Here is a 288,358-nt window from a genome sequence, read left to right on the forward strand (position 1 = left end):
GAGGAAGAATAAATTTTAGATGTGTCAATTATTTTCTCTCAAGGACCTTCAGTGGCCACCATGGAAAGACACGGAATTTAATTAGACCACAGAGGGTTCCAGCCACGATAAATCAAACTGCACAGAATAAGGCAATGACAGAATGGTCTACTTCGGGGTGAGAGAATCCAAATAAATTCATCTTGCTGTAAAGAAGAGACACACAGCAATTCAAGGCTTTTGAAAAAAGCGTCATTTATTTCAAAGTACAACACAAAGTTGTATTTTTAAGAAATACACATTCAATCTTGTATCCCAAGACTTGGCTATGTGCATTTCAGTTTATCTTTAAAATAAATTCAGGTATACAAATGGTACATACCTCAAGTACAAACAGCACAGAAAATGCGTATGGTCTCAACCGAATGTTTTTACATTCATTCACTGTTCTTAAAGTTGACTTACATTTCTGTAATCTGCTTTTAAACCAAGACAGCCTTATTTTAAAAAAATACTCTATTTTTCAGCACAAAGTCCTCATACATTTTTAAAATTAGATCTTGGTGCATAATATTGTGAAATTATTAAAAACCAAACTTGGTAATTTAATAAAATTGTCACATGCCAGGACTTCTGAATCAACTCAAATTATTTCCTTAGCTGTAAATGTCAAATTTGTGTTCATACAGATAAATAAAGGATGGAAGAAGACAGGTGGTGGAAACTTGATAGCAGTTAAGGTTTTCAGATGTACAGGTCTTATTAGAGTTTGTGGCTGAGTCCAGACTTTTTTCCCTAAAAGCACAACAGCAAATCTCATATTATCATAATTGCAAGAAAGATCTGAAAGAAGCGAGTGGTACAAGCCTGCCCTGCTTGAGTCTGTTTTGCAAAGACGAGGAGGGTGGGCAGTGGGAAGCCACAGCAGTAACAGCCTTAAGAAGATGTCTCACAAACTGGCATATTATGGTCTAGACGAGGGGCCCCCACTTTTTGTTGTCGCCGCCTAATTTCAATTCTCATGAGGGAAGTGTGAGTTAGACCAAGGGTCAGAGCTTCTTCTTCCGATTGTGGGGCTCCATATCCGCCACGGGTTGTACGTCTGCCCCAGGTCATCGGCTGGGCTGGAGGTGGAGGGAGCGTGAGGAGCAGAGGAGTTTTCAGTGCCCATGAGGCCAATGCTTGGCAGCGTGTTGGCTGGAGTGGTGAAGGGCAGGGTACTGTTCAGGTTGCTGGACCAGATCGAGTTGCTGAATGGAGTGGTGGACCACAGGCCGCTGGTGTTGCCCAGGATCGACTGACAAGACAGAAAACACGCAGCACGGAGCGTCAGGACTGACCGGCACGCAGGCGGTACATTGGTGAAGCTTATGCTAAAAATCGGGGCTGGGCCATAGTTTCTTTCACCTTCTTTATTTTGAAACAAATGTTTCATACATATAGCCATCTCAGAGTCTGAGCAGATGTCTGCTATTTTAAAGAAGGGCTGGCAAACTACAGTCAGTGGGCCACCCCCAGTCCTGTCTGTTTCTGAAGTGAAAGGTCTGCTGGAACACGGCTGCACCTGCTGGTGGAGGGGGCACAGGTGACCAGATGCACAGAAGCAGGATGGCCTGCGAAGCCCAAAATAGCTACTGACGCCTGTTTTAAAAGCATCTTAACCATTCTTTAAAACTGAAGCCAGAATGATTTACAAGTAAAGACAAGCTCTGAAATCTAGGAAGGTAAAATATCTACTTTCAACCCTGCTTGTCTAGCTTTTCTGAGAATGAAGAAGGAGTCACAGTGGGATATTTTTCTGTCATAATTTTGTGAAAGCTGAAACCAGTAATTATCTTGGTAAGAATACTTTTTTGGAGCATGTTCTTGACAGAAACATTTAGCTGAAAAACCAACAACTGTACATTGGAAAAGCTCAAGCTAAAGACAGAGGTGCCCCCCCAGAAGGAAAATCAATGCAACTTTCCAGCAGCCTGCTCCTGGGGGCCCACGGGGCTACAGCCACCCCCTGCCGCTGTCTGGCCCTCAGCCACACCTGCAGGCTGATTTACAGCTTGGGAAGAGGCTGGACTGACTTTGCTCAACTCGGAGACCTACCCCACAGGTGCTCACTTGTGCTTCCTATAATTTCCTTACTAATCACTGAAGACTATGGATGGGTCACTCTGGCAGAGTATGAAGACACAGCAATGGAGGCCATAGAAGAACTAACCTGTCCCTTCCATGCTATCTGGCCTTTTATAAGGGCGTTAGTGCCGCATGAGTAGCAGTGACAGTAAGAGCAGTAATGATGAGGGAGCAGGTGAGGCCAAGCCCCGAATACTCACTGTGGCTGTGTGGGTTGGGGAACTGGAACTGGCTGGCCAGGAAGGGCTGGGATCCGTTGCTGGAGAGTCCCAAAGGTATGAAGGGCCACTACTAAACTCATTCCAGCCTCTCTGGGAGGCTTGATTGCATGACCGAGATAACCCGAGTTTGCTGAAAACTTCTGCAAATAAGGAGGAAGTCAAGTCTGTATTATTGTGCCACGCTCACTCACCTAGGATAAGATGGGGCATTCACTCAGAGGCACATGTCCCCCCACCTGCTCACTCAGAGCCCCCCACCTGCTCTACCAGCTCCCACCATACCCTGGGGAGAACAGGGCACGGGGCAATCCCCAGAACTCAAGCACACGGCCCACGATCTGAGCTCTTTCCCCGCACCCATCACTGGATGACATCAAGTGCAAACATCCCATCACTAACATGACCGCCACTGATGCAAAGCTCACATTGCTGCCTCTAGTTCTGGACACCAAGTAAGGAGCCCAGCATGGCCAGGAGTCATCTTTCAGACACACAATCCTTTCTCGAAGTTCTTAAATAAATGCTGGGGAACACAAACTGATTGGCACTCAGGGCACTGAGCTGGCTCCACCAGACCTTTGGGCTGGTTGGGGGAGGGGGCAGAAGAGGAGACCCTTTTGCGAGCTTCTTGTGGGGCCTCCCTCTTTGTGGGCCGCTGTCCCAGGGGCTGAGTAGGCCCGGGCTCCCAAGCATCTATCTGGGAGAGCCCTGCTGCCCTCAAGTCAGCCTGCATATCTTCTACACGAAAAAACACACCTCTTAGAAATGCCTACTAAATGACAGGCTTGGGGCGCCTGGGTGACTCAGGTGGTTGAGCATCTGCCTTTGGCTCAGGTCGTGATCTCGGGGTCCCGGGATCGAGCCCCACTTCGGGCTCTGTGCTTAGTGGGGAGTCTGCTTCTTCCTCTGCCCCCACCACTTGTGCTGGCTTGCTCTCTCACTTACTCTCTCTCAAATAAATAAAATCTTAAAAAAAAAAAGACAGGCTTTCCTAGTTCAGTGTGTTTCTCCACACATAAAACTAGACCTCATCTTCCTTTCTTCTCTGTCCACAGGCTTATTAGTTACAGATCTAGTGTTAAACACTCACCACCAGTTAGGTTAAAAGAATTTCCAAAGGCCGAGAACGAATTGAGGGGTGTGAAGTCAGGGCTGCTGGGGTTGCTGGCGGGACTCCACAAACCCGAGCTGGATGTTACAGGAGGAAAACGCAACACAGAGATGTATGATGGTTAGTGGGAACAGGCCTGTTACACACGGCTTCAGACACAGCGGGCGCTGCTTCACCTGGGGGCACTCGGATACGAAAGGCAAAGGCTTCTACGCCACAAAGGATTCAGGCACAGAGAGGTTCTGAGCTCCTAGGCTACCGGAAGCTGTGAGCCTGGTTCAAAGCAAGTGTTCTGCAGAGAGAACAGGTGTTTTTTTCCCCTTATGTTTGCTTTTTGGTAATGGAAGATTTATTTAAAAAATTTCAAATCTAGGACTCCTCCCTTTTAGTACAAGGTAGGTAAAACTGGGGCTGTACCGACAGTCTTTACTGTTATTTATCTGGGAAAATGAACCAAGGCAATCGGTGCGGGTCATGGTGACCAGGGGGGTTGCTCTGGGTCAGGAGAGTGGCATCTCCAGGAATTTACTACACACTGTCTAGTACGAACTCCAGTTTCCTTCTCCTATCTCTATCAGCTCACATCCTTTCGTATGACAGACCGCGACAGGGAAGAAGGATGAACACACACCTGCCCCGCTGTCAGGGGTGGGGGCGGTCACCAGGGGAAGCACAGCAACCGGGCTTTCTGCTTCCACCCAACAGACGAGAGCTCCTAGAGGCGCCTGACTGCTGTGATGGCCTACTTGGAATCTCGGGGGAACACACGTATGGACAGAAGAAGCTAACCTTGACTTTTATCTTTCTTTTGATTAAGAATGGTCTACCGTACCTGTCTGAGCCATCGCTGTCGACAGGAGTGTGTGAAATGCCAAGGCTGCTGGAAAAATCTGTTTTGTTTGAAGAAACTTTAGCAAAGCCATTCCCGCCTGTAACAATGGACTCTGAATCAATCAAAGGCAATTCCACCGTGCCCGAAGCCCATGTGTGACAGGCAGGACACCAAGCCACTCACCTGGACTCTTGTCGTACCCGGCGGTGACTGCAGCAAAAGTGGGGTTGCCGTTCCTGCCAGGGAGTGAGGCTGCTTTTGTCAATTTGTGTTTGCTTCCATTTGGCTGCTTGGTTTTAGGGTCACTTGAAGGAAGAAGCAAAGAGAGGGGTCATTCCTCATTAGTCCAGGGTGGAGGCCCACTGGGGGCACTTGCCTTGGGCGGTGTGGCGGCCCCGGGACTGAGCCCATGCAGTGCCCTCACTGAGGCTGGGCCCAGGTTTCGACAGGGACCTGGATATAGTCCAGGGCAGCCCCCAGAGCACGGCCTGGCCTCACGTAAAATGCTCCCAGACCTAAGACTGCTGTCCGACAGGACATAAGGGACTTCGGGGAAAGGTGTGAAAACAGAAGGCCCCTAGGAAAGAGACCAGGGCAGGGATGAGCATTTAGGGGTGGAAAGGCTGCAATCCCATTTTAAAGAACACTAGATAGGGAGCCACCGGGTTGTGGGCCAAGGAGGAGAACAAGGGCTCACTGGTGGGCAACACTATGCGGCAGGGTTCCAGTCTCCAGCCCCCGTCAGGACCTGGGAAGGGGCCCGGTTCGGCAAGGGCCCCAGGCGGGGCACCTTACCCCCTGGCTCTTTAGCAGGAGAGAAAAACCAGGCAGGTCGGCTGTAGGTTCAGGCTGGGTGGTGACAGCACTGAGGCGGGCTTGCCAGGGAGGGTGTGCGGTGCTGACGGCATGCCGGCACAGGCCAAGAACTCGTTCTGGGCTCCTCACTCTCACCGGGGTTCCTGTTACACTAAGCCGAACACGGCGGGGCTCCGGGCCTCCAGGGAGGAGCGCTGTCAGGGGGTCCCGCCTGCCCGTCGGGAGGCCGCCGCCTCTGCGCACAGCACGTCCTGCAGCACCTCCCGGCGGCCGGCCGCGGGCCACAGCCTGCCCTTGTAACCGCTCAGCTCCGCTGCCGTAAGGGCAAAATAAACGTCCTGTAAAGCCGCTTCCTCAACACCCAGGGCAGCTGTGGATCTTCATGTAATAATACTCAGGATGCTTACTGCCGGGCCCCGATGTGGGGGCAGCAACCCCGGGACAGGGCAGAAGCTTGTAGAGAACAGACAGGAGAGGTGGGACAGGACAGCATGCTGTGGCCACCGAGCGTCTGCACTCGAAGGGTGCAAGCATCTACAGAACTTAGTTATCTGAAGAGTGGGGGGCGGCCAGGGACCCACCTGCTGGAGCTGTTGACAACGCTGCTGTAGCTGCCCCGGGTCGAGAACGGGCAAGGTGCAGCGGGGGGGGACGGAGAGGCAGGCGTCGGTGAGGTCTGGCGTTGTTTTAAGAAAATGTCTGCGTTGAGGGTTTGCAGAGAAAGTTTATAAAGACTATCGGTAGCTGGAAATGAAAAATAAAAGGTCTCATTAATGTAGTGTTTTGATTTTTACTCTTGAAATTACTTTTGATGTTCTGATAGAATGCAGAACTCAAGTGCTTCTGTAAGAAAGTTTTTACGTGTGTTGTTCAAAGGTTTGAAAGGAAAAAAGGAAGTCCTGTGTCTCTGTGCAGCATGAGGCTTTCCGATTCACTGGCATGACTCCTCTCTCCTCGGTGCTCTGCTGCACCCTCCTGGGCAGGTTCTCCCACCTCACGCTGGGAAGGCGGCTCTTCCTCGTTCTTCAGGGACGGGCAGGGAAAATCAGTGTTTGGGACGGGAAAGAGTCCCTATACTTCCACCCAGGCTCACACCTGCAGCAGGTGCAGGGTGGAGGGCGGAACCATCCTGAGACCTATAGCTTGACCCTGCCCTGCACTCCGCGGGCACGCCTGGGGTGCTGCCACCCCACTCCGCTTCACAAGGATACGAGCTCCTACAAGAGTCCTACTGCCCTTCAGGATAATGTGTACACAGCTGTTTGAAAAATTTAAAACAGAAAAAACTTGTGAAATATTTATCCCGCACTAAGAGGAAACACACATAACTTCTTTCAGAAAACGGCATCATCTGGCGCATCCACCAGCGAGGTGGTATCCTGCCCCAGCCACTGCGGTCCAAAGAGGTGTAAGGAAGGGGCTCTGGCCTCTGCAAGCTCAGTCTCCATGGCCTCCCGGGGTGTGAGGCTGGGCACCTACCCACAGTTATCCTGGCCCAAGCGCCCCATCTTGTCATCCTCCTTTCCCATCCCTGCCCAACACAGCCCTTCCACCTCAGCACATTCCCACCTCATCCCTGCCTGACGGCCCCTCCTGCCCCATGCAAGCCCTGTCTACAGTGAGGACAGCCTGCTCTACTCCCATTTTCTGTGTCTGTTTCATCTCACTTCCAGAAAGAACTGAAGCCTGCTCAACACGGTGGTTCCACTTCTCTCTCCCCCACCCCCGTGGTTCTCCCCAAGCCCCCAGGGCTCTGGGGCTAGATGAAGCTGCATGTTCCTTGGCTGTGTCAAGGCAGCAGATACGGCACTGCCGTGCTAAGCCCCCTTCTTCTCGAAGCCCAAGCTAGCCGTTCATTCCCCATCTCCAGTGCCACTTTGCACCTACCCACCTACCCCAGGATTCTGACATTCCTCAGGGGTGCTGGCCCCTTATTCCCCATCCTTGTCTCTGCTCCACCAGCTCTCACCCTTGAGCATGTGGCTAATCCCTTTCTTATATGCTCTGTAGTCTGCTGACGCGATGCCCATGTTCAGGGCCCATCTCCACCTTTTGGCCTGCCTCGGAAGCCCCTACAGCACAGTGTGTCTGATATCACCTCTACATGGTAGGGCCATTATTTGTACAACTGTCCTAATCCTTCCCTAGCCACCCCTTGTATGACACCTTCTCTGACTCTCCCCCCACTCCCAAGAAGTGAGCTGGGAGCTGTCCACAGTGGGGGGGCCGCACTCTGCCTTGTGGTGCTTGCTCGCCCAGATGCCTGTCCTGGGGGAGCATTGCTGCATCCCTTGGTGGCTCTCCTTTAGTGGGATGTGTTTCACTGGGCCCAGTAGCTGCAGAAGCACTTAGTAAATGTTGGAATGCAACACGGGAAGTCAAGAAAAGTCAGAAAAAGACCTCATGGACTAATGCTTGAAGTAAGAAGAGAAGATGGGGGGGAAGGCAGGAGGTGACCAAGAATAGCATAGGGCATGTGTAATTAGAGAACTTTTCTACTTGCCTTTCAATAACCCCTTGGATTTGTTGTCTTTTAAAGTCATGACATTATTCCAAGACAATTTTCTCAGCATCTCCTATGGGCACAGGGCACCATGCTATAAGGGGTGCTGCCTGGGGGTAGAGCGATCTCTCCACATGGATTCCCAGCGAGGAGCAGGCTTGCAAAGCCCTGAGTGAAAGATGCTTTAGCCCAGTGGGAAGCCTAGGAAGTGAAGCACTGCTAACAGAGGGTTTGGAGGCTAGAGGTCTCAGCCAGATCAATTATCAGCAAAGGGTGGAGAAGGGAGAAAAGATAAGAAAGCAGGGGTAGAGGAAGTGTATTAGACTGATTCTTAATGGTTTCATGTAGCAATTTTGTGTATCTAGTGGAGCCCTGTAGAACTTTCTAGTAAGGCTGGTGGAGAGAGCAGAGAGGTTACAGGATGTGGGACCAGGGTAAGATATTCCTTGGCTGGAAAAGCACAAAATAATTACGCAGATGTGGGCCTCGGGGCGAGTACACACTTTTCCCAGTGGCAAAGCCATCTAGCTGTATGACAGGGAGCTCTGCCCTGAGGCACTGAGCTCTTGGAGACATCGGCTGGCCTTCTTGGATGGGCCTGCGGAGGAAACAGAGGCCTGCAGCATTCTGCTTTCCAAACATTTTCTTCTCCAGACCATTTGCCTGGCATTTCTCACATTCCTCCCCTCCTGAGGTGTGGAGCCAAACTCACATGGGGTTGGATCTGGTCTTTTTGTCCTCCATCCCAAAGGAGTGATGCCAGCATGTTCCTCAGGCGCCACTTCGTGGTAACGCTGTCACAGCTAGCTATCTGGTCTTGAAGGCTGTGTCCAGTTGATGTCCCCTCTTTCCTGTACCACGTGTTGTTACTCACAGCAGCAGAGCTTATGCTGACTTTACTGGGCTGCACACAACCCTATGAAACTGGCTCCCTGGGAACCCTGTCTCCCCAAAGCTGAAAACCTCCCTGTGTGGCAGAGGTGATGTTTGTTTTAATATAGAATGGCCCAAATCACAAAGAAGCCAAGGACCAGTGTCCAGCTGAAACCTGAGAGGGGAATCTAAGGAACAAAAAGCATTCAGCCTAGACACCGGGACTACTGAGAGATTCATTCAAGATATCTTGAATGACCAGGGATTTAGGTTTGTATCTCATCCCAGGCAAAATATAGTATTAAAAAGGGCCAGAAGGTCTCATGGCAAATAGGGGGCCTACAGGTTTTAACAAAGAAAGCATCTTTTTCCAGTGAAAATGTAAAAGGCGCCATGCTTTATGTACACCGCACCTGGATTTCCAAGTTCTCTTCCTCATTCACCTTACTGAGGGCTTCAATCACCCACTCTTCATTTAAATCCCACTTTGCCCCAAACAATCTTTTGTTCAACTGTGTTTTTCCCTTTGGCACAAACTGTCTAAGTGTGAGTTCACTCTAACACCGTAGATGCATCAGTCCTCAAGCTGGTCCTCTCTTGACCCCAAATCCCTATAATTAGGCCCCTCCTTTGGCTTGTCTCTGTTGTCTTCTATTTTGGGTCCTAAGTATCTATGGCGAGGACCTCTATCTTATTTTAGTAGCCTGTGCTACTGTCATGATTTACTGTAGGCCAAGTCTGACAAACAAGGTAAAGAAGCTAGTGAGTAAAATAATGAAACCTTCACACAGGTTGTTTATGTAAAAGATGTGGGTCAAATTGAAGGAAGACTGAATTTTTACAAAAATGATTATTACACTGTAAATGCATGGGGAACTAGTCAGCTAAAAAATGGCTGAGTTAATGATTTCATAAAGAAGTATTTCTTTGGATGATTCACCGCTCTAGACAGATCTTCCCATTTTGTACATTGGGAAGTGGTGTGGTCTACCAGCTCTGGAAAAAGAGCCCTCATGTGAACTGTCTACTGGTTTCTCTGGTGTAAACACTCCCCCCCACGGGCCAAACAAGCTACGACACTTTCACCAATGGCAGACTACTGAACAATGGGCTTTGGCTGGCTGGTACAAGTGGGCTCCAGCAGACCACAGATGCCAGGACTCCTTTTAAAGCAATATGTCCCGTGGAGTCTTCCTGCCCAGAGTGGGGCACCATGGTTTCTGAATTCCCATACTTACAGCTGCCGGGTTTGTGAACTGGCACGGAATCCCATTCTGGTGGTGGAGAGTCTTTTTCACCTTCTGAGCTACTGGTGTTGCCTAGTTCTTGACTATTTGGGAGGAATTTCGCTAGGGCAGGTGGCCTGTTTTCCACTAACTTATTTGTACCTGCACAAAAATCAGGAAAAAAAAAAAAATCATTAATGGAGGATAATTCCTTTCTTTCAGGTCTGTTTCAATGAACCTTCTAATGAGGATGAGAACACCACCGTAGCCTTTTATAGGACTGATAACTACTAATCGATTACTGGTAACTCTCAATAATTACTAACACAATGAATCATGAAAATATCCATATGGTGAAATGAAAATACCTTTTGTTTTCTGGGAATTTCGGGTTTTGGATCCACTTGTCAGTGCAGTTGCAAGAGGAATCTTGGTTGGGAGATTTCTGCGTTGTTTACTTTCCAATGGGGGGGTATAAGGGAGCTCTAAAGAACTGAAAGACAATCATGGATGGAAAATTCAAATTTATGCCTTTGTTTTGGAGCAGAGAGTAGAAGTCACTGATCATGCTATAATCTCCACTGCATATGTTTTTCTAATTGGCTTCCTCAGACACTATGTAGTCATGGTCCTAACAACACTGATTGCTTTCCAAATGTTTCCAAGACTGTTCAGGAGACTCAGCGCTTGCAGATTTATGCTTTGCTATTCTGAGTGCTGACAACGAACTGAGGTCCATTACTGGATACTATGGAATGGGTTAGAGCACCTACCTCACAGAGTATGTATAAAGCCTTTAGCACAAACATGCTGCTTTGGGGGCTGCTGAATGCAGTCATTTTGCTTGTGAATGAGTCTTTTCCAGCGTCTGGACTACTAGTGGGATTCTTGAATGTGGAGATTCTGAAAGGTCTCAGACTTAAAATGTCCAAGGGTCTGCACATTTGTCTCATAGAAACCATGAAATGAACCAGGGCTAAGTTCCTGGGTTGCTTTTGAAAATCCACTAGCCCACTGCAGGGCAGCAGGACTGAGCGATTTGCCTAAGCTCTAGGGTGAGTAGGGGAGATGAATCTTCTTCTTTATTCTTAAACTCAAGGTTAACCCTGGGCAAAAATTTAAGTATTATTTTTATTTATTTAGAGTGTATATGTGTTCTAATAGATTTAGAGGTAAGCTTAACATAATAAACATGTATAAGAAGAACTAATTAGCTCTGAACTTCCTGTCCAAGGCAAAATGGGAGGCATGCTGGGCTATTTTAAGCTTCCACAGCCTGATGAAGAGAACATTAAAATTTGCTGGGAGAGAAGCAGTTTCTAAGAGAAATGGACAGATGACCCATAGAAGGTGGCAGTGTGAGCAATGTCATTTTGCTCGTGCCATAAGGACATTCTTTACAAATTTGCTTCTGTAATGGCCACCAAGATCAAGTAGTAGGCTTGGGAAGGCCTCTGACAGGAGCTAAGCTAACATGGTCCAAGAAGGGCATTTTCCGGTGAAGGCTGAGACATAGCTGACAGAAACTGGTGGCCCCTTGCGAGAATTCTTCCAAAAATCATCAGTGATCTCCACCATTCTCCTGGTGATGGCCAGAAAGCTGTCGGTTCAAGGCTGAGCAGACAGCTTCCTTTTCATTAAAAATCTGACAAAGTTTACTGGCTGACGTAGATGTTCTAAAACGGGTGCGTCTCCAACACACCACTCTGGCCTCCCCGAGCCTATCCTTCAGGTTATTTTTTATGCACCACATCATCTTCCTTCTGCTGCTACTCCAACTTCTCACTCCTAGAAGGCAGCCAATTTCTGCTAGGTTCTGGGACAGGGACAGCCCACTGTACTAATTCACACCAGATCTCATAGGTCAGAATGGTTCAAACCTTCCAGATGACAGAATAATACATAAATATTATTAATGGTATAAATAAACACATTTTAACATAGGCTATTTACAAATATTTATATGGTAGTTGGTTAAAGGTCATTTTCTTTTCTTTCTTTTGTTTCTCTATTTCACATATTTTCTATAATAAATAGATACTATATTCAGAATTAGTAAAAGAGCTAACCAAAAACCCAAAGGGCTCTGTTAACCCAAATAAGTAGAATTTTTGGCAGGTTAACAAACCAACGTGAAAGCATTCACTGTATACGGGCAAGAGTATTAATGCTACAGTTTTATAAATCTTCCATGTCCTTCAACTTCTGATTGACAGTGTTATTTAAAAACTCCATTTAAGGGGCGCCTGGGTGGCTCAGTCGTTAAGCATCTGCCCTTGGCTCAGGTCATGATCCCAGGGTCCTGGGATCGAGCCCCGCATTGGGCTCCCTGCTCGGCAGGAAGCTTGCTTCTCCCTCTCCCACTCCCCCTGCTTGTGTTCCCTCTCTCGCTGTGTTTCTGTCAAATAAATAAATAAAATCTTAAAAAAAAAAAACCTCTATTTAAGAAAAAACAACAACAAAGGCTCCCATGAAACAGACACCCAGCCCTCTGGGGGTGGTGGCAGAGGTGGGTGTGCAGTTATTTTTAAGTCATTTATAAGTATGGGGGGTGGGGGCTATTTATACAAAGCATAACTCTGTGCCACTGTAAAATTAGTTGGTTTTTTAAGAAAAAAGGTGTCAGACAACTATTTTATTTTGCTGATTCATACTGTCCAAAATTAAGCTGGATGATCTTTATCAAGAAACCTTTTTTAAAGGCTTCTGAGTAAAATAGGTAAGAGCCTACTTAATTTAAATGATTCTTTCTAGAAGGGAAAAACCTTTGGTTTTTCAGATCTGGTGGTTCAGATGCCAGGCTTTATTTTTGCTCATGTAATACACAGTCTATGCCCCTGTCTGGGGAAGGGGGAAGGCAGAGAGCTGAAGCCAAGGTGAGGGCTTTCCCAGTGCTCTCGGGTCTGGAGGCCAGGGTGTGAAATGTGGTGCCCACGGCCCTGAGGTGAGTGTGCTGTTAGAGCAGAGTAGTAGAGAGTACAATTATTCTATGAAGACTTTTTCCCCCCCTCATTTTAGATTATTACATTCAAGTCATGTAAAGTGTTGATGAATAAACGGACAACTTCTATGGTGTCGAAGCTGGCCAAGATGGATTGACCAGGTCTCTGCGATTGCAACACTATGCTCCACACTCCCAGGAAATGATTTTTTGAAATGAACTTGTGGGAGTATGGTAGGATGTGGCTACACAGGCAGAGACCATGACTGAGACACTGCTCTGACTTTATCAACACCTATTTATAAGAAAACAGGTTCCTCAACATTTCAGGATTGGGTCTTATAGCCTAGAGATAACATAACATCCCAATAATATTGACAATATTTAAAGACTAATTTTTGATAAAGCAAATGTGAACTAAGCCCACAGATTTTATTAATCTTAGAATATCAGTGTTTTGGCTTACTGATATATGGAACAGACATTTATTCCCAATCACATAAAGCTTTCAAAAGAAGATGATAATACATATATGCCTTATTAGTGGTATCTCTTTTTAAGAGTGTATCTATACCCTTCAGATTGTAGAACCATAGAGTAACACAAAGCATTTCTGAGGTGACAGGAGTTTTGGGTACCACTAATATTAGGACTGGCAGTGATTTTACCTGAGTGACAGACTGTCATAACTCAGTGTAGACAGAGAGTGGCTCTATTCAGAGAGGTCACGTTTCTGGTTATTAAAAAAGCCAGTCTTTGTATGATCTCCCTGATACATGGAATTTAAGAAACAAAACAGAGGATCACAGGGGCAGAGAGGGAAAAATAAAACAAAATCAGAGAGGGAGACAAACCGTAAGAGACTCTTAGTAAACAAACTGAGGGTTGCTGGTAGGGGGAATAGGGTAACTGGGTGATGGACATTAAGAAAGGCACTGGGTATTACATGAGACTGATGAATCACTGAACTCTACCTCTGAAACTAGTAATACATTATATGTTAATTAACTGAATTTAAATAAAAAATAATAAGAGAATATATGGTCTACTCCTTGTGAAAACAAAAACAAAAACAAAAAAGTCTTTGTTTAACTCCATATTTGAGTGATGTACTAATGAATTCTGACTCTTTTAATACTTTTATCCAACTGAGTTTGGGAAAACACAAAACAAGATTGGTGAGTTTAAAGAGATTAGATTAAGGAGATCAGAAGAGTAAGGTTGCATATGGATTTCTCCAGTTACAAAAGACAATTTTTTTTTTTTTTTTTTTTAAAGATTTTATTGATTTATTTGAGAGAGGATGAGAGGAGAGAGAGAGCACATGAGAGGGGGGAGGGTCAGAGGGAGAAGCAGACTCCCTGCTGAGCAGGGAGCCCGATGCGGGACTCGATCCCGGGACTCCAGGATCATGACCTGAGCCGAAGGCAGTCGCTTAACCAACTGAGCCACCCAGGCGCCCCTACAAAAGACAATTTTAAAAGACAATTCAGAGGACACTACTTAAACCGTCTTGCTGGTAACGATTTTTTCTCTTAACTATGTACCAAAGGACATGATTATCCTTATAACTGTCCCTTGACAGAGAGCCAGTAGAGAACGGGCTCCTATAGCTTTCTGTTAACCAGAGAACTCGAAATCCGTACAGTTGGTGGCATTCAAGGAAATCTTTTATAAAATGTTCAAAATCAAATCTGCTAATGGTCAACTTATTTTATAAAAAAAAGTCAGAATACTGTAGAAGAGGAAAAGGGATGAGGGTAAAAATGAACATGTGGTATTTGTATAAAAAACAGTATGTCTCTGAGCTCAGGCATTGAGGCTAATACACAGTGCAGAATGGGTAAAAGTCCCCTGTGGAATGGTTTTGCTACGGTAATTCTGCTAATGGTCAGTTTATTTCATAAAAATTTGGAATATAACAGAAGTCAGTGGAAAAGAGATGAAGGTAAGAATTAACATGTACTATCTGTTTTAAAAAATTATGTCTGACAGCTCAGGCATCAAGGCTAATCATGCAGATTTGGCAAAAGTCACCTACGGAATGGTTTTGTTACGATAATTCTTAGAAGGTTGGTTTTTAAATTTGTGATAAGAATTACAGCATGATTGTCTATTCTCACAAGATCTCCATGAAAACTACGGTTTTTCATAATTTGTATTTTTTAGCCCCATTTACTTAAGAATATCTGATTAATCACCTAAGCCTGAAAAAGACCTAGAAGAATAATCCCTAATCACTAGAGTATTATTCCAGTCCTGGGGTGCCAGAATGTTGTTAGCACTAATTAGTGCCTCAGGTTGATTTCTCTCAGGAGAGATCCAAGTGTATCAACCATTACTCCACTTGACATTGATTCTAGCTGGGTCAGATTGTTCGCAACAAACTGTGGGATTGGATCCAATAACAATTTGCACATAAGAGTGAATTTTAGGTATAAATATTCCATTAGTAATTAATGACTGCCATATGCTGTATTATTTCATAAATTCGGGGACGAGGTTTCATTTCACTATAGTTAACACCTAATTTCTCAGGAGCTGTTGGTTCTATGGAAGACACTGCCTGTGCCTGAGTTAAGCCGTCTAGGGAAAGACTCCAGTTTATTGGTGTTTCTGGAAAGCTCATGTATTAGTCCCAGAATCAGAGTAAAACTGATCTTCCAAAAATGTAAGGCCAATTCGAATAATAACAATGCTTTCCTTTAGTAATTTATACCCAATTCCTTCAACTTCCTAGGGTCAATGTGCACTTATCACACAAGAAGGTAAATATCAGCTTACATGCTGATGGCCATTTTATACGATCAACTATGAAGGGCATGGACAATGCTAAAACTAAAATTAGCTTATTTGGTAGATCTAAGGTTTAATGAAAGTAACCTTAGTTAATGACCTAACAGTTCAACTCCTTCATTTACTTGAGGAAACATTCTGCAGCAAGCCTTCCCTGTGGGGCCCACCGGAATCCTGTTCCATGGTAACTGGAATGGAGTTATTTCCTAGTTAATTCTTGTTGATAGAGGATATCTGCCCTGGGTTTTTTTTTTTTTTTTTTTAATGAGAGAGTGAGAAAGGAAGAAGGGGAGGGGCATAGGGAGAGAGAGGGAAAGAATCTCCAGCAGACTTCCCGCTGAGCGCAGAGCCCGACTCCGGGCTTGATCCCAGGACCCTGAGATCATGACCTGAGCTGACACCAAGAATTGGACGCTTGACTGACTGAGCCACCCAGGTGCCTCTGCCCTGTGCATTTTTCAGGTAAGAATACATTTTTTCAAGTTTTATGGCACAAAAGTCTAGAACCCAATTGCAGCTCTAGGTTAGTGAACAGAGTCAGAGCTCTTTTTGAGAAAAGTTATGCTCCTACCTGTGGTTAAACCATCAAGGTCACCTTTGTACAGAACCGGAATCGCTCTCTGCCTGGGAACAAATTACCCACCTAAAATTTCATCCTAAATTTTCTTTTTTTTTTTTTTTTTTAAAGATTTTATTTATTTATTTGACAGAGAGAGACACAGCGAGAGAGGGAACACAAGCAGGGGAGTGGGAGAGGGAGAAGCAGGCTTCCCTCCGAGCAGGGAGCCCGATGCGAGGCTCGATCCCAGGACGCTGGGATCATGACCTGAGCCGAAGGCAGACGCTTAACGACTGAGCCACCCAGGCGCCCCATTCATCCTAAATTTTCATAACAAGTCATTAACTCTGCCTTTTCCATGTCTGACATCAGCAGCATGTGGTCCCCAATCAACACCAGGCATGAGAAAAGACCCGAGAGGAACACAATGCAGTCATGGCTTTTGCTGCAGAAATCCCATAGTAACCAACTCACCACAAAAACATGACCTGACTTCACCAGTCATTTCTTATGGATACCTGATTTCTCTGCATACATTTATTTTTCTTACCTGGGTTTCACATCTGTTGGGATTTCTTTCTTTAAGAGTTTTTTGCTTTTTTGCTTCACTTGAGACATTTCATTTTCATGTTTTTCAGGCATGGCTTGTTTTCCCTTTTGCTTTTCTGTATCCTGTAAAAAAATGTACACTTAATTGCTGAGAAGGACTCATAAAAATGAGTGATACAGTCCCAGATGAAGGCTGAGACACAAAACCAAAGATGTAGCAGATACAACACGTTGTATGTTTAAAAACAATAAACTCCTTTCTATCTTTACTGTAGTTCTGTCAATTTTTTAGCCTTTGATTTATTATAATTATGTTTGGGCGAGCCCGCGTTATAAAGAGTGTTATTTTATTTATCCTGACGTCCTGCCTGGGGTGGGTGGTGGCAGCGGCAGCAGCAAATTGGTAGCTTCTCATTTTTAAGCACTGGGTGAGAAAACCTTGCTCTTTTACAAGAAAAATCAGCTTGGAGTACAATATAAAGTCCTATCCTTCTGGCAATGTTGCTAATCCTAAGTACAGGTAAAATCCAGGGCAAGAAAGCAGCGCAGGCAGCAGTAAGTGTTCACACCTGTTCACAAAGTGTTCCCGAGCGACACTGTGACTATGAAAGTGTTATGGTGGGTTTAATGCTATCCATTCACCGTCAACGAGAGGGGCTTCGTTATTCATTCACTCACTCAACTGACACTTACTGGTCACCCACTTGGTGCTAGGCAGTGCAGGCCCACAGGGCCCCAGCCCTTTCCCCGAGGACTGTGAAGTCTAGCAGGAGGCAGACGCATACGACGGCTGGAGATGAACTTGTACCCTGGTGGAGAACTATTCACGGGCTCTGACCAGAGCAGAGAAGGACTGTCTTACCTGGCTTGAGTGTGGAGCCTGCACTGAGGTCACACTTAAGCTGCACCTTAGAGCTGTGCTATGTCGTTGGTCTGTCCACTCTGGTTTCTTCTGGTCCCTGACTGGGTAAGTACGGAAGCCGCACTTAGGCACGTTTACAGTAAGTCCACACTGTTGTGGCATCCAGGCATGAGACCAGTGCACTTGTCTCCCAAACAGGGCATAGATCTGTTCAGGTCTTACTGAACTCGCTGGGGAGTTGCATGTGGAATGGGTGTGTACTACTTATGTGTGGTAGGACCACCTACATGACAGACTGGAAAGAAAAAACACCCTGGTTCTTCATCACACATGGTTGGAGCAGCACCATGTGCAATGATGCACTGAGGCTAATCAGGGGTACGGACAGGGGAAGGACATGCTCAGCAGAACGGCACAGCTGTGGGTATGGGAGGAGTTACTGGCACAAGGTAAATGAGACGCTACCCAGCTTCACTATTTATGGACATTAAGGCAACTTGGGTTTTAATAGGTCACATCAGGTCAATCTATTTAATTGTCAGGAGTGAATAACCAGAGAAAGGGCTAACCCACCCTCTTGCCCACACACCTTTTAAGACTGAGTTATTCAGGAAGTATTTCTCGAACACTTGACTCATCAAGGACTTTGTATACCATGAGCTCTTTGAGGACAAGGAGATGGTCTTTTTGTCCTCTGTTGTTTCCCAAGCACAAGGTCTGGCACTCAGGTGCTCAGTACCTAATTTTTTTTCATTTTAAGTTGCCTTAAAAAAGATTTTGAGTACAGCTGACGCAAATATTATGTAAGGTTCAAGTGTACAGCATAGTGATTCAACACCTCTATATGTTATGCTGCGCTCATCACAAGTGTAGCTCCCATTGGTCACCATACAACGCTACTGCGGTATCATTGCCTACATTCCCTACGCTGTGCCCTTCATCCCTGGGACTTACTCAGTGCACAACTGGAAGCCTGTATCTCTCACTCCCCTTCACCCATTTTGCCCATTCCCCCTACCCACCTCCCCTCTGGCCACCACCAGTTTGTTCTCTGTATTTGTGGGTCTGATTCTCCTTTTTGTTTATTCTGTGTTCTAGATTCTACACATGTGTGAAAGCAGGTGGTATTTGTCTTTCTCAGTCTGACTTTTTTCACCTGGCATAACCTCCTCCATCCATGCTATCACAAATAGCAAGAGTTCATCCCTTTTTAATGGCCGTGTAGTATTCCACTCAAGCCTTCCTTTTTGAATGAATGGGTAGAAGAAGGTTGGAAAAGCCATCTATGGGATAGTGACCTGTCAAGTCTGTTATCTAGTTAGGAAGAAAACACACACAACTGGCAAACAAATCAGTCACCAAGAAATAAAAGCACACAAACTATATGCAAGAGCACTGAGGAGGACGACTAAACACCGATCAGAAGGGAGGAGAGCGGGCATGGAGGCCGCACGGAGTCTGTGCTGTGTCTGTAAGAAACAAATGGTGGGGAAGGAGATGGAAGGAGCAGGAGGAAGCGAACGGAGAGGGGAGAATGATGCCAGGGGGTGCACAGAGAATGGTGGCAGATGGGGTCAGCTGGAGAGAAGGGTTAGGAGAAAAGCCGGAAGGGCAGGAAAAGAAGTGAGGAAACGTGAAGAAAGCCTGCCCTGAAAATGCTTTTCAAATGCTTATTCATATCATTGAAACTGCTGGGATTCCACTCAAAACCGAAGATGGCATTCTGCTTCTCTGAAGGAATCTGTTAGAAAGGATATAATACAGTACAGAAGTCCAGTACTATGCACTGTACTGAGGGCGTACAGAGCACCCCACCAAATGTGAAGGACGTGAAGGGGAAGGGAGCTGACAAGAAAAATAAGTCACATGTAAATTTCATTAAAAAATTAACATATGCAGATGATGCTGTTAGGTATCTTTAAGAAATGGTTCCTTAGGTCACTAGATTAGAACTGAAAAAGAAATTTGGGCCTATATTATTAAAGGCTATATTAGGATCATATTAAATTTGGAATACAGTTATCTCAAAATAAAAATGCCAAAATAGAACTATGCCCTCACTTTTCTGCATAGACTTGTAACTCACACTCTCAGACCTGCTCACAACGGTAACTTTACCTTCCATTTACCTAATGCCACTAAGTAGCGGGCATTCTGCAGTATTATTTGACACTGGTGACTACCCTGAGAGCGGAGGACTTTGAGAAGCGAGGCGGCTTTCTTGATGTAATGTGTGCTGAGCTGGGTCCCCAGTTCTGGGTGACCACTGATGTGTGGCGTCTTTCCCTGGGCCACCTTCCCCTCCAGGACAGTCACTGCCCAAACTGTGGGAGGAGTGAGCAGCTACTGAAGGCCGCTGTACCAGCAGCAATAAGACAGGAAAAGTCCCATATAATGAAAACGCTCTAGGTCCTTCTCATCCCCTTTTAAGACTTAAAATTTGAAATAAATTTCATGAGCCAGAGTAGTTACTATTCCAGAGAGTCCCTAAGTTTCAAGCCGTGTTTCCAATTTCTAACTGCTTCACTTTACCAACATGCTTGCCGGTGTTGTTGCCTGGGGGAAATGAAGACCTCCATCCTGGGGGCTGTGACTGTCCAGGCGTGCCCGTGCACACGGGGAAGGACTCCCCAGAGCATGTGCCTACGTAAGAGATAAAAGCCCGATCTAGGAGAGAGTGTCTTGAGAGTTGCAGGGGGCACTTCCTTCTCTTGTCTGTCTATGGGAGCCCATCATACCTCCTTGAGGAGAGGCTCTGTGTCAGGGTTGGAGGTCTCTGTGGTGGTGGAGGAGCTGTCGTCATCAGCCAGGGAGTCTTTCAGATCATCTTCCTGTGGCTTTCCCTTTCCCTTCTTCTCCTTTTCTTCTTGCTTCTTAGGTGGTTTCACCTTGCGCTGAAGAGGTTTTCCTTTCCCTGGGGATGGAAATCAAAGTAAAGTAACTTCTTGATGTTTTAAATAGCTCAGAAAACACAGCCATTACAGCTTTTCTCCAAGAGGCTGGACTCTTTCTCATTAGTGAAGGTTTCTTTCTCTACTTTATTTCTTCTCTAATTAAAACTTTCCAAATCATGTTTGACTTTCTTTTATTATTAACATATAATGTAGTATTTGTTTCAGGGGTACAGGTCTGTGATTCATCAGTCTTACACAATTCACAGCGCTCACCACCACATATACTCTCCCCAATGTCCATCACCCAGCCACATGTTTGACTTTTTGATGAGAATATTTGTAAAAATCAATTTTGTTGAGGCATAATTTATGTACAGTAAGATAAACCCATTTTAAGTGTACAGTTCAATGATTTTTGGCAAACTTAGTAGTTTTGACAAATCTACGTCTGTCTTAGAATATTTTGGTACCCCTGAGGATGATGTAGCTTTGAAAAATCACACAAGAGGAAACCAGACATCCTTTCAAATCTGTTTGGAGATGGAAGCCTGAAGGTGACACAGGATGAGAAGCCCTCGTACATCACCCAAGGGGTGCTCAGAGGCCTGGGGGCAGAGCCATGATGGCTGAGTCCAAATCCTGGCTCTCCCTAACCAGGTGCACATTCTTGGCCTCCCATCTGTAAGCTAGGAGAGACAACACCTCATAGGGTTGTAATAAGGAATTGCATAAAGCCCTCAGAGCAGTGGCCGGCGCATAAACACCACGGAATGTTCTATATGGACAGAGTGAGACAGAGCTCTAGAAAGCCTACTATTTTAAAAGATGTGGATGCTCCCAAGACAAATGAGAAACCAACCCACAACATATCTGAGTGCCCACTACTTCCCAGGCAGCATTCCATGTCCTGGGAATTCAGCACTAGCACCAACGACATAACCCTTGCCCTCACCGAGCTTCCATTCTAGCTGCATTAGGCAATAGCAGAGAAATCCCTGGATTCCAGCACCTGTGCAATCACCTGGGCGGGCAGGCAGGGTAAAGCTGCAGAAGCCACATAAGCCGCAGTCGAATCTATTCTCTATATGTCATTTAAAAATACATCCTTTTGATAATGGGAGCTTAAACAAGTTATTTAAATCCTAATGTTTCCTGGCCACTGTTAATTATTGCCAGAAAATCAAACTTTGGCATCTAAACAGGGGTTGGCAAACTGTGGCCCATGGATGAAATCTGCCCTGTGGCCTGTTTTGTTTGGCTTGTGAGGGGAGAATGATTTTTTTCGTTTTTTAGTGATCGAAAAAAAGAAACAAAGAAGAATATATGACAGACAGACCACGCCTCACCTATTTACTGTCTGGCCCTTTACAGAAAACCTTTGCTGGGCCTGATCTAGAAAAAGAACAGGTAAAACTCTGACTGGATTTTGGGAATGTCATTTTGTCATTTACTTTCACACTGATTCCAGGAGGTAATAAACTTGAAACCACAACTGGGACATTAAGTCTCAAAAATTGAGAAGCCTTTGTTTTAGCAGGAGACTGGCCAGTGGTTTAATTATAACAGCTTCCAATCCACCCTGACTGCCTGGAGCTCCTTTCTGCCATGGCAAAGGGGAAGGAGCCTGTATGGCTCTGGCCCCATGAGCCCCCAGATTTCTCAGCCTTACTGATCTCTCCATCCTCAGCGCCTTGCATGGTGCCCAGCACATGGCAAGTGCTCAGCCAGTGTCTGCCAAGCTGTACAAGTTGGTTTTGTGCCTTTGTAAACCCTGAAATACTCCTACAGTGTGACCTGCTCTGAGACTTGCCGCCCCAAGTCTGGAAGCTTATCCCATATCTCACTCTTTCACGAGTAACATATCAAGGTTTGAATCCAAAGTCGGTCTTCATAGCAAACTGTGATTCCATTTATAGCACATTCTTGAAATGACATATTATAGGAATGGAGATTAATGGTTGCCAGGGGTTAAGGAAGGGAGAGGAGTGGGAGGGAAGTGGGTGTGGCTAGAAAAGGACACACAAGGATCATTACGGTGATATAAATGTTCTGTATCTCGACTAGATCAGTATCATACAGGTATAACTCGGAGATATTGCAGGTTTGGTTCCAGACCATCACAATAAAGTGAGTCAAATTAATTTTGTGGTTTCCTAGTGCATATGAAAGTTATCTTTACACTATACTGTCACCTATTAAGTGTGCAAAAGCATTGTATCTAAAAAAAAAAAACCCACAACGTCCATATCTTAATTATTACTAAAAAATGCTAACCATCATCTGAGCTTTCAGTGAGTTGTAATCACTGATCACAGATCACCAAACAAATTTAATAATAATGAAAAAGTTCAAAATATTGTGAGGATTGCCAAAATGGGACACAGAGACATGAAGTGAGCAAATGCTACTGGAAAAATGCTGCCATAGACTTGTTCAGTGTAGGACTGCCACAAGCCGTAAGAAAACGCAGTTATCTGCGAAGGGCAATAAAGCCAGGCACAGTAAGATGAGGCATGCCTGAATCCTGGTTGTGATATTGTACGGTTGACTAAGTTACTTCCAGTTGGTGGTTGCTACACTTGCTCATAAAAGTGGTCAGAATGAAAGTTTTTCATTGCTTTAGAACCCAATTAAGTGTATTTTTTCTAATAATTGAGTAGATACAAAACTCTTTATTGGCAAAAGCCACTTGTCTCTATCCGCAGGGTACCTTGGGGCTGACCTGTGTGTACAGGAACATAAGGCAGGCTGCTAAATATTTGTGACAGAGTACCATCTGCATCTTACAGATCTAGCATCTTTAGTCAACAGTAAAGTCCTAAGCCTCATCAAATAATCCAACTATGAGCACTATATACATACTGTAGTCACCATGAGCGCTGCGCACATGGGTGAGGCTGAGCGTACATCTATATGAAGAACATTCCCATATTCTCTCCAATAAAGACAAAATGCCCATTCAATTAATCAGTGTCCTCAGATTGAAGCTGGAATTCAATGCCAGCAAAGTCCGTTTTTTTTCAGATGCACTTTCAGGCTTCCTCTTCCTGCACGAGAACTATAGAACAATGTTTTACTTTGGTCCTCGCTGCCAGGAACTATGCTGCTCAATTGAATACTTAATGGTAACAACTCAGTTTTTTCTAGGTTTCTGATGAGAGAGCACCATAATTAAAAACGAACAGATAAAACACCAAAAACTCCTTTTTTGTCTTTTATTCACTGTTTTACACAGGCTTTAATAATTTAAACCACCACCAATTATTTTAAGGAGGCAAAGTATAAATTATAAATTTAAAGAATACATCCTACTCATTTACTTTTTGTCTTCACTAAGGAGTGAATAAATGAATTTGTAATCAACTTGTCTGGGCAAGCTGCTTTGGCTGTCTCTCTCCCACTTTTAGGTCATTGTATTAACTTCTATCCAAAAGAATTGCTTCAGGAAAGTTTCCATTAGCTCTGAGCACATGGGTTTCTCTGAATATGTGCAGTCCCTGGCTGCAGTGGGCCCAAGGTAGGCCGTGTCACATCAGCTGTAACACCTGACTAGACTCTAGAGAAGCACGAATTCTGGCAGAAGTTGTCTTCCTCCTCATGTTTTGGCTGCTAAAATGGTCTAAATGAGGCCAATTTACTAGGTCAGTACTGGTCATGCAAATTTACTTCCCCACATAATAACTTTGTATGAGCATGTTAAATGAAAACATACCAAAAAATGCATATGGAAAAAACTCTTCAGGAGTTCTTTAAGCTAAAGCAAATACTGTTTTCAAAATTTCACAGCAATCATATTATTCTTTCTGATTAAGTTCTGTGCTTAGATTGTGAAGATGACTTGTTTAGCTCAATGCAAGTTAGAAAAGAAGTCCTATTAAGTGAGATAATTTTACTTCTAACGCAGGGAAGGAATTAATAATGAGTTTGTAAGAACACCCATACTCTTTTTGTTGTAGCTTTTATGGTACCTTTATAAAGTTTTATATAACATCTGTGGTACTAAGCAGAACCAGTAAGGTTCTAGGAAAAAAGGCCTGCACCACCAAAACTTTATAGTACACAGAATTCAATTATGTAGGGGTTTCATAAAATTATTACACTCATTTTGGATTTGTTTATTCTAGAAACCAAGTACCACTGATATTCAAAAGCACACAACTACAATTTAATATTGGGAGAGGATAGCTTCTGTCCTATCTAGGCATTTCTGTCCACTCCCTTTAAGGGCAACTCCTTGTCTGCCCAAAAACCACTAGAAGGACCAGTGCCCGCCTCCCAAGGACATTCCCTCGTTACATTCACTAGTGGCTTAACACACGTTATCCCAATCATCTGTGGACCTTGTTGAATGCAGAGTCTGATTCAGCATTCTGGGTTGGGGTCCACGATTCTACATTTCTAAAGGCCCCCAGGTGATGTAACTATTGCTGGTCCCTGGGCCACAACTTTGGGTAGCAAATACTACCAATATTGCTCCCCTTGTGCTGATACTAGCCCTTCTCTCGGCTCACTCAGGTCCACTTCTCCGCCCCATTGGGCAAATCAGGTTAGATTTCTCCAAGGACTGGTTACCTTTGCCTGTGGGACAATATATAGTAGTGGAGGAGGGAGTGGAAAGCTTATCAACCAAGCCTCAGGCTTCACCAATACTTGGCAGATGCCCTGCTTTTGGAGGGAGGCGAGTTTAGGGTAGATTTTATAATGTTAGCTCTGAATCTAGTCTGTTTCCTTGCAGATAGCCTGGAAGGCAGATCAGATCCATGCACCCAGAACCCTCTACGTCTGTGACAACTGCGTACACACTACATTCCTACACACTGCCTGGCCTCACCACTGTACCCTGCAGGTCTCCCAGTCCTCCCTGAGGAGCCTGACACCAGCCTCATGGACTTCCTCTGACCCTCAACCTCCTATCACCTGGGCTCCAGGTCTTGTATGGGTCAGGTCAGTCATCTCTCATCAGGACCTCTGAAATCCAAAAAGCTCTCCTAGTTTTTCTCCCTCATTTAGAAACAAAACTTGATGCCTAAACTCTTGGTGGTACAACTTAAGCTGCTGAAATGAAGTTAGTCTTATGACTCATATGGTACACGCACTGTATGCCTTTCCAGAATCTGAATTCCCAAACATGTGAGGCTTCCAGAGGGTTGTGTAAGGGACTGCAGACCTATAGCTCTGTGGCCTCACTGTTGCTAATGGGCTTTACTTTCACACCCCATTTCCAAGGCTGCACTTAAGAACCTGTCACCGCCCAGAATCGCCTTTCCTCTGAAGCCCTGCAGTCTCAGGTCGCACTTGCAGACCAGTCTCCTGTCCTTCCCTTGCTTCCACCATCCCTGCAGCTGGATGTGCTGGATCTCCCACCCCTTGACTGTCCATGTTCTCCCTGTTTGTGGGGCTCCTTCTGGCCTGAGGTCCTTCTCTATCCTGCAAGTTCTGTACCGTCTGGCATATGCATCTCTGTCCTGCCAACAACCCCCGTGGCATTCTCACCCCTGGTCTTTTTGCCACCCCCGCCCTGCAGAAGTCCGACAGTGCTGTAATCCAACTCCCCAGCTTGCACTCCTCACCCTTGGGCTGCAGTGGAGCATGGAGAAAGAGGGCAAAAGTGTGCAGAGTGCCACCGCGACCCTCAGCGGGGTCCCCGTGCTACCTGAGGGGCTGCTCTGCACATCCAGCTCACATGTCCCATGGACTCCCAGTCCACAGAAATGTGAGTTCAGTGGAACCAGACTACTCCAAACTGTTTCCTGTTTCTACCCTCCCACTTCTCCCCTCAGTCCCAGCAGCTGTGACTTTGCCTCCAACAGAAGCTCCCCGGACTCCCTGTACCCCTCTTCGGTTCTACCCTGCATCCACATACCTGTGGAATGAGTGTCCTATCTTTTATACTCTACTGAACTGGGTCCCACCCCACCCACCTCCTTGGGCATTTGCTTCTCTTCTTTTTGGAGGCGGCAGGACAGTGTAGTTACAAGCTGAGGGCTTAGAATCAGGCCTGGGCATGGCCTCCCATATCTGCCCGCTGCAACCTTTCTTTCTGGACTGGGCTTCTAACTGGAGACACAGGGTCACAGCAATGCCAATCACCAGGGTGCACGAGGCATGTGCAGTCAGGCCTGGAACGTTAGTGTTGACCAACATCATTGCTCTCAGCTCTACTGGCTTTTTGTCCTTCACTCATAGATATTTCCAAACACCATGCTCCCCATTTTTTTCATTAAAAATACTACCACACAATATATTCATCCCGGGGCACCTGGGTGGCTGAGTTGATTAAGTGTCCGCCTTCAGCCCAGATCATGATTTCGGGGTCCTGGGATTAAGCCCCACATTGGGCTTCTTGCTCAGCGGTGAGTCTGCTTCTCTCACTCTCTCACTCCCTCTGCCCCTCCCCACTGCTCGTTCTCTCTCTCTCAGATAAATAACTAAAATCTATAAAAAAATATATTCATCCCCCACTTTTTTTTTTTTTTTGGTTAAAAGTTAAAGAGCATGGAAACTACAGAGTAAAGAGTAAATCCCCCTTTCACTTGCCCCCAAACGCATACCCTGAGAAGTGGCCACTATTAACAGTCTGATGTGAAAAAGTACTCACACCACTGTAACCTGGTTTCTGGTCCTATCACTTCACAGCAACTATCTGGCCAAGGTCAAGTAATGTCCTAGCTGCCAGGCTCTGTGCAGCTCTGTTCTACCTCTGCTTCTTCTGGCCTTGCCGGGATACAGCAACCACATCTTCTACCTGCTTTCCATCACACTGTCTGCTGGCCTTCTCCTTGCTGGCCCTGCTCTCAGGATTCTGTCTTTAGCCCCGTTTGCCCCATTTCTCACCCTTAAGACTATGTTCTAGGCAGACATTAGTGCCAGGGTGTTCCACAGCTCCCTTCAACTCAGCAGGCTGAAGATGGTGTGGCTCCTAGCAGGAGCTACATCCCACAGTGTAGGTAGTAGCTATCTTCTCCACTTTAAAGAGAACAAATGGGGGATCACAGAAGTAAATTTCACACAGTCACATAGTTAAGAAGGGGCAGAGCCATGATTCAATCCGGGCCTGCCTTATGGCTGAGCCTCACCTCATTACCGTGTGCCACTCTGCATCTCCCAACCCTAGATAAAGCTGCCCCTCATGCTACCAAAGCCAGAAATGAGCATGGCTGCAGATTCCACCATGTCTTCAGTTAATGCAGATACTGACGAGTGACTGCACCAGGTTCAGAGCTTCCTTGGGTTTTAACCCTCAATCCGACAATGGCCTCTGTCCAGTCCCTAGGAGTCTGTATTGCAGGGGAAGAAACCAAACAAGTATAGAGTCTAATGACTGCCCAGCTGTACGAGGCCCTGCTCAGGCCAGCTGTGAACAGAGGGCATTTCTGGGTGCCATCTTCCACGAGGAGCAGTGACAGGAGGAATGACTAGGGAAATGGCTTGATGGCCTACAATCTAGGCGAGATCTCGGGAGATCATATTTATTTGAAGAGAAGTCACTCTGAGCAGTCTCCAAAAGCCAGGAATTACATAAGCTCATTATAAGGTAGACTTTTTGTCTGAGATACTGGGTAGGGGCAGGGGGAACAGGGTGCTTCTGAAAACAGAAGGTTCATATTTAACATGAACATGACTACCTACAGGGGCCTGGGGTAAGCTTTAAGAGCTTATAAAGGCTCTGCCCAGCTAAAATCCTATGGTTTTATGACACACCACTATTTTGCAATAATGCCCACCTTTTAAAGTTCATTTAAGAGGCTAGTTTTCCATATATATGTTATACTTCAATAAAAATACTTGCTAAAAAAAAAAATTAAAGATTTTGTTTCCTTCCTTCTTTCCAAACAGCAGCAGTTATCCTTATAACAAGTAGAATGGCCACTCATGTGATGCCTGGAATCACTGTGTCCTCATGGGTTCAAGAATCACTAACGATGTGGTGGTACCCATACTCCATCATTAAATATCTTTCAGTAGGTTGACTCTAGGACCACTGTGATAATTAAAATCATTTTTAAAATTTTAATATTTATGTTCCAGATAAATGACCCTGAAAATAAAAATGGACCTATCACACTGATTTTAGTGGACTATCTTAGGCACAGGCAGTGAGGTATTCAGTTTTGACTGCCAAATTCTTTCTGGTAAGAAATGATAATATACATTTATTTTATTCATGCCCTCAATATGGGAAAAACTGATTAGGTAACTTGATCTAATAAAAAGAACTTTAAGGATTCATTTAATATTACTTATGAAAATTACCCTAAAATAAATAAGCTCTATTAATAATGAGTTAGCAAAAAATACATTTCTCTGGAGAAAGTTAAATAATATTCAAGACATTTTACTATTTTGCAAATCCAAATGCATGTAATTCTAAGAGGACTCTATGTAACTAGTTTTCATATCAGGGACTAGGAAATTCTCTAACAGAAAACTCCTGGACTCTGGGAACATTGGGTTTCTTCTGGTCTCTCAGGACGGCCAACTTCCCTGTTCCCTGTGTAAACGAAAGGCAAAAAACCTCCCTGGTACACCAGTGAGGGGGTTCCTGAAACAGGCTTGGAATAATGTGTAGTGGCAGGACTGCTACGGGAGAGAGAGGAAGATGCAAAAAGTTCAGGCTGTAAAGGGATTAAATTGAAATAGAGCTACAGGCTGTTTACTGGTTTTTATATTTTGATTTTGGAAGTTAACAAATAGCCTACCTCTGTGTATGTGTATGTCATGTCTAAGATAAATCCCAGTGCACACCCCCCCCCCCCCCCCCCGCCGGTGTTTATGCTCTGTGGAATTCTCTTTCCTGGAGTATGGGCCAGACCACATTTCTGATGAGCAGAACACTACAAAAGTGATGTGATGTCACTTCCAAGATTAGGTCGTTAGGGACTGTGACTTCTGTCCTGCTAGCTTGTTCTCTCTCTTGCCTCTAAGCTTCCTTGCTCCGGTGAAGCCAACTGCTTTAAAGTGCCCTATGGAGAGGACCCATGAGGCTGGTGGCCATAGCCAGCAAGGAACTGAGATCCTCAGTCCAACAATCTATGAAAAACTGAATCCTGCCATCAACCACCTGAGTGAGCTTGGAAGCAGATCCTCCTCCAGCTGAACCTTAAGATGACTTCAGCCCAGGCAACACCTTGACTGCAGTCTTGCGACCCAGAGAACCCAGCTAAGCTGCACCCAGATGCCTGACCCACAGCAACTCTGAGATAGTAAGTGTGGGCATTTTAAGTGACGAAGTTTTGGGATAATTTGTTACTGAAAAATAGGTAGCTAATCCAGCATACAGAACTCCAAAGCAGGGATCAGCAAACTTTTTCCATAAAGACATAGATAGTAAATATTTTCAGGTTTGTGGCCATTATGGTCTCTTGCAGCTATTCAACTTTGTTGTTATAGCATGAAACTAGCCATAGACAATATGGAAATGAATCAGCATGTCTATGTTCCAATAAAACTTTATTTATGAAAACACGTGGTGATTTGGCTCTCTGGCTGTAGTTTGCCAGCCCCTGCTCTAAAGTACAGGTTCTGTGGAAATATTATTTTTTAAAGATTTTATTTATTTGAAAGAGTGAGAGAGAGCATGAGCAGGGGGAGAGGCAGATGGAGAGGGAGAGGCAGACTTTCCTGCTGAGCAGGGAGCCTGACGCGGGGCTCTATCCCAGGACCCTGGGATTGTCATCTGAGCCCAAGGCAGACACTTAACGACTGAGCTACCCAGGCGCCCCGGAAATATTATTTTTGAGTTAAAATGGATGGGTCTCCATTTCACCATTGTATTAAAAATTAGTTTAACAACTGAAAAAAAAAGCTCAACCTATCACAACACAATAATCACAGATAGTTAAAAAATGGAAACAGATGTCCAATAAATTTCTAAATTTGATAAATAACCTAAGAAGTTCAAATATTTTTTATGATAAACGGATACCTCTCTATTTGCATCAGATACGGAAAAGCTTAAGTCCAAACTGGAGGTGAATTTGAGCCAGAAGAACACTTACTAAATCAGCGCTTCTACCACAGCTATGATCACCACAGCTCCTTAATTATGTACCCGCCTTCCCCACATACAGCACGCTTTTCTGACAGTGAGAACGGAGGATTACCTTTGCTTTTTGACAACGGTGACGGCGGCTGCTCTGTAAACACTTCTAGGGGTGGGGAGTCTTGGTGGTCGAAGTCTTTGTCCATGGCTTCTATGAGACTGGTGATGTCCGAGTCCTCCGAGCTGTGCCTTGTGCTGCCGGCCTGTTCTGGGTGGGAAGGGTGCGAGAGCAGGGCGGGTGACAGCCTCCCGAGCTGCGGTTCCTGGTGCTGAGGTCCCGGCGGTGGTGGCGGCGGCGGCGGGGAGTGCTGCTCCAGCGGGCTGTGGGCATGGTGCTGACTGCTGTGCTGGCTCTGCTTGGCTCCTCTGGACTTTCTGCCCGCGGCATGACCTTGGGCCACTGTGTTTGAATCTAAGACAAGGGGGCTTGCTTTGCTAGCAGACTGCGCAGAAGTCCTGCTAGAGGTACTGGAGCTGTTTTTTGCTCTGACGTTTTCCACGTCAGCTGAGTTTCTACTGCTGTGACCGCTGTGTGGGTGCACCGGTGGGCCACACTGCTTGTGACTCCCTCCACTGGGTCGGGACGACGAGCCGCCTGCTCCACAGAACCCCCTACTGTGACCGGGGTCACAGCTGAGTGTGTTCAAGCTGAAAAAAGGACCGACCGCAGATCAGTAAATAGCAACTTACAAAATCTAAGATGAAAAAATTTTTATCTCATCAAGATAGCCACAAGAGAAATATGTACTCTAAGGGAAAAAAAAAAACCCAGCAAGAAATAGGGATACTTTCCACAATTTTATAGGGTCTATTCTATCTGAAAATTTAGGAATCAAGTCAGTGATCTAAACGAAGAATATTTCAACCCTCACCAACACAATAAAAACATGGGATCTGCTGTGAGTTCTAGCAGAGAAGAGAGCTATACACAAGAGATTATGAAGTAATTAGAATTAAGATTTCTTCCCCCTTGAGCAAAGATGAAAAGAAAAACATTTTTTCTTTTAACTACATCAGCCACATTTATGTATACTAGAGAATTTATTTCCAGCATGTGAACATACTTTCCTTCAGATGAAATACCAACGATTCTCCTGAGATCAAATGGTCTTCCCACATCAAAGGGTGGGTTCGAGGCCTCAAAGGATAGTCGCCTTCGAAATGGCTCCCAAATTCCTTGAGCTTCTAAATAGGCTGTTCCAATTACCAAGAGAAACAGTGCACTGTAGGGGCACAGAAGGTGGAGAGTTGGGATTCATTTCTTAGTGTAAGAGTAACAAAATCTGATATTAAAGACAGAGTTTCTTGGTAAAGTACAACAGGATATAAAAAACAGGGATGCCTGCACGCTCATTTTTATAGAATGCCAACTTACATGGAGGCTTATATAGAGGAAATAATTACTTGTATCAGGACAGACACCTGGAGGATACTTTTCCTCTTACCAAGAAGAAGCTTTTACCTTGCGGTTTTAACTCTCCAGACCAACTCTTTTCCCTTAAAGGATGTGTGGGGTAACCATGTAAATTTAGAGGCAAGTGTATCAGATTCTCCAAACATATAAATATACTGAAAAAAAGATAAGGTTGCCGAGGATTCAAAAAATACTCCTCACATTTCATGCTGCTTAGGTCTGTTTAAAAAAAAGTATCATATAATGTTGAGTAAGTTACCTATGCCCAAATCAAGTAACGTTACCTGGCAAATTATGAGTGGTTTTTTCCCTTTAAGAAAAGGGACTTAATTTGTATAAGAAATTTTAAAGGTAGAAGACTTTTGCTTATTGTATATGCCACTCAAGCGGGGTTCAGTTCTGACTGCTCCCACTAGTAGATGCAGGCTTGATCAAGGCAAAAAGGTCTGTTGTTTGCTGATAGATTCCCAGCATTCACAACAGTGACTGGCACACCATGGGCATGAGAGGAACAGTGTCAAGTGATGCCTGAATACCAACCTCAAAAGAAGACACAAATACCTCATGATTCCTGAGATGATGATGTACAGAGCCAGCTCCCAGTTGGGTCTGGGTAGGGCTTCTGCACAGGTTGCTAACATATGGTATGGAAGGGATGCATTCAATACAAATACAAATTCAGAGCCACTGGTTGTTATAAACTTCAGTTCACGAATAACTCTAGAAGCTGTGAAATCAGGAGTAAACCTGAAACAGAATAGTGGCAGTTAGATTAGTTTTAAAAATACACCACAGTAGTTTACATATAATATCAGTCCCACACACCTTTGAAACCTAACAGAGAATTTTAGAGTTTGGTACTTCTTTTTTTTTTGTAGTTTTTAATTTTATTATGTTATGTTAGTCACCGTACAGTACATCATTAGTTTTTGATGTAGTGATCCATGATCCATTGTTTTCGTATAACACCCAGTGCTCCCTGCAGTACGTGCCCTCCTTAATACCCATCACCAGGCTAACCAATCCCCCTCTCCCCCCTCCCCCCTAAAACCCTGTTTGTTTCTCAGGTCCATAGTCCCTCATGGTTCATCTCTCCCTCCAATTCCCCCCGCCCATTTTTCCCTTCCTTCTCCTAATGTCCTCCATGTTATTCCTTATGTTCCACAAATCAGTGAAACCATACGATAATTGACTTTCTCTGCTTGACTTATTTCACTTAGCATAATCTCCTCCAGTCCCATCCATGTTGATGTATAAGTTGGGTATTCATCTTTTCTGATGGCTGAGTACTATTCATTGTATATATGGACCACATCTTCTTGATCCATTCATCTGTTGAAGGGCATCTCGGCTCCTTCCAGTTTGGCTATTGCGGACATTGCTGCTATGAACATTGGGGTGCATATGGCCCTTCTTTTCACTACATCTGTGTCTTTGGGGTAAATACCCAGGAGTGCAATTGCTGGGTCACAGGGTAGCTCTATTTTTAAATTTTTGAGGAACCTCCACACTGTTTTCCAAAGTGGCTGTACCAACTTGCATTCCCACCAACAGTGTAAGAGGGTTCCCCTTTCTCCACAACCTCTCCAACATTTGTTGTTTCTTTCCCTGTCCATTTTTGCCATTCTAACTGGTGTAAGGTGGTATCTCAGTGTGGTTTCGATTTGGATTTCCCTGATGGCTAATGACGATGAACATTTTTTCATGTGTCTTTTAGCCATTTGTATGTCTTCTTCAGAGAAGTGTCTGTTCATCTCTTCTGCCCACTTTTTGACTTGATTATTTGTTTTTTGGGTGTTGAGTTTGAGAAGTTCTTTATAGATTTTGGATACCAGCCCTTTATCTGTAGTGTCATTTGCAAATATCTTCTCCCATTCTGTGGGTTGCCTCTTTGTTTTTTGACTGTTTCCTTTGCTGTGCAGAAGCTTTTTATCTTGATGAAGTCCCAAAAGTTCATTTTTGTTTTTGTTTCACTAGCTTTTGGAGATGTATCTTGAAAGAAGTTGCTGTGGCCGATGTCAGAGAGGTTACTGCCTATGTTCTCCTCTAGGATTTTGATGGATTCCTGTCTCACATTGAGGTCTTTCATCCACTTTGAGTTTATCTTTGTGTAGGTGTTAGAGAATGGTCGAGTTTCATTCTTCTGCATGTGGCTGTCCAATTTTCCCAGCACCATTTATTGAAGAGACTGTCTTTTTTCCATTGCATGTTTTTTCCTGCTTTGTCAAAGATTATTTGACCATAGAGTTGAGGGTCCATATCTGGGTTCTCTATTCTGTTCCATTGGTCTGTATGTTTGTTTTTGTGCCAGGACCATGCTGTCTTGGTGATCACTGATTTGTAATATAGCTTGAAATCGGGCAACGTGATGCCCCCAGCTTTGTTTTTCTTTTTCAACATCTCCTTGGCGATTCGGGGTCTTTTCTGATTCCATACAAATTTTAGGATTGTTTGTTCCAGCACTTTGAAAAATGTCATTGGAATTTTGATCAGGATGGCATGGAAGGTATAGATTGCTCTGGGTAGCATAGACATTTTAACAATGTTTATTCTTCCGATCCATGAGCATGAAATATTTTTCCATCTTTTTGTGTGTTCTTCAATTTCTTTCATGAGTGTTTTGTAGTTCCTAGAGTATAGATCCTTTACCTCTTTGGTTAGGTTTATTCCGAGGTATCTTATGGTTTTTGGTGCTATTGTAAATGGAATCGTTTCCTTAATTTCTCTTTCTACAGTTGCGTTGTTAGTGTATAAGAAAGCAACTGATTTCTGTGCATTGATTTTGTATCCTGCCACATTACTGAATTGCTGTATGAGTTCTAGTAATTTGGGGGTGGAGTCTTTTGGGTTTTCCACATAAAGTATCATGTCATCTGCGAAAAGAGAGAGTTTGACTTCTTCTTTGCCAATTTGAATACCTTTTATTTCTTTTTGTTGTCTGATTGCTGTTGCTAGGACTTCTAGTACTATGTTGAACAACAGTGGTGAGAGTGGGCACCCTTGACGTGTTCCTGATCTTAAGGGAAAGGCTCTCAGCTTTTCCCCATTGAGGATGATATTCGCTGTGGGTTTTTCATAGATGGATTTTATGAGCTTGAGGAATGTTCCCTCTATCCCTATACTCTGGAGAGTTTTAATCAGGAAAGGATGTTGTATTTTGTCACATGCTTTTTCTGCATCAATTGAGAGGGCCATATGGTTCTTCTCCCTCCTATTAATGTGTTCTATCACATTGATTGATTTGCGAATGTTGAACCACCCTTGCATCCCGGGGATAAACCCCACTTGGTCGTGGTGGATGATCTTTTTAATGTACTGTTGGATCCTATTAGCTAGGATTTTGTTGAGGATTTTGGAATCCATATTCATCATGGATACCAGTCTGAAATTCTCCTTTTTGATGGGGTCTTTGCCTGGTTTGGGGATTAAGGTAATGCTGGCCTCATAGAATGAGTTTGGAAGTTTTCCTTCTGTTTCTATTTTTTGAAACAGCTTCAGGAGAATAGGTATTCTTTCTTCTTTGAATGTTTGGTAGAATTCCCCAGGGAATCCATCAGGCCCTGGACTCTTGTTTTTTGGGAGGTTTTTGATCACTGCTTCAATCTCCTTACTGGTTATTGGCCTATTCAGGTTGTCAATTTCTTCCTGTTTCAGTCTTGGCAGCTTATAGGTTTCCAGGAAGGCCTCCATTTCATCCAGATTGCTCAGTTTATTGGCATATAGTTGTTGATAATAATTTCTAATAATTGTTTCTATTTCCTTGGTGTTAGTCGTGATCTCTCCCCTTTCATTCATAATTTTATTAATTTGGGTCCTTTCTCTCTTCTTTTGGATAAGTCTGGCCAGTGGTTTATCAATCTTATTAATTCTTTCAAAGAACCAACTTCTAGTTTCGTTGATCTGATCTACTGTGTTTCTGGTTTCTAATTCATTGATTTCTGCTCTAATTTTAATTATTTCTCTTCTAATGCGTGGCTTGGGCATTGTTTGTTGCTTTTTCTCTAGTTCTTTAAGGTGTGGAATTAGTTGGTGAATTCGGGATTTTTCTATTTTTTTGAGTGAGGCTTGGATGGCTATGTATTTCCCCCTTAGGACCGCCTTGGCAGTATCCCATAGGTTTTGGACCGATGTGTTTTCGTTCTCATTGATTTCCATGAATTGTTTAAGGTCTTCTTTGATTTCTTGGTTGACCCAAACATTCTTGAGCAGAGTGGTCTTTAGCTTCCAAGTGTTTGAATTTCTGCCAAATTTTTTTTTTTTGTGATTGAGTTCCGGTTTTAGAGCATTGTGGTCTGAGAATATGCAGGGAATAATCTCAATCTTTTGGTATCGGTTGAGACCTGATTTGTGACCCAGTATATGGTCTATTCTGGAGAAAGTTCCATGTGCGCTCGAGAAGAATGAGTATTCTGTTGTTTTAGGGTGGAATGTTCTGTAAATATCTATGAGGTCCATCTGGTCCAATGTATCATTCAAAGCTCTTGTTTCCTTGTTGATTTTCTGCTTAGATGATCTGTCCATTGCTGAGAGTGGAGTATTGAGGTCTCCTACAATTAACGTATTGTTATCAATATGATTCTTTATTTTGGTTAACAGTTGGCTTATGTAGATGGCTGCTCCCATGTTGGGGGCATAGATATTTACAATTGTTAGATCTTCTTGTTGGATAGACCCTTTAAGAATGATATAGTGTCCTTCTGTGTCTCTAACTACAGACTTTGGTTTAAAATCTATTTTGTCTGATATAAGAATTGCTACCCCAGCTTTCTTTTGAGGTCCGCTGGCATGGAAGATAGCTCTCCATCCCTTCACTTTCAGTCTGGATGTATCTTTAGGTTCAAAATGAGTCTCTTGTAGACAGCATATGGATGGGTCCTGTCTTTTTATCCAATCTGCAACCCTGTGCCGTTTTATGGGAGCGTTTAGGCCATTCACGTTGAGAGTGATTATTGAAAGATATGAATTAATTGTCACCATGTTGCCTGTGAAGACGTTGTTTTTATAGACTGTCCCTGTAAATTTCTGTTGTAGATCACTCTTGGGGTCTTCCTCCTTTTATAGAACCCCCCCTTAATATTTCTTGCAGGGCCGGCTTAGTGGTCACATATTCTTTCAACTTCTGCCAGTCGTGGAAGCTCTGCATCTCTCCATCCATTCTAAATGAAAGCCTTGCCGGATAAAGTATTCTTGGCTGCATGTTCTTCTCATCTAGTACCCTGAATATGTCTTGCCAGGCCTTTCTGGCTTGCCAAGTCTCTGTGGATAGGTCTGACGTTATTCTGATGTTCCTCCCTCTGTACGTAAGGAATCTCTTCCCCCTAACTGCCCTTAAGATGGTTTCCTTGGTTCTAAGATTTGCAAGTTTTACTATTACGTGCTGGGGTGTTGGCCTGTTTTCCTTGATCTTAGGAGGGGTCCTCTCTGCCTCTAGGACGTGAATGTTTGTTTTATTCCCCAGATTGGGGAAGTTCTCAGCTACGATTTGCTCAAATACATCTTCTAGCCCTCTCTCTCTCTCCACTCCCTCCAGGATTCCAATTATTCTGACATTGGAACGCCTCATGGTGTCACTTATTTCTCTGATTCTATTTTCATGGATTCTGAGTTGTTTTTCCCTGGCCTCCTCTTTTCCCTTTTTATCTATTATACTGTCTTCCAGGTCGCTTATTCGTTCTGCTGCCTCACTTACCCTAGCTGTTAGATTATCTAGATTGGATTGGATCTCATTGATAGCATTTTTAAGTTCTGCCAATTCAGTTTTCATTTCTGCCCTTAGAGACTCTATGTTGCCATTAATTGATTTCTCCCTTCTAGCCATTGTCTTCACAATTGCTAGCCTGAATTCCATCTCCGACATCTTGGTTATATCTGCATTCATTTGTAAATCTGCAGCATAAGTCATAATCTCTGAGTCTTTTCTGTTTTGGGGGCTCCTCCTCCTAGTCATTCTGTTGATGGGTGGTTGAGGGAATGTATAGAGTCCAAATTATTGACCAGAACCCAAGCAAGATGCACCTGTTTTCTTGGGACCTTAGGGTTGCTGGTCTCTTGTTTTCCCAGCCTGTCTTCTGCGGGAGGGGTCTGCCCCGCTGTTACTCAGGCAACCCTGTTTGGGCAGAGTTGCCCTGCGCCCCTGTGGCGGGGGATGGGCTCAGTGGGAATCAGTTTTTGGGGCTTTTGTTCTCTGGCGCCTTTCTGCGTCTCTTCTGCGAGTCAGAGCAGAAGAGACCGTTTCCAACCCTCTGCCTCAGAGCAGAGAGACCTCAGTCTGTTCTTCAGTGAGCTCTCAAGGCCACACTGTCTCCGTTTCTGTCTGTGCTGCTATAAACTGCAGCGGCCTGGGTTGTGCGCCCCTCCGCAGGGCTCCCAGTCCTGCCTCCAGGTCAGGGCACGTCTCTGCCCTTTGTGCTTCTAAAACCGCCAGCCGCTCCCAGTTCGCACGTGTGCGACTTGGGGTTTCCACCCCCAGGGATTGCAGTTCACCAGCGTGACCCCGGCACACCGGGTTTCCATCTCGGAGGCTGCAGTTCGCGTGCGCGCGACCGTCGCTCTGGTTTCTGTCCAGGGGGACTGCGGTTCGCGTGCGTGTGACCCCGCCGGTCTGGTTTTCCACCCCAGGGGCTGCCCTAAAGTTCTTTCCCGACGCCACCGGTCTGCGAGTCTGTGCCCCGTTCGCAGCGCGCGAGGCTGTCACTCACCGGCGGTGTAGGATCCCACGTCCAGGCACCCTCCTGCCTCCATTTATCCTCTGATGTCTGCCCGCAGAATCACGGCTCTCCGCTTCGTACCTCAAAACCAACTGCCTGTGATATTCTGTTTGTAGAGATCCAGATCTTCTTACATCTCAGGCTGGTTTCGTGGGTGCTCAGAGTGGTCTGGTAGATATCCAGCTCAATTCCGGGGACCAGTTGAAATAGGGTCCCCTACTCCTCCGCCATCTTTCCCCCCTCTCCCTAGAGTTTGGTACTTCTATTCAACTTCCTCATTTTAAGATGAGAAAGCATTTTCCTACTACAAGGTTAATAACAAATACAACTATATTCTGTTGGTAACTAGAGAAATTGCATGAAAAAGAACAATAGAATAATTATTAATTCAGGAAGCATTCTCTGAGCTTCTCTCCCTCCCTCTTCTTTTCTCCTTTATCTGAATCCACTCTTTTCTCTCAGGATATATTCCCAATAATGCCTTAAACACACACACACACATATACACAACCAAAAACCATCCTAGCCCTGGTGATCTTCTCTTCATCTCCTGTAGTACTGCTTTCTGCCCTAATTATTTTATCTTTATTTTTTGTTAACTGTATGTTCTCCAACCAGATGATTGGCACCTTGAAGAAAGGTGTTTTATTCTCTACTGTACCTTTAGGTACCAAGCACTAAGCCTTACATGAGTATTATCATTATGTACTGAATGTCCATTGAAGATCATGAAATTATCAATTAAGGGGACAGAGGTTACATTTTATTACATAAAGCCTATAATCTAACAAGTTATCAATTAATTGTTAAACTAGGCTACAGCTATTCCCGATACAGGCATTAACACTGTCTTCTGACCAAAACATTACACATTCCTCCATTGTAGAACATGGAAAAACTGCACATGTGTGATGCGGGGACCGCTCTGTTACTGAGACTGAATTTATAATCAATTTCCTACCAACAACCTTATGCTTTAACACAACCCTGGAAATAATTTTGAAACCGGTTTCTAAGATTATCTGATCCACTTTGGATATACAGGAAGTTTCATAATTTTGAAAACAAAGATATGAAGAAATAACTGAAGATAAAATAGAAACAAATCATATGAGCATATCTGTGGATAAAGACCTTTTTTGTGAGTATGAAAACATATCTCTGCACAGTCTGAACAACTGTAGTATTTGAGGTTGATGAGAAGCCAGTGATTCATTACACCTCATAAGAAAATACTTACAGTATGATTATGTCTTTAGAGGCGTTGGCGCTTAGTGCAAACTCTTGACAATTAACAACTTTAAAGCCATATCCCTCACATGAGTACCCACTGACTTCAATGGTTTCTATGTGAATCTGAAGTTGCCCCGTATTCTCTACTTTAAATGTTCTTTTCAATGTGAAATTTGGTTCTCTTAGTTTCAAACCTAAAGGAAAGAAAATCAAGAGTGAATATAAATCTTGCTGGCATGTGCTGCAGGTCCAAAGGATTATCACATTCACCATAAATATATGCAGAACATTATGAGCCACCTCCTCACGCCAAAGAGGTTAGCTGGCACCCAGACTTTATCAGGAAGTACTCCACTTTGCTGTGTCATTTTAGATAGCAAAAGTTTAATTATGCTTTATTTTTTTATTTTTATTTTTTAAAAGATTTTATTTATTTGACAGAGATAGTGAGAGAGGGAATACAAGCAGGGGGAGTGGGAGAGGGAGAAGCAGGCTTCCCGCCGAGCAGGGAGCCCGACGTGGGGCTCAATCCCAGGACGCTGGAATCATGACCTGAGCTGAAGGCAGACGCTTAACTGACTGAGCCACCCAGGCGCCCCTAATTATGCTTTATTTTTCATACTCAGAGTAAATCATCTAAGACATGCAACGAACATTGAACCTTTAAATCTTTGAAGATCCAAATCAAACAACCCTGAAAGCAAGTCAGGGTATTTCATTAAAAATCTTAAGTATTCATCACTAATATATACATGTGCATGTACAGAAATACTGTTCGTTTTTGGTAAATTATACTTTTGGAAGCGAACACTGAAAGTTGTGCCCTTGAAACTGTTAGGAATACTTACTATCTGTACAATCTTTCAATAATGCTTCTGTGATTTTAAAGCGTAAGGAACTCCCTGGACCTGGAAGCTTGCCTGCCACCCTTAAGTTCTCAGTTGTTCCTTGTCCTTGGACCATCACAGCATCCACCACAGTCAGATTATTTCTATGCAAGAAATACAGAATTTTCTCCCATTAAATTTGCATGATAAATTACAAATTCACATAAATAAATTATAGATAATTGATCTATATTTTTTACTTTTTTTTATAAACCATGTAGAAATGAATATACTAAACTTCAGAGTGAAACATTTACACTTCAAGAATTTAAAAATCTTTACACAGAGAGATGCACGAGTTTTTCATTTTTAAGAGACACATGGTACAGTAAGAACACTATTCAGGTTTTCAAGTTATAAACGTAATCACAGAGGTACATTTCATCAGGTGTGGTATGTTGTGTGCGTGTTTTGGACAAAGTGAATACCCTATTAAATAAATTAGACACACAAACACATATTAAAACAAATCAAGTAAGGACTTCTGAAAAAGTAATAAAAATCAATGCACACTTAAATTACAGAAACTACCTGATTATGATTAGTGAAGAAACAGTTCTGTTGTGAATTGGAGTAAACTTTACTTTGACAGATTTCTTTTCTCCAGGTTTTAAAATTAGGTTTAAAATTGAATGTCGAGAGAGGCCTTCTGTAAATCCTGTTGAACTCTGCAGTGGATGAGCCTTGAATCATTGGGTAAACAAGAGACGTTACTACTATATTCTCTGGATAGTTTTATAGTTTACCCCACCCACAGTCCAGTACTAGTTTCCTGAATTGATTAAATGTGTGAACAATTTCACCCCTCATGATTTAGATATTAGTTAGCTTGCAAAGAGAAGTGGGCAACCAGTGATGACCCTTCTCATTGTGCATTAAGTCCCCAAAAGGGCTTTGATCCCCACATCACCAAAGTCCCCATTATTTGTACTAGCATTTGTTTTTGTATAGAAGTCATTTTACTTTTAACATTAAAAAATTTTGAAATGTAATGCACGTATATAAAAAGGACACAAAGCTAAGAAGCATAGCTCAAATGTTTCAGCACAAAGCAAACAGGTGTGCAACCAGCACCCAGCACCCCGAAGTCCTATGGTTGCTGTTCCCACTTTCAGCCAGTTTTCCTGCTCCTTCCCCCTCTGATGGGTATCAGCTGAAGGGTCTTCAGGGTGTCTCAGATTTTTTTTATTTGTAAAAATATTTCCAACTCATATCAATCTATCTTTGAATTTTATTTTGAAAGCTCAGCACATAATTACTGTTTAACACTTTATGACTGAAAGTTTAAATAAGAGCTTAGTTTAATAACCAAAAGATGGCTTCTTGACAGCCAGTTACAGGTAAGATTTAAGTATTCATTTTTTATTAAAAATATCATAGTTCACACTTAAGGATACACTGTTCTGATTTTTAAGCAACATTAAGTTTAAACTTTTTTTGGGGGAAGGGTTGGCGACACTTGGCTACAAATGTCCACGGCTCTTCACAGCTCTGCTAACATGTGGAAGGGGAGTGAGGTTTGCATGACTTTCAGCTCTACTTGGCATAGTTAGGTTTAAAACATATAATCTATCTACCTGTGTTAGCATGATTCTACAAACATAACTTACAGTCAGTAGACTTAATGAAGCCACTACTTTTTAACTCATGCTTCTGAGGCAAAACACTTTCTTCTGCATCTAACATTCTTCTCTGTCAATGTCTACTAGGATAACAGAATATCCTGACTGCTCCAAAGTGGTTGGTCAATAAGTTCTCTTTAAGATAAACTATTCTGAGTAATTGATGGACACATTATATACTATACATATATTCCCAATAAACACTACCTAATTTAAACTCTGATGACTTGGCAAACATTTGAGGATGTTGTGATGCCTCACGGGTATCATTAAGGCCTCAATTAATTCTCAATAATTCTGTAGTAGTGGCTCTTTACAGAGTGACCAATGGGACCCTCAGGGATCTCAGAATCTTTTCAGGATATCCATGATGTCAACATTACCTTCATAACACTGACAGATGCTATCTGCCTTTTCCACTGTGTTGACGTTTGCACCAGCGGTCAGCAAATCAACGGCGGGTCAAACAACTGACCCTTCAGCTGAAGGTAAGGCAGTGGTATCTAACGTCCCTAGAGCCACTGTCTTCTTCACTGCCATGTACTTGTCAAAAAAAATTCTTACTGATTAAGCAGTTAACGATATTAATCTTAATAAATCTCAATCTTTGGGCATGTGCACTTTTAGTATTGTCTGATAAAATGGGAAGTATGCATAAAGCACTCCTGCTGCTTACTGAAGCACCATGTTGTCTTGAAAAGCTACCATTTGAGATGCAAACTGAATTATAGCTGTTTTTCTCATGGAAAACCATGTATAGTTGAAAGAATGATGGACAGTCAATCTGTGGTTGTTCAGACTTGGGTATTTGGTAGACATTTTCACAAAAATGAAGTGCATCTGTCCAATTAAGGAAAAACAACTGAATATGATTTTTTGGGATTTTGCAGAATGAATCATGTCAACATTTGGAAGCTCTGCATATCTTGGTGAACCAATATTTTCCGAATGACTGATGCATGCTGTTAGAATTAATTAAAAAGGCATTAAGATACCCTTTTTTTGCAACTACATCTCTGTGCCAGGTCAGGTCAGATATTTGTCATATACTTCAACCAAAAAAATATATCATGAAAAACTAAATGTAGAAGCAGTGGGAATCTATCTGTGTATTAGGTCTGAGAGCCATTAAAGAGATCTGTAAAAATGTAAAACAATCTGCTCTTCTTACAAAAAGTCTTTTTGGGAAAATACAGCTATTTTAAATTTTTATGTTATCGATGTTAAATGGAATGAGTTTATTATTATTACTTTATATGAATCAAATCAATATTTTAAAGATCTCTCTGTTTTTTCCCAGTTTTGAGAAATAATTGACATACATCGCTGTATAAGTTTAAGACACAACAGTCTCATTTACATATATTGTAAAATGATTACAACAGGTTCAGCCAGCATCCACCTTCTCATACAGATACAGTGAAAAGAATGAAAAAAGAATAAAAGGAAAAAAATTTTCTCGTTGTGATGAGAACTCTTAGGATTACTCTCTTAACAACTATCTATTATACAGCAGTGCTCTAGTCAACACGTTGTACATCAAATCCTTAGCACTTACTCGTCCTGTACCTGGAAGTTCATACCTTTTGACCACTTCTCTCCAATTCCCTCTCCCCTCACCCCTCTACCTCTGTAACTGCAAGTCTGATCTCTTTTTCTAGGAGTTTGGGTTTTTTCTTTTTTAGATTCCACATATAAGTGAGATATAGTACTGCTTTTCTCTGCTTATTTTACTTGGCATAATACCTTCAAGGTCCTCCATGTTGTCATAAATGGTAGGATTTCCTTGTTTTTTTGGCTGAATAACATTCCATTGTGTATGTGTGTATACACACACACACACACACACACACACACACACACACACACACACACTACAAGTTCTTTATCCATTCACTCATTGATGGACACTTAGACTTTTTCCATGCCTTGGCTATTATAAATAATGCTGCAATGAGCACGGGGGTATGGATATCTTGAGTTAGTGTTTTTGTTTCCTTTGGATATATTCCCAGAAGTGGAATTGCTGGCTCATACAGTAGTTCTATTTTTAATTTTTTGAGGATCCTCCATAGTGGTTGTACCAATTTATATTCCTACTCTTCTTTCCACATCCACACCAGCATTTGTCATATCCGGTCTTTTTGATAATAGCCATTCTAACAGGTGTAAGATGATATCTTATACTGGTTTTCATTTGCATTTCCCTAACGACTAGTGATGTTGAACATCTTTTCATATACCTTTTGTAGAAAAGATCTCTCAGTTTTAATTAATATGGTAAATACTGACAGATGTAACCCACGTGAACAAAAAACCTCTTCAGAGTCATGAATAATTTTAAGACTGTAAAGGAGTCCTGAGACCAAATACTTTGAAAATCATAGGTTTTATTATTTTTATTATTTTTTATTTTTTTAAATTTTATTATGTTATGTTAGTCACTATACAATACACCACTGGTTTTTGATGTGGTGATCCATGATCCACTGAAAACCATAGGTTTTATAAGATAAACTACAGATAACTGTGATAAAATTTATCCTAACTTTACCCTAAGACCTAGAATTTCATATTTAAAATACATTTCTGAGATCTAGAGTATTCTTTTTTTTTTTTTTTTTTTAAAGATTTTATTTATTTGACAGAGAGAGAGAGACAGCGAGAGAGGGAACACAAGCAGGGGGAGTGGGAGAGGGAGAAGCAGGCTTCCCGCGGAGCAGGGAGCCCGATGTGGGGCTAGATCCCAGGACCCTGGGATCATGACCTGAGCCGAAGGCAGACGCTTAACGACTGAGCCACCCAGGTGCCCCAGATCTAGAGTATTCTTATTCATCTTCCTACCTCTCATAGTGCCTACACTTCAGTGTTTTATACCTTGTAAATAACACTAAAGAACTTGTACTTGGTAAGAAAAAAGGTAAGTATTAGCTCATTTACTTATGTGTATTTCCTCCCTTATAAAAGCAGAGCAAAAGGAATTTCTGATTATTGAGCTTTCTAATGATTTGGAATCTAGAAAACCTTGAGCTTATTAGGTTGTCATTTTATGCATGGAAAAAACCGACCATGAAAAGATTCCAAGAGAAGGGCATGAGACTAGAATATATGACTGTCTACATTTCAGTCTGGTGTTCCATTATTTGGCAGAAAAAAGATATATTGAAAATTACTTTCTTATACAAAATTGACTTACAGACAGTAAAAAAACCTACGATTCTACAAAGGTTTAGCTAATACACGCCTTACAGACTAAAACACAAAACTATGGGAAAGAACGTAAGTATTTCAAGAACTACAGAATATCTGGTTTGACAGGCTAATTAGGGACCCCTAATCAGCAATGACCATGTGGCATGACAGTATGGGCGAGGGCTCTGGGATCTGAGAGAACTAGACCTGAATTTGGCCCTGCCAGTTATCACAGGTATGAACTTGGGCAAGTTCCTTCCTTTCCCTGAGCTTTGTTTTTCCCCTTGGGATAGTTAGTAATTGCTCAGCCTGGCTGCTTGTAATGATTACATGAAGTTATAAATGTGAATGTACCTGGTATAATGCTGACACATACTAGATGCTCATGCAATACTGGGAAGCATTCTTCAATACAGCCCCCAAATACTGAAAACCTTCCCACTGCTTTTCTTTCCTGAACTACTTAGCCACAGACTGACTTATCTAGTCAACATTCACCACAGTCTTCCTACACACCAAGGAACCATTTGAAGGGCTTCCCATGAGTTTGTTTAATCTGTTCAACAACTATGGGTCTGGCATTAACGGAGCTTACAATTTTATTTGGAAGTATTCAAAATAAACATTTAAATGATCAAGCTCAATATTTTGAAGCTTAATAAAAATAAATTATGTTAATATATACCTCATTTATATATTCTCAGGGTTTCTGGTAGCCATTATTATAAACCTTTATGGACTCAAGAAGTGATGCCTGCAAACGGGAACCTTCTACCCAGTGTGCCTCATGTTGATCTAAATCCCATCCATTCCTCCTGGGTTTTTTTGCCTCTATAATAATTATTGGACTGCTCTGGCTTCTTCAGTAACTTGCCCTTCAGCCAAATTTGAGGATAAGTCAGTAGTTTTCCTCCACATTTGCACTGATCATATCATAGAGTTATTTCTTTGGGATAGTATGAAGCTTGCATACTTACACTGTTTCTGAAGACTTGGAATTCTAGTGTTCTTAAATCAATCTTTGCCACCTTACTCAAGTTAAACCTAAGATAAAAAAAAGTACATATATTTCTTCATAAACAGCATCATAATTAAAGGGTAATTAGAGTAATTATCAAGTTTGTACTTTATTTGCAAATTACCTTTTGGCAGATTCTGAGGTCAATATTATCAGATGAATAGCCTTCCAAAAATTAGAGGCCACAACTTATAGTAATTATTTTGTTCATTTTTTATTTTTATTTAAAAAAAATTAAAAAAAATTTTTTAAAAAAGATTTTATTTATTTATTTGACAGAGACAGAGACACAGCGAGAGAGGGAACACAAGCAGGGGGAGTGGGAGAGGGAGAAGCAGGCTTCCCGCTGAGCAGGGAGCCTGATGCGGGGGCTCGATCCCAGGACCCTGGGATCATGACCTGAGCCGAAGGCAGATGCTGAACGACTGAGCCACCCAGGCGCCCCTTGTTCATTTTTTAAAACTAAAATATTTAAAAGGTTCCACTTGCTTTCTCTTTATAATCTTTCACTTTTTTATATTTTTCTTTAGAAAGGAGTTCAACATTACTTTTTCTTGTCTTAAATTGAAAACTCTTCTAGATACTTAACACATTATCAGTATCTTTCCCCAGAACGTCCTCTTAATTTTAATTATGGATCTAGAATTTCTCTAAGCCCAATCTCTTACTGTATAAGCTTCAATAAAGTTTTAAATATGTAAAATAAGAATTCAATGCTAATATAGAACATTTTGATTATTTAAAGCAGTGCTTACCTTGATATTAACTTATCTACAAAGACTGAAGGATTCGAATACAAAGCCAGAGGAATAAATTGAATATAGACAGGAACATCTGCAGGATTTTCTAAAGTAATCTCTTCTTCCTTAAACAAAGTTAACAAAACAGTAAATGAAAGGTTTCCACAGTTAAAAGTAAGAGTAGATACTTTATAGCACTATTATGAATTTCCAAAAATCAATGTCACTCTGAATACTTACTGAGGAGCAGTTTGTATTAGTAAGTGGAAATTTCAAGTGCCGGGGTGAGCTAATTATAGAAGGCCAGGAGAGCTCAGCAGTGATTTTTGATAGTATATTTTTTTGAAGGTCTGTATTTACTTCAAATAAAGCACTCAATCTAGAAAAAAATAATTTGTTAGTTACTATATCAAAACGAAATATTTGAGTTTTCTGAATATAAGAAATTCTATTAGGCTTGTATACTTGAGAAATTTTATTCTGGCCCTGAATAAGTACAGGTTTATTTGTTTTGACATTTTATTATGCTTTTAATAGACATGTATAAAGATGTCTCTGTTTTGGCACAAGGAGTTGCCAAAGTCTCTATCACTCATCACCTGTGTTGTTTTTGTACTGAATATGTGAAGGACAGATAACATATGGTGTTAAGGGATCCTAAAGGATCTTGCAGGCTAGTGGAAAGACCTAGAAAGGGTCCTGATGAATATTCATCAGTAGAACTTATGAGAAGGCAGTGCATATGGCTTTTTCCCCACGAGGTAAAAAAAAAAAAAGAAGGACAATCTTGATATGCAATGAAGATGTCAGCTGAAGTGGTAATACATATGAGGGTTTTGTGCAGATGTATGTAAAGTTATCAGCAATATTCAGGACCTCATTTGAATATTTCCCTACTTACCAGTATTCATAAGCCAGATGTTTAGAACTCAAGAACATATTCCCTAAGGAAACAATATTACACACAGGGCTAAGGTCCCTGGGCCCAAACACTGAAGCCTACTTTAACCCACAACACTACTGAATTGTGATACTCTAGTATTGGTAAGAGTACAGGTTTTATAAGGCAGGAACAGAAATTCTCTTTAACACGCACAGTGACAAGGTAACACAAAGGCAGGAGCAGGGAGAATGCCACAGTCACTGTGCACCTGGGACATGATGCTATGGGGCAGACGGGAAGCCCAGCTTCTTGGCTGTGGAGTGGTGGGCACACAAGGAGGAAGGTACAGGTTTTGGTGGGTGGGAGGTGAAGAGGTTCCTCAGCAACGCTCCAAGTTATCTATTCATAATGTTAACATTTGGAGACTGTCTATACATTGTAAGGTCTGTGATGGAAATGTAAGGGACGAAGAACTAGTGAGTTCATTAGAGGTCCCTCTCTACTTATTTTCACCACTTTAAAGTAGAAATTTAACTCTTTTGCCTTAAGAAAACTTTTGATAGTAGATAGTTCAGATAAATGAAACCCTCAGATTCAATCACTAATGGTCTGAAAAATTTATAGTACTATAAATTATTTTGATACTGATAAATACATCCAAAATAGCCAAGTGAAGAAGATCAGTTTTATCAGTTATTATATTATCAATATTCTAATCAAATTCTCTTCTGGAGCACAAGAAAGATCGTACTTCTACAGTGCTGAGGAAGTGTGTTTCTGCTTTTGAATCCAGGTATGGTAGTGATTTGTCATTAGCATGTTTTCTGCCTGCCAATGACATATGGTTGAGCCTTAGTGAACTGGGCTCTGGTGCCCCCTAAGGGCTCAGCACTTGGAAAGGGAGGAGGCAGTTCTTTTCACAATGAGCAAATGGACACTTGGTCTCCATTGTAGACTTAAACCTAGGAAATGTTTTCTTTGCTTTTACCAGAGGTCAGTGGTAGGTAAAAACTTTCTTACGCAAATGGCTGTATCTAAGGTGAACAGTGTATGCATCCTCTATAAAGATAACTTCAAATAGTTCTTTGATTTTAAGGAAGTATCTAGAGCATGGGAGAAAAGAGAAAAATGGTAGTGTGTATATTTCTGAGCAACATGCAATTAAAATGGCAATTCAAGATGCCTTATTAATAATTTTCTGAAGATGAGGCGTTATTTTCTTAGCTATAGAGAAGTAAAAGAACCTAATTTAAGAGTAACATTTAGAAAGTAGTATCAACAGAGACATTTCAAACTTGTAAAGATAGCTAAACATACTTAAAGTAAAACCACCCACCTATGACCTGAATTTTCCTTTATTCCCATCCATCCTTTGAATAGGCTTTGATGCAAATCCCAGTCAGCATCCCAAGTGTCTTCCTGCATGGCTACACCAGGCTGTACTTTGGGTTCAGCTAAAACAAGGAAACATACATTATGACAAACTCAGCCCTATAATCTATATCCACTTGTCAATTTCCCCTCAGATGATTTCCATAGTACCAAGGGATAGAGATGGACTTTGAAAGTGGCAGCCTTTCATCAAAGAATATTTTGGGTGGAGTGAAGGGGATGAGAGAGAACAGCAAGTTAACTTACATTTGGATAGAAAAGGCAAGCCAACATAGCAATGATCCCCACACTGCAGTCCAGGATCAAAATAAATGTTTGCAATCTACAAAGAGGCACAGGAGAACCATGAATCCCAAATCCACAGAAGGTCACAGTAACACAATACTAACAGATGGGAATCCTCAAATACAATGTTCTCAAACCTTTGACTTTTTTCCTGGCTCCAAGTCTTCCTTATTGCCCCGTAATCGTTTGTAGTAAAATCGCACATCTTCTGACAAAGATCGTATTTGTTGTATCTTTACCTTCTGTGAGAAGGAATTCATAATATTTAAGCTTTGATGAACTATCTTCCCCTGAAGAAAACAAACAAACTCATTAGTATATGGTTGGATTTTCTTAAGAACACACAATTTAGAGCTGACATATTTTTCAGAAACCAAACCCCAAAAGACACTTAGAATTTTTATCACTTGATAATCTCTAATTTTGTAATCAGAGCCCTCCCAAATATATCTATACTTATCTGTGTGTGTGTGTGTGTGTGTATATTTGTTGTTTTCACGGCCTGTTATACAAAAATTAGCAGGACAAATCTCTGTAATCTTGTGAAAATGAAATAAGAAAGTAAGAAAAACATTCATGTTTGATGTTAAAATAATGAGGCTACCAACAAAGGTAACAGAGATAGCTCTGAATAAAGGAAATGGTCATTGTCAGTTTGTTAAGCAAGGTTTGTTTACGCCAAGGCCAGACTGCCCTCAAAGTATCCAAATTCAGGATGAAATAATTTAGTTCTAAAATCAAAAGCCAAACAAGACAAGGCAAAAAAAAAATCAGATTTATTTTACTTAGAAGTATTTTCTTTTTAAAAGAAAAATATCATTTGTGCCAAAAAGAAATCAGACATCTTCTAAAAATACAGGTTATCAAATATCTCATTAACACAGCAGACAGATTAAATCACCAGATGAGCAATGATTGCTCTTATCAGCTGCATGCTTCTCCCTATGATAGGGTATCAAATTTTAAGTAAAAAATTAAATGATTTAAATGATCCACAATAAGAATTATATTATAATCTTTACTTTCTTTTGAGTACAGAATTTTATCTTATAATCTGATTCCTAGTCATTTGAAGAAGTCTCGAAAATGACCATACCCACTGGGCTAATATCTGGTATTAGAAGACACAGAAGTTAAGAGAGTGCACAGAAAAAAGAGTTGAATGAGAGTGAGGTTAAAAGTAACACTCATCGGGGTGTCTGGGTGCCTCAGATGCTTAATAGCATCTGCCTTCGGCTCAGGTCATGATCTCAGGGTCCTGGGTTCGAGCCCCGCATCGGGCTCCCTGCTCAGCGGGAAGCCTGCTTCTCCCTCTCCCACTCCCCCTGCTTGTGCTCCCTCTCTTGCTGTGTCTCTCTTTGTCAAATAAATAAATAAAAAATCTTAAAAAGAAAAAAAAAGTAACACTCATCATTTGCAGCCCAGCCAGAGGGAAACATAGCAGGAAGGTATCAGAGGTCAGGCATGCTGCTGGGACGGGGAGAACACAGGAGCAGGAAGCACAAGGCCTTTGATAGCCCAAGCCTGGCATCTAACCAGCTGTGTCTTCATGGCATGCACTGGTAATAATCATTTTGCTCAAGTCCATGCCTTGTCTCTCAGGAGTGTGTGTGTGTGCGGGTGTACGTGTGCGTGTGTGTGGCCAGGTGGGTGGGTCAAAAGAGGTAACAGATACAAAAGTTCATTTTACGATGGTATTCAAATATTAAGTATTAAACCACAAGTACTTGAAATGCTAATTTGGATGTACTGTATGCTTCAATTGGCGCTAGTATACTCCACTGGACAAGAGATTTTACAGAATCAGGTGACTGTTATGGAATGAATGTGAACCCCCCCTCCCCTCATTCATATGTTGAAATTCTAACCCTCACCGTAATAGTATTAGAGGTGGGGCTTTTGGGAGGTGATTAGGTCATAAGGGTGAAGCCCTAATGAATAGGATTAATGACCTTAAAAGGAGAGACAAAAGCGCTTGCCCTGCCTCCCTGCTCTTCCGGTTATGTGAGGCTATAGTGAGAAGACAGCCATTTGCAAAACCAGGAAGAATGCCCTCACTGATACAGCCGTACACCGGATCTGCCCGGTGCTTTGATCTTGGGCTTCCCCGAATACAGAACTGTGAGAAATAAATGGTTGTTGTTTAAGCCACCCAGTCTATGGTAATTTGTTATAACAGCCTGACTAAGGTAGTAACATCAAGTTAATTTGTGATTCTAAGTAAATAATCTGGTAATGTAAGCCATCTGAGGATATCTAAAAGTTTGATCCTACTTTGTTCAAAATCAACACCTTTTTTTTATACAGATGCTTTCTGATTTACCATTCATCGGCCTTTCACTGTGTCATCTACTGAATTATTCCCCTCCAGGATTTATGCTGTGTTTAAGGAGATCACTGATTGAAAAGGCAGCTGAAGAAAGGAACAAGGTCTTTTTGGATAAATAATGAAGCTGAGTTCTATATAGTCAGTGCAAAGTGGAATGACAAGACAAAGATTTAATTAATCAAATATGCTGAACCTATGAACTCAAAATTGATCTTTTTAAGGTACTAAATTCTAAATTTAGGTTTTATTATATATAGCATTAAGATTTTTACAACGTACTGTTTTCTCATAAACCACCACATCTCCTTCCACAGGGTAAGGGACACGTCTACATTTGCCCCCAAGTCTCCTGAACTGACCACAACACCTTCCTGCAAAAGGCTGTGGTGGTCTCTTGGTTTCCCCATTTCTTTTCTCTTTATTCTCTAGGTTCAAACTCTAAGTCATATTTTTGACTCTATCTACCCTACCCATACCTGCTTCTACATGCCAATTTCTACATCCTGCTTTTCATTTATGAATCATTGGCTCATTTCCCAATCTAGATAGAAAACTTTTTGAAAGAAGGGACTATTTCTTATTCCTCTTTATACCTCCTATGGAACCTGGTTCAATGTCTTACCTTAAAATAAGCTACGAACAAAGAATAACTGACTTTACTGTTGGATTCTAGGAACACAGAGGTAAAGGCAAAGGAAAAAAATTATAAAAAAAATCTATAAATTAAATCTCTTACTGGAAAGGAAGGTGGAAGAACCATATGTTTTGGGAAGCAAGTCAGCGAACCCACTGCAATTACAGCCTTCACAGGAATTGTTAGGATCTGTGGAGTGAAGCAGACCATAGAAATAAGTGTTTAAGTCTGAGATTGATCTTGACCATTACTGCATTATTTTTGAGGATGTAAAAAAAGTCATCTTGGAACTTATATTAGCAATAACTATCTCAAAAACAATATTAAAATTACCCACGAAAACTGTTTAATCAATGTACTCCATAAAATGCTCTAAAATACATTTCCATGTATTTTTCAGTGATTCATTGAAAACATGGTAAGACAAAACAATGGGGAAGGAATGAAGAATAGATTTTTCATAACATAGGTTATTTTGTAGACTATTAATTTAACAAAGAAAGTCAAATTGTACTCCTAAAACAGTGTATGTGACACTTCACATTTTCTAGAGTTATACAGTTCTGTATTTTTTGTATGCAGCAATAAATTAACATCAACTTAATTTAAAAAGAGTTGAACATTATAGATGTTGAATATCAACTCACTCTGTATGTAACTCACAAAGATACTTAAGATATTTTTTCCTAATTCTCATTTTTATCCATACTAACAAAAATTTGTCTTAGCTATGAAATGTACTTATTTTTCTCATGAGTGATCAACATGAATTTTTCACTTTTGGAGGTAATTAATTTGACACACTCCTAACAAATCTATTATTATTATATATTATTTACATACATTATTATTATTAAATGATCAGTTCTGTTTATTCTGAATTAGCTTTCTTTCATGTGGGGGTTGTATGTGCTGAAAACAGGAGACCAGTGGAAGCAACTTGTAAATATTAAATTAAAACACTTAAGTGTGGCAGAAATATATCCGTTCAAAAATCTCATTGAATGCAACATGTTAAACACCACAAAGAGTCTTTCAAAAGCTCAATGATCTTCACTCTGCCCTTGAACTAGAATGACTCATGTAAATACAATCATAAGAACTCAAATTAAGATGTGATTTCCTGATTGTATCTTCCTTTTTGGAAATATTACACAGGAGTATATTAATGATTACAAAAGAATCAGTGATCTCATTCAGGAATTTCAGTCAGGATCTGTGCAATGCTATAACTATGTGTAAGCAGGTTTCTAACAGAGCAATTATAAATGTGCCAAAGCCATTTTTCTTTTTTTTAATTTTATTTTATTATTTATGTTAATCACCATACATTACATCATTAGTTTTTGATGCAGCGTTCCATGATTCATTGTTTGCGTATAACACCCAGTGAACCATTCAATACATGCCCTCTTTAATACTCATCACCAGGCTAACCCATCCCCCCACCCTCCTCCCCCCTAGAACCCTCAGTTTGTTTCTGAGTCCATAGTCTCTCATGGTTTGTCTCCCCCTCTGATTCCCCCCCTTCATTTTCCCCTTCCTACTATCTTCTTTTTTTTTTAACACATAATGTATTATTTGTTTCAGAGGTACAGGTCTGTGATTCATCAGTCTTACACAATTCACAGCGCTCACCATAGCACATACCCTCCCCAATGTCTATCACCCAGCCACCCCATCCCTCCAACCCCCCACCACTCCAGCAACCCTTAGTTTGTTTCCTGAGATTAAGAATTTCTTGTATCAGTGAGATCATATGATACATCTTTCTCTGATTGACTTATTTTGCTTAGCATAATACCCTCTAGTTCCATCCACGTCATTGCAAATGGCAAGATTTCATTTTTTGATGGCTGCATAATATTCCACTGTATATATATACACCACATCTTCTTTATCCATTCATCTGTTGATGGACATCTGGGCTCTTTCCATAGTTTGGCTATTGTGGACATTGCTGCTATAAACATTAGGGTGCACGTACCCCTTCAGATCACTACATTTGTATCTTTGGGGTAAATACCCAGTAGTGCAATTGCTGGGTCGTACGGTGGCTCTATTTTCAACTTTTTGAGGAACCTCCATACTGTTTTCCAGAGTGGCTGCACCAGCTTGCATTCCCAACAACAGTGTAGGAGGGTTCCCTATCCTTGCCAACATCTGTCGTTTCCTGACTTGTTAATTTTAGCCATTCTGACTGGTGTGAGGTGGTATCTCATTGAGGTTTTGATTTGGATTTCCCTGATGCCGCGCGATGTTGAGCACTTTTTCATGTGTCTGTTGGCGGTTTGGATGTCTTCTTTGGAAAGACGTCTGTTCATGTCTTCTGCCCATTTCTTGATTGGATTATCTGTTCTTTGGGTGTTGAGTTTGATAAGTTCTTTATAGATTTTGGATACTAGCCCTTTATCTGGTATGTCATTTGCAAATATCTTCTCCCATTCTGTCGGTTGTCTTTTGGTTTTGTTGACTGTTTCCTTTGCTGTGCAAAAGCTTTTTATCTTGATGAAGTCCCAATAGTTCATTTTTACCCTTGTTTCCCTTGCCTTTGGCGATGTTTCTAGGAAGAAGTTGCTGCGCCTGCCGTCAAAGAGGTTGCTGCCTGTGTTCTCCTCTAGGATTTTGATGGATTCCTGTCTCACATTTAGGTCTTTCAACCAATTCTGAGTCTGTTTTTGTGTGTGGTGTAAGGAAATGGTTGAGTTTCATTCTTCTGCATGTGGCTGTCCAATTTTCCCAACACCATTTGTTGAAGAGACTGTCTTTTTTCCATTGGACATTCTTTCCTGCTTTGTCGAAGATTAGTTGACCATAGAGTTGAGGGTCCATTTCTGGGCTCTCTATTCTGTTCCATTGATCTATGTGTCTGTTTTTGTGCCAGTACCATACTGTCTTGATGACTACAGCTTTGTAATAGAGCTTGAAGTCCGGAATTGTGATGCCGCCAGCTTTGCTTTTCTTTTTCAACATTGCTCTGGCCATTCGGGGTCTTTTCTGGTTCCATACAAATTTTAGGATTATTTGTTCCATTTCTTTAAAAAAAGTTGATGATATTTTGATAGGAATTGCATTAAATGTGTAGATTGCTCTAGGTAGCACTGACATCTTCACAATATTTGTTCTTCCAATCCATGAGCATGGAACATTTTTCCATTTCTTTGTGTCTTCCTCAATTTCTTTCATGAGTATCTTATAGTTTTCTGAGTACAGATTTTTTGCCTCTTTGGTTAGATTTATTCCTAGGTATCTTATGGTTTTGGGTGCAATTGTAAATGGGATCAACTCCTTAATTTCTCTTTCTTCTGTCTTTTTGTTGGTGTACATAAATGCAACTGATTTCTGTGCACTGATTTTATATCCTGCCACTTTACTGAATTCCTATATGAGTTCTAGCAGTTTTGGGGTAGAGTCTTTCGGGTTTTCCACATAAAGTATCATATCATCTGCAAAGAGTGAGAGTTTGACTTCTTCTTTGCCGATTCAGATGCCTTTTATTTCTTTTTGTTGTCTGATTGCTGTCAAAGCCATTTTTCTGAAGTTGTTTTTAGTTAAGAGGTTTTGGGTTTTATGAGAAAACTAGGAGCTAATGAACACCAAGATTTTGTAAACTATTCTCAAAAGTTCAGTTTTTAAGGTTTAAGACAAGTAAACTATAACTTTATCAGTAAACTTAGTTGTTTCTATAAAAACAACAAAAAAGAGACTGAATTATCAGAAAAACCTCATTGACATGAATCCTCATAGTCTTTACCTCATAGTCTGTGGTGATCTGTATGGCTCCATCATGAATCCCTTCCAGTTTTTTTGCAGTAAGTTTGACTCTGAACACTGCAAAATAGCCTGAAGCTAATATTACCTGTATGTGGTAGAAATGACATCATTCATTAGCCTTGCTAGTTGCAGTTTCCTACTAAAATGGTAAAGAACACTATTTGTGATGACCTGACCTCCAAATTCTAATATATACTGTATGACACTGAATTACCATACCATCTTGTACAAATATCTCAAAATAATGCCCATTCTTAGATGCTTATTCTACACTTATTCCATGGACCACCAAGAAAACTGGCTCAGGAACAGAGTCCCATCTGCCAAGGTGGAAAGGGGTATGGTCCTCACACATCATGCATGTACCTGCACCGACAGAGAGGGTGAGGGCTGGAGCAAAGGGAGTCAGATCCAAAAAAGTCATCACCAAGACTGATGTCAAGGGACTTATCCTCTTCTTCTAGGGGATTTTTTGGGTTCAGGTCTTAAATTTAAGTCTTTCATCCATTTTGAGTGATTTTTGTGTGTGGTGTGTGACAGTGGTTGTCCACTCTTCTTCTGTCAGCACTTTTCAGTTGTGAAATTCCCCCAAAAAAGTAATTCATTTTGTGAAGATGTACTTTAATAATTAGTTATATTTTATCTAGAATTCATAGTTACCTTAAAATATAAATGTTGATACACCAAACATACTTTCTCCTTTTAAAAAGCATTTTCTGTGTTGGTTTTGTGCAATCCTAAGACTTTCTACTCTACTGTGTAGACTGCCCAAATCAGAACACAGGTCTGAAGAACACAGAATTGCTGGCAATGTGTGTTTCATAAGGAACAGGACAATAATGTAGTTCATAGCTTTGGGTTTTGGGAAAACAGTTGAAAGTTTAAGGGTTTTAAGCTTAAAAAAATTCATTTTGTGGAGTTGCTATTTTGAAGTTGGCACCTCACTACAACTTCCTATTTTAAGAGTTCATAACAATGATCTCATCTTTCTGTCCCTTGTTTTTAAATTTATAGTTTTATATAAAAGCTAATTCTAAAACCCTAAATTGTCAAACAGACTTTATGTTATTAAATGGACCTCTGAAATTTAAATAGTATATGTTAACATATGCTATTTATTGCTAGGAAATGATCCAGATTTCTAGAATTATTAGATTTATAATGTCTTACTAGGAAACAATAAAATTCAAACACCTGGGAGTAGATATACATACGATTTTACTCTAACTTTACTGTTGAAAGGAATACATTAATGGCAGGCTTAATTATTACCCTTTTTCAGCATTCTATTTTTATTAAAAATAAAACCTCAGCTGGAGTGACAAATACTACTTCTCAAGGATATATACTTGTTTTAAAAGGAGGCTTTATTTAATCAAATTTAAAACATTATAAATTATTAAAATAAACAGCCATAAATTACCACCGTTCACAAATATCTGATTATGTAGCATGAATGCTACATAGCTGCAGTTAGAATATACCTTATTTAGTACTGTTTTCTACTTTTTCATAAATCTTCCAAGTTTCTATACACAATCATATTTATTTTTTATTTGCTTCATATTCAATCATAAAAGCATGCTTTACTTTTTGTATTTGACTGTTTCCAGGTATTTGAAATTATTAATAACACTATTATAAACATCTTCATTTTCACAGCTCTTAGCTCTTTTTAAAAATTTTTAATACTTTTTATTTATCCTAATATATCCAAATTAGTAACATTTCAACATGTCATCAATATTAAAACATTATCAATATTTTAATATTATTATTAACAGCTTACAGTCCCAAACTAAGTCTTCAAATCTGGTGTGTATTTGACACAAGACATCTTAACTGAGACTAGCCACATTTCAAGGGCTCAGTAGCCACATGTTAATTAGTTCCTACTGTCTTGGGCAGCACAGTTTTCTACCAGTGAGCTTTTAGCTCTTTAAATTACTTCCATGGGAAGAATTCCCAGGAGTGATACATATTGCCAAAATGCCCTCCAAAATAATTATTCTGGAGGGTTCTTCTGGCACAAACTATTTAAATAAATTTTTATAGCTTATGGCAGTCCATGGAAGTGTATCTGTCAACCATCTCTGTGCATAAGGACATTTTCTCCTTCTTTTGTAAGACTGCCCCAAGAAGTTCTATCCTTAACTTACAGATGAGATATGTTATGCCCCTTTTCACACAAGGTAATTCTACTAGTTCTGTTCTGAATTGGTATAAATTCCAAGTTCCACTTCCAGTAGTGGTAAGGGCTTTGACTGATATATCTGTTTTCTCTTGTTTCATGCTCTTTTATGACCAAATGTATGTATTTATAAGACAGAGTAAAAGTACATGGGCAGATCTACAAAGGGATCAAACAAGGTTTATCTCACAGAAAACTGGCCAGAAGTATTCTGTATAATTGAAAACTTTCTACCAATGTGCAGGGCTATCTCTTTTGCCAAGTAAATTCAATGAACATAGGGTTAGTTTAGTACCAATGGGAATTTCTCTTGTAATGACACTTGTGTTACAAAAAGATTATTTAAATTTTCTTTGTTACAGAACCTTTTATGACAGGGTAGAACTTAACTCCTTTGGGTTTCAAGTACCCTCATCATAAAAGGAGGGAGTTGAAGTAGATTGCCCACAAGAACCTTTTAATATTAAATAACTGATGCTATTATGAATCTCATAAAAATATTAGTTCAAGTATGTGTCGTAGGAATAGACTTTTATTTGGGGTTTAAACATACAACTAAGTTTAAGGAAACAATAAGAAAGTTTACTTACTGATGACTGGTCTGATAAAGAGGATTTTTCTAATTCTGGAAGGCTTGCAATTATTGTAGTTCTGTTGCCTCTTTCACTAGCTACAAGTTCTATTGATAAACCGTCTCCTATGATGTGCCAACTTTTTATAGCCAACTTAAAAAAAGAGAAAGGTATGAAAGGGATTATTGTAGCACTAGCATAAAACACTTAAATGTGATTTAGAATAAAAACAGATTTTTTTTTTACCTCAATTGGATTGCTGTTTATAATCGCAAATAAAATATTGCTTGCTTCTGTAGCACTCAATATGCCAAAATCTATGAAACGTTCCTCTATTTTGGGGGGTAATACAAAGTACTGAAAAGATATAAAAGAACTAGATTAAACATTAAATCACACTTATATAAAAGCAGGGTATCAAGAGAAAGTAGCTGTATGGACATACTAAGGTTTCTATATTTTATGTCAATATACACATATATACACATATATAAAATATAATTAAGAATTCTGTACAATGAAGTATTATCAGTAATCAGAAATGAAGACATTCATAGTCTCTCTGGAATAACTATTTCTCCTCTGAAGGCACGTAAAAGAAGCAGGAAGCTAAAGTACTAGGGAAGGGTAAGTAAAACCCCAGAGGATTAGTCAAAAAATCCTTGGTCTCAGTAAACATTATGTATTCATGAGAGCAGCCAAAAATACATAATCACTCAAGCAAAACAAATGAAGAAGGAGTGGGATAATATTGAAAAGCCCCTCCAGCTCTGAAATTCTTATTGATGTTGGCTTTTTGGGGAACTACATCTCTACATGTTCTAATTTTCTTTTTATCTTTCATATCTCTCATCAGTTTTATTTTTTATCTAAAATTCTTTCACTGATTATCCTAAGGATAGCTTAGTTTGGATTTTTTTTTTTTCTCCTGGCTTATTTTCTATATTAGAAAGACCTTTATTCTTTCCTGCTATTCCAACTGTGTGTCTTTACCACTTTACTCTCTTCTTTATTATTTGGTTCTTTTCTTTACGCTGTATTTCCTGGTTTTGGTCACCACCTCCTTAGTTTCTTCTTTGCCCTCCTTGTATTATTTTTTCCTGCTTATTATTTTCCTCCACTTAGTGTTTGTTTTCAGTTTCCCCATGATTGTAACAGTTTAAAAGTAAAACCAAGAGAAAGCACAACATGGAAAATACCTAAGTGCCAACTGTAACAAAAGGATTCATCTGTGTCACGACAAGAGATGGCTACTGGGAAGGATGAAAACCAGTTATCTTGAAAGTACTGAGAGGAGGGATTAGAGCAACTTATAGAGCTCATGTACAGAAGCATGTACAAAATGATTGCCTAATAATACCTGAACACACAAAAGATGGCTGGGAACTTAAATTTTAAAGGTACAACATACTTACATCTAAAAAGCCTGTATATACCCTCACAGGTAAATGAAATTTAGAAGCATTGGTAATAAGTAAAATATTGTTATCTATGTGCATGGATGATGTGGAGGGCATAAAAAACAGTGTAAAAATGTATCCTGATTCATTTGGAAGAATTAAGACTGGTTTGCTGAAGTTGTGAACCTAGGAAATGAGGGGAGAGAAAAAAAACAATGGGTCAGCATCATCTAGTTGGTAGATCAGTAAAATGAAAAGTATGAGGGTTCCCAGACATACTTTAAACATTGTTTTGGCTTCTTCTGGTAGCAACACATCATGAATGAGGATTGCAAAGCTGAAAGTGTTAGTCAGGTAAATTGGCCTTTCCACGGGGTCAGCAGGACTGTCTCGGATGTGAAATAATGTGGCAGCATGATCAAATCCCAAATAACTATTTGAAAAAAACATAAACAAAATAAATCATTTTTATCTCTATGCGTTAATTTAAAATCCAAGTTCTTCTGTTGTAATAATTTTACATTTAACATTAAGGACTGTTACTTGAGAATTAGAACTATGAATATTTTAGAGCATGAGCACATGATTTAAAACAAAACTTAGATTGCAAAATATCGACATGTAATATAAAGAACTATTCTCTATTGAATTATATGCAATCAAACAATTAAAATCAAGAATGTATTAACAGAAAGTTTTAAGCTACTTAAAAAAAATCATGTTTATCATTTAATTGCAACCAGCTTTGTTAAAATAAGTTCCTACCAAGTTGGATATTAAACTATTATTGTTTCAAGTATAATCCAAAAATGAACTACATATATTGTTACCCATTTATAAAAAGTTGTAATTCTAGAACACTGTTTACAAGTTTATAAAGGAAGATAAATGATTTTGTTTCAAGTGACAATATACTTTAATAACAAGCCACAACCACTTGTACGTTACAAAACCAATTACAGAAAGGAAATAGCTCCAATGATGTAAATGTTATTTAAAAATCATAGATTCCTTTTTCTATTGTATTACTGAATCACTAAGACTTCATTTAAGCCCAAATCATATCATCCCATTTACCTTTTTCTTCTAAAAAAGTAAAAACAATAAAGTGGAAGTTGATCTTTTCAACAAAAGTTCCATGGAGCTTATGTAAATTTGGTTACTACTTTTGCTAAGGTCAATTAGTAGGAAAACAGAATTTACTGATTAGTGAAAAGTTATAAAGCTTATTTTAAAGAGAAACTCACCCATCTAAAACTTCTGCTTGATATGGTATTTCGAGTTTAGAATAACTCTTTTCCTTTGCTTTAACAGTTATTTTCCCAGAAAACTGAGATGGTTTTTTTGCCTTTGATGCTAAAAGGAAACATAAAAAATTATCTCTGTCACCTTTTGCTACCAGAGTTTCTACAGAGGAGGAGAGTGACTTGCTGTAGACTGACACAATCTTTTAAAAGCATAGTTGAGCTTTCAGATTGGCAAACAGGAGACTTTTACAACATTTTACATTAAATATCACATTTTTCATCCAAAAAAGGGAAAACTACTTTAATTTTCCTGTAATAGGATTAAACAGATAAGGAATTAGCAAGTGAACACAATCTAGGAGGAAAAACACTGTATTTGAGCTACTTCCCTAGAGCCCTAAGCTGTGGCTTTCCTTACACCAGGACTTCTCACCCTGGGCACTATTAACATTTTAGGCCAGGTCAGTTCTTTCTGGGGTGCAGGGGCTGTCTGTCCTGTGCACTGGAGGATGCTCAGCAGCATCCCAAGCCTCTGTGTGCTAGACAGCAGTAGCAGCCCCCCAGATGAGACAACCAACAATGTCTGTGGCCACTGCCAAATGTTCCCTGGCCTGGGAGGCAAAACTGGCTCCCATTGAGAACCACTGGTTTACAGCTGTATTAAGAAATAACATTCCTTGTATGCCAGAGTCTTGTTATAAGTATCATTCAAGTAGCAGGGTACGAGAAGTGTCAGGTGTTGTGAGCTCTGACTTCCTGTATTAGCCAACCCTAACTCCTAGTATAAGACTCTCCCTGCCATGATATTGTCCTCAGAGATGAAGTAAAATCTTTCAATTTTGTAGCAGTTATGAATAATTCCATCTGGAATTGCAGAAATAGACTCAGTTGGATCCATTCTGGGTACCCATTAGATGTTCCTTTCAAAGTAAATAAAGAAGCTGTTTATCCCGTTTAAGGTACTTCTGGAACACTTCTAGTTAGGAGAAGAACTTATGTGAGTTCTGCAAATGTGTGTTATCCAACTTTAGCACAAAAAAAGACAAATAAAAAAAATGGTATGACATCTAGTATATGGCTATGTACAGTGATTTGAGATTTTATTTTTTTTAAAGATTTTATTTATTTATTTATTAGAGAGCGAGCGAGCGAGCGAGCAACAGCATGAGAGGGGAGAGGGTCAGAGGGAGAAGCAGGCTCCCCGCTGAGCTGGGAGCCCGATGTGGGACTCGATCCCAGGACTCTGGGATCATGACCTGAGCTGAAGGCAGTCACTTAACCAACTGAGCCACCCAGGCGCCCTCAGATTTTTAAAACTCCCATTAATCTTCATTCCTTTCTGCTTGCTGTGTAGCCATTACTGGGCTTATTATTTTAGGAGGCTGTACAATATTCCTACTATGCACTGGGGTGGTAGAAGGGGAGGTGGGAGGTGAAAGGTGGAAGGATTTTCCCATGATAATAAAGACCACTTTTAAGAAATGTAGCATTTACTTTAAAAGATGCTTTTCCTTTTATTAATGTTACATAATTTAAGAAATACTTTTTTTAGAGTCTGTGATCTCAGAAGAACCAACATTACTGACATTCATTTATCACACAAAGGGAAACATTCACTGCGTTGTCGGTTCAGGAGCTGGAGAAGAAGAGCTTGGGGTAACTATATAGCACACCTGCTCCTGAGGCACACTCCCCCACTGCTTGAATTTATCAGAAGGATGGATCCGAAAAGTTCTCAGGGTCAGGGATTATTACTGGCTGCTCTCCTCGGTGAGAGAAGAGAATGCACTTGTTGATGTGGATACTGGTAGACATGACTGTGGTATCCCAGCAACAGAGAAGACAGTTTATCACAGATTTGGAAATAACTGGGGCATCAAAACCTTCTACAATACTCTTTTCTGATAGCTGTGTTATGAAAGTACGTCACATATTTAATCTTGATTTCTTCGGGAGTTTTCTCTGAGCTCATAGGATGAACACTAAAGCTTGGCACCCAGCCTGTGCACTGCTCCAGATCCTCCCCAGAGCTCTTCATGTACAAGGAGTAAGCACAGATGCTCTCACAAACACTGCAGAGTCTTCCAGTATTCTGCTGCACTCAGTAGGGCACAGTGATCAAATGCTCTCTTCTGATGAGGAGTGTAGCTGTGAAATCTGGGCTATGAGCAGAGGTGGCTTCATCATAAAGCCGAAGTGTAAGCTTCAGGGCTCCTTACTTGCAAGAGCCCTTACGAGAAAAGTCCCATTTGAGTGTCAGTTCTCATTAAGTACAGTTAAGCAGCCATTAAATCATTATTTAAAAAAATTTTGTGACAGCAAACTAAATAAATGTTCTAGTAAAGTGGACAAAGCTGAATAAAAACATGCTTTTAAAATATGTTAAAGTCTGGGTTAACATTTCAAATGTCAAAATATATAATATACATATCTGAAATAATAGTTCTCTAATTTGACAATGCTATCATAAAGGCTATTATTTTAGGTTAGGCAGAACTGTCTGCCTTGTTTAAAAAGTCAATATATGAAACTGTTATGGAGAATATTTCTATTCTCAAATTCAAACATGCTTCTGAAATTCAAATACATTATCACTCAATTACAAAAAATAATGACTTCATAATTAAGGCAAAGCTTACTAGGTATATATGTGAAAACCCAGATTACAAAAATTTAATTCCAATCCTAATGTATTTGCTAATATGAATTTCAGTTTATGAACTTGCATTTTCTTTCATGAAGCAATCAAATAAGAGTTTGTGATGGTTTATAAGATAAACAAACCTAAGCAGTAATATAAAATCTGACTACAAAATGGTCAATGTTTCTACATTAAGATGTCAATATACATGCCTTCTGGTTTATCAAAACAAGATCACTTCATTAGAGAAAGATGAATACTTACCATCAAAACTAATACTTGCAACTTTGGTATATTTACTTTCTGAAGCTTTCAATGTAATTGGTTTAAAGTGTACCGTTACAGCATCATTTTGTGGTGTAGGTCGAACACTCTGCAAACAGAAAAATATATATAGCATTATTTTAGTCCAATGTTCAGTTACATTATACTGGAGAGTGTACTGAAAAGTGAAGCAGAATCAAAATTGGAAAAGTTTAACTTTACATGTTCCCTTTAAATAGAGTAGGCCAAACTGACACAAGTTCACATTAATTTCACTAGAACATCTTCATGAAATAAAAGGATGGCCAGAGGAAAAGTATATGATAGGTAAGTGAGTGTAAAAATCTAGAGACAAACTAGTACACTAGGTATGAATACATAAAACAGAAAAGAAAGGTATTTATTTTCTAAACAAGTGCCCAATTAATATATGAGAGAAGGAGACGTGAAGATTTATGATAGGGTCCCTCTTCAAGAACTCCACAATACCAAATGTAATATCCTGACTATATGAAGAATGAACATGAATTTGGGAGCCGGTACCCCTCTGCCAAAGTAGTTTTGCAGATCCCCCTTTTGGTGGTACTTTCTCTATGTCTCTAGGGCGCAGCTGTGCAAGTGAGGCAGGCCGCTGTCACCGGGCAGGGCTGCGCTCCCAGCTGCCGGCCTGAGCAGTGGGGCAGACTGAAGAGCTGTGTAGCTTGGAGAGGTCAGAACAGTTTAAATTTAAAAAATAAGATCTTTCTAGTCAACAACTAAGCCTATAATAACAAACACAGTAAAAGCTTGCACTTTTGGAGCAAGCTAGAAAAATAAATGCATTTTACATTTTAAGATGCAGTTACTTTTTTTTTTTAAAGATTTTATTTATTTATTTGAGAAAGAGAGAGCAAGAGAGCAAGCACAAGCAGGGGAATGGGCAGAGGGAGAAGCAGATTCCCCGCTGAGCAGAGAGCCCGATGTGGGGCTGGATCCCAGGACCCCGGGATCATGATCTGAGCTGACGGCAGACACTTAACTGACTGAACAACCCAGGTGCCCCAGTTACTTTTTTATTATCCTTACTGACACAAAGCATTTTTCATTGGAAGGAACCTTAAAGATCCCAACCTGCTTCCCTGTTTTACAGATGAAGAGAATCTTGCAATATGGAGTGATGTTTCAATAGCTAGGCATCAAGAGGTGGGGCTGGAAACCAGGTGTCCTGACTTGGTCCAGGGTCTGGGCCCTTTACTTGGCATCCTATTGCCTAAACATGTGTCAATGAAGTCATGGTATTGTACACAAATCTTGATCAATAATCTTCCTTTAGAATTCAATTAGAATCTTACTTGGGTCTGAATTTTGGTTTTGGCTGAATTTTCAGGGGCTTTATAAACTTGTTGTCAAGGCCTGATGCCTCCCATAGAAAGAACACAGTTCTCTTCTGTGACACTCACCAGGTGCGCCTGCTAACACGGGTGCGGTCAGATCCTTGCACGTCACCAAGTTCTTCCCCCTGGCTCCCTACACACCCTTTCAGTTGATCCATAAAAGTGGAATCTGACAAAACTGAATGAAGGGCAGTTGCATGAAGGCACAAGAAGCGCCTGAGAAGAGTATGAAGAAAAACTGCTCCTTTTGGGGAACCCTCCTACACTGTTGGTGGGAATGCAAACTGGTGCAGCCACTCTGGAAAACAGTATGAAGGTTCCTCAAAAAGTTGAAAATAGAGCTACCCTAAGACCCAGCAATTGCACTACTGGGTATTTGCCCTAAAGATACAAATGTAGTGATCCGAAGGGGTATGTGCACCCCAATGTTTATAGCAGCAATGTCCACAATAGCCAAACTATGGAAAGAGCCCATCTTTTACACCAGATGTCCATCAACAGATGAATGGATAAAGAAGATATGGTATATATATATACAATGGAATATTATTCAGCCATCAAAAAATGAAATCTTGCCATTTGCAATGACGTGGATGGAACTAGAGGGTATTATGCTAAAAGAAATAAGTCAATCAGAGAAAGACAAGTATCATATGGTCTCACTGATATGAGGAATTTGAGAAACAAGACAGAGGATCATAGGGGAAGGGAGGGAAAAATGAAACAAGATGAAACCAGAGAGGGAGACAAACCATAAGAGACTCTTAATCTCAGGAAACAAACTGAGGGTTGCTCGAGTGGAGGGGGGTGAGAGGGATGGGGTGGCTGGTGATGGACATTGGGGAGGGTAAGTACTATGGTGAGCGCTGCGAATTGTGTAAGACTGATGAATCACAGACCTGTACCCCTGAAACAAATAATACATTATATGTTAATTAAAAAAATTAAAAAACAAAAAACAAAAAACAAAACAAAAAACTTCTCCTTTTGCCTTGTGTCCGAGATCATAGGGAACAAAGCTGGTTATACACATAATGATCACAAATACTGCTTTTACACCAGATGGCAGGGCACCTCCCCTCTCACTGCTGGTTTGTCTTTATTGGGCCTGAAATGATGGCCCTAAGGGTGGTTCTGCAGTTCTCTGAGCTGGAAATCTTAATAGCCTGAGCTCTTGGCCTCAGGCTTTCTCAGTATTTTATCTTTCTTCTGAATTTCTCATTTGTTTTTGAATCTCTAATTGGGGCTTCAAGTGGATTTGTTCATATTGATATATTTATCATCAATAAGCTTGCTGTCAGTAGCAATCATTTAAAATGCGAATCTCTTCCTTCCTTGAAGGTTGTGTGAGCATGGGTGTGTTATTTTTAAGAATAAAACAAAACAGTTTGACCTGTGAGATAAACTACAAAATGGAAAGGTTTCATATACTATACTACTACACTAATACTTCTTCCAAAAGAAAGGAAAGCAGTACAGAGTATATGTGACAGTCCCATAGTGACTGGCTTATGCAACAAAAGATATTAACTATTTCACTAGAAGTGTCAGTTTGAGTAAGCTGCCCATCTACTCTGGGCCTTATTTTTCCTGCTTGTAAAACACTAGGATTGGATTAGGTATTTTCTCAGATTCCATCTATCTACAAAGTTTTGTGATTCTATTAATTTTGTTTTGTTTTTTTTTTCAAATGAGGCACCTTTATCCTGAGGTCAAGATTTGTTAGAGGGATGATCAGATAAAGCTCTGTAGTTTGCAGGACTTCCACATGCTCTACTGAATGTGACAGAGCTGCAATGAAACCTTGACCATTTTCAAACATGCTTAAGGTGGCAGTTCAGTAGTAACAACCACAACACTTTTTGAGTGTTATCAGCCTGCACAAAACCTTACCAGAAATAGCTAAGCAATGGTATTTATTAAAATATAGTCACTGTAAGTTGTTGGTGGGAATGCCAACTGGTGCAGTCACTCTGGAAAACAGTATGGAGGTTCCTCAAAAAGTTAAAAATAGAGCTACCCTATGAGACCCAGCAATTGCACTACTAGTATTTACCCTGAAGGATACAAACATAGTGATTCGAAGGGGCACACGCACCCCAATGTTTATAGCAGCAATGTCCACAACAGCCAGACTATGGAAAGAGCCCAGATGTCCACTGACAGATGAACGAATAAAGATGTCGTATGTATATACAATGGAATATTACTCAGCCATCAAAAACAATGAAATCTTGTTTGCAACGACGTGGATGGAACTAGAGGGTATTAGGCTAAGCAAAATAAGTCAGAAAAAGACAAATACCATATGATTTCACTCATATGTGGAATTTAAGAAACAAAACAGATGAACATAGGGAAAGGGAAGGAAAAATTAAATAAGATGAAAACAGAAAGGGAGGCAAACCATAAGAAACTCTTAACTATAGGAAACAAACTGAGGGTTGCTGGAGGGATGGTGGGGGGGATGGGGTAACTGGGTGATGGGCATTAAGGAGGGCACTTGATGTAATGAGCACTGGGTGTTGTATGCAACTGATGAATCACTAAATTCCACCTCTGAAACTAATTACAATATATGTTAATTAAATTGAATTTAAATAAAAAATCTATGGGCTACAGGAAACAAATTGAGGGTTTCAGAGGGGAGGGGGTGAGGGGATGGGTTAGCCCGGTGACGGGTATTAAGGAGGGCACGTATTACATGGAGCACTGGGTCATAGAACACTACATCAAAAAACTAATGATGTACTGTATGGTGACTAACATAATAAAAAAAATGAAAATTTTATCAGTAATATTTTGTTAATAAAAAAATTAAAAATATATAGTCACTCTAAGTAGTAAGATCTTAGAATACTTGATGAAAAATGTTTTCCTTACATGAAACATATTACTTTAAGATTTTCCTTACCAGAGGAAAATTTTTATATTCAGTATTATTACCCTTATATATATATATTACACCAACTGTAAGTAAATATTCAATTGACTTATGTTTTATATAAATGATCTAAATTGTTCACTTATTATCATTAAAAAAACCCAACCCTAAACCAGTTAAAATCCATTTTCCAAGGAAACAAAAACAAAGCCAAACAAACAAAACACTTAAATAGTTGACTCATTCTGGTGGGTTTAAAGGAAAAATAATACATAATCATTAACTTGTATTAAGCATATTTATACTAACAATCTGTTTTAGTATCAGTCACTAACTGTTGCTTACTAAAGATAATTGAGAAGTGGAAAAAATATGGCAAGATTCCCAGGAAAGGCAGCTTGCACATGTTCTAAATATAATTCTACCCTTTTCTCACGATATTCATACCCAACTAAAGCTCAGTAACTCTCAAGTGAGATTCAAAGGCCCAGGACACTCTAAAACTACTTACAAAAACATTTGAGCAAGTAAGGAAAATAAGCTTCCAGAATGTAACAATTGTATTTTTAACAACAGGTACACAAGTTCACTAAAGCTCATATCAAGCTGACAGTGGTAAAACTGACAAATATATCTGTGTTTCTTATTCATTATCAGTAAGGAAACTTTATGCAAATGTTCCTCTTAAGATATCTCAAGCAAATTCATTCCATCATTTATACCACACTAATGTTTTTTAAGTGCTGAGGAAAATCATATTCTCAGAGTTGCATTATAGACAATGTCAGGTAGGCTTGAACCTGGGCATCTTGACCACTTGCAGGTAAGAAATTTTTATTTTGAGACATTTGCTTCAGGAGTCCCATATCTAGAAAGATGAAGAGACTCTGAATTCCTTGAAGGGGAATTAAAAAACCCTCCAGCTTCTGGTAATGCCTAGCTCATCCTAAGATGTTATGTATTTGTGAAATGGACAGAGTTCATCCAGAGGTAAGGACACTTAAAAATGTGTCAGTCTCTATGTCTGGCATACTATGCAGAAAAATAGAGGAAAAAACCTTAGGAAGCTCTCTGAAAACTCAGTTTGCATGGTAGATGGGCTTGTCCCCTGGCTGATAAGTAAGAAGTCTAAGCTAACATCTCAAGTGGACCAGTGCAACAGATTACTAACTCTTTGCAGTGCATTCTCCACCTTTACAACACATAAATCAGATGTCACTCCCTTGCTTAAAATTCTGTAATTTGCTGTTGCACTTAAAATAATCAAAGCCCAGAATGCCACAATTAACTCTCCAGCCCTCACCTTTTACATTCAACCCTTCCCTGTTTCCCATGACATCCAAAGCTGTTCCTGCCTCAGGCTTTTGCACTTGCTGTTCGCTTTGATGGGAACGTTTGTCTGCCAGCTTCTCTTACAGGTGCCAACTTCTTACTCTTCAGTTTTTACCTCAAATGTCAGCTCCTCAGAGACAACCCTATCTAAACCACCTCCCTCCCCCCACTTATATGCCATTCTGTTTCTTTTTTTGTTAGAACTTGGTCCGATTTACAATTATGTTGTATACTTGTCATCAGTCTCCCAGATAAAAAGTGAGCTCAATAGGGGCGGAAACCTTGGTTGTCTGATTTACTGCTGTGTTCTCAGTACCTAGCACAGAAGCTGGCATATAGTTGACGCTCATTAAATATTTACTGGGTGAATAAGGAAGAATGAATGAGGAAGTAAGACAAAACTACCAAAACACTGGCAGAGCTGAGGCTCTGGATATTAGAAAAAATACTACACAGGGAGCTACAGATGCAGATATACAGACAGATATTATAGATCAATAGATTTTTAGTAGAAATACCGAATATGAAATTAAAACGATATATTTGTAAAGACTTGATGGGTGTCATTATATACTAACATACTTTCAAGTAATTTTTGAGTTCTTATGGTTGAAAAAGTTGCTTTAAAAAAAAAGCTCTGATTCATTTTCCTTCTTTGGAAAACTAGAACCTGTGTATGTTATAGGACTGTTGTATTAAATAAGGTAATCCATGTAAAGAACCTAGCATAGTGCCTGAGCCATAGTAAGAACAAAAATGTTGACTTATAATGTATCCTAAAACTCCCTAAGAGAAAGGAGGAACATTAGCCTCTTTCCTTCTCTGTTATAACTGAATTGAATACTATGGTATTTTTTCATTCATATTCTTACAATTAATTGATAATTTCATTTTTAAAGAAAATGTTTATTGAAAAAGACATTTAAAAAAAAAAGATATTATTTATTTATTTGTCAGGGAGAGAGAGAACACAAACAGGGGGGAGCGGTGGGTAGAGGGAGAAGCAGACTCCCTGCTGAGCAGGAAGCCTGATGCAGGACTCGATCTCAGGATCCCAGGATCATGACCTGAGCTGAAGGCAGATGCTTAACTGACTGAGCCACCCAGGCATCCCAAAAAAGACGTCTGTTTTGGCCCGTTCATTGTATGTAAAAAGTTAGACAAGATTGCTTGGGCTAAGTAAAGGCATTTTCCCATCACATTTGGAGAAGTGACTGCAGGCGTGAAGTCTGCCCAACATGAAAGTTCTCATAACGACCATGCTCTATGCAATGGCGTCCCACAGATGGAAGAAACCAGTCATGGACAAACAGCATGGAGAACACACAAAAATAAAAATGATCTGACATCTTGAACCGAGGCAATAGCCAGGTGATCCATCAATGACAGCCAATGTCTGCCCTACAGGCGAAGAGCTGCCTTCTGCAGCAAAAGAGGAATCTCCAAATGTGCTGCCAGGAAGCTGTGCGAGGAGATGCTTTCCCAGTGGAGAAAGCACTTGAGCTTAGCAGAGAGAAAAAGCGCTGGGAGCAGCGGTGCATATACTACCACGGATACAGTAAATGTGCTCTACGTAGCCAACTGGGCTAAAGGAGAAATCAGTATCAAAAAGTGCAAAGAAGATAAGTAGGTTGTAGCCAAAGCAATCTAAACAAATCCAGCAGAAGGAATTATACTCTATTACGGAGGAAACTCGGATAAACTGACTCAGAGAATTTTGAACAAAAAGAATCACAATTCTGGGTAAAGAAAGATTTTAAAATGTTGACACAGAGCAGTGATACCGAGGCCTTTGCATTTCACTGACCGGTAAAACCTAAAATGTGTGTGTGTGTGTGTTTATGGTTGGGGAGGGAAATCTAACAGATTTTCTAATTTTTCGTTTGCAAATGTGAGGATGATGGTGGCAAGGGAACAAAGGGTATCTCCTACTCTCTACCATCTTTATTCATCAGATAAAGGATGTTTTAATGGCAAAGAAAAATAGAGAAAATTAACAAAACCAAAAATTAGTTCTTTTAAAGATTTTATTTATTTGAGAGAGAGAGAGAGTGTGAGCATGCACAGCAGACTCCCTGCTAAGGAGGGAGCCCAATGTAGGACTTGATCCCAGGACCCCAGGATCATGACCTGCGTCGAAGGCAGACGCTTAACTGACTGAGCCACCCAGGTGCCCTCTTTCAAAGGATCAACAAAAGTGACAAACCTTTACCTAGACTGACCAAAACCACTTTTTAAATACTATTGAGAAAACTAAATTACTAAAATCAAGAATGAGGGGCGCCTGGGGGGCTCAGTCGTTAAGCCTCTGCCTTCGGCTCAGGTCATGATCCTGGGGTCCTGGGATTGAGCCCCGCATCGGGCTCCCTGCTCAGCGGGAAGCCTGCTTCTCCCTCTCCCACTCCCCCTGCTTGTGTTTCTTCTATCGCTGTGTCTCTCTCTGTCAAATAAATAAAATCTTAAAAAAAAATAATATCAAGAATGAAAAATGGGATGTTACTACCTACTTCACAGGGACAAAAGAATCATAAGGGAATACTATGAACACTGGTACACCAACCAATTAGAAACTTGAGACACAATGACAAAATCTCTAGGAAGACATAAGCCACTGAAAGTGAGGCAAGAAGAAACAGAAAATCTGAATAGCCCTAAAGAGACTGAATTTTAAAACTTCCCACAAAGAGAAGCCCAGGCCCAGAGGACTTCACTGGTGAATTCTACCAAACATTTAAGAGGAATTTAACACCAGTCCTTCACAAACTCTTCCCAAAAATAGAAGAGGAGAGAATACTTCCCAACTCATTCTATTGGAAAACAACAACGACAAGAACACAGCTATCTACCACCTTTATAGGACAACAGATATTTTAATGTAGAACAAAGAAAAAAGTATATTATTACAGAACAGTCCTTGTCCAGAAGGGTGTTCATATTAACATACATACAGCTCACATTTTTATAAACATTACACTGTTCTTATTTTGCTCATTTTTCCATAGACTTGTGCAAATGTCAATATAGTTAAAAGAGACAAAACCACCAGTCCCTAACCCCTCAATATATAACAATCAGCATTATGTATTCAGGAAAATGTAATTAATTCTTGCTATAAATAGGAATTACAAAGAAATCATACAACAGAAACATTCACTGTAATATTTTCTTATGTAAAAGGTCATTACTGGAGAATGTGCTGATAGTTTCATTCCATAGAGACTTTGATGACAATCTTTTCAAAAACTGAATTAAAAATCAAGAAAGTCACTGAATCAAAAAAAAAATATATTTTTAAAAGCAAGCATATAAAAATATATGCACTAAAGTTGCTATTTAAGAAGAAAAATAACAAAAATGAGATATAATGCTGTTGCTTATGCTTTTGTGTTTTGTTTCAATGGTCAAAAGAAGCTGTTCCTTGTCATCTGTGGTAGAGTCTCTTGAGGACCCCCGAGGAGGACAGGTGTGAATAACATCAGACCCAGGCAATTGCATCACAGGTCTCTCTCAGCCTGCCAACAGTGGACAGGCAGGAACTCCAAGTAGGGCAGTTTCAGCCCACTGTAGAGTGGGGGAAGCTCTCTACCAGACCCCATTCCCCTAGTTCTACTTAGTAGGAAGAAATACTAGGTCAGACAGCAGGACACTGCCTGGACTATGATCAGTGAGCATAGTTACTGTGCATTAAATTATGGTTGCCCAGGGCGCCTGGGTGGCTCAGTTGGTTAAGCGACTGCCTTCGGCTCAGGTCATGATCCTGGAGTCCCTGGATCGAGTCCCACATCGGGCTCCCTGCTCGGCAGGGAGTCTGCTTCTCCCTCTGACCCTCCCCCCTCTCATGTGCTCGCTCTCTCTCATTCTCTCTCTCTCAACTAAATAAAATCTTTAAAAAAAAAAAAAAAAAAAATTATGGTTGCCCAGGGGTGCCTGGGTGGCTCAGTCGTTAAGCGTCTGCCTTCGGCTCAGGTCATGATCCCAGGGTCCTGGGCTCGAGCCCTGCATTGGGCTCCCTGCTCCGTGGGAAGCCTGCTTCTCCCTCTCCCACTCCCCCTGCTTGTGTTCCCTCTCTCTCTGTGTCTCTCTCTGTCAAATAAATAAATAAAATCTTAAAAAAAAAAAATATGGTTGCTTGGGATGACCGTCTCTCACTCTCTCATTTAGGGTTTGTAAGCTCTCCTCTCTTTGGTCTACTCTACCAGCTGGCTATACATTCTGGGTTTGGCCATGGATGGACAAAGGTCCCTTAAGTCTCATGCCCGTTTGATGTATCTCATTTTATCAGAGTTCTCTGAATTTAGGCTTCTGACATTAGCACAGGCTATAATAAAAATGTACTGCTTTCTTCTTCCATTATTCCCTATATATGTATCTTGGGGACTTCACCAGGAGGTAAGGTTGTTTTTTCCCCTAAAATTGTGTAATGGCTCCCCAACTCTACTGTAAGGCCTAAAAGTCACTTGTTCTATGTGCATGTGTGAGGGGAAGAGAGGACCCTGGTTTGTAGTCTGCTATCTACTATGCTGTAGTAGCTGCCGGTTAGAAGGGTACCTTGGACAAATATTAATAGCATTCTCATGTTACCTACCATGTCTCTGTGCTTTATTATTATTTCTCTTCCCAACTCATCTGAACCCTTTTTTCCCCCTCTCTTTTTACTTACCCATACCTTATGTCTAACAACTAAACCTGATGGAATCCTTATAACCCGTTTTTCTTTGCACATGGCACACATCCTAGGATTTACCAGAATCCACACGTCTCTTATATGACTCTGCCTAAAGAAGAACCTCAGGGACTTTGGTTCAGACTTAGCTTGGGGAAGATCACGTACTTTCCTTCTCATCTTTAAAATCTAGTGGTTAGAGGCAGAATAGGTTTCTCACATCACACTTTGAACCCAAGTGTCACTAGGCCACCATAAAACAGAATCCTTTAGAGGTTTAATTATTTTTAACTTTGTCATAAGTTTAAAAACAAAGAATATATAAATTAGGAGAAAAGAAGTAAAAACTTACTGTTATTGGTACATCTTTTGTTCCTGAATTTAATAAATGAAGGTTTAAAACTTTTGGTAGATCTGTTAAAATTGAAGAAAAGAAATATTTCTTTAACAGGTGTGCTTTACAGCAAGTTATAATTTTTCCCTTATTAGATACCAGATTGAATCTATTCTAGAACGTGAAAAAGAACTACAATCACATTAATAAAAAGAATGTGATTCTACCTAACTCATAGATAGCAGTCACCTTACTCATAAGGATACTGTGTATTACAAGAACTGCCCCCTCCTAAATAACCAGAAAAACAAAACAAAACATAATTTTTTAGTGGAATTAGACATTACTAATCTTTCGTTTTCCAGCAAAGCATAAGGAAGCAAATTAATAATATGCAATGTGAAATTATCACATTAAAACCGAATCTAATTTTCAAAAAGGGGTCTTCAATCCTAAACAACCAAATTCTAATTACACATGGCCCACAGAAATCCCAAATTATAAGTATTTCTATTTTTTCCTTAATAAATCCTTTAACTTGAGTGATCTCAGTTTTAGAATTTGAATACTTTCTTTGACCATCTGGGACAAAATCTAACGTTATTGTAATATAACTGAATAATTAATAATAATAAAATATTAATAAAATTAATAGTATAATGGAATAATCCATTACTAAGAAAGAATCCAGAAATAAAGCTTTTTATTTCCTTTATTTTACTATTAAAAAAAAGATTCAGCATAACTGAATATGTGACAAACTAGATTAAAAAACTCAGAAACTATACCTTCTGCCTCAGTCTTCTGTTTAGAAGACTTCACTTATCTCATGACCTTGCTTTCCCACCTGGTAAGCAATGGTGTCCCTCAGAGGAATGGGGTATGAACCCGTGAGGGCTCTGAGTTCCCAACAGTAGGTTTCTACGAGATCATGTAACCTGCTGAAAGGTAACTTTCAAAGCTGAGTTACCAAGGAGTTAAAGTACAGCCAGCCATTCAGCATTGAACAGAGGGTTTTTTTTTTTTTTTTAAGACTTAGAAAAATACTGTCTCTTTTCTTTACCTTGTGTTCGTAGTGTACCAAAATCTAACATTTCGGTTGAGGAATAAATTCCAGGGGCTTGGAAAAGAGAAAAGTAAACCATTAGATATTACTTTGCCCAGAGTAAGATGTATTGAAAACCAAACAAACATACATTTGCAGCTCCTTCAATTTTCTACTAACCTGTTGTAACTTCAACCTCAACAGGAAGAATGATAAACTCTGTGCTGTCTGAAGCATTAGTCTTTATTCTGATGAAGGCTGTGTGATTATCTGCTTCTCTGGATGAAAAGCTGGCTCTCATCACTCCCTTGGTTTCATAAGGAGGAATCTCCTGACAAGTTAACAGACCATAATGTAGCACAGCTTTTGTCATGTTGCAAAACCACCATAGTTTTAATGAATAAGATGACAATGACTGAAAGATGCATTATTATTTTATATACCTACTAAGAAAAAAAATACATTGCCACTTAAACAAATATATTCCACAGATTACAACACACTCCAATTTTGAAGAACATTAAATGTAAAAAAAAGTGCATCTTAGAATTGATGAAGCATGGTATGTAATATTGAGCAAATGAAAGAAATAAAATTATCTGAAAACAAACTGTCAGTTGCAAAGTTATCATTAAAAGACAGAATTAATCTATAAAATCATTTATTCTTTAACGTGATGCTTGGGCATATAATTCGGTCCTAAAATTCTCTAACAAACAGCCATATCACCATTGGAGGGAAATGCTTTTCCAGAAGTCTACAGGAATCTCTTTAACCTAGACAGCTTAGACCCGTCTGTCCTTTCATTTAAAACCGAACACAGCAAAACTTCCTAGTCAAATCTACAGTTCACCAACTGCTTTCCGTAAGGCTCTTAGCAAGTAAGATCGCAAACATTTTCAGGCCTGTAATGAGAGAACACTCAAATATACACTAGAAGGAAGATTCATTGGGGAAAAAAAAAATTTTTTTTTTTGAGATGTAATTCTTTCCTGGTTTTACAAAATCTGGCCTCCTTGGGACCATCAGAATTTCTCTGCACACACTTTTTGGCATATTTGAGGAGATCCCTGTGATACAGGATTTATTGGTCTTCACTTACTTCTATTCTTTTAAACTTCTTAGCCTCAAAGTAGGAAAGAAGTGTTTGGAACCCTCCTGGGTCCACTAGAGATGCACCATCCACTTCCCCATCTCTAGGAAGCTGACTTGTGTCTGGGCTTTTCTTATGTACACTGTAAATGGGCTGAGGGTGAGGTAAAGGCCAACTGATTTTTTTCTTACTCTAGGTTTGTAGGAATAAGAATAACTTTCCTTGTAGCCACTGGGAGTATTAAAACATTATGCCATCTCTGCTACCATTGGTTATAGTTCTTAACTAATTAGAAATCTGAATTCTCTTATGTTTATTAGATACCAATTATATTTCACACTAAATTCTTAGTTCTTCTATCTAGAATTAGAATATAAATTGAATAGCTTATAGTTAATTCTCTGAAGCATTGTTTTATATACTATTTCTCGCAAAGGCTTTTCAAACAATAACATAATTTCAAGATAAAATATTTTTTGTGAAAGAATATAAATGAGCCATCCATTACATATTTCTACCTGCTAATTTGTTCCTGTATCTGACGCGTTAACCAAATCCCTGACAAATTTGTTTCTAATTGCTCAAGTCAACATCCTAAAAATGTCCCTTTTGCATCCCTTCCTTGGTCGAGACTGGTCAGAAGACAGAACAAGAGGCTATGTGTGTTTAATAGAGCAATTAATAAATAAATTTGATATTCAGAACTTATTCATAGCAGTAAAGTCTGTTCAATTATGGATGAGGAGCGATCTGAGTGCCCTTGGTACAAGAAGGACACTTACTATGCTTTTTCCCTCTTTGATTAAGGCATGGTAGATAACATTTAGAGAAAAACCCTCCTATGCCAGGGAACTTTACAAATAAGGTAGTTGCTACATATTCACTGATTTGGCTAATATTTGCCAGTATTCTCTAAGAAAAAGTGGTTCTCTAAGCACTGACACAAACTAGTGTTAAATATTCAACAATATTAAAGGTGGATGTAGATCACCTAAGAATTTATAATTTTCTAAGCTGTCACGAGGGCTTGACTACGTTCCCTCTGAAAATGTCATCTCTATCAACAAGTCTGCACAGTCAATTCTCTACGTCAAACATATAATGGATCCTTCCCACAGGGTTTGTTTTTTCTTTTTTAATCTCAGTATAAAGCACATTATAAATGATTAGATTCAGAGACAACTTTACCAATATAATTCTGTGAAAGAATAGTTGAAACCTCTTTCTTTCCACACAGTGGGTTAAAGCTCCCACCAATTTTGTTCACTGCTCTTTCCAAAAATTACTACTTATACTTTTCTCTCCATGTATCATCCAATTTTCATATATATTTGATGTAAATTTTTTTTTTTAAAGATTTTATTTATTTGGCAGAGAGAGACAGTGAGAGAGGGAACACAAGCAGGGGGAGTGGGAGAGGGAGAAGCAGGCTTCCTGCGGAGCAGGGAGCCCAATGTGGGGCTCGATCCCAGGACCCTGGGATCATGACCTGAGCCGAAGGCAGACGCTTAACGACTGAGCCACCCAGGCGCCCCTATCTGATGTAAATTTAAAATTAAGATATAATTAAGGGAAAGTCACCCACATTTATACAGCTGATAAATGTGGTGTATAATTTCTGGTGTATTTAAGAACATAATTGGTTCCAAGTGACCACACATGAGAGACAAATATGCCAGCACTCACCCACAGTTTTCTGGTGCCTCCTTGTTGGCCCGTTGGAAGTTCTAGGTGAAGATCTCCTCCACTAGAGTACATTTCTACAACCTGTGACAAAAGAGCATGTGATGGTTAAGTTCGAAACCATATTCTCAATGCAAGTGATTTGCTGTTAAACAGAAATAAGTCTGACAACCCCGTGTCTTAGAAAAATTTAAAAACATGTGCAGATATAAAAGTAAAGTATCGTGTCTTATCACTGGAGTCAGTGCTTCATATGTGTGACCAATGGTGGTTATTTTTAACTAAAACAAGGTAATATTCAAATATTAAACTTAGAAACAGGATAATTATATCAGACATTGGATTAAAGAAAATCCATCCATAGAACACCTTTTATTTTTTCCAAAGGAAAAATAGTTTATGGAAATACAATTTTTGTACTTCTTATAGTAACACAGTGCTTCTTTAGTCACACATTTATTTTTTTAAATTTTTTTTTTTTTAAAGATTTTATTTATTTATTTGACAGAGAGAGACACAGTTGGAGAGGGAACACAAGCGGGGGAGTGGGAGAGGGAGAGGCAGGCTTCCCGCCGAGCAGGGAGCCTGATGCGGGGCTCGATCCCAGGACCCTGGGATCATGACCTGAGCCGAAGGCAGACGCTTAACAACTGAGCCACCCAGGCGCCCCTAGTCACACATTTATAACAAGATTTAGCAGCAGATCTAACAACTACTGTAATTGTGAAATAGTGAAGAATGCGTCATTCTGGGATATATGTAACATTTTTAATGCAGTATGACAGTATTTGGTTTCTCTTGGTGGCAAAAATCACAAGAACTGTTAATAATACCTCTGTGGCTTGTACCTACATTCATGATTTTGCTGAGATATAACTGATGTACAATAAACTACCCGTATTTCAAGTGCACAACTTGATAAATTCTTGACACACATATACAGGCGTGAAGCTACCACTGCAATTAAGACATTAAATATACCCATTATCTCTAAATTTTCTTCATGCCCTTTGCAATCTAACTGTCACTCTCTGCCCCCTCACACCCCCGAGGCAACCAATGAGCTGCGCCTGGCCACTCAAGATTAGTTTGTATTTTCTAGAGCTTCATATAAATGCGGTGCCTGGGTGGCTCAGCCGTTAAGCATCTGCCTTCGGCTCAGGTCATGATCCCAGGGTCCTGGGAAAGAGCCCTGCATGGGGCTCCCTGCTCAGTGGGAAGCCTGCTTCTCCCTCTCCCACTCCACCTGATTGTGTTCCCTTTCTTGCTGTGTCTCTCTCTGTCAAATAAATAAATAAAGTCTTAAAAAAAAAATAGAGCTTTATATAAATGGAATCATACAGTATGCATTCTTGTTCCTAGCTGCTTTTACTCAGTGTTAATTATTTTGAGATCCATCGCGTTGTTTATGTATTAATAGTTCATTTCTTTTCAATTTTATGGCTATGTCACAATTTTTGATCCATTCACCTAATGATGGACATTTGGGTTGCTTCCAGTTTTTGGTCATTACAGATAAAGCTACTATGAATACTGCATTTGTATAAGTCTTTGTGTGAACATCTGCTTTCTTTGCTTTTTGGTAAATACCTAGGGATAGAATGGGTCATATGGCAGGAGACTTTCCTTTAAGGGCAGGTAACCCTATCTCTTAAAAAGAAAGAAGGGCATCTGGGTGGCTCAGTTGGTTAAGTGACTGCCTTCGGCTCAGGTCATGATGCTGGAGTCCCAGAATCAAGTCCCGCATGGGGCTCCCTGCTCAGCAGGGAGTCTGCTTCTCCCTCTGACCCTCCCCTCTCTCGTGCTCTCTCTCTCAAATAAATAAATAAAATCTTTAAAAAAAAAATAAAAGAAAGAAGATAATTTTTTATTTTAAAAATTAAAAAATCTTTTATTTATTTTAGAGACAGAGATAGGGATAGAGACAGAGAGCGCACACATGCGCGTGGGGGAAGGACTGGAGGGAGAGGGACAAGCAGACTTCACGCTGAGCCCACCGCGGGTCTTGGTCCCATGACCCTGAGATTGTGACCGGAGCTGAAATCAAGAGTCGGCCGCTTAACTGACTGAGCCACCCAGGCACCCCAATAATATACTTAAATACAAATTTGGGGTTAAGTAAAAGAATGGGTGGAAGACCTTCACTTGTTTTATCACGTAAGTCCTTCAGGGGTACATAAAAAAAAAGACAAAGCAAGAAAAACAGCAATACTTTAGTATAAACGTAAAGGTTTTTGGTGTATGTTGTTGTTAACGTAACACATTTAGCAAAGACTAACGAGCTAAGATTTTCTCTGAGTATTATTACCTGCCTTCTGATTTATTACAGTGTTCCCCTATAGTCCCAGTTGTATTAATAGTGATACCACCTTAACTGATGGAGTGACTGCAGAACCTTTTCTGAAAAACCAGAAGACATCATATATTATTTTGTTTAATCTTCCAAGGCATTAAGGAAATAAGCATAACAATGTGTGGAAACAGAAGATTAAAAGGTAGACTACTGATTATAGGGAAAGAAATAAGGAAACGGGGACAGAAAAAGACTCCATTATAAAATTCAAAGGAAAGATCACATTAAAACTAGGAACGTGACATATTCCTGATTTTAAGTCCAGTGTTATTTATTCTAATTTAACAACATATAGAAAAAAAGCCAAAAATATATAAAGAATATAATTTATGTTAAAAAAATTTGCACAAAGAATGTTTATTTTTGTGTGTCCACATGTATACATGCAAATGCACTGAAAAGGGAGACAAGACACACCACGATCTGACAGGATAGTATATATGAGGAGGGGTCTGGGACTAGAGCTGTGCTAATACAACAGTTATCAGCTATATGTGGTTATTTAAATTTAAAATAATTAAAATAAAATGAAATGTTCAGTTTCTCAGCCACCCTAGCCACAAATTCATCTGCTCATTAGCCACATGTGGCTGGTGGCTGCTGTACTGGACTGAGCAGATACAGATACAGCATCGAAGAAAGTTCTATTGGATAGCACTGGATTAAAAAGTAGAAATTCAAGAGGACTTTTGCTTCACATGTTTGAATTGTTAACATTTTTTTTTTTCAATGAAAACATACTTATGTTGTGTTTTATACATAATAAACAAATCAGATGCAACTTCTTATTTACAGTACTTTCTTAAAATTAAGGATAAGACTAATGACACAGTATAACATAGAACCATCAGGTTAAGAGTGCCTCCCAGATAAATAATCTATACTGGTTCTAAGAGGGCAGCTTTGGTTTTTCCATTTGCTCTCCTGTATGCTGATAAAAAGTCCAGTGTGGTATATATTCATTAAAATGTAATAACTGCGCAGGAGGGGAAGAATGAAGGGGGGGAAATCGGAGGGGGAGATGAACCATGAGAGACGATGGACTCTGAAAAACAAACTGAGGGTTCTAGAGGGGAGCGGGACGGGAGGATGGGTTAGCCTGGTGATGGGTATTGAGGAGGGCATGTTCTGCATGGAGCACTGGGTGTTATGCACAAACAATGAATCATGGAACACTACATCAAAAACTAATGATGTAATGTATGGTGATTAACATAACAATAAAATTTAAAAAAATAAAATGTAATAACTGGAAAAAGCCTAGATTAACAACAACAAAAATCAGTTGACTGAAAACAGTCAAGGAAAGAAAGCAGCAGGAATTTATGAGATTTCTGTATAATCTGTCATAAGAATTACATCAGGGAAAATACACCATTACCTAAAGTTAGCCAAAAGGATATAAATGCTCAAGTGATGATGAAGAGGAAACACTTTTCACTTGTAAAAACAGGACAGAAAAGCATTTTCTTCTTTTGTAATGAAGAGATCTAGCTAAAAATAATTAAAATTCGGGCAGAATATTCTTATTAGTAGCCATGCTCACCGAATGTTAGCCAAGTGTCGGGGAGAAACCCATTTCTTGCTAATTTAGCATATAATTTCACAATTCATGCTCTAAAAATCTCACTACACTCTTCCTCACTTTCTCTGTTTATGAACATTTCTACCAGGGGGTTCTGGGATGACAAGAACCATTTTGGTTGTGAAAGCTCTGCAGTTTACCACAACATGTTGTGTTTTCCCTCCACTGGTCATGTTCAAGCTACTGTTAAGGCCTGGTCGTAAAGAACTCTGGGTGTGGATATTATGGAGTATTGTGGAAAGTATCCACATCTCCTTCCAACCAGATAACACAATGAGAAGCTACAGTGGTAGCAAATGTCACATAGTTGGAAGTCACTGGGAATATAGGGTGGGGATTTTAGGAAGTACATGAAGGAGCAACATTAGCCACTCCCACTGTGCAAGAGACAAGGAACTAGTGAGGAGATTTCAAACTTGAAAACAGTCAGTACTAACAGACTGAGTAAGATCAGGAGCTGGACTTTAAAAAAAAAAAAAGTTTGCTTTTAACCAGGATTCTCTATTACCCTTCCCTTGGACTTTAATTTCTAGGCTGCCATCACCAAAAACTTATTATTACCAAAAAATAAGTATGAACTGTGTTTTAAAAAATTTACATTATGCTAGAAAAGCAGTGGTCTTGTGTGGCTGAAAACTCTTAAGTTAAAGGCAGAGCTATTAAACTCTAATACCAGAGAAACCACAGTTTTAGAAGTGGTTCCAAAAATTCAATACCTGGACTACTGTAACCCAAAATTCCAACCACAGCAAGCTGCACTAAAAGAATACCCCTACTCTGATACATCCATAAAACCCCATTATTTTAAGTAGTCTTGAAAACCCTAACAAACTGAGATTTCATGCTAAGCATTAATTTTTGCCAAAATGAAACTCATTCAAAATCATCATCATAAACTCACCTGTAAAGGCTCACTGTGAGGATTGTGTATATTTATTATAGGTGAGAAACTGCTGTTCACAGGGACTCTGGCCCCAAGGAATGGCCTCAATCGATATGGGTTTGGAACCCCAACACCAAATACCTATTTCAGAGATGAAAAAAATGCACTTTGAGTTGCTTTCATTAACTAACATTTTTATAGTTATAACTGACTGATCTAGGGAAAACTAGCGAGTCTATTTAGATGGAAAAATCTTAACCACCTTTAAAAAGATCACACACGTAATTTCTGTACTTGATTTGGCTACATATTTGATTTGCTACATATATATGTGTATTCGGAATTATTTCTACAATATATTGGAAATTAAAATGATAGCAGTCCTTCATGAGCTCATAGAATAGACAAAAGAAGAAAATAGGGAATCAAATGATTTCCTTACTCCAACCATAAGGAGATGGATCTAGGGCCCAAGCAATTTCCCAAATATCAAGCCCAGCTCCAGGTCATACCCACATGGGAAGGCAAGGCCCTTTGTTGACTGAGTAAACAGGGTGAGCCAGTCATTCAAATGACAAATATTTATTAAGTGCTTATGATGTGCTAGGCACAAATATATACACAGTGAATGATTTAATAGTGAATAAGAAAGGTAATATGCCTGCTGTCATAAAGCTTATATTCTAGTATGAGGGACAGACTAGAGAACAATAAAAAAAGTTCTAAAAAACAGGTAATGTGATATAGAATAACTGAATAGGGTGAGGCTGGGAATGCTCTTTTAGAGAGCATGGTCAGGGCAATCTTCTTTGGGGAAGTGATGTGAGCTGATGTCACCAGCAAGATGAGAAAAATCCAGTAATGAGAGTGTATTCAGGCGAGGGGAAGTATACAAAGGGCATGAGGCAGGAAAGGGGTTGCCTTGTTTGAAGACCAGGAATAAGATGAGAAGCAGGATCAAATGGGATGAGGTAGGAGGGCTATATGGGAGTCAGAACCTCAGAGCCCTGCTGGCCTTAGTCAGAAGTTTACATTTTGCTCTAAGAGCAATGGGACAATATTAGGATTTCCATGGGCAAGTTGACTAGATGTGGTTTATGATCACAGAAGGTCACTCTGACTACAGTGAATGATGGCCTATGGTAGGGCCTGGAGAGGTATGGAGGGCCTGTTGGAGGCTACTGTGTCATCCAGCAAGAGGCAATAGTGGCTTAGAAGAGAGCAGTGGCAGGGAAGAGGAGAGAGGTAGACAGACTCAAGATATATTTAGGAGGGGGACTTTGTGAAAGACTAGATGTGGAGAGGTGAAGAAAGATAGCTGGTCACTGAGGCTCTCCTTGAGAATGGACTACCCTCAAATAGTGCAGCTTGGTCACAACCACCCAGGCAACTGGGGGTGCCTCTGTGGAGCAAAGGTCTTAATATTCTTACGATGGTCTTCACTTACTCAACAGGTGCTTGTTAAATGAGTGTCATCTGTACAGTACTTCAAAGTTACTCATCTGTGCAGGCTGCCTACTAAACAACCACTAAAGACTTATTTACCATACATAAACACAAGTGCCTGACTAATCAGTTTACTCTGACACCAATTTTCAAGATACATGGTATGTTCTGGGTCCTGGAGAAGAATGTTGAAAACAAAATCATAAAATCTGTCAAGTAAGACATTAGCTAATAAGTAAGGAGTTAAACCAATGTGTTCCAAGCGCAGTATAACACAGTGGTTAATAGGATGGTCTTTGTAGGTACAAAGACATGGGTTTGAATCCCTGCTCAATAACCTACTAGCAGCATTAATTTGAACCAATTATTTAACCTTTCTAAACTTCACCTTCCTTATCTAAAAAAAAAAGGCCAACGGTATCTATAACACAGGCAGAAATGCATGTAAGGTATGTAGTATAGTGCCATATAAGCAATTCTTCTTAATAATCTTGATAACCTTGATATACAAAAATTTTGATTCATAAAACATTAACACACTTTAATAACCTAAACAATAATTACACATAAAAAGAACAAATTTTAAACATTTACTAAAGAAAAGCAGGCATGTATGTTTTAATCTTGAAACTATTATCAAGTATGCTTCATAAATGTGCAAAGTAAAATTTTAAAAAAATTTAGTCAGTATAAAATATTTTTTACTATTATTTTGCTAACCAATCTTACATTAATGCTTTAGCTGTAGCTTTAAAAGATTGTTCAGTTTGATTTGCACAGGGATAGTCACAGACACAGCAGTAAATAAAAATGCTCTAAGTCCAAACTCTTACATTTCTTATTATCCCTGAGTTTTTAAAGAGAGTTCTTGATAGGCTGTCATATGATATATGAGAGATGAGGACTATATTTTATAAAATAAATGAAAGTTTTCATCCTGGTTCTTACCTGGTAAGTAAATACCCCATGATTGGATGTGTTAATAAATAAAGTATTTTCTACATTTCCCACTACTCTTGCAAGAAAAACTACATCAAATGATGTATTTCCTCCTGGAAGTATTTTCTGAAAAAGAACAGCAATAAATAAAGTTAAATTAATAACTAAAAAATCTGATTATGCTGACCACAATTAAATAGCTGAAGTTCTCTAAAACAATCATCTTAGAATCATTTCCATGAACTAGCTTCTCCCCCATGATGGTTTAAGCTTTAAATTAGCTCAATTATTCTGCTATGGAAAATAATAAAAAAGATGTCTTCATATTGATGTCTACAGTCATATAGCTTTGTCAATTACCAGCCTAAAACCCTGTACAGCAGATGGTTTCCTTAGATTCCGCTCATTCAACAATCACTAGGCTGGAATGAAGTGCCTAATTATAGGCTGCTCCCTCATCACATAATCAGGCAGGAGTTGAGCCAAAGCTGAGCTTCTTATATAGATGTACTACTCTACTATTAAGCAGCAACTTGTACTATTCCAAAGAAGAAATAACCCCAGGCCTCAACCCCTTGACCTCCGTCACCCATTCACACAAGGCACTGTACGGGCCCACAACTTAAATCAGGAAAGAAGGCAGGGGTGGCAGTTATGTGCAGAAACTCACTCCCGTTATTATGTGCAGATTGAGGATGTCACTGTAGTTAGTGAAATAAAACTTTATTACAACATAACAATTACGCTACTCCATGGACTTCAAGGGACTTTGACTGCAGTTCTGTCTGCAATGAAGCTCTACAATGTAGTCATCAACCTCTCTCTTTCTGCCTCTATGGCTCGAACTCTAAAACGCTCCCCAGATCGTAGCTTAGCTTATCAACAACCAAAAGAATGATCTACGAAATCATAACTTTTCTTGAACCTATCACAGAGTTTGTGTAACAAGTAGCCCAAAATTTAAGGAAAGACAAGCACCTCCAAAGAGATGGAATGTATTGGCTCACCCATGGCAGAGAACAGGAAGATGAGGCTACCATATAAGAGGGTAAAGCAGGCTAAAAGGAGAGTATACAACCACTAGAAGCTGCAGACACTACATGGAGGTAACACTTGAACCAAAGTCAGTAACAGGAAGATACTTGCTAAATCTCTAAGTAGCTTGAAATTAACACACTTCTAATAACCCACTGATGAGAAAAGCAGTCACAGGGAAATTAAAATATTCTGAATCAACTGAAAATTAAAACACAACATATCAAAATTTGTTGGCTGCAGCTAAAGCAACATTTGGAGGGAAATGTACAGTATTACATGCTAATTTTGAGAAGAAATGCTTCAAATCAATAATCTATGTTTCTATCTTGAGAAACTAAAAAAAAGAGTAGATTAAACCCAAAATATACAAAAGGAAGAAAATAACAGACAAAAGCAGAAAGGAATAAAACAGAAAACAGAAAATAGCAAAAAGTCAATAAAACCAAAGATAATGCTTCAAAAAGATCCATAAAACCCTAGACAAAATAACTAAGATTAAAAAGGAAGAAGACAAAAATATAAGAAACTGAAATGTGGACATTAATTTATACCTTTTACACATAAAAGGATGATTAAAGAATATTACAAACAACTATGACCATAAATTTAATAACTACAAGAAATGGACACATTCTTTGAAAAACACAATCTGCCAAAGCTCATTCAAAATGAAACAGATGATCAGGACAGACCTACACCCATTAAAGAAGTTTAATTTGTAGTTTAAGACCTTCCCACAAAGAAAAGCCCAAGCCCAGATGGTTTCATTGGCAGAATGGTAGAATTCTCTACCATCTATTTAAGAAGGAATTAATATCTATCTTACGTACTTTACAACATACAGAAAAGGAAAGAACATTCCCCACCTTGTTTTATTGGTTCAGCATTACCCTGATACCAAGGCCAAAGACTTGATGAGAAAAGAAAACTACAAGTCAATATGCCTCATGAATATAGACATACAATCAACATACAATATTGGCAAATTAAATCCAGTCAATATATAAAAAGTAGTAATACACCATACGACTAAGTGGTTTTTATCTTGACAATGCAACTCTAGTTCAACATGTAAAAGTCAAATCAATGTAATTGATATTATCAATTTACTAAAGAAGAAAAGTCAGATGGTCATTTCAAAAGGTACATAAAACGAGTTGACAAAATTCAATATCCACTCATGATTAGAAATCTCAGTAAACTGGTCAGAAGAGAAATTCCTCAACCTGATAAACAGCATCTAAAAACCCCTAGAACTACCGTATTTCATGGTGAATGACTGAATGTTTTCCTGCTGAAATGTGGAACAAGGCAAGGATGTTCTCTCATGACAGCTGATCAACATTATATTGGAAGTATTGGTCAGCGCAATGAGGCAAGAAAAAGAAACAAGAGGCATACACATTAGAAAGTAAGAACAATCTGTCTTTATTCACAAACAACATAGCTGTCTACATGAAGAACTCCAAACATATCTTCAAAAATCCTCCCAGAATAAAAGAGTTTAAACAAATCACAGGTATCAAGGTCAACGTATAATGATCATTTTTGTATTTCCATATACTAGCCACGAACACTAGAATTCTAATTTTTAAAAAAGCATCATTCACAATCACACACACAAAAACGTTGAGGTGTAAATCTATTAATGTGAAAATTCTGTAAGATGAAAACTACAAAATATTGTTAAAAGAAATCAAAAGAAGCCTTTTAAAAAAAAATGGAGACATACTGTGTTCATGGATCAGAAGACTCAATATTGTTAAGATGTTAATTCTTCCCAAACTGATTTATATATCCAATGCAACTGCAATAAAAATTTCAGTACAAGGAGAAAAAGCTGTATGCAACGTGAGATAATATCCTATAGCAAAAAAAGTACACTGCTGATAAGAAAACTGATGAAATTCATGTAAGTTTTTTTTTAAGATTTTATTTATTTGAGAGAGAGGTGAAAGAGCAATGGAGCGAGAGAGAGAGCCTGAAGAATGGGGGGAGGGGCAGAGGGAGTGGGAGAAGCAGGCTCCCTGCTGAGCAAGGAGCCAGATGCGGGGCTCCATCTGAGGACCCTGGGCTCATGACCCGAGTCGAAGGCAGACGCTTCACCACTGAGCCACCCAGGCGCCCCTCATATAAGTTTTTTAGTAATACTGTACCAATGTTAATTTCCTTGTTATGATAATTGTACTGTGATTATATAAGATGTTAGCACTAGGAAAAACTGGGTGAGGGATACAAGGGGACTATCTATACTTACTTTTTTATACATTTAAGAGTACTTCAAAATAACATAATAAAAAAATCTCAGCAAGATTTAAAACAAAAGAAATTGACAAGCTGATCCCAAAATTTAGATGGCACGTGAAGGGAATAAAAAGAGCAAAACAGGGGCGCCTGGGTAACTCGGTTGGTTAAGCGTCTGCCTTTGGCTCAGGTCATGATCTCCAGGTCCTGGGATTGAGCCCTGTGTTGGGCTCCCTGCTCGGTGGGGAGCCTGCTTCTCCCTCTCCCTCTGCCCACTCACCCCGCCGTTCAAGCTCTCTCTTTCTCAAATAAATAAATAAATAAATAAATAAAATCTTTAAAAAAAAAAATCTTAAAAAAGCAAAACAATTTTGAAAAAGGAGAAAACTGGAGGACTCACAATATCTAAGAATTATTTAAAAGCTACAGTAGGGGCGCCTGGTGGCTCAGTCGGTTAAGCGGCTGCCTTCGGCTCAGGTCATGATCCTGGGGTCCTGGGATTGAGCCCCACGTCTGGCTCCCTGCTCAGCAGAGAGCCTGCTTCTCCCTCTCCCTCTGCCCGCCACTCTGCCTACTTGTGCTCTCTATCTCTCTGTCAAATAAATAAAATCTTAAAAAAAAAAAAAGCTACAGTAAACAAGAAAGTGTGGTATTGGTGAAAGCGTAGACACTTTAGAGTCTATCTATTAGACACATATTAGAATATAATGGAGAGTCCAAGAAACAGACCCACACTTACAAGGTCAACGGATTTTTGACAAAAATGCAGAGGGATTTCAATGAGAAAGGATAGTCTTTTCAACCAATGGTGTAGGAACAACTGTATATTCATATGCAATACAAAACCAGCTTGAGTCACAGCTCATACCATAAACAAACATTAACTCAAAATGGATCACAGACCTAAATGTAAAATCTAAAACTATTAAACTGCTGGAAGAAAAATTGGAGAAAAATTTTGTAACCTTGGTTTGGGCAAAGAGTTCTTAGCTACAAGTCCAAAAAGTATGACCCATAAAAAAAACCTTGATAAAATGGACTTCATGGAAATTAAAAACTTGTCCTTGGAAACATTCTGTAAAGAGAATGAAAAGACATGCTGCAGACAGGGAGAAAAAATGTGCAAATCACATATGTGATAAGAACTAATATCGAGAATATATAAAGAACTCTAAAGAACTCAGTTAAGAAAACAAACAACCCAATTAAAAAACAGGTGAAAGAATTGAGCAGACATTTCACTGAAGAAAATATATGGATGGCAAATAAGCAACTGAAAAGATGTTCACCATCGTTAGTCAGTGATGAATATAAATTAAAATAAAAATGAACACTATAACTATTTGAGTGACTAAAATTAAAAACAAGCAAACAAAACCCATCCTCACAATACTGAGTACTAACAAAGATGCTGAACAACTGGAGCATACATTCATTCCTGGTGGGAATGCAAAAGGCACAGTCACTATGAGAAACCATTAAGTATATCCTTAGCGTAAGACCAAGCAATTCCACTCCTAAGTATTTATATAAGGGAAATGAGGAAAAGAAAATTTATGTCCACACAAAAATCTATATGTGAACATTTATAGTGGTTTTATTTATAATAACTCCAAACTGGGAGGAATGTAAATGTCTTTAACTGGTGAATAGATAAACAGACTGTAATACTGTCATCCAATGAAGTATGACTGAGCAATAAAGTCGTACAAAGAACAGATACATCCAACTACATGGATAACATGAAATGCATTATGCTAAATGAAAGAAGTCAGACTCAAAAAGCTATTACTGCATGGTTCCATTTATATAACCTCTGGAACAGGGTACACTCAGAGGCTTGAGTTGACTGAGTTATCAATTACATGACTATGAATTTGTCAAAACTCAGAACTATACATTAAAATGGGTGAATTTTACTGAAAGTATACCATAATAAAAATATATGCATATATGTATATATTTGCACATTCACTCAAGACTGTATTTTAGCCTGGACCTTTTTTTATAAGGGTCTCAGGTTTTATAAGGGTCTTCAGTTTCCTGGAGCAAGGACAAGTAATTGAATGTTTAGGTTTAACTATTGGTAGGCAAGAGTAAACTCAAATCTACTTTAAGACAACAAAAATCGCTAAACAATATGGATATTTTCACTGAGCACATGCAGTCTGTCCACACTTCCCACTGTTGTGAATTTAACTGTAAGGGGTCATATTGCTGGCCACCTACTTACCACCTTCATTACTTCTCTGACAGTTAAAGGACTCATTGCTGACACCTAGGGGTACAGAGAGGAGCCTTAAGACTATCTGAGAAAAGAATGTCATTTTCCCCATCTAAGATGCCTGTGCTCGTAATACAGACACTTAATTTTATAACACACCAAGGAAAAAAAGGGGAAAAAAACACACTAAAAAATGCAGAGCTAATCAGAAACTTCCATATTTTAAAGCAAGGAGTGAGGATAACAAAAACCTCACAGGAAGGGGCAGTGAAGAAATTTGTATGACTCATTCTGGGCACTGCATTGAGGGAGGAAAATTAATTTACTCTTAGAATTTCAAGTATAACTCAGGACTCATGCAGGTTTATAATCTGATTACATATTGGTGGTCCCTCAGAAACCTCAAACAGTAAATGTAATCTTTAGTTGGTAGTGCTAAGATCACTAGTGCTGTCACTCTGGGGAAAATGCAACTTCAATGCAAGCTAACAGTGACAGTACCATGCCCTTCACCATAAGATGTGTTCCAAGTTCAGAGACATAAAAATGTTGAAAACTGTTTTAGAATCAATGAGTACGGTATTCCTGTTTGACAGCAGTTCTAATGTCAATGAAGATATTCATAAGGCCTGAGTTCTCTACAGGGAAATTTATCGAGCCAGAGAAAAACTGGTTTCCTTTAAAATATTTATGAGAACTTAACATATATATTTAAATAATATCTTTCAAAAGTCCATCTAAATTCAAAGAGGAAGGAAAATGATCATGGAACATTTAATTCTTAATATAACCTTCTGCTACTACCAGAACTGGGTATCTGGTCTTGAGTTAAGTAGGTGATGCACTGGAGACCTGAGTTTCTAGTTCTGTCACTAAGAAACTATGATTTTTGGCAAGTCATTTAACCTCTGTAAGTTTCAATTTCTCCTAAATTCAAAATGAGCCAGTTTTATTAGATGATCTCTGAGATCCTAATTATTAAAGAAACCATAAACATGACCAATCTCACTGCTTAATTCCTGTGGAAGATGAGGCTTTGCTTCATGATGTCATTTATATCTGAGGAGGGGCAGGGAAGAGTCTAGAAATGAGAGTGCAAGTTCTCTTTGATAGTTCTCAGTATCTATCAAGACTTGACTCCACTATTATTTTAGTACTTTAAGAAGATGCTGAGATAGAACAAGTATTTCCCTCCTTCTCCTCAGCCTTCCCCTCTTCCCCTCCTTCCTCCCTCCCCCTCCCTCCTCTAATAACAGGGAAAATCTAATTCCAAGTGACACTTAAGGATGTAACAAAACAGAACAGCAGGCTCAGGAACATAATCTTCCCATAAGAATTCATCAAATTTGCTACAATTTATCCTTTTGTCCCCTTTCCTGTACACTTTCTAAATTAGATGAATTTGGCGGGATAAAAAATTAGAAAACAGTATAAAAAGTAATGAAGAACAAACAAGGTGTGTTAGCTTTAACTTAACATTATCTGCGGCTAAGTATTTCACCTTTGTACCACTGCTTAGTTCCTTGCCGGCTCCCTCGGTAAGCTCATCCAGGTCCACGACTTCACCAATGACTCTTAAACTTCCATTTCGAATCTGGTCTTTTCTCTTATAATCTAAACTCAGACACCAACTGTCACTTGGCACTTGTACCTGGATGTCTAAGAGACATCTCAAATCTAACACGTCGAAAACTGAACTACTGATTATACTCCCAAAATCTGCTCTACCCTCAGCCTTCTTCATCCCAGTTGATGGCAACTCTGTCCTTTAGTAGTTTGGGACAAAAACTATAGAGTCACTCTTGACTCTTCTCTTTCTCTTGGTCTCACATCAGGAAATCCTGTTGGCTATGTCTTCAAAATATATCCCAAATCCAACAGCTTTCTTCACTTCCTCACTCTTGTCAGAGTAACTGTCTTCTTACTATGGGGTACTGCAATAGCTCATGTAACTGGTGTCCCTGATTCTCTCCTTGCTCTCCTGCAGTCTCTTTTTGATAAACAGTGATCCTTATAAAACATAAGCTATCATTTCATTTCTCAGATCAAATCCATGAAGGCTTCCAATTTCAATCAGGATAAAAGCCAAAGTCCGCATCAGAGCTTGTAAGGGCCTTCACAGTTTGTCCCCTCCTATCCCCCTTCACTTCTCTCACCCTGGTCCCTCTGGTCTAGCCACACTGTCGTCTTTGCACACAGGCATGCTTTCACATCGGAGCCTTTGTGCTGCCTGGACCCTCTGTCTGGAATGTTCTTCTTCCATATATCCCACTTCCTTCCATTCAGTACTCTCTCTCACCTCCTTCAAGTCTGTTCAAATGTCACCTTCTAAATGAAGCCTGTCCTGACTCTCCTATTTAAAACTGGGGGAGTGATGGCAGCATAAGACTGTCAGCATAAGACGTTTCTCCTTTTTGTCCCCCTTTTTAAGCTACGGATTAGAAATCCATCCACAAACAGAAGTGCTGTTGTGGGAGTTGTGGGATTCAGTACCATATGCCAGGGGACATGGGAGTTGTCTCGACCACCTGTGCATCTGGTAGTAGGTGGGCAGACTTCAGTATGGGCTGCAGAATCAGTGCACTTGCCCCATCCACTCTTGCCATGGTGAGGAACAAACCCAGAGAGTGTTGACCTAGGCAGATGCCCATACAAGACAGACGTAGAAGTCTAGCCTTGCTGGGGACACATTCCACTATGCCACTGAAGCCCCCCCCCCCCAAAAAAAAAGTTTGGTCACAGTGGAAACTGTAAGAGGCATTTTCCCAGTGCCATTCCCCTTTCCCCTATTCCACCAAAGCAACAATCCATGGGAATGAATTATCTAGCAGTAGAGACCTTTACAACAAGGGAAAAGTAGAGCAGTGAGTGAGTACCCGACTACCCCAGTTGTGCAGGGCATGGCAGGAGAAACCTGTTCCTTTTCAGCAGCACCCAGAGTACTGAGGCAGGACCCCCAAAACTGGGGAAGGGAAAAGAGCAGGAAAGAGACAGATAAGAATATCAAGGGGCATTAAAGATACACAGTTGCTGGTGACTGTGCTCAGGACTTCAGCAGAAAGTCTGCCCATGAACCTCTGGGAATACTTCGCCCGAGGATACCCCCACTGGGTCTATAGGCACCCCAATGCCCTGAGTGCTAAACCCACATCTCTTCTCACTCTGCAGTTGGCTCCTCGTGCTCACTCCCAAGTGCAGTGGTGAGAGCAAATCCAGTAAATGGACTGTTATCAGGAAAACAGCAGTATGTGTGGGCAAGGAAGAAACCACAAACTTGAGCACCACCTTCTGGAAAATCTAAAACGTGGAGAAAATCCAAATATAATAGCACCAACAAATAGTATACCCCATCTGAAGACAACCAGTAAAGATTTAGGAAGGGGACTGCTACTTAAAACACAAAAGTAGAAATGCAAAACTACAAGAAACATGAAAAATCAAAAAAACATGATCACCAAAAGAACAGTAATTCTCCAACAACCAAAAGCACAGATTTCTGCAATCTAGCTGCTAAAAAAAAAAAAAGGAACAACTTTGAATCCTTTAAGATTTTATTTATTTATTTGAGAGAGAGAGAGAGAGAGAGAGCACAAGCAGGGGGAGCAGCAGGCAGAGGGAGAAGCAGACTCCCCACCCAGCAGAGAGCCTGGTGTGGGGCTCAATCCCAGAACCCTGGGATCATGACCTGAGCAGGAGGCAGACACTTAACCAACTGAGCCATCCAGGCACCCCTCAAAGTAGTTCTTTTGAACAAACTCAGCGATGTCCAGAAAAACTCAGAAGGACAATTCAATGAAATCAGGAAACAATACACAAACAAAACGAGATATTTAACACAGAGGAAATAATAAAGAAGAACCACACCAAAATTCTGGAGCTTAAGTTTCAATGATTGAAATGAAAAAAATGCAATAGAGAGCATGTATGGCAGAGTAAAGCAAAGAGAAGACAGAATAAGTGATCTAGAAATTTTGAGTTATTCAGTTAGAACAGAACAAAGGAAAAAGAATTAAAAAGAGTGAAGAAAGCCTACTGAATCTATGGGAGTCCATCAAAGAACAAATACAATTGGAGTTCCAGAGAAGAGAGGGAGAAGGGGGCAGAAAGTTTATTTAAAGAAATAATAGTTGAGAACTTCCCAAACTTGGGGAGAGGCCTGGACATCTATGTTCATGAAGCTAATAGATCACCCTATTATCTTAATGCAAAAGACCTTTTCCAACACATGGTATAATAAAACTGTCAAAAATCAAAGACAAAGAGAGAATCCTAAAAGCACACAGGGAAAAAACAGATTGTAATCTATAAAGGAACTCCATGAGGCTATCAGTGATTTCTCAGCAGAAACCCTAAAGGCCAGGAGAGAGTGGGATGACATACTCGAAGTATTGAAAGAAAAAACTGCTAGCCAAGAATACTCTTATCTAACAAAGTTATCCTTCAGATGCAAAGGAGAAATAATGACTTTCTTGGACTAACAATTCACTGGTGAATTCTGAGGGAGTTTATCAACACTAGACTTGCTTTGTAAGAAATGTTGAAAGCAGTTCTTCTAGCTGAAATGAAAAGATGTTAATAGTGATACAAAAACATATGAAAGTATAGAACACACTGGGTAAAGGTAAATACAAGTCAGACATAGAAAATCCTAATTCTGTAAGAGGATGGTGTGTTAACCACTTAACTGTGCTAGAAAGGCTAAAGAAGAAGAGTATTAAAAATAATTATAGTTACTATAATTTGTTAATGAACACACAATATAAAAAGAGGTCAATAATGACATCGAGCATATAAAAGTGGAAGTTAAAAAGGTGAAGCTTTTATACAACTGAAGCTGCTATCAGCTTAAAATGAACGGCTTTATAAGATGTTTTATGTAAGCTTCATGGTACCAAGAAACAAAACCAGATTCACATAAGTTAAATAAGGGGGAAATAGACTGGGGAAAAAAATCACAAGTCTATAAAGGCAGGCAGAAAAAGAGGGAAAAAGAATCAGTGGAAACTCAGAACAACCAGAAAGCCATTAAGAAGACTACATTGTAGGTCCTTACGTATCAAGAATAACTCTAAATGTAAATGAATCGAATACACTAATCAAAAGGCACACAGGGACTAGATAAAGAAATGAGACTCAACTCTGTACTGCTACAGAAAGCAAACTTCAGCTTTAAGGACACACATTGGTTCAAAGTGAAGGGATGGAAAAAGACATTCAGTGCAAGTGGAAACCAAAAGAGAGGGGGGATGGCTATGCTTGTATCAGATGAAACAGACTTTAAAAGCCAAGAATGGTAACAAGAGACAAAGAAGGTCATAATATAATAATAAAGGGGTCAATGCATCAAGAGGATATAACAATTGTAAACATTTATGTACCCAACATGAGAGCACCTAAATATATTAACAAATACTGACAGATCAGAAAGGAGAAATCGACAATACAATAATAGCAGGGGACTTCAATACCCCACTTTCACCAATGGATAGATCATTCAGACAGAACATCAGTAAGGAAATGTTGGACTTGAACCATACATTAGATCAAATAGACCTAACAGACATTTATAGATCATTCCATCCTACAGCAGCAAATACATGTTCTTCTCAAGTGCACACAAAACATTCTTCAAGGCAGACCATATGACAGTACACAGAACAAGTCTTAACGGCAAAATTTACGAAGACTGAAATAATACCAAGTATATTTTCAGACCGTAACATTTTCAGACCATAATTGTATGAAACTAGAAATCAGCAAAACAGAAGCTGGAAAATCTACAAATGTGTGGAAATTAAACAAATAACCCTGAACAACCAAGGGGTCAAAAAAGAAATCAAAAGGGAAACAAAAAAAGATATTGAAACAAATGAAAATGGCGACACAACATACCAAAACTTATGCTATGCTGCAAAAGCAGTTCTAAGAGGGACTTTATAGTTATAAATGCATATGTTAAGAAAATAGAAACATCTCAAATAAACAACCTAACTTTACACCTCAAGGAACTAGAAATAGAAGAAAAAACCCAAGTCCAAAATTAGCAGAAGGGAAGAAGTAAAAATCAGAGCAGAAAGAAATAAAATAGAGACCAGAAAAACAAAAAGGAAAAAAACAGTGAAACTAAGAGCTGGTTTCAAAAAGATAAAACAAATCGGTAAACCTTTAGCTATACAAACCATGAAAGAAGACAATATTCAAAGTCAGAAATGAAAGAGGAGACATTGCAAATGATACTACAGAAATACACAGATCATAAGAGACTAGTATGAACAATTATATGCCAACACATTGGATAACCTAGAAGAAATGGATAAATTCTCAGAAACATACAACCTACCAAGACTGAATCAGGAAGAAATAGAAAATCTGAATAGACCAGTGAATAAGGAGATTAAATCACTAACCAAAAACCTCCCAACATAGAAAACCCCAGGATAAGCTGGTTTCACTAATGAATTCTACCAAACATTTAAAGAAGAATTAATGCCATCTTTCTCAAACTCTTCTAAAAAATTGAAGGGACAGAACACGTCAAAATTCATTTTATGAAGCCAGCATTACCCTGACACCAAAGCCAGACAAGGACAAACAAAAAAATTCTAGACCAATACCCTCGATGAATGGATGCAAAAATTCTCAAAAAATATTAGCAAACTGAATTCAACAGACACTGAAAGTTCTATACGCCATGACCAAGTAGGATTTCTTCTTGGGATGGAAGGATGGTTCAAAAATGCAAATCAATAAATGTGATACACATTTAACAGAATGAAAGATAAAAATCAAATGATCATCTCAATGTAGAAAAGCATTTGACAAAATACAACACATTTTCATGATAAAAACCCTCAACAGACTGGGTACAGATTGGACACAATTCTATATAATAAAGGCCACATATGAAAAATCCATAGCTCACATCATACTCAACAACAACAACAACAAAAAAAATGAAAGCTTTTCCTCCAGGATCAGGAACAAGATGAGGGCGCCTACTCTCACCACACTTCATCAGAGTAATAATGGATGGCCTAGTTAGACCAATTAGGCAAGACAAAGAAATAAAAGGCATCTGAATCAGAAAGGAAGAAGTAAAATTGTCATATTTGCAGATGATCTGATTTTATATAGAGAAAATCCTAAATAAAGACTCAACCAAAAAACTGTTGGAATTAATCAACAAGTTCAGTATATTTGCCGGATATAAAATCAACATATAGAAATCAGTTGTGTTGGTATAAACGAACAATGAAACATCTGAAAAAGAAATAAATAAAACTATCCTGTTCATAGTAGGCATAAAAAAATACTTGGGAATAAATTTAACCAAGGAGGTGAACGATGTACAGATGTACAGGTGTACCTCATTTTACTGTGCTCCACCTTATTGTACTTCACAGATACTGTGTTTTGTTTTATTTTGTTTTTACAAATTGAAGGGTGTGTGGCAACCCTGTGCTGAGCAAGTCTATCGGCGTAATTCCTTTTCAATAGCATTTGCTCACTTTGTGTCTCTGTGTCACATTTTGGTAATTCCTGCAATATTTCAAACTTTTTCATTATTACTATATTTGTTATGGTGATATGTGATTAATGATTATGACTCACTGAAAGCTCAGATAATGGTTAGCATTTTTTAGTAATAAAGTATTTTAAAATTAAAGTATATACACTGTATTTTTAAAGACATAATGATACTGTGTGCTTAACAGACTACAATACAGTGTAAACATAAATTTTATGTGCCCTGGAAAACTAAAAAAAAAATCATTTCATTGTGATATTCCCTTTATTGTTATATTCATTTTACTGTGGTGGTCTGGAACCAAACCCATAATATCTGAGGTATGCCTGTGTTATGAAAACTACAAAACCTTGATGAAAGAAACTGAAGAAGACACAAACAAATGGGAAGATATCCCATGTTCACTGATTTGAAGAATTAATATACTGACAACTGTCTGTTAAAATGTCCATACTACCTAAAGTCATCTAGAGAGTCAAGGCAATCCCTAGCAATATCCCAAAGACATTTTTTACAGAAATAGATAAAACAATCCTAAAATTTGTATGGAACCATAAAGACTCCAAGTAGTCAACGCAATCATGAGAAAGAAGAACAAAGCTTAAGGCATCATATTTCCTGCTTTCAAACTATACTATGAAGCTGCAGTAATTAAAACAGTATGGTACTGGCATTTAGACCAATGGAATAGAGTGCCCAGAAATAAATCTCTGCATATGCAGTCAACTAATATTTGACAAGGAAGCCAAGGACACTCAATGGGAAAAGATAATCTGGCCAACAAATGGTGTTAGGAAAACTGGATAACTATGTGCAGAAAAAATGAAATTGGATCCGTATCTTCAAACACTCACCAAAATTAATTAAAAATGGATTAAAGGCTTAAACATAAGACCTGATACAATAAACCTCCAGAAGAAAACACTGATATTAGCGTGGGCCATGATTTTTTGAGTATGACACCAAAGGCACAAGCAACAAAAACAAAAAGCAATGAGTGGGACTATATCAAACTAAAAAACTTCTGCATGGCAAAATAGAAGATCAACAAAACAAAAAGGAAACCTATAATATGGGAGAAGATATTTGCAAATCATATGTCAGATAAGGGGTTAATATCTAAAATATATAAGGAACTCATACAACTTAATAACAAAAACCCAAAAATCTGATTTAAAAATGGGCAGATCAATAAACAGATATTTTCCCAAAGAAGGCATAGCCAACAGATATACAAAAAGATGCTCAACAATTCTAATCATCAGGGAAATGCAACTCAAAACCACAATGAGATATCACTTCATAAGTGTTAGAATGGCTATCATTAAGAAGAGAAGAGAAAACAAGTGTTGATGAGATGTGGAGATAAGGGAATCCTGTACACTACTGGTGGGAACGTAAATTGGTTCAAAACAGTATGGACGTTCCTCAAAAAATTAAAAATCAAGCAACAATATGATCTGGCAATCCTACCTCTGGGTACTTAGCCAAAGGAAATGAAAACAGGATATTGAAGAGATATATGCACTCCCATGTTCACTGGAGCGTTATTCACAATAGCCAGGATATCAAAACAACCCAAGTGTCTATCAACAGGTGAACAGGTAAAAAAGATATGGTATACACATACACAAACACACACCCCGTGGAATATTATTCAGCCATAAGAAAAAAAAGGAGATCCTGCCATTTGTAACAACATGGATGGACCCTGAGGGCATTGTACTTAATGAGATAAGCCAAACAGGAAAAGACAAATACTTTCTGCTGTCACTTATATGGAATCTAAAAAAGCCAAACTTGTAAAAACAGAGAACAGAATGGTGGTTACCAGGGACTGGATGATGGGGGAATTGGTGATATGTTGTTGAAGGGTACAAATGTAGAAGAAAAAGAAGTTCTAGAGATCTAATGCAGAGCATAGTGACCATAGACAATAACATAATATTATAAACTTCAAAGTTCCTAAGAAACTAGATCTTAATAGTTCCCACCAGAAAAGAGAAATGATAATTATGTGACATGATAGAGGTGTTAGCTAACCCTACGGTGGTAATCATATTGCAATATATAAATGTATCAAATCAACACACTGTACATCTTAAACTTTCACAATGTTATATGTCAACTGTACACCTCAAACTCACAAAATGTTAAATGTCAATTGCATCACAATTTTTTTAAAAAAGAAAAAACTGGACCACACCTCCCACTGCACTCCTAATCCCTTTATCCTACTCTTTTTCTCTGCTCATCATCTAATCATCTGCTCATCATCTACTATTTTATAAAATTTATTTATTTCTCTTGCCTCCCCTCTGCTGCTGCTGTCACCCAAACCCCCCAGAAGTATAAGTGAAGAATCTTTGTTGTTCAGGGATAAATCCATAGTGCCTGGCATGTAGTAGGTGTTTAAGAAATATTTGTTAAATTAATTCCTTATTTCCACAGAGATGGTAAACTATTTTCTAATTTAAACTTTCTTACATGTTTTACTTTTTTTTTTTTTAAAGATTTTATTTATTTATTTGACAGAGAGAGACACAGTGAGAGAAGGAACACAAACAGGAGGAGTGGGAGAGGGAGAAGCAGGCTTCCCGTGGAGCAGGGAGCCCGATGTGGGGCTCGATCCCAGGACCCTGGGATCATGACCTGAGCTGAAGGCAGACGCTTAACAACTGAGCCACCCAGACGCCGCTCTTACATGTTTTAAATTGCAAAAGTAATTAAGTGCTTATTTTACTTGGGGATACAGTGCCAAGATGTATGAAGAAACAGTTAATACAACAAACCTTCCCCCATTCTCAACCTTTTCAGCTTACCCAGTTAACCTATCTGTACCTTACTTTGGCTCTTATTAATATGTCCATATATGTACATATTTTCTACTTTTTATAAAAATGGCATCATATTCTAGTCTACAATGTGCTTTTCTTACACATTAACACATATATCATAGTATTATATATCAACAGATATGGATCAGTTCATTCTTTTTATTATCCACATAATAATTTTCCATACTACTGCTAGATCACATTTTGTTCAATTCCCATTAACATGCATGGATATCAGAGTTTAACCTGAAATAGAATAAATAACGTCCAGGGTTCTACATCTAATTAAAAATAATCATTAATATTCATTAATGACCTTCAACCCATGAGAAGAGATATTATATTAAGCATAGTAAAATATGTGGGCTAAAACATTTTAATTTTAGTTACAGATTGAAACAATGTTTTCCTAATCTTCAGATTATATGAAAATTTAATCAATCAAAAAGTTCTAAACAATCAAGGAAACAATAATTTGTTTGCTTACCTGTGTCTGTAAGGCACTACATTTTTATAATTCTACCATAATAAAAATTTGACTATTACAATAGAGTATTAAAAAAATCCGTATCCTTTGATACAAAACATATATTACATATTTTATGGCCAATATACAATTCAGTCATGAAAGATGAATAGGTCTAAATTGCAATCCTAATATTATGGAATTTTAAATTGTAAGTATAATTAACTAGACAATTATAGTTAATTAACAGGTAATTACAAATAACAGATAATTATTAGAAGTCATATATAGAAAAACAAATTGTCACACAACCACATTCCTTATTACCCTTATTATTCTTGATTTTCAGGTTAAAACAAGACCTTACTAAGGGGGTTATTTGCCTGTGGGTTATGACATGGTTATATAAAACTTGGTCTTTTAAAAAAATAACTACTCTTTTCTCTATTTCCTACTGGTTAGTTAATATAGAGATGATATTGGTAAATAACCGAAAACTTAAGTGAGTTACAGAAAATGTTCTATTCTCAAGAAAATAAGATCTGACCAGGAATTCTGAAGGTGACAAAGAGTTAAAATAAAATTACAGAAAGGGTCTGCTCTCCTGGACACGAGAAGACTCTTTTCATCTTTTACCAAAGGCTCTTAACGTAGGCATAAAATTGAAGTGGAGGGGAAACAAGGTTATTTCTTCCCCCAAGAGTTCATTCCATTTCTCCCCTCCACTTCTTGAGCTGCTGGAGTCCACACCTTACTGCAGGAAATTAAGATGGAAACCCAGAAGAAGAAGAAAGTAAGAGAAGACAGCACAGACTGTGGCTATCTTCTTCTGAAGCTAAATCTAGGTGACTCAACTGTAGGTATAGATTATTTTTATTGTTTAATTCCATCTCCTGACAATGGAAAACACATATTGATTTTTAACTTATCCTTTGACTAACATATACATTTAGTTTATCTTTTGAAGAATTTTCGGAAAAACTCTTCTCTTTGCATAAAGTTCATGTGTAGAAATAAGTCCCTGGGAGAGTCTAGTTCGGAAATGTCAAGCTAGTGGCCGTTAGCTTGTTTTGTTTGGTCTACACCATCTGTCTTTCTAAAACTGAATTTATTTTCAATGTGTAAAAACTGGAAGTTATCATATAAAAATTCCTATTTCTGATTCTTCTTGGAACATGAGAAGAACCGGGCATGGGCTTACATTCCCACATGATAACCACCGGCTGGAGCCAAGTGCAGACTGATCCCTTTGGACCAGCCACGTGCTCCCCAGGTCATTCCATGTGGCCTGCTTCTCTCATTTACATTATTTATATGGTCCCTGTTAACCATCTGTATTTGGTCTAGTCTTTGTCTTACGATAAAAACATGAAAAAAGTGAAACCCTGGCGTTTAAAAACAACAAAACATTGCTCGAATTAGCAAAGAACGTTAATGAGTTAAAAATAAAATCTGTAATGCAGTTGTGAACTATTTTTAAACTGTTTCCATTCTCACTTCACTATTTTGCTCTTTAACCCAACATGTCTCTGCACATTGGCCATGCCTGGAAGCTGGGTGGTTGCATTTACACATAAGTGCACCTCTATATGCAGGTGGTAACATATATGTCCCACACCATAGCTTAATAAGATACAAATCACTGGGTAGGCCAATAGAGCACCTAGACCCTCAACTTGGCTCTTGTCATTAACTGCATGACAGGGGCAAACCCTTCTGGAGTTGAGCTCTTTCTTCATTTGTATAATGAGGGTACTGGACTAGATGAATACATAAGTCTTTCCCCAGCACAGGCATTCTATTATTTGAGAACATCAGCATGTTTATAAAAGCTCTGAAAACATCCCTTAGGTAACAACAAAAAATAACTCCAGGAAAATTTATTTTAAGACATATTTTAGAAAAGGGGCATTTTCCATGAGTATCACAAAAATAAAATTTTTATTACTGAAAGTAACATGCTAACTCATCAGTTCCTTGCTAATAAAATACTTTTAAATTTATTTATTTATTTATTTATTTATTTAAGATTTTATTTATTTGACACAGAGAGAGATAGCGAGAGCAGGAACACAAGCAGGGGGAGTGGGAGAGGGAGAAGCAGGCTTCCTGCCGAGCAGGGAGCCCGATGTGGGACTCGATCCCAGGACCCTGGGATCATGACCTGAGCTGAAGGCAGACGCTTGACGACTGAGCCACCCAGGCGCCCCAAAATACTTTTAAATTTAAAAAAACCAAAATTATGTCATTTTATTTTTTACTCCAGAAGTTGCTAGCTAAGGACAGCATATGATGAAATAGGATTTTTGAAAGGAGGAATGTAAAATCTCAATAATTTATATAATTTTAGCTGCTTTAAAAAAAGATCCTTTTTATTTGGTCATATCTCTTCAAAGGAGTAAGTGGAAACTCCAGGAAGATGAAATTAAGTTCCACTCATTTACCTCCCTCTGATACTTGCTATTTAGCTTTCTTGGAAGCTCATTTATTAGTTATTTTAGCAGCCTATGTATTAAAGCTTAATGTATGTATTGTTTCAAATTCAAAATTTCTGAAGACCCCAGTTTTTGGTCAGATAATTTTTTTTAATTACAAGTTTGCATACTATCTACAAAAATGATTATAAAGTTAAATTTTAGAGGATACTTGTGGTAGACAGAACTCTAAAACAGGCCCCCAAATTTCCTGCCCTAATCTCTGAGATTGTGACTATGAGAAGATACCACACCTATGGTTATTTATATTACACAATAAAAGGGATTTTGCAAATGTCACTGAGGTCATTAGTTAGTTGACGCAGTTCATCAAAAAGGAGACTATCCAGGTAGTCCTGACCTGATGACATGATTAAGGCAGAATTTTCTCCACTGGTGGCAGAAGAGGAAGCCAAAGAGACCTGAAGCATGAGGGAGATATGACGCATTACTGTGGGCTTAAAGATGGTGACAAGCAATGTGGGCGCCCTAGGGAACTGAGATGGGTCCCTGGCCAAGAGCCAGCAATGAAATGGAGACCTCAATTCTATAAGCATAAGGAACTGAATTCTGCAGACAATTTAAATGAGGTTGGAAGTGGATTTTCCCTGAATCTCCAGTCAAGGACTCAGCCCAACTGACATCTTAATTACAGCCTTATGATACTCTGAGCAAAGAGCCCACTGGACTTACGACTTATAAAAAAAACTATGTGCTAATAAGTGGGTGTTATTTTAAGCTATCATGTTTGTAGTAGTTTATTATGGAACAATAGAAAACTAACACAGTGCTGAGGAATTATTATTAAAAAGGAAAAAAAAATCAACTAAAGATCTGACTGCTACATTTTTCAGAGTGCCTAGGTTCAAAGTGGAATTATTAAGTTGTTTCATGTTGAGAAAAACAATGTGTGTTAAGAGTAGAAGTGATAATTCTTAGGAAATGGGGCAAACTGAAACCCAGAACAAATACGGAACATTCACATTGGATTTCAATTATAGCAAAATGAAATTATACATAAAAAAATCTAGATATTTCAATTTCAAACTCAAGGGAAACATTTTTAGTAGAAATACTTACCCTATTTTGAAAAAATGATGCATGAAAATGTGATGTTGTAGCAGATATTGATACTAAGGTAATAGTTTCTTCAGAACTAGGATTATGTAAGTAAACTTTTTCCATTTTTGGCATTCCAACTGGCCTGTAAAAAAAAAACAAAAACCTGTCACAAATATTTCAAAGATCATTTCTAGTTGTTAAAAAAATTAAATATCAAAACTATTGGACAAATACATATCCAAACATATAAAACTATTATAAATTGGTTTATATTTAAAATTACACACGAAAATGCATTCAACAAATATATGATGAGTGCCAATTTTATGTCACACACTGAGCCAGGGGCTGGTATATGATGAAGCAAGTCTCTGCTTGGAGGAAGCTTACAGTCAAGTGAGGAAGCAGGCAGGGAACAAAATGGTCAGATGCTTGCACTGCTTTCTGTAATACCACCCTGCTTTCCTACTAATTCTTTTTTTTTTTCCTTTTAAATGTTCATGTCCTTTTCTCCCCAAATTCCACTGATACATGCTCTTCAATTTAGGAAAAACTGAGTGGCAAAAGTTATGTGAGCAAATCTGCCTTATGAGTTAGGGGCAATTATTGTCCTCATTTTATAGATGAGGATACTGAGGCACAGAAAAGTTACTTAACTTGTCCAAAGTCATACTTGGAATCTAAATTAGAATCCAGACCATCTGGCTTTAGTCCATGTTCTAACTGATTATACTAAACTCTGCTCTCAAAGTAACAACATAAAACACACACTCAGTGGTCTGATACCCACAGATGCATTTCAATGTTCTCCTTGGCATCCACATTATAGTTTGTCTTAAAAGTGAAATCTCCTCAGTTATGTAGTCCATTGAGTACGTACACAGCTAATCTTAGTTGTACAGGCCTCCTGATGCCTACAGCATCAGAGAATTCTGCATATAAATTACATTTCTTCTTAATGCTCTCTAATCATTTAATTGGCACCAGTCTTACTTCCTCAACAAGATTATCAGCACCATTTCGGACAAAGGTTACATTATATATGCACCGTGTAGTCTCCATGTTATCTAGCACAGGCACTTGGTAAGACTGTGCATGGGTGAGCTTGCTCCCCTCCACACCCCTCCCTAGTGGAAATTAAGGCCCTCTGTAACCTGATATCACTCAACCTAAACAAGTAACTAACTCCCTATGTTTTCACAGCCTTCCAACCTGGCTCAGGCTGGTTTCGTGGGCATAGCCCCCCATGCCTTTACCAATCTCTTTGTTCTGCGTTTTCCTCCCTATCCTCTATGCCAATCCAAATTCTCATTTTCTAATTCAAATACAATTTCTTTCACAAGGTTCTCTCCTCAGGCAACTATTCTGGTCCACATTTTCATTTTTTTCATGCTACTGCTCTCCTTGAACACCCCACCCCCATACATACACAAACAACAATGCTGGAAAAATGTAGAAGCTAGAGAAAGGTACTGATCCCAAGGATTAACTAAAAAACAGCAAGAAACCCTTGGGGGAACAGAAGGTTGCCTTGAACTGGAAGGCGGGGAAAAGTGAGGGACAAAGAATAGCCTAAGCTGACAAGGAGAGGCTAGGGTAGAGGAAGTCTTCAAAACTTTATTCTTCTCCATTTCCTTCCCTGCTTGCCTTGGGACAATCAAGAGCCTGCCCCTCAAACTAGAACAGCAGAGGGGCTTAGAGAGGTAAAAATCTGATAATCAACTACCCTGGAGCATACCCACCTCTAAATCCTCTCTTTGGTCCTCCAAAGACGAAGAGCTGTTTGATTACAATTTAGGAAGACACCTCCATCCAGATGATTCTGCTTAAGCACTATCAGATAGAGTGGTGGCCAACATAGGACAATTACCAGTTTTTACACATATGTGAGTGTGGAACTGGATCTTTCTTCCTTGGGGATAATCTCCCCTCTTACATTCACAAGAGACAAGAACCAAAAAGGCTTGGTATTCTGCCTTACCTCAATATGCATTACAAGACAGGAGCTCTTAAGTTCACACATCAAAATAACATGATCTGTGAGGAGTATAATCAATTAGAAAACATACCATGTTGTGGTAAACTGTAGTGTTCCTAATCTGCTGACAGAACCTGTGAGAGGATTGTACTTCTCTTCATTAACATTAGGCTTGGCCATAAGATTTTCTTTGGCCAATGAAATGTGAGTAAAAGTGACATATAACATTAAGTTTTTTAAAAGTCATCTTTTACTCTTTCCTCTTGTCCATTGTTCCAAGAAATGCCATTTCTCAGATAGGAGTGCTGATTTCAGTCTACATCCCACTAAGATTTTGGGACTGGTTGTGGTCACAGTATATTTAACTTGGTAAGTTCTGCATAATACACACCTGAAGTTGGAAAAGTTGAACCAAGAACTAAAAATAAGCACAATAGGATATATTTAAGGAGATATGGCAAGACATTAGTAAAACAAAGTAAGAAATATTATAGAAAAAGAAAATATTAGTATAAAAATATAATGTATAAAGGTGGATAAAAATCTGTTAGTGAGTTGGAAGATCAGACTGACAATTTAGTTCAGAATTCAGCAAGAAAAAAATATACAGAATATTTTAAAAGAGCTAAAAGAAACAAAAAAGAAGCAGATATGTAGGGCATAACTAGAAATAGTAATATTTAGAAGATGGACTATAGGAATATTTAAAGAGTATGGACAAAATTAATGGGTAAAATCCAAACTTTAAAAAAAATGACAAACTAATTCTTTTTCTTTAAAGATTTACTTATTTGAGCGAGAGTGCATGCACATACGTTGGGGGAAGGGACGTAGGGAGGAGGGAAAGAGCAGAGGGGGAAGGGGAGAGAAACTTTGAGACTCTGCACTCAGTGAGGAGCCCAACCCGGGGCTTGATCTCATGACCCTGAGATCGTGACCTGAGACGAAACCAAGAGTGGGAGGCTTAACCGACTGTGCCACCCAGGCACCTCAAATATAAACTAATTCTTAACTGAAAGGGTTTATGAAGTGTCAACAAGGAGAGATAAGGAAACCCTGTACTTAACAGAGTAAAATTTAAGAGTTCTTTATACAATGTGGATTAAATTGTCTTATGAGATTTTTGCAAGTATTTTCTCCCATTGTGTGGAGTCTTTTCACTTTCCTGATGGTATCATTTGCAATACAAAAGTTTTTAATTTTTTATGTAATTCAATTTGTATATTTTGTCTTTTATCACTGGTGCTTCTGGAGTCATATCTAAGAAACCACTGCATAACAGAGATATATATTTAATATTTTCTTCAAAAGGTTTTATAGTTTAGCTTTATTACATTTACATCTAGCTCTATGGTACACTTTGAATTAATTTTGTGTGAGGCAGGGATCCAACTTAACTCTTTCATATGTGGATACCCAGTTGTCCCAGCACCATTTGTTGCAAAGACTATTCTTTATCTATTTGTTTTGGCACCCTTGTCAAAATCAACTGGCAATAAATGTAAAGTTCTATTTCTGGGATCTAAATCCTTTTCCATTTATTTATGTCTTTCCTTATGGCAGTGTCACAGTGTCTTGACTAAAGCTTATGTGAAGTTTCTAATATTGGGCACTGAAAGTTCTCTATTGGTCTCCTTTTAAAAGAACGGCTATTCTGGATCCCTCTTATTTCATGTGAATTTTAAGGTCAGCTTGTCCATTTCTACAAAAATGTCAGTTGGGATTTTGATGGGGATTGTGCTGAATTCATAGATCAATTTAGGGAGTAGCGCCATCTTTATTCTGATCTATGAATATGAAATGGCTTCCATTTATTTAGTTCTTTAATTTCTTTTGACAATGGTCTGCTGTTTTTAGTACACAGGTCTTAGATTACTTTTGTTAAATTTATATCTAAGTATTTTACTCTTTTTGAATTATTATAAATGGAACTGTTTACTTAATTTTTAATTGCTCATTGCCAGTGTATAGAAATATAATTTATTTTACATACTGATCTTATATTCTGTAACCTTGCTGAACTCACTTATTCTAATTTTTTTAAGTGGATTGCTTACGATTTTCTATATACAAGAGTATAACATCCAAAAATAGAGATGGTTTTACTTTTTCCTTTCCAATCTGGGTGCCTTTTGCTTCTTTTTCTTGCATAACTGCCCTGGTTCTTGATGCAGGGAGAAATCTTTCAGTCTTTCACCATTAAATATGATGTTAGCTGTGGAACTTTCATAGGTGTTCTTTATCAGGCTAGGGAAATTCTCTTCTAGTCTTAGTTTTTTTGAGTGTTATTACCCTGAAAGGATGTATTTTCAAATCCTTTTTGTGTGTGTGTTTACTGACATGATCATGTTTTTCTCCCCTTTATTGTATTAACATGGTGTATATTATATTAATTGAATTTCAGATGTGGGCTTGAATTCACGATCCTGAGATTAAGACCTGAGCTGAGATCAAGAGTCAGTTGCTTAACCGACTGAGCCACCCAGGCACCCCGGTATATAATCATTTTTATGTGTTGCTGATTTTGGTTTTTATTATTTTGTGGATGAATTTTAACAAAAGGGGTATTGGTCTGTAGTTTTCTTGTAGTGTCTCTGTGAGGTTTTGGTAAAATGGTAATGCAGGCCTAACATACTGAGTTGGGAAATGTTCCCTCTTCTATTGTTTGGAAGAGTTCGTAGTGGATTGGTATTAATTCTTCTTTGAATTTTTGGTAGAATTAATCAATAAGGCTTTCTGTGCATCTGAGCTTTCATTCTGGGAAGTTTTTTGATTACTAATTCAAACTCTTTACTTTTTATAAGTCTATTCAGACTTTCTATTTCTTCTTAGGTCAGTTTTGGTAATTTGTGTCTTCAGGAATTTGTCCATTTCAACTGTTAATGAATTTGTTAGCATATAATTGTTCATGGTATCCCCTTATAATCCTTCTTTAAGTTTCTATAAGGTTAATAGTAATGTCACCTCTTTCATTCCCGATTTTAGTAATTTGAGAGTCTTTTCTCTTTATTGCTTGGTCAGTCTAGCTAAGGGTTTGTCCATTTTGTTGCTCTTTTCAAAGAACCAATTTCTATTAATTTTCCCTATTATTTTTATCTGTATTTCATTTGTTTTTACTCTAGTTTTAATTATTTCTTTCTTTCTAATTATTTTTTACCTTATTTTTCTTTTTCTAGTTTCTTAAGGTGGAAGGTTAGGTTTTTGACTTGAGATTTGTTTTCTTTGCTGATAAGACATTTACAGCTGTAAGTTTCTTCCTGGGCAATGGTTTTGCTGCATCCCATAAGTTCTGGTATGTTGTATTTTCATTTCACTCATCTGAAAGCATTTTCTAATTCCTCTCTTGATTTTCTTCTTTGATTCATTGGTTATTAAAGAATATGTTGCTTAATATCTCAAGATTCTTTTTTTTCCTGTATTGTTTTCCAGTTTACTTAATTAGAGAATGAAGTTAACAGAAAAGATACTTTGTATGACTTCAAAACTTACTGGGGCTTGCATTATGGTCTATCCTGGAGAATGTTCTATGTGTGTGTGAATAGTGTAAGTACTCTGTTGTTGAGTGGAATGTTCTACAGATGTCTACTGGGCCTAGGAGCTCTATACTGTTTTCAGGACTTCTGTTTCTTTTGTTATCTCTTGCTTAGATAGTCTATCCATTATTGAAAGTGGAGTACTAAAGACTCTATTAATGCTGAATTGTCTGTTTTTCCCTTCAGTTCTGTCAGTTTTGCTTCCTATACTTTGGGTTTCTATTGTTAGTTGAGTCTTGCTTTTTTAATCTGAAAATCTTGGTCTCTTAATTGGTGTGTTTAAACTACTTATATTTAATGTAATTATTGATATGGTTAAAGTACCATCTTGCTCATTATTTTCTATTCTATCTCTTCTTTGTTTATAACTCTTTTATATGCATAATTTTTTTTTTTTGATTTTTTTATTTATTTGACAGAGAGAGACACAGCGAGAGAGGGAACACAAGCAGGGGGAGTGGGAGAGGGAGAAGCCGGCTTCCCGCTGAGCAGGGAGCCCAATGCGGGGCTCGATCCCAGGACTCTGGGACCATGACCTGAGCTGAAGGCAGAGGCTTAATGACTGAGCCACCCAGGAGCCCCTTATATGCATAATTTTCTAGTCCTGGCCCAATTAAACTAGAAATCAGTAACAAAAAGATAACCCAATTCCCTATAAATATGTAAATAGATCAATGCATGTGTAAGTAACCCATGGATCAAAAACAAAATCTGAATAAAAATTAAGAACTATCTGGAACTGAATGAAAATGAAAAACTGAACTCACTAAAAGCTTGTATAATACAGTTCATTCTGTGCTTAGAGAAAAATTCATGAATTTAAATCTACATATTTGAAAAGAAAAAAGCCTAAAAGTTAATGAGTTAAGCATCCATGTCATTAGAAAAAGAACAGCAAATTAAATCTAAAGGAAGTACAAAGAAAGAAATGTTAAAATAAGAATGGAAATCAATGGAGTAAAACATGTAAAATAGAGATGATCTATGAAGTCAGAAGTTCACAGGTCTTGGGGGTAAAAAACTAGTAAGTTGATAACTACCTGATAAAACTGAGAAAGAAAAAAGAGATGGCACAAAATATCAATATCAGCAATGATAAAAGGAGTTACAGCTACAGATGCTACAAACATTAAAACAATCATAGAATTATATTAGCAACTTTATGTTAGTAAATTTGAAAATTATCCTGAAATTGCCAAACTCCTAGAAAAACACAGCTTACCAAAACTGGTAAATTAAAAAAATATATGTAAGCATTACAAAAAATAAAACTACTAAAGGGACACCTGGGCGGCACAGTCAGTTAAGTGTCCAACTCTTGATATCAGCTCACGTCTTGATCTCAGGGTTTTAAGTTCAAGCCCCACACTGGGCTCTACACTTAAAATAAAACAAAAAGTATTAAAGAAATTAAATTCATAATTTAAAACCTTACCACAAAGAAAATTCCAGCCCAGGAGTACTCTCTACTGGCAAATTTTACCACATATTTAAAGGTAATATTTTACCAATTAATTGGGGGGGTGGGGAGTGAAATGCAGGTACAAAATGGGGAAAAATGAGGAAGAACTCTATGACTCTAGATCTGAGTTGGGAAAACATGAATTAGAATTATCAGTATGAGACATGATTTACATATATGCATTTATTTTTTAAATTTTTTTGAGAGAGAGGGCTTGATCTCACGACCCTGAGATCATGACCTGAGCTGAAATCAAGAGTCAGATGCTTAGCCGACTGAGCTACCCAGGTACCTCAATATATATGCATTTATATATATGCATATGTTTTGGGGCACCTGGGTGGCTCAGTCGTTAAGCGTCTGCCTTCAGCTCAGGTCATGATCCCAGGGTCCTGGGATCAAGCCCTGCATCGGGCTCCCTGCTCAGCGGGGAGCCTGCTTCTCCCTCTCCCACTCCCCCTGCTTGTGTTCCCTCTCTCACTCTGTCTCTCTGTCAAATAAATAAATAAGATCTTTAAAAATATATATATATATGCATATGTTTCTCCATAGATCTGTTCACACAAGCCTAGAAGCAATGACGTCCAGAGCAATAAGCACACTTGGTGCCCAGATATGGGTTTGAAATGTCACTCCCCATCAAAAGAAACCAGGATTTCTTGTACTTTTGGCTAATTCTAGGTCTAGGACAAGGAATAGAGAAGGAAGTCTAGAATGTCTTATTGAATCAGAAAGCAAAGAAATGTTCAAAGGTTAATGGGACATATCAAAAAAAGATAGGAATCAGCTTAACCAGGCTTCCACTGGGAAAATATAAAGAGATGGATACTCTAAGTTAATAGCAATCAGAGAAATACAAAATTAACAATGAAGTATCACATTATCCCTATTTAACTAGCAAAATTAGAAAGTTGGCTAATGTTAAGGGTTAGTGCAAATATGTGGATGTGGAACTACACATGCACTGCTATTAGAGGAGCATAAAGTGGCACAGATACTCACAAAAGCAATCAGGCAATACCTAGATAGTGAAGTGTACTCATACTCTATGACCTATGCATTCCACTCCTGGGCTTATATTCCAAAGAAACTCGCATGACAGTCCATACTGAACCTGTAAGAGGATTTCACTGCAGGGCTGTTTGTGGTGGTAGGGTTACTAGAGACAATATGTATAGCCACTGAAGAAAGAGTTATGGATAAAATGTGGATACTTTGTTATGGTTAGAAATAAGAGAACAGATGGACATCTAACAAAAATGGACCTTTAAAAAGGTAAGAAATAGAATGAACTATGCAGCCACTAAGGAAAACAATATGGAGGTTCCTCAAAAATTAAAAATAGAACTACCATATGATCCAGCGATCTCACTTCTTCTCATATCCAAAGGAAATGAAAATAGGATCTCGAAGAGATATCTGCACCCCCATGTTCACTGCAGCATTATTCACGGGAGCCAAAATATGGAAATAATCGAAGTGTCTGTCAGTGGATAAATGGATAAAGAAGATATGGTATGTATATATATACAGAGAAATATTATTCAGCCATGAGAAAGGACATCCTGCCACTTGCAATAACATGGTGGTCCTTGAGGGCATTATGCTAAATGAAGTCAGACAGGGAAAGACAAACACTCTATATCACTTATATGTGTAATCTAAAAAAGCTGAACTCATAGAAACAGAGACTTAGAATGGTGGTTACCAGGGGCCGAGGAGTGCAGAAAGAGGGAGATGTTGGTCAAAGAGTACAAACTCCTGGTGAGATGAGTAAGTTCCAGGGATTTAATGTCCAGCATAGCAATTATAGTTATTAATACTGTATTATATACTTGAAAGTTGCCAAAACCTTAAATGTTCTCACCACAAAAGAGACGTGGTAATTATGTGATGTGATGGTGTTAGCTAACCCTACAGTGGTAATCATTCGGCAATATATAAGTATATCAAATCAACATGTTGTGTACCTTAAACCTATAAATTATATCTCAATAAAGCAAAAAAACCCCAAAAAACCCAGAATGAGCTATATCACAATATTTGTATACTAAGATATAATCACATAAACTAAAAATATATAATACCTATATGGGTGGCAGAGGTAAAACTACATATATATCTTATGCATTTTTCTGTGTGTATATTTCATGAAAAAAGGTAAAGACAGTGTTATGGTAAAGTAATGAGAATACTCTGGAAAGTAACACTACTCTACAATCATTAAGCATCATCATATAAAACTAGAATAAAGCATTTAAAGGTTTTTTGTTTGTTTGTTTAGAGTGACCTCACCAGTCAAGATGGTTTTGCTATGTGAACTATTTACTTGAGGTCAGTGAATCAAAAGGTATTTGCTGAAGGCCTATATTTGAGCGAGCTTTATAATGATGCTGGCTTATTTTTATAGTTTTTTTTTTTTTCTTTTTACTGTGTGACCTGCTTCAGTGCCTGCAGCCTATGGCACAGAGGCCAGGCAATGGTTCGGGGCCACAGTTTGCTCTGGCTCGGAGCACTGTGAGAGGCCCAGGGGGACAAGCCTGCCATAAATCCAAACCCATGCGTTATAGTTGATTCTTATGTAACTGTATAATGCTCAATCCTATTTAGTCAGACAGTGAGCCCCATATATTAAATATCCCTCAAGAATTCAATTTTAAAAGTACTTTAACAAATGCTACATAAAATAGAGTATTACAGAACTCAGGGTGGGAAGTATTATAATTAAACATTACAAAAAATAAACTCAAAGGTCATTTTACTGTCCAAGTAGAAATTTTAGTCTGTTTCCTTATAGGTTTTTGTCTAACTTCCTCACTGGGACTTCACAGTCTTTTTTTTTTTTTTAATCCTTAAAGTCAGAAGTTGGTCAGAATTACATGTATTCAAACTGACTTAATATAGTCACATTTTTTCACTTGATTTTCATATTCTGTATCATCTAAATCAACATCAAAATCTAATTTACCACTTTATTCAGTTCTTCTGCAGCTTTATGTACAATTTAATCTCGGATTATTTTAAACATTTCGTCATTTCTAGAATGGAGTAACAGTCTCTTCTCCCACGTCACAAAGTCAGGTTTGTCTGTGTAAGGTTCACCAATTATGTAAATAAGAATTATTCACTGTCTTTTGTAACATTTAACACATTTTAATGGTTTTGATAATGGTCTGCGCTGTGGTTGATTTTACACATCATTTGACAATTTCTTTATAATGATGACATGAAGCTTTGTTGTTGTGGTAATGTTTTCTGGTGCCTCCAAGGGCTGAACACCCAGTCTTATTCCCCTTCTGAGAGCTCATCAATGCAGATGCTACCACCTCTTGCCACAAGCGGGAAGGATGTGGAACCAAAAACCTGGTCCAAAATCATTCCATGGCTTACAGCCCAGCCACCATGAGGTCCAAAATATTTCTGTAGCTTAATAGTCCAACCATGAGGAAAAAACCCAAAGGTGGAACCAGGACTTGGTCCTGAGGCAGGGACAGAGAGGGGTATCCACAGGGAGGCTTATAACAACACATTTAGGGTTAGGAAGTAGGAAGCTGATTACCCTCACAAGCTCTTCAAGCTTAGTGGAATTCCTCTTGCCTCTGGTAAAAGGAGCTAGACCCCTTAACCAACAGGCTCGTCAATCCCAGGTGGGGGGGTCACAGGACCATGCAAGTAGGGAAGTAGGTACAGATCCAGCTGGGGCCTCAAATTTTGGGCATGATGTTGCAGGGAGAAGCTGTATAAAGACAGTATGGAAGATAAAATTCTTTTTCCTCAAGCTTCATATAGACATATAAATAGAACAACAGTACACAGAAATAAAAACGGCCTTACATCCTGAAAGTTTACCACTAACATGCTTTCTTCAATAAATATGCTCTTTCACAATTCAAGTGTTCTGTAGCCTAAGTGGCAACCAGTCATTCACCTCCCTATGAATTTCATTTACTTAATGTTTTCCCTCCTGTGGCCTCAGTGTAATCAATCTCAGTTATGATAAAGAAGACAGAGTATAAGATGGACAGGTAGTCTGGGGGATCCTTCAAGAAGACAGGACAGAAGATGGCTGCAGGAGAGGACTATGGGGTAAGGAAGAGAGCTTGGATGGCTTTGCGGCCTGGCAGCAGGGAGTGGATCAGAATGCTTGGCGTGCAATGCTGCTGAGGCTGGCCTTGCTCTTCTTTCGAGGGATCAAAGAGGAAAGGCCCTGGCCACACCCTACAGAAATGAACCTTTGCTCAGAGGAGAACAGTCATCTACTTATGTTGTTCAAAGAGGTTTGGAGTAAGAGGAAGAGAGGAAAGATCTCAGGAAGGGTGTCAGTAGGCTACTCTAGTTAGGCAGGTTCCGACAGAGCAGGCTTCCTGCAGCTCTGGGCAGTCCACACCACAAGAAGCAGAGACAGTCCTCCTCGAACATACCTCATATAAACAGCTTCCCCTCACCCTCCCTCTCCTCAGTTTCTCTGGGGATGTGAACAGAATCCATGATAAAGTGGGAGACTTAGAAGTCACACTAAACCACGGAAAACTTTGGCCAAGTACTAATGCATGCTTACTTGTAAATAAATAAGCAGTGCATTAGTTTTCTGCAACATAACAAATTACCAGAAACTTAGAGGCTTAAAGCAATACCCATTTATTATCTTACAAGTCTGTAAGTCCAAAGTCCAGGCCCAGCGTGACTGGGTGATGTGCTCAGGGGTCTCACTCACTCAAGCTCAAAGTCCTCTTCTAGGCTCATGCAGGTTATTGGTGATATTTAGGTTGCTCCCAGTCTCTTGCCATATGGCCCTCTCCACTTCCAAAACCGGCACAAGAAACTCCCTCGCATCCAACACTTCTCATGCTTGAAAATACGGCATTTCTGTCTATGACTGCTATAGCCAAATGTTGAAGGCTCATGACATCAGCTCAGGGCCCCAGATTATCTCCCTATCTTACAGGTCAACTGATTTGGGACCTTAATTACATTTCCAAAATCCTTTACAGCAACATCTAGATTAGTGTTTGATTGGGAGATGTGTGTGCATCTCGGAGGCGAGGAATTTGGGGGACCATCTTAGAATTCTGCTTGCCATAAGCAGCATGTGTGACTGCGTGGCTAGACAGGTAAGATTTAAAAATAAAACAAAGATTTTCAAATGCCTGCAGCGCTGGTTCTGTTTGTTTCTACTGTCGGCTACTCCAAAGACAGAAGGAGGGCCAAAGGGGAGAGTGTGAATTATTTATAGATAAACCAAGCAGAATCAAATATATGGCTGTTCTCTGCGCTGTTTGTGCACAGCTACTGACTGTCCATACTCCGGAAGAGTCTGAAGTGCAAAAGAATTAGGAAGAAGCAGCTATGAACTAGACACCAGCTTGGAAAGTAAGCTGTAATTCTGTGGTCAGTGGCCAGTTTCCCGTGCCACAGAAAGACAACACAGTGCCAGGAAACAGCTGAAGAAATGGCTGAGCAACTACCCTCAGACAAACCCTATGAATGACGTGACACAGCACTCTACTAAACACAGCTTTTGGCAGGTAACTGGGCCGAATCAATATGCAGTACTTTGTACCACTCAATTACCACAAAATCCGAGCATCTTCTTATACACATTTGAGATTGGGGGCTGAGGGGACTGCTGGTGGAACAGTCAGTAACTGAAAAAGCAGAAAGGAACCAAACATCCCTTTAGAAAAGAGAACCTACTTGATTTTATTGGAATATGAAAAAGTGATTAGAAGAAACACCTTTCATGAACTGAATTTAACTTGAAAATAAAGACCTCTGTTTTTAGCAACAGACTATTCAATAACTTCCATTTTTTAAGACATTAATTAGGTCTCCATTTTAAGCTTTAGATTTGAAACCAAGATTTTCTGCACTTAATAATTACATAAACCAAAGAACTCAGTAAACCAAGTTTCCACCCAAAGCATCTTTCACAGTCTGCAATAAATGTTTGAAAAAAGGAGTTGTTATGGAAACAGAAAAATATTTAACAGCATTGGCATAAATAACTAAGAGGGGTGCAGAGGGATGGGGGGAGGCGGACATGCCCAGATTGTTCCAACTAATTGTTACAGAGAGAGCAGGGAAGGGAGGGAGAGGGGGAAAGAGATAGAATTAAAGAATAAATTTAAATGTAATGGGTGAAAACAAAGAAAGCCTATTTTTGAAGAAAGTTAACTTGATTTACTGTGAAAGAAGCTCCAGAGGGCAGTAAGAATGGTCAGAGTTGTCAGTACAGAGGGGTCTGGAAGGCGGCCAGGGTACGTCCTAGAGCTGCATCCCCGCTAAAGGGCCTGAAACCCTCCTGGAAGCCCTGGATGACCACCAGATGCAACTCAGTATGGTAAATTCTATCCAATTTAAAGTTTTTCAGATACTGCAAAGTGTGTTTTAAAATTATGAGTGACTTCTGGTTTAGCAAAAAGACCACAAGCAGTGTAGAAATAATTCACAGAAAACATAAGGCAAAACTTCAGTGCATGAGTCAAGGTAGTAAGCAGTGATAACTCTACTTACAATTTTTGGAAAAAAATATTATAAAGTGTTCTGTTAAGGATATTCTTCTAAGTCCTAAAATTACTGCTATACATATCAAGTCAATGAAACATTTATAGCATGGGCATTAAGTCAGTACACTGCCAGATCAAGTAGAAAAGGTAAAGCAAATGTTCAATGCAGTCTGGCAAAAACACTTGGGAATGTAAAGTTAATTTAACTGAAACAAAGAAATCAGCGGGCAATGTTGCTGGACTTAAAGATAATGTACTGTATGTAAGTGGTAAGTGTGAAATATGTGCCAGAGATACAAAGATAAATAAATTATCTTCAAAGCCAGGTCTAGAAGGGAAGCAGACATCTAAACAGACGGAGCAATAACCAGCGTGCTGACAGAAGTTAGTAGATGTAATGAGTAATGAAGACTCTGATTCCATTGTTGATATTTGATTACTGAGAGTTTTCAAGCCCCATAATGTCCCCTCACCTTATATTCCACAAATGGGCAAGCCAGTAAGAAAGCCTGTACTCTCGCTCTTAGATGCAGTAAGAAGTTCAAACTTTATGAGTCCACCCCAGCCTCAACCCCAACCACAATAAAAGTCAAGCCGGTCTCCTTTCTCCATTCTCTCAGGCCATTTTTCAGACTTGCTTGGGAGCCCACCCTGCTCTCCCCAGAATGCTTTATTATGTGAGTATAATAAATCTTCCCACACCCTCTTCATGTGTGTGCATGTGATGTCATCAGTCTTGGTTCAGTATTCCTTCCAATATATGTCCATTTTTCCCTCGAGTTTCAGTCAGATTTCTATCACTTAGAACCAAACAACTGAAGCATTGACCAAAACTGAGGGAATAAAGGCACTCTGTAATTATTGTTAATTTTCTTACAATATGAATAGTCGTACTGTAGTTATGTACAAAGTCCTTACATATGGAAATGTGTGCCAAAGAGTATAGGAATAAAATGTTACTATGTCTGCTTTCAAATGATTTAAAATTGACAAAAATATGAATATGCAAAAATCTTAATTACTGAATTTAGGTTAAGAGTACATTCATTACCTGTTCTTTCTCCTTTGTTTGTTTGTTTTGTTTTGATTATATGAAAGCATCCATACAATTCTTTTTGGAGGGGAGACTCAAAGTATGTACAACATGCCTAGTGCTTAGAAAGACCACTTACTTCAGGAAATGGTAAGTAGTTCTCCACAGGGGTGGCTTAGGGTGAGGAGGCAGGTAAGAAAGGTAAAGGACAGATTTTATGTTGAGAAATTTAGCGTCTATCCTAAAGACATTTGGAAATGATCAAAGGATTTTTTTTTTTTTGTGGGAAAGAGTACAGTAAATGACATGATTTGGATAGTAAAAAGATTTCCTATCTTTGACAGTGTTGATCATAAATTGGAAAATGGAAGGCATATGGTAAGAGTCTAGATAAGAAATGATGAGGGCCTGAATTAAGAGGAGAAGGGTAAGAAATAAAGGTTAGAGAAGAGCAGACATGGAAAGTTCATAGAATTCTGGTAATGGATTTGGTGGGGGGAACGGATGGAGTGCTTTGAGGTAAAGGAAAGAATCCAGGAAACATCAGGATTTTTGGCTTTGGTGACTGCTTTATACCATTTATGGAGATTGGAAATACAGAAGCAAGAGCAGGGCACACTGAGTTTCAGGTGTTGTCGGAGAAAAATGGTAGTGTTTGGGAAGAGGGGCGAGACACAGGTTTGGAAACCATAGGCATATGTCAAGGGCGTGGAAGAGAGCACCCCATAAGAGAGTGTGGAGTTGGCTGAAAGAGGCTGAGGAAAGAGAAGCAGCTACAGTTAGGGGATAGACAGGGAAGAGAACCCTGAAAGAAGCTAAGAAAAAATGGCTTTAAGACACAGGAAGAAAACACTGTGGTTCACAAGGGTAGAGGCCAAGAAAGATCTGAGAAGGAGGAAGTCAGTGGTGTCATGTACTCTACAAGAGACCAAGAAAGACAAGATTATTAAGGTTACCTAACAAAAAGACCTAAAGTAGGGCAGTTCCAGGGTCAATTAATTCTGCAGTTTAACACTATTATCAAGGACGCAAGTTCTTTCCATTTTTCTACTCTCAGACAAATTTTGCTGGCTTTATCCTCAGCCTAGCACCTCTGATGGATTGCAAGATGGTTGCCATAGTACCCCAGGCATTGCATGCAGACAATATCCAGCATGGAAGAGGGGTAATTCTTTCTTAAGTCTCTTTTTTAGAGTGGGGGAAAAAAAACCTGTTCCCAGAAATCCTTTAGTAGACCCGACTTCATATTATTGGGTAGACCTGGGTCACACGTCCACCCCTGAACTGATCATAAACAAGAATGGGAGTATTACAATTGACTCAGATTAATCAGGAATACTCCTGAGCTGGAGACAGGGTCACTTGTCCTAAGGGCTGGATAACTGAAAAACCTGGGGTCGTATTAACAAAAAGGTGAGGGGAGATGTTGAATAGGTAACTAACGGGCATGTAAGGGGCCGCTCTGTACTAACGTATTCTACTCTGATTTTTTCCAAATAATGATACTTTATTTAAGAAAGAGCAAGGATTTTTGAGGTGGAAAGACAAGTGGTCAATGCAGGAAAAAATTCCAATCAAGTAAGCTTTATGCTTCTGAGAGTGGAAGGAAGCCAAACATAGAATAACTTTAAAGGAGGATGTATCCTAAAACCTCTCTGATTTCCTTTGGCAATTGGTTACTTCCTAACCCACCAATAATTTACCTTCTGCAGTGCAAACGCACAACTTCACTTCCTTTGTACCAGAATTTCTACTTTCAACTTTCATAAGAAGAAATGTAGCTCTAAAATGGCAAGGCAAATTCTTCCAGTCACATTGCCTGTGATCTTCTAGGGTCAAAGTTCTAAATTTAGGAACCTCTCTGTTTACATCCATGTGGTGGCTCTGTGGTCTACTGACTTGAGTGGGCTGAACTACAGTCCCCAGAACTCCCTCATACATTTCTGCTTAGGGTGGGTTATGTGGGATGCTCTCTCTTGAGAGCTGGAACATGGAAGGGAGGCAGCCGCCGTTTTGTAGCATACAGTAACTTCTCCCAGTTATTCACTCAAACACCAACGTAGGTGCTGCTGGGAAGGGATCCTGCAGATGTAATTCAAGTCCCTAATCAGTTGACTTTAAATTAATTAAAAGAGAGATTAGGTAGGCTTGTCTTAAATAGTTGGAAGCCCTTTCAAAGAGAACTTAGCCCTTGCCTGAGCTAAGAGGCTCCAAACAACAGGTGGATCTGCAACTGCTTTGCTTCCTTAGGCTCTTCCCTGAGAGCCTGCCTGTGGACATCAAGCTTCAGCACTTACTCATGATCTTCCCTTCCTGGCTGCCTGCCCCTGTACACTTTGGGCTTGCTTAACCAGCTCCCACAACTGTATAAGCCAATACACAAAACTCCACACACATATACATATATATACATACACTGACTCACTCACACACATACAGAATCTGACTGATTGAACCCTAATACACATGTGCTCACATTTGCCTCCAACTCCTACTTCTACCTTTGTGAGATAAAACCAGCTCCATTTAGTGCTCTCAGACTGGACGCAGAAAGGTTTAAAATGGGAGAATCATTTTCTTTTTCTTTTGTTTCCACTATTTTGGAGCAGCTTGTAAATTTGCTGGCTTACGGAATAGTTCAGTATACCTACTATATACCTTTCCTGTGCTGTAACTAAGAGCTCATGCTATGCTTCAAATAATTTTCTTCACTGTATTACCTAGCCCAGCTTGCACTGGAGTTCACATGTCCATCCGCACACCTTCAATAAACTTCCAGTTTCTCTCATGATATTTCAGTTCCTATCAGTTCTCTTTGTTCATGACACCAAATTATTCTCTAGCCTAAATATTAACTGAAAACCTTTAAATTCTGCATATCCTTTCATCCCACAACTCCATTCTTAGGACTCTCTCCTGAGGATAAAGTCATGCTGTGTTTAAATCATTAGTTTCGGCACTGATTATAACAACAAAAAGTTTAAAACAATATAAAACAAGAAATGAATTGAACAAATATATCCATACAATTTGATGTTCTTTAATACCATAAAAGAAAGTAACAGATAATTCAATGGAATAAAGAAAAAATGCACCATGTATTATGTTTAGAAAGCAGGTTATACAACAGTTTATGTTCAGAAAATAGTCATGTTTTTTGTGACTCAATAAAAAAATATAGATGCATAGAAGAAGGACTTGAAGGATAAAAGCTCAATGTTAATGTTTCTGCGTGGCTGGACTACTGGTAATTTCTTACTTTCTTCTTTCTCCTGATAAGTATTTTCTAAGTTTACCACAGTGGACATGCACTGCTAGTGTAATAAGCAGAATCCCAGTAAGTTCTGTAGTGGTGACTTAATAACCTATGGCCTAGAACAGGAATTCTTCACTACCTCTCAAGAATCCAGTATGGACTTTGAGAGGGATGTCTAGAAAACCCCCTAACCTGTGTGCACAATGCTGTCTGTATGTGCAGCGCTGTGTGCCTTTCTCTGCATTTGGAGAGGTGAAGAGTTTCACAGCTTTCATCTAGTCCTCAAGAGATCCATGATCAAAAAAAGGTTAAAACCACCAGTCCAGAATCTTTCATGACCTTACCTCAATTTCTCCTATTTCCAGGGTGGGGCATTATTTAAAGAGTCCAGGGAGAGATCATTTGGAACAGAAATTCCCAATTTCAATTCAGGCATTTTGTACAGCTGAAAATGTCTTTATCTCAAGTGATATATAAAATGTGTACAACTCTCTCAAAAATCAAATTATGAAGTAAACAACAGCTGGGTAGAACTTTTGACAAGATCTCCCTAGAATGGTTGCTGCTAAGCTTTCCAAGTAAGAATACTCTGTGTTTGAGACTAATGATTTTGGTGTTGTATGCCAACCTCTTCTCCTAGCCCTCATGCAGCACCAGAAATACAGCTTATGCCCTAGTCTCAGAACAGAGTTTGTTAGTCTCTGTTCTGGGCCCCTCTAGGGTGAGCGAACATACTCTAAGAGAATTTTACTGTAGACAGAAAACTCACTAATAGTTAGAAAATAATGAACTTTTATGGAGATCAAAATATGTGCCATGTTTCATTAAATATCTTGCATTTGAGAGAAGGAGACTGTGGGTTACACATTATTGTGACTGGCTTAAGGCCTCTACTTTATGTTCCTTGCAATCTTGACATTGTATACCTAAACTGTTTTTTGTTTTTTTTTTAAGATTTTATTTATTTACTTGTCAGAGAGAGAGAGTGCGCACAGGCAGGGGGAGCAGCAGAGGGAGAGGGAGAAGCAGGCTCCCCGCTGAGCAGGGAGCTCGATGTGGGGCTCAAACCCAATACCCTGGGATCACGACCTGAGCCGAAGGCAGACGCTTAACCAACTGAGCCACCCAGGCGCCCCCCTAAACCATTTTTGTAAGACAGAAATGATAGTGATATGTTCCCCATCTAAATATTATGGTCTTTAAATCTAACACCCAGAAGTCACTTTTACTTACATAATGACTATTCCAAAATACTGATTCCATCTAGAATTGCACAAAGAACCATACAAACTTCTCTCTGCACTGTTACCCCTAAAATCCATGATCTCTGTAGGAATATAGTCTTAAAAGATGGGAGTCGCTATCAGATATCTTGCTTTTTATGCTAGCTATTCTACCATGGTTCTGTACAAATATAATTAGTGTATTTGATTATTCCAGGTTTGAGATTGTAAATAAATTATTTAAACTTCATGTGTTTACTAGTAAAAAATGGTTAATTACAACTCTGACAACATTAAAGAAAATTATAATTTTCACTTACTGAATCAAATAGATCTATATACAGTTTCTCCACCACTTCCCTTTTAAATTCTTTTTTCCTGCTAGTTTACCAGAGTGGCATTGCTCTAGCACTTATGTGCTCTAGCACTAAGAGTTTTTCTTTATCTACTTGCTGAATTAGATTGGAACCAAATACAGGTGAAGACTTGTCTTTTCCTCAGTGTATCTGAGATGTGCAAAACCTGAGGCTCAGAGGTAGAAGGGAAGCCAGAAATATGGTTTGAGGAAGCAATTCTGTGGTTGAACCACGTCTTTCTGCAGGATTTTCTTTTGTTTGCTCTTTTGGGTTAGTGATAATACTACTTATTTGGTGACGTATAGAAGTCTGTACTTTAAAAGCACATGCAAACAAATAAATAATACATCTTTCTATATCCGCACGGAAAATTTTAAATAGAAGTGGAAATGAATTACTAATCAGAAAAGTAACCGAAAAGTTTTATGCTGCTTCTGAAGATAGGATCCTTTGAACCAGGGACTTTATTAGGTGGGTATTTTTCAAACTTCAAAAGTTAATATTATATGTTAGACTCATAATAGATACTTGCTTCCCATTTTCTTTCTTTCTTTTTTGTTTTGTTTTGTTTTAAAGATTTTATTTATTTATTTGCCAGAGAGAGTGCACACAAGGAGGGGGATTTCCCATTTCAAACTGCATTCAACAACATTGTTTTCCTGTACTTGAAAATGTGACTTTCTCAGAGAGATAACACAGGTAAAAAGCAAGACAAATAAATGCATAAAATACACATTATACTTTAATGGGAAACTATGGTCTGAAAATTTTAAACTTACTGTTCATGGAAATCCAGCATTGGTGGCTCAAATCGTATAGGTCTGCAATTACCCCGGTACAGAGATATACTGTAAGTAAAAAGAAAAGAGTATAAGAAACAATTCTTTAAAAAATATATACCCCAAAACTGAAGTCAGACACTTGAGTTTTGTCACAACAAAGTATCTTTAAGTGTAGTCTAATCTTCTATTGGGAATGTGCATTACTTTTCTTAATAGAGGAAATCAATAAATGTGTGTTTTTAAAAATGAAAAAAAAAAAGGAGAGTATTTTTCCTATTCAAAGGTATATGAAAACAGAAAATGCTCAGGTAGACTCAATGTTGAAATTAATTTGTTGAAATAGTTGATAACAATATATCTTTATATGCTTAGATTTTCTTTTTTGATACATGCACAATGAACAATAGTCAACACAACTACACATACTTGGCAGACAATACAGTATACAGACAAAAACCACAATCACATTTTAACTAGAGTGGCAAAGGAACTAAACAAAAATGAATTTTGTGGGATAGAAACTTTTAAGAACTGAAATATCTTTTTCATCTGAGAGTTTAGAACACACTGATCTATTTGAGTATTATTTCTCACTATCCCACTTGATACTAGAACTTCTCACTAAAACCAATTTCTGAACAGCAAGCCTAGTCCTCGCCATGACCTAACAATGATGCAACATAGAAATACCCTGGGGGGGATGGGGGGGTGTCCACATGCCTCAGGTCATCTGTTTAAGTACTGAGAAAGTCAGAAATTCAGTAAGCCACTGAAGTTTCTAAATAGTAGATAATATTTTAAGAAATGATGTTAGAGCAAAACCATTCTGTAAAACTTTACTTCCATCAATATAATTCAGAAGAACACAGCTTCAAATGATATAGTAATTTAATTCAGGAAATACAGGACATACATTAGAAACAGGCAAGGACATTCAGAATATGTAGGAAATTTAGCTTTAACTCGGTTCTTTAAATAGCTTAGACTATGTATTTATTAAAGATTTTTAAAATTTATTTATTTGACAGAGACAGCGAGAGAGGGAACACAAGCAGGGGGAGTGGGAGAGGGAGAAGCAGGCTTCCCGCCGAGCAGGGAGCCTGACACGGGGCTAGATCCCAGGACCCTGGGATCATGACCTGAGCCGAAGGCAGATGCTTAATGACTGAACAACCCAGGCGCCCCTAGCTTAGACTATTTAAAGATGAAATAGTCTGAGTAGTAGAATCGAAGCACTAAAAGTAATAGGATCTTAAGATGTTTTTAGCTTGATAATCCCTCTACATATGCTGAACAGAAAAAAGGAAAAACAAACAAGGAGGAAAACAGCAAATGTAAGATTCTACTTAATAAAGCATAAATCTAAAGACACTGGGACAAAGGTGGCACAGTTCTCCCAAGACAGGAGCCACTCAGCAAGAGGTACAGAATCTACTCCCTCTTGATTTCTGCTCTTAGGCATGATATAAAAAGGACACTCTCTGGCACCTTTAAAATAAGAGATGCTGATTAGCTCATTAGTTTCAAGGGTGTGAAACCCAAACGATAAAATCTTAATCCAATCAAGGGAGTAAAGGATAATGCATGAAGTAAATGTGTATGTCATTAATTCATATATATAAACACTGAACTGACTGCATTAGATTAAGATACAGTTTTTTTTTTTTTTCCTGTCACAGAACTTAGAATCTATTCCCCAAATTGCACATGGAAATGTCTGAAGTGGCCAGGCAAGGTAAGAAAAAAACAAAACAAAACCATATACATGGTGTTGATTCAACACAAATATAACGAATGCAAGGGAGCTCTCTAGTGGCCGGGGGTACGGAAACAAAGCAAAGAGCCTGCTCTGAAGGCACTAACATCCCAATAGGGGAGACAAAAGTAGAACATAGTAGGTAATAAGGGATAAATAAGGACAAACCAAACACAGTAGGAACAGAGAAGGTCTCTCTGAGGAGGGTCGTTCGAGCTGAGACCTGAATGGTGGAGATCTGGGGAGAGAAAGGAGATCTACTTGGCATGCTGAGGAGCAAGAGGGCTGAAGTGGCCAGAGTGACGGGAGGGGGGGAAGGGAGGGGCTGAGATCAGAGAAGTACAAAGGCCAAGTCTCCTTGCAGGAATCTGGATTTTATTCTAAGTGTAACAAAAAGCCTCTATAGTGTCTTCCACAAGGGAGTAACATGATCTGACACATCTGAAAAGGTTAATTCTGGATACTGTGTCAAGAACAGATTGTAGGAGCCCCAAAGTAGAAGTAGGAAGTCCTGCAGTAGTCCAGACAAGAGGGGATGGTAGCAGTGGTCTAGGGGGATTACAAGGCAGGGTGGTGAGAAGTGGCTCTTTTCCGAATATATGTGGAAGCTAAAGGCAACAGGCCATGCTGATGGATTGATTTTGGAATGTGAGAGAAAGGAGAGAAACCAAGGATGACTTAATTCTAAAATTTTGGCCTGAGAAATTGGATACAGAGTTATGACATGGGAAGAGTGGGTTAGAGATGAGGAAGGATAGATGGGTTAGATGTTCAAGTGTATTTATTGTCTTAAACATTTAAATTTGAGATGTCCTATCTAGATGCGATGTCAAGTAGGCAGCTGGATATACCTGGGTATTGCTTTCTATTAAAAAGTTACTGATTTTTGTGTACTGATCTTCTACCCCAAGTCACTTTGACAAGTTAATTCTTTTTTTTTTAAAGATTTATTTATTTGAGAGAGAGAGAATGAGAGAGAGAGAGAGAGCGTGCACACGAGAGGGGGGAGGGTCAGAGGGAGAAGCAGACTCCCTGCTGAGCAGGGAGCCCAATGCAGGAGTCGATCCCGGGACTCCAGGATCATGACCCGAGCCGAAGGCAGTCGCTTAACCAACTGAGCCACCCAGGCATCCCTGGCAAGTTAATTCTAACAGTTTGTCTCTAGATACCTTTAGATTTTGCCGGCACTATATGTGCTGCCAAAATAATCAATACTTTGGGTTACCTCTGTAGATAAATCATCTGCAAGTAACAACAATTGTATTTCTTCCTTTTAAATCCTTAGACCTTGTTTTCATTTTTTATGCCTTGTTTGGGCTAAGACCTCCCAAAAAATGCTCCACAGAAGCAGTGTCCAGCAGTGTCCAACAATTGTTCTTTACAGATTTCTTACAAAATACGAGAGAAGGACCAATGCATAAAAGATGATTCCCTCATAAATAAATGTGTATTTTCAAAACAATAGCAGATTTATGTCTAAGGAACAGTTTAGTATTTCAGTGGGTACAACACCAGTTGTCATAGGTATAAACTTATTTAAAAAACAAAACAACAAAAATTCAATAACAGCTATCATGTACCCACAGCTAAGATGTTTGCTACTATGCTTATTTTAAAAGGGGATGGCATTGTTTAGCATTTTAATAACAGAAACAAAGTTTGCAAATCTTTAATGTTGAAAAAGAAACTGGGGCAGAAGTAATGTGAAAAATGGTACTCTGTCAATTTCAAAGAAACAGAATCTGAGACGTTATAATAGTATATTGAATGATTTTATGCTTTCCAGTGATTGTATTTGTTTGAAAGTCTCAAATATTTGTATTCTTATTATTTACTTGGGGATAAGGAGATGCAAAAAGACTATTCCCTGACTTTAAGCAAGGGAACGACTGGAAAGATACAAGAAATCTTGTGGGCCATGGTCTACGGTGCTTGGTGGACTGTCAGGTTAAAGTTCAGCAGGTAGCTCCCCAATAAAGCAAATAAAGGCTTCGTGGAGGTTTGGGAATTTTTTTAAACTAGGAAATTTTAAATGTTTTCCTAAAGGCAATTACTACAGAAACAAAAGGTACTCTTTGGTCCAGTATTTCTCAAAGGATGCTTTGTGGTCTACCTACACCTTAATCAGCTATAGAAACGCTTGTAGAAAAGCAGATTCCAGGGCCCTACCGCCATAATGCGATTCCTTACATCTAGTCTGAAGCCCAGAAACCAGTGTTTCACATATTCGAGAACTACTTTTGCCATCTTGATCCACAATAAGCACTGCAAGCAGAAATAAGAGGGGACAAAAGTACCTTAACAAATAAAACTTTCAAAGTCATCAATAGTTCAAAATAGTTTCAAATATGATTTTTATTAGACAGCTAAAAATAACAGTGACTTAAGAAAAATTATATATATTATACATATTAGCTTAAATTTGCATTTCTCTAAGGACTAATAATGTTGAACATCATTTCATTTATTTATAGTCCAACTAGATATCTTCTTTTGTAAAGTGTCTATTCAAAGTTTTTATATTGGCATGTTTTTCTTACTGAGTTATAAGAGTTCTTTACAGATTCTAGATACATGTCCTTTATCAAATATATGTACTGTGAATATCTTCTCCCTGTCCCTCCTTTTCCTATTACAAATGGTGTCTTTTGGGGAGTGATGTCATTGAGATGGTGATATAGGTTGTTGCTAATTTCAGTCCCCTTCACAAGAAGATCAATTAGCAACTATCCATGGACAAGAAGCTGTTGTGAAAATTCCAGAACACAGGGGTGAGGGTGAAGAACCCTCCTGGACCACAGAGACTGAAAAGGACAGTGCATCAGAAAGGTAAGAGGAGTGGCTACACTCTGATCACATCACCTCTCCAAGGCAGGCACAGAGCCACAGTAAAAGGGTCTCCTGGGCCTGCAGTGTCTCCAGAGGGAAAGAGACCAAAGTGGATACCCAGCTCCCTCAGTGTAATGGGTTGCTTCCCAGAAGGCCCACTTGGGCCTTGTCACAAGAAAGGGGACTTGACCACTGGAGATCATACTGGGATCCGGGGGAGGACAGGATATACAGCAACCAGCATTTGGCAGACCACCCTCCTCCTTGCAACAACACCCAAGTGGAGATCTTAGCCAGTGGCTGTGCCCATCTGCAAAGTTAAGCTAGTGGCCCTGTCTGGCCAGGGATCTTAGTGGACAATGCCACATGATTTGGGTCCCCACCCAATGAGCCGTACCAGCCACAAGCCTGTTTTACAGCCTCACCAGGGCTGGGAAGCAAATTAAAAGACCTGCCTAGGATTGAATATAACCTCCAGCCCCACCCAACCAGTAAGCATAACTAGAACAACAGGTTGCATAGCTCAACCTGTAGCCCTGCTTAAAATGACACTTGAGCAGAGAACTCAGCCAGTGGCTCAGCTCACCTGCAGAGCTGAGCTGGTGGTCCCGTCTGGCCAGGGAGCTTGGTGGGCAGCTTTGTTAGATTCAGGTCCCCAGCCATCAAGTCATAATGGTTATGGAGCCTGTTTTATGGCCTCATTGGGCAGGGAAGCAAATTCATAGTCTTGCCTAACTGCTGAGTATAGCACCCAGTCCTGCCCAACTAAGAAGCATAAGCAGAAAATCCAGGCACTGTGGAGGCCATGTTCCAGTTGTGCATGGACAGGGAACCAAGTCAGTAGTCCTATCCAACTGTTCCCAGCCAGTGGCAACCCTGCTGACATCAGAGGTCCATTAACATCCTTGGCCAGAGACCTGGATAGTAAGCCCCACTTGCCCATGGACACAATCAGCTGACTCATCAAGAACCCCAAGTTAAGTTGACTAAAGAACTGTCTCTGCAAGGACACACAGACAATTAAACAAAATTTTAAAAAATGCATGAATGAAATGAAAAGTTCAACAAAGAAAGAGGACTCCTATTAAATGAGTTATATTTAATATATAAAAACAACCAAAAAACAACCAGTTGTTTGTAAAACAACAACCAAACAGAAATCCTAGAGATGAAGAATACACAATGACTGGACTGAAGAATTCAATACAGAGCTTCAACAACAGATCTGACCAATCAAAAGAAAGAATCAATGAACTGAAAGGTCATTTGAAATTATCCAACAAGAGGAGCAAAAAGAAAACAGAAGGAGAAAAAGAAAGCATGCTGGATTTATGGAATAACTTTAAGAGAAACAATATACAGTTGGTCCTTAAACAACATGGGTTTGAACTGCATGGGTCCACTTATATGTGGATTTTTTACAGTATACTACTTTAAATGTATTTTCTCTTCCTTAAGGTTTTCTGAATAATATTTTTTCTAGCTTACTTTATTGTAAGAATACAGCACATAATACACAAAACATACAACATATATGTTAATTAACTGTTCATGTTATCAGTAAGGCTTCCGGTCAACATTAGGCTATCACTAGTTAAGTTTTTAGAAAGTCAAAATTATATGTGGATTTTCAAATGCACAGGGGGTTGGTGCCCCTAACCCCCACATGGTTCAAGGGTCAATTATAGCTTTCAGTGTATGGATTTCAAAGTTCTTTTCATAAATTTATCTTCAAGTATGTAACATCTTTTGAGGCTACTGTAAATGGCATTTTTCTGTAACATTTTACTTTTGCACTTTTTCTTTTTTTTAAGATTTTTATTTATTTGAGAGAGCGAGCATGAGAGTGGAGTGAGGGGCAGAGGGAGAAGCAGACTCCCCACTGAGCAGGGAGCCCGATGTGGGTCTCAATCCCGGGACTCCAGATCATGACCTGTGCTGAAGGCAGATACTTAACCAACTAAGCCACCCAGGTGCCCTACTTCTGCACCTGTAATACAAAAATAGAATTTCTGATATTGACCATATACTTTTCAATCTTACTAAATTCACTTATTCTCATAGCTTTTTGGGTATTTCTTTAGGATCTTCTATACAATCATGTTATTTGTAGACAAACACCTTTCTCTTCTTCCTTCCCAAACGATGCCTCTTATTTCTATTTTTTGTACTGACTTAATGTACTGACCAGCACATCCAGTACAATACTGAGTAGAAGTGATGAAAGTGGACATCCCTGTCTTGCTCAATAGAAAGAAAGCATTCAATCTTTTACCATAAGTATCATGCTGGCTTTTTTTTTTTTTTCCCATAGATGCTCTTTATCAGACTGAGGAAATTCTTTCTATTTCTAGTCTGCTGAGTGTTTTAAATCATGAATAGATGTTGAATTCTGTCACATGCTTTCATTTCAATTTCTCAAATTGTTAATGATTTCTAATTCTGCTATGTCAAAGAACATAATCTGTGATTGCTGGGTGCAGTGTTTAATAAATATCTACAAAGAAAAATATCTACAAGGTTAAGTTCGTTGACAGTGTTGTTCAAGTCTTTTATACCCTTACTGATTTTCTGTTTGTCAGTTATTGACAGATAAGTGTTGAAATCTCCAACTATAACTGTGAATTTATAGTTGTGAATTTGTCTGTTTATTTTTTCTTCATGCATTTGGGAGCTCTGATACTAGGCTTATAGAGACTTAGGACTGTTGCATCTTCATGATGAATTCTCTCTTTTATAATGATAAAATGTCTCTCTTTACCTCTGATAATATTCCCTGTCCTAAAGTCTAATTGGTCTGATAGTGTTATTCCCCACCCCATCTTTTTACTTTTAACTTACTTGAATTTTTATACTCAAAGTGCATTCTTCAAAATCAAATCTCCCTGACCAACAGGGAGAAAATATTGGCAACTCAGGACTACTACCTCTAATAAGAAAGGGTTTAAAATGGAAGAAATAAAGATCAAAGGTCCTATGGAAAAATATGTAGAATAAACATAGACAATATCAAAGGATAAATATAAACATGGCATAAAATATGCAGAAAGATATACAACCTCACTTATAACTAGAGAAAGACAAACTAAAACTATGATGACAGAATTTCTGATCTATTAGATTGACAAAAATTAAAAAGTATAACATATTCTGTAGGAAAATAGTGACTCTAATTCACTGATGAGGGGTATGCAAATTGGCGCAGCTCTTGAAAGAGAATTTGGCAACACTAACAAAACTACATATGCATTTACCTTTTGACTCACCACTCCCATGTCTAGGAATTTACCCTAACCATGTACTTTCAACAATACAAATTACATATGCACTTATCTTTTGACTCAGAAATCCTATTTGTAGGAATCCGTTCTGCAGATAACTTTCAAAAATATGAAAATACATATATACAAGGCTATTCTTTGAAGCACTGTTTGCAACTGCAAAATACTAGAAACAAATTGCTCATATATAATCCACATCCACATAATATGGTATGTTGCAGTCCATAAAAATAATGAGAAAGGTCTCTATAGGACATATTTTTAAGTAGATTAAATGAATAAAAAAGCCTATACTATGTTTCCTTTTGCAGAAGAGAGGTATAAAAAAATTCACGTGTTTGACACTTTTGTATAGTTTTGACTTTTTGAATTCTACTGTTTCATATATTTAAAATGAGTGAGTCTTTAAAATAGAGGTAAAAAAAAAATCTCAAATGGGAAAAAAAAAAACAAAACCAGAAACCAAAGAGCCAAACTTTCTTCGGAATGAACATAACCACAATGCAGATGAGGGTGGAGGAAGGATGGGGTGGAGGAAGGATGGAGTGGAGAAGGATGGAGAGAAAGGTGAAGAACACAACACATGTAAATTTTGAGTAAAATATTTTGAACATATATATTCAAACTGAACAAGATAATAAATTCTAAATGCTGTACTTCCAACTAGTAGGTTTGTTTTTCATGGTGGTATGAGTTAACCAATCTTAAACAAATTTATTTGTATTCTAGTATTGAGCAATCAAGTCTATATTCTGTGGATAACTAGAGCCAGATTTCTCATTGCTGGAGAATATACAGAAACAAAAAGGGGAAGGGCAGAACACCACTGTGGTGCTATATTAAAACTGGAGTTATCAGTAACAACTCATGGTTTTTAATATACATAGATACAGAAATGTATGCACAAACATTTCTTCCTAACTCTAACAAGGTCTAGAGACAATGACACCTCAGTTGCAACGATTCCCCAGCAGCAGTAAGTACACACAGCATACAGATAATATCCTCCACTAAAATGAAGCACAAGTCTCTGAAGAAGTGGGATGTTCCAGGGCTGCGGCAGGAATATTATGAAATAAGCCTCGAACATCTTGATGTTTCAGAAAGTAAGGAAGTGTTCAATGAATGGGGACATGTGAAAATCATACAGAATAGCCCCAAACATATGGTCAATTGATTTATAATAACAGTGCTAAGGTAATTCAATTGGAAAAAGATAGTTTTTGCAACAAATGGTGGTGAAATAATTGGATATCTATACAGATAAAAATGAACTTTGACCTTTACCTTATAGCTTCCTTGCATTAGAATGTCAACAACAAACAAAAAACAGAAAAAAAGATAGAATTAAAAAAAAATCACCAAAGCAGTAATTTCCAGGCAGACTCACCAGTGGATGCTGTAACTACTGAGTCTGATGCCAAAGAGCATATTTACATGGTTTCAAGGTACTCCTTTGCAAGGTATTTATGAATTACAAAGGAAAAGTGGAATAAATAGACACCTTGTGCCTCCTGATAATCAGATGAACTGAGCAGGACACAAATTTAAGTGATACTCCTGCCAAAAATGCATAATCTAAAATGAACAATGAGAAAACCCAAACTAGGATGTTGGCCTCTCCTTTTAAAATAAATGGCCTCTACTTAAAAAAAAAAAAAAAAAAAGTCAAGATCATAAAAAAGACAAATCAACTGTTCCACATTAAAGTTGAGACTAAACAGGCCTGAAAATTAAATATGACTGATACCAGCTTGAGGCTTGGACCAAAATTTCTTTTCTTTTTTAAAATAAAAATTGTCCCTAGGGGTGCCTGGGTAGCTCAGTTGGTTAAGCAGCTGCCTTCGGTTCAGGTCATGATCCCAGCATCCTGGGACTGAGCCCCACATCAGGCTCCCTGCTCAGTGGAGAGCCTGCTTCTCCCTCTCCCTCTGCTGCTACCCCTGCTTGTGTGCGCTTTTTTTCTCTTTGTCAAATAAATAAAATCTTTAAAAAAAAAAAAAAAAAAATTGTCCCAATAATGGGACAATTGACAAATTAAAATAAAGTTTATAGATTAAATGATACTATGCGTGTCAGTGTTAATTTACTGATTTTGATACGTATTCTCTGCTTTTATAAAATTATGTCCCTCTTTATGAGAAATATACACTGAGGTTTTTAGGAGTAAATGAGTAACTATAACTGATTCTCAAAAAATTCAGAAAAATAATTACATATACATTATATGTATATATAGGAGGACAGATAGGACAAGGGAGGGAAGAAAAAGGAAGGAGAGAAGAGGTAGAGAGGAAGATAATAAATGATAAAGTAAATGCAAAATGGTAAATAAGGAGGGAACATAGGTCAAGGGTATATGGGAATTCTTTGTACTATTTTTGCATTTTTTCTCTAAACTAAAATTATTATAAAATAAAAGGTAAAAAAAGTAAATGTAATTTGAAAACTAAAGTACATTTCTTATAGACGGCATATGCTTGGATCTTTCTTTTTTAATACAACTGTTTTGAAACTGTTCACATTTATTCTAATTTTTGATATAGTTGATTTCAGTCTACCATCTTGCTATTTGTTTTCAATTTTTTCCATCTGCTTTTTATTCCTTTTGTCTTCTTTATCTGCCTTCCTTCAGATCAAGTATTCTTTTAGTATTCCACTTTATATCCATGACTGCTTTATCTGTTAGATCTCTTTGGGTTTTTCTTTTGAAATGATTTTAATTAATCTTCCAGTATTTGTTTCATCTTATCACAGCCTAACTCCAAATAATATTATACCACTTTACATATATGTAAGAACTTTACAACTCAGTTTTCCCTCCTCTTGTCCTTTGTGCTATCATCATACATGTAATGTATACAAGTTACCAATTCCATAAAACATTGTAATTATTTTTGTTTTTAAAAGTCAATTATCTCAAAAAATTTTTTTAATGAGAAAACATGTCTTTTATATTTATCCACATATTTTCACCTTTTTGGTGATCTTCATTATTGTGTCTAGAGCTGTGTTTTCATCTGTAATGGTTATACCTTCAGAATTTAAAGGAACTGCCTTAGCATTTCTTATAGTGACACACATTCTTAGCTTTTGTCTGGAAGTGTATTTGTGGAGGATATTTCTGCTGGATATAATAACCTGAGTTGACAGTTTTTTCTTTTGATATTTTAAAGATGCCATTTTGCTGATTTTGGGTTTGCACTGTCTTTGATGAAGAGCCAGCAGTCATTCTTAGCTTTTGTATCCCTACATGTAATTTATTTCTTCCTGGCTGCTTTTCAATTTGTCACTGGTTTTCAGCAACTGGAATATTATGTGACTTGGTGTGGTTTTCTTCATGTTATTTGTGCACTGGGTTTACTGAAGTTCTTCAACAACCCTCCCCCGCCCCCAATTCCTGGAACTTAATTACACCCGTGTTAAATTGCTTGCCATTGTACCATAGGTCACCAAGGGTTTGTTTATTCTTTTTCCATTTTTTTTCTTCCTGTGCTTCAGTTTGGGTTACTTCCATCACTATGTCTTCAAATTCACTTTTTCTTTTGTAATGTCTATGTTGTTATTAATCCTCAGTGAAATTTTCACTTCAGAAACTGTATTTTTCAGCTCCAGAGCTTCCATTTTGTTTTTTTATAATGTCCATTTTTCCTTCATTATATTCATGTTTTCCTGTAAATCACTGAATATGTATAATGGATGTACTAAATTCCCTGTGTGCTACTTCCATCATCTGTCATTTCTAGACGTTTCTATTTTTTTTCTTGGTTATGGGTCCATTTATTGGTTCTCTACATGTTCAATAATCTTTAATAAAAAGATTATTTCTATTACATTATTACTATTTTAAGTTACTTTCATTTCCATATGAATTTCAGAATTAGCTAGATTGTAGGCAATTTCTACCAAAAAAAAGACTGTGGGGATTTTGATTTGGATTGCATTGAAATATATAGATCAATTTGGAGAGAACTGACACCTTGATTCTTCTTATCCATGAAGACAGTATTCTCTCTCCACTTATTTGGGTTTTCTTTACTTACTCTTGGTAATGTTTGGAGATTTCAGTGTACAGGTCTTGCACATCTTTAGTTAGACTTATCCCTAGGTTCACTGACTGCCAAATCTACCCAGAGTAGGCTTTGCCTAGGAAGCTGGGGCGTATAAGGCCTGTCACTCAGCCACTGAGTACACTGAAAAAGCTCTCTAGGACACAGAGCTGTGTAGGAAAAGGGGACTGTTCTTTTCACCAGCTGCCCATTCTGATGCCCATACTTGGAAAGGGTGGCAGGAGGGGAGACAAACATCACCTGATTGCCACCAGCCACTCAAAATAAGCCTCTACAGCATGGAGCCTATGGAAAATGAGATCTGTCAATGTTCTCTGTCTGCCACATCCAACTGGAATAGCTGTCCAATCCCAGTGAACTGGGGGAGATGGGAACATCCACTTGTCTGCCAAGCCCACCAAAATAGTTTTTATTATGCAAGGCAGAACTATGGGGGTGATGGGCACAGTCTCTAGGTTTGAATGCTATGACCTTCCACACTGTTCTTACCACGTATACATTTTGTTGAATAAATATTTCTCAATTCATTTTAAGTCCTCTGAACAATCTCCAGATACTCTGTCTTTGCTAATTTTAATCATCCTAACAAATGCTTCTTACGGGAGAAGTCCCCAAGCTCCTCACATCATTTCAGAAATCTCAATTCTGTCACACTTGTATTTAAGGTGAGAATAATGTGATGCTTTAAAAAAATAAGTGAAACAAAATGGCCTACTCAAAGGAGCTTACCAACATCTGCTTCTGTGGTTTAATGCAAAGTTAATCCTATCTTTACTTATGCTCACTTCTGGTAAGTTGACTTCCTATCATTAACTTGATACAGTCTTCAAGATCTTTGCAAAGTACTTTTTTTTTTTTTTTTTTTGGCATATTTGTCACTTCATGTGCAGTTACAATCTCCAGAGCTAGAAAATAAATCAAAGTACAAACTAAAACGAAATCTTAAAAAACAGCTTAAGGACATTTCCTTTAGCTTTTTCACAAAATTTAAAACACGTAATTATTGAACCTGTAAATATTAGCAGATTTTATCTTCCATTAAGATATTACCAAGTTTTGGATCTAACTACAATCTTCTAGATGCTTATGGCTACTAACGGCAACCAAAATAGTTGTACTTAATAATAAGCAAATTATACAGTCAATTAAAGAATCCCAATACCATCTTAATTTGAAAAGTAATTCCCAGCCCAATATTTTTGGCATATTTCCCAGAGATACCAGGAAACTTAAAATTAGAAGTATCTGGTTCTTCTTATGAACATTAAGCGTATACACACACAGATACACACATATATCCTTCTCACCTAGCTGTATACACTTTTTCAGCTCTTATAACAATAACAACAGTAGCATTTTGTTCCCAACCCAAGAGCTCTGCACTAGCTGTTCCTCTGTCTGAAATGCTCCTCCCTAAGACTTTTACCTGCTAAGCTTAAAAACCATTTCAGAGAAACCTTCCTTAACATCCAGTCTAAAGAAGCAATGGAGTCCTGTCTATTTCAGACTACTCTCTAGCTGAGTATATTTATTTAGTGGCTTACTGTCTGTTTTCCCCATTCGAACAGATGTTCCACACCAGGGCAGGAGTCTTAGACTATCTTGTCCATCCAGCACAGTAGCAGTTTTAAAATATGTGCATAGATTCTCTGATACTCCTCTCTTCAAGAGATGGAGCTTAATTCCCGTAGCCTTGGGGGTGACTTTTTATGAATGGAATATGGCAGAAGTGATGGTGTGTGACTCTAAGACTCCATTACAAAAGACACTGGGGCTTCCTCCGTAGTTTCTCTTGCATCACCTGCTCTGGGGTCACCAGCTGTCGTGATGGGGCAACACTCAAAGCAGCCCTATGGACGGTTCGACATGGTGAAGGACTAGGGCCTCTTGCCAACAGCCAGCAAAAACTAAGGCTTTTTGCCAAGAGTTATATGAGTGAGCCATCCTGAAGAGGATCTAGCAGGCCCAGGCCTTCAGATGTGGGTTGATACCTGAACTGCCATCTCAGGAGGGATCCTGAGCCACAACTACTTCACTAAGGTGCTCCCAAATTCCTCACTCCCAGAAACAGGAAGATGATACATGCTTGCTGTTTGAAGCTGCTAGGTTTGGGGGTAGTTTATTACATGACCAGAGATAACAAATACAATTACTAAGTCACCAGTTCTTACAACAAAGCCCGGCCCACATGAAGATCCCAGCAAATGTTTGCTGAATGACTAAGCAAATAAATTATCAAATACCCACAACTTACATTCATGTAACATTTTAAAGTTTGCAAACTAGAGCTGCCCAAATAAATCTTTTCATTTGATACTCACTACAACCTTATATAAATGCATAACCTTACATCATATATATCAGGCAGAGAAATAATCTTCCCCAGTTTGCAAATGAAAGTCATACTCAGAGCAGTTAAGTAGTTGCTTTCAAGGCCCCACAGATGGTAAACAGAGAACTCAACTCAGGACTTTTGATTCCTAATCTTCCACACAGGACTCCACAATCTTAGGAAAAGTCAACCATAAAAGATGACCTCATCTCACAAAATATTAAATCGGTACTGGTTATTTATTATAATATAATAATATAGAAACACTGCTGGAACACTATATGCACATCGCCCAGCATTCTACCATAGAGCCAACACATGATTTTTAAACAAAATGTTATCATGTAATTGATAACCATATTAAAACAAATAAGAAGGGGTGACCCAGAACGAAGGAGAGGAATAGAAAAAAAGAGTATCCTGGAAAATTGTGTTTTCCCTGGTGTTACTTCCCACAATTCTGAGGTCAGGAAAGCAGCAGTTCACTCCCCTGCAGAGTGTCCTGAAAGCCCTTGGAGCAAAGCCTGTCCCAAAACTAATGCAGATGATAAGGGTAGGTGGTGAGGGGGAAGAGGGAGAGGAAAAGGCAGGAGAGAAAGAAATGGTAGCCAGAGGCTAGTATCTACCATTATACTGCCATATAATCCACTAGCTACAGAATCATTCTATTAGCTGAACTTTTCATGATACAAATTTCCCGGGGCAGGTTAAGTTTCACTTACAGAGTGAGATTTTGACCCAAGAGATCATGTTCAGGAATTTTAAGAAAAGGATGGGGCTGAATCTACTGGCTTACTAATAAAGCCAGGAGGCAGGCAGCATGTGATTATACAACTTGGGAGCACAAACAGTGAGAAATTGATGCAGAAACGACTAGAGAAGTTCAAAAGACAAAGCGTCCCTCCCAGCAATCTAATGCTCAGTGGACACTGGCCACGCCCCAAGGAGAGAGACTGGTAGAGGCAGCAATCTCCAGAGGTGGACACCAGGCTCTGGAGTCAGAAGGCAGCCTTCACCTCAGCTATGACTTGGGCCTTGTGGGTCGTTTTGATGATGCGAGTGAAGCGCATGCCTGTGTCTTACGTACCTTGATTCCACAACCCTTTTTTTTTTTTTTTTTAAAGATTTTATTTATTTATTTGAGAGAGAGAATGAGATAGAGAGAGCATGAGAGGGGGGAGGGTCAGAGGGAGAAGCAGACTCCCCGCTGAGCAGGGAGCCCGATGCGGGACTCGATCCCAGGACTCCAGGATCATGACCTGAGCTGAAGGCAGTTGCTTAACCAACTGAGCCACCCAGGAGCCCCCTACAACCCTTTATAACATCCTTTTCAAGTGTGCTGCTTTCTTCCACAAAGTAGGTTGTGTTTTATCACTTTAACACCTCACTTTTACAACCTCATTAGAAGGGATGTCTTCATTGCCCTTCAAGACGCCTGAAGGCAGGGGCTATGCACCCAGTTCCAGCACTGAGCAGATACTTTCAGAAACTTCATGGAATGCTGGCTAAAAAAGAAAATCCAGGGAATACAGAAGAACTGCATACTTGCTATGCAAATAGTCAGAGTGAACACAACACAGGACTGATAATCAGAAGATGATGAATTCTAACTGAAACTTTGCCACTTTAACCATGAGCATATTCCTTGGTTCCAAGGGTCTCAGCTTCCTTGTGTGTCAAACACGGGGCTCAATAAGACCGCCTATCAGGGTCTCCTGTACTTAGAATCCTCTGTAATCATGTAACTTTGATCTTAGTCAAATTTTGAAGCCCGTTTAAACCCAAATGCTGACATTTTTATAGAACCGCTTGTTTTTAAACTAAAAAAATTTATAATTTCTGTTGTTCTACAACTACACATTTGATTTACAACTTCTGTTGTTACACAACTGCACACTTATATTTTCATTCACATTTTATTTTACATATGCATTTTCATTAAAGTTATTCTTACTCAAATGAGAGCTCTGGCAGTGTTTACTTTGTGCACATATTAAAAAAAACCCAGCTAAATGTGTGCAAGCTAGGTTCTGATCATGTGCTTGGTAAGTATGGAGGCTGTATTTGCTTTTTCCATGTCACACGTTTTAAAAAGACTTATTAAGGGTGATTCACAAATATAGTCCTTTGGGTTTTTTTAGTTGATATGAGGCTCAAAATCTAAATTTAGACCTGTATATTGTTATGGAATGAACTGTATCCCCCCAAAATCACATGTTGATGCCCTAACCCCCAATGTGATAGGCTTTGAGAGGTAATTCGGTTTAGAGAAGGTCACAAGAATGAGGCCTTCATGATAGTGTTAGTGCCTTTAAAAGAAATGACACCAAAGAGCTTGCTTCCATTCTCCCTCTTTGCCATCTGAGGATAAAAGGGAGACAGCAGCCATCTGTAAGCCAAGGACAGAGCCTTCATTGGGGAACCAATCTGCCGGCACCTTGATCTTGGACTTCCCGGCCTCCAAAACTGTGAAAAATAAATGTTGTTTAAGCCACTCAGTCTATGTGGTATTTTGTGACAGCAGCCTGAGCTAAAACATATGTTTAGTACGTAATCCAGTCTCATAGCCATAGGGTATGGATACCAATTTGAACCCAGTAGTTTACTGAATTCATGATCTTGGTCAAATTAAAAAAAAAAGAAAAAAAAAAAGCAAAGTGTGATGGCTTTAAAACATATCTGCCACACTTTGCCATAGGTAGGTAGGGGTCATTCCCCTCACCCTATTCCCCATCCCCACATCTTCCCCACTCCCCCATGCCTTGAATCAAGACCAACCTAAGTGACTGGTTGAACAGCAGCAGCTGACAGAGGTAACATTACATAACTTCAGAGGGAAGGTCAAAAAAAGTGATACAGCTTCTACTGGTTCTCTTTGGGATGTTCACTCTTGAAATCCAGCTATCACGCTGTGAGGCAGCCCAAACAAGCCTTTGTGAAAAGACCACACAGAAGGGCCCACATGTAGGCATTCTAGGTGACAGCCCAGCTGAAGTTCCAGGTAACAAGCGCATCAGCATGCGAGTGAACACGCCCCCAGCTCTGGAGTCTCCCCAGCTGAGGCCCCGATCATCACGGAGCAGAGACAAGCTGTCTCTGCTGTGCTCTGTCTAAACTCCAGGCTTAAAGAGTCTGACGGCATAATAATATGATTGCTTTATGCCAGTAAGCTGGGGTAGTTTGTTAGGCAGATGTGGATCACAGATAAGTGGGACATGAGATCAGAATATAATTATGTATTGATGTAAATTCTTCATTATACTAGGAAAATAACTTAAAGCCAAATCTTGATCATGGATGAATAACATCATCTTCATAAATGTAGCCAATATAATTTCATAGCTGATTTCCTAACTGCTGGAATAAAGCAACAAGGAAGAAGCATAAGATAACAGGTGTGCTTTTCTTCCCACTAGCTTAGCTCTAGAGGAGTCAGAATTCTAGGGTTCTCAGATGGTCTAGCCAAGGTGGCATCAGGCTAGATGTGTAGTGTTCTGGAAATAATCCACCCCAGTGCAAAAAATATTTGGGAAGGAGTAGAGGGATGGAAGGGTGGCATTATGCTTTATAATACAAGAGCAGAGAAGTCTACATCTTACTGTTGGCAGGGGGTGTGTCTTTTGGGTAGGGTTCATGGGTAAAGCAGGTCTCAACAGAGCATATAAAATTAGGCAGACAGAAAAATGGGGAAGTAGGGCCATGTTACTGCAGATCCAAAAGAGTGAAAAGAGCAAAACCAGTGAATACTGAAGGAATTTCATTATTGTATCTATGAATTAAGTTTTAAGTTCTTTTTTTTTTTTTTTTTTAAAGATTTTATTTATTTATTTGACAGAGAGAGAGAGAGACACAGCAAGAGAGGGAACACAAGCAGGGGGAGTGGGAGAGGGAGAAGCAGGCTTCCCGCCGAGCAGGGAGCCCGATGCGGGGCTCGATCCCAGGACCCCGGGATCATGACCTGAGCCGAAGGCAGACGCTTAACGACTGAGCCACCCAGGCGCCCTAAGTTTTAAGTTCTTTTTTAAGACATTAAGTTTTAATTGTCTTCATCTGAATATGCGCTACTTCTCTCTCAAAATAAAGTTCTTTGCTGATGCAATCTGCGTTTCAATAGCCTGAGGACATTCAAGGATATCTAATTCATAGCTCTCATTCTCCTTTAAATACCAGCTGCAGACCCTCACTGGGTACGGAAAGGTTATCAGGATAGTAACTTTCTTTTATATTGTCTACCTTTAGATGTGAGAAGCTACCAAAAGACCAAAGAATTTGGATGTGAGGAAGACATCTTCAAATTCACACGCATGTACATATTTTCATAATACCTGAGGGTAAAACAACTCCCTTGTTTGTTATCACAGAGAAGCTGTGTTCAAAAGGGGTCTCTTTCAGTCACAAGACTGGGTTTCACTGCTCTGAATTCCTCCCCCAGGGGCCTGCAGGCAGACACCTTGTAGTAACTGAGGGCAGGAACAGTCAGTCCCTAAAAGGCAGCAATAACCACGAGAAGTTACTGGGGATTTACAAAGCTGATCCTCCCCGGACATGATGGGGAGAAAGGCTACACAATACATCACATGCAAATTCAGATCCAACCTGGTTTTCCATACTTGAAATACATGATATAATGTGATTTATAACTTGCTTTTCCCTCTTCACCAAAAAAGTTGCTTCAAGGGAAGGACAGCATTGCTGGAATCCCCCAAAAGGAACTGAAATTATGTTAGTATCTTATTAAATACATAAAATTTTATATGCTATAAAAATATATATATATTCCTTCCTTACCTTTTCTGTTGATATGAACTGAGTCCAAGTGTTGTCTCAGTCTGTGAAAGGAAGAAAACAATGAAAATACTGAAAACAAACCTTTCTACTAGAGACATACAGAACATCCAAAATATACTGCAGTTTCAACTTTGATCTTACACTCAGATTTTCAGGTTAAACCCAATCCTTAAATCATAGGAAATGTTTTGTCACATTATGTAATTCAAATGAGAGAATAATTTGGGATTAAATTTTAAACACACATGAAAAGAATACAAAGGAATGTGATTGATTTTTAAAAGTTTGTCAAACCAATACATCCTGTGAGAAGAGTCCTCTTTACAATCACTTTGTGAGGCTACTTGTGCCTCTCACTGCTCACTGCTTACCAACTGTGTGGCAGGTGCTGGTGTATAACGGTGCCTGCCACCAGGGAACTCAAGGTTGTGGGGGCAGAGCAAGAGGGAGACAGCCTTTTAAAACTAAAGAAATACAGGGGCGCCTGGGGGGCTCAGTCGGTTAAGCATCTGCCTTCAGCTCAGGTCATGATCCCAGGGTCCTGGGATCGAGCCCCGCATCGGGCTCCTTGCTCAGCAGGGAGCCTGCTTCTCCCTCTCCCCCTGTGTTCTCTCTTTCTCTCAAATAAATAAAATCTTAAAAAAAAAAACCTAAATAAATATGAAAGAACTATGAAAATGTTGGAAAGGTGCTGTGAAACAGAATAAATAGGTGATGTGCTTCAATATGTCATGAGGGAAGGCCTGTCTGAAGAGATCACATCGACGTGGAATGTGATCAAGTGTAAAAAAGCTGTGTGTGGAAACAGGGCTGTGTGATGGTGGAAAAAACAACATGCACACAGGTCCAACTTCAGGAAAGAGCCTGGATATTCAAGAAACAGGTCTATTTGGATGGAGCTCAGAGCGATGGGGGAAGAAAAGAAAATGAGGTTGGAGTGCTGGGCGGGGCTAGACTATGCTGTGTCCTGGTAAGAAGCCATGGTAAGAAGTTTGGAATGTGCTCTACTCTAAATGCAATACAAGGGGTCTGAAGGAGTAAGAGAGACAGAGACAGACATGGTCTGATTTAATTTTAAAGACACTATTCTGGTAGCAGTGTAGAGAGGATGGATGAGAGGAGAACAAGACAGAAAGCAAGGAATTGGTTACAACTGAGGAAGATAAGTTCTTAACAATATGTGAGAAAATGCCAAAACTCTAAGGAATACCATCAGTGAACTTATCCCAAAAGGTTAGCTTCTATGTGGTAATTAGAAAAAGCAGTAGAGTTGTGGCATTATTTTTCCCATTAATATATATTATTTTGCAATGGTATTTTGGAGACTGTATATGGAAGAAATATGGCAGATGTGGGAAAATGTCCTTATTGTTTGAAAGTGAAAGCTTGGGTGAAGGTGAAGTGTGAAAATGTCTGTAATTTTCTTTAAAATGTTTTAGCAATATGACTTGCATGTGTATGGAAGTATGTGTGTGAATAAAGCAAATATGACAAAATGTTAATCTATCTCAGTAGTAGGTAAATGGGTATTCATTCTCAACTCTTATTTTCTGTGCTTAAAAATACGTTTAACTTTTCATTATGAAGAAACTTTTTAAAGAATTTATTTATTTGAGAGAGAGAGAGCAAGAGAGAGAGAACGCACAAACAGGTGGGAGGGGCAAAGGGAGAGGGAGAAGCAGGCTCCTGGCTGAGCAGGGAGCCGGACACAGGGCTCAATCCCAGGACCCTGAGATCATGACCTGAGCTGAAGGCAGATGCTTAACCGACTGAGCTCCCCAGGAGCTCCCCAAATCTTTTATTATGGGAGAAAACGTTTGCAAATTATATATCTGATAAAGGGTTAATATACAAATATATAAAGAACCACTATAATTCAACCTTGCTATTGATAAACAGCAAATAAACAAACCTGATTAAAAAATGGGTGGGGGGCAGCCTGGGCAGCTTAGTCAGTTAAATGCCTCTTGGTTTCGGCTCAGGTCATGATCTCAGTGTCCTGAGATCAAGACCTGCGTTGTGTTCCACTCAGCGTGGCGTCTGCCAGAGATTCTCTCTCTCCCTCTCTTTCTGCCCTTCCCCTGCTCACATGCTTGCTCTCTCTCTAAAATAAATAAATAAATCTTTAAAAAAAGGGGGGGGGTGGACGCCTTGCTAGGCATTTCTCCAAAGAATATTCAAATGGCCAATGGGCCCATGAAAAAGATGCTCAACATCACTAATTATTAGGGAAATGCAAAGCAAAACTACAATGAGATACCACCTCACTCCCATCAGGATAGCTACTATCAAAAAACCAGAAAATAACAAGCTCTGATAAGGTTGTGGAGAAATTGCTATCCTTGTGCACTGTGAATGGGAATGTAAAATGTGGTGCTGTGGTGGAAAATGGTATGGTGGTTCCTCAAAGAATTAAACATAGAATTACCACATGATCCAGCAATTCCACTTCTGGGCATATACCCAAAAGAATTGAAAGCAGGAAGCAGGGACTCAAATACGTGGACATCCATGTTCATAGCAGCATGGTCCACAATAAAGTGTAGAAGTAATACAAGTGTCTACCAATGGATAAATGGACAAACAAAATGTGGTTTATATGTACAAAAGAGCATTATTTGGCCTTAAAAAAAGGAAGAAAATTCTGACATATGCTACAACATGGATGAACCTCGAAAACGAAGTCTATACTAAGTGAAATAAACCGGTCACAAAAGGACAAATACTACATGATCCTATTTATATGAAGTACTTAGAATAGGACGAAGAATGGTGGTTGTCAAGGGTTAAGGAGTTGTTGTTTAACGAGTACAGAGCAGTTTCAGTTTGGGATAATGAAAAAGTTCTGGAGCTGGATGGTAGTGATGCAAAACAAATACGAATGCATTCAGTGTCACTGAACTATATACAATTAAAATGGCTAAAACTGTAATTTTTATGTTACATGTATTTTACTACAGTTTTTAAAAAAGCTATAGTAGTAAAGACAGTGTGGTACTGGCATAAAGATAGACAAATAGATCAAGAGAACTAGAGAAAGTCCAAAAATGGACTTGTACGGTCATCTGATTTTCAATAAAGGCATCAATGCAGTTCAATGGAGAACCTTGTATCTTTTCAGCGAACGGTGCTAGAACAACAGGACAAACTTATGTAAGGGAAAAATGAGCCTTTATCCTTATGTCACACCATGTACTCAAATTACTTTTATACATATCATAGTTTTAGCATAAAAACTAAAATTATACAGCTTCAACAAGAAAACTTAGGAGATTATCTTCGCAATCTTGGAAACAGAGATTTCATGAACAGGACAAAAGCCACTAACTGTAAAAGAAAAAACTGACAGACTGGACTTCATAAAAAATTTTAAAATATGCTCACCAAAAGACATTGTTATGAAAATGAAAAGGCAAACCGTATACTGAGATAAGACTATTTGTAAATAACATATTTGATGAAAGACTTGTATACTGAACATATAACTTGTGACCTATGAATTTAAAAACCACACCATTTTTTTTTTTTTTTTTAATTTTATTTATTTATTTGACAGAGAGAGACACAGCGAGAGAGGGAACACAAGCAGGGGGAGTGGGAGAGGGAGAAGCAGGCTTCCCGCGGAGCAGGGAGCCCGATGCGGGGCTCGATCCCAGGATCCTGGGATCATGACCTGAGCCGAAGGCAGACGCTTAACGACTGAGCCACCCAGGCGCCCCTAAACCACACCATTTTTTAAAATAAGCAATTATAAAAATGTCAGCTAAGCACACAAAAAGATGCTCAGTGTGTTATTAAGGAAAAGCAAATTTAAACTATAATGATATATACACTCCTATTATAATGTCCAAAACTGAAAATACACCAAGAGTTGGAGAGAATGTGGAACAACTAGAACCTCCATACATTGTTGGTGGGAATGTAAAACAGAACCACCACTCTAGAAAAAGCTTGGCAATTCTTTACAAAGTTAAACATACCCCTATCATATGATGATGCCACTCCACTCCTAGATACTTGCCCAAGAGAAACACAAGAAAAACACGTGCACATGAATGGTTATAGCAGCTTTATGTTTATAGCAGGTCAATACTGGGACAACCCAATTTTCTGTTAAAGGTGAATGGATAAATGAATTGTGGTGTATCTACACAATAGAATACTACTCAATAAAAAACAATAAAGCCTGGGAACCTTTCTTTTTTCTTTTAACATTTCTTTATCATTTTACAATAATATTATTTTTAGAAGAGCAGAAAATAACATTTGAGCAGAAAAAGAATAAACTGATGATATAGATGAATCTCAAAATACTTATGCTGAGACAGACATCCCCCCCTCCACCAAAGTACATTCTGTGTGAATGCATTTATATAAAATGGTTTACAATTTCAACTGATAGTGACAGCAGATCAGTGATTACAATTGCCTAGAAATGGAGAGTGAAGGTGGAGGGATTACCAAGGGTCACAAGTAAACTTTTGGGCGTGATGGATATGTTATCTTGATTGCAGTGATGGTTTCACAAGTGTATAAATATTTAAACTCTTCAAACTGTACACTTTAAACACGTACAGTTTATTGTGTGTCACTCATACTGCAATAAAGAACGTAACCTAAGAATTCTAGAACATGCAAAACTCTGGTTCTCATGTGAAGTTGACAGAAAGGGAACTCAGAAAGTTTATCACCCATGTACACTTTCTTAAGGGGAAAAAATTCTTCATGAAGATAATCTGGCCAACAAGATTACTCATGAAGAATTGCAAATGAGGAAGTGGTCTTGTGAAAGATAGGCAGATGGTCACGGCAAAGAAACTGTGGAGATACGATCTGAAAAGCAGAAAGTAAATGTTTTTAAAGTGTAAGCCACAAAATAGAAAAATCATTTAATCATAATAAACAAGAATAAAAATCTCAGCACATGCCAACAAAACACCCTAAGTATTGAAAAAGAAAGATCACAATAGACACCATCTTGTTTTTGAAGCAATTTCAGAAATAAAGGTTTAAACATATTTTAAATGTACATCTGAAAATTAAGCTCCTAAATCAAGAGAAAACAAAAGAGAAAAGATAAAAATTAGATGGAATAAATATAAAGAGAGTATGATTAAATGAGATAAACTCATCTATTTTAAAAAGACTGTTAGAAAACCAAAGCCCAACTATAAACTGTAAATACCTAATACAAAATGATGCAGAAATGTTGACAAACAATGGGCAAAAACAGGGTAAACGTCCCTACCCCCAAAAAAGGGAAGAGAAAAAGCACACAGATAAGGGTTACAACATTAATAATCTTATAATGACAAGATTTGTGAGTCTGTGGGTTTTAATTTGTATTTTCTGGGCGGATAATATGGTTGAGCAGTTTTCAAATGTCCTTTTTGCCATCTGTACATCCTTTTCAGTGAAATGTCTGATCATGTCCTCTGCTGACTCCTTACTGGATTTTATTACTGAGTTTTGAGAGTTCTTGATAAATTCTAAAAACTAGGTCCTTTGTCAGATATATGGTTTGCAAATATTTTCTCTTAGTCTATATTCTGGCTTTTTACCTTCTTCACATGGTCTTTGGCAGAACAAGCTTTTAATTTACAAATTTCTCCTTTATGGATTGTACTTCTGGTATCAAGTCTTTGGTGTCAAGAACTCTGCCTAGGCCTATATCCTGAAGCTTTTCTCCAATGTTTTTTTCTAAAAGTTTTACAGTTTTATGTATTTTTTGTATAGTTGTATATTTAAGTCTACAATCATTTATGAGCTAATTTTTGTATAAGGTATGAGAGCTGTCTGTATATTTTAATACTATTTTAATATCTTTCGGTGTTCTTTGTTCCTAGTTTTTAAGGCTATTTTTGAGCCAGCTATTTAATTTTTTTTTGTACCATTTATTTTTATAAGAGGGTACGAAATGGTAATGTGAAGAGAAACAGAGTCAAAAATGGGCATGAGATGGAGAGCAGATAGCTCTGAGAAGACTCAGAATTTGAAGTAAAAAACAAAACCAAAACCAAAGAACCTGTGTTCAAACACCAGCTCTGCTCGCACTAGCCAAGTAACCTTGGGAAATAAGTGAGGAGGCTTTCTGTCAACTGTGAAGAGTTGTACAGATGTTAGCCTCTGATGAGGGCCTTCTAGTGTCCCACATATCTCCCTCCAACAACAGGCAATTAACTTGACATGAGGAGAAATAGCTGCTCTGGGCATAAAATTGTTATATTGTAAAACTGACTATGTAGAATGAGAATCAAAGCTATATCTGCAGAGAAAATCATGGAAAAGAAATAAATCAAAGTATTAACTTGTATTACATTTAGGTATTGGGATACAAGAATAACTCCCAAGTCCCCATTCTAGAGCACACTGGTTCAGAACTTAAGCTTTAGAGTCCAAAAGCTTGGTTTTGAATTCTAGCTTTACCACTTACTAGTCACTTACTGGGTTAAGTTACTTAAGCTCTCTATTCTTTAATATCTCTCCCGAACAACGATCATATAATTAATAACTATCTCATGTATTTGAGAATTTAAAAGAGGGCCTGGCACTTGGCAATATCCAGTAAATACTACTTATAGTTATTTATTATTTTTCCAAATTTTCCATATTTTTTACAAGCATATATTTCTTTTGTAATAGAACCACTTTTTAAAAAAAGATGAGTACTTTTATAATTCTGTGTACGTCAAAATCACAGCTCCCTTTCCCTTTATCTTAAGAAAATAGTAAGGCCATTCCCAAGAAAATTTTGAACAGTGGTTGATAATCTACAGTCCATAAGACCAGTCCAGCCTGCCACCAAATTTTTGTTTTTGTTTTTCCCTTTTTACTATAGTAAAATACACATAATGTAAAACTTACCATCTTAACTATTTTTTTTTTTTTAAAGATTTTATTTATTTATTTGACAGAGACACAGTGAGAGAGGGAACACAAGCAGGGGGAGTGGGAGAGGGAGAAGCAGGCTTCCCGCGGAGCAGGGAGCCCAAAGCGGGGCTCGATCCCAGGACCCTGGGATCATGACCTGAGCTGAAGGCAGATGCTTAACAACTGAGCCACCCAGGCACCCCTCCATCTTAACTATTTTTAATCGTACAGTTCAGTGGCATTAAATACATTTGCAGTGTTGTGCAACCATCACTACCACATGTCTCTAGAACATCTTTCATCTTGCAAACTTGAAACTCTGTACCCATTAAACAACTCTCCATTCCCTCCTCCTTCCAGGCCTGGCAAGCACCATTCTATTTTGTCTCTACAATTTTGACTAGTCTAAGTACTTCATATAAGTAGAACCATACAGTATTTATCTTTTTGTAACTGACTTATTTCACTTAGTGTATGTCCTTAAGATTCATTCATGTTATACTGTATGCCAGGCTTTCCTACCTTTTTAAGGTTGATAAGTGTTCTATGTATAAACTTTATTTTGTTTATCCATATACCTGTCAATGGACCCCTGAATTGCTTCCATGCTTTGACACAGTATATCATCCTTTCTATATGCTGCTACATTCAGTTTGCTAGTCTTTTGTTGAGGACTTTGCATCTATGTTCATAGGGGATACTGTCTGTACTTTTACTTTCTTGCTGTATCATTGGCTTTGGTATCAGAGTAATGCTGGCATCATAAAATCAATTAGGAAATGTTCCCTTCCTCTTAAATTTTTTGGAAAAGTTTGGAAGTATTGGGAGTTTTTCAAATGTTTGGTGGAATTCACCAATGAAGCCATCAGGTGCAGGTTTTCTTTGTTGGGAGATTCTGAATTACTGATTGAATCTTACCAGTTAGATAGGTATCTTCAGATTTTCTATTTCTTTATGATTTAATCTTGGTAGGTATTATGTTTCTTAGAATTTGTCCATTTAATTGAGGCTATCCAATTTGTTGGTGTACAACTGTTCATAGTACTCTCCTATAATCCTTCTTATTTCTGTATGATCCCCAGTGATGTGCCCACTTTCATCTCTGAATTTAGTAATTTGGCCTTCTTTCATTCTTAATCCACATAGGTAACACTTTGTCAACGTTGTTGGTATTTTCAAAGAACCAATTTTTGGTTTCATTTATTTTCTCTATTTTTCCTATTTTCTAGTTCATTTATGTCTGTTCTGATCTTTATTACTTCTTTCCTTTTGCTAGCTTTGGGTTTAGCTTGTTCTTATTTTTATAGTTCCTTAAGTTGTAAAGTTAGGTTACTGATTTGAGATCTTTTTTTTTAACATAAGCATTTACAGCTATAAATTTCCTCCTTACCATTGCTTTTGGTGTATCACACAGTTTTTTGGTATGTTGTGTTTTCATTTTCATTCATCTCTCTATATAGTTTCTAATTTCCCTTGTGTAATTTCCACAAATTTCAGAATTTTTCAGTTTTCCTTCTGTGACTGATTTCTAATTTCATCTTCTTGTGGTTGGAGATGATACTCTGTATGATATATATCTTATAAAAACTACTGAGGACTTCTGGGAAGATGGCAGAGTAGGAGGATCCTAACCTCACCTCTTTCCAGACACACCTAGATAACAGCTACATCAGTGTAACTAACCAAGAAAACAATGTGAAGACGGGAAGAACAGACTTGTCACAGTTAATTGTAAAGAGGCCACATTGAAAAGGGTAGCAGGGGCAGAAAGGTGGTCGGGAATCAATCTGCCAGCGAGGCTAATCACGAGAGGAAGGATACAACAAGCACATGGAAATGGTAAGAGCAAACTCCACATCAGGTATCTCAGACATGGGACCTACCCTAAGAAGATGAGACCACATAACATTTGGCTTTGAAAACCAGTGGGGCTTAAGTTTGCAAGTTTTACAATCAGTGGAGCTTGACTCTGGGTACTTTAAAAACCAGTGGGCTTAGTTCTGGGAGAGCCAGAGGGCCTTAGGAAACTGAGTCCCTGCCTTTAAAGAGAAAACGAGACAATCCCATGGAGATACTTCATAGAAGCAGAAGTTTGAAAAGCATCTGGGGTATATGTGAAGGTGATTTATTCACTAAAATCAGAACATGTGCTGAAGGAGCAGGGATCTTTAGGAGACTTCTCTAAGAACAAAAGAACTTTCCATCCCCCACCCTCCCACATAGCTGGACACCTGTGGGAGCCAGTAAAAACACCTTACTTGCTAAGACTGTGCATCACACACCAGCATTTTCCTGCATATCTGCCCCATCCAACCTGCCCTACTTGTTAAGAGTCCCTTCAAAGTGGCTCCTGCTCTGTCACTTCCAGCAAGTAGTCCTGGCAGGGACCAGTACCACTCCAAAGTAACCCCTGCTCTGGGAAAAGGGGAAGATAACCACACACACCAGTTTGACGGCAGGCCCAGCAGGTGAACTGGGAGTAGACACCTGATCTGACTGCCAGCCCTGTCCACCAACAAAACCCTCTCAAGGGGCACCATGAGACAGCACTGCAGTTCCATGTAACTGTAGACCGGGGAAATGGGCTGTGGGCAGGCATCTGGTCTGACCAATAGATACCACCCAACTACAAGTGCAAGATGGCCCCAGACTGGCTCCTTAACAGCACAGGGACCAAACTGTGGCCCAAACAGGTAAAGTGGGCAATTGCAGCTGACTGGATTGAAAGCAAACATAGCTCAGCCACAACAGTAGGGCACACGCAACCTTCACAGGAGATAACCCTGAAGTGCCTGGTTCTGGTAAACATGGGTCATTGTGCTACAGGGCACCAAACGAACTCTTCTTCTGAAGGCCACTTTCAAAATCAGGAAACAGGGCTGATTTTTCCTAACTCATAGAAATAAACACAGAGTTAGACAAAATGAGGACACAGGAATATGTCCTAAATGAAGGAACAGGACAAAAAACACCAAAAAAGCTACATGAAATGGAGATAAGCAATATACATAATAAAGAATTCAAAGTAATGGTCATGAAGATACTTACTGGATTTGAGAAAAGAGTGGAGGATCTCAGTGAGACCTTCAACAAAGAGATAGAAAATATAAAAAAGAACCAATCAGAGAAGAAGAACTCAGTAAGTGAAATTAAAAATACACTAGAATCAATAGCATATTAAAGGAGGCAGAAGAATAGATCAGTGAGCTTGAAGACAGAGTAATGGAAAGCAAACAAGCTGAAATGGCAAAAAGAAAAAAGAATAGCAAAAAATGAGAATAGGTTAGGGGAACTCAGCGACATCATTAAGCATATAACATTTGCATTACAGGGATCTGAGGAGAAGAAAGAGAACAGGGGGCAAGAAATTTATCTGAAGAAATAATAGCTGAAAAATTTCTGACTCTGGGGAAGAAAACAGATATGCAGATCTAGGAGGCACAGAGAATCCCCAACAAAATCAACCCAAGGAGGTCCACACTAAGACACATAATAATTAAAATGGCAAAACGCAGTGATAAAGAGAGAATTTAATTTATTTATTTTTTAAAAAGATCTTATTTATTTATTTGACAGAGAGAGATAATGAGAGCAGGAACACAAGCAGGGGGAGTGGGAGAGGGAGAAGCAGGCTTCCCGCAGAGCCGGGAGCCCGATGTGGGACTTGATCCCAGGACCCTGGGATCATGACCTGAGCTGAAGGCAGACGCTTAATGACTGAGCTACCCAGGCACCCCTAAAGAGAGAATTTTAAAAGCAGAAAGAGAAAACAGTTACATTCAGGGGGGAACCCCATAAGGCTGTCAGCTGATTTTTCAGCAGAAACTTTACAGGCCATAAGAGAGTGGCATAATATTTTAAAAGTGCTGAAGGGAGAAAAACCTTCAACAGAAAATACCCGACCCAGCAAAGCTATCATTCCAAACAGAAGGAGAGAGAAAGAGCTTCCCCAGAAAAAAGTTAAAGGAGTTCATCACCACTAAACCAGTCTGACAAGAAACAGAAAAGGTAATTCTTTGACTGAAAAGAAAAGGCCATAATCAGGAGTAAGAGTTATGAAAAGAAAAATTTCACAGGTAAATGCAAATATAATAAAAGTAGTAGATTCATCACTTATAAAAACAGTAGAGACATTAAAGCACAAAAACAGTAAAATCAACTACATACATAAAAATGAGTCAAAAGATTCACAAAATAAAAGGATGGAGAGTATGGCATTATATACATAGAATGTGCAGATGGAAGAGTAAAAATTTAGTGCTTCTAGAATCAATTTAAACTTAAGTGACCATCAACTTAATATTGACTGCCATCTGCAGAAAGCATGTATCTTAACCTAATAGAAACCACAAATCAAAAACCTGTAATGGATATGCAAAAAATTAAAAGGAAGGAATCCAAGCATATCACTAAAGAAAGCCATTAAACAACAAGGGAAAAGAGCAAGAGAAGAAAGGAACAGAGAACTACAAAAACAACCATAAATCAAGATAACAAAATGGCAATAAGTACATATCTATCAATAATTATTTTGAATATGAATGGAATATGAATGCACTAAATGCTCCAATCAAAAGACACAGGGTGATGGAATGGATGATAAAGCAAGACCCATCTATATGTGGCCTACAGGAAACTCATTTCATACCTAAAGACACAGCAGATTGAAAGTAAAGAGAAGTTAAAATATGCACCATGCAAAAAGAAATTAAAAGAAAGATAGGGTAGCACACTTTTATCATGAAAAATGGACTTTAAAAGAAAGACTAACAAGAGACAAAGAAAGACACTACATAATGATAAAACAATCAAACAAGAGAATATAACAATTGTAAGTATTTATGCACCAAACATGAAAACACCTAAAGATATAAAGCAACTATTAACAGACATTAAAAAAAAAAAGAAATTGATAGTATTACAGTAAAAGCAGGGGACTTTAATACTCCACTTACCTCAATGAATTAATCATCCAGAAAGAAAATCAACAAGAAACAACGGCTTTAAATGACACATTGGGCCAGAGGACCTAACAGATATATTCAGAACATTCCATCCCAAAACAGCAGAATACACATTCTTTTTAAGTGCACAAGGAATATTCTCCCAGATAGATCATGTTAGGCCACAAAACAAGTCTCAATAAATTCAAAAAGACTGAAATCATATCATGCATCTTTTCTGACGACAACAGTATGAAACGAGAAATCAATCTCAAGAAAAAAATGTGCAAAGAACACAAACACATGGAGGCTAAAGAACACTCTACTAAACAATGAATGAGTCAACCAAGAAATCAAATGAGAAATAAAAAAATACATGGAGATAAATGAAAATGAAAACAATGGTCCAAAATCTTTGGAGTGTAGCAAAAACTGTTTTAAAAGGGCAGATTATAGCCATAGAAGCCTAGCTCAAGAAGCAAGAAAAATCTCAAATAAGCAGTAAAACCTTACACTTACAGAAGCTAGAAAAAGAAGAAGAAAAAAAGCCCAAATCTAGCAGAAGGAAAGAAATAACAAAGATTAGAGGAGAAATAATTGAAATAGAGACTAAAAAACAATATAACAGATCAATGAAACCAGGGGTTGGTTCTTTGAAAAGATCAACGTAAGTAATAGAACTTTACCAAGACTCATCAAAAGAGAGAGAGAGAGAGAGAAGACTCAAATAAATAAACTCAGAAATGAAGGAGAAATAACAACTGAAACCACAGAAATATAAAGGATTATAACAGAGTATTATGAAAAATTATATGCTAACAAATTGGTCAACCTAGAATAAAATGGGGAAGAAGTAAAAATGTAATTTTCGTATGTGATTGAAGCTCAATTGTTATTCCTAGAAACATAAGCTCCCTAAACTGAATCCGGAAGAAAGAGAAAATTTGAACAGACTGATTACTAGCCATGAAATTGAATCAGTAATCAAAAAACTCCCAACAAATAGAAGTCCAGGACTAGAAAAATTCACCAGAGAATTCACTAGGTGAATTCTACGAAACATTCAAAGAGTTAAAGCTATTCTTCTCAAATTATTCCAAAAAAATAGGAGGAAGGAAAGCTTCCAAATTCATTCTACAAGGCCAGCATTACCTCAATACCAAACCCAGATAAAGACAGTACCAAAAAGGAAAACTACAGGCCAGTATCCCTGGTGAACATAGATACAAAAATCCTCAACCAAATATTAGCAAACCAAATCCAACAATATATTTTAAAAAAACCCCATTCATCATGATCAAGTGGGATTTATTCCAGGGATGCAAGGGTCGTTCAATATTTGCAGAAATATAAAAACCATATGATCATCTCAAGAGATGCAGAAAAAGCATTTGACAAAGTACACCTATTCATCAAGAAAAGTGTAATCTTAATCTTTATTTCACCCATCCCCACCCACCCACCTCACATCTGGCCACCACCAGTTTTTTTCTCTGTATTTAAGAGTCTGGGTTTTGTTTGTTTCTTTTTTTCTTTGTTTTGTCCCCCAGGTTAATCCATGTTTTTCCAAATGGCAATGTCTCTTTCTTTTATATAATCACCTTCTTTTGTCTCTTGTGAGTTTCTTACTTAAAGTCCATTTTGTCTGATATAACAGCCACTCCTGCGCTACTAGTTACTGTTTCCATGGAGTATTTATTACCAAGTCTTTTGGCATATGTGTGTCCTTAAAGCTAAAGGGAGTCTCCTACAGGCGGATTATAGTTGGATATTGTTTTTTTTGTTTAAATCCATTCGGCCACTCTGTGTCTCTTGATTGGAGAATTTAATCCATTTACATTTAAAGTAATTATTAATAAGTGAGGACTTACTATTGCTATTTTGTTAACAATTTTTCTAATTGTTCTGTAGTGCCTTTGTTCCTTTTTCCTCTCCTGACGCTCGTTTGTAATCTGATGATTTTTCTTTTGTAGTGGTATATGCTTTCATATCTTTCTATTTGGTGTATCTGCTACAAGGTTTTTCACTTGTGTCCACCATGAGATGTGTCTACAACACCTTATAATTATAACATTTTATTTTAAGCTAATAACAATTGAGCTTCAATCACATATGAAAATTACATTTTTACTTCTTCCCCATTTTATGTAATTGATGTCACAATTTATAACATTTATATTTTGTATCCATTAACAAATTATTACAGCTATAATTATTTTTCATACTTTTGCATTTTATTTATGTTAGAGTTGAAAGCTTATACATTCATACATTTTCATGTTGCTGATATCTTTTCATTTTAGCTTGAATAACTCCCTTAGTTGTTTTTTTTTTTTTTTTGAGACAGGTCTAGTGGTGATGAACTTCAGCTTTTGTTTGTCTGAGAAAATGTTTATTTCTCCTTCATTTCTGAAGGACAGCTTTGCCGGATATAGTATTCTTGTCAGTTTTCTCCTTTCAGCACTTTGAACACATCATCACCTTCTCTCTTGACCTGAAAGGTTTCTGCTAAGAAATCAGCTGACTATCTTAGCTCCGGCATGACAAGTCACTTTTCTCTTGCTGCTTTCAAAACTTTCTGTCTTTGACGTTTGATGATTTGATTATAATGTGTTTCAGTGTAGATCTCTTTAAGTTTAACCTATTTGGGATCCTGTGGACTTTATGAATCTGGATGTCTATTTCCCTCCCAAGATTTGGGAACTTTCCAGTCATTACTTCTTTAAATAGGCTTTCTAGCCACCACCACCACCCCCCCACACACACACCCCAGGACAACCACTATACATAAATAAAACATATATTGGTTCACTTGATGTAGTCCCGTAATTCCTACAGGCTTTCTTCACTCTTTTTTATTCTTTTTTCCTTTTACTCCTCTTCCTAGATAATTCCAAATAACACATCTTCATGTTTGCTCATTCTTTCTTCTGCTTGAAAAAAATCTGATTTTGAACCCCTCTAAATAAATTTTTTCAATTCAGTATTCCTGTTTGGTTCTTTTTAATTGTTTCTATCTCTGTTGATTTTTTTCTCCCCATGAATGGGCCATACTTCCACATTTCTTTGTATGCATTGTTATTTTTTCTGCTGAAAACTGGACATGTGAATCTAATAATGTAGTAACTCTAGACATCAGATTCTCCCTTTCCTAGGATTTGCGTTTTTTTTTTTTTGTTTCTATTGTTTTTGCTTTTTTGATTATTGTAGGCTCCATCTATCCCAAAACTTAAGGACCTCTCGGGTCTTTTATGAGCCTGAGGCTTTCCCTGAACATTTGTAGTAATTCTCTAATTTCCCCCAAATATGCAATTGTTTTGAATGTCCTACTCATTAATGTCTGGCTCCCAAAAGGGTAAAAAGAGAAAAATAAAAGAGGGGGAAAATGTTGTTAGCCCTTTAAATTTTCTAAGTTACTTCAGGCAGAGAACTTTTAATAATGGGTGGAGTTGCAACAACAGCTACCTTCTCTGTCTACACCTTTGAGATCAGAAGTAACAAGCAGGGCATGGATTCCCAGTATTTTGAGGATAAGCTCCTTTTTTGCCCACCGTGGCTCCTGCAAGCTGTGTACAAGCTGTTCAGTGAATGTGTGCACAGCTGCCTGCCACAGGGCAGGAGGGTGGGAGTAGGTAATTGTTTCTGAACTAAGAACTGAAATGAGTAAAATTTACTTCAATTTACCCCAAGCCTTCCCCTGGAAGTTGTAAGCCTTCAAAAGAAATTAGACAGATTCTACCAATACCACTGCTATCTACAGATTCCTCCTGTCTCCTACTCCACCATCTTCCCAGAATCCTCTGCCTGGCACCAGTTTTGGTAAATATAAGTTTTATGACCATCCCTTATGTCTATGGCTGCTTTCATAGTACAATGACAGAACTTGAGTAGTTGGGACATAGACCATTTCACACAGAAACTCTAAGGTTTTTAATACCTGGCCCTTTACATAAAGTCTGCCAACTTCCAGCTTAGAAGAGCAGCCGGAGTAATGTTACAATACTTTATTTCCAGGACCATTAAATCCCTACATATGAAAATCTTTGACCTAAAAATCTAAGACAACCAACCTGAAATGACATGTCTTCTGATGAAAAACAAATAAAAATACACAACACTACTGGTATACTGTAATAGAATTCTGATGCTAACCACCTCAAGTCAGCATTAGAATCTACAAATTAAAAGGCACAGTCCCTAACAAGACAGTCCTTACTTCATACACCAACCACAAGTTAGGGATTCTAGGCCATGTGCACTCTGACCAACTGACTCCAAATCTGGGGGGTTTCCATGATTCCTCCCCCTCGAGCTCAGAACTTAGAACTATATTCAAATTAGTTTTCTTCTAAAGAAACACTTAGGGTGAGGTCTTGGAGGCCCCCCAAACATAGAACTTCCGAGCCCTCTCTCCATGGAATCAGGGCATATCACTCTCCTGGAATATAGGTGTGCTTACTAACCAGGAAGCTCTATACAGCTTCAGTGTCCAGAATTTTTATTGGAGTTTCATTACAAAGGTATGATTTATTAAATCAATGGCCACCTATGTGATTGAACTCAATTTCTAGCCCCCTTCTTCTTCTTGGAGGCATTTGGGATGGCTTAAAGTCCAAACCCACATTATTGGTTTTTCTGGTGACCAGCCCCATCTTAAGTCATCTTATTAGGCATTAACTCAGGTGTGATACAAGGACTCATGCATAACAAAGACACTTTTATTACTAAGGATAGTCAAAGATTTGAAGTCTCCCTAGAGATAGAGACTAGCCATATTCTTTGTTATACAAAAACTACCTTGAAATATGCTTGCCAAAAAAGAAAATTTAATCTAAATCTGATCAAAACTCTATATTTAGCTAACAGTTGACAGGAAATCCACAAGACAGAGGTATATTAAATTACACCAAGAAAACGATATTAGGTCAGCCTAGGTTGTGGGAAATCCTATAGACAAATGATCCAATTTCTTCAACAACAACAAAAAATGGCATGAGGAGGTGGGTTAAAAAAGACTTAAGAGACATATCAATAAAATGCAATGTATAGACCCTGCTTGGATTTTGATTTAAATAAAACAAATGGTGGAAGAAAATTGATACAGACCAACCAGGTATTAGATGATATTAAGTGTTCTGGCTATCTAGTGGTCCATAATAAATTACTTCAAAGTTTAACAGCTTAAAACAGCATTTTATTATTATCCTTCATGTTCTTTTGGGCTGACCGGACTCAGTTGGTTAGATCTCACTTGATGTTTCTCAAATGGTTGCAGTCAGATGTGAGTTATGGCTGATTCATCTGAAGGTTTAAAGGTGCTGCTCACCCACAGTGGCAGGAAAGTGATGATGGCTGGCAGGTGGGCACTCAGCTGGGACCACTGACTGTAGGGCTGTATGGGGGCTCTCCATGTGGCTTAGGATCCTCACATCATATTAAATGGGTTCCCAAAAGAAATGTCCCAATTTCTAGAGGTCCAAGAGACCCAGGTAAAAGCTGCCAAGCTTCCTATGACTAAGCATTAATAGTACCAGAATACTGTCATGCTGTACTCATCAAGATACTATTATTATTGCTATACTCAGTATATATTCATTTAGTTATCACATATCTTTTATTTTTTTAATGTATTTTTTAAAAGATTTATTTATTTTAGAGAGAAAGAGCATGTGCACAAGCACACATGTTGGGAGAGGGGCAGAGGGAGAGAGAGAGAGAATCTCCAGGAAACTCCCTGCTCAGCGAGGAGCCCAATGCAGGGCTGGATCCCTCAACCCCGAGATCATGACCTGAGCCAAAATCAAGAGTTGGATGCTTAACCAAGTGAGCCACCCAGGTGCCCCTACATATTTTTATTTTTAATGCTCTTTTTCCTTTGTATGTCTGAGTTTCTGAGATCATTTACCTTCTCAGCCTGAAGAATATTATCGTCCATTATTTTCTTTGGTGCAAATCTTCTGGTGACAAATTCTCTACATTCTTGTCTGTTTGAAAATGTCTTTATTTTTTCTTTACATGTGAAGGATATTTTCATTGGGTATAGAATTATAGTTGTAATTAGTTTTCAGTAAATTTTATTATCTTTTGACTCCTATTGTTTCAGTTTATAAGTCAGCTGTCAGCCAATTCTAGCTTCTTTGAAAGTCTTCTCTCTTTTTTCTCTGGTTGCTTTTAGAATGTATCTGCCTTTGATTTTCAATAGTCTTACTGTATACTGTTCAAATCTCCCTAAAAAGAAGGACTGGCCATCCAGCTATGAAAAAATGCTACTAGCTATCAGCCCCTGACTATGGTAATGCTGGGATTAACTATAGTGACTGAAGTAAGGCTAAGTTCTTTCTGAGCAACTCCCAGCCAATGAATGGGCCCAGCAGGTGTAGCAGGGCCTGGCTACCTCTGTCCAATGTGGGATGCTTCCAAAAAGCAGTCTTTGCTCCAGAGTTTTCCACTGGGTTGGTCAAGATTCTGCAACACTGTCTGAGGCTCTCCCTGCCCAATCCTGTTTCCTTCTCCTTATTTTTCACAGGCAGTAGCCCTCAAATAAATCCCTAGTACTCCTCTAACTCTGTCTCAAGATCTTGCTGAGAATCCCAACTGACACATATGATAAAGAATATCTGTGGGGCAGGGGGTGGAGAAAAACTATAGTAAACAACACACTTAACAGTGAAATGTTGAAGGTGTTATCTCTGAGATGAGGTATTAAAGTAGGGTCAAAGATACTTACTAAAAATACTACTTATGTTCAACATCATACTGCTTGTAGCCAGTAAAGTGAAGCAAGAAAAAGAATTAAAAACTAAAAGGATTGGAAAGTTAGAAATACAATGTTATTAACCTGAGATTATTATAGTTTATGGACCTAGTCCAGAGCATCTACAGATAAGTTATTAGAATCAATAAGCAATTTAGCTAGTTTGCACAGTAACAGTCAATATATAAAAAACAACTGCATTTCTACATTTTATGTTGAGCCATATGAATTACCACTTTTATAGATCAAAAAGTGCAACAGAGCCCAGAAATAGATTCATGCATACATGGATCCTTGACTTATGAATAAAGTGTCACTGAAGAATACTGGTGAAAGAAAATATAAGGGAATAATCAATAAAGGGTACTGGGACATGTGAATATATGAGAAATAAAACTATGACATCACACCAATAACAAAGTCAATTTCAGTTAGAATTACAGCCATAATTATGAAAGGCAAAACAATAAATTTCTGGTTTTCAGACAATAATATAGGAGAACATTTTTATGACCTTGGATAGGAAAATATTTCCTTAGCAGTACACAAAAAATATAAACTGTAATGGAAAATACAGCTTAAACTACATTAAAACTAAAATTAATTAAAAGTAAGAATTTCTGTTCATCAAAGTCACCCTTATATGTGGAAAGGGTAATCCACCAAGTAGAAGATATTTCTAATATATATAACCAGAACTGTATCAGATTTATAAAGAACTCCTATCAAACAAGAGGGAAAAAGACATGCAACCCAACAGTTAAATAGAGCAAAAGATTTAACTGAGGATTTCATAAAAGATATCCAAATGGTCAAATAACATGAAAACTTGCTCCACCTTATTAGGAATCAGAGAAATGAAAATTAAAACTACAGTAAGATACCATTACCCACTCTTCAGAATGCTTTAAAAAAAACAAACATATGAAGTATCGCAGAGCAATTCCTGATGATGGAACTGTAAACTGGAACAAGCACTTTGGAAAACCATATGGCATTACGTATTAAAATAGAAGATTCATAACCTATGTCCCAGCAGTTGTACTCAACTCTACCAGAAATGCATATATTCACCAAGAGACAGCATTTATTTATAGCAGCCCAAACTGGAAACAAGTGAAATGTCCATTAACAGCAGAAATTATATATAAATTGGGGGCATATTCATATAATGCAATACTACTCAACAAGGAAAATGAATAACCACAGTCACACTTAACAGCACAGAGAATCTTAGAAACTTAACACTAAGAAAAAGCTGGGAAAAAAAAAAAAAAGAATACAAACGGTATGAACTTCAAAAAACAGATGAAACTATAGTGTTTAGAGACACATGCTCAGATGGTAAGACTTCTAGGGAAAGAAATTATCATACACTTCAGGATTATGGCCAACTCTTGGGGATAGTGACTGAGAGAGAGCTTCAGGGGGGAACTTATGAGAGTGTTGGCATGTTTTTAGTTTTTAACTGGAGTGGTGGTTATTTATAGATGTTTGCTTTGCAAAACCCCCCCACATTTTATGCATGTATATATGGATTATATCTCACAACAAACACATTAAAGAAAAAGAAATTAATCAAATTCTTAGATGTTTTTACACTCCTTGGAAAAAGACTCAATGTAGGATCCCTAACTGACTGCTAGAACCATTTATACTTGCCTACGTCTAGAATGAACCTGATTCATCTTCTAGAATGCAGAGCTTCCAATGGCTCCCACTCCTTTTAGTTATAGAAACTAAAAAAACTTGTCTAGGAGCTCAAGTTATCCCCAATAACCTCCTTATAACTCCTGTTAAGTTATACTACGGCTATCTTTAAAAAATAGTGTATTTTAAATGTAAGCTCACCCAAGAACAAGAGAACTACTAGACAACCAAACTATATGCTCCCTTACTTATTCAACTGAGTGTTTTGGTGTGTTGCAAGTAACTGTCTAGTTAAGGAAGGCCTCCATAGTCCTTTCCCGACCAACCTGACACAGAATAGTAGACAAACTTTCTACAATCTTTTCCCCAACCTTCCCCTAAGAAGAGTGGGAAAAGAGTCATTTCTGTAATATGAACAATTTTGGCTAACAACAGTTCTGCAGCTGAAATACTGGGGCACAATAGAAGTGGAACCTGTTATCTATTATGTGTGTATGAAAAGATCTCTTAGACCTGAACTGTCTTCTAAGCACAGCAATTAGGAATTTATCTCTTTCCTCTAAGGCAACCTTGTTACTTAATCTTTAGGCAATAGAGCAATGGAAAGTATTACGTATAAGAGCTTTGGAATCAAAATTACTTCTTATTCTTCTTGTACCCCTTATTAGTACTGAAATTTGGGGCCAATTAATGAACTAGCTGAGACTCTAGCAAGTACTTAAAAAATACTAGTTCTAGCTATCCCTGCCTTAGGTACCTGAAAGCCAGGTAGTAAGTAGAGGTAACAGATGCCTATAGGTTATGAGAACGACCAATGAGCATACAATGAAAAGAATATTCCTGTTTCTTGACCAAAGTGAGAAAACAAAATTATGTAGTCCTATAGTTATGAGCTTTAAAAAACAAAACTCTGAGTGTATTTTCAACTCATGAACATTATGGAGCTTGCCTTCCAACATCTTAAAATTCTGTTTATTGTTCTGGTAGAATAGTGAAAGAAAGAAAGAGAAAAGAAAGAGAAGTAAGAAAAGAAAAAGGAAGAAGAAAGAAAGAAAGAAAGAAAGAAAGAAAGAAAGAAAGAAAGAAAGAAAGAAAGAGAAAGAAGAAAGAAAGGGAAAGAAAAGAAAAGAAAAAGAGAAAGAAAGGGAGGAAGAAAAAGAAAAATACGAAGCTAACCTTTTCCTTGGGCTTTATCTTCATTTGTTTATAAGAAAATTATATTAGGAAACGGATTAAGGCTTTTAAGTATACCTTTTGTTATTCAATCTCATAATCTATCAAAGGAATGGATCAAGAAGAGCCAACCACTCACATCAGTTAGGACTGGAATGGTAAGTTTAAGATACTTCTTGACCCGTACCCCCTACAGTGATAAGTCTTCTGTTGAGAAGCAGAATCCTCAGTGTCTGTTCCTCTTGGGAAATATTTCATCTTTCTATATTCTATATACCAAATCTTAGTAGCCTTGCCAAACAGGAATGGCAATAGCCAAAGCACCAACTACAGAAAACATGGGCTAAGAGGATTACTGTGATTTCTAATCATAACTTATTATTATTAGTGGTAACCCAGGAAATGCACTGGGAGGAACTGCACATACATGGTGCTGTGGAAAGAGCTCTGAAAGCAGAAAGGCTGGTTACTACTGAATCTTGGATTCCTGCTCTAGTAACTGAATTTTGAGCAAATTATTTAATTTCTATGAGCCTCATTTTCCTTATCTTTAAAAAACAAGGAAGGTAAGTCCAAAGTTTCTAGCAAATTTTTTATGAGTTTTGGCAATTTTTATGGACTTATCATCAATTAATCAACAATTTTGCATGTATCTATTCAAAAGGGTCTTATATTATGCTACTTGGGGATAAATAATACACTATATATAGCATCTTGACATTAGACATACTATAGGGGTCTTAGTGAGGTTTCACTGTGGCTGAGGTAATCAACTGGTACCACCTAACCCTCAACATTGTTCCTGTCTAAAATTACCTTTGCCAGAGAACTCTGAGGTCTTAACCAAGGTCTCAACCAAGCTCTTGTCCAAGCATTTCAGCAAACTCAAAGAGGATGAGCAAGTCACATCCCAGTCCACAAGCTCTTTCACAGCTAAGTCCATGTAGACAGGGACTGACAGCCTCCCCCAACAAACACACAAATCAAGCTCCAGAATTTTCAAAATGAATTATCACTTGCAACCTAGATGTTTAGTTCATAAAGGACATGGATCCTTCTTCAGTTAATAAAGGAGAATTTTCCAGAAATTCAGTCCTGATTTGCCTGTTATCCAGATCCTGCAAATCACCTAAAGGAAGATATTTAAAATAGTCATTCCTAACAGTTCTCCAAGTGCTCACCTTGCAACAGATTAAAGAACTAAAAAAAAGAGACTAAGCTCATTTTCTAGGAAAGGAGGCTTTACAAAATTTGAGATTATATATCTTTAGTTTTTATTCAGTTTTTCAATATAAAAAGCTATACAAAGACTTTTCTGCAAGTCCCATGCAGACACTGCCTGCTGTGTTTCTCAACATCTCTTATGTAAAGGTATGAAGGATATGCTTATTTAAAAATTTGGAAGCAGGGAAAAAGTTATCATTCAGAACAGTTACTTGCTTTATTGTCAGAGAAAAAGAACCTTAAAACCCATCACTTTTTTTCTTGTTCTCTTTGTCTGGTTTATTGTCTGAAATCTAAATTTATGAAAATGCAAACAGAAATCTTATTTCAGGTCTCTAGCACAATTATTTTTTCTCTATTGCCTTAATCTAACTTTTAGTTTCCCGCCATTATTACAAGCTATGGGGAATATTTTTTTCAGAACATTTAAGTCATGTACTTAATTATAATTAAGTAAATAAATACACCATAGGCAGCACCATGTAAGAGAAAGACAACATCCGGAGTGAGAAGATGAGAATTCTAATACTAGCCCCATTACCACAAAGTCATGGGATCTTTGGCACCTTTCTTAAACTAAACCTTGGGAAAATTGTGAGTCATGCTACCAAATGGATGGTACTTGAAAACACATGTTATAATTACAAAAGTGGTAAGTAGTATAAAACAAGCACAGAAAACACCTCAGTCACAAAAATCAGAGGGATGGTTAAGAAGCTTTTACTCTGTCTTTCAGCTCTGAAATTCTAGAACTGATTTTTAGCTAGGAAGACTAAAATAGGCTTCATGGGATATCTGTGCTAGGTGTGAAAGGCAGGACACCAGATTATACCTTCCAATTTTACGTATAATATATTTAAAGATGTGGCTTAGAATGGCAAGTGGAAAGATGATATAGATGTATATCTACAGAACTTATATTCTAGAGAAGTCTTCTTCCAGATAAATATTCTGAGGTCTGACATCTGAACTGAGTGCTTCACTCACTGGCTCCATACTCACAGAGCTAACCACCAATTCCACTGTCCCTGATCTGACTCTCCCCACCAAACCTCCCAAAACCCCCCAATAATATTTAATTTAAAAGATAATTCATATAGCTAAGTAGGTTATTACAAAATTGTCTGCATATAAAGCTCATAAAATATATCTCATAGCAACCAGTTACATTTTTTAAAGATAAATAACAATCCAATATTATTCAAGGTTTGACACTGAGATAATTTTTCAACTTAAAATAAAATTACCTGTAGTAACCCTCCATCATCAAAACGTAGTACTTCTATTATGCTCTCCGACTGAATAAATGCTGCGAAGGAAACAAAACATACTATCACTTTACGGAAACACAAATCTGATTTAAATAAATATCTTTTACCTTAAAGTTAATAAATACAATTACATATTTTAAAAAACATACTGCTTGAGATGATGGTTAAAGAAGAAAATGCAATCCTGCAGGATTTTTAGCAACTATGAAATGCTTTAAAATAAAACAATACAACCCAATTAGAAAGTAGTTGTAACAACCCATAGGCTGTGTAAGCCACCCGCAAAATATATTCCTGCTATACTTCCAGAAAGTGCAAAACAGTCAAATTCAACTAGATGCAGGTGATTACTTTCACTGAGAGACAACTGAAAATATCACAAGCACATGGAAAAGATCATTAGAGGATTCTATTACCAAAAAAATGATAAGCCAAAATTCTGTATCATCTGCTCTTTTACAGCGATGATAGGACCTAGAATCAACAGTCAAAAGAAACTTGGAGGGAGAAGGGGCAAGGAAAATGGCAAGCGATTATTCTATTCCAAGAAACTGTGTACAACACAAAGACAAGATATTTAAAAAGCTCACATACTTTTACCATATGATCTGGCGACTGTGCTCATGGGTATTTACCCAACTGATTTGAAAACTTATGTCCATATAAAAATCTGCAAGCGATTCTGTATAGCAACTCTATTCATAATCACTCCAAACTGGACACAAGATGATATTCTTCAATAGAGGAGCAGATAGACAAACTATAGTACATCCATACAATGGAATATTATTCAGTGATCCATGTGGTAATGAACTGAGTTGGCAACATCAGTATGAATTCATATTTAGTTTAATATAGATAGTTATATTTAGAAATATTTATAAAATATGTGTATATGCAGGGGTTAGTATACACATATATATTTTCTTGCTCTGTCAGTTGAGAGGGCCTAGAATAATGACACCCCAGTAGCATAGGGCAGACCTAAAGCACAGATCTTGGGTTCTAATACCATTCTCCAATAAAAGGAATCAGGGCTTCTTAGAAAAATGGCTCAATCTAGGACCAAGGCAAGATATATACAACATGAAATTGGAGCACCTAATGGTGCCAGAAAGTAAGCAAGTGTTAACCATCCAAAAAACCAAAAAATCCTGTATGGATGAGAATTTGTCAAAGGGATCTAAGAATTAACAGAAAGAGTTAAACCTGGAATAACTTGAGCAATACAACAGTGTTGCATTACAATCCAAAATATAAAATAAATACCATGAGTCCATACTGATATAAATAAGTAATTGAATAAATAAATAAACAGGGGAGAAGATAAGAGACTCCCAGGCAGAATTCTAAATAATTTATGTATCTAGAAGATGGAGGATAACTCCCCATCTTTTAACAAGTGTGGGATGCACATAGGGACATCCTTCCAAAAACAGTATGGAAAGGAGGGGAAAAAAGAGTAATTTTAAAGTGGAGAAATCTGACAAATGTTACCTCAGTCAGATGATCAAGGTCAACATCCTCAGTGAAATGTCATGCTGACATATGTACCCTTCATATGACATAATAAAAATGGTACTTTATCTTTGTGGTCTTCCTCCCCAAATCACATAACCCCAGTCTCATTAGGAGAAAAACATCAGACAAATCCCAACCAAGAAACATTCTACAAAATATCTGAGGAGTACTCCTGAAAACTATCAAGGTCATCGAAAAGAAGTAAAGTCTAAGAGACTGTCACAGACCAGTGAAGCCTAAGCAGACAGGACTACTAGATGTAATGTGTTATCTTGGGGCGGGGCGGGAATGGGCGCAATCCTAGAAAAGAAAAAGGAAATTAGGTAAAAACTAAGGAAATGTGAATAAAATATGGACTTTAGTTAATAATCATGTATTAATACTGGTTCATTACTTGCAAAAAAAAAAAGGTACCACATTAATGTAAGGTGTTAATAATAGGGGAAAGCGTGGGGAGGATGGGAACTCTGTGCTATCTTTAAAATGTTTATATAAATCTAGAGCTGTTTTAAAATAAAAAGTTTATGTGGGGGGACACCTGGCTGGCTCAGTTGGAAGAGCATGTGACCCCTGATCTTGGGGTTGTGAGTTTGAGCACCATGGGTGGGTATAGAGATTACTTAAAAAAAAAACAAAAAACTTTAAAAAATAAAATAAAAGTTGACTTTTAAAAAACACGAAACAATGGTATTTCATTTGGCTTAATACAACATTCACTGACTCCTCTTTGTTGGTCTTTGAGTATTCATCAGGGAAGCAGCTTACTGTCTCATCCACACATACCTGGCTTTTCCAGTCTGACTAAAGCTGAAAGCCAAGCAGCAAGTTAAGATACCAGCTAATTAGATTACGTTACCTAACTGGATGGTATTTCCTGACTGCCAAGCATCACTCTTCCCTTGTTCTAGTAATCACATCCCGATTTTATTTTGGGAAAGTCCTGTGTCAATCTGCCCCACTGCTCATTCCCCAGCAGTTCTCAATGTAGAGAACACTCCATAAATACTGAGTGCCTGAGCGAAATCCCACCTTTTTTGCTTAGAAGTAAGTGCTGATATTTGCATTTGTTGATGCAAATGATCTCCTTCCGGTTTGTTATCTAGTCCTAGCTTGTAGTTAGTTTCAGATTCATATTGTGAAGGTAAAAGGCTCTGCCTAGCTCACCCAGCCCATTTCCCTCCTTTCCTCCACCTTTTAACATAAACTGAAATTTAGATGATCCAGAAAGTATTGTTATCTAGTCCTAGCTTGTAGTTAGTTTCAGATTCATATTGTGAAGGTAAAAGGCTCTGCCCAGCTCACCCAGCCCATTTCCCTCCTTTCCTCCACCTTTTAACATAAACTGAAATTTAGATGATCCAGAAAGTATCTTTCTGTTATACTCCTGTTGAAGACAGCTTTATTGATGTAAGAACACAATGAACTAACAAGAATTAACTGAAGAGCCAGATGCTCACAATGGAAGAGATAAAAAGTAGGAGCTCCTAGTTCGAAGCTTTCCACCTAATCAGCAGTAAGAAAGTACCAGAAACATGATCTATTTGGAGGCTGCTATTAGAGTTATGATATAATGACTATCACCTAACTTCCCATCATCAAGCTAGATCAGACCTTTAGCTAACTGAGGAGAACTTAACTATATAAAGATACAGACAACTACATAATTTGGTTGTATTAATTAGGAGCTTTTTAAAAAACATGAAATACCTTATTTGAAAAAAATTAGTAACAGTTGCTGTTTTATAAAGTCCTAAAAGGAAAATACTGTGTTATATATCATCAGTTCCCCTTAAAAGATATTAGAAATGAATAGGACTCAACTCAGGCATGAAATAAATGTTAAGAATATTTCACTTTAAATGCCCAGTTATAAGAACTTCAAATTTCATGCCTAGAAAAATACAACTGACACTAGATAAGTACTTAATCATTTAATGCGTTAACAATGTTAGGCTGTAAAATACAAAAACTAACCAAAGCAAGTCAAATTCCCCCATTTCTGGATTTAAAGCCACAACTTACAGCTACTTCCTCTCCCAAGAAGTTTTCCCCCTAATTTTATATTTTAAATGAACCCCAAATTATCCCAATGTTCCCCAGTTCAAACAGCAACCAGATGTTATAGAAATAACATCCAATAATTATCACTATATTATTATTAATAATAATAAGCTAATCCTATGACACAGACTTTATAGGTTCCATTTTAAAAAATAAGTAGGCACAGTGAGGTTATGCATGAGGTCACTCAGCAAGAAAAGTGGCTAGAGAGAGACTATCAATTTCAGCCAAAGGACCCCAGAATCTATGGTTCTAAACCCATCACTATTTACTTACAAAGTAAATTTGACATTAAGGCTTAATGGCACCTTGAAGCAACCTAATTTCTAAAATTAGGCATATAGTTCCAATAACAAGTAAGGAAAGAAGGAAGGGATTTATATTTCTGCCTTTTATGATTTTGCAGGCATTAACTCTGTGAAGCTGGGCTCCAGAAGATGTACTTTAAGGTCCCTGTATCCACCCACATCCCTGTGATGTCTGAGAGGAACAAAGACATTTCCATACAGTGTAAAAATCTCCATGTGTCGGTCTTTAATCACTCACTTTGAAAACAGAAGTTGAGAAACTGAGTTTGTTTACTTCCCTATTTCATTTAGTAATGAATGACACAAGAAAAATACCTTCGCTTTAAAGGCAAATCTTTCTCCTTTTCCTGAACATTACAATCTGCCTGTTTTCATACATCTTCTAAAATAATTGATGAAAACAACGAATGTAAATAAGCAGTAGAAATATGTGTCATAAGGGAGTGTGTATATGTATGTGTACCAGGCATTGGGATCCTAGACTGTCACCACCGATTTTCTACTTTCTAGCCTTCAAGGTCTCCTCACCCATAGGGGAGGAGGTTGGGCTAGTTAAATTAAGTGACTTTTTTTTTTTTTTTTTTTTAAATAACCAGTAAGCAAAGAGAGGGCCACACAGGCAGGACTTGGAAGGGCACTCAAATCCTGTGTCGAACAACCACCCTGCCTGGAATATTCTCCTGGCTAGTGTTTTCTCTTCCTTCAAGTCTCACCCTGAACACCATCCCTCAGCCAAGTTTTCCATGACTGCTCCAGGCAGCTCTCTGTCATCCTCTATCATCTGCCCTATTCTAAACTCATCACTAGTTCTTGGTTTGCTTGTCATCTAGTTCAAAGTCTGAAAAATGGCAGACAAAAAAATTGGTTAAGGGGTGCCTGGGTGGGTCAGTCGTTAAGCGTCTGCCTTTGGCTCAGGTCATGGTCCCAGGGTTCTGGAATCGAGCCCCACATAAGGCTCCCTGCTCAGTGGGGAGCCTGCTTCTCCCTCTCCCACTCCCCCTACTTGTGCTCTCTCTCTCGCTGTGTCTCTCTCTGTCAAATAAATAAATAAAAAATCTTTAAAAAAAGAAATTGGTTAAAATAATGGTATTATTATTTCAGAACTCATCATTATTAATGTATTATCTCTTATAGTTACACTTGCTCAGGATTTTATTTCAACAAACGATCACTAACAAAAATTTTTAAACATTCTGGACTCGATTTGTGTGAGTCCCTTCTATCTGTAAAGATACTCTGACTGAAACCTTGTTTCTCCCCTCATTAATTTTCTTATCTGAAAGACGTAATATACATCTAAGTTATCTTCTTCCCACATTAAAAGTGCAAAGGAATTCATATATGTCAAATTCTAATTTTACCAAGACCACTCAATATTACCAAACCCCTAAGTAGGCTGTGACCACGTTATTTACTCCAACTCAAAATATAGATTTATGCAACTCAGATGTGCCAGATATACACCATACACCCAAAGAGGTGAGGCACATATATTTTCAAAATTAATTTTATAGTTTATCATAAAATACCATAATTTTCATTTTATCCTGAAGTACTTAATTTATATAAAAAGATCAGTAAACTTAAGTTTTAAAATGAATGTCTGAGAACCACCAACTACTCTAAATAAGCAGAAAATCACTAATACACTGAAGTATATCCTACTATGCTCCCTCCCCAGCACAAGCAGGGATTAGGGGGAGCACCAGAGGCACTATAAAAAACAAGCAGATCAGGGGCGCCTGGGTGGCTCAGTCGGTTAAGCGGCTGCCTTCGGCTCAGGTCATGATCCCAGGGTCCTGGGATCGAGCCCCGCATCGGGCTCCCTGCTCGGTGGAGAGCCTGCTTCTCCCTCTCCCTCTGTCTGCCGCTCTGCTTACTTGTGCGCTCTCTCTCTCTCTCTCTCTCTGTTAAATAAATAAATAAAAAATCTTAAAAAAAAAAAAAAGCAGATCACAATAACAATATAAAGGCTCTGAAAATTAAACTGTTCTGCAACCATAGCTTACAAACACAAAGGGATCTCTGTGATAAACCTAAACAGGCTGACTGCTTACTAAAATAAAAAATTTAAATAGTATCCAAACATAATAGAATCAACCCAAGTGTCCATCAACAGATGAATGGATCAAAAAAACAAGGTATATAAATACAATGGAATGTTCTTCAGCAATAAAAATGAATGAAGTTCTCATACATGCTACAAACATGGATGGACCTTGAAAACATTATGCTAAGTGAAATACATCAGACACAAAAGGACTAATATTGTGATTCCACTTAAATGAAATATTTAATATAGGCAAATTCATTGAGATAGGAAGTACATCAGAGGTTACCAGGGGCTGAAGTAAGGGGGGTGGTGGGAGTTATTGCTTAATGGTTACTGAGTCTCTCTCTGTCTGGGATGATGAAAAAGTTTTGGAATAGATAATGGTAATGGTGGCACAACAGTGAATGTAATTAGTACTACTCTAGTGTATACTTATAATAGTGAATTTTGTGTTACATAGACGTTACTAATTTTTTTCAAAAAATTCCTGCAGACAATTAAAAAAAAAAAACTACACACTACATCTCATTAACTTGGACCAAAAACAAAAAGTACAACAAACTATTAACAAATTGAATCCAGCAATGTATAAAAAATTACACATCATGACCAATGAGATTTATTTAAGTTCTACAAGACTGGCTTAAAATTTAAAAACAATCAATGCAATTCACCACTATCAACAGGCTAAAGAAGAAAAATTACTTGATCATATTGACTGAAACCGAAAGTGTATTTGACAAAACCAAACACCCACTCATGACAAAAACTCTCAACAAGATTGGAGAAAAATAAAACTACTTCAACCTTCAGGTAATACCTTATTTAATGGTTAAAGAAGGAAAGACTGGGAACTTCAGGGATGTGGCTCTTGCCATTCTTAACATAGTACCAGAAGTTCTAGTCACTACAACAAAGCAAGAAAAAGAAAAACCTATACACTGGAAAAGAAATAACACTATCCTTATTTGCAGGTTACATAACTGTCTATGTAAAAAATCCCAACAACTCAAAAGCAAACAAATAAAAAACCTCCTAGATCTAATAAGCAAATTTAGCAAAGTTGTAGATGTTGGAATTATTAAACACTTTAGGTTAGCTGTATTAAAAATGTTCAAAGAATTAAAGGAAACCATGGCTAAAAAACTTTAATATTAATAAGGAAAAAGAATCTGTAAGAAAAATCAAACTAAAAAGTATAGTAATTGAAATTCCCTAGTTTTTACTAAAACATTATAAGCAATATTAAAAAAAAAGGGGGTAAAATGTGGCCTATACACAGGAAAAAAAATACAGTGGATAGAAACTGTCCCTGAGGAAGTCCAGACATAGGACTTACCAGGCAAAAATGTTACATAAACTACTGTAAGTATGTTAGAAATAAAGGAAACCACATGCAAAAAAAAAAAAAAAACAACTAAAGAAAATATGCGAATGTTGTCTCACAATAGAAAATATAAAATAAAATCAGAAATCAGTAACGCAGTGTAATTTAGGCAACTCAGAAAGTACATGAGTGGATAAAGAAGATGTGATACACACACACACACACACACACAGTGGAATTACTCGGCCATAAAAAAGAATGACTTGCCATTTGCAACAATATGGATGGAGATAGAGAGTATTATGCTAAACAAAATAATTAATAGAAAGACAAATACCCTATGATTTCACTCATATGGGGAATGTAAGAAACGAAACAAATGAACAAAGAGGTAAAAAGAGAGAGGGAGGCAAACCAAGAAACACACTATTAACTATAGAGAATGAAGTGGTGATTAACAGAAAGGAGGTGGGCAGGGGGATGGGTTAAATAGGTGATGGGTATTAAGGAGGGCACTTGTGATGAGCACTGGGTGTTGTATGTAAATGATAAATCACTAAATTCTACAACTGAAACTAATGTTGCACTGTATGTTAACTAGCTGGAATTAAATAAATACTTGGAAGAAAAAAATCCTAAATAACCAATGTGTCAAATAAGAAATCAGAAGAAAAACAGAAAATATTTTGAAATAAAAACCAAGGCACAAAATACCAAAACTTATGAAATGCAGGGAAAACAGTGCTTAGAAGAAAATTTATAGCTGTTATTTGCCTATATTAAAATAAAACAAAGATCTCAAATAGCCTAACCTACCATCTTAAGAAACTAGAAAAAGAAGAGCAAACCAAACCGGACACAAGTAGAAAGAAGAAACAGTACAAGTTAGAGTGAAAATAAATAAAATTGAGAACAGAGAAATTAATGGAACAAAAATATGGTTCTTTTGAAAACATCAACAAAATTGACAAATCTTTAGCTTAGGCTGACCAACAAAAAAATTCATGAATGAAACAGGGACTATGACTGATGACCTAACAGAAATAAAAAAGAACCTTACAGAGAAGTGAGTATAAGAGAATAACTAGGAACGACTACACACTAACAACTTAGCCCAGATGAAATGGACAAATAAATAACTAGAAAGACACAAACTACTGAAATTAACTGAAGAATAAACAGAAAATGTGAATGGACCTATAACAAGAGGTTGAATTAGTAATCAAAACATCTTCCTACAAAGAAAAGCTTAGGGACATACAGTTTCATTGATGAATTTTACCAAATGTTTAAAGAATTAACACCAATATTTCACAAACTCCTCCACATTATAACAGAGAAGGAAACAGTTCCCAACTTATTCTATGAGGCCTTAATACTCTGATATCAAAATCAGATAAAGTTATCACAAGAAAAGAAACTACAGACCAATATCCCTTATGGATATTGAGTTCTCAACAAAATGCAGCAAACCACATTCAGCAACATATGCAGAAGATAATCTAAATAAATGAGAAGACATTTGGTGTTCATATTCTGTAAAACTTAATAATGTTGAGACTGCTATACTCCCCCCAACTGCTTTTTTCTAAATTGATATTTTCACCCTAAAATTCTTAAGAAAATGCAAGGGACCCATAATAGTCAAAACCATCTTTGAAAAAGAACATAGTGGAGGACTCACATTTCTTGATTGCAAAACTTACTGCAAAGGTACACTAATCAAGACAATGTGGTACTAGAAATAAATGTATAGATTAATGGAATAGAACTGAGAGTCCAGAAAGATCAATCACATTTATGATCAATCGATCATAAATTGTGCCAAGACAATTCAAACAAGGATAGGACAGTCTTTTCAACAAATGATGCTGGGAAAACTGACTACATGCAAAAAACTGAAGCTGGACTCTATCTCACACTACATGCAAAAATTAACTCAAAATGGATCGAAGACCTGAGTGTAAGAGTTATAAAACCCTTAGAAGATAACAGGTGAAATCTTCCCAACCTTGGATTAGGCAATATTTTTCATCTAAGACAGCTAAGCAATCAAAGACAAATACAGACACACTGGACCTCATCAGAATAAAAACCTTTGTGCTTCAAAGGGCACAATCAAGAAAGTGAAAAGATAACCCACAGAATGGGATATTTTTGCAAATGATTTATCTGTTAAGGATACGTATATAGACTACATACAGAGAACACCCACAACTCAATTAAAAAAAGACAAATATCCCAACTCTAAAAAATGGACAAGGAATGTGAATAAACATTTCTTCAGAAAAAGATAATAGCCAATAAACACATGAAAAGACACTCAAGATCAGTCCTCAGAGAAATACAAATCAAAGCCGAAATAAGATACCACTTCACACATTCTAGGATGGCTATAATCAAAAAGGTATACAATAATAAGCACTGGCGAAGATGTGGAGAAATTGGAAACCAGTAAGTTGCTGGTGGGAGTAAAAAAATGGAGCAGCTACTTTTAAAAACAGTTTGACAGTTATTTAAACAATAGGTGAATCTGGGTAAAGATATGCAAGTATTTTTTATTCTATTTTGATTCTTAGAAATTTTCTGGAAGTTTGAAAATATTCCAAATAAGAAGAGAAAATCATTTATGCAAGACTTATAAAATTTTGAATGTTTAAACACATTCACTCTTTTAAAAAGCCATATATCATGCTATGGTAAATGTCCAGTTGAAAATAGTGGTTACAGAGGTGTTTGGAATATTTACTGCTGGCACAGATTAACTTTGGCAATAATAAACGGCTCAAGTGTCTGTGACTACAAGTGGTATTATAGCCATCTTAAAACTGTCTGTTAAAATAATATGCCAACTCAGCTACTGTGCAGGGATTTTATCTTGTATGTTTTTCCAGTAATCATCCATATCTTAACAATATAGTTTTTATCCCACATGCCCAAAGAAATGACCAATATAAGAAATTAGAAAATGAAGAGCAAATTAAGCCTAAATTAGAAGAAAATAATAAAGAATACAAATCAATGAAATAGCAGAAAATAAAGAAAAATCAAAGAAATCAAAAGCTTTTTAAAATGTCTGAAAAGATGAATAAAATTGATAAACCTCTAGCCAGACTAGTCAGTAAAAAGTCACATATTAGAAACAAAAGAAATGAGAGATTGGACACAACTATACCTTCTATAGACAAAAAAAGGCTAATAAAGGAATATCATTAATAATTTTGTCAATTTAGTTAACAATTCAGATTATGAGATAGACAAATTCTTTCAAAAATTCAAAATGCCAAAGATCAGTCAAGAAAAAATAGTTAACTTGAATAGCCCTAGATGTATTAAATGAACTATTCTGCAGTTAAAAATCTCACAAAGAAATCTCTAGGCCCAGATAGATTAACTGATGAATTTCCCCAAATATTTAAGAAAAAAAATACTAATTCAACACCAACTCTCCAGAATATAGAAAAGGAGAAACTTTCTAACTCATTTTATGAAGCCAGAATTACTGATACCAAAAACAGACACTTTAATGGAAAACTACAGACAATATCCTTCATTATTATATATGCAAAAACTCTTACTAAAATTTCAGCAAATGTAATCCAATAGTATACAAAAAGGATAAATACATCATGACTATGTACAATTTATCCCCAAAATGCCATGTTGGCTTAACATCCAAGATGATTACTACTACTACTACTACTACTACTACTACTACTACTACTACTACTACCTCCTCCTCCTCTACTACTACTACTACTAATGTAATCCAACCTATAAGACTAAAAAAACAAACACGCATCTCAAAAGATGCAGGAAAGACACATGATAATTCATCATCCTTCCATGAAAAAAAGATCTTGGCAATGTAGGAAACAAAAGGAACTTTCTTACACTAATAAAAGTTATGTACCAAAGTCACAACTAACAACATACTCAATGGTGAAACACAAAATACTTTCCCTCTAAGATCAGAACAAAGTAAGGATGTTAGCTCTCACTACTCCTATCCAACATATTGAAAGTTTAGCCAATGGAAGAAGAAAAAGAAATAAAAGTATGTAGAGTGGAAAAGAGAAAATGAAATTGTCTTTACATACAGATATCATCTTCAAAGTAGAAAATCCTCAGAAATCCACAAAAATTCTACCAGAATAAGATTAGCAAAGTGGCAGGATACGATGGCAACATTCAAAAAACAACTATATTTCTAATAATAGCTACAAACAATTAGAAGCTAAAATTAAAACCACGTACAATATCATCAAAATATATGAAATATTAAGGTATATATTTGACAAAACATGGCTGGGAGAAATGAAAGAACACCTAAATAAGTGCAAAAATGTACCATGTTTGTGAATCAAAAGACTCAATTTTTTTTTTTTTTTTAAGATTTATTTATTTATTTTAGAGAAAGAGCACAGGAGAGGAACAGAGGGAGAAGGAGAGAGAATTCCAAGCTGACTCTGCCCTGAGCGCAGAGCCTGATGCAGGGCTCGATCTCACAACCCCAGTATCACAACCTGAGCCTAAACCAAGAGTCGGATGCTCAACTGATTGCGCCACCCAGGTGCCCCAAAAGACTCAATATTGTTAAGACATCAATTCTCCCCAGATTGATCGAGATATTCAGTGCAATCCTAATGAAAATCTCAGCAGACCTTTTTGTAGAAATTCACAAAACGATTCTAAAATATATAAGGAAAAGCAAACGACCCAAAGTTTAAGTAAAGATAGCTTTGAAAAAGAAAATAAGCATCAGAGGACTTAGCGCCTGATTTCAAGACCTAAAGCCATAGTAATCAGCTCAGTAGAATACTGATACAAAGAGAGCAGATAAATGAACAGAACAGAAATTCCAGAAGCAGATCCCCACATAGATAGTCAATGGATTCTGACAAAGGCATCAAGGCAATTTGATTTCTCTAAACAATGGTGGTACAACTGGATAGTCATATGGGAAAGGGGGAAAAAAACCCTTCAATACCTCAACACTTAAAAAATCAACCTGAAATGAATGATAGAACTTAATGTAAGAGCTAAAACTCCAAAACTACTAGAGATCAACATAGAAAATTTTAGTGACCTTGGGTTTGGCAAAGAATTCTTAAGTAGGATACAAAAAAATCACGAACTATATATAACTATATATAAATATAAAAAGATAAATTTGACTTAATTTGTTTTAAAACTTTTCTTCTTCAAAAGATTTTGTTACAGGAGCTCCTGGGTGGCTCAGTTAAGCATCTGCCTTTAGCTCAGGTCATTATCCCAGGGAACTGGGACTGAGCCCTGCATCAGGCTCCCTGCTCCACCGGAAGCCTGCTTCTCCCTCTCCCACTCCTCCTGCTTGTGTTCCCTCTCTCGCTGTGTCTCTCTCTGTCAAATAAATAAAATCTTAAAAAAAAAAAGATGCTGTTACAAAAGTAAAAATAGAAGACACAGACTAGAAATAAATATCTTGAAACTAAATAATAAGAAAACAGTGCAATTTTTTAAAATGCACAAAAGATTTAAACATCTAAGCAAAGATACTATGAATGGCCCATGGGGTGGAAAAAGCATATGAAAAGATGGTCAAGATCCTCATTCAAGAAATACAAATTAGAAACACAACGAGGACACCAATATATAACCCACTGAAATGACTAAAATTAAAAATTCTTAACATACCAAGTGTTGGCAAGGATGTGGAGGGACTAGAATTCTAACACACTGCTGATGGGAATATAAAATGATGCAACCACTTTGGAAAACAGGTTAGCAGTTTCTTTTCTTTTTTTTTTTTCTTTTTTAAAGATTTTATGTATTTATTTAACAGAAAGAGAAACAGCATGAGCAGGAGGGAGGAGCAAGGGGAGAGAGAGAAGCAGACTCCCCACTCAGCAGGGAGCCTAATGCAGGGCTCGATCCCAGGACCCTGAGATCATGACCTGAGCCGAAGGCAGACACTTAACCAACTGAGCCACTCAGGTACCCAGGTTAGCAGTTTCTTAAAGTTGCATTATGCCCCAGACATTCTTCTACTCCTAGATATTTACTCAAAAGAAAATGAAACACATGTGCATACAGATTTGTGAATGAATATCATATGAAGCCTTATCTGGGATAGCTCAAAAGAGGAAATTACCCAAATTCCCATCAATGAGTGAATGAATAAACAAATTGTAGTATATCCACACAATGGAATACTATTCAGCATTAAAAAGAAACAAACTATTAAAACATAAAATATCGGGGCGCCTGGGTGGCTCAGCCGTTAAGCGTCTGCCTTGGGTTCAGGTCATGATCCCAGGGTCCTGGGATCCAGTCCCGCGTCGGGCTCCCTGCTCAGCAGGAAGCCTGCTTCTCCCTGTCCTACTCCCCCTGCTGTGTTCCCTCTCTCGCTATCTTCCTCTCTGTCAAATAAATAAATAAAATCTTTAAAAAAAACCAAAACATAAAATATCATTATGCTGAGTGAAAGAAGGCAGACAGCTAAAGAGTACATACTATATGTTTCTGTTTATATAACATTTTAGAATATGCACACTAATCTATGGTACAGAAAGCAAAGGGGAAGTTGCTTGGGTCTAAAGGGGTGGGAAGTAGATTACAAAGGGTCACAAAGAAACTTCAGGAGGGTGCATATGTTCATTATCTTTAGTGTGGTGATAGTTTCACCTGTATATCCATGGGTCAAAACTCAAACTGCACATTTTAAATGTGTACGGTTTATTATACGTCAATTATACTACAACAAACCTTGTTTTAAAAAGGCACAATTCCTTTCTGTATTTTATACATGGTTTGTTTCTTGGTTCTTTTTATACAATAGCTTTTGAAGGATTCCAAATCACTACCTCATGTTAACTATATGAAGGGTTTTCTTCATAAGTACAACCATTCTCCTTGTCTTACTCCTTGCACCTGCATAACTCAGCTGGCCTATTATATTGAAATATTTCCCCTCAGAAATATGTAACTGTCATGTGATGATGATGGCTATCAATCTCATTAAGCTAAACAGAGTCTTTCTTGTAGAATATCCAAAATTTCAACACAAATGAGACAGACAAATAAATGCCTATCAAACCAATATTTAACCACTCATTAAAGCAGTGAATGGGCGGGGCACCTGGGTGGCTCAGTTGGTTAAGTGGCTGACTCTTGATTTTGGCTCAGGTCATGGCCTCAGGGTCCCCCACATCGGGCTCCTGCTCAGCAGGAAGTCTGCGTGGGGATTTTCTCTCTCTCTCCCCCTTTACCCCTCCCCCAGCTTGCATGTGTGCGTGTGCTCTAATAAATAAATAAATCTTAAACAAAATAAAGCAGCGAATGGGAAAAAGGATTTCCCAGTGAAAAATACTGGCAAAGCTTTATATTCTACATTTTCATCTGGATGGCAATTATACAATATATACATATATAAAAATGTAAAAAGCCATATACTTAAGGATGTATATTCTTTAATGAATACGTTATGCTTCAATAAAAAAATATTAGTCAAATTTGAGAGTACCAGTTCTATATTTCATAGACATTGCTACCTTCCCTCCCTGTGACTTATCTCAGACACGTCTCTGTGGCTTTGTATCCCCAGTCCTCTCTCCAGTATGCTCTGAGCCGCATAAGCTACCTATCCCTCTTGGTTCCTCTCCAGACTCCAGTAAAGACCATTAAGGAAGGGCCTCTTTACAGGATATTCTCCCTCAGGTGGTAACAGACTGGGGAGGCAGTAAATCTCAGCAACCTAGGAGAAATACTGTTTTGACTTTTTTTTTTTTTTAAAACATTAAGGGTACCTCAGAAATCACACAGAAGCCGAATGAGTTCAGAGCCAGTACTAGGACATCAGTTTGCTGATTCCTAGAGTCCAGCATTTACACATGTACATCCTAATTTATTAGCTCAAGATTCCAAACTAGACTTTTACACAATGGAATTAAAATTTACTCAGTTGTAAACCTGCAACCTAAGATGACTAAAATTTGAGCAAATAAATTAAAAAAGGGGAATTAACTTTTATGAGACACTATATAACAGCCTAAATCTGCAGTAGAGGAAGTACAGTGAGGCTGGACATAGCCAACAAACCAAGAGGAACTAATTTCCTAGAAAACATAGTTTTAAGATTTACCAGAGTCGCCCATTTTAAAATTAAAATGACTGATGAATAAGAATGGAACCAAAGAGGGGCGCCTGGGTGGATCAGTTGGTTAAATGTCTGCCTTCGGCTCAGGTCATGATCCTGGAGTATCGGGATCAAGCCCCTTGTTGGGCTCCCTGCTCAGCAGGGAGTATACTTCTCCCTCTGCCCCTCACTCTGCTCTTGCTCTCTAATAAATAAATAAAATCTAAAAAAAAAAGTTAAAAAAAAAAAATGGAACCAGAGAGATCCAAATAAACCAACAACTCAAGTGATGGTGGAGACTCACATTAAACACTACCGGACATATTTTAAATGGCAAAATTCCCTTTGATTATGTGAAATTGATCTAAAGTGGTTAGAAAAACATGGTCTCATTTAAATTTGGCATGTAGATTCTAGTCTACTTTTGTGGTCTAAAGTTCCAAAGACAATTTGTTTTTGTAACAAGCCTTTGTAATGCTATGGCTTATCTGTTTCATTCTTCTAGCCCTGCCTGAGCTCCCCAGTGGATACCTTCGGAGGCCACACAAAGGGGTGGAAGGCACTTCCTCCGGCCCCATGGTATGATTACATGACTGGGTGGAGGAATGCCAGGCCCATGGGTGGACAGCATTTACTGTGGCTTGTTCTTTTGGTCACCCCACTCTCTCTCTACTGGGGCTATTGCTGTGGCAGATCAGGCCCATCGATGCCACTAGGTAAATATCTCACTGCTAGGTCCACCTTTTGTGGTCCTTTGGCCAGAGACAGCAGGTTTTTCTGTTCGTCTACGTCTGTTGGCAATTCCAAATTTTAGGCTCCTCCAGTATGGGATATATGGGAAATAAAAAGAAAATACAGGGAATCCTCCATAGTGTCATCCTTCAAGTCCTGAAGTCCCTAGCCAGTCCACCTTCTTCCCATCTTTCAGAATCTTTTAGTGATTGTCTATTAAGTTGTTTCCAAGATATTTAATTTAGAGGTGAGGAACAGGGAAAAGTAAGCCTATGCCATCCCACTAAACCTAAAAAAGTAAATGCTTGTTAAAATAAAGATTTAAATTGACCCAGAGTTTCCTAAAAGACAACATGTTCAAATACAATAGGAAATCACTCATTACACAAGACTACACAATGTAAATGAAAAAAGACAATCAACTGAAGCCAAAGCCAAGATAAATCCAATGTTGGAACTGACAAAGATTTTAAAGCTGCATAATATTAAAAAAAAAAAAAAAAAAAAGATGCATAATATTGTTTCAATAAGTAGTTACAAATTCCCTTGAGAAAAATGAAAAAAAGAAACATAAGTTATAGGATGAGGGGATGTGGTACTGGGTGATGGGCATTAAGTACGGCACGTGATGTGATGAGCACTGGGTATTATACCCAACTGATGAATTAGTGAACACTACGTCTGAAACTAAAGATGTGCTATATGTTGGCTAGATGCATTTAAATAATAATAATTTAAAAAGAAACATAAGTTACAAAAAATATGTCAATTACAGAACTGAAGGTTCTTAACTGAAGATTAAGGAATTAAAAATAAAATTCTATAAGATCAAAAACTCCCTAAACTTAGTGAAAGATATAAACCTACAAAACAAATCCCAGGCAGGATAAACCCAAAGAAGCTCATGCCAGGACATGTCAAAAGTAAACTGCCAAAAACTAGATAAAAAGTCTTAAAAGCAACCTAAGAGAAATGACATATTACCTACAGCAGAACAGCAATTCCTAGGGCAGTGGATTTCTCATCTGAAACCATGAAGGCCTGAAGGAAGTAGCACATTTCTTAAGTGCTGAAATGTAAGAACTGTCAATTGTGAATTCTACATCCAGCAAACCATCCTTCAGGAAAGGAGGAAAAATTAAAATATTATCAGATGAAAGGAACCTAAAAACTTCGTCATTACCATGCCTACCCCTAAAGATGGCTAAGGAAAGCTCCCCCCAAAAGAAAGGAAATGATAAAAGTAGACTTGGAAACAAGAATAAAGAGAGATTTTTAAAATAGGGATAAATATAATAATAGACTATCCTTCCTCATGAGTTTCTTAAATCATACTTGATGGGTGAGGCAAAATTATAACAACATCTGTTGAGTTCAATGTATGGAGAGGAAATGCTGCAGAAATTACATTATATTGCATTATATGCTATCTATCTATCTATCTATCTATCTATCTATCTATCTATCTATCTATTTATTTAGAGTAGGCTCCAGGTCCAGCATGGAGCCCAATGCGGGGCTTGAACTCATGACCCTGAGATCAAGACTTGAGCTGAGATCAAGAGTCAGATGCTTAACCAACTGAGCCATCCAGATGCCAGCAGAAATTATATTTTAAAAGGTAAGGAGGGCAATGGAATCTTAATGAAAGCAAGGTTTTGGGGTGCCTCGCTGGCTCAGTCGTACAGTGTGCAACTTCATCTCAGGGTCATGAGTTCAAGCCCCACGCTGCACATGAGCCTATTTAAAATAAAATTTAAAAAAATGAAGGCAAGGTTTTAATACTACAGTCAAAATGGTAAAACATTGATATGAGTAGGCTGTGATGAGTTACAAATGGTAGTGTAATGAGCACAACTACTAAGAAAAATATACAAAAACAGTACACTCAAAAACAACATAAATAAAATAAGATGGAATCCTTTAAAAAGGATTCTTTTAGTGGTGCCTGAATGCCTCAGTTGTTTAATTGTCTGCCTTCAGCTCAGGTCATGATCCCGGTGTCCTGGGATTGAGCCCTGCATTGGGCTCCCTGCTTGGCAGGGAGTCTGCTTCTCCTTCTCCCTATCCCTCTGACCCTCTCTCATGCTCTCGCTTGCTCTTTCTCTCAAATGAATAAAAAATCTAAAAAAAACACAAAACAAAACAGTGATTACAACTGTATTAACAACAACAATAAAAGGATTCTTTTGAAAAAGAGCAAAATAAAACCAAAGCAAGTAGAAGAAAGGAAATAATATAAAAGCAAAAATCATTGAAACTGAAAACAAAAATAACACCAAAGTTGGTTCTTTGAAAATAAAAAAATCAACAAAATTGACAAACCTCCAACAAGACTAACACACTAAAAAGAAAAGACAGAAATCACCAATACCAGGAATGAAGCAGGGAATAGCACTATAACTGCTACAACCATTGAAAGATTAATAAGAGAATACAGTGAACAACTTCACCCTGAGAAATTTGACAACTTAAAAAAACTGACCAATTCCTGAAAACCACAAAATACCAAAGCTCAACTAAAAAGAAATAGATGGTCAGCATACATTTATAGCCCTTAAAAAACTGAATTTGGAAGATTCCCCCCAAAAGAAATCCTTAGGCACATATGCCTTTACTGAAGATCTTTATCAAACATTTAAAGAAGAAACAGCACCAATTTTACTTAAACTATTCCAGAAAACAGAAGATGGGAATACTTCTCAACTCTATGAAGCTAATTATTACCCTGATACCAAAGCCAGACAAAAACATGACAAAAATTTTTTTAGAACTACAGGCCAATATGCCTCATTAACTTAGATACAAAAACCCTCAACAAAAAACTAGCAAACTGAATCTAGTATTGCATAAAAGGAACTATACACCATGACTCATTAGGATTTATTCAGCATATGAAAGAGCGGCTCAAATATTTGAAAATCAATCAATGGAATCTACTACAGAAAGTTAAATAAGAAAACTGCATGATCTAAACAAACGATGCAGAAAAAGCTTTTGACAAAATCCAACACCCATTCATGACACAAATTCTCAACAAAGAACAAAATGGAATTTCCTTCACTCAATAAAAGAGCATCTGCTAACATCGTCATTAATAGTGAAAGAATGATTTCCCCCCAAAACGGGGAAAAAGGTGAGGCTATTGCTTTCACAACTCTTATTCACCATAGTATTAGAAATTCTAGCTGCTGCAGTAAGAAAAATAAATAAAATGCACGGAGAAGAAAGGAAGAAAAAAAACCTCCCTATTTGCAGAGAGCATGATGGTTTATGTAGAAAATCCAAAGGCATCTATAAAAAACACCAGAACTCCTAGAATAAGTGAGTTCAGTAAAGTAGTAAGATATAACACCCCCAAATCAATAACATTTCTATATATAACAATGAACATGTGGAAACCAAAATTAAAAACAAAACACCATTTACAATCAATCCAAAAAAATATTTAGGTATACACTTAACAAAATATGTATAGGATCTGTATGCTGAAAATTACAAAATGCTGATTTTTAAAATCTATTTAATTTTTTTTTTAAGATTTTATTTGTTTATTTGAGAGAAAGAGATAGTGAGAGAGACAGCATGAGCAGGGGGGAGAGGGAGAAGCAGACTTCCCGCCAAGCAGGGAGCCTGATGTGGGACTCAATCCCAGGACCCTGGGATCATGACCTGAGCCGAAGGCAAATGCGTCACCGACTGAGCCACCAAGGTGCCCCTATTTTTTTTTTTTTAAAGAAGACTTAAGTAAATGAACATACATACTGTATTGATGGATTAGAGTTTTCAATGTAGTATAAATGTCAATTCTCCCAAATTAGTATACAGATTTAATGCAATTCCTACCAGTATCTCAGCAAGGTATTTTATAGACACAGACAACCTTATTCTAAAATATACACAGAAAGGCACATTTCTGAAAGCAGCTAAAATAATCGTGAGATATAAGAATAAAGTGGAAGGAATTACTCCACCCAATATTAAGGCTTATTATAAAGCTAAAAGCACTCAAGGCAGAATGGAACTAGAGGGATATACACATAGATCAATGGGATACCACACAGAACCCAGAAACAGACCCACACAAATCCTTAATGATTCTCACAAAGGTGCATGCAGAAGTAATTCACAGGAAGGATAGCCTTTTCAACAAATGGTGCTATGGCAATTGGGACACCTATAAGAAATGAATAGTATCTTAGAACCAATTTACTTTGCTTGTGCTAAACAGAAATGTGAAAATTATAAAATAGTTACAATGTCCCATCAGATAACTTGATTATACAGATAACACACTCTCTCTTTTTTTAATTGCATTCCTTTTTTAACTCATGTGGTGCTGATCTCCTATACTCTGATTGGTTTTGGGTGCAAATTAAATTCAAGTTCCTTTCAAGGAATTCTTATAAATGACAAGTCATACTCCACAAGTGGTAAAAGGATAAAAGACTTAAAGTTAGGAAAATTTTCTTGGGGGGTAAATGGGGGGAAACAGATAAATGTCAAAATGAGAATGTGTTATAATTAGAAATAAAGAGTAAAAGAATATTTCCTTTTTCAGTAAGCAGTGGAAGCTAGATTTTTATTTTTATTTTTATTTTTTAAAGATTTTTATTTATTTGAGAGAGAGAGAGAGTGAGAGAGAGAGCATGAGGGGAGAGAGGGTCAGAAGGAGAAGCAGACTCCCTGCTGAGCAGGGAGCCCGATGTGGGACGCGATCCCAGGACTCTGGGATCATGACCTGAGCCGAAGGCAGTTGCCTAACCAACTGAGCCACCCAGGCGCCTGAAGCTAGATTTTTATTAAACATGATTTTTGTAAATGCATTATTTAATATTTTTATTCACTCTCAGTCTTTAATAGCTTATTCCCCACCTGACATAAATTTTAAGTTTAAAAAATTATTCAACGCATTAACTTAAAAATGAAATTAAATGTCTAAACAAATGTGAGATGTTTTACAAAGAGAAAAATAAAGTTGAAGACACCAATTTGGTAGGTTCCAAACCAACAAAAATCCTACTATCCCCAGGTACTTAATGTTTTAATTAAATATAAATTTTAACAATATTATGAATTCTAATTTTGTTACTTGTTTTTAAAATTTATTCATATATTTTCATATTATCATATGACTATCCGAATATAAAAGTGTCATTATACATATTTTTCCCCTCTAGCAATGAGGCACAAATCTTAATTTACCTCTAGTCTGTCCTGGTTTGCTTCAAAGCTCTAGGGATGCCATTTTTGACACTAACCACTGGCTATAAACAGAAGGTACCAGCTAACTCACAGGATAGGAAGGGGTAAGGTTACTTTATGACCTCATTGGGGGGTGGGTCAATTACAAACCTAAACTTAAAAAAAGAAACAAGTTACCTCTTCAGACATTAGGGGAAAAAATGTGTTCAAGTGCTAAAATTTCTATTCCAAAAGGACATTTTGAAAATGTGCTGGAAAGTTTCCTACCTGTTGTCATAGCTGTCAAGTATGTTGACAAACAAGGAAGAAAATTTCATAATTAGGCCTCCAAGATACAATTAGTTAATGCCATAGTAGGTACTCTGATCATTTATTTTTAAAAAGCAAACAAGAAAACTATTGACAGGGAGATACTACACGGAGGCTAGGGGCTATAGCTAGATATTGCCTGTCTTCAAGGAGCTCCCAGACTAAGATGGATAAACCCAAACAAGTAAATCAAGTACTGGGGGCTCCCAGTGCACCATCACCTAATTAAGCCACAAGTCTTCAGATGCCTCCAAGAAGTGATTAAATGTGAAACACAAGCGAGAGTCAGATAGCTGTGCTTTCCTTCCAAAAAGCACAATAGGCCAAAGGAATCAGAGGTATGAGCAATTATGGTACTCTCAGAAAATAACATTTATTAGGTCTGAAATTTAAGAAGCATTGGAGGAATTAGAGAAAAAGCTGGCTAGGGAGGCAGAGGCTGAGTCACACCCCATGCTAAGCCCTGGAAGTTATGTGTTATTTTTCCCATTTTTCTAGTAACTTGCCCAAAGCCACACAGCACGTAAACAGCAAGGTCAGGATGAGAGCTCAGGTCTGTTTTTTGACAAAATTCAAGCTCAGGCTGCCTCTCAACGATATTCCTTACTAAGAGGGAGGGGGTGTCTCAACATTGGCTTCTTGAAAGTAGAGGAATCCCATGGCGAACCAGTACAATAACTAACCCTTAAATTGATCATTAAAACAGCAGTTCTCAAAGGGTGGGTCCTTGGATCCCTGCATCAAATCCCTCTGGTGCTCAGTAAAATGGAGATTCTGGGTCTACTTCTAAACCCACTGAATCCTGTTCTCTGGGACTGAGCCTGGGACTTTGCATTTTACAATGATACACATAAGCTTTGAAGACTAGTGATTTAAAGGCCTTTTCAACTGAAGCTAGGTGGATGACCAGATTTGAAGAGGAGTATGAAGAAAGGAAAAGGCTTAATTCAACCTCAGACTATAGGATTTGAGATGACAATGGAATATGCAAGTGAAAATGCTGATGCAGGCAATCCGAGGACAGTATTTGAACTTGGGGAAAGAGGTCAGAACTGGAGACACTCCAGAAACAGAGATGAAAACTGAAGCTCCTAAGCTTTAAAAAGTCACCAAGGAAGAAACGGTAGAGAACCCTAATCTATACAGCTCATATATAGGGTAAGTATAGACAAGCCTATATAGTTCAACACAGGGCAGAACTTCCCTCAGGCAGCAGTGGAGTTACTGAGAGTAGAGGTGTCTGAGAAAGAGGAACAGAAAAGCAGAGCATGTTTCAGGGAGGCCAAGAGAGGAAGATTCAACAATGTCATAAGCTATCATACAGAGAGGATAGAAGGAAAGGGAAGCAAAGACTAAAACAAGCCACCAGATATGGCCAATTGGAAGCCACTAGTAAATCTTGAGACAGGTTTCTGAGTGGCAGAGCAAGACAACTAGTTTCATGGTGATCCAACAATAAAAAAATATGTAGTACATATTTAAGTTTACCTCAGTTGTCCACCCAACTGTCTGATATTTTTGCAGTTCAGAATCCTATCAAGATCATGCATTACAAATGGCTGTAATGTTTCTTTAGTCTCCTTTCAATCAGAACAGTCTCAAATATTTTTTGTCTTTGACGACATATTTTTAAAGAATCCAAACCTAATGTTTTACAGAGTATCCCGCAATCCTGATTTACTTTCCTACCGCCTCATGATTAGATTCAGATTGAACATTATATAGATGACACTGTGCATCTCATCATCAGGCAGATGATATTGATTTTTCTGATATTACCAGTAATGCTAAACTGGATCATTTGGTTAATATAGTATCCACCAGATCCTTCCATCAGAAAGAGGTTGTTTTCCTTTTGTAAAAAACCAAGTAACCCATAGGGAGAACATTGAGCTAGAAGGCATCTATCTAACCAATAACCTTTCACCAATGATTTTAGCACCCACTGATGATTCTTGCTTGAATCAATTACTACCCTGGTGGTTGTAAAATGGTGATTTTCTAGTTCAATCATTCCTTGTACATTTGCTACATGACATTTTTTGGTAATGCCATTTTCATTTCCCTCCACCCTTTTCATTTCTGAGTATCACTATAGACTCATGGATTTTTCTCCCAGTATAATTATTGTTATTATTCTTTTTTGATGCTCAAAATGTCCCAAATTTGGTCAGGTAGAGCCGTTCAAGTCAGCTCTTATGTCCTTATGATGTGTTCCCATTAGTCCTTGAGCACATCTTTGCTTGCTGGCACACACACACACACAAAAATGTTGCAGGATCACCTTGTAGTTTTCCTGTCTGAGCTCTAGATGGTTTCCTGAAACAGCTTTACAAAAAAAAAAGAAAAAAGAAAGAAAGAAAAAAACAATTCTATATAAATATTTCCACATTAGAGGGGAAATATGTCCTAATTAATTTTATGAGGTCAACATTAACCTGCCATCAGAAATAGACAAAAAATATTTCAAAAAACTAAAACCAATATCCCCCATTAACACTGATACAAAAATGCTTAACAGTGTTTTCCCAAGTTGAGTCCAGCAATATTTAAAAAATAAGTAACATAATGACCAAATGAGGATAATACAAAGAATGCAATGTTGGCTTAACATTTTTAAAAAATGTTACATTATAACATACTTAAAAAAAGACCTATCTATAATCATCTCAACAGATAAGGAAAAGGCATTTGACAAATTCACCAAATTGTAATGGAAACTATCAATGAACTAAGAATAGAAAGGAACTTCTCCAACCTGATTATGAGCACCTATGAAAAACCTGCTATTATCATACACAATGGTGAAAGACTGAACAACACCTTCCCCCTAAAATTGAGAACAAGGCAAGGATGTCCATTCTTGCCACTTTTATTCAACACTGTTCTGGAAGTCTTAGCCATTGCACTGAGGCAAGAAAAAGAAGCAAAAAAGTGCAAAATACAAATCTGGGGCGACTGGGTGGTTCGGTCAGTTAAGCATCCAACTCTTGATCTTGGCTCACGTCTTGATTTCAGGGTCACGAGTTCAAGCCCACGCCTAGCATGGAGCTTGCTTAAAATAAAAAAAAAGGGGGGACGCCTGGGTGGCTCAGTCGATTAAGCGTCTGCCTTCAGCTCAGGTCATGATCCCAGGGTCCTGGGATCGAGCCCCACATTGGGCTCCCTGCTCAGCGGGGAGCCTGTTTCTCTCTCTCCTCTGCTGCGCCCCCTGCTAGTGTTCTCTATCTCTCTGTGTGTCAAATAAATAAATAAAATCTTTAAAAATAAATAAATAAAGGAAAAGAAAAGAAAAAGGCATACAGATTGGAAAGTAAGCTGTAAAACTGTTCTTATTCACAGACACGATCACGTATGAATCTACCCAAAGTAGATGAATCTACATATGAATCTGCCCTAAGAAAGGCATTATTAGAATTAATAAGTAAATTAATTAAGGCTGTAGGATGCAAAGTCAACATACACAAATGAATTACATCTCTATATACTAACAATGAACAAATGAAAAATAAAAATACAATCCTATTACAATAGCATTCAAATACATAAAAGAGGAATAAATTTAACAAAATACATTCAATAGTTGTACACTGAAAAATACCACTTAACGAAATTAAAGACCTAAATAAACAGAGATGCACCGTGTTCAAGGACCGAAGATTGAACACGGTTATGATGTAAGTTCTCTCCAAACTGACACAAAGATTCAAAGTCCCAACAGCCTTTTTTCTTTTTTTTTTAGGAAATTGACAACTTAAGTCTGAAATATATATAGAAATGCAAATAAACTAAAACAACTAAAGCAATTTTTTAAAATAAAGTTGGAGAACTTTCACTACCTCTTCTAAAAGTCTTATTAAAGATTTTTATAGGAGGGGAGAAAGATGGTGGAGGAGTAGGGGACCCTATTTCAACTGGTCTCCGGAATTGAGCTGGATATCTACCAGACCACTCTGAGCACCCATGAAGTCAGCCTGAGATGTAAGAAGATCTGGATCTCTACAAACAGAATATCGCAGGCGGTTGGTTTTGAGGTATGAAGCGGGGAGCCCTGATTCCGCGGGCAGGTATTGGAGGATAAACGGCAGCGGGAGGGTGCCTGGCCATGGGGATCCTACACCGCTGGTGAGTGACAGCCTCGCTCGCTGGGGATGGGGCACAGACTCGCAGACTGGTAGCGGCGGGGAAAGGACTTTAGGGCAGCCCCCGGGGCGGAAACCTGGAGTGGCGGGGTCGCGCAGGTGAACTGGGAGCGACTAGCAGTTTTAGAAGCACAAAGGGCAGAGACCTGCCGACCTGGAGGCAGGACTGGGAGCGCTAAGGAGGGGTGCACAACCCAGGACGCTGCAGTTTATAGCAGCACGGACAGAAACGGAGACAGTGTGGCCTGGAGAGCTCACTGAAGAACAGACTGAGATCTCTCTGCTCTGAGGCAGAGGGTTGGAAACGGTCTCTTCTGCTCTGACTCTCGGAAGAGACACGGAAAGCCACCAGGGAAAGCCACCAGAGAACAAAAGCCCCCAAAACTGATTCCCGCTGAGCCCATCCCCCGTCACAGGGGGGCAGGGCAACTCCGCCCAAACAGGGTTGCCTGAGTAACAGCGCGGCAGGCCCCTCCCCCAGAAGACAGGCTGGGAAAACAAGAGGCCAGCAACCCTAAGGTCCCAAGAAAACAGGTGCATCTTGCTTGGGTTCTGGTCAATAATTTGGACTCTATACATTCCCTCAAACACCCATCAACAGAATGACTAGGAGGAAGAGCCCCCAAAATAGAAAAGACTCAGAGATTATGACTTATGCTGCGGATTTACAAATGGATGCAGATATAACCAAGATGTGGGAGATGGAATTCAGGCTAGCAATTGTGAAGACAATGGCTAGAAGGGAGAAATCAATTAATGGCAACATAGAATCTCTAAGGGCAGAAATGAAAACTGAATTGGCAGAACTTAAAAATGCTATCAATGAGATCCAATCCAATCTAGATAATCTAACAGCTAGGGTAAGTGAGGCAGAAGAATGAATAAGCGACCTGGAAGACAATATAATAGATAAAAAGGGAAAAGAGGAGGCCAGGGAAAAACAACTCAGATTCCATGAAAATAGAATCAAAGAAATAAGTGACACCACGAAGCGTTCCAATGTCAGAATAATTAGAATCCCGGAGGGAGTGGAGAGAGAGAGAGGACTAGAAGATGTATTTGAGCAAATCGTAGCTGAGAACTTCCCTAATCTGGGGAATGAAACAAACATTCGAGTCCTAGAGGCAGAGAGGACCCCTCCCAAGATCAAGGAAAACAGGCCAACACCCCGGCACGTAATAGTAAAACCTGCAAATCTTAGAACCAAGGAAACCATCTTAAGGGCAGTTAGGGGGAAGAGATTCCTTACGTACAGAGGGAGGAACATCAGAATAACGTCAGACCTATCCACAGAGACCTGGCAAGACAAAAAGGCCTGGCAAGACATATTCAGGGTACTAAATGAGAAGAACATGCAGCCAAGAATACTTTATCCGGCAAGGCTTTCATTTAGAATGGATGGAGAGATGCAGAGCTTCCACGACCGGCAGAAGTTGAAAGAATATGTGACCACTAAGCCGGCCCTGCAAGAAATATTAAGGGGGGTTCTATAAAGGAGAAAGACCCCAAGAGTGATCTACAACAGAAATTTACAGGGACAATCTATAAAAACTACGTCTTCACAAGCAACATGATGACAATTAATTCATATCTTTCAATAATCACTCTCAACGTGAATGGCCTACACACTCCCATAAAACGGCACAGGACTGCAGATTGGATAAAAAGACAGGACCCATCCATATGCTGTCTACAAGAGACTCATTTTGAACCTAAAGATACATCCAGACTGAAAGTGAAGGGATGGAGAGCTATCTTCCATGCCAGCGGACCTCAAAAGAAAGCTGGGGTAGCAATTCTTATATCAGACAAATTAGATTTTAAACTAAAGTCTGTAATAAGAGACACAGAAGGACACTATATCATTCTTAAAGGGTCTATGCAACAAGAAAATCTAACAACTGTAAATATCTATGCCCCCAACATGGGAGCAGCCATCTACATAAGCCAACTGTTAACCAAAATAAAGAGTCATATTGATAGCAATACGTTAATTGTAGGAGACCTCAATACTCCACTCTCAGCAATGGACAGATCATCTAAGCAGAAATCAACAAGGAAACAAGAGCTTTGAATGATACATTGGACCAGATGGACCTCATAGATATTTACAGAACATTCCACCCTAAAACAACAGAATACTCATTCTCGAGCACACATGGAACTTTCTCCAGAAAGGACCACATACTGGGTCACAAATCAGGTCTCAACCGATACCAAAAGATTGAGATTATTCCCTGCATATTCTCAGACCAATATGCTCCAAAACTGGAACTCAATCACAAGAAAAAATTTGGCAGAAATTCAAACACTTGGAAGCTAAAGACCACTCTGCTCAAGAATGTTTGGGTCAACCAGGAAATCAAAGAAGAACTTCAACAATTCATGGAAATCAATGAGAACGAAAACACATCAGTCCAAAACCTACGGGCTACTGCAAAGGCAGTCCTAAGGGGGAAATACATAGCCATCCAAGCCTCACTCAAAAAAATAGAAAAATCCCGAATTCACCAACTAACTCCACACCTTAAAGAACTAGAGAAAAAGCAACAAACAATGCCCAAGCCACGCATTAGAAGAGAAATAATTAAAATTAGAGCAGAAATCAATGAATTAGAAACCAGAAACACAGTAGATCAGATCAATGAAACTAGAAGTTGGTTCTTTGAAAGAATTAATAAGATCGATAAACCACTGGCCAGACTTATCCAAAAGAAAAGAGAAAGGACCCAAATTAATAAAATTATGAATGAAAGGAGAGAGATCACGACTAACACCAAGGAAATAGAAACAATTATTAGAAATTCTTATCAACAACTATATGCCAAGAAACTGAGCAATCTGGATGAAATGGAGACCTTCCTGGAAACCTATAAGCTGCCAAGACTGAAACAGGAAGAAATTGACAACCTGAATAGGCAAATAACCAGTAAGGAGATTGAAGCAGTGATCAAAAACCTCCCAAAAAACCAGAGTCCAGGGCCTGATGGATTCCCTGGGGAATTCTACCAAACATTCAAAGAAGAAAGAATACCTATTCTACTGAAGCTGTTTCAAAAAATAGAAACAGAAGGAAAACTTCCAAACTCATTCTATGAGGCCAGCATTACCTTAATCCCCAAACCAGGCAAAGACCCCATCAAAAAGGAGAATTTCAGACTGGTATCCATGATGAATATGGATTCCAAAATCCTCAACAAAATCCTAGCTAATAGGATTCAACAATACATTAAAAGGATCATCCACCACGACCAAGTGAGATTTATCCTTGGGATGCAAGGGTGGTTCAACATTCGCAAATCAATCAATGTGATAGAACACATTAATAAGAGGAGGGAGAAGAACCATATGGTCCTCTCAATTGATGCAGAAAAAGCATGTGACAAAATACAACATCCTTTCCTGATTAAAGCTCTCCAGAGTATAGGGATAGAGGGAACATTCCTCAAGTTCATAAAATCCATCTATGAAAAACCCACAGCGAATATCATCGTCAATGGGGAAAAGCTGAGAGCCTTTTCCTTAAGATCAGGAACACGTCAAGGATGCCCACTCTCACTACTATTGTTCAATAGTACTAGAAGTCCTAGCAACAGCAATCAGACAACAAAAAGAAATAAAAGGTATTCAAATTGGCAAAGAAGAAGTCAAACTCTCTCTTTTCGCAGATGACATGATACTTTATGTGGAAAACCCAAAAGACTCCACCCCCAAATTACTAGAACTCATATAGGAATTCAGTAATGTGGCAGGATACAAAATCAATGCACAGAAATCAGTTGCTTTCTTATACACTAACAACGCAACTGTAGAAAGAGAAATTAGAGAAACGATTCCATTTACAATAGCACCAAAAACCATAAGATACCTCGGAATAAACCTAACCAAAGAGGTAAAGGATCTATACTCTAGGAACTACAAAACACTCATGAAAGAAATTGAAGAAGACCCAAAAAGATGGAAAAATATTCCATGCTCATGGATCAGAAGAATAAACATTGTTAAAATGTCTATGCTACCCAGAGCAATCTATACCTTCAATGCCATCCTGATCAAAATTCCAATGACATTTTTCAAAGTGCTGGAACAAACATTCCTAAAATTAGTATGGAATCAGAAAAGACCCCGAATCGCCAAGGAAATGTTGAAAAAGAAAAACAAAGCTGGGGGCATCACGCTGCCCGATTTCAAGCTATATTACAAAGCTGTGATCACCAAGACAGCATGGTACTGGCACAAAAACAGACATACAGACCAATGGAACAGAATAGAGAGCCCAGATATGGACCCTCAACTCTATGGTCAACTAATCTTTGACAAAGCAGGAAAAAACATGCAATGGAAAAAAGACAGTCTCTTCAATAAACGGTGCTGGGAAAATTGGACAGCCACATGCAGAAGAATGAAACTCGACCACTCTCTAACACCATTCACAAAGATAAACTCGAAGTGGATGAAAGACCTCAATGTGAGACAGGAATCCATCAAAATCCTGGAGGAGAACATAGGCAGTAACCTCTCTGACATTGGCCACAGCAACTTCTTTCAAGATACATCTCCAAAAGCTAGTGAAACAAAAGCAAAAATGAACTTTTGGGACTTCATCAAGATAAAAAGCTTCTGCACAGCAAAGGAAATAGTCAACAAAACAAAGAGGCAACCCACAGAATGGGAGAAGATATTTGCAAATGACACTACAGATAAAGGGCTGGTATCCAAGATCTATAAAGAACTTCTCAAACTCAACACCCAAAAAACAAATAATCAAGTCAAAAAGTGGGCAGAAGATATGAAAAGACACTTCTCTGAAGAAGACATACAAATGGCTAACAGACACATGAAAAAATATTAGACTTCACTTAGCTTAAAATATTTGCTCTCAAAAAACTTAAAAAACGAAAAGGCAAATAATACTCAGGAAGAAAGTAAATACATGATAATAAGTAATAAATAAATAATAAAATATTAGCTGTATATCTGATAAAAGAATCACATGTAGAATATTAAAGAATTTATCAAAGTTAATAAGACAACTCAATAAAAATGAGGCAAAAGATTTAACTAGAAACTTTATAAAAGGAGATCCATAAATAGCCTAGAACCACATGAAAAGATGATCGTATCATTAGCTCTGAGGCAAAAGCTAATTAAAACCATAATGAAATACCACCACACATTTACTAAAATGACTGACACCACCAAGTGGGCAAGGACGTATGGCAAGAACAGCTGGAAACCTCATGCACTACTGGTGATGACAGTTTGGCGGTTTCCTCCAAAGGTAAAATAATCTTACCAAACACTTAAGAATCCCACTCCTAAGGTATTTACTTACAAGAAAGGAAAATATTTGTTAAAAAAAAAAATTTTTACTTGGATGTTCATAAAAACTTTAATCATACTAGACCAAAATGCCCATTAATAGGTGAATAAATAAGTTGTAGTACATCCATATAATGGATCACTACCAGGCAATAAAAAGAAGTAAACGACTGTACATGCAACATGAACAAATCTCAAAATCACTATGCAAAGTCAAACAAGTCAAGCGAATGACTGCAGTATGATTCCACTATGATTCCATTTATTTTGAATTCTACAAAAGGCAAAACTATAGTGACAGGAAGCAGATCAGTGGCTGTCTGGGGCCAGGAACGAGAGGAAAGCATTGACTGCAAAGAGGCGCAAGGGAATGTTCTGAGATTATGAAAGTGTCCTGTATTACAATGGTGGTGGTTTCGTAACTGGGTATGTTTGTGAAACTAATCAAAGTACTTAAAACTGGTGAATTTTATTGTATGCAAATTACTTTAATAAAGCGGGTTAAAACAGGAAAAAAAAAGGTTGGCACAAGTTCAATAAAGTTCACTTATCCTACAGGGCTGTTTTAGGTACACAGTGCTCTATAGCCATATATACTCTAAATACCCCTAAGGCATACAACTGTCACTTAGTTTTTGTCTCTTATTATCTCCTATGTAGTGAGGGGAGAGGAAAAGAGTTACATTGCCTAATTTTTTTCAAGGTCTCGGGAAGTAGATTAAAAAAATTTCTTCAAGATTGCTAACAATTTGATTTTCCACTTTAAACACCAAATAATGTTTGTACTACATCATGTATTTTTTTTTCTAAGATTTTATTTATTCGTTTGAGATACAGAGAGAGAGAGCATGAGCAGGGAGAGAGGCGGAGGGAGAAGGAGAAGCAGGCTCCCCGTTGAGCCAGGAGCTGGATGCGGGGCTCCATCCCAGGACCCTGGGATAATGACCTGAGCCGAAGGCAGATGCTTAACCATCTGAGCCACCCAGGCGCCCCTACATCATGTATTTAAAAAGGTTTTACATCTATGCAAATGTATTGTAGTTAATTTCTGTTAAAAGTTCAAAATACCTCCATATGGAATGAACTAATATTTGAAAGAATGTTATCTTTTCAAATATAAACAATATTTTCCCCAATCTGGTTTTCTGACCTACAGGCGTACATAGAAGTAGCCCACCTCCAGGAAAACTGGCAAACCAAGCTTTCACATTCCTGCATGTTCTGCCAATAGGACAGTAGCAATCCCTACACACCCATTACTGCAACACAGCTCAGGCAAACACAGCTCTCTCTTTTTCAATCAGAACTCCTATGTCCCTAGACAAAAGACAATAAAGGAGACCACCATCTAAAAGTTCTAAAATACTGCTCTGACAGGAAATTGGGAGAATTGTTATGGCATTCTACTGGGTTTATTCAAGGCTGACCTTTGACCTTTCACAATTATGCTCAGGTCACTTTCTATTACTGAAATTGGTATGCAAGTCACACACCTCCCCTTTAGAGTAAATTCAGTCCTACTGCAAACAATTACAGTCTGAGGGAATATAGTTAGGGAAGAAGTTAATATTTTCCATAATTTCCTTAAAATAGTCAAATAATTCTTGCTGAGGAAAGCAAAAATCACATGTAGCTAAGAATGGAGCTTGTTAAATACATAGTTAAGATATAATGTCCTTGGGGCGCCTGGGTGGCTCAGTCGTTAAGCATCTGCCTTCAGCTCAGGTCATGATCCCAGGGTCCTGGGATCGAGCTCCGCATCGGGCTCCCTGCTCCGTGGGAAGCCTGCTTCTCCTGCTCCCACTCCCCCTGCTTGTGTTCCCTCTCTCGCTGTGTCTCTCTCTGTCAAATAAATAAAGAAAATCTTTTAAAAAAAAAAAAGATATAATGTCCTTGACTAAGTCAATCCTACTACAATCAGGTTCTTTTATCCTTATACTACACCTTCACTTCCAGACAGAAAAACACATCAAAATAAAACGACATCTACTGAATGCCTTCTACCTACTGAGCACTGAACTAGACAATCTGCATGCACTATTCTTATTTAATCCCAACAAATCCTGGGAAGGAAGATATTAATCTCTAAAATTGGGAGGCATTATCAAATGATTAAGATGAAAAATATACTGTTAACTCCTCTCAGGAAAATTTGGGAAAACACTGACTCCACATAATCTTTAATCCCCAGTCCCCTCACCTATAAAATACATATGTATTTCCTGTTACAACAGGCAGTACTGGAGAGTAGCTGGCATACAATAACCACCACTTACTAAGCACCTACTATCAAGATTATTTATGGGGCTACTCAGCTATGCACCAAATGGAAACCAGGAATAATGAATGTGGGTGGTGTGACAAATCCTGTGACTGGGTACCAACTCATATGATCTCCCAAACAGCACAGATTATTTAAAAATTCCCTAGTGTAATGAAAATTACTGCTTCCGGAAATACAAAGAAATTCTTTAGTGAATTTTGATTTGTAAACTGGTCTACCCCTAGACAGGCTAACTTTGAAAGTTAGCTTCTACCTTTCTTTAGTCCACCATGGAGAAATGATCTACTTCTGAAATTCACATAAAGGTAGCAAAAGATGGCACTGGCCAAGTTTCCTGGTGTGGCTCTTTCAACTAGATCTAAAAATGTAAATGAGTAGAGAAAGAACGGTAATGTAAGGATGATCAAGTAACAGAATAAGCAGAACCTAAAGAAAAAAATTAATCAGAAGCAAAATTATAAATTAAAGAAAAATTTTACATATGAGACTAGCAAATTTTTTTTAAGATTTTATTTATTTATTTTAGAGAGAGAGCGCACAAGCAAGTGTGCACGCCCGTGCAAGCAGGAGGAGGGGCAGGGAGAGGGATAAACAGACTCCCCGCTGAGTGCGGAGCCCAAGGTGGGGCTCGATCCCAGGACCCTGAGATCATGACCTGAGCCAAAATCAAGAGACAGCTGCTTAACCAACTGAGCCACCCAGGCACCCCGAGACTAGCAAATTTTTACATTTAAATTGCCGTCATTAATTTAACAGGGCTAGCTATATTTTTTTCCCTTGTTATAAAACAAGTTTCTACCATGGATATCTCATATGTTAAACTGTCTGATTACTAAGGCTGACGCAATGCATACACCAAACATGCAAACCTGGTAGAGTAAGTAGAGTGGTTGCTCACTGCAACATAATTCAGCAGATGCTAAGCCTGTGCAGTGTCTGGCATTCAACTCAGCTGCAGTCTTTCGGGGGTAGTTAATAAGGTCTAAGAAGGGCAACTTTCAGAGAACCCTTTTTAAATTTTCTTATTTTTTCCACTTTTCAAAGCTAACTATTTAAATGTCCTGATCTTAAAAGTACTCCCAGAAAGCAGAGTACAATACAAATAAAAAATACAAACTACGTCAGGACAGGAATCACCTCTTATTCAGCTCTGAGGCCTCAATGACCAACCCAGGGTCTGACATACTACTTGGCCTTCAATAAATGTTTGCTGAGCTGAATACATGGAATACCTTAAGACCAAGGAGTCAGCCTGGTCCAGTTGAAAATAACTGCAATCTGGCTAGCTTGGTATTACACAAGCGGTCCAGATTGAAACACAGTATGAATAGGTAAGGACAAGAAGAGGTAGCACTAATCTAGCACTTATCACATGCCAAGCCCTAAAGATGATCTCATTCAGTCCTCACACCAACCCTATAAGGCAGGTACTCCTACCATCCCCATCAAAACATATGAGGAGGCTGAGGCATGAGGGCTAGATAACCTCCTCCTGGTCACAATCGAAGTGGTATTCCAAGTGACCTTTACATCTGGTCTCTACAGGGAGGTAGATAGGAAGCCAAGCTCCATGTAAGACTGATCATTTATCAGGAAGACACGAGCTTGCTCTGACCAAACGTTTTCCAGGAGTGTTCAAAGGTCTAAATTCAGCCACACCCACTCACTACATGAAACAAAAAAAAAGGCACACGTGTTAGATGGGTGGCAGGGGTGAGTCGAATGGAACTATGAAGCAGTGTTTTGACTCATTGTAAAACTGGGTTACGTGGCTCCAGACCTAACATCCTTACTAGTATTGTTCTCTCCATTATATAAACTGACCAACATAACTTTATTTATACAATCAACCTAAGTCCTTCCTGTGGGCACACAACCTTGATACATATCTTTAACCCCACATTGTAATTATTTGTTTACGCCTGCCTCTCTAGCAAGAAATTCTTGGAAGCTAATGACTAAGTCTTACTCATAAACATACTCCCAGAGCCCAGCAATGTACACTCAGTAAATACTGGTTGCATGAGAAAGGCAAAGTAATAGAGCACAGGAAGTGTAACTTAGTACAGTGCGTAAACTTATTCACATGTGACTACAGAATGGAACGTTTGAGAGGGTTCCATTTATTTAAATTCCCTGGGTACAGACCAACTGGCAGAAAGAAAGGGAATAAAAAGTCAAAATATGAAGATCACATGGAAATAAGGAATTTTAATAGATAATTAAATTATCTATAATTAAAAATTATATACTCACTAATCTGAAGCTTACAATGGGGGATTTTTCAAGAGGGTTGATACTGAAGAAGAGACGGTGACGGTAGATTTATTAAGCATCCTCAAACCAAAAGTTTAAACTCCTCAACGCTTCATAATAAGAAGAAAAAGACTCAGAGCAAGTAACTCGTCCAAGATCACACAGCTAGTAAGTACTAGAGCCTCAAAGCTTTTCATCAAACCATGCTGTCTTCCCACGTAAAACATCCTGATGAGAAGTCTTAAAAATTTTTTATTTTTTTAAGGTGGGGGGAAGGGAAGAGGAAAGAGGAAACCCCAAACTCCCTCTTTGAGACATAGACACATTATGACAAAGCTACAGTGTCAAGCCTAAGACCCAAAAATGGGTTACCTATTCTAAGCAAGGTCAGTTCACAGTGTGTTTGCTTACTTATAGACCCCAAAAGCTTTATTCAAAGCCAAATCTTTTGCTTATAAGGAAGAAATGGTCCTGATAAGAAACATGCAAACTGGATCACACTGAAATGTCTTTTCTCATGGTTCCCAAGTAAGGTCTTCTGCCTCCCACAACAACCCGAGTCCACTTATTCCTGCCCATAGCAACTGACCTGTCCTGGGCAACCACTTGGAACCTGCTGTATGTAACTCAAGTGTCTGTCTGCAGGCCTGCTCAGCCCACTGTTCTGGAGGCTTTTATAGGGCCAGAACTGTGTCTTTATCTTTTAGACACAGGCTAGGATATAGCACCCACTAAATAAAAGTTAATGAATTAATTTGCCAGTACTCAGCCTAGCCTGGTGACCAAATAAGAACTGAGGTGTGACTACCAGATAAGGGCTCAGAGCGTCTGTGTTAAAAAAACAAAACAAAACAAAACAATGTTGTGTTTTAATGTTTTAAGTATTAACATTTTGAGAAAACAGCATGAAGTTCTGAGGTAAACATAGGGATGGTTAGGAACTAGCCCACAAAGTATATATAGTTCAACAGAAGACTTTCAACTGAGTCAAGATTTTCTGAACACTTGCTGTGTACCGTGCACAATGCAGATAACAGTGGGCTATAATGAGGCCTCTAAGAACCAGTTCCACCCTCAGAAGGAAGATGTTCAGATAAAAACATAAATCTTCAGAAGGTATGCCAAGCAATGTTGGCATATGCCCGCAGGGAAGACTGCACAAAGCAAGAGTGACTTCCAACAGCTTCTACTTGTCTATGTGGTAAAGACAAGAGACCTGACCATAGCAAGCTCCTCAGCTGCCATCATAACGGGGACCCCTTCTCCAACTCACCACCCAAGCTAGTTTTCGGAGGCACAGCCTTCCCATGAGAACAAGAAGGAATATGACAAGTTATGCTAAGTAGTTGACTTAACTCACTAAAGCAGAATTTGTTGATATGTTATAACTACCAAGCGTGTATAAGACTTTTATTTTCAGGGCGCCTGAGTGGCTCAGTTGTTAAGCGTCTGCCTTTGGCTCAGGTCATGATCCCAGAGTCCTGGGATCGAGTCCCACATCAGGCTCCCTGCTCAGCGGGGAGTCTGCTTCTCCCTCTCCCTCTGCCTGCCACTCTGCCTGCTTGTGCTCTCTCTATCTCTCAGTCAGATGAATAAAACCTTAAAAAAAAAAAAAAAAAAGACTTTTATTTTCAACTGCTCTGAAGAGAAATTACCCTGTACGTGGTGCATATCTTACGCCCCCTAAAGATACACTGGGGGTGGGTGGTGGGATGGAGGCTTAGACCGACCACTGTTTTATCACTAATTTCTTCCAGGCCCCAGGCCAACCTCCCTTGTTTAGGTCTTTCAGCCTACCCCCAACACCTCCTTCCAAACTTCTCTCTGCTAGCGTTACCTCTTTCCTCCCCTAACTGTGTCTGCAGACACCCAATGCCTACCTCATGTTTTGAAAACTTTTCCTTTTCAGAATCTAGTTAATGACACTTTTAGGCCTGCTCTGTTTATCTTCCAATGTATCTTTCTGTGCTGATGTTCCTCAACGTAGGCTGTTATCCCAAGATCTTGGAGCACTCCTTCTGCATAGATTGAGAAACCTATCTACACACCCATCTGGTGAAGATTATCCATATATCACTGTATACAACCTGCTCCAGTTTAAAAAAGAAAAAACTGATGCACTAAGAATCTAGAGGAACAGAACCACTAAGCTGAAAGCCAAAGCCAAACACCTTCTCCCACAAGCAGATGGTATCCACCATGGGCTTTCACCTTGAAAGTACAACACTGGACAACCTGGTTAACTGCAAGTAATACAGAATCATCTACTTCTCTACGTTTTACTCAGTGCCTTTCACAACAACCTGTCTGATGCTGACCAGTGTAGGGACCCCAGGTTAGTAGTCTACCTACACAAACCAAGACCCTGGCAACATTCCATTCCATTCTCATTGTTGACTGAGAATTGCTTTAATAGTGCTGCTGTAGCCAGTAAAGAAATGTTTCCAGGAGCGTGCTGCTTTGAACTAGAAGTAGGAAACATGAGACATCTTCCAGGAGTATCCTCTTAGGAAAAATTGTTCTTCTATTGAAATCAGCATGAAATGGAACGCAAAATTTGCCTATATGATTAAACTAAAATGTAACAACCTTAAAGAAATGGCTACCTCTCTGGGGTTTGTCCTTAGACTTACTATGCCCCCCAAGGAATTGCTTAGAAAGGAGCATGAGGGTGTTAAGGGCTGATGCAAGAGAAAAAGCTCCAGGCACAGTTTCTTCTCCTAGGTGAAAGGGGCAGGAAGGTGTAAACAGAACCACAGGCCAAAACAAACAGCACAGAAAAAGAAACACTTTTTTTTTTTAAGGTAGGAAGTATTCTCTAAAGATATCAAGAACATTTGAGTACCTATGTTAAGTGCCTAATAACTCTATTAAGCATGTGTATGCCCATTTTATAGCTGAGAAAAGTCCAGAATTAAATAATTTGTCCCATGGACACATACAGCTAGTAAATGATAAACCAGTATGCGAAGAAAAGTCAGCCATCTGCAAAGCCTTGACCTTGTCTATTTACCAGGCATCAGACCCCAGTCAGAAACCAGCCAAATGGAAGAAGTGGTGCTCAGCCAATCTGGGTCCATAGGCCCCAGAACTGTGGCCAGAGGAGGATGACAACCCGAGTCTTTTCCCACAACAAGGACAAAGTGCTGAGTTCTTTGGCCAACTTCTTATTCGTCTGCCATGCTGGGTACATCTAACTCACCTCCCCCTGGGGGCATGCCAGTGGCAGCAAAGCAAAACAGAAAAAAGAAGCAGCAGAAGGCTTCATAAACAAATGTGACTGACTTCACTGTGTGGTCTAAAAACTGGCCCTACTGACCTTCAACTGTGCTCGACCATATAAAGCCTAGTTTGTTTTTAATGCGGGAGGGGGGTAATAAATCATGATTAAAATGTGCTTTACCATTCAGCACTATTATTTGTTTTGAGCCTTGACTTCTCGCTTAAATACTATAAAGAAATATTGTATTAAACAGCTATTTTAGAATTTCATCGATAATTATTTAGACCTATAAAAAATATGGGAGCCGCAACACAAAGACAGCTATGGAAGGAAAAGTGAAACTTAATCACTCAGAGCTGCTGTACATAAATTACTCTGTCAATATTAAGTATACATAACCCTTCCCACAGAACCTTGGGTAAAGGTCAGGGAGAAAAGCATGGGTCTGCAACACTGACATTTGTCAAAGAGCACTGAAACTGTTGACATGCGGGAGATGACACTGCTAAAGGCCTAATAGGAAAAGAACACACACAAGGACTTCCCAGCTGCTCCGCGTGATAAACTACAACAGAGCACAAGAAGTTAACTGTGATGGGAGGAGGGTGGGGTATTACATGATTTTAAGAGAAGAAAATATTGAAATACAAGGTAGGTTAACATGGGTTTAAAACTGCATTTGTGGCAACAATTCAACTTCACCAACTTGGGAAATTTCTATAGATTGCCAGATACAATGGTCTGAAAAATTCTCAAATTATAACCTTGTGAAGTAATCCATAAAAATTAAGATCTGAATTATATCTGAAACTAAACTACCTCTAAATATTCTGTATGACAAACTATACACAACACTTTTTAAAAAGGGTAGATGTACAGTTTCATTGTTTCTAATAATATTTTTAATATGTGTAGGTTGAGAAGAAAGTCCTTAATATATAATTTTTCTTCACTGTAACAAAAAAGAAAAATGTCTGAGGCAAAGGAGAAGGATGCTGAAAGCTATTTATCAGTGGCAGGCAGAATAACGTTCTCCCATTTTCAGACATCCTAATCTCAGGTCCCTGTGAATATGTTAGGTCACAAGGCAAAGGCGATTTACTTAAGGTTGCAGATGGAATTAAGGTTGCAATCAGCTGACTTTAAAATAACAAGATTACTCTGGATTATCCGGGTAGGCCCAATATCCTTAAAAGTGGAATAAGGAAACAGAAAACGGAGGACCAGAGAGATGGCAGCATAAGAAACACTTGGCCACCTGAATCTAACATAACACTGTATGTTAGCTACACTGGAATTAAGATAAAATAAAATTAAAATTAAAATTAAAAAAAAGAAAGAGAGAAAGACTTAGCCAGATGTTGCTAGCTTTGAAGACAGAGGAAGGGGCTACAAGCCAAGGAATGTGGGCGGCCTCTGGAAGCTTAAAAAGTCAAGCAAATAGATTTTCCCCAAGGGCCTCCAAAAAGGACACAGCTCTACCAGCACCATGATTTTAGCCCACGGGATCCATTTCAGACTTCTGATATCTACAAGTGTAAGATAAACTAGTATTGTTTTAAGCCACTAAGCTTATGGTTATTTACGAGAGCAGCAACAGGAAACTAATACACCATCCTATCTGATAATAATTACAAAAATGTTTTCTGTATCAAGAGGTTCAGGAACACCTGAAAATAACAATGTTGGCTATACTGGAGAATAATAACTAATACAGATGTCTGGACTTCTGCTTCTGGGCATGATGGAATAACAGGGACCATATGTACCCTCCCCACCAGAAACAACCAACCAATCAGACAAAATAAATGAAATGACCGTTTTCAGACCTTACATATCAGTCAATGAAGAACAACAATCCCTGAGAGATGGGAAACAAACAGGGTGAGCCTTATGATTGCCCCAACTTACTACCTTGAGAGAGTAAGGACACAGTGCAGATAGAGGAAACTGTGATAGAGCCTGGTGGACTCTCTTAGTAGTTGAAACAGAGCTGAGAGTCTAAGGAAACCAAGGTAGTGAGAGTCCACAGGACAGAGTACCAGAAAGAAAAGCACTGCACAGAGAACCCTGGAGAATCACAGAGGGTCTCCACTGAGTACTCAGCAAAATCCTGATCAGCACATGCATATGAAGTAAATACCTAAGGATGGAAAAAAACATCCAAAAGGATTAGAAGTACCAGTGCCTGGTTCTCACACAGAGCCACTTACAGTGCCTGTTCCCACCAGACAAACCGGAAAAACCCAAAATTCATGAGATTTTGGATACTCAGTTAGGTCTTGCCTTAGCTGTGGATAATAATTAGCACTGCTCCAGATCCATCTAACAAATCTTAAAAACAAGACCTCAAAAAAGATCACACTGTTTCAAGTAACTTAACTGCATCTTAGAACAAAGCTCAAGAATTCAAAAGCTCTAGGAATTCAAAAATATAGTACCCAACAAAGTAAAATTCACAACATCTAGCATTCAATTACAGATTACTAAGCAATGAGATAAGAAAACATGAACCAACAGCAGGAGAATAATCAGTTGGAACCAACCTAGAATTGGCACAAAAGTTAGAACTAGCTAACAGTAAAAAAGGTTTTATAAATGTGTTCCATATGTTCTAAAAGTAGAGAAATAAAAGATATAAATAAAGGGTGCCTGGATGGCTCAGTCATTAAGCGTCTGCCTTCTCCTCAGGTCATGATCCCAGGGTCCTGGGATCAAGCCCTGCATCGGGCTCCCTGCTCAGCGGGAAGCCTGCTTCTCCCTCTCCCACTCCCCCTGCTTGAGTTCCCTCTCTCACTGTGTCTCTCTCTGTCAAATAAATAAATAAAATCTTAAAAAAAAAAAAGATATAAATAAGACTGAACTCACACTTCTAGAGACGAAAACCACAATGTGTGAGATGAAAAATACACTGGATGGGATTAAAGGCAGTTAGACATTGCAAAAGAAAAAACTAATGAACTCAAAGCACAGCAACAGAACCTATCCAAAATGCAATACACAGAAAAAAACCGCAAAAACTGAATAGTATACTGAGTTGTGGAATCAACTTCAAGCTACCTAATACATGGATAACTAGAGTCCCAAAACTGAGGCTGGGGAGAGGAGGACAGGGAAAATATTTAAAGAAATAATAGCTGAAAATTTTCCAAACCAAATGAAAGCTATAAATACACAGATCCAAGAAACTCAATAAATCTTAAATACAAGAAACATGAGAAAACTATACCAGGAGATATCAAATTGCTCAAAACAAGGGGCAAAGAAAAATCTTAAAAGCATCAAGGGAAAAAAGATATGTTACATAGAGAGAAACAAAGATAGAGATGACAACAAATTTCTCATGGGAAACAATACAAGGGAGAAGACAGTGGAAATAACATTTTTAAAGTACTAAAATAAATAAAAACTTGTCAATCTATAATTTTATACCCAGCAAAAATATCTTTTAAAAGCAAAGACAAAATAAATACATTTTCAGACATAAAAGCTGAAAGAATTCATACACACTACAAGAAATGTTTAAGGAAATCCTTCAGATAGTAGAATTATGAGCGTTAAAAAAAGGAATGAAAATCACTGGAAACAGTAACTAAATGTTAACTATACAAACTAAATGTAAATACTTAAACAAAAACCATAATGATGTATTGTGGGGCATAAACCATATAAAATAAAAAACGTAACAGCAGCATAAAGGAGCAAAGAGAAAAAAATGTAAGTAAACTATTATAAGTGATGACAACTAAAAAGCAGAGATTATCATACTGGGTAAAAGTCAGACAACTCTATAAGCATCATATTTTAAATATAAAAACACAAAAGACACAACTAGGTTAAAATTAAACAGATGAAAAAATACATACTATATTTACACTAGTCCAGAGAATGCTGGAGTGGCTAAATTTGTTAATCTAAAGTAGATTTCAGAGCAAAGAATATTATCAGGGATAAAGAAGGTCATTTTACAATGATAAAGTGGTTAATTAATCAAAAAAACAAAACAATTCTAAACATTATACACCTAATAAGAGAGCCTCAAAATACATGAAGCAAAAACTGATTAAATCATAAGGAAAAGTAGATAAATACACAATATGGTCAGAGGTATTACTACTCCTCTCTCAATACTTGCTAGAACAAGTAGGCAGAAAGTCAGCAAGGAAATGGTAAACTTGAACAACACCAGTGACCAATCTGATCTGACTGATATTTACAGAAAACTCCAACAACAGCAGAATCCACATTCTGCTCAAACGCATGTAGAACACTTACCAAAATAAGCCCATAGTCTAGGCCATAAAACAAATCTTAAATTCAAAAGGATTCAAATCATACAAGGTAACACTCTCTGACAAATGGCATTAAATTATAACTCAATAATAAAAAGATCCTTGGTAAATCCCCAAGGGCCTCAAAATCAAAGAGCTCAGTTCCCACCAGAAACTAGAAAATGAAGAGCAAATTAAGCCCTAAGTAAGCAGAAGAAAGGAAATAATAAAAATCTTAGTGGAAATCAATAGAGATGGGAGAAGAAGAAAAAAAAACAACAACCAAAAGCTGTTTTTGAACAGAATATTAAAACTGATAAACCTTTGAACAGATTGATAAAAAAAAAAGAGAAGACACAAATTACATCGAGAGGTGTCACCTCTACACATCTACAAATATTCAAAAGATACTAGAACATTATGAACACTCTTGTCAATAAATCTGACAACTTAAATGAACGAATTCTCTGGAAGACTTTAATTACCAAAGCTCACTCAGAAAGAGATAACTTGAATAGCCTTGCATCTTAAAACTTGACATTGTAGTTAAAAATCTCCCCACAAAGAAATTCCAGGCCCAGATGGCTTTAATTCTTAATTCTTATCACACACTACAGGAAAAATAATGCCAATTCTATATAGACTCTTCCAAAAAATTAAAAAGGAAAAAATACCCCTCAACTGATTCTATGAGGCCAGTATTACCCTAATACCAAAAGCAAATACATTATATGAAAACTTAACACTCTCCCTCCCTCATGACCACAGACATAAAAATTCTAAACAAAATTTTAGCAAAAATAAAAAATCCAATAATACATTACAAGGATAATACATCATGATCAAGTAAGAAACTCAAGGTTGGTAACTCACCATATTAACAACCTAAAACAACAACAACAACAACAATAAAAACCCTCAACAGACACAGAAAAACCATTTGATAAATTCAACATCTATTCCTGTCAAAAACCCTCAACAAACCAGAAGTAAAAGAGAACTTCCTCAACCTGAGGAAGGGTATCTATGAAAAATGTATAGCTAAAATCACACTTAATAGTCAAAGACTCACTGCTTTCCCCCTAAGATTATGAACAAGACAGGAATGTTCACTCTTAACTACTCCTGTTAAACACTGTCCTAGAGGTTCTACCCAGTACAATCAGGCAACAAAAATAAAATGCATCCAGACTGGAAAAGGGGAAGTAAAACTGGCTTTATTTACAAACATAATTATCTACACAGAAAATACAATGGAATTTACAGAAAAACTATTAGAACTAGTAAGTCAGTTTAGGAAGATTACAGAATACAAGACCAATATTCAAATATCAATTCATTTCTATATATTAGCAATGAACAATAACAACTGAATTTTTAAAAAATACCATTTAGAATAGTATCAAAAATATGAAATGCTGGGGGGCACCTGGGTGGCTCAGTAGGTTAAGCGTCTGCCTTCGGCTCAGGTTATGATCTCAGCATCCTGAGATGGAGCCCCACATCTGGCTCCCTGCTCAGTGGGGAGTCTGCTTCTCCCTTTCCTTCTGCTGCCCCCCCTGCTTGTGCTCTCTCGCTCGCACTCTCTCTCTCAAATAGATAAAATCTTTAAAAAATATATGAAATACTGGAGATGAATCTGACAAAAGATATAAAAGATTTTTATAGTGAAAACTATAAAATATTACTAAAAGAACTTAAAGACCTAAATAGAGAAAATGTCCCTCTTCAAAAGACAAAATATTAATATGTCCATTCTCCCCGCAACTGATCTATACATTTAACACAATCCCATTAATATCCCAGCAGTCTTCATTACAGAAATTGATAATAGGACTCGCAAATTCTTAAGGAAATGTGAAGGACCAAGAACAGGCAAGACAACTCTGAATAAGAACAAAGTTGGAGGACTAACACTGTTTCAGTAATTACTACAAAGCTACAGTAGTCAAGATAGTGTGGTTCTGGCATCCAGATAGACAAAGAGATTATTGGAACAAGAGACCTGATATAAACCAATACATGCATAGGCAACTGACTTTCAACAAGTGAACTGACGATGCAATAGGAAAAGAACAGCCCTTTCAAAGAAATGGCACTAGAACTGGATATGCACATGCAAAAAAAAAAAAAAAAAAAAAAGAACTTGGATTCATACTTTGTTCCATATGTAAAATTAACTCAAAATGGAGCATAGATCTAAATGGAAGACCTAAAACTATAAAACTTCTAGAAGAGAACATAGGAGAAAATATTTGATACCTTAAATGAGGCAAAGATTTAGATGCAATACCAAGAACATGATCTATTAAAGAATAACTTGATAAATTGGAACTTAATTAAGAACTTCTCTTCAAAAGACATCTGTTAAGAGAATGAAAATATGAGCCAGACTGGAGGAAGTCTTTGCAAACATATATTTCCAGACGACTTAGAGCCAGACTATATAGGAATTCTCAAATCTCAATTAGAAAACAAATAATGCAATATAGACACGGGGAAAGATGTGCGAGAGCCACTTTACCAAAAAAGATATATGGATGTCAAATAAGCACATGAAAAGATGCTCATTATCATTATTCACTGAGGAATAACTACTTTGGAAAACAAATTAGCCATTTAAGTTAAACATACACCCACCATATGATCCAGACTTTCCACTGGCAGGTGAGAAAAAGAAACATGTGCATACAAAGACTTGTCCATGAATTTCATAGAAGCTTTATTTGTAATAGCCAAAAACTGGAAATAGCCCATATTTTCATTAAAATATGATAAACAAATCATGGGATATTCACACACTGGAATACTACTCAGCAATTAAAAGGAATACACTATTGATATGCACAAGAACTTGCATGAATTTCAAAGGCATTGTGGTAAGTAAAAGAAGCCAACCTCAACATCATAGTCTCAAAACTATATATACCATATGATTTCATTTACATGACATTCTCAAAAAGAGAAAACTATAGTGATGGAGAACACATCACTTGCCAGGGTTTACAAGTGTGGACAGAGGGTGTGACTATAATGGCAAAGCACAAGAGAGTTTTGGGGGGTAATGCAACTGTTCTGTATCCTGACTGTGGTGGTAGTTACACAAATCTATACATGTATTTATAGAACATCACACACATACACCCCATAAAAAAAATTTGTTAAGGCAGCATACTCTACACACAACACAGACATATTCCCTCCATCCCTCTTTCCCTCCCTTCCTTTCTCTTTGGTTTTCTTCTGCTTTCATTCTGCAGTGTATCAGGTAATCATGAATATCAGACTCCAGAGATCTTCTGCATTCTGTTTTATAAGTATATAATAAGAATGCACTATGTGTATGTAATATAATTTATTCAACTGCATATGGACCTTTAGGCAGTTTCCAGTATTTTTCAATTACAAATAATGTTACGAATAACCTTGTGCATATGTATTTGTATGTCAGAAGTTTACCTTCTGGGCTAATTTCTAGGATTGGGATTGCTGGGTTAAAACACTAAACATGTATGTAGTTGTGTCAGATCATGTGCCAAATTTCATACCATTAAGGCTGTACCTTTTTTTTTTTTTGTTAGTGATCATTTGTTGAAATAAAATCCTGAGCAAGTGTAACTATAAGAGATAATACATTAATAATGAGTTCTGAAATAATAATACTATTATTTTAACCAATTTCTTTTTTTAAAGATTTTTTATTTATTTGACAGAGAGAGACACAGCGAGAGAGAGAGAGCACAAGTAGGGGGAGTGGGAGAGGGAGAAGCAGGCTCTCCGCTGAGCAAGGAGCCCAATGTGGGGCTCGATCCCAGCACCCTGGGATCATGACCTGAGCAGAAGGCAGACGTTTAAGGACTGAGCCACCCAGGCGCCCTAAGGCTGTACCTTTTTTTGCATTCCCACCATCAAAGTCGTGCTTTCCCACAGGCTCACCAGAGGTATTATCAAGCTTTTAAACTTTTGCCAGTCAGATAAGCGAGAAGTGGTAGCTTATTTGGTTTTTTTTTTCCTTAGACAAAAAGGACATTTGTCAATTTTTAAATACACTTTTTAAATAACAGCTTTATGGAGATATAATTCACATACTATGGAATTTCCCATTTAAAATACACAATGCATAGTTTTTAGTGTATTCACAGAATTGTTCAATCACCACCACTAATTCCAGAACATTTTCATCTGCCCAAAAAAGAAACCCCAAACCTTTTAGCAGGCACTCCCAATTCCTTCCTCCCCTAGTCCTAAGCTTTCTGTCTCTATTGATATACTTTCTGGCTCTAAGGATTTGCCTATTCTGGACTTTTTTTTTGTGGTCATACATGGTCTTTTGTGACTGGCTTCATTCACTTAGCATGTTTTCAAGGTTTATTTGTATTTATAGTCTGCATCCATACTTTATTCTCTCTTATGGCTGAATAATATTTCATTTTATTATCCATTCATGAGTTGATGGGACATTTAAGTTATTCCTACTTTTTGGCTATTATGAAAAATACTTCTATGAACATTCCTATATGAGTTTTTGTGTGCACATATGTTTTCATTTCTTTTGGGAATAGACCCAAGACAACTGCTGGAACATACAGTAACTCTATACTTAGCATTTTGAGGAACTGCCAGCCTGTTTTCCAAAGAAACTGCACCATCTTATATTCTCAATAGCAACGTATGACATTTTAATTTTTTTACATCTTCACCAATACTTGTTACTACCTGTCATTTTTATTACAAGTGTATCGGTGGGTGTGAAATGGTATCTCATTTTGGTTTTGATTTGTATTTCTCTGATGGCTAATGATACTGGCCATCTTTTCATGTGCTTATATTGTTTGGAGAAATGCCCATTCAGATCCTTTGTCCATTTTTAATTGGGTTCCTTTTTCTATTGAGTTTAAGAGTTCTTTATATGTTCTAGATACATGTTCCATATCAGGTATGTAATTTACAAAAATTTTCGCCCATTCCCTTTCTTGACATTGTCCTTCGAAACACAAAATTTTTTCATTTTGATGACGTCCAATTTATCTATTTTTTCTTTCACTGTTTGTGCTTTTGGTGTCTTATCTACCAGGGAAACTAAAGTACAGACTCAATATTTTTGACAGGCTAAATAACGGCTCCTCAAGACGTCCACATCCCAATCCCCAGAATCTGTGAATGTTACTTTATATGGCAAACGGAATTTTGTGGATATGATTAAGTTAAGGATTTGTGATGGGGGGATCATCTTGGATTATCTACAGGAGTCCAGTGTAATCATATTGGTCTTTACAAGAGGGAAGCAGATCAGAGGATCAGAAGGCAATGTGACAATTAAAGAAAGAAGCTTGAATGAATGAAGCAAGACAGTAGAGTGATATAAGGGCCATGAGCCAAGGAACGCAGGCAGCCTCTAGAAGCCCACAATGGAGAGGAAAAAAATTCTCCACTTATGCATCTAGAAGGAACACACACCTGCCAACATCTTGATTTTAGAATTCTGCCTTCAGAACTATAAGAGAATAAATCTGCATAGTTTTAGGACACTAAAATCGTGGTAACCTGCTACAGCAGCAATAGGAAATTAATACAGGGTGCAAGGTTTTAATTGGGGGACTGGCCATATAGGCACTCTCTGCCTCGCACATTTCAGACTCCCTGAAGGAAAGCAGGTATGTAGCATAAACCACATGGACTTAGGATCTACTTACAGAATTTCTATTCTATTCCACTTATCTGTCTATGTATATACCAATACCTTACATTTTCCAAGCATATAATGGCTTTACAGTACATGTTTTAACTAACTGCTTGTGCTACTCACACCTCATAACTTTCCTTTTTCAGCATTTTCCCAGCATTCCTACATGTATATTTTTCCATATGAACTTTAACATCAACTTTTCTAACTCTATAAAAGTTGTGTTGGTATTTTTTAATTGCATCTGTGTCAAATTAATGTTAACATAGGGAGAACTGACATCTTTATGATGTTGAGTTCTCCTATCCAAGTGCAAGGAATGTCTTTCCAATATTCAAATGTACTTCTCTGGCTTCAAGAATGTGTTAAAGTTTTCCTCAGATTCTGCACATTTCTTGTTATTCTTAAAACTACTTTCTGCTGTTAAAAGGCTAGTATCCAAAATCTATAAAGAACTTCTTAAACTCAACACCCAAAGAACAAATGATCCAATCAAGAAATGGGCAGAAGACATGAACAGACATTTTTCCAAAGAAGACATCCAAACCGCCAACAGACACATGAAAAAGTGCTCAACATCGCTCAGCATCAGGGAAATCCAAATCAAAACCTCAATGAGTATCACCTCACACCAGTCAGAATGGCTAGAATTAACAAGTCAGGAAATGACAGATGAAAGGCACACCACCAAAAAAAAAACAAAACTATTTTCTGGCGGGGATGTAGAGAAAGGGGAACCCTCCTACACTATTGGTGGGAATGCAAGCTGGTGCAGCCACTCTGGAAAACAGTATGGAGGTTCTTCAAAAAGCTGAAAATAGAGCTACCATACGATCCAACAATTGCACTACTGGGTATTTACCCCAAAGATACAAATGCAGGGATCTGAAGGGGTACGTGCACCCCGATGTTTATAGCAGCAATGTCCACAATAGCCAAACTGTGGAAAGAGCCAAGATGTCCATCGACAGATGAATGGATAAAAAAGATGTGGTATATATACACAATGGAATATTATGCAGCCATCAAAAGGAATGAAATCTTGCCATTTGCAACGACATGGATGGAACTGGAGGGTATTATGCTGGGCGAAATAAGTCAATCAGAGAAAGACATGTATCCTATGACCTCACTGATATGAGGAATTCTTAATCTCAGGAAACAGGCTAAGGGTTGCTGGAGTGGTGGGGGGTGGGAGGGATGGGGTGGCTGGGTGATGGACATTGGGGAGGGTATGTGCTATGGTGAACGCTGTGAAGCATGCAACACTGTTGAATCACAGATCTGTACCTCTGAAGCAAATAATACATTATACGTTTAAAAAAAAAAAAAAAGAAGATAGCAGGAGGGGAAGAATGAAGGGGGGGAAATCGGAGGGGGAGATGAACCATGAGAGACGATGGACTCTGGAAAACAAACTGAGGGTTCTAGAGGGGAGGGGCGTGGGAGGATGGGTTAGCATGGGGATGGGTATTAAAGAGGGCACGTTCTGCATGGAGCACTGGGTGTTATATGCAAACAATGAATCATGGAACACTACATTAAAAACTAATGATGTAATGCATGGTGATTAACATAACATAAAAAGAAAAAAGGCACACCACCAAAAAAAAAACAAAACTATTTTCTGTTGTTGCTATTACTATTGATAACTTTTTGGCAATGTCTGAAATATTTCAAAAGCTTTTTTTTTTTTTAAGATTTTATTTATTTATTTGAGAGAGAGAGAATGAGAGAGAGAGCACATGAGAGGGGGGAGGGTCAGAGGGAGAAGCAGACTCCCTGCCGAGCAGGGAGCCCGATGTGGGACTCGATCCAGGGACTCCAGGATCATGACCTGAGCCGAAGGCAGTCGCCCAACCAACCGAGCCACCCAGGCGCCCCTATTTCAAAAGCTTTTAAAAGAGTTTGGTAAAAAGGAGGAAACAAAGAAAGAAAGAGAAAAAATAAAACCATAAATGAAATGCACCCATCATCTAGAGGGAGCAAATGTGTGAATGTGAGAGTAGCCTGTTAGCAGTTAGCAGCCTAAGTTCAATGGGCATCATGGACAGGTTTTCTAGAGGCAACAGAGATGTGGGTTAATTCACCATGAGAGTTCAGTGGAAGGATTTTAAGATAATTGCTGCTGTAATGCAAACAGCCTAAATCAGTAGCTTAAAGTAAAAACCATAAGAAAATTTCATTTGATACAGCATTAACATCTATCCCTAATAACTCTTAAGACTAAGACTCTTAAAAATGTAAGAAATTTTCTATTATCAAAAACATCTAATTTCAACCAACTGCCACAATCATACTTCACAATGAGACACTGAAGAAGTATTTCCCTATAAAGATGAAAAAAGATAAGGCCTGCTTTTTCACTATTTTTATTTAACGGTGTTCTAATACTCTAGCCAATGCGACAATACATGTAAACATACATATTAATATTATTGAATAAGCTGTTATTCAATCATTTGGGGCCTACAAAAATGGCAATTTCAAATGGTTCAATTTAATGTGTGTGTGTGTTTGTGTGTGAAAGGAAAATAGAAAATATTAAAAAAGATGTCAACAAGTTCCAAATTTGTCTAATATTTTAATGCAATCCTAATCAAAAAGCAAATAGAGGGGCGCCTGGATGGCACAGTCAGTTAAGCGACTGCCTTTGGCTCAGGTCATAATCCCAGGGTCCTGGGATCAAGCCCAGCATCAGGCTCCCTGCGCAGTGGGGAGTCCGCTTCTCCCTCTCCCTCAGCCCCTCCCGCTGCTTGTGCTCTCTCCCTCTCTGTCAAATAAATAAAATCTTTTTTAAAAAAAGCAAATAAAAAATTTTATATTTTCTTCAAAATGATTTTAGGGTTTGTAGAGAATAAAAACAAGACAGACAAGAAAATGTTTTTGGAAGAACAGCAATTTAGGGGGACGGAATGACCTGCCAAGCCAGCTAATAAAATGGACAAATGAATAAAATAAAATAAAATAAAAATAAGACAAAGATGGAATACTTAAAATAAATTTAAAACAAAAATATACATCAGTTAGGAAAAAAACAAAATCAAGTAACTCATCCAAGTATGAGAGAGAATTTGCATGAAAAGGAAATACTGTGTATAACTCAATAACTGGTGTTAAGGCAACTAACCATTTGAGAAAAATAGATTCCCTACCAGATACCAACAGACTGATGAATTAAAGGTTTTCCTTTACAAATAGAATCACAGAGAAAAAAATATTGAATATATTTCATGCATAGGGCTTTTTACACATAACAACAAAGGCAGAAACCATAAAGGAAAAGAGTGACAGATTTGGCCAATAAATTTTAAAATAATGATATAAACATAAAATTGAAATGTAGAAAATTGAAATGCAAATGGAAATTTGGAAAAATGAAATCCTTAATTGTTCACTTAAGTCAAAAAGAAAAATCCAAACCCCAACAGAAAAATTGACAAAAGACAGAATCAAACAATACAAAAGAAATACAAATGGCTAGCAAATGTATAACAGTATTCAGTCTTACTAGTAATTTTTTAAATGTGTCAGACACTGTGTTGAGAGCTTTTTACCCACCACCTCAGTAAATCTTTGCAACAACTCAATGAGAAAGATGCTGTTATTATCCCTACTCTATGGATAACGAAACTTTGACATAAAGTGGTCAGTCATACTTACCAAAGTCACAGCCAGAAAGCAGATGGCCAGAGACCAGAGCCACACTGTGAGTCACTATTTCCACTTCCCAATATTACCTCTTAGAGTCCTAGGCAAGGCCATGAGTTCTCTCACTGACTGAGGTAACTCACAAAGCAGTTCTGATATGATCTTCCTCCTCCAACTCCTTGCCATACACAGAACAGTGGTGTCCGGAATTCTTTCTTCGTGGACACACATTTTGACTTAGGTCCATATGCAGAATACCACCTAGGATCACTCAAAATCTCCCGAGGTTATGAGTCTCAGAATACCAGCTAGAGCTCTTGAGCCCTCCTCTCTGAACCTGAGGTACTTCTTACACCTGACTGTCTCATCACTCAGTGGTACAAACCCGTGGTTAAGAAACAGTAGCAATTTTTAAAAAGTCAATTAAAACAAAGTGACAACTTTTCTTGCCAGATTGGTGAGGACTTAAAAGAAGAGTAACAGCCAATGAGGGAAAGCAGGCACCCTCACAAAATATTGTTGAAATGTGAACTGATAGTTTTTTTCAAAGGCCATGTGGCAAATATCTATTTTTCAAATGGGGAGCAGGGGGAGAAAAAGCAAGAGAAGGAACAGAGACTAGAAAATTGATGACTGATGTTCTTTTTTTTTTTTTAAGATTTTATTTATCTATTTGAGAGAGACAGCCAGAGTGTGTGTGAGAGGGAGAGAGAGAAACTGAAGCTGACTCCGCACTGAGCACAGAGCCTGATGTGAGGCTCGATCCCACAACCGCGGTATCAGGACCTGAGCCGAAACCAAGAGTCGGACACTTAACCAACTGAGCCACTCAGGTGCCCTGGTTCTTTGTACTTGATAGATTATAGAAACTGTTCTCCATTTACTCATCCATATTTTATAACTTGTTTCATTTTTACAATCAACATGAATTTTTTGTGAAAGTGAAAAGTTTTTCCAAAACTGACCTCCAAACTGTATGCATAGGAGGACTTATATTATACTGTCTCATTTTACTGGAGATTAGAATCATGTATTATATTATCACAAGCAAGCACCCCCCCAGGAGTACTGACAGCCACAGAGGAATTGTAACCAAGAATTTATCTGAAGAGTTAAGGAAGAAGGACTGGCACCCCACATAGGGCTAATGTGAGGATTAAATGAGATAAGGTATGCAAAGCAATTAACACAGTGCTTGCACAAAGAAAGTACGTGATAAACATTAGCCATCGTCATTAAGTAATTATAGGCATTACCAATTAGAGGCAATAACTGCAAACGTACTATAGTCCCGAAATGGTGAAAAATCAAACTTGTATAAATACTACCATTTCAGAAATACCTTGTCTTCATTCTGGTTCATCTTTAATTGGTTATGGTTCACTGCTTCTACCAAGACAGGACTGAAGGTGTTCAAACACATAAAATGCTTGGTCCAGGAAGAACATGACCCAGTCCTTACCCTCCAAAAACTCATGCTCCTATACGAGCACAAATAAACCCAAATGCAGTTGGGAAGGAACTGACAATATTCAGAAATTTTCTATTTACAAGACTCTCTAAGATCCTATTAAAATTCAATCTAACTCCAGCCTGCTTCTTTCTTGCATCTTCTTCTCGTCAACATGAGTCTCAAGTAACCTTTTTTCACATCCAGACAGAACCCAAGAGAAGCCCCCGGTATGGTGAGATAAACCTTTAAATATGAAATAATTCCCCTACATGTGAAAGATCTGAAAAGAGAAACTGACTCTTGGTAGTGCTAACCACTACTTCATTCCCTAATTTGCAAATCAAGAAGCAATACTTCACATGAAGTCACCAATTCACCAAGCATTTCTTAAAGTGATCCAGTTTGAAAAGCACACTGCCCTCTCTTATGCACTGCTCTACCAAATAACTTTTGGAATGACAAACTTTATTTATTAAAGAGCTCTGAGATAAGGCTTAAGTTCTAGACACACCTTTCTACTATAAATAATTCGTTAGAAAATCTTCTGCTTCCAATTTAATCATTCCCCAAAAAAGAATATCCAGGTAGGGCCCTTGCCATACCATGAATACAAACTGCTAATTAATTTCTATTAGTAGAGTTGTCTTGGGCTATTTCTCAAACTTTACTGTTGCGACAGTTTTTTACTATCACATGTTTTGATCCAAATGTAATACTATAACTATATAAAACAGAGTTAGTTAAGAAACAAAGTTAGACTGTCATAACATTTTGCAATCGTAACTAATTTAGAAAATAGTCACAAATTTCTTAGAACTTAAGAAGACTTAAAATATGTTTCAGTTTATAGGTAAGCAATCTAAGGAAATACTTTAAGCATGTAGAATATTTTGTTTCAAATACAGAGCATGTTTGTTTTCTCAAACACTACAAGTTCATAACACTTACTCATACAATAATTGAGATAATTTGTTAAAAAATGCAGGTTTGATTTATAGTAGCATAAAAAATAAAATACCTAAGAATAAATATAATAACCAAGAGGAGAAAGGCTTGTACACATTGAAAACTACAAACACTGCTGAAAGAAATTAAAGACAACACAGATAAATGGAATGACATCCCATGTTCAGGAACTGGAAGACAATACTGTTTAGATGTCCAAACTACCCAAAGCAATTTACAGATTCCATGCAATCCCTATCAAAACGACAAGAGCATTTTTTGCATAAACAGAAAATACCATCCTAAAATCCATATGGGATTTCAAGGGACTCCAAACAGCCAAAACGAACTCTGAGGATTTACACTTCCTGATTTTGAAACATGTAACAAAGCTACAGTAACGGAAAGTGTGGTACTTGCATAAAGAGACAAACAGACCAATGGAATAGAGAGCCCAGAAATAAATTCTCATATATGGTCACATGATCGTCATACAAGGGCTCCAAGACCACTCACTGGGGAAAGGACATCTCTTCAACAAATGGTGCTGGGAAACAGGGTATTCACAAGCAAAATAATGAATGTGGACACTCATACAAAAATTAACTGTAAACAGATTAAAGAATAAAATGAAAGATGTAAAACTAAAATTCCTAGAGAAAACAGGGGAAAAGCTTCATGACATCGGATTTGACAATGTTTTCTCAGGTAGGACATTAAAAGCGCAGGCAACAAAAGCAAAAACAGACAAATGGGACTACATCAGACTTAAAAACTTCTGTGTATCAAAGGTTACAATCAAAAGAGTAAAAGGGCAACCTATGGAATGGGAGAAAAGTATCTGCAAATCATCCATCTGATGAGGAGTTAATAACCAGTATATATAAAGAACTCCTGCAACTCAACAACAGAAATAACCCAATTTAAAAGTGGTCAAAGGACTTGATAGATACTTCTCAAAAAAATAAAAATAAAATATATATATATGAATGGCCAGCAAGCCTATAAAAAGATGCTCAGTATCAGTTACAAAAATGCAAATGAAAACCACAATGAGATATAACCTTACATTCATTAGGATAGCCACCATAAACAAACAAACAAAAACAGAAGATAACAAGTAACAGAAGATAACAAGAATGTGGAGAAACTGAACCTTTGTAAACTGTTGGTAGAATTGTAAAATGGTGCAGCTACTATGGAAAATAGTATGGCAGTTGCTTAAAAAATTAAAAATAGGGGACGCCTGGGTGGCTCAGTCGGTTAAGCAGCTGCCTTCAGCCCAGGTCATGATCCCAGGGTCCTGGGATCGAGTCCCACATCAGGCTCCTTGCTCAGCAGGGAACCTGCTTCTCCCTCTCTCTCCCTCTGCTTGTGCTCTCCCTGTCAAATAAATAAAATCTTAAAAAAAAAAAAAATTAAAAATAGGACTACCTGGGCGCCTGGGTGGCTCAGTCGTTAAGCGTCTGCCTTTGGCTCAGGTCATGATCCCAGGGTCCTGGGATCGAGCCCCGCGTCGGCTCCCTGCTCTGCGGGAAGCCAGCTTCTCCCTCTCCCACTCCCCCTGCTTATGTTCCCTCTCTCGCTATGTCTCTCTCTGTCAAATAAATAGATAAGATCTTAAATAAATAAATAAATAAATAAATAAATAAAAATAGGACTACCATATGACCCAGTAATCCCACTTGTGGGTATATATCCCAAAAGAATTAAAAGCAGGATCTCAAAGAGACATTTGCACACCCATGTCCATAGCAGAATTATTTACAACAGCCAAGAAGTCAAAGCAATCCAAACGTCCATTGGTGAGTAAATGGATAAATGAAATGGAAAAAAATGGTATATAAATACAGCAAAATATTACTGAGCCTTAAAAAGGAAGGAAATCCTGTCACATGCTACAATATGATGAACTTTCAGGACATTATGCTAAGTGAAATAAGCCAGCCACAAAAAGACCCTGCATGATTCCACTTATATGAGGTATCTAAAATATTCAAATTCATAAAAATGGAAAGTAGAATGATGGGGCTGGAGCAGGGAAGAGAGATGGGGAGTTGTTGTTCAATAGATATGGATAGAGTTTCAGGTGTACAATATGAAAAAGTTCTGGAGATCTGTTCCACAACAATGTGAATACACAATACTACTGAACAGTACTCTTAAGATGGTTAAGATGGTAAATTTTATGTGTTTTTTTTACAATTATATAGAAACAAACAAATAAAGCAGGTTTGACACTTGATCGTGACAGACATGTCAAGGATCCTCTTAGACTTTAGGCATTTTTCAGACCCTTGCTCTAAGTGCTCTATGTAACAAAATGAATCAGACAAAGAGTTATGGCTTTCTAAGAATCTTTCTAAGGCAATCACACAGGAATGAAAGAAAAACTGATCTAGTACTATGAATGAAACTAATGACCACCTAACCCAAAAATGCCTTCATAAGAATGAACAAAGTATTAGAAATGAACTTCTTTGGGAGCTCCTGGACCTCTAATGGAAGTCTCAAAGAGATTTCCCTATTGTCAAAAGCTGATGCCACTACCAGCCTTTGGATTATCTCCAGTTCCTTTTAATCAGGGCTAGTTTCTGAGAATATTCCACATGTCTAGGCTAACTTGTCATACCAATCCAGAACTAAGGAATGTTCACAGATTTTAGTCTTAATCTTGACCTGAGAATCTATCAGGTACTTAAATCATTGAGAACAGAGTCAGTAGCTTTCATTACCAAGTATCTGTTCCCTAGGTTATCTATTCATGGGTTTCCTTGGTTTCCTGTTAAGAATGTACATGATCCAGAATTGCCTGTGATCATTTTAATGGTTAACGATATGGATGATATGGATGTTTACAGCTGGTTAAAAAAAAAAAAAGTGCACTTCAGTGGAATACTTAATACACTGCCTCTGCAGGAACTGGCAGTCCTGCTCTTTCTCCAACTGGTATATATCAAAATCTACTACCTTAAGTACTCATCCAGGATTATATAGTTGGTTCTAGGAACAGACGGCTTGGGATGAACATGGCTCAACTACCTACCAACTCTGTTACCTTCAGAATACTACTTAATTTCTCTGTGCCTGTTTCATGATCTATACATTGGTGTATAATAGAATCTGAAACCTTAAAATCCAAAAGTTACAGAAGTGTGGTTTACATAAGTGTATATCGCTCAGTTACAGGGAAAAGCAACATGCAAAGAAAAAAGTGGTGTCACCCTATGTCTTATTATAGCAGAATTCCTAACGACACCAGCAACCAAGGTCCAAGTTTCACCTGTACTCTTGACTCTCAGCCCAGTCTCAGGTATAAGGGGGAAGATAAGGTCATTTTGGGTAAACCTTCATTTAAAACTGAATGCCTGCTATGTGCATACATAGCTATTGACCAAGGTTCAAAAATTCCAGTCTGGGTGAAGAAATGTCCCCCATAAAATTTTAAGTTGCTAAATGTGTCAGAATGAGTAACAAAGACAATGCAAACAGAAATGGAGAAAGTCCGGAGGGGAGAGCCCACCGCAATGCCTCCGGGCTGGAGGCTGTGGGAGAGCTGACCAAGATGGGGAACAGACACTGACACCACTTGCTAAGGGGTCAAAAACAAGACCAAGTGGCAGAGAGAATAATCACAGCATTAATAAAAACTGGGAAACCAGGATGGTGTGAGATAATTCTGACCTGGACATGCGCAGTGCATATGGGTGGCTGCACACACGTGTGAAGGAAGACATCCCATGGGCGACTAGAAAGCAGTGACTGACGACTAAGGCAGGATGATAACCAAGAAGTACAAAGTCATGGAAATGAAAGGAGAAAAGTTCCAAGAAGCAGCTATCAACAGTGTCTGATGCTGCTTAAAACAGATAGTGAGGAAAAATTCAGCCCCAGAAAAAAAGGCCTCTCCATCTGCCAAGGCCGGTCAGAAAGCTCAAGCCACGTGTAGATGGAAAAAGAGTTTCTAAAATATCAAGCACTCAGCAATGATTTAATTTTTCCCCAAGAGTAGTTTGGCTTATTACTACTCCGGATGATAACAAATTAGATGATTTTACATCTACTCTCAAAGCTGATCTTTTTTGGCAAGAGTCTATGAGGACCCACTGAAAGGATTATAAAGAGAAGGAAAATAGTCATTAACAAGAGAAAGAGAGGACACACTTTTTCCAACTACAGGATTCCAAAGCTTCTGGCAGTAGCAAACAGCTTTTAGTAAAAGTAAGCCAACAAAAGTTCATTAGTGAAGCAGTTTTAACAAAGTAACGTTCTACTTACTAGGCTCAAATTAAAGAGTAGCCATTCTACCACCATACAAAAGATTAAAACAACTCACTCTTAAGAAAATCACTTCTAAAAATATTTTTACATTATAAAGTAATAATTTGATTAGAAAAAAATACCACTCCTAATCAATTCTACCATCCTAAAACAAATCCCCTAATTACATTTTAATTTCTTTTCTTGTGGCCTTTATTACTAAGTATTTTGTTCATATGCTTTGTAGATAAAACATTTTTGGACCCTCCTCCTGTGTCTGTCACAAATACAAACTTAAAAACAAAAATTTCTACACAAAACTAAAGTATCCTGGGTGGCTCAGATGGTTAAGCATCTGCCTTCGGCTCAGGTCATGATCCCGAGGTCCTGGGATTGACCCCCACATCGGCGGAGCCTGCTTCTCCCTCTCCCTCTGCCTGCCACTCCCCCTGCTTGTACTCTCTGTCAAATAAAAAACAAAAAAATCTTAAAAGAAAAAAAAAAAAAGTACCCAGCAAACAAGTTTAAAACCCCTAATAAAGAATACCAAACTTTGCCTTGCCATTAATAGCCAATTAATACATGTGACATTGAAATTTGTCACAGACTAAAACAACCATATTCCTGAAAATCTATCCAAGTTTATATCTACTAGATACATAAAATGTAGCTTTTTATTTATAATAAATTAAAAGACAACCATGCCTTCCAAAACCCACTTGACAGTGAAACTTTATTACCTGATATAAGATGCTCTTTTCAAAAGCTCCTATCTGCTGGCCACAATGGGCAAATTAATAAATCAAAATACTACTGGGGCGCCTGGGTGGCTCAGTCGGTTAGACATCCGACTCTTGGTTTTGGCTCAGGTCTTGATCTCAGAGTCGTGTAATCAAGTCCCGCATTGGGCTCGGTGCTCAGCGTGGAGTCTGCTTGCCCCTCTCCTTCTGCTCCTCTCTCTCTCAAATAAATAAATAAAAGTCTTTTAAAAAAAAATCAAAATACTACTAAAAGTTATGTGTTTAACATACATACACATATTTTCATACATATTTTTATATTTTTACTACACATATCTATTTTCACTATTCTCAATATCTAGATCTTAGCTTCAAGAAAAATTTTGACACCAATCCAGAATAAGTGAGTTATCTGTAGTAATCATAGTAACTTCTTCCTCTCCCAACTCTTTCAAAATCCTTACAAACTGTAGAGCACAGCCAAAATATTCTGAAAGGTCCCTTTTCTCTGAAATAATTATACACCCCCACTGATCAGTAAAATTGGATGTTAAGATACAGGAATGTTAAAACATCCAGGATGTTAAGACAAGGAATGGCTCATGCTTCTGACTTAAGGAAATTAACATCTAGTCCAAACATAAAAAACTGCATTAGATAATGCACTTAGCTATTTCTGCTGTTTTTCTTCAAGAGACAATGAGTTTTATTTTGTTGTGAAGATTTTCTAGTGAAATTCTGCTGCAACTGACGAAAAATATACAAAATACCAAACACCCAGAGAACCATCATTAATATTGCAGGAAAATCTTAACTCTGAAAAATCACTAGTTTATACTACTAGCATAAACACAAAAAATCCTCAGGGTATAAATTGACAAACTGAACTTAGCTACCTTCAGAAATCTGCCCAGGCTTCCTAAAAAAACTCAACAGCACTTTTTTAGGGCAAATGCTGTATTTGTGACCTATCAGATGCCAAACTCATGGTATCACCATCATGTAAAAATCAATCTCATTTCTTCTACTAACTCAAACAAAAACAATACTATAGTTTGATCAGCAAGAAGGCTGAAAGCACAGGCCATTTTTGGAGCAACCTTCACAGAATTCTTGATTAGAACCAGATTGTATCTATGATGGGCAGAGGCTTATGTTCTATAATAGTATAATTACCATCAATATCTTGACTAGCTGGTTTGTACATTCAAACTGTTCGTACAGACACAACATGGGCCACAAAAGCTGTTTGATTCTGCCAGGACCACTGACTGATTCAACCACATCTTTTCATACTTTACACCCTGGCAAGAAATTCTCCTCATCTGAGCCTTACACTTAGGGGTATTAGAGATATTCACTAAAACTTACAAACTAAACAAACAGGAAATTAGCAAATATAATTTAGGCTGACGTTTCTCAAACAAGGGATTTGTTAACTATACACAGAAAATTAGCATATATATGGCTGTGGGGGGGAAAGCAGCAGAAGGATAATATAAACTTAATGTTTTATGAGACTCAATCATTATTTTATTTCCCTGTGCTAATGGCCCATGAAGATAGTCATTCACTCAAACAAATGTTAAGTCCTTACTGTGTGCCTGGCACTGTATAAGGTAAGCAAAAGAACAGAGAAGCAAGGACACAATACCTGCCAAGGACTACTTGGAACAAAAGGAGACATGCCCATTAAATTACTGTACTGTTTTAGCTTTATTGGACACCAACTACATGCCAGACCGTACTGGACACACAATCATCTAACTGCAGATCTGTAACCAATCAATGAACTATGACAGTAACAGGCCTGACTAGTCCTAAAGCAGCAATATTTTATTCTGGAAATAATCTTGCCTCTGTCAATTAATTCTTTCAACAGATGGCAATTCTCTTAATAATTTCCACCTATGTTAACCCAGACTAAGGTTGCTTACAGAGTTAAATGAGAGAATGGAATGTTTTGAACAGTAGAGAGAAACACATTAGTACTTTAACATTAATTTGGTTTGCATTTAGCTATTGCCTTCAATAACGATAACAAGTGACTTAAATCATAAAGCAGAACACCAACCGGAAAGTTACTGTGGCAAAACATTATTTTCTTGTAGTGGCAGTTTAGTGGAAAGTGGAAGCTAAACTAACAAGTTCTGCTTAGCTTTTTAAAAACCATTCACTTTTGGTGATTTCTTTGTGAAAGCTCTGTGACCACTCATTTCCCTAGGGTCAAAAAAAGGTGGTGCCGACACAACTACAGATTTGGTCCTCTAGGTTACAAAGTAATTTTTAACCCTGTAGAAGTACCAGTTTTACATTAGTATCATTCGATACTAATGGGTTTTTTAAAAAATAGGGGTCAGTTCTTAACTAAATTACAATAAAGGTTTGCAAACTAGAAACGATATTTGTTTTTAAACTCTGCCACATTAAAGATGACACCCAATCTTAAAATAAATTAAAAATGTAAACAGACTTCCAATAGCTTACTATAGAACTAAACAGAACTGTATTATATATACCGAACTGCTAGCTAAACAACCAACACTGCAAAGCGATAAAGGAGAGGGAAGCTGAAGAAAACAAGATTCCTCTTCAAGAAATGTTTGAACAAATTCAAAGTAAAATTTTGTAAGCTATGTTTTGAACCTTTTCCACCAGTCTTGCTATTTTTACTACGACATTTTCTATGTGCACGCCGTTATCAAAACCACAACCAAAGGGGGGAAAGTGTCCTAAAATTTGAGTATTAACAGCAATCAAATCTAAAAATATGCCCCTCCTACACAGTGGGCCAAGTGGCAAGAAGATACGAGAACTCAGGAAGTTTTGAAAAGGCAGTGACAGCAGTCAAGAGGAAAGACAAGGGGAAGGAATCACGGAGAACAAGAACAACTCCGTGCAGCCAACGCCGCGAGTTGGCATTGGAACTGCAAGTTCCCGGCTCGGGACGGGACTCGACCGAGCAACTTCGCGCCGGACGGAGCTGCGCGCTCGGCCGCCCTCCGAGCCCCGAGCCGCAGCCCTTCCTCCCCGCTCGCAGCCCCGCGGCCGCCTCCGGGAGGGCGCGCTGACAGCCGCGGGGCCGGGCCTGGGAGATGCCGGCCGGCTGACACCCACCTTCCTTCTCCGCCCGCGCCGCGGCCACTACGAGGGTCATCACCAGGTGCAGCGCTCCCAGTAGGCCGGCGGCCGCGCTCCGCGGGCCCCCGCCGCGGCTGGCCGCGGGCTCCACACCGGCCCCTGCGGACGTGGAGGCGGCGGCGGCTCCTGCTGCTCCTCCTCCAGCCCGCTTCCCCATCCCTGCCGGCCGGGGGCCGCCGCGCTCGAAGTCCGGCGCGGCCCTTCTCGGCGAGGCGGCGGCAGCGGCGGCGCGGGAGCCGTGGTCCGGATTTTGGCCGCGGCGCCGGGTGCGAGAGCGGTTCCGGGCCCAGGGCTCGGGCTCCGGGTGTGGGTCCGGGTCCGTGCGTGCGTGTGAGCAAGAGTGTCAGTCACGGCCTCGGCCTCGGCATCGCCTACGAAGAGTCGAAGCGGAGAGGCCACGGGTCAAGCACGGCGGGCGGCCATACTGGAAACGGGCACGGGCCGCGGGCTCTGGGCGCTGGCCTGCGAGGGGCGGGGCGCGGCCCTGGGCACCGCCCCGCCGTACCGTCACCTAGGGGGCCAGCAGGTCAGTCTGTCTGCCCCGGCGTCCGTGGGTCCGAATTTCTTGTCCCGGTCTCGGAGGCCCACGCCTTCACGGCCGGACAGGACACAGGCAGTACAACCCCAACCTGTCACCGCTGCCCCGCGGAGGAGGAGGAGGAGGGAGGCAGGCCCGGGCCCAGCCGCCAGGACTTATGATGGCGGTTCACGCTTCGCAGAGGCAGTGACGGCAATCACGTGGAGACAAGGAGGCCTTGCCGCGCAGCCGCCTTGGGGTGTGGGCGGGGCCGGGAGGAACTGCGGGGCACTGGGGGAGGTTCGCCCGCTGCTCCAAGGCGGGAACTAACCCCTTGCATCTCTGGTACTGTAATGCGAGAGCCTTCCAGAGGACGGGGTGCGCCTCCGGACCTCGAGGCCCAGCGCGGAAAATCCATTCCAGTGACTCCTCCTCGTCTCACTTCCACCTTTCGGGCCGCCTGAGAATACTCCTGGCCTGATTCAGTTCCTGGCGCTTCCTTGAGGACAGGGACCCACTCCATTCATCGTTATATCCTCAAGACACACTACACAGAAGCGCTTGATGGAATCATCTTGCTCTTGGAATTGTGCCTGCTTTGCTGCGGGAAAATCCTTTGCTGTGTGTATATAAAGCAGCAGTGACCCTGGACGGGGAGGGCAGATCGTTCTTTAGAAAGTGCCCAGTGGCCGTGCTGGCTTTGTCCGTCTTGGAAATTCTTAAGACGTTTTATACAGCTAGTTCCTGCAAGGCCCAAATCAAACGCCTTCTTTAGTATCCTTCAGGAAGCCTTCTCATGCCTCTTTCCAAGGAAAATAAGATTTCAGAAAGGCTTACGAAAGAAACTCAAAGTGCTACCCTATGCAGTAGTCTTCTTTGTCAAGCAAGCACTTAAGTTTTTTATTTATAAATTAATATATTTTTAATAGCCTTACCCTAATGATTGTGAAAAGCAATTTTCTTTTCCTGAATATTAGTGTTAAAATTGAATAATCAGATTTTGTTCTTGATGTAATGTAGGAATAATTATCTCTAAGTTGGATTTTCTGTATTTGTGTATGTAAGGAAAGAGATTTCTAGAAGGCTTTTAACTCACTAAAGAAATCAAGCCCAAGGAAAAGTAACTGAGTGCCTTAGCTGGGGCAAAGAGTACTTTCCAATGTGCAGCACAAAGAGTTGGCAACCCTCCCCCCATTACCAGGTTCAGGGCAGACAAGTCTCTCCGACTATGAAATGCTCAGGTTCTCTTACACAGGAATCAACTACATCCCCTGATTAGCCTGAGGCTCAAGAGCCACATGGGAAATAACTTGCATATGTCTATAATTGGAGCTTAGACATATACAGACATGTTTGATCAGAGGCCAATTTCCCATGAAGCTAGTGAAGCTTAAGTTTTAGGGCTCCTCTCCTGCATAAGTTCCTTCCAAGGCCTTCCACCTAACTGTGTATTTATAAAGCTTTACTCTTGTTCTTAATGGGCACTCCCCAATAGTTGTAGAAGCTTCTAGAGCCCACTGTATCTGAACCTTCCCTGTACCTAATGGACATTGGGAGCCAGAGGGGTGATAGTGGAAGTTTGTTTCCCAGAAAGGAAAAGGAGACTGCTGGGAGAATAATAATAAAAGAAGAAGGACTTACTAGACAGCTTGGTAAACTGTGTTGAGCACCCGGGGTTGAGCCACCATCACCCCATTATCCCCTCTCCCCCAACACTTGTGTTCCTCGGGAAGGAGAGAACTAGGAGTTAAAACAGAAGAAACGATCACCAAGGACCCTTCTGAAGTTCTTGATTAGCTCCAGACCTCCCTTCTCCCCTTTGAGGAATTAGAGAGACCTGGGCATTTGGCAGGTGGAGGCAGGCTCTTCAGCTGGCAAAATTAGGGAAAACCTGCTAAACCAGCAGTTCTCAAAGTGCTAGACCAGCAGCGTCTGCATCACCTGGGAGCTTGAGATCCAGCAATCCGTTTTAACAAGCCACCTGAGTGATTCTAGTACATGCTCAAGTTTGAAAACTGTTGACATAAGCCAGGAACTATAGGTTGTTGGGACTTCTCATCTTCTACTTGCTTTGCTCTCTAGCCAGATTAGTAAACTACTATTAGACGCAGAGTTAAAAGGAACTCAGATGAATTTGGGCTTAAATCCCAGCCCTGCCTTTATTAGCTATATGATGATAGGCAAATTGCTCAACTTTTCTGGCCTCACTTTCCTTTTATGTAAAATGATACCTAATAAATTTGGGAAGATGAAGCAAGATGTTTATAAACGTATAGGCTATGTCTGGCACATAGTTGGAGATTGTCAGAGGTAGCTATTGAGTACTTATTTTTTCAAAACACCATATTAGGCACAGTGACAGTTTCAAAGATCATTGATTGATTTATACTCCCACTTCACTCACAAAATATTTGAAGAGGCTTACAAGAATACTTGCATTTAATAAAAATACATTTGAATTAAAATTTGGAACCAAGAGGAGAAAACACTGTTGGAAGTCCCATGGCTCTACCTCCCTGGCTCCCTCGTTGACTGCATGTGGTCTCCTGGTGTGGGACGCTATGCTTTTTCAAGTCCCAACTTCAAGTCACTAGCCAGACCTTGCTGTGTCTATTGCTGATCCCACCCCAGCATCTCATAGATGTCTGAAACTCACATGAACTCCTAATCGCCCCCAGCTTGCTTTATCCACAGCTTTTCCTATCTCCAGAGCAACTCCGACTATCCAGTTGCATAGGCCATAAACCTAAGAGTTATTCTTTACTCGTCTCTGTGTATATCCAGAATCTAGCCATTTCTCACCACCTTCATGGCACACTCTGGTATGAGTTGCATCATCTTCTGCCAGGAATTCTGCAAGAACTTCTTAACAGTTTCCCCTGTTTCCAGCTACTTTTACAGTGAAAAGTTTTCACTCACAGCACCTGCCTAATGGAATGCTGTGTTATACTTCAACGGGTTCAAGCCAACTGAAGCTGATAAAGGACTGTGAACTTCGAGTGACCCCTAGACCAGACCCTTATTAGACCTGACTGAAGACTTGTTCCTGTCCAGTGAACAAAGGGCCTTGTTTTATCCAATGCTGTTCTTTCCTACCCAGAGTCCTGGTTTTCCATCCTTAATTAGCATAACCACCTCGAACCCCTTTCCCTCTCTCTAACACTTAAAAAACCCTGGCTTTTCCCACTTCATGAATTATTTACTCAGTGAATTTTTCACTGGTGTATTTCCTTTCTTGACAAGTATATAGACTCAGCTTTGATTTTTCTTTCTTTTAGTTCTGGTGCTCTTTGCTTGATATTTTGACATAAATTTGCACACTTGTTGTCAACACAGCAGCCAGAATGACCCATTTAAAACATAAGACATCTCATCCCTCCTGCAGTGGCTCTCATCTCAGGGTAAAAGCCAAATCTCTTATGATGATGACCCACATGGCTGTACGTGATCTGGCTCCCTGTGATCCTTGACTTCCAGGCTTAGTCTGTTTCAGCTCAATCACCACCGTTTTGTTCCTCAAACATACCACGGATGCTTCTGCTCCAGGGTCTATGCCCTAGCTCTTCCTTCTGTCTGAAATGCTTTCTTCTCCACTTCTCTGCTTGGCTCACCCTCTCACTTCTTTTCAGGCTTGACTCAGTTACCACCTTCTCCGTGAAGCATACTCTGATAACCATTGTTAATACTGCAGTTCAATATGCCCACTCCCAAGTCCAATCCTCCTTACTCTTTGCTCATTTTCTCTTTTTCCCATAAAACTTATCAGTTTCCCTAATACTATATATTTATTCATTATGTATTGCCATTACCTTTCACCCCCATCTGTTTTGTTCACTCGTGCATCCCAAGCTTCGAGAATATACTAAGCACTTACTAACACTTATAGAATGAATGAATGAATGAGTGGATGGAAGGATGAATTAATTAATGAATAGAACCAAAAGATAAAGAGCAGTAAGACATACTCCTTCCACTCCACGGAACTTAAAATCCAGTGGATAAGATAGAAATGTACACACTATAATAGGTGGGAGGGAACCAAAGGAGAGAAGAGGAGAGGGAATATGACGGCAATCTGGGTTCTGCCAATTCCTTTATGTATCCACCTTTTCAACATCTTCAACTGATTTTTCTTTGTTTTCAGTTGCATGTCTCTTTCATCTAGTTCAGATATGCATAAAGCCCACAGCAATCAGGTGAATAAGAAGAAAGATAGCATATTAAGAGCCTTCTTCAGGGGTGCCTGGGTGGCTCAGTCATTAAGCGTCTGCCTTCGGCTCAGGTCATGATCCCACAGTCCTGGGATTGAGCCACGCTTTGGGCTCCCTGCTCAGCGGGAAGCCTGCTTCTCCTTCTCCCACTCCCCCTGCTTCTGTTTCCTCTCTTGCTGTGTTTCTCTCTGTCAAATAAATAAAATCTAAAAAAAAAAAAAAAGTCGTCTTCAATATACAGAGTGATCTCTTCATTTTGTCTGCTGTGTGTCTTATTCCTTGTTAGGTTTCTTTTGGTGGTGTTCTTTTAAAAAAGAATCAACTCACAAAGCCCCAGGTTTAAGTCTGCTCCACTTACTATGTAAATCGCTGCAGCCTAGGGTAGGGCAAGTAAACACAGAGGTTTATGCTGTAGGATGAGGATAGTGGTTTATGAGGTGGTGAGCTGAGCTCACTAGGTGGACTCTATCCTATTTGAAGCTCTTTACTGTATGTTCCTCAAGACCTGATTCCTTTGCAGTTTCCAAATTCAAGTGAACTAAGGCCTCATCAAAGACAATAACCGCTACCACATATACACCTCTGCTAATAAGCATCTTGATTTCAATGCTAGAATTTACTACAGTTTTGTTTAATATGTTTCTTTCAAGCTGACTGACACATTTTATAAGCCTATAGTAATCTTTCTAGCATTTGTAAGAAATATTTTTGTGGTAAACATCCCAATTAGAAATAAACCAAAAATTTCAGCCTGCCATTCAAATTCTCCACAACATGCTCCGATATCTACCTTTTTCTCTTCTAGAAGACTTATCATTAATCTTACGACTTTTTGAAATGTTTTATGTGGTTTGGTGGTCTTTCCAGTAAAAGGAAGGAGATAATATTCTTGAGGACAGATGATGCCTCAGTATTTTTCCTCTTCCTCCCACCTCCCCTGCCATTGTCCTCTCTGGTCCTCAATAAGTACTTTGAAATAGGATTTTAGGCTGCCCTGAGTTTCTGAACTGTCCTAAACACCATTATTTTTTTTTTTTTAAGATTTTATTTATTTATTTGACAGAGAGAGACACAGCGAGAGAGGGAACACAAGCAGGGGGAGTGGGAGAGGGAGAAGCAGGCTTCCCGCTGAGCAGGGAGCCTGATGTGGGGCTCAATCCCAGAACCTGGGATCATGATCTGAGCCGAAGGCAGACGCTTAACGACTGAGCCATGCAGGTGCCCCTCTAAACACCATTATTAGAAAGACCTACTTCAACCATCATTCAATTGCGCTTAAGGTGTCACCGTTTGGTGGTAATTAGCAGCCTCGAAAAACCATTCAGGGGGAAAAAAGACACTGAACAATGTGTTGAGGGATTTTTTTGTTCCTACTTCTCCCTATTATTTAACTGTTTGCAACTAAAATTTCCGGGAACGTTCAGTAAAGGTGAGGACCAACATATTCAAGATGCTCAGATGGAGATCAGAAATGGCGAAAAACAGAATTAAGACGTTAATAATGTATGAGAGTAAAATGACATCTGCTAAGATGTGCTATAGGAAAGACACAATTTTCTCTGCCAAGTCCAGTGTGAGTTCCACAAATGAGGAATTAAGAATTGGCCATTATGTGTGCATCCTGTAATAGCAGTCTGAGAGCAGTTATCGCAGCTAAAACACACACATGCTTGTGCAGTGTTTTCTCTAAAGCGAATTCTACTTTCTCTAAACATCATTATGTTAATTTCTGGTATCTTAACCACAAGTTAAATTTTTTTTGAGAGAGAGAGAGAGAAAGAAAAAGAGAGCGCATGCAAGTGCACACACGAGGAGGGGGAGGGAGGGGTGGGATAGGGGGAGGAGGGGAGGGAGAAAGAATCTTAAGCAGGTTCCATGCGCAGTGCAGAGCCCCACTTGGGGCTCCATCCCACCACCCTGAGATCATGACCTGAGCCGGAATTCAAGAGTCGGGCACCTAACCGACTGAGCCAGCCAGATGCCCCTAAATTTTGTATTTTAAGTCTGGTATTTTCAAACCATGCAACATGGCTGTTAAACGTTTTTATGACCACAAATTAACAAGTCTGAATTACTCTTAAAAGAAAAGTGTCATCAAAGAAATAGTGCAAGTTCTCAAGAGTAATATTTGTGTTTCAGAGTTAGTCTACATTATGGTTAACATCTGTATTCTATCATTAAGGTTTGATGCTTTGAATGCCTTTCATAGTACACAGGCCAGGGAATATTAATAGCAGACTCCTTGATCTTCATAAAATATGCGTTTTGTCACACAATGGAAAATATGAGAACTTTTGTTGCTGTTGGAGAAAATATTGTTTTCTTTTTAGCAATGTGGTTTCACTTGTGAATAGCCTCACACCAAAAATCCATAGGATTTTAGAACAAGAAATGACTGTAAATATTTAGTTAAGGCTTTGGAAGTATCCCCTCCGCGTCCAGCTATTGTTTGGCAGATTACTCAGCCTTTCTAAATCTGTTTCCACAGTTTCATATTCTAAAAAATGGCAAAAAATAACTGCTGAAGGCTAGTTGTAAGGATTGAATAAGCTAACTTGGAGCTATCTTGCACCTGTCAAGTGCTCACTAATGTTCCTGTTGTAATAATGATTATCATTCCAGAAAAGAAAACTGAGGCCCAGGAGTGAAGGGGCCTGTCCAAGATAATGGCAGAATTTCATTCTGTGTTTCATCTTTAGGTCCATTTAATTTAATATTTTATATGTCTACGGTGTTTTATTTAGCAGAGTGTTCTTATAATTTTTGTATTCATCTTATAATAATGCCAAAGGCTGAGGAATTAAAACTCTACTGCTCTACCTAAGTGATCGCACAGATCAAGCCAGTAATATCGTAAGAGGCGAATCAAATGATTCCTCAAGAGGGCTCTCCCTTTATGAAAGCTCTCCCTTATTAGCCAGAGCTTGAACTTCCCTGAAATTACCAACTCAAGCCTGAGCACTTTATTCAAGCCAAGGTAGGCCAGATTATGATGTGATAACAAACAACCTCCAAATTTCAATGACTTAAAAAAACAGACTTGTTTCTCTCTTCCGCTACACATGCGCCCAGGACCACAGCTGATGGAGTAAAGTGGGTCTCTGTAGCAGAGTGAAGAGTGCTCTTGAGGGTCTGATGATGGCAATTAAATGACCTGATGGAATTGATTTTCCTCCCGTCTACTCACAACACATTGGTCCAAGCAAGTCATATGGCTGCACCTCACTTCAAAGGACGGGGAAGTGTAATCCTGCCTATGGCTGTAAGGAGAGAGGGCAGGACAATTTAATAGCCCTAATGACTACCACAGGCTTTAAATTATTTTCTCTTCTCCTTGGAAAATAAGAAACAGCAGCCTGAGAAAAGATGGTGGAAACTGGTTTCAATTTCTCATGAGTTATAAAGTTGTACAGACTAGCCTTAACTTTCTAACATTTATACTTTGTTGGTTGGTTTAATATGTTTTTGTTTGTTTTTAAGTTTTTACTTAAATTCCAGTTAATATACAGTGTAATATTAGTTTCAGGTGTACAATATAGTGACTCAACACCTCCATACACCACCGGGGCTCATCACGACAAGTGCCCTCCTTGATCCCCATCCCCTATTTCTCCCATTCCCCCACATACCTCTCCTCCAGTAACCATCAGTTTGTTTTCTATAGTTAAGAGTCTGTTTCTTGGTTTGCCTCTCTCTTTTTTCCCCAGGATTGTTTGTTTTGTTTCTTAAATTCCACATAAGAGTGAAATCATATGGCATTTGTTTTTCTCTGACATTTTGCTTAGCATTATATTCTCTAGCTCCATCCACATCATTGCAAATGGCAAGATTTCATTCTTTTTATGGCTGAGTAATATTTCATGGTTATATATACCATATCTTCTTTATTCCTTCATCAGTTGATGGACATTTGGGTTCTTTCCATAATTTGGCTATTGTAGATAATGTTGCCATAAACATCGGTGTGAGTGTATCCCTTCGAATTAGTATTTTTGTATTCTTTGGATAAATACCTAGTAGTGCAATTGCTGAATCATAAGGTAGTTCAATTTTCAACTTTTTGAGGAAACTCCATACTGTTTTCCAGAGTGGCTGCACCAGTTTGCATTCCCACCAACGGTGCATGAGTGTTCCCCTTTCTCCACATCCTCACCAATACCTGTTGTTTCTTGTGTTGCTGATTTTAGACATTCTGACAGGTGTGCGGTGTTATCTCATTGTAGTTTTGATTTGTATTTCCCCGATGATGAGTGATGTTGAGCACCTTTTCATGTGTTTATTGGACATCTCTGTCTTCTTTGGAAAAATGTCTATTCAGGTCTTCCGCCGATTTTTTAATTGGATTATTTGTTTATGTGTGTGTTGAATTTATAAGCTCTTTATAGATTTTGGATACTAACCCCTTATCAGATATGTCATTTGCAAATATCTTCTCCATTCCATAGGTTGCCTTTTAGTTTTGATTGTTTCTTTCACTGTGCAGAAGCTTTTTATTTTGATTAAGTCCCAATAGTTTATTTTTGCTTTCATTTCCCCTACCTCAGGAGACGTATCTAGAAAAAATATGCCACAACTGATGTCAAAGAGGTTACTGCCTGTGTTCTCCTCTAGGGTTTTAATAGTTTCCTGTCTCCATTTAGGTCTTTCATCCATTTTGAATTTATTTTTGTGCATGGTGTAAGAAAGTGGTCCAGTTTCATTCTTTTGCATGTTGCTGTCCAGTTTTCCCAACACCATTTGTTGAAGAAACTGTCTTTTTCCATTGGATATTCTTTCCTGCTTTATCGAAGATTAGTTGACTGTATAGTTGTGGGTTCGTTTCTGGGTTTTCTTTTCTGTTCTATTGATCTATGTATCTATTTTCATGCCAGTATCATACTGTCTTGATCTCTAGAGCTTTGTAATATAACTTGCAATATAACTTCGGTTTAATATATTTTTATTTGAATGTAGTCACCAATGAAATATGAATGTTTTAAAAAGCAGTTGGAGAGAATTCAAATTTTAATTTTTAGAGTTTGTATGTTAAAAAAAAAGCAGTAACGGAATATTTGAATACTTGCTGGATTTTTGATGAAGAATTGTTCATTGGTATGATCATGGTTATGGATTTTTTTTTAGAGACTTTATCTTTTAGAAATATATACTGAAATATTTATGAATGAAACAATACGATGGGATTTGCTTCAAAATACTCTACAAGATAAGTGGGGGCAGAAGGTAGGATTACAGATGAAAGAAGATTAGCCATGAGTTGATTATTATTGAAGCCAGGCGACCAGTACATGGAGGTTCATTACGCCAGTCTTTCTACTTTTAGGTATGCTTGGAATTTTCCATAATAAAAAGTTTTAAAAAAGCAATAATAGGCCTCAGCTATTTCAGCGCCAGAGCTAACTTCTCTAGATACGGCTAACAAGGGATCCTAGACCATTACTGGTGCTGGTGGGGCCTGGCCTGGAAGATCAAATCATCAGGCTTCATCCAAAGTACTTGTGCACTTGCCAAACATTTGAAACAACCAAACTTGGCCCAAGGTGGCAGCAGATAATGCCCACACCTTGCCGCATCTGGCAGGGTCTCAGAACCACCTACTCTTGCCTACTGAAGAGGCTGAGTGCTCAGAGCCTCCTGAGGCCATGGTTGCTTGTCCAGTTCAACATGTAAGACTCAAGTCCAGCTCTGAGCTAAACTCCTCTTCTCAGATTACTCTTCAAGTAAAGACAGGACACTAAAGTTTCTTTGATCATTAACACAGTGCCCAGAGACCACTGATATCTCTGAGGTATGTAGAAATGTGTGGGACATGAGTCTGGGCCACAAACAGACAGGGCTACTATAAATGCTCCTCCCTGCTTCCTAAGGCCCCTGGACTTCATCAAAGCTCTTCTCCCATGAGCCAGCCCACTCTCAGCTCCAGCCACTGCCTTCTTGTTCCTAATAGAGGTGCTGATTGTAAGCATCACCAGGCTGACACCTGGCACATAGGAACTTCTCTCTCTGTCTGCACTGCTCCCTTGCCCACAGTTTGTGCATCTCTGTCACATGAATTTATTCTTCATGATCTTGCTTTCCCTGCCATAGTTGATTGGCTATGGACTCCTATCCAGGCTGGTCCAATCAGATTCTCTTGAAATTTTTTACTAAGAGATATGAATATTGAGGGTGAATTCTGAGTTATGAAAATGGCAGAGCTTACACATGACCATCTACAAACTTTTGCTGCAGAGTCCTTGGAACTGCCTTGAGTCCTACTCTCCAGAGGACTGGTTGCTTAGAATTTGCATGGATGCCATGAAATAATCCAGTATCACTAAATATGTCTGTATGTAGGACTAAGTTCCCTTTCTTTGTTGAGTGCCTTGAGGATGTGGTGGGAAGGCTCTAAGATGGCCTCCAATTATCTCCACATTGTTATTCACAGCTTTCTGTAAACCACACCCTCCCCACCTGGAGTGTGGGCTGAATCTAATGACACTTCTAATGAATAGAATATGGCAAGAGTGATGTGATTTTACTTTAAGATTAGGTTACAAAAATCTCTCTGTCCCCTCTGGGGGAAGAGAGCAGTTCTGCTGTGAACATCCATATGGAAAAGCCCACTAGGCAAGGCTATAACCCACAACCAGCAGGGACCTGAGGCTGGCCATCAGCCACATGAATGCGCTTGGAGAATAACTGGGAGCCTTGTGATGACCAAGACTGCAGGCCCGACTGACACTTTGATTATAGACTTGTGAGAAACTGAGCCAAAAGAACCCAGGTAAGCTATCCCCAGATTATTGATAATAAATGTTTGTTGTTTTAAGCTGCTTAGTTTGGGGGTAATTTGTTACACAGCAACAGGTAACTAATACAAGGGATTATGAAAATTTAAAATAAAAAGGAAATCTTAAAGAAACTGATGAAAATGAAAGGACTAGCCTAATCCAGAATTACAATGCTGATTTTAATAATCCTCTGTCAGTATTTAATAAAAAAGGTAGACAGAAATCATAAAGACAAAGAGGACTTATGTAACACTTTCTACCAATTTGACCTAATTGGTGTTTATGGAACACTCCACCTGTGAGCAGAACACACAATCTTTTCAAGTGTGTGTGAGTTCATTAAGATACACCATCTGCTGGGCTGGGAAACAATCCTTGATAAATTTATCAGGACTCAAATCATTGAATATGTTCTTTAACCACACTGGAATTAAAACAGAAATCAATATTAGAAAGATATCAAGAAAAGGAAAATCCTCACGTTTGGACATTAAACACTTTATTTATTTATTTATTTTAAATATTTTATTTATTTGTTTGGCAGAGAGAGAGAGCACAAGCAGGGGGAGCGGCAGGCAGAGGGAGAAGCAGGCATCATGACCTGAGCTGAAGGCAGACACTTAACCAACTGAGCTACCCAGGCGCCCCTGGATGTTAAACAGTTTAAATAATGCACATGTCAAAGAAGAAATCACAGGAGAAATGAGAACATATTTATGACTCAAGGATAAAGAAGGCCTGACATAACAAAATGTGTGGGATGAAGCATAAGCATCGCTTATGGGGGGAAAAGGATAACTGTAATGCTTACACTAGAAAAAAAGGAAAGTCTAAAATAAATGATGTAAGTTTCTGCTTACAAAACCAAAAAATTAAGCTCATATAAATAGAAAGAAAGAAATAATAAAAATAGGAGTGAAAATTAATAAAATAGAAAATAGACAAACAATAGAGAAAAATCAAATTAGTCCAAAAATTGGTTGTTGAGGGATCATTCTCCTGGCCTCCTGCTTCACTCACTCTTTCTTTCATTTTAGAGCTCATCTTAACTATTAGACATGACATTCAGCTCTGTCCTCATGACTAAGACTTTAGCTTCTATATCCTGTGTCCATTCTAATTAGTTTAAACTGGAAGAACTTGTTAAGAGGTATTAGAAAAATCACACTGTCCTTAGAAGGGATAAAACTTTAGGGACATTGTTTACAACCTCTTCACAGAACCAACCCAGTAGTGGAGACCTGACCCCAGAACCACACTGCCTGTCTCCACCGCACCAGCCACACCGGTGCCCTGAGCCTTGTCTGTTTCCTCTTGCAGTTGGCTTTCAAATGATCTCTCACACTGATTTCATCTGATTTATGGAATCCAGTCAAATATCCATACCCAAGTGGAAAGGTGGGCTAGGAAAGATAGGATCTGGCTTCTATATCTGAAAGTATCTTCACACTCTAGGAAATCATTAAAATATAGAGAGGGCGTTTAAAAGATTTTGGATAGGCACTAAAAAACAGATGAATACCTTAACTTTCGATTATGTGTTCCCAACACATTAGGCTTCCCATCTAAGACATTCTGTTGTCTACCTCCACCATCATAACTGCTGAGGAGGGAACTCTCTTCTGGCACACTTCTTTCCCACTGTTTCCTCCCATATATGGTATACTTGCCCAGGGTCTTGTTCATGCATTAATTCAATGTCTATTATTGAGCCCCTACTACATGCCAGGCACTGCGGTGGGCACTGAAGACACAGTGCCGAGCAATCAGCTCAGTTTATGACCTTGTAGACTATCAGTATTCATTAGGACACTTCCATGGAAGGTAAGATAAACTGATACAAGCCAGATAGCCAGAAAGGTAGAAATTATTATTAAAAAATAAAGTGTCTCCCAGACTCCCAAGGACAGGACTAGCGGCAGGTTTCAGAAAGTGTTTCAGAAAGAACATCTCTGAGAACACTTCCCTCTATGTACCTCTCATCTGTCTCATTCCTATCCCTGAAGATGTGTGTTCTCTATCATTCCATTCCCAGAGCATAAAACATGTAGGCTGCAGTGTCTGTTCAAAACACAGAACAGACAGAACCAGAATTTCAGACTAATTGTCAATTCACAGGAAGGAGAAGTGGGGCCCATTAGATGTGTTTGGGTTGGTGGGGTTGGGGGCAGGTGTAATATTTCAAGATATTCAAGGCTACTGGGGGGCTCTCCACTCCTGGTAAGAGGGGCAGTAAAAGGATCACTACAAGTTGGGCTGATACTCCCAAACATTATACCAGTTCCCCCAAGTTACACAAGTAGGAATGTGATAGTGTTTGCACTTATTGATGGAGGCTGTAAAATAATGGACATACGCCCTGACTTGGGTTCATCATAACTTCATGGAAAAATCTGGAATCAAAGACAAATGCTAAAAGCAGCAAAGGTAATTTAGCTGTGACTCAGATCTTTGCTCTAGTTGTCCTCTCTTGTGCTCTGATACGCTACCACCATCAAAGCGATTGTCATTGTCACCTGGCGCCCAGCTCCTGGGACTGACACCCTGCAGCCACCAGGGTTCCGAGGGCATGTAAGAATGCTCGAGTAAAATGTTTTGTTTTGTTTTTTTTAAAGATTTTATTTATTTGACAAAGAGAGACACAGTGAGAGAGGGAACACAAGCAGGGGGAGTGGGAGAGGGAGAAGCAGGCTTCCCGTGGAGCAGAGAGCCCGATGTGGGGCTCGATCCCAGGACGCTGGGATCATGACCTGAGCCGAAGGCAGACGCTTAACGACTGAGCCACCCAGGTGCCCTCGAGTAAAATGTTTTTCATTGATTAAAAATAATAATAAAATCTTGGGCTTGGAAATCCATAATTTTTTTAAGTTACCATTAAAATATCCTTTTTTTTTTTTTTTTTGCTGGGCATTAAGGAGGGTGCGTGATGTGATGAGCACTGGGTGTTATATGCGACTAATGAATCATTGAACATTATATCAGAAACTAATGGTGTACTATAAAAAGTCCTTTGAATAAATATTTGTTCTCAAACAGACCATTTCTATCATAGAAAGAGGGAAGAGTTGGGCAGAGGAGGTGAAGGAAAAGCAGGTCTTCAGGGGAGCACTGTGCAGCCCTTCTAAGGACACAGGCTACACAGTGGGAGGAGTCTAGCGCAGGTGTGATGTTCCTAGGCCAGCCGTGCTCAGCGGCAGAGAGAGGATCCTCACCTGGGCTCAGCTCTTCCTGTGATTTCTGAGGTCAGGCTCATCCTTTTCCTGCCCTGGGTTCCTTCGGGCTGTGATGCTTTCCTGGGAATTTCCTTTCCTGCTTCTCAGACCCAGGTTTGCAGTTTCCAGACACAATCTAGCAGACCCACCCTGCCCCCATGCCCATGGTCCCTGCAGAGCCTCATCTTGGGCTATCCCAAATCTGCTTTTTAAAAGCTAGTTTTCAAAAATCCGTTTCTCCACAATTAAGTATAACTGTTTGGGTAGATTATTAACCAATAAATGTGAAAACAAAAAATGTGATAGAGTACCCTGCAGTGCCTATAATGTAAATTTCAGATAAGTCCAACAGCTAAAGGAACAAAAGGGAAGTTACATTTCCTATGGATTTGGAGTGAAGCTCTCAGAATACTGAGCAAAGGTTTTGCTTTCTTCCTACAAACTTCCAGGAATACAGAACAAGAGCAAGCATAGGGAGTTCAATCTATGTTGCTAGACACTGAGAATCATTTCAAAGCTTTTTTTTTTGCCTCTTGGGGCACCTGGGTGGCTTAGTCGGTAAGCGTCTGCCTTCGGCTCAGGTCATGATCCCAGGGTCCTGGGATCGAGCCCCGCATTGGGCTCCCTGCTCAGCGGGAAGCCTGCTTCTCCCTCTCCCACTCCCCCTGCTTGTGTTTCCTCTCTTGCTGTGTCTCTCACTGTCAAATAAATAAATAAAATCTTTAAAAAAAAAAAAAGCTTTTTTTTTGCCTCTTGATAACTTTTCTATCTCTAGAAATTTTTATTTTAGTGGGAACTTGTGGAAGGATTGTAAATATTTTAGCATCTGTTTTTCCCCCTACACTGAATTTGAATGTTTTGTGTGGATTATTGTCATGAGAGAGTAAGGATTTAATTAAAATATTTAATAAATATATTCTAAAACTATTTTAAAGTTGATTTATTCTTCTTGTCCGTTAAAGAGGTAAATGAAACATCTCAGAATAATAGATATTGTAAAATATATTGTTTAATTAAAGAATCCCTTGATACATAAAATGGTAATCACTGGTCCTACATCGTGGTTAAGGCTTCAGCTCAGGACTCAGATTGCCAGCATTTTTTTGTTTGTTTACTTTTTAACTTTGAAATAATTGTATTCACATACAAATGTAAGAAATAAAAACAGGAGAAATCCTGTGTACCCTTCACTCAGTTTCCCCCGATAGTAACATCTTGCGGAAGTATAGTATACTGTCAAAAATTTGGAAATTGACACTGGGACAATCCACAGAGTTTTTTCAGATTTCACCCATTTTAATGCATTTGTGTGTGCATGTGTGTGTGTGTGTGTGTAGTTCCATCCAATTTTATCAAGTGAAGATATGTATAATTACCATCCCAATCAAGATTCTGTTCCACTATCACAAGGATCTTCCATATTGCTCTTATATCGCTACAGTCCTCTCTCTCCCTAAGCTCTGGCGACCATTAATCTGTTTCTCTATCTCTATAACTTTATTATTTCAAGAATGTTATGCAAATGGGATCATTTTTGAGATTGACTTTTCCCCCCTCAGCAGAATTCCCTTGAGATCTGCCCAGGTTTTAATCCTGGCTTCATGTCTTACTGGCTGTGTGATCTTGGGCAAGTTACTTAACTTCTCTGTCTCAGTTTCTGTTCAAACCAACACCCCCCTGATTCCAAAGCCTCACTGAGTCCAGCCACACCATCTTACCTCTTACATGCAGTTGAGAGGAGATCTTTTGTTGGCTATAGCATGTGTTTCCCTATGGAATCTTGGAACGTGACTGAGACCATGGAGTTCTAAACCTTCTCTCAACATTTTCAAACCAGTACAGGGTAAGGGAAAACACTATTTGGAAATGCCAACTGGATGGTTTTAGGTATTTACATTTTTTCATAATCTTCCTCTTTCACTAAGTAATTTTATATATGTTTAAAGGAACATTGTTTTGAATGGAAGCCCATTTCTGCTGCTGCCAGTTTTTATTTTTGGTCAGTTTCTCCTTCATCAGTGAAGATGTGCATCCAGGTAGCATTTACCTGTTTTTAAAAAGTCACTTGATACAGCCTTAGATTGTGACACGGCTCTGGGTATGCTGCCAAGGGATCAGTCCCCCTACTGTGCCAGTTGGCTGATTATCTGTGGTTATATGTGTATAAACCATTTTTATAGGTTCACAGAGCTCTCTGCTCAAATGTCAGCTCTACAGAGAGGCCTCCCTGACCACCTCTAAAATAGCATCTGCCTCCTGTCTCTCTTCATTCCTTCCCCCTACTATATTTATCTTCAGAGCACTTGCCACCACTTGACACATGATAAATTTATTTGTTTACTGTCTGTCTCTCACCTTCAGAATGCGATCTTCAGGAGAGAAGGAACTTGTCTGTTCCTTGCTATATTTCTGTTGCCTAAAGTGGTCTCTGACACATGACATTTTTAGGATGAATGAATGAAATGCAGGAGAGAATGAGTGAGTTCTCCCACTGGTAATGGAGGGAGGGAGGGGACAGTCTATCCCTGGAGAAATGGAAGGACAGATGGTAACTTGAGCAGCAAGGACGAGGGGTATGTCAGGGACCTCCACTTGAGCCACAGGGCAGAGGTGAAGGGGCTCTCAGAATGAAAGCAGGGACAGCAATAACAAAGGTCATGAGAATAGCAACTCTGTGGCAGGGATGGATCCTGGCCCACAAACTTGGAAGTGCAAGGAAAGCAACTTTATTTTTCTATAACTGAACCCAATTCCTATTTTGAGTCTTGACGTTGACATGATGGAGGCACTTAGTAACAGCAGAGTCACTGCCCTGTCCCACCTCTGCCCTGTGATGGGGCAGTGCGTTGACGTCATCCGAAGATGGCTGAGACCATGCTGCTGCCTGTCTGCGTAGACTGGAGAGACGGAGACCCATCCGTGTTCGGAGCCTATCTCACCAGCACTTCCCCTTCACCGGCTATTTCTGACTCACCGCCTGGGCTCTGTTACAAGAAGGTCATTTCCCTACAGCTATGTTCTCCTTTTTAGCCATGCCCGTAATTTCTGTTCTCAATTCCATGGTAAGTTTTAGTTCTTTGTTCGCATCCCTGCATAAGACTTTTTCTCTTGTTCTCAAGTCTAAAGGTTTGGTAATAAAATGAGGTAATTTTGCCTGGAGACTCCTACAGTGCCCTTTCTCATCATGAATGTTATAGAACATTTCCTAATTAAAACATCTCATTTATTTCAGTAGGCATTCTTCCTAAATCAAGTACTTAGTTTCATTTAAATGATGGGTATTATATTACAGCTATATAGATTAATAAGGCATTAGTACTTGGGTTTCTTTTATTATAAATGAATTATTCATCTGAATAAAGTGTCTTAAAAAAACAATTTAAATGCAATCATAATACCAAAATTTCATGAGGGAAATTTTAGCACTATTATTAGACAGGTTTTACTTTAAGAAAACTGGGGGTATTAGTATCAAATGTTAGGAATTCAAAGAATCTAAGCCAGTAACCAGCAGTGTATGGCAGAATCCACTCTGGAGGCCTGGGTTCCACCCTCGAACACCCTGATTTTGAGGGTCAAGGTGAGGTCTGAACATGAGCGTATCCTTGATTGCAAGCCCAAAGTGTAATCCAGCTCCCTCATTTATTTTACTGACGAAGAAACGGAAGTTTGGAAAAATGGGTTGTCCAACCTCACACACATGAAAGAAGCAGTTTCCTCAAGTATATTCCAATAGGCGGGGACTCTAAGCTTTTCTGGGTGGTAATATTTAAAAATCATCACAAAACTCAACTTTTGTCATGACCTTATAATTCTGTAAACAAAAATGATGAAGAAATTCTTAGTTCCTACTGGAATCAACCCTCAAGTATTCAGGTTAGCTGTTCTCAGAGGTCATATTTACATTTTGCCAGAGTCAGTTGTCTAAAAAGAAAATGTCTTGCAGTCCTACCCAAGGCGGGGCTGAGTTTACAACAGGGGTGGGTGGTGGGCAGTGGACACAACCATGGTTAGAAGTTGGTTGAGAGACTTAGCAACTCTGTCATAGATGGGTCCATCCTAACATGACCTGACATTTGGGATGGCCCTTGACATATCCTCACTGGCTGCATTCCTTCAGGACATGGATAGAGAAGGCCTGATGACCTAGGACTCATCCACATCATGGATGTCACTCTCCAGAGAGTGTAAAACAAAAAAGTTGCTTTGACCCTGTAGCCCCTTTCCAAGAACTTACTTTATTATACTCCTTTACCATCAATTTTCTCAAAAGAACAGTGCAAACTTGCCATCTTAGCCTCCTCAATACCTGTTAGTCTAGTTGGTCCACATCCCACTATCTGTTTCTGCAAAATAACACTGTTCTTTCATTCATCCAATTAATATTTATAAAGTGCTGAATTTGTGCCTAGGCTCAGGGTGAGCATAAAAGACATAGTTCTTACCTTATAATAATTTAAGACTCCTGACACCACCACTTCCCAAAACACAATTAATGGGTGAAAGCCCAAGCCCATATTATCAATAAATCTTAACCATAAGGCCCTGCAAAGTGGTTTTGATTAAACTCTCACCTTTTGGGCCTAGTGCCTCTCTCAAATCTCCTACCCTCTACCTGGGGAATAACTGGCTATTTCTCAGTTCTTGCTCCTTTTTCTGGCTGGAAGCTTAAGAAGACCACCAGACCACCAGGCAAGACAGGATGTGGCTTCTCAGTAACTTACTTCAGTTCCTTTTCTGAAGAGAATCTTAATATTTTGCATTTGTGTTTGATGCCCCCAGTTTCACTATGATGTGACCGTAGGTGGATTTATTTCTATCCTGCTCATAATCCACTGTGCTTTTTCCATTTGAGCACTCATCCTCCTTCAATTCTGGTAAATTCTCTGCCATTATCTCTGAAATAGGTTGCATCTCCCTAATTCTCGCCTCCTTTGGATCTCCTAGTAGATTTCTATGAGGTTCTGCCATTCTCCACATTGTACTGATTTTACATTAATAATTTCTGTCCTTTCCTCTCTGTACTTTGGTGTGATTTCCTCTGACCTATCTTCCAAACCAATAGTTCTCTCTCTACTCATCTAGTCTGTTTAACTTGTCTGTTGAGTATTTAAAATTTTAATGACTATATATTCCATTTCCAATTTTTTTTGCTTCCTTTTTTTCCTGCCTTATGGGCTTTATTCATTCTTTTATATTTTTGGATATTTTAAATCTCTGATTGTTTTATTATCATTAGCTCTTGGAGTGTAAATCCCACCACTGGTTGTGTCTGCTCAGTCTCTTCCTTATGATTTTCTATGGACACATGTAGTAACCTAACACTTGTGTGGTAACATAATCCAAATACTGCAAGGTAATATTCACTGTCTTCCTACAATGAGTGGTCAGTTTATTTATTTTTTTTTAAAGATTTTATTTATTTATTTGACAGAGAGAGAGAGCAAGAGCAGGAACACAAGCAGGGGGAGTGGGAGAGGGAGAAGCAGGCTCCCCTCGGAGCAGGGAGCCCAATGTGGGGCTCGATCCCAGGACCCTGGGATCATGACCTGAGCCGAAGGAAGACGCCTAACCAACTGAGCCACCCAGGTGCCCTTGAGTGGTCAGTTTAGAGTGTATTGTTCTCACTAATGTCCAGACCTCACATTTTGTATGAAATAGTTTATGTCACTTTAAAGCCCTGATCTGAGGAGAATGTTCTGAGGAGTAGGTTGCTTTTTCTATAATTAAGATTGGGATGGGGAAAATGAAGGAGAAAGTATCTTTCCAAATCACTTGATCTACAGGTTTAATAGAAGTAATGAGATAAAAAGCCTCTTGCTAAGTTGTTATAGCTATGTCACTATCAAGGTTAGATTTTAAGGATTTGAAAGAAGCCTAACAGTCTTTGTCAAAGGACCTCACACTAAGCCATATGTTTTCTTAACTAAATATCTTCAAGTCTTCCAGCTCTTTACCCTCTGGTGCCATTTCTAGACTACTAAACGTCCTTGCTTCCCTCCTTCATGTGTGCTTGGGAATGCCATTACCATCCCTCAGCATGCAAGGATGGAACATAATATGTTTCACCAGCTGAGAGAATATGGAGCTCTTGCTCTTGTCCCTAACCTGTCTTCTACTCATGCAGCTCAAGGCCATCAAGACTTTTTAGGTAACACATTACATCACTGAGTTATAATGATCAGTTATTTAAAACATTAAGTGTCTCACACACAAACCTGCTGCCTGGACTCTGAAGGCAGCTTGTGCGTGTGACTTCTGTGGTATGATCACTGCAACACCAAAGGACATTGATAGAGATGGTTTCATGCCCTGCTGCACTCCAAATATCCTACAATGGCCCTTTCCCGGGTCTAGAGTCAAGGAGGCCATCACAGAAGGAAATAATACGAGCTTAGGTCCCTGCCCGGAAGGACCACAGAGTTTCTGAGGAAAGAGCACTGGCATATATGAAACAAAGGGAGTACACAGCCAAAGGCCAAATCATGTGGACCAGACAAATGCTGCAGAAGGGAAGGGAAAGAATAAGAGTTGGTAAAGCTTCATGGGCAGACTCAGATCTACTCTGGCCTTGAGGGTTGAGTTGGGTCTGTGCATAAAACACTGCAGGTGTATGTGAGGATAAATGCACTCTGGAACATGCTGACTGCTCATGCTGTCCTTTTGGTATAAGTAGGTAGATACGCATTGGTAGGGGGAGGTAGTAAAAGGCAGGGCGTTGGGTGGGTAAGGAAGCTGGAGAGGAAAACACTGATAACTGACTGATGCTTAGGAGGGGAGGTGTTGGCAGGCAGATGACAAGCAGAAAAATGTAATAATATAAATAGCCACTGCTCACTGAGTCCTTCTTATATGTAGGACTTTGTGATAACTATGTTGTATGAATTTTCTCATTTAATCCTCACATACCCTATGAGGTAGAGGGTGCTAGTATCCCCATTTTCCAGATGAAGTTTCTGAAGCTAAAGGAAGTTAATTAAGTTGCCCTAGGTTATACAGGTAGAAAGTGGTATAGATTTGAACCCTAGCAGTCTTGCCCCAGAGTTTGTGTTTCTAATCACCAGGAAATACTATGCCTCAGAGGATTATAGTGATTTGCCTTAATGCTACTAAAAATTAGAGCATGCATTATCTTGATCATTGTTTTCCATTGATTGTAATATGAAGTAAGACACTGCTCACTCAACAAATACTTATGATGCTGCCAATCCCTAGCCTTATATTGTATGCTGAGGATATCAAGATGAGTCAGATTGATCACTGCCCTCAAGAAGGTGACAATCCCCATAAGGAGGTCACAAGAAGGAGAGTCATGCAAACACATAATTATAATGCAATATGGCAAATGATAATTCAGTGGATGTTTCTAGGTGCTCGGGAATCTCAGAAGATGGAGTGGCTAATTCTATGAGAGGGAGTTTGGGAAGACTTAAGAAGAGGATATTTAAAATAATTTTTAAAGGATGAACAGTTAATCATATGCATATGGGTGTGTGAATAGTTTTAAAGCAAAGGAGGTAGTGTTCAAGGGCATAGAGGCATGGGAGTGCATGGCAGCTTAGGGAATGAGCACAGTTAGAGGAGATAGAAGTACAAAGCTAAGGGTAATCTTCAAATATGTTCTTCAGACCATATTCCTAGGTGACATGAGTTCACCAGTCAAATATGTTTGGAAACTACTGCGTCCTATAATTTCTTTTGGATATACATAATGCATACAAGCATATTAAAGTCTTTATGAAGTACTGCAATAAACAAACCTGTCAAACTCTTTTGCAAAACTCTCCCATTTTAATCATCCACTGAGTCTTTTTTTGGCCCCAAAATAGCATTTCTACTTTTCAAGAATTTTGATTTTACATAGTTTTCTTTTTTCTTTTGAGATTCTTTATCTGTTCACTCGCTAAGATCATATTTTTCTCTAATTCTTGGAACAGAAGTTTTACATTTTCTTTAAAGTCTTTTTTGCTAGTTCTAAAACATGGTCCATCTTAGATTTGGTTTCAACTGATTGCCTTAAAAATTTTTTATTGTGGGGTGCCTGGGTGACTCAGGTGGTTAAGCGACTGCCTTCAGCTCAGGTCATGATCCCGGAGTCCCAGGATTGAGGCCCACATCGGGCTCCCTGCTTGGTGGGGAGTCTGCTTCTCCCTCTGACCCTCTCCCCTCTCATGCTCGCTCTCACTCTCTCTCAAATAAATAAATAAAATCTTTAAAAAAAAATGTTTATTGTGGATCACATTATCTTGTTTCTTTGAATGTCTAGCAATTTTTGATTATTTACTAGACATTTTGAGAGCACATTTTAGAGACTCTGGTTTCTGTTCTCTTTCTCTGAAGGGTACTAATTCTTATTTTAACAGGTTGATTAATTAATGGATTATTACTAGGAACTTATAAAGTCTTAGGTTTATACCTGGTTAATGCCAATAAGTGGAAAGTTAAGATGTTTCCCAACCCATTCTAACTTGGCAGAACTCAGCCTCCAATCTCTTCTTATCCCATGTGAACATTTTTGGGACTTGGCTTTAAAATTGATTAGGGTGAGTTTGAAGTAGATGTTACTACTAGGTTTGGAGTACATTCTTACTCCTAAGTTCAGGATTTCCAGTGTCTCAGCTGGATGACGGGATGTTAATGAGGTATAAACAAGATCTCTACTCTGGCAGGGCTATCCTCCAATGTCCTCAAGTACTGTTCAGCCTCTAGTATTCTATTCTCAACATTATAGCACTTGCTGTCTTCTAAGCTTCAAGAGGTCTTTCCCTGCACATTGACAGCTCATCCTTCATCATTGGATTCATGGGGGTTCCCCATATGGGCTTCTAAGGTCCCCTCTCTTTATAGTTCCCTCCTCTGCTATGTCCCACACCACAGATTCCAGTTATTTCAGCTGACCTGAACTATTATTTCTACCTCCTCAGCTCAGATAGACCAGTGTTCTGCTTAGACTCCAATGCTCTGCTGTGGTCAGTTAGAAATCTCCTCCCAAAAAAACCCAAAAAACAAACAAAAAACCCCCAAAGCTTTCCCCAAGATTTATTTGGGCAATAAAGACATTCACCTTATAAGTTTCCTTTCTCTCAGGAATTACAGTCTTGTGCTGCTTTTTGTACATTTCCTAAAACAATTGTCTATATATTTTGCCCAGTTTCATAGTTGTTTATGGGGGATGAGGTTTACTCTGGTACCATTTACCCTACCATAGTCAGAAATGGAAGTCCAATATAATATTATTAAATAGCACATAAGACTGGCAAACTGCAAAATTTACTTTGAGAAATACTGAGATAAGTTTATTCCTATTGTTAGTCCCATTTTTATTAATAAGGACTCATGTATTCTAGCAGCTTGCTTTATAACTCCATTTGGATGTCCAATAGGCCTCTTAATTTTAAATGTCTAAAGCAAGTCTTAATTTTCAAAGACTTTCTTCCATACCTGCTCTTACCCCAGTATTCCCCATTTCAGTAAATGGTAACTTCACACATTCAGTTTCTCAGGTCAAAATCCTTAGTGCTGGTGTTATTCTAGACTGTGTTCTTTTTCTCATATTCTACATTCACTACATCAGCAGATCCTGTTGTTCTATATTCAAAATACATGCAGAATCTGATCACTTTTCACCACCTCTACATACTATCTTACATCAAATGACCATCATCTTTCCCCTGCACTATTGCAATAGCTCAAAAACTGGTGTCTGTGCTTCTTTCTTGGCCCCATCAGGCTATTTTTTATTTGGTAACCAAAGTGACTCTCTTAAGATGTAAGACAGCTCATGTCATTCCCCTACTCAAACCCTTCCACTGGCTTTTCAACACACTTAGAATGAAATTCAAAATCCCTCCCATGGCCTAGAAAACCTGCATTGTTTTGAGCTCTGAATATCTCTTCTTCCTCTTCTCCCCCTCCATCATGGCTCTTCAGCTATACTAACCTTCTTGATGATGTCTCTTGAATATGCCAGGCATGCTACTGTCAAAGAGCCTTTGTATCTGCTGATTCCTCTTCCTAGAATGCTCTTCCTCCCAACACCCACAGGGCTCACTCCCTCACTCCTTATATTATATACTAAGACAAGGCTTCCCTGACTGTCCTATATAAGATTCTACTCTTGTTATTCTCTAGTGCCTTACAGTGCTTCATTTTCTTCATAGCATTTATCACTGCCTGACATATGTTATATCTCTTCATTTACTTTTCTTTCCCACTTAAAGTAAGCTCCACAAGAACAGGGACCTTTGTCTGTTTTGTTCATTGCTATATCCCAGGCACCTAAAACAGTGGGTGGCACTTAGTAAACTCTCAATAAATGAAGTTGAATGAATATTATAAATTACAATAAATGTATTTTAATGTAATTTTTGTGAGGCAGTTCATAGTGATAAGGAAAGATTTAAAAAGGCACCCTAAATTTCAAATACATTGGAAAAATCTGAATATTTTGTTGACTCATAAACAAAGGCCATCAATGCAAAAGTATTTGTAGGTTGCTATATATCTCATAGCGGGGAAATTATCCTGTTATCTAAGTGAAGTTTCCTGGGTTCAATCATCTCCTAACAGGTTAATTTTAATAAAAGTCCAAAGAGAAGAACATATAAAAATAAGAAAAAAATGCAGCACCCTGGGACAATGCTATTACACCATCTGTGTCTTCCAGAAGAAACTATTTCCCCCCCTTCTTAAACAGAAACAATGGCATTCAGAGCCCTAAAAAGCCTTCATTACATGGAAGGTTTGTTACGCATAGGTTTGCTCTGGAGTATGAGAAAATATGTCTGTAGAGGAAAAAAGCCTTTGTATTTGCATTCACATAAAATGAGCAAATAACTATGAACCCTTACCGGAAGAGATTACTGATGAAAATCTGCCAAGATATGTTGATCCCCCTATATACTGGGGCTCTTGTAAGGCCAAAGGGCATCTCCTGAAACAGAAGTAGGGCCAAAGAAGCAAATGCAATTTTTTTACACCTTCTTTGGAATGAATTCTCACCTGGGATTGTTCCATTTGCTCACTATTCCAGAAGAACAAACCATGATAGTGGTGGACATATTATTCCAAGCCATCATGATCAGCTGCTCAAAGAATATTGGTTCCAATTCCCACAACTTCTTAAAGATCAAGAAAGTCCTTAGGTACTTTGATTTTTTTAAGTTCCTGTTATGTTAAAAAAGGATGAAATTCCGCAACAGGGCCACCAAAAATTGTTGTATATTTTACATGCTTCCATTTAACAAATCAATGCTTTTAAAGCAAGAACATACAATGTGGTGTCATTATGTTGTTTGGAATATCTCTGTGACTGTTTAGAGACCCTTATTTGGAGATAATATCAAAGGTCTAAACCTGACCTCCTGACCACCCCCTGGATGTTGCTAAGGTCTTCCACTGCTCAGCCAATGGTTCTGAGTGTTACAAGCTAAGTCTCTTTAATTCTTACTTGCTTCATTGAAATTTGATAGATAAATAGATGCCTCAATGTGATGAGGCTGTTCTAGGTGGGTAGGAAAAATTAATCATTTGACAAATTAATCAGTCAGGAAAATGGCTGAAATATTCCAACCAATTTATTAAAAAATCTATTCCTAAAATTTCACTACCTATTGTTTATTTTAATAGTAGACAAAAGATTAAAAGTAGGACTTACAAAAATGACATTTCAAAGGGTGTTCAGAATTTGTAAGGTAAACCTCAGTGAGACCATAGTTGTGTACATGAGAGGCTTGTGGAAAATGTGAAGGCATGGAGCATGAAAGTGATCAAACTGGGGGGAATCAGGTGGTGTGGCATTGACTAAGGATGTTATTTAATTCATCCACCTATCCAACAAATGTTAATTACTCCTATGTCCATTTATTCATCCACTCACCAATCCAATTCAATATTTACAGAGTGCCTACTTATGTGCCTACACTATGCCAAGTGTGGCTGGTACAGAGAAGAATAGGATAGTCGTTCAAATAACTCATTCTGGGGCGGCTGGCTGGCTCAGTCTATAGTACATGTGACTCTTGATCTCCGGGTCATGAGTTCAAGCCCCACATTGGGCATGGAGCCTACTTAAAATTAAAAAAAAAAAAAAAAAAGAAAAGAAAAGAAAGAAAGAAAAGAAAAAGAACACATTCTGGTTTGGGGTGGAAACAGAACCTACAATGACAACCCAGGTTGTGAGTGCCCTCACAGCCATGAGCAGATTGCTCTAGTGCAGAGAGGACAGACAGCTAACTTAACCTGGGAAGATGAACAAGTGCTATGACCCAATTCCTAATTTGCTTTCATTTTATCTTTCAAGAAGAATGCTCTTGGAGCTATAAATAATAGAATATTGGTAAGAAGAAACTGAAGACCAAGATTTGAGAGGAAAATGAGGGAGGGGCTCATATTTACCTATTCTAAATGAATTTGGATTTTTTTTGTATTTTACAGAGTCTCCAAGGGAAAGAGGTTCTATTTATCCTGTGTATTTCCAGGGGGCAAAACTAGGATCAATAGAAAAAAGAAAGAGGAAGGGAGATTATAGCTCAGTATATAAAGTAAAAGTATTGTATTGTAAAAGTTGTGTATATACCCTGTAGAAAAATTGGAATACACAAGTAAAGTATTAACATGAAGATAATTAAAATTATACTTAATCTCCCAACTCAGTCATAATCATTGTTGACAAAGTGGTATATTTCCATCCATCTTTGAGATGCACCACATGGTCAAGACTATGTAATATATGTAAATTCTATCTATCTTTTTTAACTTAACATTAAGCATTTCCCATGTCATTACAGATTTTCACAAAAAGTAATTTGAGTTCTGGTTCCAACCAAAATAAAATAGCTATATTCTTCCCAGGATTTTCCCCTTACAAATAAATAAAACCCTGGATATAAAACAACAAGCAAGCAAAGGAAGACTCTGAAAAGTGGAAAGAAGGCAGACTGTTTAAGGATGTAACGACTTGAGGAACAACATGGTGATCGGTTTCCTGGGTTTCCTTTCTGCTTCCCATGTATCTTGAATGGACTGTTGGAAAAACATGCAATCTGGAACCACCAATAAGCACAGCAAAAGGGAAAAAAAGGTCCAAGAAAATCCTATTCCCCCTTAATGAAGGACAAAAAAAAAAAAAAAAAGAGAGAGAGAGAGATGCGTAAAAGAACAGAAAACCTTTTTGATAATATCTGCCCTACTCCAGCCAAACATCAATGGACAAATATCCCCACCTAAGGTTTCTGCCATGCTAATGCAGAGCTAACCTTCCATTTTCTCTTACAGCCCCAAGGAAGCAGGAATGGAGTTCTGATTTATCCACCCAGTGGTGTTGGCAGGGTCAAAGAGGGAGCTAATCTTCTACCTGCCACCCAGCAGAAGCAGCCAGCGCTCTGAGTTTCCTGCTTTGGTACTGAGTAAGGTCCAGTGGATAATGGAGCATCTATCCCCACCTGACAGCAATGAAACTGAAGGAGGCAGTTTGTGGTAGGGCTAGTCAGTCCTTCACATCCCCACCTAGGGATGGATGTGTCACCTAGGCCTAGCAGGGATATGAGCTTACACCCAACTTGGAGACAATAGGACAGCGTGAGTCAGTGCTAACAAGGTTGCTGAGTTTCCACCCCACTCATCTGCAGTCACAGGCTCAACCTTTGTCAGGATGGTGTCAGTGGGGATCCAGAAGGGAGCTGAATGCCCAAAACACCACGACTTGTATACCACATCTGTATGCCAAAATGGGTGATGGTCTGCTAAAAAAATATTAAACAGAATTCAGTCTCATGATATAATAATCAAAATGTTCAGAATACAGCTAAAAATCATTCATCATACCAACAAACAAGAAAATCACAATTTGAGTGAGACAACCAACAGATGTCAACACTGAGATGGCTCAGATGTTGGAAGTATCTGATGAGGAATTTAAAGCATCATTCAACAAGCAACGCAAACAATTCAACAAGAAATTACAAACATGTTTGAAACACATAAAAAAATAGAAAGTATTAGAAAACAAGTCAAAAACATTTTTAAAAGAACCAAAGGGAAATCAAATTATAAAACTAAAAATACAATACTCCCCTCCCACACACAAAAAAACTCAGAGTGGACTCAAATGACAGAAAAAAATGTGACAGAGGAATGAATCAATGATATTGAGAATAGAACAATAGAAACTACAATCTGAACAGTGAAATAAAATACATGGAAAAGAAAAAGAACAGAATTTCAGGGACCTGTGGAACTATGATGAAAAAGATGGAACATTTATATTATTAGAGTCCTAGAAGGAGAGGTGAAAGAAAGTGGAGATGAAAAATATTTGAAACAATAATGACTGACAATTTCCCAATTTTGGCAAAACATATAAAACAACACATACAAAAATCTGAGTGAACCTCAAACAGGATAAACCCAAAGGAATTCACACCAAGACACATCATAGTTAAACCTAAGGACAGATTTTAAAAAATCTTGAAGCAACCAGAATGAAATGACATTTTACCTATATGGGGAAAACAATTTGATTGACAGCAGATTTCTTATGAAGAACCAAAGAGGCCAAAAGGAAGTGGCACAATATTTTTTTAAGTGTTGAGAATAAGAACTGTTAACCATGAATTCTATATCTGGAAAAACTCTCCTTTAAGATTGAGGGGGAAAGGGGCGCCTGGGTGGCTCAGTCGTTAAGCATCTGCCTTTGGCTCAGGTCATGATTCCAGGGTCCTGGGATGAGCCCTGCATCAGGCTCCCTGCTCCATGGGAAGCCTGCTTCTCCCTCTCCGACTGCCCCTGCTTGTATTCCCTCTCTCGCTGTGTCTCTCTCTGTGAAATAAATAAATAAAATCTTAAAAAAAAAAAAAGATTGAGGGTGAAATAAAGACATTTTCAAACAAAGGAAAACTAAGAAAACTTTTTTGCTGGCAGATCTAACCTTAAAGAAAGGCCAAAGGAAATTTTCTAAGGAAAAGATCACAGAATAAGGCTTGGAACTACAGAAGGGAAAGAATGATAAAATGGGTTTAAAAAAAAAGGAGGGGTGTGTGTGTAAATATAACAGACTATTTCTTTCCTCACATGTTTCTTAAATAATATACAACAGTTGAAGAAAAATCATAACAGTATTTGATTTAATCCATGTATGTAGAGGAAATATCAAAGAATTATATTTTTAAAGTGGATAAATGAAGAAAGATTTCTGCCCTTTGCTTAAAGTGGTAAAACAAAGAAGACATACAAATGATCAGCAGGTATATAAAAAGATGCTCAACATTACAATCATCAGGGAAATGGAAATCAAACCATAATGAGATGTCACTTCACATCTGTTAGGATGGTTATAGGTGTTGGCAAGGATGTGGAGAAATTGGAACCCTGGTACACTGTTGGTGGGTACAAAATGATGCAGTTGCTATAGAAAACAATATGGAGGTTCCTCAAAAAATAAAAAAATAGAACTAACATATGATCCAACAATTCTACTTCTGGGTATTTATCCAAAAGAATTGAAATCAGGATTGGAAGAGATATTAGCACTCTCATGTTCATTACAGCACTATTCACAATAGTCAAGATGTTAAAACAGGCTAAATGTTCACTGATGTTTGAATGGATAAAGAAAATGTGGTATATACATACAATGGAATATTATTCAGCCTTTAAAAAGAAGAAAATCCTGCAATATGCAACAATATAGATAAACCTTGAGGACATTATGCTAAGTGAAATAAGCCAGTCACAGAAGGACAAATACTACATGATTCCACTTATATGAGGTATCTAAAATAGTCAAACTCATAGAAACAAAGAATAGAATAGTGGTTTCCAGGGGCTGGTGAGAGAGGAGAGGAGGAATTGCTAACCAATGGCTCCAAAATTTCAGTTATGCAAGATGAATAAGTCCTAGAGGTTTGATATACAGCATGCTTATAGATAACAATACAGCATTATACATGTAAAAATCTGTTAGAGGGTAGTTCTCATGTTAAGTATTCTTACCACAATAAAAAGGTACTTAATTAAAAATTAAATGTCACTAACAGGAGACTGTGTAAATCCACAAATATACTTGGGGATGTTAACACCTCATTCTTAGCAATTGATAGAACTATTAGACAGAAAATCAGCAAAGATAAAGATCTGAACAACAATCAACAAGATCTAATTGATGTTTATAGAACACCAAGAACAGCAAAGTACACATCCTTTTCAAGTGCCCACAGAACATTCACAAAGACCATACATATCCTGGGTCATAAAACAAACGTCAACACATTTAAAAGACTTGAAATCATACAAAGTGAGTTCCTTGAATATAAGGGAATCAAGGGTGGAATCAATAACAGAAAGTCAATAGGAAAATCTCTAAACACTTGGATATACCTCAATATCATAAAAGCCATCTATGAAAAACCCACAGTGAATATCATTTTCAATGGGGAAAAACGGAGAGCTTTCCCCCTAAGGTCAGGAATACGGCAGGGATGTCCACTATCACCACTGCTATTCAACATAGTACTAGAAGTCCTAGCCACAGCAATCAGACAACAAAAAGAAATAAAAGGCATCCGAATCAGCAAAGAAGTCAAACTTTCACTCTTTGCAGATGATATGATACTTTATGTGGAAAACCCAAAAGACTCCACCCCAAAACTGCTAGAACTCATGCAGGAATTCAGTAAAGTGGCAGGATATAAAATCAATGCACAGAAATCAGTGGCATTCCTATACACCAACAACAAGACACGTGAAGAGAAATTAGGGAGTCGATCCCATTTACAACTGCACCCAAAACCATAAGATACCTAGGAATAAATCTAACCAAAGAGGCCAAGAATATGTACTCAGAAACCTATAATATACTCATGAAAGAAATTGAGGAAGACACAAAGAAATGGGAAAACGTTCCATGCTCATGAATTGGAAGAACAAATATTGTGAAGATGTCAATGTTACCTAGAGCAATCTACACATTCAGTGCAATCCCTATCAAAATACCATCCACTTTTTTTAAAGAAATGGAACAAATAATCCTAAAATTTGTATGGAACCAGAAAAGCCCCCGAATAGCCAGAGGAATGTTGAAAAAGAAAAACAAAGCTGGTGGCATCACAATTCTGGACTTCAAGCTCTATTACAAAGCTGTCATCATCAAGACAGTATGGTTCTGGCACAAAAACAGACACATGGATCAATGGAATAAAATAGAGAGCCCAGAAATGGACCCTCAACTCTATGGTCAACTAATCTTCGACAAAGCAGGAAAGAATGTCCAATGGAAAAAAGACAGTCTCTTCAACAAATGGTGTTGGGAAAATTAGACAGCCACATGCAGAAGAATGAAACTGGACCATTTCCTTACACCACACACAAAAATAGACTAAAAATGGTTCAAAGACCTAAATGTGAGACAGGAGTCCATCAAAATCCTAGAGGAGAACAGAGGCAGCAACCTCTTCGACCTCAGCCGCAGCAACTTCTTCCTAGAAACATCGCCAAAGGCAAGGGAAGCAAGGGCAAAAATGAAATATTGGGACTTCATCAAGATAAAAAGCTTTTGCACAGCAAAAGAAACAGTCAACGGAACCAAAAGACAACCGACAGAATGGGAGAAGATATTTGCAAATGACATATCAGATAAAGGGCTAGTATCCAAAATCTATAAAGACTTCTTAAACTCAACACCCAAAGAACAAAAGGAATGAAATCTTGCCATTTGCAATGATGTGGCTAGAACCAGAGAGTATATGCTGAGTGAAATAAGTCAATCAGAGAAAGACATGTATCATATGATCTCACTGATATGAGGAATTCTTAATCTCAGGAAACAAGGGTTGCTGGAGTGGTGGGGGGTGGGAGGGATGCTGGAGTGGTGGGGGGTGGGAGGGATGGGGTGGGTGGGTGATGGACATTGGGGAGGGTATGTGCTTTGGTGAGTGCTGTGAATTGTGTAGGACTGTTGAATCACAGACCTGTACCTCTGAAACAAATAATACATTATATGTTAAAAAAAATATAAAGAAGATAGCAGGATGGGAAAAATGAAGGGGGGGAATCGGAGGGGGAGACAAACCATGAGAGACTATGGACTCTGAGAAACAAACTGAGGGTTCTAGAGGAGAGGGCGGTGGAGGGATGGGTTAGCCTTGTGATGGGTATTAAAGATGCCACGTATGGAATGGAGCATTGGGTGTTATACGCAAACAATGAATCATGGAACACTACATCAAAAACTAATGATATAATGTATGGTGATTAACATAACATAATAAAATAAAAAAAAAGACTAGCTTTTTAAATACAAAAAATAAAAAGGAAAAAAGAAAAAAGAAAACATGATATATATCTATATATCAGTATATATATCTATATATAAAATCAGTATGTATCTATATATCTGTATCTATCTATGTAATGTAATACTACTGAACCATGAAACATTCATTTGCAACAACATGGATGGCCTTGAGGGCATCATGCTGACTAAAATGTCAGACAAAGAAAGACAAATACTGTATTGTGTCACTTACGTATGGAATCTGAAAAAAAGCCCCAACAACCGAAACCAAATACACAGAAAAAAAGATCATATTTGTGGTTACCAAAGGCAGGGTGGGTAGGAGTTGGGGGATTGGATAAAGCGGTCAAAAGGTATAAACTTCCATTTATAAGATAAATACTCGGGATGTAATGTACAACATGATGACTACAGTTAACACTATTATATGGTATATTTGAAAGTTGCTAAGAGAGTGGATTTTAAAAGTTCTTATACCAAGGAAATTTTTTTCTTTTTTTTGTAATTATATGAGGAGACGGATGCTAGTGGCAATTATTTTGCAATATATGCCTGTCAAATCATTTTGTAGTATACCTCAAACTTATACAAAGCTCTAAGTCGATTCTATTTCAATAAAGCTGTGGGAAAATATGTAAAAGGACAACCCACTGAATGGGAGAAAATTCTTGCAAATCATTATATTATCAGGGTCTAGCATCCAGAAGATATAAAGAACTATTACAGTGCTCGCTTCGGCAGCACATATACTAAAAAAAGAACTATTACAATTTAACAAGAAAGGGCAAATAACTCAATTTTAAAATAGGCAAATGATTTGAAGAAACATTTTCTCAAAGAATATGTACAAATGGCCAAGAAGCACATAAAAAAGTGTTCCACATCATTGGTCATTGATGAAATGAAAATCAAAAGCACAATGAGATAGTTTTCATACCCACTAGAATATCTATAATTTAAAAAAGGCAAACAATAACAAATGTTGGCAAGGATGTGGAGAAATTGGAACTCTCATACATCGGTGGTGGGAATGTAAAATTATCCAACCGCTTTGGAGAACAATTTGACAGTTCCTTAAAGACTTAAATATAGAGTTACCATATGACCCAGCAATTCCACTTCTAGGTATATATTCAAAAGAATTGAAACCGAATGTGCACATGAATGCTCATAGTAGCATTATTTACAATAACCAAAAAGTGAGAACAATCCAAATTTCCATCAACCAACAAATGGATAAATAGAACGTGGCATATCCATACAATGGAATATTATTCCACTATAAAAGAGAATGAAGTACTGATTCATGCTACAATATGGATGAACTTAAAGACATTATACTGAGTGAAATAAACCAGATGCAGTGGACACACATTGTATAATTCTGTTTATATGAAATGTCCAGAATAGGCAAATCCATAGAAACAAAAGTGGATTAGTAGTTACCAAGGACTGGGGGAGGAGTGAATAAAAAGTGACTACTAATGTGGAGGGCGTTTCTTTTTTAGGTGATGAAAATGTTGTGGAATTAGATAGTGGTAATGATCGCACAGCTCTGTGAATATACTAAAAAATACTGAATTGCACATTTTATAAGTGTGAATTGTATGGTATGTGAATTATATCTCAGTAAAAATAAGTAAAATTGAAAACAAGAAAATAGGGAAAATCAGTGAAACAAAAAGCTGATTCTTAAAAAAAAACCCAGTAAAATGGATAACCCCCAGCAAGACTGACAAGGATAAAAAGAGAGAATACATAAATCATGATGATTAGGAATAACACAGAATATCACTACAGATTCTTAAGTCATTAAAAGCATAATAATGGAATACTATAAATAACTTTATGCTCATAAATTTGACACCTTAGAAGAAATGGTCTATTTCCTTAAAAAGTATAAACTTCCAAAACTCAATCAAGAAGCAGTAATCTGAATTGAAGTTGAATTCAAAATAATAATTTTAAAATGCCCTCCAAAGTATCTCCAGACTCTGATGGTTTCACTGGAGAAGTCTATCAAACATTTAAAGAAGAATTAATACCAATTTTAGACAATGTCTTTCAGAAAATAGAAGCGGAGGGAACATTTTCAACTAATTTTATAAAATCAGTTTTACCATAATATCAAAACCAAAAAAAGGCAGTACCAGAATAGAAAACTGTAGACCATATCTCTCATGAACTTAGTTATAAAAATCCTTCATAAAATATTAGGCAAATAAAATCCAGTAATATATTTAAAAATTATACAATACAATAAAATAGAATTTATTCCATTTGGTATGCAAGTCTCATTTAGACCTGAAATGTCAATAAATGAAATACACTAACAGGCTCAAATAGAAAAATCATATGATCATATCAACTGATGGAGAAAAAGCATTAAAAAACCCATAGTCATTCTTTCTTTAAAATTTTTTAATTTGAATTCAATTTAGTTAACATATAGTCCTTCCAGCAACCCTCAGCTTGTTCCCTATAGTTGAGTCTCTTATGGTTTGCCTCCCTCTGGGTTTTTATTTTATTTTTCCTTCTCTTCCCCTATGTTCACCTGTTTTGTTTCTTAAATTCCACATATGAGTGAAATCATATGGTATTTGTCTTTCTCTGACTTACTTCATTTAGCATAATACCCTCTAGTTCCATCCATGTCATTGCAAATGGCAAGATTTCATTCTTTTTGATGGCTGAGTAATATTCTATATATATGATGAATAATATTCCATATAGCTAATATTCCATTTTATATCTATCTATATCTATATCTATATATAATCTTCTTTATCCACATCTTCTTTATCCATTCATCTGTTGATGGACATCTAGGCTCTTTCCATAGTTTGGCTATTGTGGATATTGCTGCTATAAACATTGGGGTGCATGTACCCCTTTGAATCACTATGTTTGTATCCTTTGGATAAATACCTAGTAGTGCAATTGCTGGCTCATAGGGTAGTTCTATTTTTAACTTTTTAAGGAACTTCCATACTGTTTTCCAGAGTGGCTGCACCAGCTTGCATTCCCACCAATAGTGTAGGAGGGTTCCCCTTTCTCTGCATCCTTGCCAACACCTGTTGTTTCCTGACTTGTTAATTTTAGCCATTCTGACTGGTGTGAGGTGGTATCTCATTGAGGTTTTGATTTGGATTTCCCTGATGCCAAGCAATGTTGAGCATTTTTCATGTGTCTGTTAGCCATTTGTATGGCTTCTTTGGAAAAATGTCTGTTCATGTCTTCTGCCCATTTCTTGACTGGATATTTTAGTTTTTGGGTGTTGAGTTTGATAAGATCTTAATAGATTTTGTTTTTTTTATGTTACATATTTTATTATGAATGACAATTACAATTTGTCAAGGCAGAGCAAAATGGAAAAGGTGTTTGTTTCATAAAATGATTTTTAGATATAATAAATTGGTCATCATTAAGAGACACTCTCAGAAAATACATAGTGAATTTAAAAGTAGTTTTCTCTCAACAGTAACAAAAGATCAATGAGGTTAGTTGCTGACATAAGAATTAAATGTCCAGTAAAAATTTTAAAATAATATTTAACAGGTTCTGAGCTTATAATTTTGTATGGCTATAAAATGGCTTAGATTCTAGCACAAAAAAGAAAACCACCTTGATGGGAAAATTGTGAAAACAAAACAAAACAAAAACCCAATTATTTCAATTATGGAAATTTTGTTAGAAAATTATGAAGATTAAAAGGACTTTTTTATAAAAAATGAAAGATATTCATTGCCACCAAGCAATTGCCCGTGGTATTTAAGAACTTTGTAGCAGTATTAAATATCAACTGACTCAAAATTTGAAAAAATCACAAAATACTTTTCTTTAACTTTACGTGAGTCATACAGTATGAGAGGTACTGTCCAATTAATTTCTTGGATATTTTCTACTCAAAAAACTTCCAAATTTACAGATTCAGTTTATGGACTGCAAGAATCAAGGTATTGGAATAGATATTCTTGAATTTTTAACTATCAAAGAAGAATTTCAGCTACATATGAAAAACTTAATTTTCATCATGATAGTTGATGCTCCAGATATGTTACATAAAAATTTTGAATTTATGAGAATTTTATTTTTTTATTTTTTTATTTTTCCATGCAGAATATGCCCTCCTTAATTCCCATCACCAGGCTAACCCATCCTCCCATCCCCCCTCCCCTCTAGAACCCTCAGTTTGTTTTCCAGAGTCCATCATCTCTCATGGTTCCTCTCCCCCTCTGATTTCCCCCTCTTCATTCTTCCCCTCCTGCTATCTTCTTCTTCTTTTTTTTTAAACATATAATGTATTATTTGTTTCAGAGGTACAGATCTGTGATTCAATAGTCTTGCACAATTCACAGCGCTCACCATAGCACATACCCTCCCCAATGTCTATCACCCAGCCACCCCATCCCTCCCACCTCCCACCACTCCAGCAACCCTCAGTTTGTTTCCTGAGATTAAGAATTTCTCATATCAGTGAGGTCATATGATACATGTCTTTCTCTGATTGACTTATTTCGCTCAGCATAACACTCTCCAGTTCCATCCATGTCGTTGCAAATGGCAAGATTTCATTCCTTTTGATGGCTGCATAATATTCCATTGTATATATATACCACCTCTTCTTTATCCATTCATCTGTCGATGGACATCTTGGCTTTTTCCATAGTTTGGCTATTGTGGACATTGCTGCTATAAACATTGGGGTGCACGTACCCCTTCGGATCCCTGCATTTGTATCTTTGGGGCAAATACCCAGTAGTGCAATTGCTGGATCGTATGGTAGCTCTATTTTCAACTTTTTGAAGAACCTCCATACTGTTTTCCAGAGTGGCTGCACCAGCTTGCATTCCCAACAGTGTAGGAGGGTTCCCCTTTCTCTGCATCCCCACCAACATCTGTCATTTCCTGACTTGTTAATTTTAGCCATTCTGACTGGTGTGAGGTGGTATCTCATTGAGGTTTTGATTTGGATTTCCCTGATGCCGAGTGATGTTGAGCACTTTTTCATGTGTCTGTTAGCCATTTGTATGGCTTCTTTGGAAAAATGTCTGTTCATGTCTTCTGCCCATTTCTTGACTGGATATTTTGGTTTTTGGATGTTGAGTTTGATAAGTTCTTAATAGATTTTGGATGCTAGCCCTTTATCTGATGTCATTTGTGAATATCTTCTCCCATTCCATAGGTTGCCTTTTAGTTTTGTTCATTGTTTCCTTTGCAGTGCAAGAGTTTTTATCCTGATGAAGTCCCAATGTTCATTTTTGCTTTTGTTTCCCTTGCCTCTGGAGACATGTCTAGCAAGAAGTTGCTGCAGCTGAGGTCAGTGAGGTTGCTGCCTGTGTTCTCCTCTAGGATTTTGATGTATTCCTTTCTCACATTTAGGTCTTTCCTCCATTTAGAGTTTATTTTTATGTATGGTGTAAGGAAGTGGTCCAGTTTCATTCTTCTCCATATAGCTGTCCAATTTTCCCAACACCATTTGTTGAAGAGACTGTTTTATTTTTTCCATTGGATGTTTCAAAAGCCATTTTTGCTAAAAACTCTCAGCAGACTAGGAAAAGACAGGAAATTCCTAAACTTGATAAGGAGCATCTACAGGAAACCTACCACTAACATCATACTTAATGATGAAAGCCTCAATGTTTCCTCTCTAACTGGGAAAAAGGCAAAGATGTCTGCTCTTACCACTTTTATTCAACAGAACACTGGAAGTTCTAGCCAGTGCAATAAGTAAAGAAAAAATAATTAAAATATGCACAGATTGTAAAAGAAGAAATAAAACTGCCCCTATTTACAGGTGATATGATTATCTACTTAGAAAACCCAAAGGGATCCATAAAATAATTTCTGGAACTAATAAGTAATTTTAGCAAGATCACAGGATGCAACATCAATACACACATAATTCAGTTGCAGTTCTGTATGCCAACAAAAACAGTTGGAATCCCAGACACATGAAAAAGTGTTCAATATCGCTCGGCATCAGGGAAATCCAAATCAAAACCTCAATGAGATACCACCTCACACCAGTCAGAATGGCTAAAATTAACAAGTCAGGAAATGACAGATGTTGGCGGGGATGCGGAGAAAGGGGAACCCTCCTACACTGTTGGTGGGAATGCAAGCTGGTGCAGCCACTCTGGAAAACAGTATGGAGGTTCCTCAAAAAGTTGAAAATAGAGCTACCATATGATCCAGCAATTGCACTACTGGGTATTTACCCCAAAGATACAAAAGTAGGGACCCGAAAGGCTACGTGCACACCGATGTTTATAGCAGCAATGTCCACAATAGCCAAACTGTGGAAAGAGCCAAGATGTCCATCAACAGATGAATGGATAAAGAAGATGTGGTATATATATACAATGGAATATTATGCAGCCATCAAAAGGAATAAGATCTTGCCATTTGCAACGACGTGGATGGAACTGGAGGGTATTATGCTGAGCGAAATAAGTCAAACAGAGAAAGACATGTATCATATGACCTCACTGATATGAGGAATTCTTAATCTCAGGAAACAAACTGAGGGTTGCTGGAGTGGGGGGTGGGGGGGGGAGGGATGGGGTGATTGGGTGATGGACACTGGGGAGGGTATGTGTTCTGGTAAGCGCTGTGAATTGTGCAAGACTGTTGAATCTCAGATCTGTACCTCTGAAACAAATAATGCAATATATGTTAAGAAAGAAAAAAAGAAGAAGAAGAATGTAGCAGGAGGGGAAGAATGAAGGGGGGGAAATCGGAGGGGAAGAAGAACCATGAGAGACAATGGACTCTGAAAAACAAACTGAGGGTTCTAGAGGGGAGGGGGGGTGGGAGGATGGGTTAGCCTGGTGATGGGTATTGAGGAGGGCACGTTCTGCATGGAGCACGGGGTGTTATGCACAAACAATGAATCATGGAACACTATATCTAAAACTAATGATGTGATGTATGGGGATTAACATAACAATAAAAAAATTAAAAAAAAAAACAAAAAACAAAACAAAACAAAAAAAAACAGTTGGAATCCAATTTTTAAAAAAAATTTGCCACATTTATAATCATTCCAAAGAAGATTAAATAATTAGGTATAAATCAAATAAGCATGTACAGAAATTGCATGCTGAAAATTACAAAATGCTGGTCAAAAAAAACAAGTAAGTGGAGAGATACACCTTATTCATAGATTGTCATCCTCAACAGTAAAGATGTCAATTCTCCCCAAATGATTTAGATATAACATAATTCCTATCAAAATCACAGCAAGGTTTTTTCTAAGACAAACTGATTAAATTTGTATGCAAATGTAAAGGAATTAGAATAGATAAATCAATTTTGAAAAAGAAGAGTAAAGTTGAAGAAATCACTCTACCTGATATTAGGGCTTACTATATACCTATATTTTTTTCCTTCAAGTTTTAATTTAAATTCCAGTTGGTTTAACATATTATAAAGCTATATTAATCAAGGCAATATGGTACTGATGGAAAGATACACACATAGATTAATGGAATAAAATAGATAATCTAGAAAGTGATCTACACCAACATGCCCAAATGATTTTTTGACAAAATTGCAAAAGAAATTTAGTGGAGAAATTCAGTATCTTTTCTACAAATGGTATTGGAGCAATTGGACATCCATGGGCCAAAAAATAAATCTTGATTTAAAACTTGTACCTTATAAAAACATTAATTCCAGGAGTGTCTGGGTGGCTCAGTCAGTTAAGAATCTGCCTTTGGGTCAGGTCATGATCCCAGGGTCCTGGGATCGAGCCCCATGTTGGGCTCCGTGCTCTCTCTCTCTCTCTGTCAAATAAATAAATAAAATCTTTTAAAAAATTAACTCCAAATGGATCACAGACTTAAAGCTACAAAATTCATAGAATAAAACACTAGAGAAAATCTTTAGGCCCTTGATCCTGATGAAGAGTTTTTAGGTTTAGCACCAAAAATATGATCCATAAAAGGAAAAATGGATACATTAGGCCTCATCACACTTAAACATTTTGCTCTTCAACAGGATAAGTATAAGAAGAGGATTAAAATCTGGGAGAAATATTTGCAAACCACATATCTAACAAAAGCTTTGCATCTAGAATATATTAAAAAAACCTCTCAAAACTCACCAGGAAAAACAAAACAAAATCAACCAAAGCAAACAAACAAACAAAAACCCAACTAGAATATGGACAAAAGAATGAAGAGACATTTCACCAAAAAAGACACACAGTGGCAACTAACCATGTCATTAGCCACTATGGAAATGGAAATTAAAACCATAATGGGACACCACCACCTACCTATCAGAATGGCTAAGATGAAAAACAGTGACAACATCAAATTCTGGTAAGGATTCCCAGATAAGTGGATATTAATACATTGCTGGTAGGAATCTAAAATGGTACAATCATTCTGGAAAACAATTTGGCAATTTTTTATAAAACGAAACACGCAACTACTATATACCCAGCAATTACACTTCTGAATATGTAGTCTAGTGAAATAAAACTTATATTTACACAAAAACCTGTGCATAGCAGCTTTATTTGTAATAACTCAACACTAGAATCAACCCAGATGTACTTCAACTGGTTAAACAAACTGTGGTACATCCATACTATGGAATACTACTACTCAGCTATTAGAAAGAATGAATTATTGATACATGTAACAACCTGAATGGTCCTCAAGGGCAACATGCTGACTGAAAAAAGCCAACCTCAAAAGGCTACACATTATATCATTCCATTAATACAATTATTCTTGAAGTGACAAAATAATAGTGATAGAGAACAGATTTGTGGTTGCCAGGGGTTAAGAAAGAAATAAGGAGATGAGGGTGCTTGTTATCATAAAAGGGTAGCATGAGGGAGATCTTTGTGGCGATGGAGCAATTCTGTATCTTGATTGTGTTGGAGTTACATGAATCTACATGTCTCCCCCAGTGGTAATGTCTTGCATAACTAGTATTATTGAAGCCAGAAGCCAGGAAATTGACATTGGTATAATCTGCAGAGTTTATTCAGATTTCACCATTTCTATATTCATTCGTGTGTGTGTGTGTGTGTGTGTGTGTGTGTGTGTGTAGCTCTACTGGGTGAGGTTAAAAAATAGATTAAAATTTTTCAATAGGTGTATTCCACAAGCTTCAAATTTTGGGCATTTAAGCTGTTTCAGTCACCACTAGTAAAAACATTTGTAAGGATACATCTTTGTGTACAAATCTTGTTCATGTTTTGACCTTTTCTTAATTTGGAACTTCCAGTTAGTGGAATTTCATAGTCTTAGAGTAAGGAAGAATATTTTAACATTTGAGCTGTTCAGACTGGGATGGGCTATCCTGGGAGCTAGTTGGAGCATTATCATTGGTGAATGTCAAGTACTGGCAGTGTGCTCACCTGTTAGGAATGCTGTAGAGGAGATGCCCATGTTAGCTGGACCAGGTAGCCTCTGAGGTTCATGTATAACTCAGCATCCAGTATGGACCATGTCACAGGCAGCCCTATGCAATGATGATAAAACTGAATTCATCACTCTTCTCAAACCTGCTCTTCCTCCTAGATTCTCTGCCTCAGCAGATGACATTACAATTGCAATACTCATAGGGACTCACCATAGATTCATTTATCCTGTTCCTGCCCCTAGCAGTCACCAGGTACTTGGAACTGTAGCCCCCAAAACATTTCTTACCTCTGGTGCTCCTCTCCTTCCTGGCTGCCATGCTACATCTGGCCTGTCTTTTAGCCTGTGGGTCTCTGCCTTCCCCCTACTGCTCTATAGATTTCCACTGATAGACCCTTCACACTATAGTCAGAATAAGCTAAGGAAAGGCATGAAAGATGCTAGCCCATTTTTAACACTTACTTGCTATCACAGCTTCTTTTTTAACCTTCTAGAAAAGACTTTCTCCCAGGTCAAGGAAGGGGGTAGCGGGAGGTACGGGAGAGAAGAAAATCCGGTATTGCCTCACATGGCTGGTATCCCAAAGTTGACTGTCAGCTCCTCGAGGGCAGGGTCTGGGCCTGGAAGACCTTTAAATCTGACAGCCTGGAGCACTAATCGTCTGCCAGGCATGGCTCCAAGTTTACTGTGAAACCCTCAACAACCCAGGAGGTAGTGTCATTATCATCATTGATATGTTACAGATAAGGACATTGAGGCACAGAAAGCACTCAAAAAATCAAAGGCCAACTTACACTGGGATGCTGCTATCAAATCAAATTTTATTTTATTTTATTTTATTTTTTATTTTTATTTTTTTTTAAGATTTTATTTATTTATTTGACAGAGAGAGAGCACAAGTAGGCAGAGCGGCAGGCAGAAGGAGAGGGAGAAGCAGGCTCCTCACTGAGCAGAGAGCCCGACGCGGGGCTTGATCACAGGACCCTGGGATTGTGAGCTGAGCTGAAAGCAGACGCCCAATGACTGACCCACCCAGGCGCCCCCAAATCAAATTTTAGAAATGAAAAATTGCACAATGAATGTTGAAGCTTTGCTATACATTAAGGCAAACCAACTGTTTGGCCTTATCCCCACTTTTAAAGATTTTTTATTATTCCTTTGTATCATTTTTCATTTTCAGTGACTTTAGTCACTTAGGGGGCATGTCTAAATTCTTTTCAGGTGTGACAAGTAACACTGTAATGCTGACAGGGGATGAAATGTGCATTAGTTATAATCGGCTATTTGTATTTTAAAATGGTGTAGATTATGTAGAAAAATGGTTAATAAAAGACATTAGGAATTAAAAAAAAAGAAAAAAGAAAGACTGAAAGTAGGAACAAGTAATGCACTGATCAGGAGTGGGAAGTCTTTCTAAGATTCTGTATGAATTGTGTGTGTGTGTGTGTGTGTGCGCGCACGTGTGTGTATGTGGTCTGCTCCCATTCCTGTGGCACAGAATGATTAAATTAATGGTACATGTTTCTAGAATTGCAGACAATCATTGTCACTGGAGCACTCAACCTCCTACCCAGGCGCTCTTGATCCACAGTTTCCCTGAGAACCTTACCCCTTTACTGCACAGGCTGCTCATCTCACATCTCCAAGCTAGCTCTGACTCCAACAGCCTTTCAGGTAGCATGTTTTGAGTCGGGGTGTGTACTCATATCCTAGGGCTGCCATAACAAAGCACCACAAACTGGGTGGCTTAGAACAACAGAAATGTATTGCCTCATAGTTCTTGAGGCTGGAAGTCCAAAATCAAGGTGTTGGCAGAACCGTGCTCTCTCTGGAACCTGTTGGGGAGGGATCCTTCCTTGTCTCTTGCTAAGCTTCTGGTGGTTTGTGGGCAATCTAGTTTCTTGACTTGTAGGTGCATTACTTCAGTCTTCTGTCTTCATATGATCCCCTTTCCTCTGTGTTTGTCTCTGGGTCCAAATTTCCCCTTTTTATAAGGTCACCAGTCATATTGGATTAGGGCCACCTTACCGACCACATGTTAACTTGATCACATCTGCAAAGACCCTATTTCCAAATAAGGTCACATTCTGAGGTACTGCGGGTGAGGACTTCAACATAACTTTTTTTGTGGGGGAAATAATTCAATCCGTAATAGGGTGTTAGGTCCAAGGTTTCCTGCACTTACGGAGCTGGGAGGACTCCATGGTACTGCCTTCCTCAAAAGCGCCTCCATCTTTGGCATTTGTTTGGTTGGGTGCTACCTGGGGAAGCCTGCCCAGTACTCTGCTGTTAGGATATCAAGTGCCTCAGATCCCAGATGTCACAGCAGGCAGGGGCTCCTCCATGTAACTAATGCATCTGATGGCTCACCGTGGATGGAGACAACCCAGCAGACCTCTGGGCTCATCTTCCTAGTTGTTCTTACTTCCCCTTCAGCCTGAGGGCTTTCTATTTTTATCCTGTTGTGTCGTATACTTGTTCTTACAATCTTCCTTAATTCTTTTTGGGATGAAATTAAGTATAAAAATAAATTAAATGAATGGCAATTCCCTGCCACAGTTTGGTGGCTTAGTTAAATAGCAGCACAGGGGCAGGCTGTGATTTCTAAGGACTCAGTGTTGCCATGACAACCACAGGGTGTTGCCTCCTCCACTTGGCCCTTCCCCGGCCTCCATTACTAAGTCCAGCTCACCCTCCAGTCTCAGCCCAGCCTCCACCCTTCTGAGAAACCATCTCTGAGTAACAGACAGAACTATAGGGTTCTCCATGTGTCCCCCTCAGAATCCTGGTCTCCCTCTGTTGCTCTACTCACCTTGTGGAATTCCAGTTGCCTGTTTAATTCTGTCTCTTTCTCTGGACAGTAGGCTTCTCAAGGACAGGGATCACTTCATCATTTATTTCTACAAGCACCTAATTCAGAACTTTGCCTCCAGGAGTTGCCATAGCAGTAGGTGGAACACGAGCATTTAGGACTCCTGAAGGCCTGCCCCAGAGCTGCCATCACATGTGGCCAGGTGTGTCTATGAAATTTAAAATTGAATTTAAATTAACTAAAATTAAATTAATTAAAAGCAAAACTCAGTCCCACTAGTCTCATTTCAAGTGCTTAATAAGCTACATATGGCTAGCAGCTACCACATGGGACAACACAGCTATAGAGCATTTCCATCATGACAGAAAGTTCTCCTGGACAGTGCTCGTCTAAAGGAGCCCATAACCAGTGCCCCCTGGGGAAACTCTTGGTGTTTGCCCATTGCACTCCTAATCCATCAAAGCTATGCCAACTAGTTTTAGCCTTGGAAACAAAAAGGAAAATGTAAGCAGTGTATCCCTCTGTTAGGATCATGAGCTAATGTTCCCTCACCAAAGAGATCAACATGAGTGGCAGGACACATTTCCCCACCAATCCCTAAACAAGCCTGGACCTTTCTGCCTCTATGTTTTTGCACATGCTGTTCCTCTGCCTAGAATGTCCACCCCAACAAGAACTCCTGATGTCTTATTCATTCTTCAGCTGTAATATAAGTGTATATGCCTTCACCTGCATAAATCCCTTCTCTCCACGCCCTCCCCTCAGTAGTGTGTGTGTGTGTGGGTGTGTATGAAATCTTCCTTCTCACATTACATCCTGTATGTTATTATGTAGTGGTGTCAGAATCTATGAGCAGATTATGTTCTATAATTAGCACAGAGAGTGAAAATCAAGTAGAACCAAAACTGCCCTTGAAATTCTCTTAAATCTGGGGAGTCTGCGTGACTCAGTCAGTTAAGCGTCTGCTTCGGCTCAGGTCATGATCTCAGGGTCCTGGGATTGAGCCCCGTCAGGCTCCCTGCTCCTCGAGGAGTCTGCTTCTCCCTCTCCCTCTGCCTGCCACTCCCCCTGCTTGTTCTCTCTATCAAATAAATAAATAAAATCTTTAAAAAAAATTCTCTTAAATCTGCCATTGAACACGCATTCTTGGTTTCCTTTTTACAACCCCATACAGAAATTCTTAGGGACACTGAATTGTAAATATGACTGAGACAGACTAAGGGGGAAGAAATAGAAAGAAGATCCATAAACAGATATGCAGGCACACAAACCACCTGCCCTTTAAGACATCCACAACATCCCTGGCAGGGCAGGGACAGTCTAGATTCCCCCTGATGGACAGTCATTCCCTCAAAGTATGCTCTGCGGGGGCCAGCAGCGTCGGCATCACCTGGGAACTTGTTAGAAATACACATTTTTGGGCCCCAGCCCAGATCTACTTGATCAGAAACTCTAATCAACTCTCCAGGTGGTTCTGCTGCGGGTTAAATTTGAGAACCACTGGTTTACTCCCTATGGCTCTAACATTCAGCCTCTGTAGCTTAGTATAGTTTGGTGGATTTGTTTGCTATGTGAGCATGGTACTACGGTGAGGATGAAATATGCCAGGCCCTGAACTGTGAAAGCACCCAGCTCAGGGCCTAGCATGTAGTGGGCCCCCCATACATTTTTGCTGAATTGTAATCTGCACAATCTGAGTGTTGTATTCTTTGAATGCAACTCTTTGAGGAGCTGGAGAAGATATTGGCTACCTGCCTGCTGCCCTTCCCAGATGATGTTTCCACTGAACAGTGTCATTCCCACTCCTTCAGACACCAGTCTCAGCTCAGAGGAAGTAGGAGAGGGGTTGGGTTTTCAAGTCTCCTGAGAACTTAAGGGCATTGGAGATAAACAACACATTTTCTGCCCCAATGGGCGTTCTCACTCATTCACAATAGAAAGCTCTGCATGGAGGCAGGCGAGGTCCTTACTATGGCGGAAGAGGGGCAGGAGCACTGGTGAGCATGTCCTGTGTTGCCAGCACTGTTTGTTCTAAGGCCTTGCCATGTAACTAAGCAATCCTCACAACAACCCTATGAGGAGTGCATAGACATCATTCCCATCTCACACGGGAAAAGTGCAAGCAGAAAGGGGTTACATAACTCACTTGTGGCTGGTTAGTATGAGGTAGAGTTGAGATTTGAACCCAGTCTGGCTCCAGTTTCTGAGATCTAAACACATTCATCTACTTCCTCTCACACAGAGCCAAATGAACTTTAAAAAGGTTGTCCTATGGGGAAAATAAGGAGCATACTAATGTCCAGCCACGGGGAAAAGGTTAAATAAATTTTGTGGGATTCATAAAATTCATACATGGCTGTTAAGTATGCTGCCATAGGATTTACTTTGTCACATAGGAAGATGCTTTGGATCTAAAAACAGTGTGCACACGCCCTAATTTTACTCCCCCCCCCCCCCCCGCAAATACACACACTACAGAAGAATAATGCATGCATAGACAAAAGACTGGAGGGCCACTACAATCATTTCCTAGACTTATTATAACAAATGATCACAAATTCAGTGGCTTTTAACAATGGAGACTTATTCTCTCACAATTATCTGGAGGCCAGAAGGCTGAACTCATGCTCTCTCTGAAGGCTCTAGCAAGGAAATTTCCTTGTCTCTTCCAGCTTCTGGTGGTTGCCAGCAGTCGTTGGTGCTCTTGGCTTATAGATGCATCACCTCAGTCTCTGCCTCCACCTCCATGTGGCCTTCTCCCCTGTGTGTCTGTTTCTGTGTCTCTGTTCTCTCTTCTTATAAGGACACCAGTCATTGGATTAGGGCCCATCCAGTATGACTTCATCTTAAGTGAACCGAGTACATCTGCAAACACTCTATTTGCAAATAAGTTCACATTCTGAGGTTCCAAATGAACATGAATTTTGGGAGACACTATTCAACCTAGTATAGTCTGCCCTCCGACACCTAAAAATTCAAGTTGCCCCACATGCAAAATACATTCACTCCATCCTAAGACTCCCAAAGTCTTACCCCATTCCAGTATTAACTTTACATCCCAATTCTCATGAAATTTTATCTTCTAAAAGTTCTCAATCAAGTATGAGTGAGACTCTGGGTATGGTCCATCCTGGGGTGAAATTCCCCTCTCTCTGTAGATCTGTGAAACCTAGAAAATAAGTTGTCTGCTTCCAAAATACAGTGATGGGACAGGCAGAGGACAGACAGGAGCATGCCCAACTGTACCACTGTCCTAACCTCCACAGCTGCTGCCCCTTGATACTCAGTGTGTAAGATGCCCGGGACCATACAAATGTCCACCATACTGTCCCTGAAGAACCAAATGCCTCCACTACTGATTCCCAGTTTATTCCAATCCCTGTATAGGCTTGATCACCTCATGCTGCTCACTTTTGTGTTCTAGTTTTCTACTGATGAGTCTAGTTAAAAAACAAAAACAAAAACAAAAAACTTAAGCCACATGCTTTCTAGCTTTTTGGGCTGGAAGTTGACTGAGACTGTGCTGAGTGAGTCAATTTGAAAGGTTGACTATATTACATTATTTGAGGCACAGATATTCACAACAGTTTGTGAAAATTTGCACAATTTTGCTATCATGAAGTACATTTTTCTACCTTGTAAATGCTTTTTGTCCTGAATTTTCAACTTGTCTCCTATAAAGATTGTTATCCCTTTGTTTTTGCTTTTTTGTTTGTTTGTTTGTTTACCTTTGCTTGTGGCCCTTGCATATTTTTTTCCCCCTAATTTTTAACCTTCCTGAGCACTTTGTTCTAAGTGTATCTCTTATATGTGGGTGTACTTCTGTACATTAGAACCATGGGTTTTTTTGTAATCTGATATTGTTTTTGTGTTAATAGGGGAGTATATATATATATATATATATTTATGAGCAGGGGCATGGGGAGGGGCAGAGGAGGCTCCATGCCCAGTGTGGAGCCTGACAAGGGACTTGATCTCACCACCCTGAGATCATTACCTGAGCCAAAATCAAGAGTTGGATGCTCAACTGACTGAGCCACCCAGGTGCTATATTTTTTAATTCAACTAATATCTTCAGTCTCAATTCTATCATTTTAGGCTATGCTTCTTGTTTTAATCGCTTTATAAAAATCTTTCACTATTTTGTCTGACTTTTTATGTGTGTTTTTGTGTGTATGTGTGTGTTTCAAATAATTAGAAGATACATATTTTGTCCTGGTGGATTCTTTTTAAAGTAAACTTTTTAATGGAAGTGTCATGTTGTGATCTAGTTTATGCTGGCCTCTTAACTTCTTGTCTTTTCTCTGGAAAAGCTTTTGTGTTGGTGCTTGGAGAAATTTCCCATTGAAGCCATCAGAGCTTGGAATTTTTGTGAAAAGAGTTTTAATTGCATATCCAAGTTTATTTAATAAATTAAATATTAATTAATATCAATTCAATAATTAATAGCAATATGTTAATAATATTAGTTATATTTAATATGTTTTAATATGTAAATATTTAAATAAATATAGTTTATTTAATAAATATATTTATTAAAGAAGTATTTATATTTTCCATTCTTTCTTGAAACAGTTGTGTTTTGAAAAATTGTGTTTTTCAAAGAATTTTCCCATTTCATCTACATGTTTAAGTTTATTGTTGTAAAGTTATTTTTAATAGATTCTCATTATTTTTTTAAAAATATATTCTCATTATCTTTTTAATGTCTACAAAATCTTCATGTTTGTGTTTTTATGCTTTTTCTCTATTTTGTTCTCATTAGTCCTTATAGGAGATTACTAATTTTATTAGTCTAAAAACTAATTTTAGGCTTTTAATTTTTTTCCTGTATTGTAAATTAGTCTTAGTATATTGACTAGTTTCTTGTTTCTGCCCCTTTTATTTTGATGAACTTTTCCTAGATTTTTTGAAATTGTTAAGAGATACATTGGGGCATATGAAAATCTTAAGAGTTTGAGTAAAAATTGATTGCGATAAGACTGTGCCAAACTTGAAGTGGTTAGAAGTGCTTCACTGACAGGAGTTAGGGAAGACTTTTTTTTTTTTTTTAAAGATTTTATTTATTTATTTGACAGAGAGAGACACAGCGAGAGAGGGAACACAAGCAGGGGGAGTGGGAGAGGGAGAAGCAGGCTTCCCGGGGAGCAGGGAGCCCGATGCGGGGCTCGATTCCAGGACTCTGGGATCATGACCTGAGCCGAAGGCAGACACTTAACGACTGAGCCACCCAGGCACCCCTAGGGAAGACTTTCATAGAACAGAGTCAGAAGCCAGGCAAGGAAATTTTGATTGGCTATAGCTTAAGCATTTGCCTTGTTTGGAAAAACCTAGTGGCTGTTTGTGATTGGTTGTTTGTAGGCTTTGATTTCTCAACATTGAGGCTGTTCCAGGCTTAAGGTTTTGGTTTGCTTTAGTAGGGTGCTAAGAAATTAGAGGCACCTCCATCTAAAGGCCTCCTTGTTTACTTAATTTAACAAAATGGATGCTTACATAATTGACTCTGAGCCTTTTTTTCTCTCATAATATATGGATTTAAAGTTATAAATTTCCCTCTAAGCACAGTTTTAGCTGAGTGTCACATTGTTTATTTTCATTGTCATTTAATTTTAATTTTAAATATTTCATATTTTCCGTTGTGATTTCTACTTTGGCCTCTAGGTTTTTTAGAATAATCACATTTTCCTATTAAATTTATCCTTTTACTATTATGAAATGTTCTTCTTTAACTGTAATAATATTTCTTGTCTTAAACTCTACTTTTCTGATATTGGGATAGCTACCACAGCTTGCTTTGGTTATTGTTTGTATCATATTTTTTCTATCCTTATAATTTAATCTTTCTGGGTCCCTATATTTAAAATGTCTCTTTTAGGGTGCCTGGGTGGCTCAGTTGGTTAAGCACTGCCTTCAGCTCAGGTCATGATCCTGGAGTCCCGGGATCAAGTCCCACATCGGGCTCCCTGCTCAGCAGGGAGTCTGCTTCTCCCTCTGACCCTCTTTCCTCTCATGCTCTCTGTCCTCATTCTCTCTTTCTCAAATAAATAAATAAATAATTTAAAATGTCTCTTTTAAGCAGTATAGAATTTGATTCATTTTAGTCAAACCTGGCAGTCTTTTTATCTTTTAATGAAAGTATTTAGTCCCTTTACATTTAATGTAATCACTGATATACTTGGGTTTAAATCAACTGAATTAGTATTTATTTTTTCTATATTTTCTTTGTTTGTTTATATTTATCATTTCTTGGCTTCCCAAGATTAACAACCTTTTTTTTTGTTTTTGTTTTTGTTATATCATTCCATGCCCTGCCTTTTATTTTTAGTTACACCATCTTTTATTATTTGTTTACCTTAGAGATTGCAACATACTTCTTTGACTTTTTCGAGTCTCCCTTAAATTAATATTTTAACCAGTTTCTCAGACAGTGCAAGGACCTTAGGACACTTCCATTCTATTACCTTCTACTTAACTTTTGTACTATTGTTGTCATGTATTTTAATTAAACATATATTTTAAACTCCTCAAGAAAAAAAAAACTTTTTTCAACTCAATATTGATTTAGATTTTTTTTTTTTAAAGATTTTATTTATTTATTTGAGAGAGAGAAAATGAGAGACAGAAAGCATGAGAGGCAGGAGGTTCAGAGGGAGAAGCAGACTCCCTGCTGAGCAGGGAGCCCGATATAGGACTCGATCCCAGGACTCCAGGATCATGACCTGAGCTGAAGGCAGTCACTTAACCAACTGAGCCACCCAGGTGCCCAATATTGATTTAGATTTATCCTCATTTTTACGTTTCTGGTTTTCTTCATTCCTTCCTGCACCTCCAGCTGACATCAACTTCCATTTGGCTTGTAAAAAGTAGATGGAAAAACTTCTCTTAGTTCTCAATTAGGTAGTCTCCTGGTAAATACAGACTCTAAGTTTTTTGGATATTATAGTTTTTTATTTTTGATTTGAAAATGCCTTTATTTCCTCTTTATTCCCTCTTCAAATCTCCACTCTACAGAATTTCCCCTGGAGAGAGAATTCTAGATTGGCAGTTATATTGTTTCAGTACTTGAAAGATAACAATGAATTTCTTTGAGCTTCCCTAATTTCTGTTGAAAGTCATCCTAGAAGTGTTATTGTATCTTTGAATGTAAGGTGTTTTATTCTTTTTCTAACAAAGAAATGCTTTCAAGACCTTCCCTTTCCCTTTGGTCTTCAGCCTTTGATGATGTGCCTAGGTGTGGTTTACTTTGTATTTATCCCGCTAAAATTTTTCAATCTGTGACTTGATGTTTACCATCATGGTTAGAAAATTATAAGCCAGATTCTCTGCTGTTCCATTCTCACTCTTCTTTATTTCTGGGACTTGAATTCTATGTACATCAGACTTTTTCACCATGTCCCAGATGTCTCTAATGCTGTTTTCTGTATATGCTATCCTTTGTTTTTTGTTTCAGGATTTCAATTCGGATATTTCCAACCCACCTATTTTCCAGTTTCTTAATTCCCTCTTCTGTGTCTAACCTGCTGTTGTTCTCATAGGGAAAGTTGATCTGATACAAACGACTGCATCATAACTGGAGAGATGTCTAAATCATTTAAAATTCTTTTGTCACTTTAATTTCATTTGCTTCCTTTTCTCAATTCTCTCTTCCTTTTATCTTACTGTGTTTTCAACTAAGTCTCTTTTCTTGTGTGCTTCATCTATTTTATTTAGTCTTTGTTTCTGTAAACATTTTTGCTTTTTTTCCCCCACCACCTGTTTAATCATTCAGTTCCATCTTTCTTATTTATCAAGACTTTGGATTTAACCACTCTACAGAATCTCCAGCTACAAACCTGTACACTGTGTCCATTGTTCCAAAAAGAGATTTCTGGTTTTGTCCCTTAGGGTGTGTCATTTACTTTGAGGAACTAGGCTTTCCTGCATTTGACTGATGTTTCCAACTGTGGATATCCTCTCTCATTATCTTCCCATGTGACTACTTGACCTTCACCGCATTTGGAAGCCCTTCCTTATCTATTTTGGTTCAGGGTTATAGGTGTCACTTAATTTCTTTTAAGGTAGAGTTTTGTTCCTGTTTCTTATTTTCCTTTTTACTTTTTGATTTTTCAGAGAAGAGGGAAATTGTCCTCTTTACAATGTTTTTTAAAATCAGAAGGTTCACCCCGAGGGTGTCTTTTGCATACAACATTATTTTTAGTTTCAGTTCTGCATCACATATAATCTTTCAAGAGTCATATTAAGTGGTGATAGAGAACTGAATTCAAGTTTAAATTCAATCTTGCCTGGTCTACCAATGAAAATAACTCAATTGAAATGACAATCAAATCATCAGAAACTGTCACACATGGCTAAACATGCATATTTGCAGTCAGTGACAACCCCATCACAATGGTACAGCTGGTAAAAATGTAAAAATATGGAAAAATGGTTTATGTCATTTCAGCTAGACCTGAATAATGGTTAGAATCCAACAGGTTGAGGAGGAAGGTGAGTTCCTTCCATGGAGCAGCATCAACTTTTGAAAAGGTTGAAATGTTAGAATGGATTTACAAATCAAGAGCAAATAGTCCAACTGTGAAGGAAAATAGTTACCTTTAATTCTATTATTTGACAGCATTCTCTCCCCTCCTTACCTACTGCGTATGACCGGTGTGTCAGGCATGCCTTGTACTTTCCCATATCTATGCATTACTCATGATTCCTCAATTTGTAATTCTTCTTTTCCTAGATAATCAACTCTGCTGATAAAAATCCTGTTTATCCTTCAAAACCCCAACAGGCCTTTCCTGATTCTCCAACCAGATATGAACTTGCTTTCCTCTTGACTGCATTTTTCAAAATCTTTTCAGACCAGGTATTACTCCCCAGGGAGGCAAGGGCTATTACTCTGATACCTTCACTCATCCCTCTGCCTTTGGGAAATGGTCTCTAAAACCAGCCCTCAAACTCCTGCTCCCCTGGTTCCCTGTGTCTAAGCAAAATTTCCATGCTCAATGGGATCCTCAACTTTGTTCTTATATATTTCTTGTTTTCTTGCTGGAACTTTCAGATTCTGTCCCCAACTATGTCTTGTTTTTTCTAGCTCCTGGCTGAAAATATATATAAATTCCCTTGATATTATTGCACTGACAAGCCTGTCAATAAGCTCCCAATTTCCAGAGCCTTTCATTCCTGTGGCCATCACTGCTGCCCTGGGCACCATCCCCCAGCTGCCCACTGAACATTACTGGCTAGTATTTAGCCTTTGGGTTATGTCATCTACTTCATGGACACTGAATATTTTTCTTGGATTTTAATTCTCTGAGTGCTTCTCTCACACTCTTGACTCCTTGAGAGTGGATCTTGCAATGCTAAGCACAGTGCCTTGCATGCAGAAGAGCTCAGAGGATATTTACTCAGTGTTGTTTGAATATGGGCACTTTAAGGTGACTTGGGTACCATTGTGCCCCAGCATTGGACACATCTTGGGGTGCTGTCCACATGTATCCAGATTCAAGTCCCCACTGCTTGAAAATGTTGACAGCTTGACACTTTTGGACCAAAGATGTCCCATTGGAATGGTGAAGGTACATTTTCTGGATGTACCTCCCCGGTGTACCTCCCCCAGTCTCCTTGCCTGCCTCTCCAGCTTCTACTTACTTAACCATTAGTCACACCAGACTCCCCAAGCTAGTCTATAAGCTTGCTGAGGCCAGGCACTAGGCCTTTTTGTGTTTTGTATCTCATCAAGGTCAAGCCCATGCCTGACCCAGAGTTTGCACTCATTGAATTTGTGCTAACTGTGCCTTCCATTCCTGCCATGCTTGCCTTCTGTGGCTATCAGAATCTTTCCTTTCTCTTCTTTAAACTTCTGCCAGAGCATTTAATGACATTTGCATTTTTAATATTAATTGTTAATGTATTTTCCTTTTATTATTGATTAGAGAAAGGATAGAAGACAGGAGAGCCTGTGAAGGGACTGATGGCATGGCTCAGGGCCAGACAATTTTCTGTTTGAATCCTGCTATGTTAGTTATCTATTACTACATAACCAATAATTCCAAAGTGACTAAAAGCAATAAGTATTTCTTATTCCACACTTTCAGTGAAGTGGGAATTTGGGAGTGACTTAAATGGGTGTTTCCAGCTCAGAATCTCTCACATACTTGCAGTCAAGATTCAGTTAGAGCTGCAGTCATCTAAAGGTTTGACTGGGGCTGAAGGGTTCACCTCTAAGATGTTACATCCACATGGCTATTGGCAGGAATTCCTTGTTATGTGAGATTCTTCATCTTGGATGTCCTCATGACATGGCAGCTAACTTCTCCAAGAGCAAGCAATCCAAGAGAGAAAAGTCAGAAGCCACACATCTTTTATGACCTAGCCTTGGACGTGATATGCCAGCATTTCTGTCATATTCTCTTGGTTCCACAGACCTATTCTGATTCAGTGTGGGAGGCTGGGACTAGAAGGAAGCAGGCTCCCACTGGAGGCCATCTTGGAGACTGGCCTAGCACACCTACTTACTTGGGGTATGTCTTCATGCAAGTTACCTAATCTCTCTAAGCCTCTGTTCCTTTACAAAAAATAATAATACTTACCTCATGGGGATTTGTAAGGATTAAATGCTTATGAACTGCTTCTAACTGTACAGGATCTACTTTACCACCTACCCTTGCCCCCACTATTATCCAGGACTCTTCTAGTAAGCCAGTTATAGACTCTCTCTTTGAATCCCTCCAATCCTCTGCTCTCATCTCATCTCCTCTCCATCCTCCTTGCTCCACACCAAGGGGTGGAGGGGTGGATTTTCTAACTGGCAGGGATGGGAGTGAGCCTTATTCTTCAAACCTCGATTCTCCTAAAC

General features: G+C 38.6%; 1 protein-coding gene and 1 non-coding gene across 2 annotated transcripts; both read right to left on the reverse strand.

Annotated features, from left to right (window-relative positions):
* Positions 1-214: 214 nt before the first annotated feature.
* On the reverse strand, positions 215-232,986 carry TMEM131 (transmembrane protein 131). The gene is made up of 41 exons (XM_078056643.1): positions 232,292-232,986; positions 169,289-169,350; positions 145,428-145,468; positions 126,369-126,437; positions 106,261-106,384; positions 86,379-86,495; positions 84,003-84,125; positions 79,167-79,247; positions 76,568-76,718; positions 76,406-76,462; positions 75,361-75,422; positions 64,757-64,865; positions 61,852-61,960; positions 60,884-61,037; positions 60,620-60,790; positions 59,451-59,561; positions 59,223-59,357; positions 56,422-56,526; positions 52,770-52,856; positions 49,842-49,994; positions 49,666-49,741; positions 49,364-49,481; positions 47,385-47,523; positions 47,160-47,269; positions 46,364-46,430; positions 41,104-41,255; positions 40,534-40,676; positions 39,693-39,879; positions 32,307-32,492; positions 31,396-31,554; positions 30,393-30,979; positions 20,134-20,309; positions 16,535-16,656; positions 10,057-10,181; positions 9,701-9,850; positions 5,668-5,830; positions 4,454-4,575; positions 4,271-4,367; positions 3,418-3,515; positions 2,307-2,467; positions 215-1,276 (listed from the first exon to the last, which is right to left on the reverse strand). The coding sequence occupies exons 1-41, from the start codon at positions 232,470-232,472 to the stop codon at positions 992-994; spliced, it is 5,625 nt and encodes a 1,874-aa protein (XP_077912769.1). The 5' UTR covers positions 232,473-232,986; the 3' UTR covers positions 215-991.
* On the reverse strand, positions 115,644-115,778 carry LOC118523948 (small nucleolar RNA SNORA42/SNORA80 family). Its single transcript, XR_004911355.1, has one exon. It is a non-coding gene; the product is annotated as a small nucleolar RNA SNORA42/SNORA80 family (small nucleolar RNA).
* Positions 232,987-288,358: the final 55,372 nt, after the last annotated feature.

Source organism: Halichoerus grypus, chromosome 10 (genome assembly GCF_964656455.1).
Source record: "Halichoerus grypus chromosome 10, mHalGry1.hap1.1, whole genome shotgun sequence".
Lineage (NCBI taxonomy): Eukaryota > Metazoa > Chordata > Mammalia > Carnivora > Phocidae > Halichoerus > Halichoerus grypus.

What these genes read in the sequence shown, in the direction of transcription:
- TMEM131 (XM_078056643.1), bottom strand. Translation starts at nt 232,472, where the DNA reads ATGGGGAAGCGGGCTGGAGGAGGAGCAGCAGGAGCCGCCGCCGCCTCC. An exon ending in TGGTACACTACGAACACAAG is followed by an intron (nt 75,423 to 76,405) that starts GTAAAGAAAAGA and finishes CAATTTTAACAG; the next exon opens with ATCTACCAAAAGTTTTAAAC. An exon ending in AAGGAAAATTCAGGTCATAG is followed by an intron (nt 47,524 to 49,363) that starts GTGGGTGGTTTT and finishes ATTTTTTTCTAG; the next exon opens with ATTGAGTGCTTTATTTGAAG.